The 288,358-nt window shown below is 40.8% G+C and overlaps 6 protein-coding genes, 5 long non-coding RNA genes, 1 other non-coding gene and 4 pseudogenes across 16 annotated transcripts; 3 read left to right on the top strand and 13 right to left on the bottom strand.

Annotated features, from left to right (window-relative positions):
* Positions 1-3,761: 3,761 nt before the first annotated feature.
* On the top strand, positions 3,762-5,919 carry LOC130138264 (uncharacterized). Of its 4 annotated transcripts, XR_008816665.1 has the most exons (3): positions 3,775-4,121; positions 4,218-4,481; positions 5,226-5,919. It is a non-coding gene; the product is annotated as an uncharacterized LOC130138264 (long non-coding RNA). The 4 variants fall into 4 exon arrangements; XR_008816666.1 differs by lacking the exon at positions 5,226-5,919 and having other exon boundaries at positions 3,762-4,121; positions 4,203-4,659; XR_008816664.1 differs by lacking the exon at positions 5,226-5,919 and having other exon boundaries at positions 3,762-4,121; positions 4,210-4,659.
* Positions 5,920-13,537: 7,618 nt separating this feature from the next.
* On the bottom strand, positions 13,538-22,508 carry LOC115662914 (TMV resistance protein N-like). Its single transcript, XM_056315432.1, has 9 exons — positions 21,969-22,508; positions 21,604-21,879; positions 18,606-19,488; positions 18,491-18,539; positions 16,589-17,299; positions 16,180-16,433; positions 14,944-15,012; positions 14,758-14,824; positions 13,538-14,064 (listed from the first exon to the last, which is right to left on the bottom strand). The coding sequence occupies exons 1-5, from the start codon at positions 22,425-22,427 to the stop codon at positions 16,618-16,620; spliced, it is 2,349 nt and encodes a 782-aa protein (XP_056171407.1). The 5' UTR covers positions 22,428-22,508; the 3' UTR covers positions 13,538-14,064; positions 14,758-14,824; positions 14,944-15,012; positions 16,180-16,433; positions 16,589-16,617.
* A 504-nt stretch (positions 22,509-23,012) lies between these two features.
* On the bottom strand, positions 23,013-24,035 carry LOC130139105 (uncharacterized). The gene is made up of 3 exons (XM_056315438.1): positions 23,906-24,035; positions 23,518-23,798; positions 23,013-23,051 (listed from the first exon to the last, which is right to left on the bottom strand). Exons 1-3 carry the CDS (start codon positions 24,033-24,035, stop codon positions 23,013-23,015), a joined length of 450 nt encoding a protein of 149 aa, XP_056171413.1.
* A 12,497-nt stretch (positions 24,036-36,532) lies between these two features.
* LOC115665161 (small nucleolar RNA R71) lies at positions 36,533-36,639 on the top strand. The gene has a single exon (XR_004003724.1). It is a non-coding gene; the product is annotated as a small nucleolar RNA R71 (small nucleolar RNA).
* A 1,848-nt stretch (positions 36,640-38,487) lies between these two features.
* Positions 38,488-40,100, bottom strand: LOC130139113 (toll/interleukin-1 receptor-like protein; annotated as a pseudogene).
* Positions 40,101-50,252: 10,152 nt separating this feature from the next.
* On the bottom strand, positions 50,253-51,979 carry LOC130138699 (uncharacterized). The gene is made up of 2 exons (XR_008817031.1): positions 50,997-51,979; positions 50,253-50,934 (listed from the first exon to the last, which is right to left on the bottom strand). It is a non-coding gene; the product is annotated as an uncharacterized LOC130138699 (long non-coding RNA).
* Positions 51,980-62,125: 10,146 nt separating this feature from the next.
* On the bottom strand, positions 62,126-161,796 carry LOC115664372 (tRNA-specific adenosine deaminase TAD2-like; annotated as a pseudogene).
* Positions 67,977-69,230, bottom strand: LOC115662854 (uncharacterized). The gene is made up of 3 exons (XR_008817026.1): positions 69,079-69,230; positions 68,570-68,985; positions 67,977-68,392 (listed from the first exon to the last, which is right to left on the bottom strand). It is a non-coding gene; the product is annotated as an uncharacterized LOC115662854 (long non-coding RNA).
* On the bottom strand, positions 79,352-79,828 carry LOC115663015 (TMV resistance protein N-like). The gene has a single exon (XM_030585076.2). The coding sequence runs from the start codon at positions 79,826-79,828 to the stop codon at positions 79,352-79,354; it is 477 nt and encodes a 158-aa protein (XP_030440936.2).
* LOC130138697 (uncharacterized) lies at positions 108,425-109,115 on the bottom strand. The gene is made up of 2 exons (XR_008817029.1): positions 108,982-109,115; positions 108,425-108,867 (listed from the first exon to the last, which is right to left on the bottom strand). It is a non-coding gene; the product is annotated as an uncharacterized LOC130138697 (long non-coding RNA).
* LOC130138690 (TMV resistance protein N-like) lies at positions 133,420-134,017 on the bottom strand. Its single transcript, XM_056313552.1, has one exon. It carries the CDS (start codon positions 133,894-133,896, stop codon positions 133,420-133,422), a length of 477 nt encoding a protein of 158 aa, XP_056169527.1. The 5' UTR covers positions 133,897-134,017.
* On the bottom strand, positions 153,835-159,943 carry LOC130138695 (uncharacterized). Its single transcript, XR_008817028.1, has 5 exons — positions 159,332-159,943; positions 158,587-158,675; positions 156,378-156,481; positions 154,891-154,988; positions 153,835-154,066 (listed from the first exon to the last, which is right to left on the bottom strand). It is a non-coding gene; the product is annotated as an uncharacterized LOC130138695 (long non-coding RNA).
* Positions 161,797-162,050: 254 nt separating the features above from the next.
* LOC115664299 (TMV resistance protein N-like) lies at positions 162,051-166,971 on the bottom strand. Its single transcript, XM_056315508.1, has 5 exons — positions 166,491-166,971; positions 164,829-165,927; positions 164,460-164,738; positions 163,072-163,952; positions 162,051-162,741 (listed from the first exon to the last, which is right to left on the bottom strand). Exons 1-5 carry the CDS (start codon positions 166,961-166,963, stop codon positions 162,051-162,053), a joined length of 3,423 nt encoding a protein of 1,140 aa, XP_056171483.1. The 5' UTR covers positions 166,964-166,971.
* Positions 166,972-223,259: 56,288 nt separating this feature from the next.
* On the top strand, positions 223,260-224,553 carry LOC130138686 (uncharacterized; annotated as a pseudogene).
* A 17,307-nt stretch (positions 224,554-241,860) lies between these two features.
* On the bottom strand, positions 241,861-248,768 carry LOC115667289 (TMV resistance protein N-like; annotated as a pseudogene).
* A 25,112-nt stretch (positions 248,769-273,880) lies between these two features.
* Positions 273,881-280,505, bottom strand: LOC115663586 (uncharacterized). Of its 2 annotated transcripts, none has more exons than XM_056313562.1 (5): positions 280,407-280,505; positions 277,333-277,484; positions 277,147-277,243; positions 275,012-275,109; positions 273,881-274,187 (listed from the first exon to the last, which is right to left on the bottom strand). In XM_056313562.1, the coding sequence occupies exons 2-5, from the start codon at positions 277,358-277,360 to the stop codon at positions 274,093-274,095; spliced, it is 318 nt and encodes a 105-aa protein (XP_056169537.1). In that variant the 5' UTR covers positions 277,361-277,484; positions 280,407-280,505; the 3' UTR covers positions 273,881-274,092. The 2 variants fall into 2 exon arrangements, with proteins under 2 accessions (XP_056169537.1, XP_030441435.2); XM_030585575.2 differs by lacking the exon at positions 280,407-280,505 and adding an exon at positions 278,699-278,870 and having other exon boundaries at positions 277,333-277,492.
* Positions 280,506-288,358: the final 7,853 nt, after the last annotated feature.

The following is a 288,358-nucleotide window of genomic DNA, read 5'->3' on the forward strand; positions in this document are numbered from 1 at the left end:
ACCATCATGATCTAGATCTAGAAAATCTTGATTATTAATGACATTAATGGAGGAGAGCCAAATGACATTAATGAAATAGCCCCTATAGTCAAGTGCCATCATGATCTAGATCTTGAAAATCTTGGTTATTAATAAAGAAGAGCCAAAAGACCAAAATGAAATGGCCTTGAAAGTCTTAGCCATTAATTTGGCTTCTTGAACAAGATTTAATTCTAGCCACATAATCTAAGCTTGGGCTCTAAGTTTCAATCTAGAGTTCATGATGACCTATAAGAGCAATTAAGATCCTAAAACTTGATCCTCAAGTTGCAATTGGCCCTAAAGTCTAAGCTTCATAATTAAGCTTCTTATGCAAGCCTTTAATTTGAGGCCATTCATTTCCAACTTGGCCTCTAAGTTTCTACTTTAGGATCATTATGCCCTATTCATTCAAGGCCTAAATAAAATCATGAGGATCTCTCTTTCTCTCTCTCTCTTTGGCCGTGAGCCATCTTGCTAGGCGTGAATGATGGTTTTGGTTCTCAAGACTCAATTATAGAAGCCTTCCAGAAGAACACATTTCAGCTTCTGCCACCACATGTAAAGCCTCATTCCCCCCTTCATATGACCTCCAATCAAAAGTGTAACATATCTCATTTGAAATATCAGAATGTGCACATTAAATCACCAGAAGACATCAAGTCGAGATTCCAACGTTCTCATATAGAAAATGATGAATCTTTGAAATCTGACAAAATTGACAGTTTTTGCACTGTTCTAGAAATCAGGCTTAAAAACATAGTAAATAAACTCCAAAAATTCCCAAATTTGAATATGTCATAAAAAAGACCTTAAAAAACATTTTATATTCAGAACATAAAATCTGAATCTTTCTGTAAATACAGATTTTAGTAGCTCAAAAATAGACTAAAATCGGTTTGCCGGAACAGAATCTTTACTTCTCAAAGTAAGCTCTTTTTTGAATCCAAATCATCTCCAAAAAAATTCCCAAATTTATATACGTTATAGTGAAAGAAGTTCTCAACAAATTTTGTGAAGGAAGTTTGTTCAAAATCGGCCCAGAAAAGTTTGTAGAAAATCGAGAAAGTGTGAACATCACAGAAATGCCTATTCTGGGCAGTTTTACACGATCTGAAAGTAGCTATCGTACTACTCATATTAAGTCCAAAAATTATGAAATTAAAGCATATAAAACGTCAAGATGTTTGGAGAAACTTTTAAGAAAGAAGTATTTGGAAATTCGGATCACAAAAGTTTTCACAAAAATAACAAAATGAAAGGGTTATAGAGGATCCGAAGCTGGATTTTCCATAACAAGAGTAAAATTGGCTCCGATTGCAAAACCACCAAATTTAAACAATAGCCATTTCACAGAGACTGAAATTGAGGATGTTACAAAGGTGGTCGGACCACCTGGGCCAGCCACTGAATAGAACCGGTCCAATTCAAACAAGTTCAAAATGCCGCGGGAAGAGAAGGAGAGACGTAGCACTCGGAGGCAGCTCCGGCGAGGCTCCGACCAGTAGGACGTCGAAGGAACGGAGACGGACGTCGGAGGGGGTGGTGGCGCTGGTGGTGTCGCCGGCAAGGACCTGCCGGTGAGAGGTGAACCGGCGGTTCTTTGAGAAAATCGCATGAGTGGTCTTTAGAGGAGAGAAAAGAGAGAGAGAACATGAAGGAGAGAGTGGGAAAAAGAGAGAGAAGAGAGAGAATTTTTTTTGTAAAATTGGCCCCCATTCTCAAATTTTGAAGGGAAAATGAGCTATACACTCCCCTCAAGATTCAATTTCGATCGTCGGTTTAATCTAACGGTCGAGATTGTGCTTATCCTTTACTTGGAGGTTAAGCAAAGACCTCACTTAACATGTGCTAATTTGAATTGCTATGATTTAATCTCATCAACGGTTTTGATTAATTTTGAAATTAAGAACCTAATTAGGGGTATTTTTGTAATTTCACAAAACCCGAGGACTTTTTTGCAAAATCTAAAAATTGGAGGGTATGGGGGAATTACTCAAAGGATGAGTCGCCGGTCGCCGGCGACCGGGAACCGGCCGGAGGAGGGCCGGCCGGTGACCGGTCGGACCAGTTTTGACCGATTCAATCGGTTCGGTTTTCTCCTTGGGTGGTTGAGTCTCAATTGTTCCAAATTTATGCAATTTAGTCTTTGAGGGCTAAATTGAAAGGACAGATTCGTCAATTTTGAGGAAAAAAATAGTCTAATTTGAAGAGAAACAGTCCGATTTTGATCCAATTAGGCCAATTAAACCAAACCTACAACTTTTATGGATTTAATTACCTAATTGGTCATGAAAAATATTGGACCCATGCCATAGGTGCGCCAAATTGGATTTTTCCTAAGCTAAATTAGACAATTTCATGCAATTTCTCGCCGAAATTTGCAAATTAATTGAAATCAAGTTCAATTAGACTTGCGAAATGCTTATTGAACCAATTGCCCATGCTTATAGTTACCTATTGCATTCAAATCAACATTGAATGGATGTGTGACCTTTATGTCAAAATTAAATTGAAGGCCAATGTTGAAATTGAACCTCAATTCATCAAATTAAACCTTAGTTCCGAATGGGTCGACTTGAATTTCATCAATTGGACATCATTAACCCCTAATCCCCAAATTCAAGTGAGCTAAATATGTAAAAGTGGAGAGTTCTCAAGTGAATTTCACAAAATTGACCCCGGATTCGTGTTTATCTCACAAAAACGAATCAAAGGAAACCAGCCATTCGCGAATCGTGACGAATTGATTCAAACCCTAATTAGGGCTAAAATTGGGGGTTTTCATTTCAAAGTGTCGATTCACAAAATTGGTCGCACGAGTAATCTTATGATGATCTCTGGATCAAATGTCGTAAAATGAACTAAGCTAAAATATGAACAAGATGAAAGTAATTTTGTTTTTGGCCGATTCCGAACCTATTTCCGCAAATTAGGAAAAAGTAGGTTCTTAATCAATTTTTGTAAATTTTCAAAGGCCAAAGTCAAATTGAATATAAAATAAGATGATTTTGGGATTTTTGTATTTTCCAATTTTTTGGTCAAAGGTTTGATCAAAAGTCAAACAATAGTTGAATTTTCACTAGGAATTTGATTTTATGACCAAATCTTTGAATTTTTATGAAATTTCCACTTCTAAAGTGAAATTAAACTTGAAATGAATCTTTTTATGTGAAAAGCCCCAATTTGATCCGGGGTTGACTTTAACTATTTGACTTTTCGGGTTTTTACCTGAAATGAACAGTAAACCGTCTACCGAAGCTAAGCCAAGAGACAGAATTAAAAAACGATAATTTTTGTTCAAGAAATGGATTCCGTTGCGATCGAAAATCCTAATCTTGAGTTTTCTGTTTTTTAATGACGCGTCGGCTAAAAATTAGGTTTCAATAAATACCGAATTTAATTACTCCAGCTTGTTGCGAAAATGGATGGTATTCGTGAATAAGAATAACCCAATCTCATATTGATCTTCGGACACTCTGCAATAGCTTACTATCTCATATTATTCTTTCGAAGTAGCGATTACAAACATCCATAGCTCCAGTGACCTAGATGTTTTATTTTGGTCGGATAGAAGTTCTATTTATCATCAATAAGTCTTAAGACAAAACGCCCAAAGAAGGGACTCAAAACAAAACAGGTCCCAAAGGGGTTGGGGGGGCTAGGACAACCAAGAAGAAGGAAGAGTATTCAATCTTCGGGCCTTAGCTATCCAATCAGCTACTTTGATTTGTGACTTCCACAATGGGCCAAGGTGATGTTGTTAAAATAGGCTAACTGGGCTTGAGCATCCAAGATGAGCGCCTCCACCTCCAACGGCACGTGAGTTTTTTCCTGCACGGCTTCAAAGAGATTCAAGCTGTTGGTCTCCAAGTACAGTACTTCGTTTCTTCTCGAACTGAAGTGCTTCAACGCCTCCACCGGAGCGAGGGTTTCCACCTGGATGGGCGAGGAAGCTGGGATTTTTTTAGCAAATCCGTCTATCAAAACTCCTGAGGCATCTCGGAGGACTCCTGCGACCGCTCCCTCTGGACTACCAGCTACGAAGGAACCGTCGACGTTTATCTTAAAGGACTGATTCTTCGGCGGACACCAATTCAAGGGTAAGTGAGCTTGATTCGAATCAAGTGTTGAACTTTTAGTGTGCCGCTTACAATAATTGCTGATCATCGATTCCGCTGAAGCAATTAGTGTTTCAGGGTTGGGGGGTTTTCGACGGAATACAAGATCGTTCCTTGCTTTCCAGATGTACCGGAGAAGGGCTGCGATTTTCTCTAAGGGAAGGGAGTTACCTGGCTTTTGTTGGTGATTTCGTAGCCATTCGTCCATTCGCGTGATGTTCTGACCCGAGAGCTGTATATTTAATGCAGGGTCATTCCAAACCGAGCCGGTCCAAGGGCAGAGCAAAAACAGATGTTCCACCGTTTCGATTTTGTGATTACAAAACGGACAAACTGGCACAGGTTCCAGAGAAAAATTCTGACTTTAGGGGGGGCTTCAGGTGCCAGATTTGGTACCACAGTTTGCGAGATGGCTGATATGATGATAAGGCTTACATTGTGTTCCATTTGCTTTCCTCCTCTTGAAGCACATTATAAGCACTTTTGACAGAGTAGACTGCTGACTTAGTTCCCATCCACACTAATTTGTCTTTTGCGAGGCGAGGTCTCAGAGGCACTGCTAGGATTTCGTTTACTACTTGTTCATCAAATAGTCGTCTGAGAGCATGCTCATCCCTCCTTTCTTCCTCATGTAGTATCAGGTCAGAAACTTTATCAGGATCGCTAAAGTTAGCTGGCCCTCCTATTATTCCACGCTTGAGCCATCTGTCTTCACGTATACTAATTTCCTCCCCTAGTCCCACTGACCACATGACCGACTTCGAGATTGTTTCTCTACCCATTAAGATACTTTGCCAACCCCAAGAGGGCGAGGCCCTTTTCCAGCTCACCAAAATGATCTACTAGGGAAATACAACCTTTTTAGAATTTGACCCCAAAGAGATGTCTGACTCTGTGCTGGTCGCCAAGCTTGTTTGCCAAGCATTGCTCTATTATAGGCTAACAGATCTCTGAACCCCATACTCCCTTTATCCTTTCTAGTTTTGAGTACTTCCCACCTCTTCCAGTGAAGACCAGACCTTGATTCACAGTTTTTCCACCAAAATGCAGCTACCCTCTTTTCTATGGATTAGCATATTGAAACAGGGATTTTGAAGATGGACAATGCATATTGAGGAAGAATTTGGACAACGGTTTTAATCAAAATTTCCTTCCCTGCCTTCGATATCAAGTTCTCCTGCCATCCCTCTAATTTCATATTAACTCTTGCTAACAACCAAGCAAAAATTTGTTTTTTGGACTTCCCCCAATCAGAAGGGATCCCTAAATATTTCCCAGTTTTGTCAATAACGGGAACTCTCAATGCATTAGCCATATTTCTTTTCAAGTTCGGTGGACAGTTTAAACTAAAGAACATGCCAGACTTGTTCAGGTTTATAGCTTGCCCTGAGGCATAGCAATATTGGTTCAGTATCAACGCAAGGTTTTGGCATTCTTGCACCTTCCCATCTAAGAGGAATATTGAGTCATCAGCGAATAGTAGATGGGAAACGGTTGGATAGTACCTGTTCAGCTTGATTCCAGTTATCGTCCCGTCATTCACTGCTTTCTTCATCAAGGCCGAGAGAGTATTAGCCACTAAGATTAATAAATATGGAGAGATAGGATCACCTTGACGAATCCCTCTTGATGGTTGGAAATAAGGTAGTGGCTCACCATTTAATTTGACACTTAAAGATGGCGAGGTGACCCATTTCATAACTCTATCCACCCGTAATGTACAGAATCCCATATTTGATAGGCATGTCTCCAAAAAGTCCCACTCCACTCTATCATATGTTTTTTTTTGTTTTAAAACAGCCTGAAACTTTACCTTTCTTTTCTGCACTCTCAATTGATGAAGCACCTCTTGTACTACAAGAATATTATCTTGAATCTGCCTACCGCCTACAAATGCACTTTGTTCCCCTGCTATTAGGTTTGGGAGCCAAGGTTTCAATCTATTGGCCAAGGCCTTTGAGATGATTTTGTAGGCGAAGTTACACAGGCTGATTGGTCTGAATTGATCAAGTCTTTCTGGGTTTTTAACTTTTGGGACTAACATAATATGGGTTCTATTTAACTCTAGATTGAGGTACCCAGAATTAAAGGACCTCACTTCCTCAAAGACTCCCATCTTGATTTCCTCCCAGTTGTGGTGATAGAATTGACCACTCAAACCGTCCGGGCCCGGTGCCTTCAATGATCCCATTTGGAATACAGCATGCTGGACTTCAATTAATGTAATCTCCGATGATAAAGCTTGGTTCATCTCATTTGTCACCAGATTAGGACACTGTTGTAGTACAAGATCAAAGTCACGATGTCCTTCTGAATGGTATAGATTTCGAAAGAACTCCACTGTCATGTCTTTCAGTTTTTTTGGGTCTCGGGTCCAAGTGTCGTCTGCACTTTTCAGCATGGAGATTCTGTTTCGCGGCCTTCTTTGAATGGTTGTAGCGTGGAAATACTTTCTGTTTTTGTCCTCCCATCTCAACCAGTTAATCCTCGACCTCAAGCCCCAATACATCTCCTCTTCTCCACAGGTTCTCTATTTGTTCAGTGAGTTCCTGCTGTTTCTTTCTGTCTGCGGTCAAACTCTGGTTGTTGATGACTCCTTGTAGGTCATCTCTCAGGACATTTATCACCTTTTGGCTATTGGGGAAATTTTTTCTGCTCCATTTAGCTAATTCTAATGCAACAGTTTTTAATTTCTGCGCTAAGTTCACACCAATCAGGTCTGGTGAGTTCCAAGTATTCTTAATGATGCTTCCATACTCCTCATTTTCCATCCAAATTGCCTCAAACTTGAAAGCTTTCTTTCTCTTCACTGTTTCAGCTGATTAAGAAAGTAAAATGGGGCTATGATCCAAGCCTATCGCGGGCAAGGCAAATGCTTCAGCTTTAGGGAATAATACTCTCCATTCAAAGTTGCATGCTGCTCTATCTAGTCTCTTTTTTCACAAACTCCTTCCCTTCACGATTATTCGCCCGGGTAAACGCACGTCCCTGGCTTTCCATATCCATCAATCTGCAAGCATTTAGAAAGTCCCTAAAAGCAGTTAATCTATATAGCTCAGAGTCCCTTTTCCCCACCTTTTCCCAATGATATAACGTTTCATTAAAGTCCCCTATACACACCCAAGGTAGGGTGTTCAGGGCGTAAATTTGCTGCAGCTGCTCCCATGTCTGTTTTCTCTCCTGGAATGTTGCTGGGGCATGAACAAATGTTGCCCTGAATAGTTTCCTCTGTTCTATGTCTTCGTAACTTACATCAATGAAGTCTTTTGTGGCCAAGTTCACTGACACAGAGGCTTCATCCGTCCACAATAATGCAACTCCCCCCCCCTCCCTCTCTCTCTCTCCTCCCCCACCCCAAATCCCTATTGGGTTCACTACAAATTGATGCTGGAACTCTAGCATCCTACGAATGCGCTGGACTACTGACTCTTGATTCTTTGTCTCCATTAAGAACACCAAGTTGGGCCGTTCTTGAGCCACAATGACCCGTAAGGCTTGAACTGTCAAAGGTGTACCCAACCCTTGACAGTTCCAACACAAAAGCTTCATATGTAACCCTATGGCTTATTAAGGTTACTCACCAAAGCCTATTTTGTTGTTTCCCCTGTTGGTTTCGCTGACTTTTTGCTTCCTTTGATTTTCCTGCAGAGAAATTCCAGCATGCTGTGATGAAGGGAGCTCTAACAGGAGAGGAGAGGCTGATTCAGTGTCCACGCCTTCCCGTAACACCATCGCAAATTGCTGTCCATTGTGTTGTTGAATGGGTTAATGGGGATTGTGGATTTGTCGGGAGTAAACAGAGATTTGAGAAGATTTGAATGGATGGGGATTGGGGATGAAATAGTGAAGGAATAAAGGGGATTTAGGGTTTCGGTATGGAAATAAGATAGGGATTTGGGGATTTAGGGTTTAAGGATGGGTAGGGTTTTGGTGGAGCTATCGCCACCATGGGGATAGAGGAGAGCTCTCACAAAGGAGAGAGAACAGCTCTCACGAAGGAGAGAGAGGCTTTTAATCGCCATTATAGATAAAGATCATACCAATTTAGTAGATTTGTCTCTACTACTGTCGGTCATAGGGGCAATCATACTTAGGGTCTCCTTTATTAGTCGGAACAAAAGAATTGGAGTAGATCAAAAGGAATTGGAATGAAAATTGGGTCATCGAAGTGGCATAAATAATTTGATGGTCACACCTTGCAATTGGAGGTAAGGTTCTTATAATTTGAAATATTATTAAAATTTACCTTAACAAAGAACAAGTTAATAGAAATTTATCCTAAAAGTTGCCAAAGAATGGAAAGTAAAAAGCGAATGAGGGCAATATAATGTCCTATTTTCGACATAATTGTTTTCTCAGCATAAATATTATTTAATTAATGGAATTCTCTTTTTTGTTTAGTCATACCTATCATCGATTCTCACCTCTCTACAGAGTGAGGAAAACGTGTCCTTGAAGCCATTCTACTCCTCTCATTCCAGTAAACAGGCCTAAGGGTTTTAACTTTTATTCAATGTGCAGTCGAGTATCTTGACTATTTTATTCAATTAAGTACCCCAAATTTTCAAATTTGACGATAGGTGAGACTTTTGTGCCATGCCAAATGTTTTTGTTAACGTGGAGTGTCTAACTAAGAGAAAATGATAATGCGGACAGCTGCATCATTAATAGTTTCGAACTGAACATATAAAATTTTCTCTTCTTTTTTCTTTTTCTTTCTGTTTTTCCTCCTCCTTATCCTTCTCCTCCTCCACCGCCATGCGTCTAACAGCTCTGCCGTGCGTTCGATAGCTCTGTAGCTCCACAGCTATAACTGCCGAACTTAAACACCAGAGTCCAAAACCACCACCACCCCTACTCAGCCATCGCCATATCTGGCCATTATTTGATGGTTATTTGTATTAGTTTCTTTGATATGTTTCATATAAGGAAACAAAATAAAGTTCTCGCAAAAAAATTAATCTAAACTTGATATATTTTATCTAATTCAAAATATTTTACAATGTAGTCGATGTCGAAGAATAAAAGTGATTTACTAAAAACAAAAAAAAAAAGGAAGTGATCTATTGAGGAAATTATAAAAAAAAAAGTCATAAACCTATTGTACTTATGCAAATTCAGTCTTAAACATTTCAATAATGCTAATTGATTCCTAAACATTTTCATATTTTTCCAATTGAGTCCATTGTTTAATTTTCTGCTAAAAATCACTGACATGGATGCCGACCATCTTACCCGGCACAGCCGGCGCTGACATAGACATTTTTTTGATAATTTTTTGAATTTTTTATAATTCCTTTTTGGTTTTTTTTTGCTTTTTTCTTTACCTTTTTTTTATTAAGGGCTGGCAAGGGTCACCGGCTCTGAGTGAGGGCCGCAACGCTATGGGTGGTCACTAGGCGAGAGCTTGTGGGCCCTCGCTTTGGTCGGCAAGCGCGAACAAATTTGGTGAGGGCCACGAGGCCCTCACTGGGGTTGGTGAGGGACACGAGGCCCTCACTGGGCTGGTGAGGGACTGCGCATGGGCCCTGCGGCCCTCACTCGATCTGGGAGAGGTTGCGATACTCAGATCGGCGAGGGCGTTGTAGCCCTCGGCCATGGCCGGCGAGGGTCAGCCAGCAACTTTTGCCAACCCTAAAAAAAAAGAAAGATAAAAGATAAAAGAAAAGAAATAGAAAATACTATTAAAATATTATTAACAAATGTATACGTTAGTGCCGGTCGTGTTACGTAAGACAGTTAGCGTTCACGTCACCTGTTTTCGATCAAAATTAAGCGGATTGACTCAATTGATAAAATGTGAAAATATTTAGAACTCAATTTGCACAATTGAGAATGTTTAGAACCCAATTAGTATAAATATAATAGGTATAAGACTTTTTTGCTAATTTTCCCGTGATTTGCTTGGTGAAATTAAATACAAATTAAATATATTTTAGGAAAGAAATTTGTGAAGGAATGACCGCATGGATGAGAGAGAGAGAGAGAGAGAGAGAGAAACCATTGTAACTCTTGGGGAGTGGGCATAAAAGTCGGCGGCAACGTCGGTGGTGTGGGTGAGACAGCGGAAGGAGGAGGACAGAAAGAAAGGAAAAATTAAAGAAGAAAAAGGAAAAATTATTTTGCGTGGTTACATGGCATACAATTCTTATTTTGAGCTAAAGTAAGGAAGTTGAAAAAGTTTTTTTTATGGGGTGCGCTTTTTTCATTTCTACTTTAGCTAAAACACTCCCAAACAAAATATTATGACCATTTTATCCATTATGGATTCTACCTTTCAGCATCATTTGCATTCTCTTAGTGTCCTTTTTTCTTAAAATCTTCTTTTGCGGGTCCCACTTTCCTTCATCTTCGCCATTCTCTCTATCTTCCTTTGTTTACTTTCTTTTCTTTGATGTTTGAGATTGTTTTTGTGTCATTTTTCATGATGGGTGCTCGATAAATTGATTAAATTCAAACTGTTGGTTAATGTTGAGAAATGTGGTAATTTTCCTTATGATGGGTTTAGGTCAATGAAGTCTGAAGGTGTTTTTTCTTCTTTTTTTTCTTTCATCTCTTTTTCTTATGCCTAGGAAGAGTAGGTATTGATTCATTCCTTATTTATTGTTGAATCTAATTAAAGTTTATGCTTTTGGGGATGATCTTTAATGAGGCCTTTTGGCATTGCTGAGTTTCTCTCATTCTGAGGATTCCATTAGTTGAAGTTTTTGAAATTTAATGGGGAAGAGTGGAAAGAGAAAAGCGGGTCTTTTTTTATCCTAAAGAGTTTTGCATTCACTATGTGAAAAAATGATTATCATCCCATTAACTTCTAAAGATTGAATTTAGTTATTTCTTTGACCCTCTTCAAATAGAGCATGCATTTAATTTTTTGAGTAAATTTTGAGTATTCTTTTCATTGAAAATTTCTTGAAATTGGTTTCCATTGGCCTCTTTCTTTTCTACAATCTGTTTGGCGGAATGATTTCAAGATGCACATATTGGTCTGGTAATAGTTTGGACTCAGAAAGGATGAAGGGTTTTTATCCAATAAATTTTAGTTTGAAAGGATGAAGGGTTTTTATCCAATAAATTTTAGTTTTCTTATTATTTCAATAGGTTTATTGAAACTTTTTACTATTTTGTTTGCGGTTCTTGATAAAGTGGAAAACAAATAGGCACGCCAAACACATTTTTGCATATTAGCTAGTAAAGTCTATTAGTGGCGGTGCAAAGTTTGGTTGAATCCCTTCTCTATATTGCATTGGGTTGGTTTTGAATAGAGAATAGCTTCCATATGTTGCACAACCACCAATTAAACCAAGAAAATATCATTCGACTGAGTTTTATGCTTTTACAGAAGTGATTATGGTGGCATTTTCTCTACAAGAGAGAGAAAGAGAGAAAGATGCTGAAAGGTGGGATGAAGAGAGGAAAGTGGGACCCGCAAAAAAAAAAAATCAAAAAATGACACCGAGGGTTAGGTTAAGATGGTGTAGGGTGGGACCACACAATGGGTGAAATAGTCCAAACACTTTGCTGGGAAGTGTTTTAACTAAACTATGAGTGGAAAAAGCACGGCCTTTTTAATTAAACAATAATTTCGAAGAAAGATGGTACCTTCCCTTGCTTGCTCCATATGTAAGCAATTATGGTGAGACTATCGAACATTTATTCTTGCAATAGAGGGACTGCTTCCCGCATCTTCAAATTCAAAAGGAAGGTCCAAGTCGTCTATCAAAGTGGTTCATACATCCTATTACCTGGGATGTACCATTGCAGTGATGTTCTGGCAATTACGGCTGTCTTGCTACACAGATTTTTCGAGGTAAAATGCCAGATCACCTATATATAAGAAATTGCCGGTCTTAATTTGGGTGATTTACTAGCTGTTCACGGATTAAGTTACTCATGCTTTATTAATTTTGTTGGAGTGAGTTACTAACATTTACTAATACAATCTATTTGTGGATGACTTGTGTAGTAGTACCGGCTAGGATGGGTTTCAATAAGCTTAGGTCTTCCGAACATTGCATAGGAACTAAGCTCACCTTTGTAACAACAGTCTCATTCTCTCTATTATGAAACTATGCAATAACTAGGGCTAGTTTTTGAGCTCCAGAGGGAGGAAATTGAGTAAGGCGGTCGTTTATCTGTGAGACGACTCCTCTTGCTTGATCTCGTATTCACTCAGAAAGGCAACAAGCTAGTGCATGTTTCCCAAAATACTTTTGACTTATAATCAGATTATTAAAGAGCAGCATAACTATAAATCTCAAGCTCTAAAAGTATGAGTTTTCATGGTTTAATTTTTTTTCCCTATACCTTTTGTTTAGATGCATTCTTGGTACATCTCTTGCTTCTTCCCCCATTACTTGAGCTCGTCCTTTCAAAACTACACTCAGAACAGAGAAACAATGTCCACGATCTAGATTAGCTACTTCATTTACTGCTCAAATCACAATGAAACGGATCCTATTTCACCAAGTTTTAACTTTTACATCACAAAGTAAATTGATGAGTTCTGCACAAGCTTAGGAAACATAAAATGTTAGACCATGACAGTGTCAGACAGATGAAAAATCATACTGAAAACACAAGGCGTACGCCACATTTTAGCAGGCACGTGCTCTCATGTATGCAAGAAGAGACAATAGCATCTATTAAACATGAAAGAGATTTCTTTATTGAGTACGTTGCCCATGGCATATCTGAAAGCATAATATCCTCATAGTTAAAACATCTTAGGTCTTTGGAGATGCTATACTTCTCGATTTAAACATCATCACATTAATGACATCGAAGGATCTCACTGCAGTGAAAAAAAGTGAGGAAGAAGAGAAAAAGAAACAGGGGTGACAGCGAAAAGGAAAAGAGAAACCAATGTTAGCTTAATTTGTAGCACTTCCCATAACTGTAAACTTTTTGGGGCAAATAAAGGATATGGAAATGTCTAACAAGACGCAAATAATTGAAGAAAAAGGAAATGAAGAGGGGAAAGAAACAAATAAATATAAACCTAGCTTCTTCACGCTTCCAGAAACACCACTTTCTCCCATTTAGACTAAGGAAAGGACAGAAAAGATGGAAAATTAGTTCCATAAACCTCCATTTATTTCATGGCTATGTATCGCAATATTCAAAGTGCGACAACATGCAGAATCACTACGAAACCACATCCATCAGTAATCAACCTAAGGAATCATAAACTTCCAGTAAGCTTTAGTTGTCAATTGTCATATGCCACAATTTCAAAGTGGATCTATGTAGATACAAAATCAGCAACAAAAGCAAGTTCAAAAATTGACATAATACATGCCTCAGAACTACTTGAATGCAATGATAGGTATTGAGCCAGAGCCACCAAATTTGTCATTTGCACAGCCATAATATACTTCCTTTATGCCTAAAAAGGGTAAGAGTCATCTAATCATTTATGAATATACATATTTTAGGAAAGTTTAGTTTTATTTCAGTATGATCAACAGATGTACCAATGATCGATAATGCTGCAGCACACATTATGCACGGTTCACATGTCACATAAAGGGAGCATGCTAAAAACTCCTCTGCAACTTCTGCAGCCAAAAATCCAGTGCTCTGCCACTATTTAAGAAGAACATCAAGAGCTTCCATCTCTGCATGTCTTGCTGTCCATAAAAGCCCAAGGAGAAAAACAAAGCAAGCATATGAAACTTAGGAGCTTTGTCAAAGAGACAGTTGCTCTTAGTGTATTTTCAACATAATTAAGAAATGCATTTCATGATAAATGTTTTGTCCTTCAAGTTAACTGATTGAGAGTATATATAAGATTGATCCAGGCATATGCCACGTGAAGTTAACAAGTCTTGCTCGCTTAAAGTTACTGAGAATCCCACATGGAAAAAGAGGCTTCTTATTGGATTAGCCACCTCCACCTTTTGGAGCAGTATTATTACACATACCCCTGTAGCAAGGCGCCTTTGTTTTTTTATTAAGCTCCACAAGATACTAAAAGGACCAAATATTTTACGCATCAACTACTCATTACCATCCATACAATCATTTATAGTAGTATATTGTCACCATATGACTATAAATGATTACAAAAACAGACTATTGGATACGCGATGATCTCTACCAGAAACCAGGCTTAAATATCTGTGTAAATGAGGTCATTGTATGACGAAATGTGCCCAAGGAACAGGTCATTACTTCTTAAAAGGCCTTACAATGGTCACAATGCATTTTTATACCATTTAAGTATACCAAAAGTCTAATGTTAGGAACTTCACAATAGATAAAGACCGTAATGTGGTTCCAAACGGAGCTCAATAGCAAATGAAAAACGTAAAACATTGTGCATAATAAAGCAATAGTATTGTTATTGTTAGCCATAGCCATGTTTTATGAAGAGTAATGGGAAAAAAACCCTTCACAGCCAAATAATGCATGGAAAATTCCACATACTAACAGATTTGATCAGATATATTATTTTATCATCTATTAAAGAAATATTAAGGGAGAAACATAAAATGATCAACGATAAACTAGGAGTGGATAATTCGAGGGTACCAATTCAGAACAATAACAAAAATCTGTTGCCCAAAATTTATTGGGGGGGGGGGGGGGGGGTGTGGACAAGCAATGATAAACATACATTTTGTGTCTCACTAGTCCGGTTTCTTCTTGCCGCAATAACATTCCCATCCTCAACAATCACATAGCTGTTCAAAAAAAGAGTACAATCAGAGATCATGCATAAGATTGAAGTACTAACCATCTTATTTAGAAAATAAAGTAACATATGTGAAATGGACCTAGTAACTGAAAGCTAGTATCTTACCAAACTGGAACTTCAAGGCTGTCCAACGCAAGCTTTACCTTCTATAAGAAAAGCAAATGGGCCACGTTCCTTGTTAGGAGAAAAATAAAATGAGGATAAGAGTCAATAATTCTCTCATGCATGCATGCCTGCATACAGGCAATTCAAGAGATAATCAGTAAGTTGCAAGAAATATTTCAATATCAATATGTGGCTACTAATGGAATGAATGCATGTCTCATAGTTATGATCAAGATCTTGCAACTACTATATAATATACTAGTAACAAACTTTCCAATTAATGATTATCACCAGGTACTCATCCTGTAATTCAGATGCAAATCCCACCGAACTGTTAAACTGATATGGCTCATTGTCTCTATTCTACTGAATAACTTATGCAAACTCTGTGTTTCTCGTGATGTTTTTCTTTTTCATATCCATAGTCCACAGGGTGAAAGAAAATAAACACCTAACCAGTTATCAATGGGCACAACAAATATTCATATTACTCTCACACTCGCAAGTAAATTTGCTTTCCAATTAACCCTAGTTGCCAAAGTCAACAAGTGGCAAAAGGGCTTGACTGTCAAGCAACCTTTCTTGGTGGCTTGCTATCTCACTTTCTCATTCCTGTATGATTTTGCCTCTTCAAGCGCCTCATAGAACTTAGCGACAGAGTCCTATCAGGGTGCTATCCAATGGTTGAATTTTCTCACAATTCAATTGTCCTGGTAAACCTATCACCGGGTGAGAGGTAAATACCACCCTCTCTCTCTCTCTCTCTCTCTCTCTCTCTCTCTCTTCCGTGTTGCTAGTTGTCTGCAATGCCTGGTTTCGCGTGAGGGAGTCCTCAACTTATAGCACCCAGTTTGACTCAGTTTTTCGCCTGAAAAGGGGACTGAAACAACCCATGTACACCCTACTTCCCGTTGTTTCACTTGCCCTCGCTTATTTTTACTTCAAAACTAGACTTCACCTACTTCTTTAAATAATTCGCCACCTATGAAAAGAAAGAAAGAAAAGCTATACCTTCTAGGGATTGTTGCTGATTTTGCAGCATGTAATAGTGATTACCAATGGAATCACTACCAAGCATCCACGGACTAAACTTACGAAGAAACACTTATTCAACTTCTCTCGAAAAAATTCAACAACACATTCTTCAAGTTCCCGGGCAATTGTAGCATCATAGAATCAAATTCAAAATCTCAAGTATTACATCAACTAATACAATTCAGACGTGTCAGGCATTACCAGATCTATGGCAACTTGCATGAAGCTCAGAACCTCTGTAGAGAATCGTTCACCCGAAGCTACATCATCAGTTTCCATGGCTTCGGTCAGCAGTTGTAGTGTGTCGTCTCAAATCGCCGGTCTCCATCACCATCGGTTTGCTAGGGACTCTGTTTGAGGAAGAACTACTTCTGTTCGTTGCCTCGGTTGGTAGGTGGCGATCTTACAATAGTCAAAGCTTGGTGGTGTTGGATGGAAGATGAGCAGTGATGATGCTGGAAGTACCGGCAGTGGAGTTCGAAGTTTGCCAATGGTGGAGAAAAGAGGATTTAGCAACCAAAAAATTAAATATATCATACATGGGTTTAATACCCAAAGAAAGAATATGGGGAGAGAAAAACTAAAAACAAGACCAATTGAGTTCACTTACCTACGAATTGCTTCCTTAGCAAGATTCGATCACTCTAACAACAAAAGCTGCAAGCCAACACTACCATTCTCATCTATGCCAATCGAATTGGAAGTCAACATAGTCTTGCTTTGCATGCCTCGTGGGAGAATAAGCTTATGATTTCTCTTTGGTACTATTTGACTTTTTTCCTCAGCACACACTTGACAATCTTGTAAGTCCTTCTGTAGATCTGTTTCGATGGAATTATCTTCATGCATAAGCGAAATCTTGGCTTCTGAATCTATTGATTCAAGAACAACCTCGTAGAGTAAAGCTGGATCCATTAGCTGATTGTCTTGGAGCACAACCTTTAAATTGTCCTCCAATTGCACGCATATTATTCGGAATCCCCACTTTTTCACAATTCCACCCGATATGGTAAGGCTAAATTGTACATAACTCTCATCAATTTGACCAAAATCGACCACTCCCCACAACTGAGATGGTATGAAATACTGAAGCCAGATATGATCCGAATCCGACAAAAAGGTATTGTAACGTGGTACCCAATAATTCCAACACTCCCCATTAACACATGGTACAAGCTCAAAAGGGACTCCCTTTTTCTGTTCATCATTACCAAGAGCGACATAGAGAGCAAATCCAAGAAACTTGTCATACAAGTCCTTTGAAGCCTTGAAAGATACGGAATCCTCTTCAACAGGAAGGACCCACTCTGGCATCTCTCCTCTAGGAAAGAGAAATTAGGTAACGAGGGTAACGAAGAGGATTTTGTTATAAGGGTAGACCGTTAGAAAGTACCGAGCCTATTATCAGTACCCAAATAGAAAATTCATTTTTCAGTTTAGTAAGTAATCTTAGTGAATTTCACTGAGAACTGGCACTCTATAAATGAGTAGAGGTCCAAATAATCCTTGCTTCGTTAATTTACAAGCCTCATGTGAGAGAAATCATTCCCATAAAAGTACAGTAGCCACCTCCATTACAATGCATTTGGCAAACACTGATTATTCAAGCCAATGACATATATGCAACATTTTCCTTGTTCTTGGTATTGTTAGTCTCAAATCAATGCCATATACTGATTATTTACGCCAAGATATAGACTATATGGTGCGACATTTCTCTTTCTCAGTTAATTTTTGTAAAGTATTGGTTTTCATTTTATACCATCCACATGATAATTGATTTAAAGAAAGCCATTCGAAAATATGTGTTCACCATGTGATCTAACCTCATCAAATTTTATGCCCATCTAAAAATGATAAATTAATAAAGTTTTTCTTGACTACATAATAACTAAATTTCTTATGTAATTTAACTTTTTATATATGGTTAATTGCTATGTAAGTTAATTATGCCGCTACGTTTTCTAACTTTATTTGATTTTGAATTTATAGTAAGTGGTCAAAAAAATTAGTAAATGACAAAGTTTGTGTATGACTATAGAAATGAATTTTTTAAGTATAGAGACCATAAATGTTATATATTTAATTAACACTCCTTTTATTTCCTTTAACGAAATATATGTTGAGGGAGGAAAAGGAGCCAATGATTGTGCGACACACGACATAGCCATAGCACACTATTCTATCCAACTTTCCAGTATTGTATTGATATGTCTTCAAGCCTAAAGAGGTTTCACAAGTAGCTAATATGTTTATCCTCCTCGATCAGGCCCGAGTTCAAATCACCAAATTAGCACATTTTCTTTATGTGATTCCTGGGAACATGAACCTGCATGTTCTTAGTACTTACCCAGTTTTAGTACGTTCGGCCAGAGGAGAGACTGTCCCATCTAGTGGAGATTAGCTGGTTACTAAAAAAATTACGGAATACCACATTGATATAAAGAAAAAACTCTTACATTCTTTTGATAATTTCTCTTGTGAGAATGCGCATTTATATACAAAGTTTTACCTCACTTCATATTTGTTTGCTTTTCTTAAGCCTCCACTTGCATTTTCTGCTATTGCAACATAGAAGCACACACTGAATCCAGCATGTACTTCACATCGATGTGTGTGTGTGTGTCAGAGAGAGCAAGAGAGAGAGAGACTAACCAGGTCAAGTGAGAAACTATCAGCCATGGTCACCCCTCTACGGACAAAATCATGAAATGAAGTTAAATCTCCAGTATTTTGCATAGATTCGCAACCATCCGCCAGAAGACAATTCAAAAATGGTGGAAGCTCAAGAATCTCTTGTAATTGATGGCTTTCTCTAACACTCAAATGGAGCAAATGATCACGCTTATTGATGGATGTAGGAAGGCTAGTAATATTATTCCCCCCGAGCAATAAAGTTTCCAAGAAGGGAAAACAGGAAAGATTCTCAAGAAACTTTACTTCGGACAAATTACATCCATAAAGGTCCAACCAACGTAAATTTGAAAGTCCGGTGTTCATGTAGGGATCAGTTGAATCCTCATACTTTGGAAACCCGATTAAATTTGTGCAAGAGTTAACTTGCAAGTTTTCCAGGTTTTGTAACTTATAAATGCTAGATGGAAGACTTTCCAGGTTCTTGCAACAATATATATACATAATCTCCAAAGAGACAAAATTTTCTATTGATGTAGGAAGTTCTTTAATAGCGGTCCCTTGTAAATGAAGCTGTTTCAGGCCTTCAAGTTTATATGGAATATCAAGGAACCTTTCAAATTTTGTGCAATTTGCAAGATGAAGAGCTTGGAGGTTTTTTGACTTGAGCACATTTGCAAAAACGCTAAGTTCAGAGCACTCACTTAAATTCAACACTTGTAACTTGTCATGATATGCAATGGACTCGTGGGCTTCTACCAAGTTTTTGCAATATGAGAGATTCAATTGCTCGAGATTTGGAGTGCATGAAAGGTCAGGCATACGAACTAGCGACTCGCAGTAACCGAAAGTAATGTACTTCAAATTTTGGAAGTCCTGCAAAAACAGCGAAAACAAGTTTTGATAAACATTCTAAAATGGACAAAAAGGGGTGTTTGTACATAGACAGGGAGTCAATCATTCGCTCAAACTGGGGAAATGATGGTAGTTCAATATCGGATGTCATTCACGTTATCCCTGGTTTTATATATTGATGATTAATAATACAGTAACTAATTTGGCTACACAACACATGGGGGAGATCAGGGAATGGATATGTCACAATTACATATCCTTGACTGTTATATAATCTATATTGACCGGGTGAATATGTCGTAATTACATATGCTTAGGCCACAATACTATTACTCTTCATGTGGAAGGAAGGAAGGAGCTTCAGTAGATCAGGCAACTAGGAACCATCAAAAAATTCAAAAATAAAATCGTGTTTGACAATTACTAAAAAAATTACAATTAATATCATTAAAAATCCCAAACCAGCACGCAGAATTACTTCAAATTAATTTTCGTTTTACAAAAACCTAAACTGGTACCACTATGACACAGTTACCCCAAACTAATTTTCTTTTAAGAATAAAATCACAAACTGATATACCTGACCCAAATCTACCCTCCAATAGCAGATGAAAATTAATTTGGGATAAAATTGTGCCATGTCATACATCCGGCAGTCACAAAATTCAAGTGAAGTATCACATGGCGAGCATGTGAATATAGATCACATGACAAAACTACGCCATGCGTCATGCCATGTGACAACCATAGAAGCATATAGTAAAGTGCCGCGTGGCAATTGCGGATGTAGGCCACACGACATGACGACACGACAAAACTGTTCCACACGTCATGTCATGTGGCAACCACAAAAGTAAAGCGAGGTGCCACATGGCAAGCATATGAATGAAGATTCTACCAGTTCTGGCTTTAACCATATATCATAGATGAATGGGGGATATAAATACTATCATAATGTAATTGCGTAAAATTATAGAACTTAAAATTATTTTGAAGTCATGCAAAGACAATGAAGCCAACTTTGAAATATATTCGGAAAATAAAATTTCATATACTCAATTCAAAATTTGGCTCTGACTTTCTATTAAGAAACTAGCGGCATGCCCCTACTAGATCACTTATAATGATGTAGTTGGGCACACATTACACTCATTGCTGGCAATGTTCCTATCAAAATACTCTATTATATCCACTTAGAAGTGCTGCTCCTTAAGAAATTATTTAAGCAATTAACAATCCCTCGTTTTACAGAATGGTGCATTCAAACCTTCGACTGATCTAATTTTATTGATGCTGGACAAATCCCCGCTGTTTAGGTATGTGCATTGAGTAAAGCTCTATTACTTGATGACTACGTGGCCTACCACCACTTAAGCAGCTACTCCTTGGGTGTCTTTTACTTCTATATACATGTCAACGGGTAGGTTCGTTATATTTTTGTTTCCCTTTTGTTCGATCACTATGCAATTTTCTGTATAATAAAAATAGTTTATATGTAAACAACCGACAGCAAATTGCTTTTTGAATTTCTCCACTAGGTAGATTTGATCTGATTTTAAAATATATCAATGTCGATAGTTAGAGATATTAGGTTTAGAAAGTATGTAAACTTTATTTATACTATTATATAAGGTAAAGATGATCTCCTACTAAAAGATTTTAATCTTTTTTTTATATTCCTTCCATCAATTATCCTCAATTACTTATTTAACAGATATTATACCATGGACAGCTATGTAAAATTGATTATTTTATTTTTTGTCACTCACATTTTCAATTTGAAAAGTCGAATTTTTTCTAATGATGCAATGACCATACAAAAACTTCAAATCTTGAAATCTCTTTCTCTTTCCACATATATGTATAAAACTTCTTTGTATTGTCTATTTTATGAACAAAAATTGTTTCCTTTGAGTATTTCTAATAAAGTTGTTCGCTCAATTTTTTCAAGTGCCAATTTTGCTGCACGTAAAAATATTTCTAACACAAGTTGTTAGCGACATTTTGAAAGAAAATAGAAAAGTGGTTTCAAAAACATAGGAACACCACTTCCTTTGGTGTACTAGCCCATATAATACGCATATACATATACAAATGAAGTAGATAATACAAATGTCTATGTAGGTAAATGCTCACCTTAAATTTTTTTACCACTCCTGTGATATTGCCTTCGCTCATATTAAGTCCCACTAATTTCTTTGTGCCAGAGGAAAATTCTGGAATCCACGAAGCACCAGGACATTCGAACCATCTTAGCCAATTAGGAAGACATACAGGACCTTGGAAAGAATTATGCACATTCCGCAAAATGAGCAATCTCAACCTTCTCATTTTTGTAAACGCATCAGGATCGATACATATCTCTATTGGCTCAAATGGCTCCAACACTATGGCTTTTACAGCACAATCTCCCTGTATACAAGACACTTTAGGTCATGCATCTTTAATAATTAGAGTCAAAGATAAGGAGCAAAAGATTTAATCTTATTTGCAAGTCTTACCATGTCGCTTGATAGAACATCAAGAATATCATCATACAACCATAGTCTGCTACGTCTCCTAGGATCATATCGACATTCTTGGTTCACAATATCTATACCCATTACTTGAATCAAGTCATGCATTTGTAGTGGTCCGTTCTCAATGCTTATCAAGGACCTCTCAATGACAATATCAAATCCTACAGCTGTCTCAAAATCACAACTGTCGAGAACTTTCTTTATGTAGTTACTATCCTTTCCCTTAAAGGAGCAGGCAATGTGGAGAAAAATCTCTTTCGCGTTTTCCTCTAGTCCATTATAACTTATTTTGAGCACATCATTAATGATTTTGTTGGGTAACCTAGAAAGTTTCCGTAGTGTACTTTCCCATACATCTTCTCTTCTACCACATAAGAAGGAACCCAGCACCTCAAGTGCTAAAGGAAGGCCTCTAGCATGATTGAGAATACTATCCACCATATCTATCCTGATTTCTAATTTTTGGTGTGTCGGAAAAGCGTGATTGCTAAGTAGCTCGTGAGCTTCACTATCATCGAGTGCTTCAACTTCATACACATGATCTTGATCAATCCCACGACAAGTTAGCAAATGTTTATCTCTTGTAGTAACAATGATCCTACTTCCATTACTGTTCGTAAAATTCTGCACGTGTCAACGAACGTGTTGAACAAGTAATATAATGATGAGAAGAGTATCGTCCCACAGAGATTGATGATAATAAACCAATTAAATATTAAAAATGGACTAATTCTAAAATTTATCTAACTGATCGAAATATAATTGAGAACAAATAAAAATTGACAATTTTTAAAAACGAAATTTTATAAACTAAAGGCAGATAATCAATCAGGTAAAATATGTTAGAGCATCCGATTTCACTATAACCACTAGATATGAATTTCGGATCATTATGCATACAAGAACAATATCAAACATGTGATAGCGGAATTTCCTTGTCACGCCCCAAACCCCATCGGGCATGCGACACCCTTACCTGGTCGATTTGCGCGACATCCCAGGAATGTCGCCGACCTCAAATAACCATCATAGATTTAAAGCCACATCGGAATTCACAATTAATCCCTGACAAATAAAACTGGGGAGAATAGGGAGAATACACATATTTCTTTACATTATCAACTTATAAAATATTCACAACTTACAACCGCCAGACTTTACCACCATCGCGTATACTTGCACCCCGTGTTACAAACCATCGATATACCAAAAAGATCGATGGCCTGACTTTCTATCCCAAAAATGTTACTTTCCAAAAACCTATTAAGAATTGAACTAACCCCTAACGCCCCTTGCTAGGCGTCCATTCCGAATCTGACTCCTCATCTTCCGACTCCGAACTCTCCTGAGCAGACTGCTCCTCTGAGGACTCTGACTCTGCTTCGATCACAATCGGGTGATTGATGTCGCCCGACTCAGCTGGAGCTGTGTTCTGATACTCCTCAGCCAAGAAATCGAAGAAATTATACTCAGGCACGTAATTGGGATCCATGTATTCCTCAAAAGGGAGTATATACTCCGGGTCTCCTACAGGCTCTTCAGACTCGCCAGGTTCGTCCTCGGGTTCCACTTCGGGTTCCACCTCAGGTTCTACCTCGGCCTCCGCTTCCTCTGGTTCTTCCTCGGGGATCGGTTCCAAATCGATGTCCATCGGATCGTCTTCAGCTTGCGACGCTTCGGGCTCGGGTTCATGCTCAGCCTCTGAAGATCCCTGAGCTGTGGCCGCTGAATGCAAACCTGACTGAGCTAAACTAGTATCCGCACTAGTCAACTCTCCGTCTATCGGGGGTACGGCCGTTGGGTCCCAATCTCCTACTAAATCAAATGGAACGTCGAAGCCTCTAACGGGCCCGAACTCATCCCCGGTTGATCCCGGAAGAACCAGGCGGTGTACTTCGGTTCCTCCAACAAGGGCAAACCTATATCTACGAAAACAGTAGTAGTGTGCCTAATCCAGGTCATCCCATCTCCCATTCGAAACTCTGCAACGACCAACTCGGTGTGCACGAGTACCCCAAAATGCTCCGGTGGCTGCGGTGGAGGGTTCATGGTTCCTGACGGGGTTCTGAAATGTTGGTTGAGACAACCATAAGAACACTGCTCAGCAAGTTCACCCCTAAACCCCACCTAGGCTATCACGTACCTCCAGACAATCGCACAGACACACGTGCATTCGTACACATCAAGTCATCACATCGCAGGCACCTCAAATAATATAGTCAAACTCAAACATGCGTACACCCGTACTCAATCACAATCACACCGTATGCAACACACGCATGTACCAATTCTCATTCCACTATTCCTTCCATTCTCATTTCCTCTTTCTCATTCCTTGCCAGTGACCCGCGTTGAAGTACACGCCTCAGGTACACTGCGACCACTTATGTGACATCCCGAATTTCGGCCCATTTTTGAGTTTTATAAAACGCGTAATTTGTCAGTGTGCTTATAGTAAAATCTCGCCCGGGAACTGATCACTCCCGGTTATCATTTTAAATTAGAGATTTCGCTAGAATCGCACTCGATCAAATCTGGCCGTTATTTAGACCCCGAACTTGGCAGTCGATTTTTGGGAGTTTCAGGACGAAATAAATTGGACGGTGTCAATATTATCGTAGCCAGCGTTGAGATTGTCAGGAATAATGGAAAAATGGGAGTTTTTGACCGGGTGCGAATTTGGACTAGTAGACCTCCCTCGCTATAGTTTGATTTAATTAATTCGGCTTTTGTCCCTTTTTATATGCGAGGCTTATTTTGGACCGGTAGATCGCTTTCGATTTTGAATTTGGGTCATCGGATCGCATTTAATATTTGATTGAAGTTAATTTTTTTATTATTTTTCTCTCTCCTCTCTCCTCTCTCCTCTCTCCTCCGCGCGCACTCTCTCTCTCTCTCTCTCTCTCTCTCTCTCTCTCTCTCTCTCTCCCCTTTCTCTTCTCTCCTCTCTGACCGCACGCAACCCCCCACGCAGAAGTCCACTCACGCCCATTCCTCCCCCCTCCTCTGACACCTTCTCTCCTCTCTCTCTTCTTCTTCCTTCTTCTTCTCTTTCTTCTTCCTTTCTTTTTCTGCTTCGGTCTTCTTCCTCCCCGACGAGCCGCGTCTGGACTTCGCTCCGCCTGACGCCGTCCCGCTCGTCGCCGCGTACCGCGCCGTCGCCGGCCAGCTCGACCGCCGCGCCGCGCCGCCGTCCGCCGCCGCCGCCCGACCTTCCTCTTCTCCTCCTCGCGCGCTGCAGAACTCACGCCACCGCCCGTCGCACCCGGCGTTGTCCAGCCCGCAGCCGGTCGCCGCCGTCGTCCCGATCGCCGCCGTCCGTCGCCCATCGCCCCAGACAGCTGTCCTGTCCCCTCCCACTGTTCGCACGAGCCGTGAGCTCGCCCCGGCCGACCGCCGCGGGCCCAGTGTCCCCGTTGCCGCCGCTCGGTGGTCCGCTCCGCCGTCCGGCTCGCCGCCGTGCTTGCCTCGTCGCCGCCGGTCCGCCATCTCTCCCCTCGGCCTCCTCTCTCTCTCCCTCTCGCCTCCACCCCCGGCAGACCTCCACCCTCCCTGCGGCTCGTCGTCGCCGCTCGCCACCACCGCACCGCCGTCGCCGTCGCCGTAGTCGCCGCCGCCGCCGGTCGCCGCCCGACCAGCTAGCCGGCTAGCCCGGCCAGCCCGGCCCGGGCGGTGGCCAAGCGGCTCGGGCCGGCCCGGGCCGTAGCCAAGCCAGCCCGGGCCGTGGCCGAGCTCGCCCGGCGCGGTGCCCGTCTTACCGGGCGCGTCGCCCGTCCGACCCGGGCGCGTCGCCGTCCGACCGGGCGCGTCGCCGATCGTTCGCCGTGCGCCCCTTGGCACGCCGCACGGCCATTGCGCCGCGCGCCGGGCACGCCGATCGGCCATTGTGCCGCGTTGGCCGGCCACCGCGCCTGTTGGCCCGCGCCGCGCCCGGTCAGTACGGTTCACCGGGCCATTTTGGGCCCGAGCCGACTTTTCCCGGGCCAAACTTAGGTAAGTGACTTCCTAAACCCTATCTAGTACTTTGGGTATTTTTAGACTTGTTTAGGGTGAAATTTAGTACCGGCTTAGGAATTTAATTAGACGTGGGCTAATTAGACTGATTGTGCTTAATTGGTAAATTATTGTGGCGATAATTGTGTGGCTGATTTAGTGATTGACTGAGATAAATATGCCTGACTGAATTGTCGTGGCGCTTGTGGGTGAATTGGATTATTTGAATGTGCCGATATGAATGTCGAATCGGTGGATTGATGTGGGGGGTGTGAATTAAATTGGTTGTTATAGTGTGTCAGATTGACATTGGTGTGAGCTTGGTAATTTGATTGTGAAATGTACGACGTGTTAGATGACAGATTGTGTGGTGGTGCATGTGCATGAGAGAAATGTCCTGAGGCGTGGTTACGCGGGACTGAGCCCGGCTTGATCTGAGGGCTGCCAACCTGAGGCGTGGTTACGCGGGTGTGGCAAAAAAGGCAAGTGATGACCTGAGGCGTGGTTACGCGGGTCGAGAGAAATGTCCTGAGGCGTGATTACGCGGGACTGAGCCCGGCTTGATCTGAGGGCTGCCAACCTGAGGCATGGTTACGCGGGTGTGGCTAGAAAGGCAAGTAATGACCTGAGGCGTGGTTACGCGGGTCGAGAGAAATGTCCTGAGGCGTGGTTACGCGGGACTGAGCCCGGCTTGATCTGAGGGCCGGCCTGAGGCGTGTTGACGCGGGCCGTGTGAAAGGACCTGGGAGGTCGTGAGAAAGTTGCTCGGCCACGCATGCGAATTGAGTGTGATTGAATTGACTGGTTGAATTAGTTGGAGTGATTGAGTGAAAGCGTGGTTGGTGTTTGAGCGATTTGTGATGTGTTATTTAATTACTATTATTGCCTTATCACGTGACGAATAACGTGTAGAGTTGGCATGGACTTGATGGCGAGGTAAGTACAATGATGCGAATTTTATATGTTATGGGGTAGATTGCATGTCTGACTTGTCTGGGTACGCATTGGCCTATGTGGGGTTTAGGGGGTTGCTTATTGAGACTCGTTCTCACGGTTATTATATAACCATTTCAGATCCGCGACCGTAATCGATTCGGAGACGCCGCCAGAGCACCACAGGGATTGAAGAATAGATCATTTACCCTGTCTTTTGAGTACCTTTTGTAGAGGAGATAAGCTTGTCAACCACCGCCCCCTTTTGAAAACTATCATTCTAAATTGGTAGCCCGAGTTATCGTTTTGTATAGTGACTACTTTATGATGGTATGCAATTATTGTTTCGTACTATCCCTTTGTCATTGTTTATTGTCTGGGTTAATTAGTTTCGCTTCCGCTTGCCTTTATTGTTGGGTGTTTCGTTTGGGTCGGCGACGCGTCCTGGGACGTCGCGTTCAATGATCGACCATCGAAGGATGACCGCGCGCTCGTAGGGTGCGGGGCGTGACAACTTATCACTTCCCACACCACTCGCCAGTGTCCCACGTAAACGTACACACCTCAGGTACACTGCGATCATTCACCACATCCGGCCCGCGTACCCGTTCACGCCTCAGGCCCCAATCGCGACCTGAGCATCACACGCCCCAGGCCCGATCCCAACTCAGCCCGCGCCAAATGCGACAGCCTACATGATTGGAACCCGAGCTTATGATGCCTCAGTCCAATCCCGATCTCACCCGAGCTGATCGTGCCTCGGACCGATTCTCATTCTTGCTTTTTCAAGCCTCAGCCTGTGCCAAATGCAACAGACCTACATGATCGCGGCCCGAGTTTGTGATACTCGGCCCGATCCCAAACTCGCACTTTCGCACCTTTCACATACTTTCCCACAATCACTTGCCACACCACGATTCCTTTTTACTCATGCACACGCTCTACATGCATTTACTACACGCAACTGGCCCATCACACGTGGCCCATGCACGCATCACTTCACACATAAAACACGCTCACTCAGCAATTCACATGGCCACTGTCAATAATTAATTCAATCTGGCCCATGCGTACACCAAACATGCATAATTCTATTATATAATTACACAACTAAGCACCCAATTAAATTAACTCCATCCAGAATAATTCCAAACACGCCTAAAACACGTAAATTGCCAATTTTCTCTAACCAGATGGCGTCGGATCAATTCCGATCCTTCACGACACTTTCTCGCCATTAAATGCCGGTTCTAAAAACCCAACTTGTGTCCCGAACAAATCATCACAGCCCCGTGAACAGTAAATCACAGCTTGTGAACAGTAATTCGCAGCTTATAAACACACATATAACCATCACAATCACGAGTAATTTCAGTCACAAAGACCCTCACAATTCAGCCACGACATCACACAACAATCCGACACATATACACCACAAATCAAGCCATAAACACATTATTCCGAACCACAAATTCCAGCATGTATACTTATCGTAGGCAGCCCTTATTTACTCTCTAAATAACCCCCAAACCATCATAATTCCGGCCATAATTTCACCCAAGGTGAACTCGATAAATTCGTCCATGAAACAAATCCCAAAATTTGCCGAACACTAGTCCATTAATACCGAAATCATTATTTTTCTTCCACCAAACGACGTCAAATCGATTTCGGTCCTCCACGGGACTTTTTCATCATAATTTCTTGGTTCTAAAAATCCAACTTGCGTCCTGATCGGCCCATCACGGCCCCATGAACAGTAGATCACAGCCACTGTTATTTTCTAATTTACAATAATTAATGCCCGAATTAAATCCCAAGGCCCGCCATAAAATTTCCACTACCAATTCATACAATTCCGCACCTAATTTTATAGAGATTTTGCCCAAAATCGCCCGTCGATACCCGAAGTCCTAAATTGGGTTTAGAGCAGTACTTACCCGCGTTCTAGACTATCGCGGCTAGAACGGAAAGCAGCGGCCCTTAATCGGGAACGGCGGCAACGACGTAAGGCTCCCGGGTGGCGGCGATCAGCTTGGGTGGCGATGGCGCGGCTTACTTGGCCGTGGGTCTTGCCTCACGTGAGAGAGAGGGAGAGAAAGAGAGAGACGGCGGTTGGTGGTGGTGGCTTGAGGGCTGGTACGGCAGCCTGAGGGCGGCCCGGAGGTGGTGGCGAGCGGCAGCGCCGGCGGTGGGCTTCCCGGTGGACGGCAAGGAGCTCACGGAGGAGGGGGAAGGATTTCACGGCAAAAGGGGGGGCTGATCGGTGAAGATGAAGAAGAGAATAGAGAGAGAGAAGACATTCTTGACTCAAATAGTGACCATTGACCCAAGGGGAAAATGACCATATTACCCTTTCCTCATATTTTTAATCCGACGGTCCCGATTCGATCTTATCTTGATCCGACGGCCGAGATCGATTCTTGCACAAAAATATCCAAGGGTATACTTGTAATTTCCAAAATATCCAAGGGTAAAATTGTCCAATCAAAATTTGAGGGCAAAATTACTAAAATGCCCTTTACCCTTAAAGCTTGTCCTTTAATAAATCCTAGGGTATTTTGGTCACTTTCTCCGTTTCTTGTCCAAATCGAATTTTTCCGAAGGATTTGAGCGCACCAAAAATTCGTACGTGTCACGTGCAACGTCGTCCTAACGTTCCGTCGTGACTTCCTAATTTTCCGGTGTCCAATTTGGGCAAAATTTCAATAATTAAATTTTATTAAACGCAACTCGAGCGTTTCTCGAGCTAACGGGCGGCTTGCTGGGGAAATTCGCAGAATCGACTCATGACTGATACTGAATCGAGTCACGTGCAAGTCCGTTCGGTGCGTGACGACCTCGGTTGTCATTAAAATCGCGAAGATCAATCACTTGATCCGAGGGGTACGATCATTCGGTATAATTTCAGAATCATTCGTCAAGTCGTTTCGTGGTCCAACGGAATCACCCGTGATCCACTACTAGGACAGTGGCGAACTGACCCCTAACTATCCTTGGATCGGCCAACAGTGGCTCAAAATATCACTTCCGCAATTTAATGGTCGAAATCCATTCACGATCGAATTTCCTTTAGTCGCGCGAATTTAATTTCCCCTATTAGCCTTTCCCTAATGGTTAGCATTCCCAGGAATGATCAGTTCCGGGCGAGAACTGACTACGAGTACATTCATAAAATCCAGTATTTCATAAATCCCAAATGGACTAATTTTTTTCAGGATGTCACATTCCTAGTCTATTTACTATCCTATCTCTAGGTATAGCAAACCTACTCAGTTTATCAATTCACTATATTTCTATGTGAATTTAAATAAACATAAGCGCATTAAAATCTGTGAATATTCCCGGTTTACAATGAATCTTTTGGACCACCTTATCACCGAAAGCTACACAAATAACATGATATATTTCTATCCACATTTAATTCATGGTTATATATATTATAGGAGCAATTGCATACTATTACTTCTCAGTCTCAAACATGCACATCGGATCATTCAAGTGGTAGCCAATCACCTAAACGCATTAAGCACAATAATATATAACTCACATGAATGAAATTACTTGCAAAGCATAAAAAGCATGAAATTCATATCATCATGGTTAGGCTACATCGTAGCTCTAACAAAGAAAGTTAGAACATAATAGAAGAAAAAAAGAAAATATAAATTAAACCAAACATCTTGAATGAAAGAACAAGAATTCTATCACCACTTTTGTCTTCTCTTCAAAATACTTGAAAAACTCTCAGAACACTGAAAACAAAAACGATCTAAAAAAAAACTCCATATTCCCCCAAGTTATCTTATTTATATGATAACATCCAAGACTCCTCTCATAAGGCAATTGCTTCTTTTTCGTATAAAATTAGGGAATAAATCGCAGAATTCCCAATGTGATATCCACCTTCTAACTCTTCTCTGGGTTGCATATTCCTTTCCTTCTTTTCGCCATATTTTCCTTATTTTCTCCATATCTCAATATTCTGCATAAACAAGGAAAAATTAAGTAAATAAAAGGAAATCCAAATATATTCTAACAAATATTGCATTATTTATTGCCTAGAGTAGATAAAATAACTCTATTTTTATAGAGTTATCAAACCCCCAAACTTAACATTTTGCTAGTCCTCGAGCAAAAGCAAGATATAAGACATACTTAAGCTAACAACCCCCTCCATGACTTCCTTCCATAATTGCTCGAAATCACAATTCAAAGAAAAACACAAATTTCATCCAAACATTGAAATAGATTCATAAGTTAAAACCGATTCTAACTATGTGATCCAAGTGTGTGTGTGAGTCCTCATCTTTTCGAATTATATGCAATCCAAATAAGTTCACATTGGTATGCAACCTCTCAAAAACTCTGTATAATTATAACCAAATCTCATAGGTTTGCTTTTCATTCCTCTCTCCACTAATGTAAGCTAATCATCCAACCAAAAATCAATAGGACTTTCCTTAGGTTGTAATGTAAGGCTGGGTTAACGGTGAGATAATGGTAAATTTAAGCTCAAATCACCCATGAACACATTGATTTCTAGGATCTAATTAGAGCACATGCCATTATCCCCAATTTCACATTTTCAAAATAATCTTTCTGCCACTACGGATCATCATTTTTCCTCTTTTTTTTTCTCTTTTTTTTCATTGCTTTATGGTGGAGTTCCTCCCTAAGTCCCTCCTAATATAACGTGAACATTCCCAACCCATTGAGTATCCAAAAGGCTCACTCAATTGAAAGTTGGATAGGGAACCATAAAAGCAATTTTTTCTTTTTCTCTTTTTTTTTCTTTTTCTTCTTCTTTTTTTTTTTTTTGAAGAAGATACACCCCAAACAACCATAGCAATCAAATTATTTCCATGCTCCACCCTTCCTCCCAAATTGCTATTATGCTCAATAAACTTTTATCCTAAAAAAAATCAACATGTTCATGGGGCGTGGGACAATGATATAATTTGGCAAAAGGTAAGCTAAAAAGTACGTGGGGGCCAATAAAAGATTGGATAATAATTAAGGCTCAACGGGGTGACTATGGATAAATAAATAGGGTTGGCTTGAAAGGCTCAATCGATCCAAAAATTGCCTAAATCATTTTCTCAGTTAGATGTAGCCTAGGATTTCGCCTCAAGAGAAAATCAAACAAATTCTAAGATTTGGATGAGATCTAAGAAAAGCACATACTTCACATGAATGTTCTCTAGATGTACACACTACTCAAAAATTAAGGACTTCTAGTGCTCAGTAAGTGGATCGACATCATCAGAATCAAAATTAACTCACATATCATTCGCAAGTTTGAACAAAATTTAAATTTTCCTAAGAATCGCAAAAATTCACAAGGAATGCAACAAAAAAAAACAAATTCAGATTTAGCAAAAAAAAATTTGAGCAAAAATTTTGTCTCCCCCCAAACTTGAATGAAGCATTGTCCTCAATGTGAAAAACAAAAGAAACAAAAGAAAAATAGGAACAAGAAAACTCCCCTTGCTGTCGGATGTGTCCATGGATGGTCTTGATGACTAAACTCCAAAAAGGTGATCCTTCAAGAAAGAAAATTAACCTGGATAAAAAAAATATTAATCATGTTTTTTTTTTGAAAAAAAATGAACGTAAAAATTAATTAAGAAACATAATAAAAATGCTTGGGTTGCCTCCCAAGAAGCGCTTGCTTTATAGTTTTAAGCCAAACTATCTCAGATGTCGCTATTCTCGAGGATGAAGTTCAATAGTGGTCTTTTGCTTGTTGTAACCACCTTCGAAGTAGGGCTTCAAACGTTGACCGTTCACCTTAAATGTGCCTTCGGTGTCATGTGCAACTTCAACTGCTCCGTATGGAAATACCTGTGTGACTGTATAAGGACCAGACCATCGAGAACGTAACTTTCCTGGAAAAAGTTTAAGACGAGAGTTATAAAGTAAAACTTTTTGGCCAATTTCGAACTCTCTTCTGAATATGTGTTTATCATGCCATCTTTTGGTACAATCCTTGTACATCTTAGCATTTTCATAGGCCTCATTGCGATATTCCTCCAATTCATTTAGTTGCAACAATCTTCTTTCACCTGCAGACTGCATGTCAAAATTCAGAAATTTCAATGCCCAATATGCTTTGTGCTCTATTTCCACCGATAGATGACAAGCCTTCCCAAACACTAGCCTAAAAGGAGACATCCCAATTGGGGTTTTGAATGCTGTCCTATAGGCCCAAAGTGCATCATCAAGTTTCATCGACCAATCTTTCCTAGAGGCATTCATTGTTTTTTCTAAAATTCTCTTGATTTCCCTATTTGAAACCTCTACTTGACCACTAGTCTGAGGATGATAAGGGGTTGCAACCTTATGTGTGACTCCATACTTACTTAAAAGTGCTTCAAACTGTTTGTTGCAAAAGTGTGTCCCCCTATCACTTATGATTGCCCTAGGAGTGCCAAATCACGTAAACATATTTTTCTTCAAGAATTTGACAACAGCCTTAGCATCATTTTTTGGCAATGCTAAAGCTTATACACACTTAGACACATACTCCACAGCCACTAAAATATATAAATTACCATAAGAAGATGTAAAGGGTCCCATGAAATCAATACCCCAAACATCAAATAATTCACACACAATAATGTTGTTTAAAGGCATCTCATTTTTTCTAGAAATATTTCCAGTTCTCTGACACCGGTCACATGAAGCTACAAAGGAGTAAGCATCTTTACAAAGTGTGGGCCAATAAAATCCAGATTGTAAAACCTTAGCTGCAGTTTTGGTCAAAATGACCACCTGCCTCTCTGTCATGACAATGATGCAGAATATTTGCCTTTTCTTCGTCTGGAACACATCTCCTTATGACCTAGTCTGCACATACCTTAAAAAGAAAAGGTTCTTCCCAAAAATAATTTTTAACATCAGAAAAGAATTTTTTCTTCTGTTGATATGACAATTCAGGAGGAAGAATATTACTTACCAAATAATTCACAAAATCAACGTACCAAGGAATTTTTGTGGATTTGATGGAAAAAAATTTCTCATCAGGGAACTCTTCCATAATTGGACTTACCTCTTCCTTTAAATTCGGAATTCTTGACAAGTGATCTGCAACTAGATTTTCAGTCCCCTTCTTATCTTTGATTTCCAAAACAAATTCTTGCAGCAATAGAATCCACCTGATTAAACGTGGTTTTGATTCTTTCTTTTCAAGCAGATACTTAAGAGCAAAGTGGTCAGAATAAACTATAACTTTTGAGCCAATTAAATAAGAACGAAATTTATCAAAAGCAAAAATCACTGCCAAAAGTTCCTTTTCTGTTGTTGAATAATTCAATTGTGCACCTGACAAGGTTCGACTGGCATAGTAAATGGTTTGAAAAATTCCATTCTTCCTTTGTCCCAAAACAGCTCCTACTGTAGAATCGCTAGCATCACACATTAGCTCAAAAGGTAAATCCCATTCTGGTGCTGCCATAATTGGTGCTGATATTAACTTCTCCTTTAAAATGTTAAAAGCCATAGGGACAAGTGAAAGTAGTTTTTTCTTGATCTTCTGGTGCAATAGGAATCTGATTATACCTTCAGCTTTCACCACTTCTTGCATTTTCGGGTTCAAACGCCTCTGAGGTTGGATAGTGGGTTTATGTTGTTCCTCCATCAAAATTTTGTGGATGCAAATTGAAGGACTAATTCCCTTGATGTCAGCTATTTTCCATCCAATTGCACCTTTATGTTCTCTCAACACTCTGAGCAGTTTCTCCTCCATCAAATCTGTCAAAGAAGAAGATATAATTTCTGGTAAAGAAGAAATTTCATCTAAATAAGCATATTTCAAATGAGAAGGTAAGGGTTTGAGTTCAAGAATAGGAGGCTCTTCAATTGATGGCTTAAGCTTCGTTGTGTGTTGTCCCGACTCTTCAAATTTTGTTGCCTTATGCCTTGAATATGTTGGATTTGCCTCCATAAAATTTGCGTACTCCAATATCTCCTCATTCTCAATTTCTCTGTCTTTTGGTTGAACCAAACATGCTTCAAGTGGATCTTTAAAAATATTTTCTTGAAAAATATTGTTCACCAACTTGTCAACTGTCTCAACTCTAAAACAAGAATTATCATCAGAGGGATATTTCATTGCTTTAAAAACATTGAAAGAAACAAGATCATCTTGAACTCTAAGAATCAACTTCCCCTGTTGTACATCAATAAGAGCTCTTCCTGTTGCTAGAAAAGTACGACCTAAGATAAGTGGTACCTCAAAATCTTCCTCCATGTCAAGAACTATGAAATCTGCAGGAAAAATAAACTTGTCAACTTTTACCAATACATCTTCCACAATATCTCTCGGATATTTAATTGATCGATCAGCCAGTTGAAGCGACACTGTAGTTGCTTTTACTTCACCCAATCTTAATTTCCTGAAAATAGAGAAAGGCATCAAATTAATACTTGCACCTAAATCACACAATGCCTTTTCAAAGTAAGAATCTCCAATAGTGCAAGGTATTATAAAACTCCCCGGATCTTTTAACTTCGGAGGTAATTTATTTTGTAGGATGGCCGAACATTCCTCATTCAACTTTACAGTTTTGTAATCCTCTAGCTTTCTTTTGTTTGCCAAAATCTCCTTCAAAAATTTTGCATAGCTAGGCATTTGCGCTAAAGCATATGCAAAAGGAATATTAATGTGCAATTTTTTAAAAACATCAAGAAATTTAGAAAATTGCTTATCTATTTTGTGCTGCTGGAGTCGCTGAGGGAATGGAACTGGCGGCATGTATGGCTTGGGATTATCTAGAAAAAGTTTGCTCTTGCCTATCTCATTTGGTTGTTTCTTGACCTCTTCTTCTTTGTCTCTGGAAATCTCTTGTTTGGTATCTTCTTCACCCACTTGTTTACCACTTCTTAGGGTTATAGCTTTTACATTCTCAATTGGATTTTTCTCTGTGTTGCTAGGCAAAGAACCCTGTTGTCTCCCAGACATCATGTTTGCTAACTACCCCACTTGCATCTCTAGATTTCTGATTGAAGCCTCTTGGTTCTGAAATCTCACATCTGTGCTCTTGATGAAGTCCTGAGTAGTGTTGGCAAGTTTTGTGACTATATCTTCTAGACTGGACTTTGTCTCTTCTGGTTATTTGAATCTCGGTGGCAGTCTCATCACATTTTGATTATTCCATGAAAAATTTGGATGATTGTGCCATCCTGAATTGTACGTGTTGGAGTAGGGATTATTTTGTGATCTGTTAAAATTCCCAACAAAGTTAGCATTTTCATTAGATTGAGCAAAAGTGTTACCTACCTGACATTCTGTGCTAACATGTCCTCCACTACAAAAATGGCATGTCATATTCTAAATTTTCATGCATGAAACACTCATATTATCTATCTTTTTGTTGAGTGCTTCAATTTGCGCAGCAATTGCCGTGAAAGCATCCACCTCACGAACTCCACTAGCTTTTCGCACTGGTATCCTCTCAGTAGGCCACTGATAACTATTGGATGCCATCTCCTCTAATAAGTTGTAGGCTTCTTCTGGTGTTTTATTATTCAGAGTTCCCCCTGCAGCTGCATCAATCATAGAACGGAGATTTGTACTACACCCATTATAAAAAGTTTGTACCTGCATCCATACGGGTAATCCATGATGTGGGCATCTCCTAAGAAACTCCTTGAATCTTTCCCATGCTTCATACAATGATTCATTATCCATCTGCATAAAATTAGTAATATCGTTACGCATTTTTGCAGATTTTGCAGGTGGAAAGAACTTACCAAGAAATTTTTGGGCCATATCATTCCATGTAGTGATCAATCCTGCAGGAAGAGAAGAGAGCCAACCTTTAGCTTTGTCTCTAAGAGAGAATGGAAATAATCTCAATCTAATAGCATCATCTGAAACTCCATTATATTTGATTGTGTCACAGATTTCAAGAAAAGCATCGATGTGAGCATTTGGATCATCGCTTGGTAGCCCACTAAATTGCACTGATTGTTGAAGCATCTGAATCAGTGATGGCTTGATCTCAAAGTTGTTTGCTTGAATTGCAGGTCTCCTGATACTTGATGTGGTGCCCTCAACTGTTGGCGCAGCATAATCTTTCAAGAGTCTACGTTGATTTCTACCATCATCAACTCCCTCCATCTTTTTAATGTGATTTCTCTGTTCTCTCAGTCGCCTTTTAAATGTGCGTTCCATTTCTGGATCAAACTCAGTAAGTTTTCTTTGTTGGCTACGTGTCATGCACCAATGTATACTCTGAAAAAAAGAAGAAGATAAAAGCTAGATTAAACTTAGAATTATCCGGTATCAATATTAATTGGTATTAAATAAACAATCCCCGGTAACGGCGCCAAAAACTTATTCGTAAAATTCTGCACGTGTCAACGAACGTGTTGAACAAGTAATATAATAATAAGAAGAGTATCGTCCCACAGAGATTGATGATAATAAACCAATTAAATATTAAAAATGGACTAATTCTAAAATTTATCTAACTGATCGAAATATAATTGAGAACAAATAAAAATTAACAATTTTTAAAAACGAAATTTTATAAACTAAAGGCAGATAATCAATCAGGTAAAATATGTTAAAGCATCCGATTTCACCATAACCACTAGATATGAATTTTGGATCATTATGCATACAAGAACAATATCAAACATGTGATAGCGGAATTTCCTAGTCTATTTACTATCCTATCTCTAGGTATAGTAAACCTACTCAGTTTATCAATTCACTATATTTCTATGTGAATTTAAATAAACATAAGCGCATTAAAATCTGTGAATATTCCCGGTTTACAATGAATCTTTTGGACCACCTTATCACCGAAAGCTACACAAATAACATGGTATATTTCTATCCACATTTAATTCATGGTTATATATATTATAAGGAGCAATTGCATACTATTACTTCTCAGTCTCAAACATGCACATCGGATCATTCAAGTGGTGGCCAATCACCTAAACGCATTAAGCACAATAATATATAACTCACATGAATGAAATTACTTGCAAAGCATAAAAAGCATGAAATTCATATCATCATGGTTAGGCTACATCGTAGCTCTAACAAAGAAAATTAGAACATAATAGAAGAAAAAATGAAAATATCAATTAAACCAAACATCTTGAATCAAAGAACAAGAATTCTGTCACCACTTTTGTCTTCTTTTCAAAATACTTGAAAAACTCTCAGAACACTGAAAACAAAAACGATCTAAAAAAAAAAACTCCATGTTCTCCCAAGTTATCCTATTTATATGATAACATCCAAGACTCCTCTCACAAGGCAATTGCTTCTTTTTCGTATAAAATTAGGGAATAAATCGCAGAATTTCCAATGTGATATCCACCTTCTAACTCTTCTCTGGGTTGCATATTCCTTTCCTTCTTTTTGCCATATTTTCCTTATTTTCTCCATATCTCAATATTCTGCATAAACAAGGAAAAATTAAGTAAATAAAAGGAAATCCAAATATATTCTAACAAATATTGCATTATTTATTGCCTAGAGTAGATAAAATAACTCTATTTTTATAGAGTTATCAATTACCAAACCACTTGCCTTCTCCTGCTAAAGCATTTAATTGGCGCAAGTCATCCACATCATCAAGGACGAGGAGAACTTTCTTGTGACGAAGTCTATGTTGTATTAGATTAATACCTCTATCAACACTGGACACTACTAATCTTTTTTGTAGTGATGAAATCTCATATAGTAATTTTTCTTGCAATTGAACTAAATCCTTGGAATCTTTTGAAGCTTCTCGAACATTTGCCAAAAGACACGAACCCTCAAATTGTCTAAAAATAGCATTGTAAAGAGCTCTTGCTAAAGTTGTCTTCCCTATGCCTCCTTGTCCCCATAATCCCACCATGATAGCATCATCATTAGACTCAAGCTTTAACATCGATTTCAGCTTAACCACTCGGCAATCTATCCCAACCAGATGCTTAGCAACATGCAAAGGTGTTTGGTCTAGGCGAGCGAAGATCTCCTTCACAATTCTTTGTATAAGCTCTGACTCATCTCTGACAAAAATGAAAAAAGAAGTTGTAGCATCGTTTTAGCAATTTGAATAAGCAAATCACGAGCGGTCACCAGCCAACAATGACAAAACAGTGCATCACATTTTCAGATAATCACTACCAAAACAAAATGTATTCCCACCAAGTCGAATTAGAGCTCCAAGAACTCCACACCAATCAAAACAATTTTAGGTTTCAACTTTTAGTCATCCAGTGATTCATGTTCTTTTGATTTATACATGACAATTTACTTATTTTTATTTTTGACTATTATATGTGATTTATCTACACGCTTAATCAAAAGAGCTATTTAGGACTTTGAACGATGGTTAAAATTTCTATTAAAAAATGATTAAATACCTGAAGCATGATGTCATTGCCTTGCATGGCTTGTACACACTAATTATCCTGTACATGGTGTTGCGAACTTTCTTACTTCTTCCAAAGAAATGGGCTAAATGCAATCCATTGGTCCATGAAGTTTTAACATTTTAGACTTAAAATCATGTGTGTGTTGATTTATTGATTTATTTATTTTTGCAAACAATCTTTTATATTTACTTGTAAAGATTAGTTTCTTACACAAATTATGAACTCCACTCAACTTACCCATTGTTCAAATTACACCCGGACAAGCTACCGGCGTCGAAAAGGGCTTTCTTCCATCTCTTTACTTCCTTTGAATCCTTTCCAAACTTGGACTCATGCTTATCCAAAGCTCTCCCATAACTCTCTCTCCCCCTTCTCACTTCTCTTGGGTCCACGTTATAGAAAACTGGTAGAACAGTTAGGTTATTTTGCTCCTTGCACTTCATAATCATTGCCACTTCTTCCAAGCACCATTGTGAGGAAGCGTAATCTTTCGAGAAAACGATGATTGTGATGCATGATTCTTCGATGGCCTTCATAAGCACCGGCGATATTTGATCTCCCCTCCTCAATTCCTCACTATCAATAAAAGTGTATATTCCATTCTGATCTAAAGCTTTGTAGAGATGACTGATGAAGTTGTTGCGCAGATCCTTACCTCTAAAACTCAAGAACACGTCGTAAATCCCTTTGGATTTCGATGAAGAAGCCATTGGCCGATGGAGTATAACAATCAGCAAAGAGTACTAGCTTAAAATTTGGTAGAGTGTTTTACCAGGCAGTTCTTTCACCACTTGATCTTCTTATTGTATTATTCTTATAATACGGAATTCGATGCTCCGTAGAAGGATGGAATGATGAACTTAAATGGATGATCAATGCTACAAAAGGTAAGGACTTGGCGGCGAGACTTCTGAAGGTATCTTTCCTAGCGATCATATACTGCATTTGGATGGAGCGTAATCGTAGACGCTTCCAACAAAAGTCAAATGATGCCCTTATCATTTTGGCTAAAGTTCGCAAACTTGTTAGAGGGCGAGCTTCGCACTATAAATCTTTTAGACCGTCCCGAACAAATGAAACTTTGGCTACTATATGGAGACTCCCCCACTCCATTTTTTTGTAATCTTAGTTCTATTTGTAATGCTGGGGAATGCCCCTAAGCTTCTGTACGTCATCTTATACATACTACTTACATTTACACCCAAAAAAAAAAAAAGACGCGTGACTTTTTGTACTACTTTGGTAAATGGCGATGTTTATGGATGGACCAGCACATCTTCAGGTGTGAACACATGGACTTTTTTTCATTGAAGAACTCGTACCACCGCGTTATTCGGATTGTCAGAGTGACACAAGCTTCTTTGTGGCCGACAAAAGTAGTGAATAGTGTAGATTAGTACTGGTCCTAGTGGACTCAATTATTGCAACCACCGACAAACAACTCTAGGCCGTAGGCTAACACATAAAAAGAGCCTGACTTTATAAAAAAAAATTTCAAAATAAATTTTATCTCAAATAAAAATTCGAAATAATCATTTAATATCAAATAAGAGTTTGACTTATCGGCCGGTGAACATATGCATCTCCCGTGCGAATTCCGGCAGTCGTTCGGATAATTTTGTCCAAAGGTATTTATTTTTCTCTCTTCTACCCTATTCATCTTCTTCTTGATCCGAGCCATGGTGTCCCTATTCATCATCTTCTTCATCAATGTTGAAGATAGGCATTGCCCAAATCAAGAACACCAGAATTGGAGCGTAACATTTTCTGTGTTCTCTCGGGCAGACAAACAAAAAGACATCTGCCAACGACTGTGGTGTAAGTATGAGTAGCGAATGAGAGAGAAGTTTCCGTGAGATGAAAAGCAAAATTGGGGCTCACCAATTTTTGGGTAAGGATTTTGGGATTGTTCATCCCCCGGCAAGTCAGGCTCTTATTTGAGACTAAATGACTGATTCAAATTTTTATTTGAGACAAAATTCACTCCGGATCCTCTTTTGAGAAAACGATAATATTTCAGACCCCTATTTGAAATTTTTGCCTGATAACAAATTTGGTGGCTTCCTCGAAATTTCATCCCTAAGCTCCGAGAAGTTCTTTTTTACTTGCTATATAATAATTTACCACATGACCCCTTAAAAAATATATAATGACACGCACAATTAGTGTACCAGCAAGAAATAATATTAGATCTATTAATAGCAGCAGAACTTTGGAAACACATGGTGCATAAATATGGACGAGAGAGAGCGGGGGAGAGATTACACCGGAGTCATTTGGTTTTTAGTTGTTTTATTCATTAAAAGAGGTCTAACCCTCTTTCACTAATCATAGCTACCTCGGAGACATAGAAAACACCTTGTAAGCCCATGAACCTATTATTTAGGTTTTTGATTACATCCGTTGGTATGACTTTCACGATGCATATTGTCTGTACACATTTATGAAGTTGCATTTTTGTTACTTGATGTCATAAAAATAATGATGATTACCACTTGCTAAGCTATGATTTTGCTTTCCCCTTTTACTGCCATTCTAGTCATAAAAATAGTGATTATTACCACTTGCTGAACTGTGATTTTGCTTTTCCCTTTTATGACCATTCTATGTCTCGAGAACGAAAAGAGTAATGGGGGGCACGTGGAGAGTGATATGAGGTTACTTAAAATAACATTTACCAAGTAAATTTTAGTAAATTGAGAGTACAAGTGAATTCCTTTCAAAAATGGTTTGGATATTTCTAAGTTTTGTGAATACAAGTTTTACCAAATGGGTTATATGAAGTTAAGTTTCTATGAAATGGGTGGCTTTCGTTAAAGGCTTTCGTTAAAGGCTTAGTCCTTTATAGGAAGGCCAACCATTTTCTTTGATTTCGGTATTAATTTTGATGTATGATACATATACTAAACATATTTTGGGAAATAAAGGTGAAAACTCATTATATTTTCACTAACTAAATGGGTGCTTAGCTGCTAGCCTACCAAATTGGGAGGAAAAAAAACTAACATCTTCATTATTACCGGCAAAGTTTTTAGATTTTCGTGTTAATTAAAGAACCCTACCTTTTGGTTTATTCATCCGTCTTTTATCTATGTGGGCCACATGACTATGTGACATTACCTATACCCACTTTGTTCCCAACGGTGAAGGTCTTACATAAACTCGGTCTACGTACATCAAACATCATTTCATTTTAGCTACAAAATCAGTGTTATGCATAGGAACTGAATGATTAATTTCGGTTAATTGTCAAAACATAATGAAAATTATTAACACTGCACTCCTTTGCAAATCATTTTAGTAATTATTTTGATAAGAAATATACGATGGATAACATTGGTAAATTTATGTGTTAATTTTTGTAATAAATACTTTATTGCATCATTTCAAAATTATCTAGATTATACATTGAAAAATTAAAGTACGGAAATTAGAGATCAAAACTTAAAATCACACTAAATTCTTCTTATTATAATATAGAAGATTTTCTGTCACGTCAAATTTCTCAAAGATCATTTAAACATCTTCCTTATGTATTAAATATGTCATATTCTTTGTTTTAGGAATTTTCTTTTCTGTGAGTGATTTGCAGTCTCCTGAAAAGAAGCATTATGGATTCCCATATTTTATTTTATCAAGCAAACAAATTTTTGTTCAAATCTGGTGAAGTTTTAGGCTTTGTGCATACTAAAAAATATGATATGAGGAAATTTAGCTATTGGTAAAAAAAAAATCTCATTAGAGTTGTTCCTATATGTGGCTATAAATAGTTTACATTTCCTTTATCACGTAAGTCAAGTCTTTCGGAGATTGAAATTACAAATAAGAAAAGTTATGTGGACTCATAGAAAATGGAATAATTAAATTGTTAATCACACATAATGTCCTACATTGAATTATTTGGATCAACATTGTTGACAATTTATAGTTTTTACTAGACCTGCTAAAATGGGTCATAAACCCATTTCTTAACCTATATATTAGTAAATTGATCATAAATGGGTATATGTATAGTATATGTGTTAAATAGGTCATAAATGGGTTTACAATTTATTTAAACTCAACTTATCTTTTTCGTGCTCACTCAATCTCGCGCTCACTTACTCTGCGCTCTCATATCAGTTTAGGTATAGATTTCCTAGATTTAGTTAAATATAAAAGTGTGACATTCCGAATTTCGACCCATTTTTGGGATTTATAAAACGTGTATTTCGTCAGTGCGCTTATAGTTAAATATCGCCCAGAACTGATCACTCTCGGGTTATTTTAAATTTGAGATTTCGCTAGAATCGCATTCAATCGAATTTGATCGTTATTTAGAGCTCGAACTTTGGTGTCTGATTTTTCGGAGTTTATGACGAATTTAATTGGACGGTGTCGATATTGTGGTGGCTAGAGTCGAGATTGCCTGGAATTATCGAAAAGTGAAATTTGGACCGAATACGGATTTTGACCAGTAGATCTCCTTCTTAGTGTATTTTATTTAATGTTTTTTTGACCTTTTCTTTAATTTGAAAATTGAGATTTTCGTGGCTATTGGATCAAGCTCGCAAGATCGTTTTGTGGCCGTTAGATTGCACTTGGGTGATGTTGACTTTTGTGTGCGCTCTCTCTCTCTCCTTCTCTCCTTGCCCGCTCACTCACGTCCCCTCCCCCCTCTGTTCTGACCGTCTTCTCTCTCCCCCCCTCCCATCACGTTCTCTCTCCCCCTCTCTCTTCTGCCCCGATCGTCCTTCTCCCCCTCCACCGCTCGCTCGCCTCTCGCTCACCGCCCAGCCACCGTACGCCGTTCGCCCACCGCCGCGCGTCCCCCCCGCCGTCGCGCTCGCCGCCCAGCCGTCCGGTGAGCCGCTCGCCGCTGCTGCTGGCCACCACTCCCCTCCCCTTCGTGCGAGCAGCAACTCGCTCGCCGCCGTTGTTCGGCGTTGCCTAGCCGTCGGCCGGCCAGCCCTGCTCCGCCCAGTCGCCTGCAGCGCCGCCGTGCCGTCGCCGACCGCCGCTGGCCTCCACTGCCACCGCAGTCTCCCCTTCTCCTTCCCCCTTCCTAGGTTCACCCCGACCCTCCCCTGTTTCGTCTCGCCAGCAACCGCCGCGTGCCGCCGTCCCGGCCGCCGCTGCCCTCACCGGCTCACCACCACCACCCGGCTCCCCCTTTTCGCCTGGTCGCCGCCCCTGCTGCCGCCGGCGCCACTGTGGCCGCTGCTCCCCTGTTCCGGCCAGCTACTCCCCTCCCCTTCCTCTGTTCTCTCTCTCTGTCCATGCTCCGACCGTCGCCGCCGTGGGCCGCCGAGCGTCTGCCGGAGCCACCGATCCGCCGTCGCCGCCCTTGCCCAGCAGCTCGCCGTCGCTGCCCCGCCAGTCTAGCCGAGACGCCAGCCCGCACAAGCCGCCGCCTTGCCGTCGCCGCCGTGAACCGCCGAACGCTGCCGGGTTGCTGCTGTGCCGACGCCGCTGCTGCTCTGTTTCGGCGACCTTGCTGCCCTCCCCGCTTAGCCGTTCTCGCTTAGGCCCAAGGTAAGCGACTCCCTAAACTCGATCTAGGACTTCGGGTATTATTAGACTTGTTTAGGGGTTATTTATTGCGGATTAAGGGCGGATTTGGTGGCTGATCATGGCTGGAATATGGTTCGTTTGTGGCTGATTTGGCGAATGATTATGGTGGGCTTGATCGTTTGTTTGATGGGATGAGGTTGGTGGGTTTATTGAGCGGAAGGTGGGTTAAAATGTGTTGGAATGGTGAGAGTTGTTACAATCGAATGTTGTTTGATTTGTGGGCTGATTTGGTGTTCACTGCGCGTGTGTTAATCGCGGTTTGAGGGCTGGTTGTTACTGCCGTTTGTTGTTGTCGCGAGTGCACGTTCGCGTCTTTAAATTGATAGAATGGTGGTTGTTTTAGTGCCCATGAGGATTGATTTGTTTGATTGGCGATTGAGATCAATGGGATGGGTTTGATGCTTGAATATGTGTTGGCCGTGCTGAGTTGGGGACTGAGTTCGATGGCCTATTGGGACTCATGTGCGCTTGATTTATTATGGCTCATTTTGTGGAAGTTGTGGTGGATTTGATGCTTGCACGGGCTAATTTGAATGATTGGCGTTTGAGCATATTAGAGTGTTGTTTGAATATGTTAATGACATTAAATTGATTGAATTAAGTGGCGTGTGTGTTTGCTTGACCAAGCCCGGATCGATCGAAGGGCTGTCAATCTGTAGGATGTTGACCCGGGTTGTGAGAAAGGACCTGTGGGGTGTTGACCCGGGTCGTGAGAAAGGTCTTGGAGCGTGTTGACGCGGGACAAAGCCCGGATTAATATGAGGGTTGCCAGCCTGGAGCGTGTTGACGCAGGTGGCGGGAAAGGACCTGTGGGGTGTTGATCCGGGTCGTCAGAAAGTTGGATGGATGCGCACGTGTAATGTACTTGATTGAATTGGGTGAACGTATGTGTATATGGTGCTCGAGTGATTGTGATATGTACATGAGATGTTATTGCATTAATGTGAATTGACTAATATGCAGAGTTGACGTATGAATTGAGGCGAGGTAAGTATGTTTGTGTGAATTCTAGTACGTCGAATGTTAGATTGCATATGGAAACCTGTCTGGGTACGCATTGTCCTATGTGGGGTTTAGGGTCTGCTTATTGAGATTTATCTCATCCCCCGTTGTTAAACATTTTCAGGTTTGGAGTGACGGATAGTCGTCATGTGCGGTTCAGAGACCGGGAATGACTTTGGGCATTTGATGCTTCATTCCATCTTTTGAATGCCCCCTTTTTGTATAGTGTAGTGGACTATCCAACCATCGTCCCCTTTTGTTGAACGGGGTTTATTCGTTAGTAGCCTGGGTTGTTATGGCGTAAATGAATATTGTTTGTAACTGTCATGATTATGTTATGCCTTTATTGAATTGTGCAAGTGCTACCCCTTCTTCATCGTTTATTGTCTAGGTTGTTTAAAATTTCGCTTCTGCTTGCGTATGACGTGGGGTGTTTCCTTTGGGTCGGTGACGAGTCCTGGGACGTCACATTCGATACGACCATCGTAGGGGTGTCGCGAGCCCGTTAGGGTCCGGGGCGTGACAAAAAGTGTTTTAGTAATATGGGTCGGGTAGGGTATGTGTTGAATTGGGTATGAGTCAAGAAAATTGCATTAGGCATAAATGGGTCATAAACAGGTTAATGGTTCAATTTGGGTCGGACCATTCTTGACCTGACCCAAACCCAACCCAACCCGATCCATTCATTTAACAGGTCTAGTTTCTACTCTCATTTATATTTAAATTCTTCATTCTCAATCAGAAAAAACTAATGGATAAGAAGATGAATTGAACTTACATAAAGTGACATATATTGATACTCTAAAAATGAATATGTTGTTTTAACCAATCTATTAAATAAATGAGCTAGCAACAGCTCACCCACAATAGTTTGTTTAAGAAAATGTTAGATGCTTTCAAAGCATCATGAGATCAACCACCCAGTGAGTATTCACTATCAAGTGCTATGAACTTTTGACATTTCCTCTAATTTTTATGGAAAAGATTGGTTGAAAGTATCATCATGAGGTGTTTAGGGAGCACCTTTCAATCTCTCTTTCTGCACTTGCATTTCCCTACTGCAAGGATTCTGTCGCTTCAATATGGCTTCGGAGTTTGGACAATTTTAAGCTCTCATTAAGAGTGCCATATGCCACTGCCAAAAGTTCAGTGTTGAGGCAATTATTAGCGTCTAACAAGTAGATATTATTAAATGAAAATGTATGTAATAAACTAAATCTGAATCGTAAAAGTTGAAGACATTCGTGTTGAGCCTACTATTTTGGACGGTTCAAAGTCAATTTTGTTTATGCACTAAGTTCACTCAATAATTATATTCAATAGATAACTGTACCACAAATGCAACGGTCAGTTTCTAGAATTCAACCATAATAATACCACATGTCTAAATTCGATCTTTGACTAAAAAAAAAGTTTGATCCATTAAATCTCAATGGTTAAAAGGATATATCTTGTATGAAACCCATCTTATCTAATGTGTATGATCCAATAATCCATGGTAAATCAGATTCATAGAAAAAATTTACAAAGCGAGGGGGATGATCATAGTGGTGCAAGCGAATCAGATTTTAAACTATGTCCCCATCCATCGTTCGTAATAGATGATAATAAGTTTTTGGATTGTGGGCTAACCTATGTTCTAATTTGTAGGCGCAAGAGGAATTTGTTCAACAATTACCACAAAAATTGAACTTAAGCTATGGAAGATTATAAATTCTCATCCTTGGATTTCTTGTGAACAAATCCAAGTCGGTAATTTGAGTTAAGTTGAGCTAAGATTTGTTAGAGTAATTAAATATTAAATCACGCATTCATCTAATAGCTTAAACTTTTAGAATAGTTGGCAGTGGTTCTATCAAAATCTCACATTTTGCCTCATTGGTGTTTGAAGGAAATCGAAATCTTGGGTTTGCCATGATTGTATCAATTTTTTTTTAACAAGAAAAGAGCAGTGTGCCCTTGCGTGGCTCTGACACATACAAATTTGATTTCATTACTATAATGTGTGAAGTCTAGCTAAGCAGGAAAGTTTAGAATTTCTCTTTTTTTTAAATGAAAGGCATTGCCCATGAATAATGATTGGTGGTCGAAATATGATATGATTCCAAATGTAATTTTGTAGACGAGCGAAGTGGGGGGAAAAATCAAAGAAAGAAAGTGGCAGTTTGTTGTTCCAACAGAAGGGAGCGACTCAACTCTGAATTTGTGGCAGAGTTAAACGCAATTTATTTGGGATGTTTAGAGAGATTTGAGTTAGTACACTCTGAGCGGGGCAAGTTAAGGAGGTCAAACCCTAAGATTTTCTTATTGGACTTAACATCAACTTATGTCCTTATGGCATGGGCCACTTGTCCCTAACTTGTTTCCTCTTGACACGTGGCGATACAACACCTGACAATCTTAACACGCCATCCTCTTTAATGGCAATTTCTCATCTTTCACTATAAATACCCTAAACCATTTTCTTGATAGTTATATTCACAACAAGAGATGTACTTCTTTAATCTCTTCGATAGCAATGTATCAACCTCTCACCTGCCACCTTGCATTAAAGTCCCTTAAGATTGTTGAGGCTCCCGTTCTGTGCTTCATTCATCCGAATGATTGGTATTACTCATGCCCAATACTCACCCTCTCTTTGCTAAAGAATCGCGTGTGAAAGGACAAGGTCCTCTGTAACTAGTCCCAGATAATTGGTATTACTCGTGCGTAGGGCCATCGAATAGTGGGTTGTGTTGGGTTTGTGTCGGATCGAGGATGATCCGATCCAAATTGACCCGTTTAACTTTTTTTGACCAGCTAATTCAAATTTAGTGACTCGTACTTGACCCAACTCATATTACTAAAATACATCTATATCTAATCCAACCTATGAAAATCCATACCACCCATTTAACCCACTTTAAAATCTTCACTTGTAAATGTTACTTGGATAAAAATTTCATATCGAATTTAAAAAGTAAATTAGCATGATTAAATTATGTTAGTAAATATAGCAAAAAACACAAAAATATTGCAAACATTGCAAAAAAAAAAAGGACAGAAAAGAAAAAGGAAAAAATTTGCAAAATTTTAAAAAATTGCAAAAATCGTCCATGTCAGCAACGACCGTGCCAAGTAAGATGGCCATTTACTAGACAGCCACGATAGTGATTTTTGGCCAAACTTGGCAAATTAACAAAGATTTAAGACTAAAGTGACCAAATTAAAAAATTTAGGATTGAATTGGTCACTAAGAAAAACCAAATTAAGCAAAATGGTCTCAATAAAATAATCCAGAAAAGTAAAAAGTAAAAAGGAAACGGTGGATGTGAAGTTATGTGTAAGTAAATTTGAAAAGATAAAACTAAAAGCGTAAAGGCATCAGATTATTGAAGAGGGGCCGACGAGTTGGAATATAGCGTTTGGGTGTCATTAGTTTGAGATCTTTCATAAGCAATACAATATTTTTAATTACTTTTTGCTTTTTATTCAATATTACGACTCACGGAAACAATATCGACATATAAATATATACATAATTTTTTGTTGTAATATTTCACGAACTGAGGATATTCTTTTTGTTTTCAAATTTGAAAAGACAAGAAATCACGTCTTGTTTCTAAGCGTATCCGAACAAGCTTACCTCAACCGGTCCGTGTTTATCAGTAAACTCTGAGTAGCACACACATGGGCTGAAATGTACATGTCACAATTGCTAAAAAGCCGTACGCAACCCAATTAAAATGAGTTAATTTATGGGTATGAGGTAAATTCATTTAGACCCACTTATAGTTGGACTTTGCATTTTAAAACCCTTTCCAATCCAATTATAAAATTGGGGTGGCCCGTAATACACTCACTTTTAATAAATATGAGTGGAAAAATAGGTTCACTAATCCATTTTGCCACCTCTACTCGTGCACAACACCTATCCTCTTTTGCTAAAAAGATATCGTATGAACTCATGACAAGTCCTCTACAATCACCAGTCTCTCCCCCTTTAGCCATTGTATAAATCCAAGTCATCTTGAATCTTAATTATTACAAAGAGAAACGACAATAGATTAAAAAAATAGGAAAAATATATTATACTCAATTTATAGGAAATTTTACCTAATCAACCAATCCATAATTGATGTTAGGTTAATAATACTCTCTTTTTTAAATTAATGGCGTAAGTATAAAGCCAATTCTGTAAATCCTTTTTTCCTACTGACAATGTATGCTATAATGTATTAAAAGAAAATCCTAAAAATGCATAGCAACACATTGCCCCTCATTTCAAGCTAGCCTTCAATTCCTCCAACTTCGTTTTCATCACAATTTGTAGCATCACTCAGCACTTCACACTATCATCCAAAGACCTCAACACCTCCCCCTTGACAGCAGTGGATCTGCAACATCATACGATTCATGAAAAGCATTATTTCTCGAATTTACTAGAGAAATCAATCAAACAGTTCGTCGTTCGACTGCAAGAACATCATCCCCTTCCATCTCATATTCATTCATCGTGGATATTCGTCAATCCATCATGATAGCATTCAAGTCGGTGTTCACCCCATTGAAAAAAGAGGTTTCAAAGAAATCTTGAATTCTTCATATTATTCCAACTTCAACTCATTCTCTAACATGAAACGGAAGAGCGTTAGAGAGCATGGAATACAAACCCGCTTCAAATTTGGCCACTTTGTCCCTCAGCACTTCTTGACATCACAATTTTCGCTGAATAAGATATGATTTTTTCCTCCAAATCACTCTCCATCCTAGAACTTAACTTTTCTTTTTGGCATCGTCATCAATTTGTTTCCCTTTTCAACGCTTCAACTGCCTATTCCAGAGTGCCGGCTTTGGGACCTGCTTTTATGGACTTTGACGCCCTAGAGAGTTCCTAATTCAAACGATTCGAATGACATGACAACTTAGCTTCATGAATTGATCGAAGATTTCTTGCTCCATGTGCTTCAAGTATGTGTCATCATGACCGAGAATGACGAACCATGCTGGAGCTTGAATTCATGGGAAACGAGCAGCGCCAGTGATAATCGACAACTAGTGCCCCTGAAATATCCCTGGGCGAGACGTCGCAGGCCTTTGAAACAGAGCAACAACGGAGACGTTATTGGCGGACGGAAGCGAAGAAGCTCCAAGGACACGATCATGGCGTTGTCGAGCAAGTTCAGCGAGCTTCTCTGGAATCAATCTTTGAGAGACTTGCTTTCGCTCGATCACCAATCCAAAGCTTGAGGTCGCCACTGCCGAGTCGTCAATTATCTCTATCGTGAACAGGTACTTCTCGAAACAGAGTCCAGCTTCGTCATTTCATCGAACACCTTCCTCGCAAACTCGATTCCTCCCCCACAGCGCAATCAACGGCAGTGCAACTCTGAAAAAAGCGAGAGGGCAAAGCAGGAATGAACTGAAATCATATCTAGAATTCAATTCGATACAAAACGACCTGATTCAGCTGTGGGCATCATCAGTGAGTGAGCAAAGGCCACAAACGGCTTCAAAACGTCGCCCTCAGAATAGGGCCGAACTTAAGGGATGGGCTGGAGATTTATTATTTTCTTTTCTCTCTTGTTTTTCTTTTTTCTTTTTTATTTTATTTTTCTTTTATTTTTTTCATAAAAATGCATTTTCAACTTGTCGGCAAATATTCATGTGTTAAAAACTCCCTAATCGACTCTTAAAATATAATTTTCAGCACTAGACTAAAATTCAAGCTTATGTGCCCTTGCGGACCTAGGCCCTCTTATAATTTTTTCACAAAAGATGTTACAAAAGTAGCACTCTTACTAATGCCACTTAACACAAATTGATATGAATCAATTAGTTTATTACAAAATTGCAGTGGAAGTTCCAAAGATCCTTAAAGGCATTCAGCTTTGGAATGGAACACAAAAATCACAACATTGTTATCAAATTTTGACATTGAAGATCGGTAGAATCAGACTCAATTTCTTTCTGTCTGATAATAAAAGAATCTCTTATAAACTTTGGATATAAGAGTGTAACTCTTGTAAAATTGCAATAATGTTGAGTTTGATCAAATGTCAATCAACCTTAATATGTGCCTCAACTACATGCACATATCATAAAATGAATTCATGCCTTGTAAGAACTAAGCATCTCCCAAAGGAGATATTATACATGTATCACTAAGTTGATTCACTTAGTAACAAGATGTTGTAAAAATACTCTATATGATGAGCTCATATAACCAAAATTAGCCAAGACCCTCATATTTTCAATCTAGCATTTCAAAGGAGACAATCGAAAAAAACTTCAAGACTTTTGATATGTTTTTTTTTACAAACTCGCCTGCAGGTGGAGAATGCAATAGACAACTAGAAATTCTCTCTATTGCCAATCAAAATGGCACATCTTATCCTACAAAGAAATCCAACACGCCAAGTGTGCACGATTGATAAGAATCGATATTTCATCCGAATGACTAGCCTTGTGATCATAATAGACTCCTCATTACGATAGAGTAAATAACTCGTCAATTGGAGCCTCTCAGTGAAGCTAATTATGAGACAATATTAGTCTAAGACAGCTTATCTCCTTTGGGCAAACAAGCCTCCTAGACTAGTGTGTTTTAGTACACTGCCCCAAATCGTCAATATATAGGGGAAAAGTGCAAAAAAAGTCCTAAATCTTTTACATTTGTGTCAATTTAGTCCTAAATCTTTTTTTGTGCCAATTCAGTCCTAAACCTTTTTATGGTGTCAGTTCAGTTCTAAACCTTTTGCATTTGTGCCAATTCAGTCCTTCCTGCTAATTTTGGCCGAATTTTGCTGATGTGAACGCCGATCGGCTGGCGGCTGGTCACCGGCTCTAACGTAGAAAATTTTAATAATATTTTAATATTTTTTTGAATTAATATTATTTTTTTGTTTTCTTTTTTTTTCCCCACCCCTCCCTCCTTCCTCTAGCCGGTCGCCGGACCTGCCAAAGGCCAAAGGCCGGCGTCGGCGAGTCTCGTCCATGCCGGCCACTGGCGAGGGCAGCCTCGCTCGCCGGCCAGGCTCACCCTCGCCAGCGAGGGTGAAGGCGAGCCTCGCCATGGCTGGGCAAGGCCCGACCTTGCTAGATCCAGCGAGGTCGTGCCTCGCCCAGCCGCCGGCGAGGCTCGACCTTGCAGATCCGGCGAGGTCGAGCCTCGCCGGCAGCTGGCACGACCTCACCAGATCTAGCGAGGTCGGGCCTTGCCCAGCCATGACGAGGCTCGCCTTCACCCTCGCTAGTGGCCGGCGAGGGCAAGCCTCGCCGGCGCCGGCCTCTGGCCTCTGGTCGGTCGCCGGTCCAGCGACCGGCTAGAGGAAGGAGGGAGGGGAGGGGAAAAAAGAGAAAAGAAAAAAATAAATAAAAATTAAAAAATATATTCAAATATTATTAAAGTTTTCCACGTCAGCGCCGGTGACCGGCCGCCGGCCTGTCAGCGTCCACTTTAGTAAAATCCAGCTAAAATTAGCCGAAATGACTGAATTGGTACAAAGACAAAATGTTTATGATTGAATTTGCACAAATGCAAAAGGTTTAGGACTGAATTGACGCAAAAAAATGTTTAGGACTAAATTGGCACGAATGCAAACGGTTTAGGACTAAATTAACACAAAAAAAGGTTTAAGACTAAATTGGCACCAATGCAAAAGGTGTTGAATTTATGTCTCGAGTTTGAATCGTTTACGGAATGTGACTCGCTTGGATAAATTTCATAATTTATCGTGAAGATATATATTTTCTTTTGGAGAAAATATTCAAAATTGCCTATTAAAGAATTCCTTCTGATGGCACGTAAAGCGAAGGACGTCTTCAACAGAGAAGGAAAACTGGTGGGCCCTGGTCAAAGTTATTCTTTGTTGACTCTTGGAATTAAATAATAAAATAAAAGAGAAAGAAGGGGCACACGTATAAAAGGCATGTTATCTTCTGCGAGGGTTTCAAGCCGCACACGCACAGAGCCGCACTAGCCGCGAACGCTCACGAAGTTCTCAGAGAAGAAGCGCCGCACGAGAACAAAAGAAAAGAACGTACGGTCGTTCTTGGTTTTCGATCATACGAGAGTGTTTCGCTTTGGGCTTCAACACGCGGTGATTTGTGCAGTGAGTTTATTTTGTCCAATTAAGTTGTTTATTCGTAAACACTTTGGGTTTGGGCTTAAATTTAGGTGTGGGAAACACTCGAGCGTTTTGAGCGAATTGTAACTCTGATTCTCCGATTATAGTGGATTATTTGTTGCTGGCTCTCCCCGTGGATGTAGGTACCGATATTCGGACCGAACCACGTAAATCTCTGGTGTCCTTTATCGTTCCTCGTTTATTTCTCTGGTATTTTCGCATTGACTTAATTTGCAAGATCCTGTCGTTTCCGCGTTATATTTCGTTTCCGCGTTATATTTCCAACAATTGGTATCAGAGCTTGAGGGTTGGATTTTCTGGATTGTGATTTGGGGCTTTTTTTGCTTGTCTGATTATTATCTGGAAATTCTGCTATTGCAATTATGTCTGGAGCGAAAGTTGAGATTGAGAAGTTTAACGGGAGGAACAATTTTGGGTTATGGAGCGTCAAGATGCGTGCGCTATTGACAACCCAAGGTTTGGCCAAAGCATTAGATGGCGAAGATGGATTACCCATTATAATGAAAGCAGCTGATAAAGCAGACCTAATGGAGAGAGCAAAGAGTATAATCCTGCTGAATTTATCGGATGAAGTGTTAATAGAGGTGGTTGAGGAGAAGGATGCCGCAGCATTGTGGGCAAAATTACAGGCACTCTATGTAACGAAGGGTTTGAACAATCGCTTGTACATGTTGAAGAGGATGTTTCAATTTCGATATACTGAAGGTACGTCGATCAGATCCCACCTAGATGAATTTAATAAACTCATGATGGATTTGAAGAACGTCGGTAAGATACTTGATGATGAGGAACAGGGCATGATGTTATTGGCTTCTTTACCGGAATCATGGGAGCACTTTACTGATTCACTACTACAGGGGCGTACTACTATTACCTCGGAAGAGGTAAAGTCCGCATTGTTTTCTAAAGAGTGGCAGAGGAAGTTGCGAGATGACAGTCTAGCGCAGGATGTAGCGCGAGGACTAGTGATTCGAGGTAGAGAACAACATCGAGGGTCCAGTAGCAGCAGAGGTAAAAGCAGGTCAAAGTCACGCAATCGAAAGTCTAAAGGACGCGTGAAGTGCTTTGAATGTCACGAGGAGGGGCACATCAGGAGAGATTGTCCGAAGCGAAGAAATAGAGGTGACAAGCAGAATGCCACAAGCAGTGTGGCAAACGTTGCTGAGGAGAGCACTAGTGATGCAGAGGCCGTCTTGTGTGTGACTACTGGTTCGTTAGGAGACGAATGGGTGCTAGATTCGGGGTGTTCTTATCATATGACGCCTCATAAGAACTGGTTTACTACTTACCAGACTGCAGATGGTGGTAGAGTTCTGATGGGGAATAATGCAACCTGCAATGTTGTGGGGATAGGAACAGTTCGGATTCAGATGCACGATGGGGTGGTGCGCACACTGACAGACGTGAGACATGTACCAGAGCTCAAGAAGAACCTTATTTCTTTGGGGACACTCGATGATATCGGGTGTAAGTACACCGCTGAAGGTGGAGTGCTGAAGGTTTCTCGAGGTGCCATGACAGTGATGAAGGGGAAGAAAGTGAGTTCTCTCTATCATCTACTGGGAGAGACCGTGACAGGAGCTGCTGCAGTTTCATCAGGTGAGTCAGATTCTGACTTGACTCAGTTATGGCATATGCGTTTGGGGCACATGAGTGAGGCAGGTATGACGATGCTGAGTGATAGAGGGTTGTTGAAGGGTCAGAAGACAGGGAAGCTGGACTTATGTGAGCACTGTATCTTTGGGAAGCAGCGTCGGATTAAGTTTACAACAGCTGTTCATTCGACCAAGCGACCGGTTGAGTACATTCATTCAGACGTCTGGGGCCCGTCTCCGGTTCCTTCGAAAGGAGGTGCCCGATATATGCTAACATTTATCGACGACTACTCCAGAAAGGTATGGGTTTACTTTCTGAAGCACAAATCTGATGTGTTTGATCGGTTCAAGAAGTTTAAGGCATTGATTGAGAAGCAGTCAGATAAACAGATCAAGTGCCTGAGAACCGATAACGGCATGGAGTTCTGTGGTAAAGATTTTACCGAGTTCTGCGAGAAAGAAGGGATTGTGAGACACCGCACAGTGCCCGGGACACCACAGCAGAATGGCGTTGCAGAACGGAAGAACAGAACTTTACTGGAGCGAGCTCGGAGCATGCTTTCGCATGCAAGAATAGGCAAGGAATTTTGGGCCGAAGCAGTGAACATGGCATGTTACTTGGTTAATCGATCTCCATCATCTGCTATAGAGTGGAAGACTCCTGAGGAAGTATGGTCGGGGAAACCTGTTGATTACTCCGGATTACGAGTATTCGGATGTCCTGCGTATGCTCATGCGAGTGATGGTAAGCTTGAGCCGAGGGCGAAGAAGTGCATATTTCGGGTTATGCACATGGGGTGAAAGGCTACTGTGGTGCACCGATCCCGGATCACCCGGTTTTCTAATCGCGAGAGACGTGATCTTCGACGAGACCGCAATGCTTCGAAGGAGGGTCTTGAGACACAACCAGCAGAGCGGCATGATCGTGGTGTCGGTAGTGAGGTGGAGATTCGGTGGAGACTCGGAGACCTCGAAGGTAACGGCGAGATTGCGAGATGAGGCCGCAGTTCCTGAAGTTGGTGATAATGAACAATCAGCAGAGCCGCAGCACACTATAGCCGCGGGTAGACAGAGAAGGCAAATTAAACCGCCGGTACATTATGGTTATACAGATATTGCTTATGCATTGACTGTAGGTGACGAGGTGGAGACAGATGAGCCTTCGTCTTACTCTGAGGCGATGGCGAGTTCTGAGTCGTCGCAATGGATAGGGGCTATGAGTGAAGAGATGGAATCACTTTATCAGAATCAGACATGGGAGTTGGTCAAAGTACCTAAGAGCCAGAAGATTGTCGGTAGCAAGTGGGTCTTTAAACGGAAGGAGGGCATTCCCGGTGTCGAGGCAGCGAGATATAAGGCGAGACTTGTGGCGAAGGGGTATACACAGCGGGAGGGCATTGACTACAACGAAGTGTTCTCTCCTGTGGTAAGACATACTTCTATTCGTGTTTTACTTGCCTTAGTTCTTTGCACGGGATCTCGATGGAGCGCTAGATGTGAAAAACAGCGTTTCTTCACGGTGAGTTGGAGGAGCGAATTTACATGAGGCGACGAGGGATTTGCTATTCCGGGTAAGGAAGATCATGTTTGTTTATTGAAGAAATCTTTATATGGGCTGAAACAGTCTCCTAGACAGTGGTATAAGCGTTTCGATTCTTTTATGGCTAGTCAAAACTATTCTAAAAGTCATATGGATAGCTGTGTTTACTATAGGAGATTGGAAGATGGGTCTTTGATATATCTGTTACTATATGTTGATGATATGTTGATAGCAGCTAAGAGCATGTCTGATATTGTTGTGCTAAAGAGGCAATTGAGTGCTGAATTTGAGATGAAAGATTTAGGTGCTGCAAAGAAAATTTTGGGTATGGAGATTTTGCATGACAGGACTGTAGGAATTTTACGTCTTTCTCAGAAGAAATATATTGAGAAGATTGTTGCACGATTTAATATACAGTCAGCGAAATCTGTAAGTACACCTTTGGCGATGCACTTTAAACTTTCAGATAAGTTATCACCGCAGACTGAGGAGGAGGAGGAGCATATGTCCCGTGTTCCTTATTCTAGTGCAGTGGGTAGTATTATGTATGCTATGGTATGCACTAGGCCTGATATTTCACAAGCAGTGAGCGTTGTTAGTCGTTATATGAAGCGTCCTGGTAAAGCTCATTGGGAAGCTGTGAAGTGGATCCTCAGATATTTGAAGGGGACAGCAGACGTTGGAATTGTGTACCAAAGGGACAATAATGGCGGTGAGGCCACCGGTTATGTGGATTCGGATCACGCGGTGACTTGGATGAACGCAGGTCTTTAGCGGGTACGTATTTACGCTAGCGGTGGTGCGCTTAGTTGGAAGGCATCCTTACAGGATCACGTTGCCTTGTCTTCGACTGAGGCAGAGTACATGGCACTGACCTTTATAGCGAAAGAGGCGATATGGCTAAAAGGTTTACTCTCGGACTTTGGGTTAGATCAGAAAAGTGTTGATATACACTGTGATAATCAAGGTGCGATATATCTGGCATATAATCCGGTTTATCATGAGCGAACGAAGCATATCGACATCAGGTACCACTTCATCCGAGATGTCTTAGCGAAGGGTGTAGTTGTTGTTAAAAAGATTGCGACAGAGAAGAACCCAGCGGACATGATGACTAAGCCTGTTCCTTTGGCGAAGCTCAAGCTCTGCTTGAGCACAATTGGCGTCTGTGGAGAGTGAGCGCCCGTCGGGGCGTTGGGAGAGCTAGCATGGATGATGAGTACTATAACTTGGCTACAAACGTCGAGCCAAGGTGGAGAATTGTTGAATTTATGTCTCGAGTTTGAATCGTTTACGGAATGTGACTCGCTTGGATAAATTTCATAATTTATCGTGAAGATATATATTTTCTTTTGGAGAAAATATTCAAAATTGCCTATTAAAGAATTCCTTCTGATGGCACGTAAAGCGAAGGACGTCTTCAACAGAGAAGGAAAACTGGTGGGCCCTGGTCAAAGTTATTCTTTGTTGACTCTTGGAATTAAATAATAAAATAAAAGAGAAAGAAGGGGCACACGTATAAAAGGCATGTTATCTTCTGCGAGGGTTTCAAGCCGCACACGCACAGAGCCGCACTAGCCGCGAACGCTCACGAAGTTCTCAGAGAAGAAGCGCCGCACGAGAACAAAAGAAAAGAACGTACGGTCGTTCTTGGTTTTCGATCATACGAGAGTGTTTCGCTTTGGGCTTCAACACGCGGTGATTTGTGCAGTGAGTTTATTTTGTCCAATTAAGTTGTTTATTCGTAAACACTTTGGGTTTGGGCTTAAATTTAGGTGTGGGAAACACTCGAGCGTTTTGAGCGAATTGTAACTCTGATTCTCCGATTATAGTGGATTATTTGTTGCTGGCTCTCCCCGTGGATGTAGGTACCGATATTCGGACCGAACCACGTAAATCTCTGGTGTCCTTTATCGTTCCTCGTTTATTTCTCTGGTATTTTCGCATTGACTTAATTTGCAAGATCCTGTCGTTTCCGCGTTATATTTCGTTTCCGCGTTATATTTCCAACAAAAGGTTTAGGACTTTTTTGGTACTTTTTCCCAATGTATAGAATACAATAATGCTATCTAGGATGTGATTGTATATCATAAGATAATAAACATCCCATGAAGATCACGACTTATGAGTGCTCCACAAGTCACAATGAGTGAACCACTTTGATGGTCAAACACCCATATCAAAATATGCAAGTATTCTTGAAATCGGGATGTTAAAAATAACCAATAGTTACATGAGCAATTCCACCGTTCTCAATATGTGAAGCACTTTGATGCTCAAGCACATATTGAATCACGTGACATCTCCAAACATGAATGCTCAAATAACATGACCGATGTTATTGAAAGCTTAAGAGTTCTTAAATACCCAACATTAAAATGCGGCAAATTCAACCCTTTTAGCAAAACTGAAGCTCTATCTCGATTTTATTATACATTAAAAACCTAAAATCCTGATTGAATGCTTTAATTCGAAATAAAGTCTATGATTTATCGAGAGATAGACCAACAACTGAAAAGCTGGTGCATAACTCCATAGCCGCTATTTGATCTCCACCGAAGAAGGGCTCGCTAAAGATAAATGTGGATGGGTTGCTCGGTGTGGGATCATCCGCTCGAGCCATAGCCGGTGTGTGCAGAGATGAGTCGGGGAAGATGGTCGATGGCTTTGCAAGGGAGGTCTGGGCATCCTCAATCTTGCAATTAGAAACCCTAGCTTTGTTGGAGGCGCTGAAGTGGTTTGGTGCACGAAGGGGAGCCTCTTGTACTTTGGAGTCGGACGATTTAACTTTGATAAGCATCCTCACAGGTCAAGACAAGCTTCCGTATTAAGTGTGTGCTCTTATAGCCGAGTGTAAAGCTTTAATGGGCTCGTTCAAAGACATTAGGCTAGTACATTGTGCTAGGTAGGCCAACCGGGTAGTGGATTGGGTCTCTAAAGTTCAACGTCTTAAGATTTTACCATGTAATTAGCTCTCTAAGCCTCTTCAAACCTTATGAGACATTTTATGTTCGGAGGTCCATCTATCTTGTCATTTGGATTTTGCTTACAAGTAACGAAGGCTAGTTTTTTCGACAAAAAAAAAACTCCATAGCCAGTCAAATGCGTTCTCAAGTAAATGCACAATAACTTTGATATTAAACTCGATTAAACAATCTTTAAGATCCAAAACAGTGTCAAGAAGCTTACTCATGCATCTAATAGCCTAACGATGGTCCAATTATTAGAAATTTGTACCATTAATATTCGATCTCGTCAAACCTAGAAACCCGAAATATCCAAAACTCAATTCAGGTGTCCTCAATGGATTTCATTTGACATTAAAGCTGCAAAATGACCGAAATTGCCATGGGTAGCACAATAATGAAGCCGATTTGGAAATATAATGAGAAATCGACATCCAATTTAAAGCTTGTTTACTTGGTCATAAGGTAATAATTCTGAAAACTTATGACACTTCCATATCGAAATTCTCGCAACCCAGTTCATATCACTACATGAAATTCACAAAGTAGAACCAATATGCATTGTACAACAGAACTCTCAAACTGATTTTGAGCAATTGATAAGTAAAATTGTCGAATTGCACCACATGATATTCGGTTCTCTTATTCATACCGAAATCTTCAAGTTTAAAATACTTGATGCTCAAATTAAATTAGGGCATGGAATTCACGGAGTATAAGAATCGTTGCATGGGTAACAAAAGCCATAATTTAATTGTCCAAAATAAAATACAAAAAGGTCAAATTGCAAAATACCATTTCCGGTTCACATGCCCTTCAATATTTCAAATTATCACCGGATAGACCGAGTTATAACATGAAATACGCCAAGAAGACTTGCCAAAGAATGGATAAATAAAATCCCATAGCGATATCTAAAATAAGCAACCAAAATAATCGATTTTCTGAACTTGCCCATAAACTGGGAAACATATGCACTATACATGTAATTACATGGAGATTATGCATCAAGTGAATTGGTGTTCATACATCAAGTAAGAAATTCAATGATCTAAAACTCATATATAGTCTGACCAAAAAGAAACCTCGTATATAGAGTTTACAATACCTAGCCTTGAATAAAAAACACTTACCTACTTTAGCCAATTATTATCTTTGAATTGAGCAATATGGATAAAGTCATACAAATTCAAGACTAGGCTTTCCTCTCTTTCTCCTACCTTAGACGGTCTTGATGGATAAACCATAGGTATATGAAATTAAGAAGGGAATGGAAACCATGACCTATTTATGAAGCATACTTTAATAGACTTTGCCCACTACAGGTTACTGTTGAAACACTGGTCTTCACTGATCAGCCAACCATATTATTACGGTAACCGGGATATACTAAGCCCTATATAATATGAACACATAACTATAATTGGGCAATATAACATTCTCATATATTTTATAATAATTATAACAGAGTATTTTTCACGGACCAATATATTATGCAATTAATGTTAGTCCGAATTTATATAAATTTCCAATACATTATGGTCCAAATTACCATCAAATGATTAGGTATTTTAAAATGTTTGAATAGATTGAGTTATGATATAATCAGTACTGGCTATAAAGAACTCAAAATTCGACATTTTATAATAGGAAGAAAAAAGGCCTCTCGTTCAAGATTGAACGATACTAAAAGCACACTGAGGGAAGAAGCAATTGCCAATTGCCTCTTGACCGAGCAAAACGTTGGAGCACCACGTGACTATCGTAACCGATCAAATCATTGAGGTTTTCCCACAATTATATGCTAGGCAAAGTCAACAATGATCGCGACATTAACTGACTCTACAATATTATAAATTCAAGTATTAGGACATAATCGGTACAATCAGGAAGCTTAAATCCAGTCAATGCATTCTTTGCCGGGAACCCATGCGAATCACATGCAAATTATTGACCTCTTTTATCATCATTAGGGATCACGCGTTATATGGTCTAGAACTCTGGTGCTCAGACACATCAATAGCATTGCCTAGAATTAACTCAGCTCGAAAAACTCAAAACAGAAAAAATCAAGCAGATTACAGAATAATGTCGATGACAAAAATTAGCATCAGGAAAGTGACGTCTCCAAAGGCTTATGCTCTAAATTATTTTAACGATTTAATAATCAAGTTAAAGCACGGAATGAACTTGTGATTGTAGCTGCAATCCTCAATGAACACATGACCATCCGGGCAAAAACTGATCTGGACAAGAATCGAGCTTCTTCTCTCAAGCCCCTTGCGGAAATTCTGTGATTGGAAAAGCAGTAAATGGCACATGTATTGTCAGTCAGAGTGCACAGAATCCTCTAAGCCTTTTCATGGAATGCTAGATATTTAACTACATCTTCTTACCACAAAATAGAATGCTAATCATCGTTAGTAACATTCACATGGATCTCTATATTAAAAGGGCTGTTTGAACAAACTATGAATACGAAATGTTTTAACATCTTGTGACAAAATAATTAACTGTTTCTGACATCACACACAAATGGGAGAGAATCTTATTTTGCTAGAACCGGTACCACTGACGTCACATCTAGATTTGTGCTTTGCATGTAGAATACAAAGAGTCACAACACTATAGTTCAAGTTATTTTGCGATGAGCTTAACTCAAGAATGGGAACTACCTTGAACTGCAAGTTTGACTTAGGTTATAGTCAAATGAAGAGATTAACCAACAAGAATAAGAACAATAAAAAGTAAAATCAGAATAAACCAAGAATCAGGAATGAGGAACGAGGATGTTTTCTAACTTCATCTTGAAGACCTTTATATTGTCCATGTTGTTATTGACTCCCATCATACAAGGAAATCTAAAGCCATAAGTATACTCAATCTTGGTATGAGCATCATATCATACTGCCAAAGCAAGAAACATTGCCACAGCGTGCTAATCAATGTCATTCCATTGTTAACAGGTTATAATATAGAAAGGTCACACAATGCAGCCCACTTGTTATACGCACAAGGAACTGATAATCATTCAATACCCAGCAAAGGTGCATCATAAAACTTTACATGATGTTCAGAAAAACAAGGAATCATAAGTTGAAAGGTCTTACCTAGTTGTACAAAGGCAGGAGAGGATTCAACAAGAAGAATCAATGCACAGAGATCAAATGAGAAGCCTGAGTAACCCGTGGCCTGTGAACCTTTGGAGCTGAAATCAAAATATTAGCATTTGGCATATATCTATAATACTCAAACAAAAAAAAACAATTCCACAATGTTGTAAACAGCAAATGAATGGAAAAGGAGGGGAAAAATGGTGAACAAGAATGATATTCATGTTACGGGGTTCTATAGAATAGAGAAGAAAACCAAATTCATTTTATCATTGTGTAGATAAATTATTTCAACACCATCTTTTCTGTATGTAACGAGTTTCCAAAGCTTTCTAATGATCTCATAAGCACAAAAAGGTTCTGGTCAGATCAGTTTCTTCAAATATTTGCAAATAAAGAGCTCAAATTGGAGAATTGCTCGACCAAGAACCATATATGTTTAGTAATTCACAATAGGGATCAAGGAAGAAGATAATTTCTCTCAATGAGTCTAACCAACGGATTATCAACTATTAAGATACTGCACTTCGTTTTTTTCCTTACATCCCATTTCTCAAATGGCAATCTAGCTAAGAATACCTAGTCTAGAGGAAAGCTATATTTGATAAACAGAGCATCTGAAAATTGGCCCATAAAAAGGACTGGCCATCTGAAACTCTTAACTTTTCTTTACTGGGCATATTCTACACCTATTCATAGCAACCATTACATGGCTGAAAACCGCTCCACTCAAGAAACTATACTTAGTGTCAGTCTGGTAAAGTGTACCCACCATTATAGTTTCCTTGTTCATAAAAATCTCACAGAAGAGAAACCGCTTTTGATGCCATTATCCCTCCACAACATTTGAAACCCTTTGATCCAGAATTCCCATTACTGCAAGAGAAACAAGAAAAAAGTTGGAAACATTCATCAATCGGGCAGACACTTGAAAGGGGAACATAGATGAAATTTCTATGAAAACCAGCCAATGTTCCTAATGATTCTGCATTTTTACCTAGTTCATCAGCTTGAAACCCGGAACGAATTCCAATTGCAAAACATGTCCAAATATCACGGCAGAGATAATTTAGTAGACTAATTGACAAAGCACTTTGCAAAAGAAGGTACTATGTAAGCAAAAACAAGTTTGCCGATAGGAGAATATGTCTTGCTTAAGAAGTTTACATTTCGGTCCTCAGATTATCAATTTTAAGAAATGTCTGTACTCTAGGAAATAGGTTTTCATGCAAGCAAATTATCTCTGAACTGTACCATTTGATTCAATTGACAGTAACTAGGCTCATTAGCGGCATTGACCTTGGCAAAATTCTTGGATCAAATCTAAAAAAGATGTGTGTTTGGGGTAACTATGGCTTAAAATTTTTTACTTTAACAATGCCTTTGGCCGTTCTATATTTTCTCTTCAACGTAAAACCCAATGTCCATGGAGAACTACTAACATGCTGTAAACAGGGTGATACTTAGAGGCTTTTAACTCAGATGGGCAACTTCTCTTCAGAGAAATGTTGGTACCAGCATCTCAATGAGAGAAGATTTGTGGATGATTTGTCTACTAGTACTGGCTAGGGTGGGTTTCAATCTGCTATGTCTTCCAAACATTGCATAGGAACCATGCTCACCATTATAACAACAGTCTCATACTCTATCGTGAAACTATGCAATAATTAGGGCTAGTTTTTTAGCTCGAGAGGGAGGAAATTGAGCAAGGCAGTCCTTTATTTGCAAGATGAGTCCTCTTGCTTGATGTCGCATTCAGAAAGGCAATAAGCTAGTTCATGTCTCCCACAATACTTTTGACTCATAGTCAGATTATTAAGAGCAGTATAACTATAAATTTCAATCTCTAAAAGTCAAGAGGTTTCATGGTTTATTTCCTTTTCCTTAATTTTTTTTGTTAAGATGCATCCTTAGTACATCTCTTGCTTCTTCTCCCTGTACTTGAGCTGTTGTTCTTTAAAAAATACTTGAATAGAAAAACAATGTCCGTAATCTAGATTAGCTACTTCATGTACTGCGTAAATCACAATGAAACAGATCCTGTTTCAACGTTTTAACTTTTGTGTCAACAAAGTTTGAGTAAAACCTTGATGAGTTTTAAACAAGCTTGGAAAACATGAAATGTTAGATCATAGCAGCGTCAGACAGATGAAATATCATTCTGGAAACACAAGCCATACACCGAAACTTAGTAGGCACCTGCTCTCACGTATGCAAGAAGAGACGATTACAACTAATAAACACAAACAGAGGTTTCCTTATCAAGTACATTGCCCATGGCATATCAGAAAGTATAATTTAATCATGATTAAATTATCACATTTTTTTGCAGATTTCCAGATTTAACCATGACAACACTAAAGACATCAAAAATCTCACTGCAGTGAGAAAACGTGATAAACAAGGGGGAAAGGGAACAGGAAAGAAGAAACTAATGTTAGCTTAACTTGTAGCACTTCCCAGAACTGTACATCTTCTTGGTCATATGAAAAGAATACAGAAATGTCTAACCAATCACAAAGAATTCAAGGAAAAGGAAACAAAGAGGGTGGAGAAATTTAGAATTAATATACACTTGAATTCTTGATGCTTCCAGAAACTCCACTTAAGGACAGAAAAGATGGAAAATTAGTTCCATAAACCTCCATTTACTTTCATGGTTATGTGTTGGAATATTTAAATAGTGACAACAAACAGAACCACCACGAAATCGCATCCATCAGAAATCAACATAAGGAAGACCTCCAGTAAGCTTTAGTCGTCAATCATCATATGTCACAATTACAAAGTGGAGCTGAGTAGCTATGAAATCCGCAACAAAAGCAAGTTCAGAAATGCATGCCTTGGAGCTACTTGAATGCAACCAAGTATTGAGCCACAGTCTCCAAATTTATCATTTGCACAGCCATAATATATTTCCTTTATACCTAAAAAGGGGCAAGACAAATCTAATTATTTATGAATAAACCAATTTAGGAAAGTTTAGTTTAATTTCAGTATGACCAACAGATGTACCAATGATTGATAATGCTGCTGCACACATATGCATGGTTCACATGTCACATAAAGGGAGCATGCTGAAAACTTCTCTGCAACTTCTGTAGCTGAAGATCCAGTCCTCTGCCACTGTTCCTGAAGGACATCAAGAGCTTCCCTCTCTGAATGTCTTGTTGCCTATGAAAGAGCAAGAAGAAAAACAAAGCAAGCATATTAAATTTAGGAGCTTTGTCAGAAAGATAGTTTCTCACAGTATAGGTTAGCATAAATTTAGGAAATGTATTTCATGAGGAATGTTTTCTCCTTCAAGTTAACTAATTGAGAGAATATATAAGATAGATTAAGGCATATACTACATGAACTCAACAATTTTTGCTCGGTTGAAGTTGCTGAGAATCTCACATGGAAAAAGAGGCTTCTTACTGGATTAGCCACCTTCGCCCTTTATAACAGTATTTTTATATATACCCTGTAGCAAGGTGCCTTTATGCTTTCAGTATGCTCCACAAGATACTAAAAGGGCCATATATTTTTCGTATCAACTATTCATTACTGTCCATAAAATCATTTATAGTAGTGTATTGTCACCATAAAACTATAAATAATTGCAGCAATAGACTATTAGATAGGAGATGATCTTTACCAAAAACCAGGCTTAAACTATTTGTGTACATGTGGCCATTGTACGAAGAAACGTGCCCAAAGAGTTGGTTCTTAAATCTTAAAAGGCAATACAATGCTCACAGTGCATTTTTATACCAAGTAAGAATACCAAAGTCAAGCTAAACTACAGCCTAAGAAAACAATGTTAGGAACTTCACAAAAACAGATAAAGATCATAATATGGCTCCAGACAGATCACAATGGTAAATGAAAAACGCAACACATTGTGCATAATAAAGCAAGAATATTGCTATTGTTGGCCTTAGTCATATCTTATGAAAGAATAATGCGAACAAAACCCTTTACAGCCTAATTATGCATGCAAAATTCCACTATTAACAGATTTGTTCAGATATATTATTGAAAACCATTCGCTAATTTAGACTAAAATACTAATCATCTTAATTAGAAAATAAGGTAACACATCTGAAATGCACCTAGTTACTGAAAATCAGTTTCTTACCCAACTGGAACTTCAAGCTTTCGAAAGCAAGCTTTGCCTTATATACGAAAAGCAAATAGGTCTCATTACTGGTTAGGAAAAGAAAACATGAGGATAAGAGTCAGAAATAATTCAAGAGGAAATCAGCATCAAGTTGCTACCAGTAGAAATATTCAGCATGTCTCGTAGCTACGGATCAAATGAATGCATGTCTCATAGCTATGTGATCAAGATCTTGCAGGTCCTGTATAATCTACTGGTCACAAATTCCAAGCAATGGTTATTACCACATACTCATCCTGTAATTCAGATGCGAATCCCACCTAACTGTTGAACTGATATGGCTCTAACAACACTAAAGCAAAAATAGCAACTAATTTGAGAAACTACATGTTGCTGACTCCAGTAAGTCTTATCATTGGTACCTCAGAAGCTTTTCTTTCATTAATTAGGTTTCACTCAAACATTCAAGAAGCTTCCGGGAGCTTTAGCTTCTAGGTCATTTTCCTCCATAAACACTATGGCACATAAGCATAAAAAGTGAGCGCTAAACTGTTGCGAAGGCCTCAGAAATCACAACTGACAATCAGCTATTCGTGCTTTTGTCTCTATCCTACTGAATAACTTATGTAAACTCCGTGTTTCTTGTGATTTTTTTCTTTTCATACTCACAGTCCACTGGGAGAAAGAAAATAACCACCTAACCAGTTATCCATGGGCACAACTCATGCTCCAAGTAAATTTGGTTTTTAATTCTCCGTAGATGCCAAAGTCAACAATTGGTAGAAGGACTCAGACTGTCCAGGAACCTTTCCTAGTGGCTTGCTATCTCACTGCATCTTCTTCATTCCTGAATGGTTTTGCCTCTTCAAGTGCTGCACAAAACATAAAGACAGAGCCCTATCCTAGCGATCGAAGTTTCTCACAATTCAATAGTCCTGGAAAACCTTTCACCCGCTGCATATCTGTATGAATTGTACATGCTACATATCCACATTTCCTAGACACCTCAAAAGCAACCCCTCCTTAACACCACTGTGGCTGGTTGTCCGCTGCAATGCCTGGTTTCGCGTAAGGGAGTCCCAACCTATAGCACCCGGAGTGGCTCAGTTTTCGCCCGAAAAGCGAACTAAACCAAACCATGCACAAGCTACTTCCCATTGTTTCACTCTCCCTCTGCTTGTTTTTCCCATTGAACCTAGACTTCACCTACTTCTTTGAATAAATTGCCCACTTATCAAAAGAAAGAAAGAAAAAGGTATACCTTCTAGGGATCGTTGCTGATTTCGCAGCGCGTAACGTCGATTGCCAGTGAAATCACTACCAAGCATCCACAGACTAAACTTACGAAGAAGCACCTTATTCAACATCTCTCTAACAAATTCACGGACACATCCCTCAAGCTCCCGCACAATTGCAGCGCCGTACGAATCGAATTCAAAATCGAGCTGATCTACAGCAATCTACATGAAGCCCAGAACCTCAGGAGAGAATCGTTCACCCCGAGCTGCTTTACTAGTTTCCATTGCATCGGTCGGCAGTGGTAGTCCGTCGCCTCCCGCTCGCCGGTCTCCGTAGCCGTCGATTCGCTCGTCGCCTCCGTCGGCAGGTGGCGATCTTCCGTTTCGTCAGAGATCGGTGGTGGTGTCGGATGGCGGAAGATGAGGAGGAGTCGTGATGCTGAAAAAAACAGAGAAGAAGAGATAAAAAGAGAGGAGAAAACGAGAAGAACAAGTAAGAAAAGAAAAGAAAAAATTCAGGGAGCTCACTAACCTACGAATTGCTGCCTTCGCAAGTTTCTCGATCATTCTCTTCTGCATCGGTCGAATCGGAGGAAGTCGACGTGGTCTTGATTCGCTTGCCTTGAGCGGGAATAAGCTCATGCTTTCTCTTGGGTGCTATTTGTTCATCTCTCTTTTGATGATCTTGCAGGTCTTTGTGTGGGTCTGTTTCGGTCGAACCATCTTTGTGCATAGGTAAACTCTTGACTTCTGAATATGTGGATTCACAATCGATCTCGCAGAGTAAAGCTGGATCGATTAGCCCATCATCTTGGAGCACGACTTTTAGATCGTCCTCCAGTTGCTTGCAAAATATTCGGAATCCCCACTTTTTCACATATTTACCGGATACTGTAAGGCTAAATATTTTATGACTCCGTTCAATTTGATCAAAATCGACTACTCCCCACAAGTTTGGTGGTGCGAGATAAAAAAGATGGATATGATCCAACTCCAATGGTTCGATAAATAATGTACTACCTTGTCGCGCTTCGCCATTAACGCAAGCAACAAAATCATATGCCTCTGTCGTTTCTTTACCCTTATCCAGAGCGATACAGAGAGCATACCCAAAAAATTTGTCATACAAATCTTGTGAAGCCATGAAATATATGGAATCATTCTCAGAAGGGATAATCCACTCCGGCATCTCTCCTCGTGGAAGAAAAAGATGGTAATTTAAATCCTAAAACAAAGATATATCATTAGAAAGTACCCAAGTTTGTTATTAGTACCCAAATAGAAAAATTCAATTTGAATTTAGTAAGTAATGCTAAAGAATTCCACTTGGAATTAGAGCTCTATAAACAGATGGAGATCCATTAATCCTTGCTTGCATTAACGTACAAGTCTCGTGTGATAGAAATCATTCCCATAAAAGTACGGTAGCCAACTCCATTACATGCATACACGTGCAAAATCACTTTATATTTGTTTGATTTTCTTAAGCCTCCAATCTTGCATTTTCTGCTATTGCAATAAATGAGCACACACCCAATCCAGCATATAGTCCACATCAATATACGTGCGTGTGTGTGCGTGTGTGTGTGTGTGAGAGAGAGAATCTTACCCTGGGAGAAGAGGAAATATAAGTCATGGTCAACCCTCTACGGACAAAATCATGAACTGAAGTTAAATCTCCACAATTTTGCAGAGATTTGCAATTATGCGCCCGAACATAATGGAAAAATGGTGCAAGCTTAGGAATCTCCTGTAATTGACGGCAATTTTCAACTCTCAAATGGGACAAACGATGACGCTTATTGAAGGATTTAGGAAGGCTAGTAATATTGTTCCCCGACAGCAGTAATGTTGTCAAGAGTGGAGAACATGAAAGATTCTCAAGAAAGTCTACTTCGGACAAATTACATCCCCGAAGGTTTAACACATCTAAATTTGAAAGTTTGGTCTTCATGCAAGGATCAGCCGAATCCTCAAACTTTGGAAACCCGTTTAAATTTGTGCAAAAAACAAGAACCAAACCTTTAAGGTTTTGTAACTTGTAAATGCTAGACGGAAGACTCATCAAGTTCTTGCATTTACTTAAATTCATGAACTCCAAAGAGACAAGATTTTCTATTGATGCAGGAAGTCCTTTAATAGCAGTGTTTTGTAAATAAAGCTGCTTTAGGGCTGTGAGTTTATGTGGAATATCAGGGAACCTTTCAAACTTTGTGCATTTCTTAAGATTGAGAGTTTGAAGATTTTTTGACTTGAGCTCATTTGGAAAAACTCTAAGTTCAGAGCACCCCGAGAAATTCAGCACTTGTAGCTTGTGAAGATATGCGATTGACTGATGGGCTTCTACCAAGTCTTTGCAATTTTGAAGATCCAATTCCTCAAGATTTGGAGTACACGAGAGGTCGGGTATGCAAACCAATGACTCACAGCAACTGAAATTAATGTACTTCAAATTTTGGAAGTCCTGCAAAAACAGCAAAATCAGGTTTGATAAACATTCTGAAAGGGACAAAAAGGGGCGCTTGTATGATGATGTTGCTTCCTTACATTTAAACCGTTGAATTCCCGTTATGAGAATAGGCTGCTAATAAAGCATATCCGATATTGATCTTTCAAGAAATTATTATATTTTAGGTCGTTAATCGTAAATATTGAGCAATTTATTTATTTAATGTAGAATTGATCTGCTGCGGAGTCCATAAATAGGCCTATGCTAGTTGTTGTACATAGACAGGGGAGTCAAACTCATGAAATGATGGTAATTTAATATCCGCTGCCATTCACGTTGTCCATGGTTTTATAATATCGATCATTAATAATATCATAATTAATTTGCAGGGGCTTAGCTTGATTGAGGGTTATAAAATTGGCTACACAACACATGGGGGAGATTGGGTTTCTCAGGGAAAGGAAAGGTCACAATTACATATCCTTGACTGCTATATAATCTATATTGACCGGGTGCATATGTCATAATTACATATGCTTAGGCCACAACGCTCTTCATGTGGAAGGAAGCAAAGAGCTTCCGTAGTTCAGACAACTCGGAATCTACTATTCAAGTTTCTGAGTAAATTTCTTAGCCTATTCAAAGTTACTATAAACTGATTTTATGAAAATTAAAAATTGTTTTGAGAAATTACTAGACACTTCAAAACTTTACCGCTTCTTATACATACATACATACATACATACATACATATATATACATATATATTAGCTAATTAGAGCTAACCCTCATGATTATACATTTTAGATATTATTAATATAGATACACAATACAAAAAAGTTCACAAATAAAATTGTGTTAACAATTATTAAAAAATTAGAATAAAGACCATTAAAAATCCCAAATCAGTATGCAGATTTACCCCTAATTAATTTTCGTCTCACAAAAATCCTAAACTAGTATGATTAAGAGACATTGACCCTAAACTAATTTTCTTCTAACAAAAACTCACAAACTGATACTCCTCACCCAAATCTACCCTCCATTAGCAGACGAAAGTAGTTTGGGATAAAACTATGCCAAAATTCAATTGAAGTGCCACCTAGCAAGCATGTGAATGTGGGCCACATGACAAAAATTATGCCACGCGTCATGCTGTGTGACAATCATAGAAGCATAGTGGAGCACCACGTGGCGAGTGCAGATGCGGGTCACATGACAAAACTATTCCATGTCTCATGTTATGTGACATTCCGAATTTCGGCCCATAGTTGGGATTTATAAAACGTGTAATTCGTCAGTGTGCTTATAGTAAAATCTCGCCCGGGAACTGATCACTCTCGGTTATTGTTTTAAAATTGAGATTTCGCTAGAATCGCGCTCGGTCGGGTGGCCGTTATTTAGACCCCGAACTTGACGGTCGATTTTCGGGAGTTTCGGGACGAAATAAATTGGTCGGTGTCAATATTATCGTAGCCAGCGTTGAGATTGTCAGGAATAATGGAAAAAGGGGAGTTTTTGACCGGGTGCGAATTTGGACTAGTAGACCTCCCTCGATATAGTTTGATTTAATTAATTCGGCCTTTGTCCCTTTTTATATGCGAGGCTTATTTTGGACCGGTAGATCGCTTTCGATTTTGAATTTGGGTCATCGGATCGCATTTAATATTTGATTGAAGTTAAATTTTTTATTGTTTTCTCTCTCTCTCTCTCTCTCTCTCTCCCCGGTCACCTCCCCCTGCGCACGTCTATCCCTTCTCCCCTGTGTCAGACCCATCCCTTCTCCTTCTCTCTCTTCCTTTTTCTTTTTCTTCTTCCTTCTTTCTTCTTCTTCTTCCTCCTCCTTCGTCGCTCGATCGTTTCTGCTTCTGCTCGCACCAGCCGACGCCGACCGAGCTCGCCTCCAGCCCCGTCGCCGTCCGCCGTGGTCCGGCGTTGCCCAGCCGTCCGCCGGCCTGTCCTCCGTCGCCCGGCCACCCGAGACGCCGCCGTGCCACCTCCGGCCGCCGCGCGACTTCCTCTCCCCCTGTTTCTCTCTTCCCCGACGCCTTCCCCAGTTTCGGCTCCCAGCTTCGCCGCCGCCGCGTGCCGTCGTTCCGGCCGCCGCCGCTCGGCCTCCGCCACCCAGTCTCTCCCCTCGGCCACCTCCGCCGACCCGCCGCTTCCCCCTTGGCCGCCACCACCTTTCTTCCTCTCGTTTTTCTTCCTCCCCGACGCCTCCCCTGTTTTGGGCTCTCCCCGCGCCGCCTCGACCAGCAGCCGCGCGCCGCACTGCCGCCGCCGTCGCTGCCCCGTCTACCACCACCTAGCCCCGGCGACCCTGCCCAGCCAGCCCGAGAGTGCCCCGAGCCGTGGCCGAGCCCGCGCCCTTGCTCGTTCGGTTCAGCCGGGGGAGGGGCGTCACTGTTCATCCGGGGGGCCCGTACTGTTCATTCCGAGTACTGTTCATCCGGGGCCCGTTCTTCGTTCATTCCGAGTAATCGTTCATCCAGGGGCCCGTTCTTCGTTCATTCCGAGTCTTCGTTCATCCAGGCCATTCTTGTTCATTCCGAACACTTTGTTCATCAAGGCCCGTTCTTGTTCATTCTAAGCCTTGTTCATCCGGCCCGTTTTTGAGCCCGTGCGGGTTTTTCCCGAGCCAAATTGAAGTAAGTGACTTCCTAAACCCTATCTAGTACTTTGGGTATTTTATGACTTGTCTCGGGTTTAGAACGGTTAGAGCGTGATTTAATTTAATTATATTATGATATGATTGTGCTAATTGGATTGGATAAAATGATGTGCATGATTTGGGTGATCGTACGTGGCCGACTTGAACGTCGGGTTTGTGGATTGACGTGGTGAGTTGTGAATATGGATGGTTTAATGCAATTGGCGTGAAATTGATTGAATTGAATGGCGTGTGCATGCCTGTCGATTATAAGCCCGGATTGATCGGAGGGCTACGGACTTGGGACGTGTTGACGGCGGTCCGTGTGAAGGCATGAATGGCCGGTGTGCCAAATGGATGCGGGCTTGAGACGTGTTGACGGTGGCCCGTTAGAGGTGTGTTGGACCGGGACGTATTTACGTCGGTCATTGGAAATTGAGCCCGGATTGATCGGAGGGCTACGGACTTGGGACGTGTTGACGGCGGTCCGTGTGAAAGCATGAATGGCCGGTGTGCCAAGTGGGCCTGAGGCGCAGTGGCGCGGGCAGTGAGAATGGACCTGAGGCGCAGTGGCGCGGGTCGTGAGAAAGATGTTCGGCCACGCATGCGATTTGAGTGTGATTGAAATGTCCGGTTGAGTGTGATTGAATTGGTTGGTTGAGCGTGTGATGGAATTGGCTGGTTGAATGTGTGGTCGAATTAGTAAGATGAATTGCGTGCAAGTGTGGTTGGCGTTTGAGCAATTGCGATGTGCTATTTAGTTACTATTACTGCATTACCATGTTATGACTAACGTGCAGTGTTAGCATGGGTTCGATGGTGAGGTAAGTATAAGGATGCTATTTTATTTTATATGTTATGGGGTAGATGTAGATTGCATGTACGACTTGTCTGGGTACGCATTGGCCTACGTGGGGTATAGGGGGTTGCTTATTGAGACTCGTTCTCATGGTTATTATATAACCACTTTCAGATCCGCGACCGTGATCGACTTGAAGATGCCGCCAGAGTACTACAGGGATTGAAGGATAGATCAATTTACCCTGTCTTTTGAGTATATTTTTGTAGAGGAGATAGGCTTGTAAACCACCGCCCCTTTTGAAAATTGTGGTTTTTAAATTGGTAGCCTGGATTCTTGTTTTGTATTAATGATCGCTTTATGAAATTATTGTTTCGTGCTATCCTTTTGTCATCTTGTTAGTTGTCTGGGTTGTTTTATTTTGCTTCCGCTTGCGTAGTTCGTTTGGGTCGGCGACGCGTCCTGGGACGTCGCTTTCAATACGACCGTGGAAGGGGTGTCGCGAGCCCGTTGGGGTTCGGGGCGTGACATGTTATGTGACAATCACAGAAACAAAGTGTAGTGTCACGTGGTGAGCATAGGAATGAAGACGCTGCTAGATCTAGCTTTAACTATATATCATCGATGAATGGGGGATATAAATACTTTCACAATGTAATTGCATAAAAATTAATGAACTTTAATTCTTTTTTTAAGTCATGCAAAGACATTGAAGCCAAACTTTGAGAAACAATCGGAAGAAAATAAAACTTTCATGTACTCAATTCAAAATCTGGCTCTATCTCTATATTAAGAAACTAGTGGTATGCCCCTACTGGATCACTTATATTGATTTAGTTGTGCACACATTACTGGCAAAGTTCCTAATAAATACTCTATTATGTCCACTTAGAAGTGCTACTCCTTAAGAAATGATTTAAGCAATTAACAATGACTTGTTTTACAGAAAGGTGCATTCAAACCTTTGACTGCGCTAATTTTATTGATGCTGGACCAACCCCCGCCGTTTATGTATGTATATTGGGTAAGGTTCGTCATATTTTTGTTTCCCTTTTGTTCTTTCACTATGCAATTTTTCTGTAAAATAAAAAAGTTTATATGTAAACAGCCGACAGCAAATTGCATTTGAGTATCTTTTTTTGGTCGCTAATTTTGAGTATCTTCACTAGGTAGATTTGATCTGACTTTGAAATATATCTATGTCGATACTTAGAGATTAGAAAGTATGTAAACTTCATCTATAATATTATATAAGGTAAAGATGATCTCCTACTTTAAAAGATATCAATCTTTTTCTTTTATATTCCTTCCATCAATTATCTTCAATTACTTATTTTACAGATATTATACCACGGACAAATACATGAAATTGATTATTTATTTGTTATCTCTCACATATTTCAGTATTAAAATTTGAATGTTTAAATGATGCAATGACCTTCATAAATAAATTTCAAATCTTGAAATATCTTTCTCTTTCGACGTATATCTAGAAAATTTCTTTGTATTGTGTATTTTATAAAAATGTTTTTTTTTTGGTAAGGAAATTTTTTTTTATAAAAATGTATTTTATAAAAATGTTTCCATTGAGTATTTCTAATAAAGTTGTTCGCTTAATTTTTCAAATGCCAATTTTGCTGCACGTAAAAATATTTCTAACCCAAGAAGTTAGGATCCTTTTGAAAGAAAAGAGAGACGTGGTTTCTACAACATAGGAACACCACTTCTTTTAGTGTACTAGTACATATAATACGCATATACACATACAAATGAAGTAGATATTAAAAAGGTCTAAACGCTCACCTTAAATTGTTTCACCACTCTTGTGATATTGCCTCCACTCACATTAAGTCCAACCAATTTATTTGGACCAAAGGAAAATTCTGGAATTTGGTGAGCACATTCAGGCCATTCAAACCATCTAAGCGCATTAGGAAGACATATAGGACCTTGGAAAGAACCATCCACATTGTGCAAGATGAGCAATCTCAGCCTTCTCATTTTTGTGAAAGCATCAGGACGAATATACATCTCTGTCGGCGTAGGTAGCTTCAACACTATGGCTTTTATAGCACAATCTCCCTGTATATACAAGCACATATAGGTTATGCCTATTCAGTAATTAGAGTAAAAAATAAGGAGCAAAATTTTGACTGTATTCGCGAGTCTTACAATGTCACGTGAAAGAACATCGAGAACATCGTCATACTGCCATAATCTGCTGCGTCTTCCAGGATCATCTCGACATTCTCGGTTCACAATATCTATACCCATTGCTTGAATCAAGTCATGCATTTTTAGGCTTCCATACTCAATGCTTATTAAGGACCTCTTAATGAGTATATCTAATCCTACAGCTGTATGTAGATCACAACTGTCGAGGACTTTCTTTGTGTACTCTCTAGCCTGCCCCTTAAAGAAGCAGGCAATATGGAGAAAGATTTCTTTCTCATTTTCGTCTAGTCCATCATAACTTACTTTCAGCACATCATTAATGGTTTTGTCAGGAATCCTAGAAAGTTTCTTTAATGTACTTTCCCATATATCTTCTGTTGTACCATATAATAAGGAACCTAGCACCACAAGTGCTAAAGGAAGGCCTTTAGCATGATTCAGAACATTCTCCACTAGATGTGTCCTAGTTTCTAATTTTTTGTGTCTCGGAAAAGCATGATTCCTAAGCAGCTCATGAGCTTCCCTGTAACCCAATTGTTTAACTTCATACACATGATCTTGATCTATCCCATGACAAGTTAGCAATTGTTTATCTCTTGTAGTAACAATGATCCTACTTCCATCACCGAACCAGTTGCCTTCTCCTGCTAAAGCATCTAATTGGCACAAGTCATCTACGTCATCAATGAGGAGGAGAACTTTTTTGCGACCAAGTCTGTGTTGTATGATATTAATACCTTCATCAACATTGGACACTTCTAATCTTTGTTGCAGTAATAATATATCATTTAGGAACATTTCTTGCAAGGTAACTAAACCCCGGAAACCTTTTGAAGTTTCTTGAACATCTGCTAGAAAACATGAACCCTCAAATTGTCTAAACATAGCATTGTAAAGGGCTTTTGCTAAAGTTGTCTTGCCTATGCCTCCCGGTCCCCATAATCCCACCATGACAACATCATCATTAGAGTCAAGGTTGAACATTGATTTCAACTTAACCACTCGGGACTCTATCCCAACCGGATGCTTAGCAACTTGCAAATGTGTTCGGTTTAGGTGAATGGAGATCTTCTTCACAATGCTTTGTATAAGCTCTGACTCATCTCTGACAAAATCAGAAAAAGAAGTTGTAGAATCATTTTAGCAATTTGAATAAGCAAATAACGAGCAATTGCTAGTTAATGATGACAAAGCAGTGCGTCACAGTTTCAGATACAGCCAAAACAATATGTATTTCCACCGAGTCAAATTTGAACTACGAGAGCTCCACACCAATCAAAACATATATCTATCTACTTAAGTGATTCATATTCTTGTGATTTAGACATGACGATTCACTTATTTTTCTTTTTGACCATCATACGTAATTTATTTCTAAGTTTAGTCAAAAAGAGCCATTTAGGACTTTGAATGATGGTTAATATTTTGATTCCAAAAGTATTAAATTCCCCGAAGCACGATGTCATTTCTTTACATGGCCTACACACACTAATCATCTCGTATGAAACATTGCGAACTTCCTTATTCCTTCCAAACAAATGGGGTAAGTGCAATAACACTACTTAACATATTGTGCATTTGTCAATCAAGTTTTAACATTTTATTTTGATCAAATGAGTTAGGAAAATTTTCAGCCGATGAAGTGCTAGTGTCAATTTTTTATTATTGAAAAAGTTACGCGTGTGTTCTATGGATAGCCACATGTGATTTTTCGAACTTAAAATGCCACTTGTGACAAGTTTAGGACTCAGTTGACCAAAATCGAAAAGTTAGAGAACTCAATTGACCAAAATGAGACATGAAGACCTCAAATAGTCCACAGAGAAAATGTTTAGAACTTTTATTACACTTTTAGGAGGGCAACAACGATCCAAAAGATTCTTTACCAAAAAAAAATACAACGATCCAAAAGAAAGAGCTACAGACGTTACCCGAATGAAACAGGGCTTAGCAAAAGCTAAAGGCATAATTCTATTGTTTTGATGGCCAAAAATAGGTTTATTTTCGTGCCAGTGAATTTCAATAAATATTAGTAAGTGTCAAAAAAATGTCGGTGAAAAAAAGTTCAGTGACTTTTCTTTCACATAACTTACCAACAATTTTTTGAAATCATCAAATTCTTTTTATAATTTGCACATGACCCATTTTGTACTAAGTTACAAAATTTGATTTGCATAACTCATGGCCTCAAATTTACTAACTTTTATTTGAAATTACTAACACAAATTAGAGTAACTTACCATCTTTGATCATATTAAATAAACCTACTAGTTTTGGATTACCAACTTTCATTGAAGCTACTTACCAATATTTACTTGTTCTTTTAATTTGCCAACTTTTCTATTGGGTTACTAGCTCTCATTTGAATTACTTACTAACTCATTTTTTAAATTGTCAACCTTAATTAGACCGACTTACCAATTTTTCTTCGATTAACAATTCTTGTTTGTGTTACTTGCCAAGTTTATTTTTTTAATTATCAATTTTTCTTATCTTTTGCAGATTTTTATTTATCTTTCTTAACTACACTTAGATTCACCAATTCTTTTATGAAATTACTAACTTAAACTTAAGAGACTTAGGAATTTCCAGGAATCATAAGATGAAGCATCTATACATATACTTACAATCATGTGTGCATCGATTTATTTATTTATCTAATTTTTAAAAATGATCTTTATATTTACTTGTAAAGATTACTTTTTTTACAGAAAATATGGACTCCACCGTACTTACCCATCATTCAAATGCCATCCGGACAAGTTACCAACATCAAAAAGAGCTTTCTTCCATCTCTTCACTTCCTCCGAATCCTTCCCAAACGTGGACTCATGCTTAGCCAGAGCTCTTCGATAACTCTCTCTGCCGCCTCTCACTTCTCTTGGGTCCACGTCATAAAACACTGGTAGAACGGTGAGCTTCTTTTGCTCCTTGCATTCCATAATCCTCGCCACCTCTTCCAAGCACCACCATGAGGACGCATAGTCCTCGGAGAAAATGATGACTGCAATGCACGATTCTTCAATGGCCTTCATAAGCGTTGTCGATATATGGTCTCCCTTTCTCAATTCCTCGCTATCACGAAAAGTGTATATTCCATTCTGGTCCAAAGCTTTGTAGAGATGACCGAGGAAAGTTTTACGCACGTCCGCACCTCTGAAACTCAAGAAGACGTCGTAAATTTTTTCGGGTTTTGATGAAGAAGCCATTTGGACGATGGAGCTCAACAATCGGAAACAATCGAAAACGACTATCAGCCGAAAATTTGAAACTGTGTTTTCAGGTAGTTCATCCACCACTTGATTGTCTTGTTGATTTATTCTCGCGCTAGAGGTGAGAGATGCATGACTTTTTTTCGGGTAGGGTGAGCAAAGAATAATATTAGAAATTAGGAAAATGAAGACCGCGTACGACCGCGTGACTCAGGCTCCTTTGTGGCCGACAAAAGTAGGGACTAGTAATAGATCACAAACCGACAAACAACTTTCGTGGTCTTCCTCGAAATTTCATCCCTAACGACCGTGAAGTACTAGTCGAGAGATATATAATTACACGCACTATCAAGTGTGGACAAATCACAAACCGATTCTCTGATGGACACAAGCTTCTTTGTGGCCGACAAAAGTAGTGGAGAAACGACTTTGGGGTGGTGGACTCTTGTGATCTGATCATAGGCTCACTAATCAGAAAAACTTTGCTGGCTTCCTCGAAATGGAAATGGCATCCGTCTCTTTGTTGGAGGATTTGTGTTTCATATATTAAAATCTGCGAGGGATTTGCAGTCTTAAAAAAAGAAGCAGTATGTATTCCCATACTGCACGCGATCAAGCAATCAAGTTGATGTTCAAGCCTTGTGAAAATTCAGGCTTCGTGCATATTAAATATATACGACATGGCATAAAGTTTTGTATTGGTTTTGATTGAAAAAAAATTTCATTAGAGTTGTCTCCATATGTGGTGTTTAAATAGTTTACGTTTGCTTTATCACATAATTCAAATCTTTTGGAGATTGAAATTCCAAATAAGAAAAGCACTGTGGATTCATGTAGAAAAATGATTAATCATGCATAATGTCTTATGCTGAATTATGTGGATCAACAATGTTGACAATCTATAGTTTTTACTCCCGATTATATTTAAATTCTCCATTCTCAATCATAGAAAAGTAATGGTTAAGAAGACAAATCAGACTTATATAAAAGTGACACGTATTGATACTTTATAAATGGATATGCTGTTTTAATTAGCTTATTAAATAAATGAGCCAGCAGCAGCTCATCCACAATTGTTTGTTTTTTTGTTGAGAAAACGCTAAGATGCTTTCAAAGCATCGTGTCATCAACCACCAAATTAATTATTCAATATCAAGTGTTATGAATTTTTGACTTTCCTCTAAAGCAAAATATTATGAACGAATAATTATGTGGTGGTTTGGGAACACCTAACCTTCTCTCTGTTGGCGCATGCTGCAATTGTTCTATTGCTTCAATATGGCTAAGGAGCTTGGTTGATTGTAATGTATAACCTCTCATCAATAGTGCCACTTGACTTATATTTTGGTGATATATGCCACTAACCCAATGTGCTCTTGAGAAGTGGTTTTAGAACTGAAAGCTGGAGTCTACTATATTCAACAGTTCCAAGTTCAATTTATCTTCTTTTCTCTTTTGGCACCGAAAGAAAAGAAGAGTGACGACTTTTAAGTCAAGCCCGTGAAATTTTTTCAAAGTGGGAGGAAAAAGTCTCTAGCTTTATAGTTAGAGGAACCATGCTTGAAGATAGTCATGAAGAACGCGCATTTATTTCTCTTCAAATTCTCTTAATTATTATGTGTGCAATTGTCACAGCATCAATTACTAGTACGATAGTTGTTATGTGACATCCTGAAAATCAGTCCATTTGGAATTATAAAATACTGAGTTTTATAAATGTACTCGTAGTTAGTTCTCACCCGGAACTGATCATTCCTGGGATACTAACCATTAGGGAAATGCTAATTAGGGATTTAAATTCGTACGACTAAAAGAAAATTCGATCGTGAATTAAATTTCGACCATGAAATCGTCGAGGTGATATTTTGAGCCACTGTTGACCGATCCAAGGATGGCTAGGGGTTAATTCGCCACTGTAATAGTAATGGATCGCGGGTGATTCCGCCGGACCGCGAAATGACTTGACGAATTATTCTGAACCTATACCGAACGATCGTACCCCTCGGATCTAGTAATTGATCCTCGCAATTTTAATGACAATCGAAGTCGTTGCGACCCGAATAAATTTGCACGTGACCTGAATTATTGTCAGTCACGGGTCGAATATGCGAATTTCCCCAACAAGCCGCCCGTTAGTTTGAGAAACGCTCGAGTTGCGTTTGATAAAATTTGATTATTTAGTTTAGCCCAAATCGGACAGCGGAAAAATTTGGAAGTCACAACGGGACGTTAGGACGACGTTGCGGATGGAACGTGCAATTTTGGATGTGCTCGAATCCTTCAGAAAAGTTTGATTTCGGCGAGAAACGGAGAAAGTGACCATTTTACCCTTGGAATTTATTAAAGGGTTAATTTTAAAGGGCAAGGGCATTTTGGTAATTTTTCCCTAAAAGTTGGAAAAGACAATTTTGCCCTTGGACTTTTTGAGAAATTACAAGAGTGCCCTTGGATATTTTTGGTAAGATTCGATCTGGGCCGTCGGTTTCAAGATTAGATCGAATCTGGACCGTTGGATCAAAAAGATTAGACGAGGGCGTTTTGGTAATTTGCCAAAGTGAGTCAAAACTCACTATTTAGGTCCAATGAACTTTCTCTCTCCTCTCTCTCTCTCTCCCCCTTCCCATTCGGCTTCCCCCTCCACCGTGAAACCCCCCCGTGCTCTCTCTCTCTCCTTGCCGATCGCCGCCGAACCATCACTGCCGGTCTCCGCCACCGCGCCGTCCACCGCCACGCCGTCGCCGATCCGCCGCTCCCGACCCCCACGCCGTCCGTCTCTCTCTCTCCTCCCCGTGTGGCCGTGAGCCTTGCCGGTCACGCCCAAGCCGCGCCGTCGCCGCCCAAGTCGATCGCCGCCCGCCGAGAGCCGTACACCGTCGCCGCCGTTCCCGATTAAGTGCCGCCGCTTTCCGTTCTAGCCGCGATAGTCTAGAACGCGGGTAAGTCGCGCTCTAAACCCAACTTAGGACTTCGGGTATCGACGGGCGATTTTTGGGTGAAATCGGGTATAAGTTAAGTGCGGAATTGCATGATTTAGGAGTGGAATTATGTGGCGGGCCTTAGGATTGAATTCGGACAATTTTTATTGGAAATTTGAGGAAAACAGTGAGCTGTGGACTACTGTTCATGGGGCTGTGATGGGCCGATCGGGACGTAAGTTGCATTTTTAGAACCGACATTTAATGGCGAGAAAGTCTCGTGAAGGACCGGAATCGATTTGACGCCATTTGGTTGGAGAAAAATGGCAAATTGTGCGTTTATGGTGTGTTTGGACTGTGACCGAATTTTTGTGATGAAATTAAGTGCATGGTTGTGTAATTGCCTGATTGAAATATGCCTGTTAGGTGCACGCGTGGGCCATACTGATTTAATTATTAAAATTGGCCTTGTCAAATGCTGAGTGAGCATGGGTCATGTGTAATTGATGCGTGCACGGGCCACGTGTGATTGGCCAGTTGTGTGTGGAAATTGCTTGTTGAGCATATGCCTGAGTAAGAAAGTGGATGTGGTTTGATATGAATTCGTGGAAATTGTGCCGTCCTGAGGCGTGTACGTTTACGCGGGACGATGCCCGGTATTACCGGAAGACTGCCAGCCTGAGGCGTGTACTTTAATGCAGGTTGCGTAGTAGGTGGTAGGTGTTGAGCCCGAGGCGTGTACGTTTACGCGGGCAAGAAACATGGCCCGAGGCGTGTACGTTTACGCGGCCCGGAAGTGTTGTGGAAAGAGGTCCCAGTGTACCTGAGGCGTGTACTGTAACGCGGGTCACTGGCGAGGCATGAGGAAACGAGATAGTGAGAACGGAATGAGTGCATGACATAAGAATTGTGCATGCTTGTGATCGTATGTGATGTGCCTGCTTTGGGATAATGGTGCATGTGATTATGTTTGTGAAATTGTCTGGAGGTACGTGATAGCCTAGGTGGGGTTTAGGGGTGAACTTGCTGAGAAGTGTTCTCATGGTTGTTTCAACCAATATTTTCAGAACCCCGACCTGAGCCATGAATCCTCCGCCACCGCCGCCAGAACGTTTTGGAGTACCTGTGCACACCGAGCTAGAAGTTTTAGAGTTTCCGATGGGTGATGGAATGACCTGGATTAAGCACACTACTACCATTTTCTTAGAAGTAGGTTTACCCCTTTGGGAGGAGCAGAAGTACACTGCCTGGTTCTTCCGGGATCAAGCCGGGGATGAGTTCGGGCCCGTTAGGGGTTTCGATGTTCCGTTTGATTTAGTTGGGGATTGGGACCCGACTGCCGTACCCCCGATTGATGGAGAGTTGACCAGTACGGAGGTTAGCGTAGCGCAATCTGGGATGCATCCAGCACCCGCCGCTCAGGGATCTTCGGAGGCTGAGTATGAGCCCGAGCCCGAAGCATCGCAAGCTGAGGATGACCCGATGGACATAGACTTAGAACCCATCCCCGAAGAGGAAACAGAGAAAGAGGAACCAGAGGAAGAAGAACCAGAGGAAGTAGAGCCCGAGGCAGAACCCGAGAACGAGTCGGAGGAGTCGGAAGAGCCTGTAGGAGACCCGGAGTATATACTCCCGTTTAAGGAATACATGGATCCCAATTACGTACCTGAGATCAATTTCTTTGATTTTCTAGCCGAGGAGTACCAGAATGCTATTCCAGCTGAGTCGGGTGACATTGATCATCCGATTGTGATTGAGGCGGAGCCGGAGTCTTCGGAGGAGCAAACGGATCAGGGGAGTTCAGACTCCGATGATGATGAGTCAGATTCTGAATGGACTCCGAGTAAGGGGCGAAAAGGATAGTGTAGGGGCGTAGAAGTTAGGCTTTTTGCGAGTACCATTTTTTAGGGTAGGATGCCAGGTCATCAATCCTTTTTGGATTTCGATGGTTTTAATACGGTGTGCACATGTATATTAAGGTTTGTAAGACTGTAAATATTATGGTATAAGTTCGAATGAGAAAAGAATATGTATATTCTCTCTCTTTTTTTCCCCAGTTTTATTTGTCCGGATTAATTGTGGTTTCCGTTGTGGATTTAAATCTCTGATGATTATAATTGAGGTCGGCGATAATTCCTGGGTTGTCGCATAAATCGACCAGTGGTGGATGTCGTGAGCTCAATAGGGTTCGGGGCGTGACATCCCCGTTTGAATTAGTATTAGAGCAAGGTCAGCTCGATCTAGACTGGTCGAAGTTTGGAGTGATAAGGAGCAGAAACCCTGGGGTAGAATTTAGGGAGACTTAGTGAGTTGTAAGGCGGAATGAGCTACATGTGCCTCCAGATTGTTTGTTATGATTGATTGGGTGAATTGTATGTTGTGATGGAAATGCAGGTGCGTCTGGACCTAAGGTAAGTGTTCGGACCTTTGTGATTGTGATCTCGTGATTGGTAGTGAGGAGTTGCCTGTTGAGTGAATTATTGTGCTAATTCACTCTTTAGAATCAGATTAATCTAGTGGGCCTATAGTGTTGATTCCTAAATGGAATTATAGCAGGTAGGAGAGTGGTAGAATTGCGATAATGAGCAGTGAAGGAAGAGGCGTAGGAAGAGTCCCAAGAAGGGGCACTGGAAGGGGAACGAGAGGTCGAGGTCGTGCTCGAGCTAGGGCTGTAGAGGACCTGGGTATGGGTGCAGGAGTGATAGAAAATCTTGGGGTCAATGCTGGAGCTGCAGCAAAACTCAGAGTGGAAGCTAGACCGGCTGAGGATCCTAGAATGGAAGCTGTTATGAGGACCCTAGAACAGATCGGAAATCTGTTAGGACAGTAGGCTCAGGAAAGAGCTGCTGCGGATGCCCAAGCTGCCGAGGCCGCTGTGGCCGCTGTTGCTGTTAATGATAATGAGAACCAAGGGCAGGGGCATGTGATTGTAAATAGACCGTTGCATCAATTGGTAGAGCAGTTTATAAAGTTAAAACCGCTTAAGTTCTCTGGGAAAGGTGACCCTGAGGCTGCACCTCGTTGGATAGAGGAACTCGAGAAGGCTTTTGAGGTGTTAGAGTGTAATGATCATGAGAAAGTAACTCTGGCGGTATACCAGTTGCAGGATAACGTGAACGATTGGTGGAAGGCCACCAGAGATAGGGTTTTTCCAGAAGGTACAGCCCGGACTTGGGCTGCTTTTACTAAAAGTTTCTATGATAAGTATTTTTCGGCTAGTGCCAGGAAAAGGAAGTTAGCCGAATTTATGAGACTCCGCCAGGGTCAGATGATAGTAGATCAGTATGAGGCGAAATTTGCGAGGCTGTCTAAGATTGCGCCAAGAATGGTGGAACATTCTGATGACAAGGCGCGAAGATTTCGGGACGGATTGAGGGCTGATATTCGTAGCCAGTTGTTACTGGTAAATCTGCAGACGTATGAGGAGATATTCGATAGGGCCCAAATCCTTGAGCGAGATCAGGTGGATAGGGCCTCTGCCTCTGGATCGAGATTTGTCCAGGGAAGGGACAATCGTAATCCTGGAAAGAGGCCGATGATGGATAATAGGCGCTTTACTCCTTCTGTTAAAAGGAATATTGGGAAACCAGTCTGGAATTTTAATGGACCGTGTAGAATTTGTGGAGGTAGACACGGGAGTGGACCTTGTCCAACCCGAGGTGGAGCGTGTTTTGGATGTGGGGGATTCGGTCATCATATAAGGAATTGCCCCAATCCCAGACAGAATAGGCCGCCTGCATTGCCGCCACCTCGGAATGGGAATCAGGCTGGAGCGGCCCAGACAGCAAATCAGAATAGGCCTCAAGCGCAAGGACGAGTGTATGCTATGGCCAGACGAGAGGCTGAGAACGCACCAGGGGTTGTCACAGGTATGATTTCTCTGTGCAACCATGCTGCGTATGCTTTATTTGACCATGGGGCGTCACATTCTTTCGTATCGAAACAGTTTGTTGATTTAATTGATTTGGAACCGCGATTGCTTGATGTGGTATTATGTGTGACCACTCCCTTGAATGATAAGATGCTGATTTCGTTGGGTTGTCCAAACTGTAAGATTGTGATTGGGGATAGGGAGGAAATGATTAATTTAGCAGTTCTAGACATGTATGAATTTGATGTGATAGTGGGCATGGATTGGCTGTCTAAGAAGAAGGCCGTAATGGATTGTGGTAGTAGGGTGATCCAATTGAATCCTGTTGGACATCCGGAATTTAAATTTGTGGGAAGTCGAGGAGGACCCTCGATTCCATGGATTTCGTCGCCAGAAATGATGAAATTGCTGAGTGAAGGTTGTCAAGGGTTTTTAGCGGCAGTAGTTGATTCAACGGCCGAAGAGCCGAGGCTTGAGGATATAACTGTGGTGTGCGAGTATCCCGATGTGTTCCCTCAGGAATTGCCGTGACTACCACCAGCGAGGGAGGTAGAATTTGTAATCGAATTGGCACCTGAGACCGAGCCAATTTCGAAAGCACCTTATAGGATGTCGTTGTCGGAGTTAAAAGAGTTAAAGGTGCAGATGCAGGAATTGTTGGATAAGGGATTTATTCGTCTTAGTGCGTCTCCGTGGGGAGCGCTGGTGTTATTTGTGAGAAAGAAAGATGGATCATTGAGGTTGTGCAATGATTATAGGCAGCTGAATCAGGTGACGATTAAAAATAAATATCCCTTGCCGAGGATTGATGATTTGTTTGATCAGTTGCAAGGGGCTTCGGTGTTCTTTAAAATTGACTTGAGAACAGGATATCATCAGTTGAGGATTAGGACGGAGGATATCCCAAAGACGGCATTCAGAACGAGGTATGGACATTATGAGTTTACTGTAATGCCGTTTGGATTGACGAACGCCCATGCTGCCTTTATGGACCTGATGAATCGGGTGTTCAAAGAATTCTTAGACCAGTTTGTGATCGTTTTTATAGACGATATATTGGTATATTCGAAAAGTTCCGAGGAACATGAATTCCATTTGAGTAAGGTCCTACAGACTTTAAGGGAGAACGCGCTATATACTAAGTTTAGCAAGTGCGAATTCTGGCTCAGTCGAGTAGCTTTTCTCGGTCATGTAATCTCTGGGGAAGGAATTTCAGTTGACCCGACGAAGATCGAAGCTGTGATGAAATGGCCTAGACCAACGACGGTAACCGAGGTTCGGAGTTTTCTAGGTTTGGCTAGATATTATCATCGTTTTGTGGAAGGATTTTCGGCAATAGCAACGCCGTTGACCCATTTGTTGAAAAAGGAAACGAGGTTTGATTGGTCAGATAAATGTGAGAGGAGTTTTCAGGAATTGAAGCATAGATTGACAACGGCACCAGTGTTGACTATTCCGTCAGGACCTAGAGGATATGCTCAGGGCGTGTGTGCTGGATTTCTAGGGTAAGTGGGAAGAGCAACTACCCTTAGTAGAGTTTGCTTATAATAATAGTTTCCAGCAGAGCATTGGAATGACGCCTTTTGAAGCACTATATGGTAGAGTTTGTAGAACGCCCGTGTGTTGGGACGAAGTGGGAGAAAGGACTATAACCGGGCCAGAGTTAGTGGAGCAGTCGATTGAGGCGGTTAAGATTATATGCGAAAGACTAAAGACAGCGCAGAGCCATCAAAAGAGTTATGCAGACAGAAGGCGAAGACCTTTGGAGTTTCAAGTAGGGGATCACGTGTTTCTTAAGGTATCGCCCATGAGAGGACTATCCAGGTTCGGTAAGAAGGGTAAGTTAAGTCCAAGGTACGTGGGACCTTTTGAAATTTTAGAAAGGATCGGGGATTTGGCATATCGTCTTGCACTTCCGCCGAATTTATCACAAGTGCATAATGTGTTCCACGTATCGATGTTAAGGAGATATGAACCGGATCCGACGCATGTATTGAATTATGAGGAGATCGAAGTTAATGACAAATTGTCTTATGTCGAGAGACCGGTAAGAATCGAAGATCGTAAGGAGCGAGTGTTGAGGAACAAGACAATCCCGATGGTCAAAGTTATTTGGGAGCACCACGGGACTGAAGGCGCAACTTGGGAAAGTGAAGAGGTGATGCAATGTCAATACCCCCAGTTGTTTGAGTAGTAGTAGGAATTGTAAATATTGGGTAGTGGTGAGATTTGTAAATTTCGAGGATGAAATTTTTGTAAGGGGGGAAGAGTTGTGACATCCTGAAAATCAGTCCATTTGAGATTATAAAATACTGAGTTTTATAAATGTACTCGTAGTTAGTTCTCGCCCGGAACTGATCATTCCTGGGATACTAACCATTAGGGAAAGGCTAATTAGGGATTTAAATTCGTACGACTAAAAGAAAATTCGATCGTGAATTGATTTTCGACCATGAAATCGTCGAGGTGATATTTTGAGCCACTGTTGGCCGATCCAAGGATAGCTATGGGTCAATTCGCCACTGTAATAGTAATGGATCGCGGGTGATTCCGCCGGACCGCGAAATGACTTGACGAATTATTCTGAACCTATACCGAACGATCGTACCCCTCGGATCTAGTAATTGATCCTCGCAATTTTAATGACAATCGAAGTCGTTGCGACCCGAATAAATTTGCACGTGACCTGAATTATTGTCAGTCACGGGTCGAATATGCGAATTTCCCCAACAAGCCGCCCGTTAGTTTGAGAAACGCTCGAGTTGCGTTTGATAAAATTTGATTATTTAGTTTAGCCCAAATCGGACAATGGAAAAATTTGGAAGTCACAACGGGACGTTAGGACGACGTTGCGGATGGAACGTGCAATTTTGGATGTGCTCGAATCCTTCAGAAAAGTTTGATTTCGGCGAGAAACGGAGAAAGTGACCATTTTACCCTTGGAATTTATTAAAGGGTTAGTTTTAAAGGGCAAGGGCATTTTGGTAATTTTTCCCTAAAAGTTGGAAAAGACAATTTTGCCCTTGGACTTTTTGAGAAATTACAAGAGTGCCCTTGGATATTTTTGGTAAGATTCGATCTGGGCCGTCGGTTTCAAGATTAGATCGAATCCGGACCGTTGGATCAAAAAGATTAGACGAGGGCGTTTTGGTAATTTGCCAAAGTGAGTCAAAACTCACTATTTAGGTCCAATGAACTTTCTCTCTCCTCTCTCTCTCTCTCCCCCTTCCCATTCGGCTTCCCCCTCCACCGTGAAACCCCCCCCCCCCCCCCGTGCTCTCTCTCTCTCCTTGCCGATCGCCGCCGAACCATCACCGCCGGTCTCCGCCACCGCGCCGTCCACCGCCACGCCGTCACCGATCCGCCGCTCCCGACCCCCACGCCGTCCGTCTCTCTCTCTCCTCTCCTCCCCGTGTGGCCGTGAGCCTTGCCGGTCACGCCCAAGCCGCGCCGTCGCCGCCCAAGCCGATCGCCGCCCGCCGGGAGCCGTACACCGTCGCCGCCGTTCCCGATTAAGTGCCGCCGCTTTCCGTTCTAGCCGCGATAGTCTAGAACGCGGGTAAGTCGCGCTCTAAACCCAACTTAGGACTTCAGGTATCGATGGGAGATTTTTGGGTGAAATTGGGTATACGTTAAGTGCGGAATTGCATGATTTAGGAGTGGAATTATGTGGCGGGCCCTAGGATTTAATTCGGACAATTTTTATTGGAAATTGGAGGACAACAGTGAGCTGTGGACTACTGTTCACGGGGCTGTGATGGGCCGATCGGGACGTAAGTTGCATTTTTAGAACCGACATTTAATGGCGAGAAAGTCTCGTGAAGGACCGGAATCGATTTGACGCCATTTGGTTGGAGAAAAATGGCGAATTGTGCGTTTATGGTGTGTTTGGACTGTGACCGAATTTTTGTGATGAAATTGAGTGCATGGTTGTGTAATTGCCTGATTGAAATATGCTGTTGGATGCACGCGTGGGCCAGACTGATTTAATTATTAAAATTGGCCTTGTCAAATGCTGAGTGAGCATGGGTCATGTGTAATTGATGCGTGCACGGGCCACGTGTGATTGGCCAGTTGTGTGTGGAAATTGCTTGTTGAGCATATGCCTGAGTAAGAAAGTGGATGTGGTTTGATATGAATTCGTGGAAATTGTGCCGTCCTGAGGCGTGTACGTTTACGCGGGACGATGCCCGGTATTACCGGAAGACTGCCAGCCTGAGGCGTGTACTTTAATGCAGGTTGCGTAGTAGGTGGTAGGTGTTGAGCCTGAGGCGTGTACGTTTACGCGGGCAAGAAACATGGCCTGAGGCGTGTACGTTTACGCGGGCCCGGAAGTGTTGTGGAAAGAGGTCCCAGTGTACCTGAGGCGTGTACTGTAACGCGGGTCACTAGCGAGGCATGAGGAAACGAGATAGTGAGAACGGAATGAGTGCATGACATAAGAATTGTGCATGCTTGTGATTGTACTGATGTGCCTGCTTTGTGATAATGGTGCATGTGATTGTGTTTGAGAAATTGTCTGGAGGTACGTGATAGCCTAGGTGGGGTTTAGGGGTGAACTTGCTGAGAAGTGTTCTCATGGTTGTTTCAACCAATATTTTCAGAACCCCGACCTGAGCCATGAATCCTCCGCCACCGCCGCCAGAACGTTTTGGAGTACCTGTGCACACCGAGCTAGAAGTTTTAGAGTTTCCGATGGGTGATGGAATGACCTGGATTAAGCACACTACTACCATTTTCTTAGAAGTAGGTTTACCCCTTTGGGAGGAGCAGAAGTACACTGCCTGGTTCTTCCGGGATCAAGCCGGGGATGAGTTCGGGCCCGTTAGGGGTTTCGATGTTCCGTTTGATTTAGTTGGGGATTGGGACCCGACTGCCGTACCCCCGATTGATGGAGAGTTGACCAGTACGGAGGTTAGCGTAGCGCAATCTGGGATGCATCCAGCACCCGCCGCTCAGGGATCTTCGGAGGCTGAGTATGAGCCCGAGCCCGAAGCATCGCAAGCTGAGGATGACCCGATGGACATAGACTTAGAACCCATCCCCGAAGAGGAAACAGAGAAAGAGGAACCAGAGGAAGAAGAACCAGAGGAAGTAGAGCCCGAGGCAGAACCCGAGAACGAGTCGGAGGAGTCGGAAGAGCCTGTAGGAGACCCGGAGTATATACTCCCGTTTAAGGAATACATGGATCCCAACTACGTACCTGAGATCAATTTCTTTGATTTTCTAGCCGAGGAGTACCAGAATGCTATTCCAGCTGAGTCGGGTGACATTGATCATCCGATTGTGATTGAGGCGGAGCCGGAGTCTTCGGAGGAGCAAACGGATCAGGGGAGTTCAGACTCCGATGATGATGAGTCAGATTCTGAATGGACTCCGAGTAAGGGGCGAAAAGGATAGTGTAGGGGCGTAGAAGTTAGGCTTTTTGCGAGTACCATTTTTTAGGGTAGGATGCCAGGTCATCAATCCTTTTTGGATTTCGATGGTTTTAATACGGTGTGCACATGTATATTAAGGTTTTTAAGACTGTAAATATTATGGTATAAGTTCGAATGAGAAAAGAATATGTATATTCTCTCTTTTTTTTCCCAGTTTTATTTGTCCGGGTTAATTGTGGTTTCCGTTGTGGATTTAAATCTCTGATGATTATAATTGAGATCGGCGATAATTCCTGGGTTGTCGCATAAATCGACCAGTGGTGGATGTTGTGAGCTCGATAGGGTTCGGGGCGTGACATATTATGCATACGAGCTGTCCTTTTGAGAATTCGATGGAAATAATATCACCTGCCTAATCACGATTCGCTAAATCTCCTCTGTTGAAAGGATAGACATCGCATAAGACCCACCTTATGTAATGTGTACGATCCAATCATCCTTTGTAAACCGAATTTATTAAATGAATTTGTGAAGTAAGGGGAATGATCATAATGTTGCAAGTGGATCCGATTTTTAGCCATGTTCCTGATCCCTCGATCGCAGTAGATGATATTGTGGCCTAAGAACGAGTTCTAATTATTATGATCTATTTATAGGTGTAAGAGGAATTTGGTCAGCGAGTTGCACAAAAATTGAACTAAATCGATGGAAGATTATAAATTCTCAACCTCGAATTTCTTTTCGTCAAATCCAAGTCAAAGTTTGAACGTTTTGAGGTTACGGTCGGTCCTGTTGTGCACCGAGCGAGGCTTTTTCCACCGTGAGACAAGGCGTCTTCTTTTTCTCCTAGCACCAAAAGAAAAGAAGAGTGACGACTTTTAAGTCAAGCCTATGAAATTTTTCTAAAGCGAAGGGAGAAAATTTTCATCTTTACTAGTCAGAGGAACGACGCTTCGAGATAGTCATGAAGAATGTGGAGGACCATGAGACGACTCTTCCAGCTTTGTTGCGTGGTGTCTATGAAAGGTTTTATGCGAGAATAAGTTTTTCTTTCCTAATTTGCCATAGGTGAAATGTCCAATATATCCCCATTCGAACGCAGAATAAAAATCTCAAGGCAAAAAGTAGCGGGTCCCAATTCCAGAGGCAATTTTGAAGACGAGCAAAGCGGCAACAAAAAAAAAAAGGGGTGGCTGTTTTTAGTTTAAGCATGAGGCAGTGTCTCAACTCTGGATTTGTGGCAGAGGCAACATAATTTATTTGAAATGATTTAGAGGGTTTTCGATTTAGATCAATGAAATATTTCACCCATCAACTGCGAGATCAGCTATCCATCTTCCATTTGGGATATTCAAAAATCCACCATGGTAGGATTCGAGTCGGTATTCAGCCGGTCGAATGGAGATTTCGGAGAAATCTCGACCCCTCACGTATTTCTTTAACTCTGTTATCCAACATGAAAAGAAAGAGATGCGTGACTTTTCTTAGAACTCGGGTAAATGACGGTGCATGGTCCAAGACATCTAAAGTGTGAACACATGGACTAATTTTCACTGAAGACCGCATATCTGTGGCCGACAAGATTAGTAAGCAGTGTTGATCGGTACTGGTCCTCGTGGACTCGCTTATTGCACGGACCGACAAACGACTTTACGGTGGTGGATTCTCGTAACCTAGGTCATAGGCCCGCTGATAAAAACAACATTGGTGGTCTTCCTCGAAATTTCATCCCCAACCTCTGAGAGGTTGTTCTTTCCTTGCCATATGGGGATTTACCACATAACCACGATCAATCTAGTGTACCAGCAAAAAATAAGTTTACATCTATTGATAATATAAAACTTCGGAAAAAATATGGTGCGGAAGTATGGACCAAGATATGTAAAAGGTATGAACACATGGACTTATTTTCACTGAAGACCGCATATCAGCTTCGAGGAAATGGCTTTGATCTGTTTAGTCTTCATTTTTCTTTCTGTAATTGAAGTATTTCATGTCATTAGGTTAGCTTTTGTCAAAGGCTCTAATAAATAAAATAAAAAAACTTTTCTGGCTCCCTCGAAAGGGCATTCCCAACCTCCAAGGTGTTGTTTTTTTTTCGCAAAATAAATAATTTTACACATGACTACTCAAAAGATATAAAATTATATGAACAACTAACTATATATAGGTCAAGCCTATTTCAATTTTTTTATCCGCATAATTACTAGCAAACCCATAAAAAAAATCTGCAAGTGCTATGAACAAATTAAGTTTTGGCCTTGACCTGGAATAGCAATTTTGATATAGAGTAATTTGCACAAAATAGCGCTTTTACGACAATATATCATTGAGAAAAACACGGTGCTTAAGTATGGACCAAGATCTGTCATAAGTGTGAACATGTGGACTTATTTTCACCCCCGTGTTATTCGGAGTATCTGATCGACACAAGCTTCTTTGTCGCCGACAAAAGTAGTGGAGAAACAACTTTGGTGTGGTGGATTCTTGTGCCCTGGTCATAGGCTCGCTAATCAGAAAAACTTTGCTGGCGTCCTCGAAATGGCATCCCCAGTCTCTAAGTGGTTTCCTTTTTACTGAGTAATAATTTAACACATGACTACTCAAATGACATATAAATCACAAGACAAATATACGTTTTGTATATAGTCAGATAATCACAACATTCCTCGCCAAATGTCAAAAGAATCAGTTTTTAAAAATTTATACGTCTTAACTTTGTATTGACACATAAATTTTTGCTTGGATACTTTTCATTCATTTCATGAGAAAACTAATAAGCGAGTTTATCGATAGTGGTGCGATTGGATGCTTAAACAAAAACATTTGCTTAAATTAGTCTCACACTTGAACTTCTTCATTTTAATTGGCCTAATGGACGGCTCGACATACGAGATGAATTAGAATTCATAACTCCAAAATCATGGCAGTTAGCTTCAATTTCATGATAGTGCAATTGGACCCAACTCTAGGATTGCGGGAGATGGTCTTAACTCTAAGATAGCAGGATTGGACATGATTCCAAGATAGTGGAATTGGTCATAACTCCTTGCTGTTGATTAAGATATGATTCGGACAAGTTGGATCACAATTCCAAGAATTGTGGAAGTTTAGATCAAAAACTATCAAGATGAGGAAGATGAGGATCAGATGAGTCAAGGACGGCCAAGAGAGCGGACTTTGATGAAAAAACAACCCGTTTTTCTAGAGGATTTTTTAAGGAGCAAAATACGGTCAAGAGATTTGGATTGCACAAAATCCAATATGGTCAAACCCTCATGGAGAACCCTTTGCCCAATGAACAAGGCTTTCTTCACCATGAGACACGGCATCTTCTTTTTCTCTTAGCACCGGAAGAAAAGAAGAGTGACAACTTTTAAGTCAAGCCTATCAAATTTTTCTAATGTGAAGGGAAAAAGTTTCCAGCTTGATGAGTTAGTGGAACGACGCTTCGAGATAGTCACGAAGAATGTGAACAACCGGGAGAAGACGAGGAGCCGACGCTTCCAGCTTTGTTATGATGAAAAGGTTAGGCCAACAATGGTAAGGAAAAGCATTGAGAAATAAATGAATCATAGATATCCACTTATACGAGTGAAAGAATTCAACTTAGGTCTTATTTGTTGGCTGTGGAATCAGATTACCTAATGAATTGGAGATTCAAAATTTTGGATTTTTCATTTGGAAGATATTTTCAAACTTTGATAGATTGTATTTTGCATATCATTTTAAAAAAATTACAAGTTTCTAAGCACATTGAACACTAAAAATATGATTCATCCACTATTGCGCTTCTGCTTAAGAGGCATAAAAAATAGGAAAATTCTTTGAGAAGAATCCAATAGAAAAATTATCGTTCTTTCGTCTCTTTTATTTTACACGTTTAGTGTACTATAAAATAGGAATAGTTCTCAACGAGCGGGCTCGAGAGGGGATACAGCTGCAATGCAGTTGTTCCATGCCTCATTGCTCCTCCTATGGACATCGGATACTTTCCCCCTGATCGGCTTGTGGGTCGAGAGGATCAACTCCACGAATTGATCATGGCAGTTCTTCCCCGCCTTCACGAGCTCACGACAACATTCATTGGTGGGTGCAACGGTGTCGGCAAGGACTATGATTTGAAAGAATGCAGACCCGCAATCGCTAGATTGGACCTCGAGGGCTAGCTTAGTGTTAGTATATTTGCTTCTCTTCACCCCAATTGAGATTGTCTATAAGGTTTTGTGAGTGAGACGGTAAGAACATTATACTTCAAAACACCTAGGACCCAAGGGTCAAGCTCATAACCTCGACAATCTGGTCCGGGGATCCCTGGTCATCCTCGTGACCCTGACGCTTAAGCCCAAGACCCCGGTGGTTGGCCTAGTGCCTCGGTATTAGCGGCCAAGACCAATTGGTCAATCGAAGATTCTGTTTAGGTATGAATGGATTCTTCTACCACTATTGTTGGCATTGTCTTGCTCCATTTCTCTATCTATATTATTATATAATTACAAACAAACTAATCTAGTTTATTATCCTCAAATGGTGGCCATTTGGATTACTAAAAGTTCATGAAATAGCTTCTATTATTGTGGAAGTGGCTTTCTAGGATTCTCCTTATTTTCTACAATTTTCCTAATTGCCTCAAGGATTACTCTATATTTTAGGTAATAAATTTGTTCATTTTCTTCCTTGCCCCTTTCTCTTCTCATTCATCTATATCATCCATTAATACTTAATATTTCCTAATAATTATCCAAAAAACCCCTACAGAGACGCATCAAATATGGGAAACTGGTCACTTTTTCTTCCTCATCAAGTGCAGTACGAGAGCATATATCTCTTCTTCCTAGGAGCTCTTCTCGAAATCGAGAGTGTTAACGCCAAGCCAGATCTATAAAGTTGTACATCTAAAAGATCATTGTCATAGATTCATGGTGGCCTTCTATTACTTTTGCATTCTTTACTATTTGCTTTGCATGAGATTTTAGATTTTCTGAACGGATACAAGTACTTCTCTCTTTGCAATTATTATTGTAGGTACCCAATTTTTTTACCAATATTTGATCACATGGACTACTCTTGGTTAGTACTCGCTCCAGTAGAAAATTTTTCAATTTGCAAAGTATCGAAGCCTTGAGCATTGAAGAAAATAAATAAATTTAGTTGAAATAGCGATCGATTGGTGTGATTGGGCTATGCTCTGCAAGAGCAACAACGCCCAATTTTCCCACCCAGAGAGAACCCTCGGTTGATGGACAAAAGAGAGCAAACAAGGCGATCTGGATTTTGAAAAGATTGATTCGGTCAAGTGATCTGTCCGTGAGCTTTGGAGACAGAATGAGAAAGGATTCGGTGGTTCTTTTTTTAAAAGAGATAAATACGAGAGATGGGGACTCTTTACAAAATTAAAACCGATCGTGAGCTTCAAGGGAGGATGGCTTTCTGTGGCGGGGGAATTCAAAAAAAGACATTTTTGAGTGAGAGTTGGAAAGTAATGGAAAATCAGAACCAGACAAGATTACAAAGCGATGAGTGGAAGAAAAAGCTTGAGAGTCAAAAGGTGTAGAATTCATTTCTCACGCTATTTTGATATGAAATTTGCTATGTCTTTAATCCCCTTCGCATGAACTTGTCTAGGGATGAATTATGTTGCCTAGTTGTTCCCTTTCCATGATGGTATTAGACAGTTTATGTTTCATCCATGTTCGGCGCCTTGAAGTATCCCGGAGTGACCTCGTTGTTTGTCTTCATGGTTTTGCTTCATGCAGCACGTTTCTGTTGCGTTAGATTTGCTTTTACATTAAATTCAGTATGTGTGTAGCTTGTTATTTACGATTTTTGAAAGTATTCTCATGGTCATTTTTACGTAGTGATGACCTTCATAAGTGCCGTCGATATGTGGTCTTCCTTACTCAGTTCCTCTCTATCAACGAAAGTTTATATTCCATTATGATCTAAAGCTTTGTAGGGATGATCGAGGAAGTTGTTACGTAGGTCCGTGTCTTTAAAACTCAAAAAGACATCGTAATTCCTTTTGGGTTTCAATAAAGAAGCCATTAGATGATGGAGTATAGGAATCGGCTACGAATATTAGCTTAAGATTTGGCACTGTGTTTTTAGGAAGTTCGTTCGCCATTTGATCTTTTTTATTTATTCTTGTAATGGAGGACAGAGATGGATGACTTTTCTTGGGTAGGGTCAACAAATGATGGTGCTTAAGGATGGACCAAAATATCTACTAAGTGTGAACACATTGGCTTATTTTCACTTAAGATCGCCTACCACTAATTGGATTGTCTTACTGACACAGGTTTCTTTATTTGACATTGAATTTATTGTTAAGTTGTCGATGACTTGACTGGTAAACAAGCCAAATGGCCGACAAAATATCCAACAGGAGTGAATAGTCATAGGCTCACAAATATATTAAATAAAAATAAGAAAAAAAACTTTGCTGGCTTCCTCGAAATGGCATCCCCAGTCTATGAGAAGTTGCTTTTTCTTTGCTCAATAATAATTTAACACAGGACCACTCAAGAGATACATAATCACACGCACAATTAAGTATACAAGCAAAGAAAAAAGAAGTATCTAAAAAATGCCAGACATTCAATGATGACAAAGGGTCCGAAATCACCGAACCCCTTCTCTCCCACATTTCCATTCTTCAATTGCAGCACGCCAAGATTGACGAGAGAGAGAGAGAGAGAGAGGAAACTCATGTGAAGACAAATTAGAATATCTAGTGGTTAATGTGAAAGTGAAGAATGCATGTTGTGTAACCACTAGGATGATGTCCTAATGGCAACCATTCTCTTTCGGAACGGGGAGTGAGGGGTTCAATTCCCACTTCCGATAATGGGAGGTTGTTTATGGGTTTATTTCCAATTTCTGCAACTAGAAGCTCATTATTATACCCAAAAGAAAAAAGAAGAAAGAATGCGTGTGTCGTAAAATAGGAGGCAAACTTCAATTGCGAAATTGGCAACGTTAAGAATAATCAATCACGACATTGTCCATCACAGCAAGGAATTTTCAATAGAGCAGCAGCTTTGCTCACTTTCGCGTGTGGTCGGAGTGAACAATTTGTGTAATTTCCCAGAAAGGAGAATTTTGAAAAGAAAATAGGAAAAGAAAGGGAGCGAAGTGTCTGGACGTACCTTTAGAAGGAAGAAGGGATTTTGAGAGGTAAATGTGGAACTTGCCCCGTACATACCTTGGCTTTTTCCAGAGGAAAAAAGCGCAATACAATGTTTCTTCGCGAAGTACGTATTTTGTATTTAAACCAAATTTCTTATCGCAACATATTTGAAACAAGTTTCAAGTATCTTTATATCCACCCCAAAATTATATGAAAAAATTCCCTGGCATCGTTGTTTTGCAAGGCTACTTGCCGTTGTCCTCGTGTGAGACTTCGATCCATTAGAATTTGTTCCAGATGAGGATTTCATAGTTGTTTTAGTTTCAAACGTGGATTTCATAGTGGCTATGCATGTCTATGTTTGCATGATATAAGAAGTAGATGGTGAATAGTTTACCTAATTAGGAAGGGAAAATTGACTAAAAAGTCCTAAACCTATTGTATAGTGGCCGATTCATTCATAAACCTTTTAATTGTATCAATTTAGTCCTAAACCTTGACAATTTGCTAATTTAGTCATTTACCTTTCAATTGTGTCAATTTAGTCCTAAAACTTTTGATGATTTGTCAATTTATTCATAAACCTTTTAACGATTTGCCAATTTAGTCCTTCCGGTCAATTTTGACAAGAAATCATTAACGTGACGATCTAGTCAACGCCGGAGTCCTACATGGCACGGCCGACATTGACATGTACAAATTTTGTATTTTTTTTAAATTTTTTAGATTCTTTCTTTTCTTTTTCCTTTTTTTTTTCTCTCCAAGGCTGAGCCTCATCGATGGCCGGTGAAGGTCATCGGCCTCAGGCGAGTGCCGCCCTTGCTGGCCTTGGGCGAGGGACGCCCAAGCCTATGCTTGCAAGGGCCTTCTCTGACCTCGGGCGAGGATCACCCTCGCCACCCTCACCTAGGTGGGTGAGGGCGCCCTTACTTGAGGTTGCTGGCCATTGATGAGGCCTGGTGATGGCCGGCGTATGGAAAAAGGGAAAAAGGAAAAGAAAAGTAAAAGAAAAGAAAAAGAAAAAGAAAAAAATTATAAAATTTTAAAAAATTGTAAACTGTTCACGTCAGCATCGATCGTACCACGTAAGATAGCTAACGCTGACTAGATCGCCACGTCAGTGATTTCCAGCTAAAATTGGACCGGAAGGACTAAATTAGTAAATCGTTCAAAGGTATAAGACTAAATTGACAAATCATGAAAAGTTTTATGACTAAATTGACACAATGGAAAGGTAAAGGACTAAATTGGCAAATTGCCAAAAGATTCAGGATTAAAATGACACAATTGAAAGGTTAAAGATTAAATTGACCGCCGTATAGTAGACTCAACATTGCTCCACTCAAGCAACTATACATAGTGTTAGCCTGGATATCCGCACCATCTCAAGATGAGCACTCTTGAGCACTTTATGGAGAAAACTTCTGAATGGGTTCTTATCCAACCAATGACCCACTAGTTCTATGCTTGCTATTTAACTAACCCTTAGTCATTATAAAACTTTCATCGGGCCAGCATTATTTACGTGGGATGTGGAGATAATTCTCCAAACCAAGGATACAACAACATATCTTCACCGCAGCACACGATTTACATATGGACAAATGTGCGAGAGAGAGGAAGGGGATTAGTGCTAGGAAGACCGTCGAACTAGAATCTACAAGATAAATTCTTCCGTAAGGGTCTTTCAGGGAGATGTTGCTAGCAGGCACAATGCTCAACTTCATTGATTGATAAAGAACACTCTGGTTGAAAAAAATACAATTTCTGTATTATGCTCATAAAAGCTTCTTAAAAAGGGCATTTAACTATGGGTCCATTGAAAAAGTACCATTTCCCTTAGGCTATCTGATGTAAATAGAAATAATATTCTTTCGAACATACATTTCAACTAGTTAAAACGGTAGATCTCCATTTATACCCATTAAGGTTTCCTCGTTCATAAAAATCTCGCAAAAGAGAAATGGCTTCTGATGCCACTATACCTCCACAACATTTGAAACCCTTTAATACCGAATTCCCAATACTGCAAGAGAAACAACAAAGAAGTTGGAAACATTCATAAATCAGGCTGACATTTGAAAGGGGGAACATAGATGAAATTTCTGCGGAAACCAGCCAATATTTCCGATGATTCTGCATTTTTACCTAGTCCATCAGCTCGAAACCCGAGACAGATTTCGTTTGCAAAACATGTCCAAATATCATGCGAGAGAGAATTTAGCAGACTAATCGACAAAGCACTTTGGGAAAGAAGGTACTATCTAAGCAAAAACAAGTTCGCCGATAGGAGAATATGTTTAGTCTAGGAAGTTTTACATTTTGGTCTTAAGAATATCAATTTCGAGAAATGTCTGTACTTCATGAAATAGGTTTTCATGCAAGGCAATTATATCTTAAGTGTACCATATGATTCAATTGACAGTAACTAGGCTCTAATAAGTGGCATTGACCTGGGCAAAATTCTTGCATCAAATTTCACATAGGTGTCTGTTTGGGCCTATGGCTTAAAATTTTTCACTTTAACAATGCCTTTGGTTCGTTCTATATTTTCTCTTCAACATCAAACCTAATGCCCTCGGAGAACAAACAAGAAGCAGTAAACAGGGCAATACATATAGGCTTTTGATTCATATAGGCAACTTCTCTTCAGAGAAATCCTGGTACCAGTAATCTGATTGAGAGATAAGATCTGTAAATAGTTGTACTGGCTAGGATGGGTTTCAATCAGCTAGGTCTTCCAAACATTGCATAGGAACCATGCTCACCGTCATAACAACAGTCTCTTTCTCTCTATCACGAAACTATGTAATAATTAGGGTTAGTTTTTGAGCTGCAGAGGAGGAAATTGAGCAGGGCGGTCCTTTATCTGTGAGATGAATCTTTTTGCTTGATGTTGTATTCAGAAAGGCAATGAGCAAGTTCATGTTCCCAGAATGCTTTTGACTCATAATCAGATTATTTAGAGCAGCATAACTATAAATTTCAAGCTCTAAAAGTATGAGTTTTCATGGTTTTTCCCCCCTAAACTTTTTCTTCAGATGCATCCTTGGTAAATCTCTTGCTTCTTCCCCCAGTACTTGAGCTTGTTCTTTCAAAACTAACACTTAGAGCAGATAAACACTGTCCATAATCTAGATTAGCTACTTCATGTACTGCTCAAATCACAATAAAACAGATCCTGTTTCACTACGTTTTAACTTTTACGTCAACAAAGACGGATTAAAAATTGATGGGTTCTGAACAAGCTTAGGATAGATAAAATGTTAGTTCATAACAGTGTGAGACATGAAAAATCATACTGGAAACACAAGCCGTACACCACAATATTTCAGGCACATGCTCTCATGAATGCAAGAAGAGATAATTACAACTATTAAGCAAGAAAAGAGATTCTATTTATTAAGTACATTGCCCCTGGCATATCAGAAAGCATAATTTCCTCATAGTTAAATCATACTTCTTTGAAGATACTATATTTCTCGGTTTAAGGGCATATAGAAGATTGATCAACGCATATACTTCATGAAGTGAACAAGTTTTACTCGCTTGAAGTTGCTGAGAATCTCACATGGAAAAAGAGGCTTCTTATTGGATTAGCCACCTTCGCCTTTTCTAACAGTATTTTTATATATACCCCTGTAGCAAGGTGCCTTTGCATTTTTTATTAAGCTCTACAAGATACTATAAAAGGGCCAAATATTTTTTGCATCATTCATCACTATCCATAAAATCATATGTAGCACTGTATTTTCACCACATGACTATAAATGATTATAGAAATAGACTATTAGATAAGAGATTATTTTCACCACCGCCTGCAGCGGCTGCGTTGGCTTGCGCTCTCATCCCCCCACGAAGAGATCAGAGTTCGAACCCCAGCGTAGTCGTTAGGGATTCTTAAGTGTGGCGCCGTGGTGGTGGGTCCTGCGCTAGCGTCACCCCAGGTTTACCCCTCCGGCTGTCGGCCGTGCGGGGGGTTCCTGGGTCATCAAAAAAAAAAAAACTAGTTGTGTAAATGTGATCTTTTTATGAAGAACTATGCCCAAGGAGCAGGTTCTTACATCTTAAAAGGCAATACATTAGTCATAATGCATTTTTAGAACATATAAGTATACCAAAAGTCTAGCTAGATACAGCATAAGAGAACAATCTTAGGAACTTCCCAAAAGCAAATAAAGACCATACTATGGCTCCAGACAGAGCATAACGGCAAATGAAAAACATAAAACGTTGTGTATAATAAAGCAAGATTATTGTTATTGTTAGCCGTAGCAATATTTTATGAAGAGTAATGGGAACCAAAACTCCTACAGCCTAATAATGCATGGAAAAATTCCACTCATTAGCAGATTTGATCAGATATATTATTCATCACCTAATAAAGGGACAAACATAAAATGACTGACACTAAACTATGAGTGGATCATTCAAGGGTATCAATTCGGAACAAAAACAAAGTGCTGTTGGCCAAAATTTATAGAAGGGGGTGGAGAAGCAATGATAAACATACATTATGTGTCTCTAGTCCAGTTTCTTCCTGCCCCAATAATGTTGCCATCCTCAACAATCATACAGCGTTCAATCAAAGAGTACAATCTGAAATCATTCACTAATTAAGACTAAAATACTAATCATCTTAGTTAGAAAATAAAGTAACATATGTACTGAAAACTAGTATCTTAACCAACTGGAACTTCAAGACTGTCCAATGCAAGCTTTGCCTTATATAAGAAAAGCAAATAGGTCTTGTTACTTGTTAGGAGCAAAAAAAATAATGAGGATAAGAGTCAGAAATTCTCTCATGCATGCATGTATGCATAAAGGCAATTCAAGAGGAAATCAGCATCAAGTTGCCAGCAGTAGAAGTATTTCAGTATCAATATGCAGCTACTAATGGAACGAATGCATGAACAAATGCATGTCTCAAAATTATATGGTCAAGATCTTGCAGATCCTGTATAATATACTGATCCTAAACTTCCACGCAATGATTATCACCAGATACTCATCCTGTAAGACAGATGCAAATCCCACCTAACAGTTAAACTGATATGGCTCTAACAATAGTAATGCAAAAACAACTACTACTTTGAGAAACTACATGTTGCTCATTCCAGCGTGTCCTATCATGGGTACCTAAGAAGCTTATCTTTCATTAATGAGGCTTCACACAAACATTCAAGAACGTTCCAGGAGTTTTGGCCTCTGGGTCATTTTCTTTTATAAATGTTACGGCACATAAGGATAAAAGGAGATCCCTAAACTGTTGAGAAGCCCTCAGAAATCAAAATTGGCAATCAGCTTCTTGTGATTTTGTCTCTATTCTACTGAATAACTTATGTAAACTCCGTGTTTCTCATGATTTTTTCTTTTTCGTATCCATAGGCCACAGGTCCAAAGAAAATAGTCACCAAACCAGTTGGGCACAACCAATGTTCATATTACTCTCACGCTTCAAGTAAATTTGGTTTCCAATTCTCCCTAGGTGCCAAAGTTAACAAGTGGTAAAAGGACTTGACTGTCAAGCAACCTTTCCTGGTGGCTTGCCATCTCATTGCATCTTCTTCGTTCGTCTTTGATTTTGCCTCTTCAACCGCCTCATGAAACCCAGCGAAAGAGTCCTATCCCGGTGATTGAAGCTTGTAACAATTTAATTAACCTGGCAAAACCTATCACCCGCTGCACATCTTTATGAAAGGCACATACTACACATCCACATTTCCTAGACAGCATAAAAGCACCCAAATCCCTCCCTCCCTCCCAACCTACAGCACCCGGATTGGCTCTGTTTTTTGCTTGAACAGGGGATTGAACCACCCCATGTAAACCCAACTTCCCTTTGTTGCTCTCTCCCTTGCTTGTTTTTCCTTTTAACCTAGACTTCACCTACTTCTTTCAATAAATTGCCACCTATGAAAACGAAGAAAGAAAAGCTATATCTGCTAGGGATCGTAGCTGATTTTGCAGTGTGTAATGTCAATTACCAATGGATTCACTAACAAGCATCCAGAGACAACACTTACGAAGAAACACTTATTCAACGTCTCTTGAACAAATTCAACTATACATTCTTCAAGTTCCCCCGCAATTGTAGCACCAAATGAATCGGATTCAAACTTCAGCTCAAGTTTGGCTGTGCCAGACGTTATCTGATCTATAGCAAGCCGGACGAAACCCAGAACCTCAGCAGAGAATTGTTCACCCAAAGCTGTGTTATCAGTTTCCATGCCTTCGGTTGGTGGTGGTAGTCTGTCGCCTCCACTCGCTCGTCTCCGTAGCCTTCAGTTTGCTAAGCTGTTTCAGGAAAAAGAACTTCTCTTCATTGCTCCATTTTCATCAAAGCTCGCCGGTGTCGGATGAAAGATCAGCAGTCGTGATATTGAAAGTGGCGTCGATGGTGTTCGAAGTTTGCCTATGGTGGAGGAAAGGAAAGAGCTTAGAATGGGAAAATCAAAGAAAGAAGGTGGAGAGAAAAAATTAATACAAAGAAAAAGAATATATAGAAGAAAGAATTACAGAAATTGATTTTAGGATATATAGTTAACCAGGTTAAAGGGGATTCAGCGAAAAGAAAAAAGAAGGTTAGGTGGTTATGCATAGATGAAAATGGGTGATTATCTATGAAATACGTGGTCCTTAAAGACCTGTTATATCTCTACTATGATCGAAGGGTAGTTTGGAAAGACGAAACTTGATTTTGACTTAGGCTCTATTTGTTTGGAGGAAAATATTTTACCAGAAATCTTATTTTTCCATTTTTCAATGTTTGGTGTGGGAAAATAAGCTGTTCAAAGAAAAATGACTGCAGTCAACAAGAAAAAACCAAGCTTAAAAATAAGGAAAATGACTTCCTAATTTTAAAGGTGGAAGTCATTTTCCATAAAAGTATGAAGGACTATCCTGACCAAAGTGTTTTGATAGATGACCAGGTAAAAAAAGGATTCTTTCAAGCATACGCACTCGAGCGAGCACGCATGTTCACTGGGAGATCACAGAATTCTCTGGACAACACTAGCATAAACTGCTCAAATGGGAAATTTGTGGTTCAATGTGATTCACAGCCTGATATAGAGTATAGCTGATGCACCAACCTAGCAGTACGTCATCACACACCAACACAGAAATTGATCATGGACTCAGAGGTCCACAGCCTGACAAGCCCTCCCACAAATTAAGTACAGACCACAAATTAAGTACAAATTAAGTACACACCAACACCAGTGCAGGTACCAAATCTGTAAATCTCTGGTCGTTCAAGTTCCTCTCTACTTTCATCTCTACTACACTGTTATCATCTCTAGTATGTATTCAGAAAAGATGATTATCCGGTGAGATGCTCAACTCAATTTTCTCCGGGGAATTTTAACGAACACCTGGCTGGCTAATCATAGCAACTACTACAGATGAATATACCTCCAAATTCTAGCCATCTCCATAGAATCAATCCCGCTAAACAAATCGAAACGCCCCTAACATGATAAACTCAAGATCAGGGAATCAGAGTTAATTTCTCTATCGGTCTTATCATCTGGAAAAAGGTGGAAGATGAGCGCAGAACAAATCGCCATATAAGACGGCTTGAGAAACTCAAACATGTGGTGGGTCGCCAAGATCAGAAAAACAAAGAGCAAGAAGGACGACGAAGGGATTCGAGTCAAGGACGCGCACCGCAGAGAGAGTTTCAAGGAAGAAGAAGACAACTTCAAACCGCAGAGGCGGAATCGCCAGCGAGAGTTGACTTTTTACTTTCGAGGTCAACTTTTCAAGGTTTGATCCTTCGAAAGCCAATGCAATTCCTTAATATTCTCGAAGGAATTTTCTTATATTCTAAATTTCTTCAATTGTTTTACAGATTTATCTTGTTCTCTGCAGATTTTTGCGTGTGCCCAGAGACACATCTCATCTCATGATTATCTGAGGATCTCAACCAAGTTGTGGTAGAATTTCTGAGGTAAATACACTCTACAATTTCTTGGATTAATACTATAACACCGACTTTTTCTTATTTTACTAATAATCCTAAATTAAACCAATTGTAAAACCAATACTATCTTTTTGTCACAATTGTACAAATTTGGGATTTTTGTGATAAAAGAAGAAAGAGTTTAGAGTATTGTATCGTTGTAGGCAAAGCATATGATTTTTTTGTAGTGGATAGAGAGTATTTTTGTCACACTGGTTTAAGTCTGGATATTGTTGTTATATATAAAAAAAAAAGTTTGCGATATTGGTGTTGGAATGAGTATAGTTTCGGATTTTTGGTGATATATTTCTTTTTTTTCTAAATATATTTTAGTACTTTTCTCATAAATGGTTAAGAAAATCAAAACGTTCCACATGCGACGGATCCTATCGGACATATTCTTATATAATTTTTCACGCACAAGGTAATTAATTTTATCTATTTCTTTCCCTATCAACCTCTTCTATAATTTTCTGAGGCAATCAAGCTACACTGAAAATAGTTGAGATTTTGGTGAAAATGTCGAACTTGATACTAATTTTGGAGTAATTGAGATCGTTCCGCATAAAGGGTAACGAGTGAAATCATTCAGCAAAAATCACATTGGCAATGCGAGCACTGTAATTTTGAGTACATAGCACAACAGTAATTTCACAAGTAAGAAGCTCTCTTTCTCAGAAAAAATTTCGCAACCTTCGAATATACTGTAGTTTAGGTTTATGCTCTATTTCCTACTTTACGCTAGCTGTTAATTATAATCAGTCGCATCGTTTTACAATTTTAGAAATACCATATCGAACCAAACGGCACGAAAAGCAATCGCACATGAACTATCTGAGGATTATATAACATTCCCATCGGGCCAAAAGCAAACTATCAGTTCTTTGCTGAGCTCACCGTCTTTTGACTAAAAACCGATTCCCAGTTCTCTCTGCTCATCCCAAAGACAATTAGAAGGGATCAAGCTTGAGAGTTCACGTTCAGAGGAAGCTCCGGATGTTTTCGTGGGTCCAAGTCTGAAAATACTCGGTCCCAAAGCCATATATTCTTTGATAAGTCTGTCATTCCCTTTGGACAACATATATACTGTTGTTGAAAGGAATAGCGAACGAGGTAATCCACACGAATCAAAACGTGATTCGGTGAAAGTGCATCGGCCAGAGCAAATGATACGGAGTGACTAAGTATAGAGCAGCCGTAGTAAACTGCTGCTGCTAACAGACCCCAAGTACTTGCAGGTTGGATATGGTAAACTTGGCAGTCTAGGAGCATCCCAGCAACAAGAATGATTTTCAGACTTGAGGACCATGAGAGCACAATAAGGGTTCTAATAGTTCGTGAAAATGTCGACCAAGCTACGTAACAAGTTCATTTATATAGGTAAGATGTAGAAGTATCCGGAAGTAACTGCTGAGTTTATAGAAATAGGGAAGGGAACACGATTCTATGCACTTGACAAATAGAATCTTACAGTTTTCCACGATGGTCGAGTTCTTCGGCACTAGCCTAGCCTCAAAGGTAACAACTGAGACATCAAAGAGTAGAGACACTCCTTGATAAAAATGTAAATGCTGCTATATTACAAAGCCTAGCTTATGCAGGTATAGAATGCAATAGACACCGCTCTCTGCCATGAAACCATCATACCAATTTTCCAGGTGACTGGAAAATACAAACCTGGAAATTATGTCCTGGACCCAGTTATGACATCAAGCAATCCACAGCAATTCATCCATGAAGTCCTTTGCGCCACTCTCGGAGTCATCACTACCTCATGCTGCGGAGCAATAGCTCAGTAAGTAATTAAGCAGATTCCATTTCTGATGCATAAATTCAAAATAATCATAAATTTCGGAGGCTACAATTGATAAAAAACAAGTGAAATACCAACCGCTCTGCTGAATTTGCCACAGGCAAACTCTCACTCTCTCCATTGTACAATTCCTTCACCGACTCGGGCCTCTCGATGCAGATATCTGCGTTCTCCAACTCTTCCTCGGTTTCCTCTTTCTTGACAACCTTAACTATAAGAATTCTTTTAGACTTTAACTCAGTTCCTTGGCCATCAGTTTCATCACCAACAGCTTCCTCAACATCCCTCTGATCGATCTGTAAAACATCTCCAGCTTCCACTTCCTCAACAGTTTGAACAACTGCATTTCACCCTAGAGGCTCGTTCATAGATGTGAACGGAGGAGACGGCGATTCCCCACAATTTAAGTCCTCATGGCCCTTATTCAATGAGGGAGGGTGGTCCTCAGATGTTGGGGAGTTAATCTGGAAACCGCCGTCGCTATCCTTCTTGTTTTCACTTATCAAATCACCATTTTCTAATCCCAAAAGATCCCAGAGAAAAGGAAATGAATCAGTAAAAGAAATCACCGAATATCTAACCACCAAACCAAAACAAAAAAAATATACTCATCCATACAGGTATAAAAGGTTGCGAGTTAAATTAAGATTGGAAATTTTTTTAAAGATAAGTCATCAGATTAACCACACACAGCCAAATGAACAAACATCTAGCAAACCAAATGACATTGACAAGTATTCACCAAACAAAATTGACAGAAAAGATAAGGTTTATGAAACTTTCCATAAACCTCCATTTATTTTCATGGTCATGTTTTGCAATATTCAAAGTGCGACAACGTACAGAATCACTACAAACCCACATTCACCAGTAACAAACATAAGGAATCATAAACCTTCAGTAAGCTTTAGTTGTCAATTGTTGGATGTCACAATTTCATAGTAAAGCTATGTAGATACAAAACCAGCAACAAAAGCAAGTTCAGAAATTGACCTAATGCATGCCTCAGGAATGCAACGACAGTATTGAGCCACAGCCTCCAAATTTATCGTTTGTACAGCCATATATACCTCCTTTATACCTAAAAATGGGCAAGAGTCATCTAATCATATGAATAAACAAATTCTAGTAAAGTTTAGTTTTGTTTCAGTATGATCAACAGATGTACCAATGATCGATAATGATGCTGCAAACATTATGCATGGTTCATGTCACATACAGTGAGCATACTGAAAACTTCTGCAGCTGAAAATCCAGTCCTCTTCCACTGTTCAAGAAGAACATCAAGAGCTTCCATCTCTGCATGTCTTCTTGCCTATGAAAGCGCAAGGAGAAAAACAGAGCAAGAATGTCAAATTATGGAGCATTGTCAGAGAGACAGTTGCTCTTAATGTAGTTTCAACATAAATTTAGGAAATGCATTTCATGAGAAATGTTTTCTCCTTCAAGTTAACTGATTGAGAATACACGTAAGATTGATTCGGGCATACTACATGAATTCAACAAGATAATCACTTGAAGTGGCTGAGAATCTCACTTGTAAAAAGAGGCTTCTTATTAGATTAGCCACCTCCCACTTTTCTAACAGTATTTTCATATATATATATATATATATATCCCTGTAGCAAGGTGTCTTTATCTTTTTATTATGCTCCACGAGATACTAAACGGGCCACATATTTCATATCAACTATTTTTCACCACATATCTATTAATGTGACAGCAATAGAATATTAGATAAGAGATGTCTACCAGAAACCCAGCTTAAAGTATTTGTGTAAATGTGGTCATTGTAAGAAGAAATGTGGCCAAGGAGCAGGTTCTTAGATCTTAAAAGGCAATACAATGCTCACAATGCATTTTCATACCAAAAAAGCATATCAAAAGTCTAGCTATCATACAGCCTAAGAAAATATCATCAGGAGCTTTCCCCTAAGCAGATAAAGAACGTAATATGGTTCCAGACAAAGCACAGTGGCAGATGAAAAACGTAAAACAATGTCTATAATAATGCAAGATTATTGTTAGCTGTAGACATATTTTATGAACAAATGATGGGAACCAAACCCTTTACAGCCTAATAATGTATGGAAAATTCCACTTATTAACAGATTTATTCAGATATATTGTTTTATCATCTAGTAAAGAAACAATTAAGGGAGAAACATGAAATGATCAACAATAAACTATGAGAGGATAACAAAGTGCTCTTGGCCAAAATTTATAGAACGGGGAGGAGAAGCAATAATAAACATACATTTCGTGTCTCATTAGTCTGGTTTCTTCCTGCCACAATAATGTTCCCATCCTTAACAATCACACAGCTAGTCAGTCAAAGTACAATATAAACAAACTACAATCTGCGATCATTCACTAATTAAAATTGAAATACTAATCATTTGAATTAGAAAATAAATTATCATATTGAAATGCACCTTGTTACCCAACTGGAACTTCAAGGCAGTCCAGAGCAAGCTTTGCCTTATATAAGAAAAGCAAATAGCTCTTGTTACTTCTTAGGAGAAAAAAATACGAGGACAAGAGTCAGAAATTCTCTCAAGCATACACACACATGCATACAGGCAATTCAAGAGGAAATCTGCATCAAGTTGCTACCAGTAGAAATATTTCAACATCAATATGCAGCTACAGATGGAATGAATGCATGTCTCATAGCTATATGATCAAGATCTTGCAGGTCTTGTATAATATACCGGTCATTAACTTCAAGCAATGATTATCCCCACATACTCATCTAGAGATTCAGATGCAAATCCCACGTAACTTTTAAGCTGATTTGGCTCTAACAACACTAAAGCAAGAACAACAACTAATTTGAGAAACTACATGTTTCTCATTCTAGTGTGTCCTACCATTGGTACCTCAGAAGCTTATCTTTCATTGATCAGGTTTCCCTCAAACATTCTTAGAAGTTTCCAGGAGTTATTAGCTTCTAGGAGATTTTCCTTCATAAACGCTATGGCACATAATGATGAAAAGAGAACTCCAAACTGTTGCGAAGGCCTTAAGAATTAGAACTAACAAGCAGCTTCTTGTGCTTTTCTCTCTATTGTACTGAATAACTTATATAAACTCCTTGTTTCTCGCTATTAATTCATTTCCATATTTACAGTCCACAGGGCAAAAGAAAATAACTACCTAACCAGTAATCCATGGGCACAACCAATGTTCATACTACTCTCACGCTCCAAGTAAATTTGGTTTTCAATTCTCCAAAGTTGCCAAAGTCAACAAGTGGTAAAAGGACTCAGCTGTCAAGCAACCTTTCCTTGGGATTTGCCATCTCACTGCATCTTCTTCATTCCTCTATGGTTTTGCCTCTTCAAGTGCCTCATAAAACATAGAGACAGATCCCTATCCCAGTGATCAAAGTTTCTCAGAATTCAATTCTCCTGGCAAACCTATCACCTGCAGCATATCTGTATGATAATTACATACACATCCACATCCACATTTCATAGACACCTCAAAAGCACCCAAATCCCTCCCTCCTTCCCACCCAAGTCCCAACCTGCAGCGCCCGGATTGGCTCAGTTTTTTGCCTGAAAAGTGGACTGAGCCAACCCATATACACCCTACTTCCCATTATTTCACTCTCCCTCGCTTGTTTTTCCTTTGAACCTAGACTTCACCTACTTCTTTCAATGAATCGCCACCTACGAAAACAAAGAAAGAAAAGCTATACCTTCCAGAGATTGTCGCTGATTTTGCAGGGCGTAACGTCGATAACCTATGAACTCACTACCAAGCATCCACAGACTAAACTTAGGAAGAAACACTGATTCAACGTCTCTCCAACAAAATTCAACAACACATCCTTCAAGTGCCCGCGCAATTGCAGCACCAAACGAATCGAATTCAAAATCCAGCTCAAGCTTTACATCAACTCAAATAAAATTCGGATGTGCCAGGCATTACCTGATCTATATAGCAAGCTGCATCATGAAGCCCAGAACGAACCTCAGGGAGAGAATCGTTCACCCGAAGCTACGTCACCAGTTTCCATGGCTTCGGTCGGCAGTGGTAGCCCGTCGCCTCCGTTGGCCGGTCTCCGTCGCCGTCGGTCCGCCGGGGACTCTGTTTCCGGAAGACGAACTTCTTCTTCTTCTTCTTCTTCTTCTGCTCGTCGCCACCGTCGGCAGGTGGCGGCGATCTTCCATTTCGTCAGAGCTCGGCGGTGTCGGATGGAAAGATGAGGGAGGAGTCGTGACGTCGAAAGCGGTGCTCGGTGGAGTTTGAAAAGCTCCTTCCTTTTTCTGATTAGACGGTTTGTTTATGTATAAGATGGAAAGTGGGTAATTTTATTTATTTAAGCAAGCGAATCATCAAAAGATATGCCATATTTCCTATTATGATGGAAGGTTTTTTTTTTTTTTGGTAAAGATAAGTGTAACGTGCATGATTCTTTCCAAGGTCCTATATGTCTTCCTAATGAGTTAAGATGGTTTGAATGGCCTGGATGTGCTGGCCGGTTATGATGGAAGGTTAATTGTTGAGAAAGCCGAAAATTAGTTTTTTTTTTATATATATGTTCCTTTTGTCTCGAGGAAAATTCGACATTTATAATTTTAAAAAAAAAGTCTTTTTTTTTTTCGAAAAAATGACAGCGGGGCACTATGCAACTGAGGTTGCCGATAATTTGCTAACAATCGTGTATTCGAATCTATTTACAGTAATAGTAGAGCAAAAAGGATAGTGATTGGGATCGCTCCATGGTTCCGTACTCGAGTATGAAAATGGCAAATGGGGCTTGGATTGAGTAATGAATCTAAATCTTTTAAACTCGGAAGTCCCATCTTCATTGACGCATCAGCAGAATCCTCGTACTTTGGAAACCCAATTAAGGTTGTGCACTCGTTAAGGACCAATCTTTCCATATTTTGTAACTTGTATATGCTAGACGGAAGACTTACCAGGTTCTTGCAATTATGTAACATCATTCTCTCTAAAGAAACAAGATTTTCTATTGATGCAGGAAGTTCTTTAATAGCAGTCCCTTGTAAACAAAGCGATTTCAAGCTTTCGAGTTTATGTGGAATATCAGGGAACCTTTCAAAATTTCCGCAATCTTTAAGATCAAGACGTTGGAGATTTTTTGACTTGAGCACATTTGGAAAAACACTAAGTTTAGAGCACCCCTCGAATGTCAACACTCGTAGCTTCTCATGATGTGCAATCGATTGGTGGACTTCTACCAAGTTTTTGCAATATTGGAGAGCCAATTCCTCAAGATTTGGAGTACATAAGAGGTCGGGCATACTAACCAACGAATCGCAAAAACTGAGATTAATGTACTTCAAATTTTGTAATTCCTGCGAAAACAGCGAAACCAACTTTAATAAATATTCTGAAAGGGATTTCAATCTTTTTTTTTTATTCCTTCCATCAATTATCCTCAACAACTTATTTTACAGATATTATACCAGTGGACAATTACGTGACATTAGTTATTCTATTTTATCTCTAAAAGATTAATATTAAAATTTGAATTTTCATATGATGGAATGACCTTCATAAAGAAATTTCAAACCTTGAAATATCTTTCTCTTTCCACATCTATGTACAAAATTCCTTTGTATTGTCTATTTTTACAGCAAAATGTTTCCATTAAATATTTCTACTAAAGGTGTTCCACTTAATTTTTTAAATGCTAATTTTGCTGCACGTAAAAATATCTCTAACCAAGTAATTAGGGTCATTTTGAAAGAAAATAGCGAAGGGATGCCTGAAACAGAGGAACACCACTTCCTTTTGTGTACTAGTACATATAATACGCATATAAATATTCAAATGAAGTAGATAATAAAAAGGTCTATGTCGGTAAATGCTCACCTTAAATTGTTTTATGATTCTTGTGATATTGCCTTCACTCATATCAAGTCCCACTAATTTCTTTGGCCCAGAGGAAAATTCTGGAATCCGGCCAGCACATCCAGGCCATTCAAACCATCTTAACTCATTAGGAAGACATATAGGACCTTGGAAAGAATCATGCACGTTGCGCAAGATGAGCAATCTCAGCCTTCTCATTTTTGTAAAAGCATCAGGACCGATACACATCTCCGTCTGCTCAGGTAGTGCCAACACTATGGCTTTTATGGCACAATCTCCCTGTATAAACAAGATTAAATTAGATTATGCACTTTCACTAATTAGAGTAAAAAATTAGTAGCAAAATTTTGATCTTATTCACAATTCTAACCATGTCACGTGACAGAACATCAACAACATCATCATACAACCATAGTCTGCTGCGTCTTCCGGGATCATCTCGACATTCTTGGTTCACGATATCTATACCCATCGCTTGAATCAAGTCATGCATGTTAAGGATTTCGCACTCAATGCTTATCAAGGACCTCTTCATGAGAATATCAAATCCTGCAACTGTCTGAAGATCACAAGCGTCGAGAACTTTCTTTGTATACTCTCTTGCCCACCCATTAAAGAAGCAGGCAATGTGGAGAAAGATATCTTTCTCATTTTCATGGAGTCCATCATAACTCACTTTGAGCACATTATTAATGGTTCTGTCCGGAATCCTAGAAAGTTTCGTTAGTGTACTTTCCCATACATCTTCTTTTGTACCACACAATAAGGAACCCAGCACCTCAAGTGCTAAAGGAAGGCCTTTAGCATAATCCAGAGCTCTATCCACTAGATCTGCTCTGATTTGGTGCATCTGAAATGCATGCTTGCTAAGCAGCTCATGAGCTTGATTGTCATCTAGTGCTTTAACTTCATACACGTGATCTTGATCTATCTGGTGACAAGTTAGCAAATGTTTGTCTCTTGTGGTAATGATGATCCTACTTCCATTACCAAACCACTTTTCTCCTGCTAATGTATTCAGCTGGCACCGGTCATCCACATCATCAAGGATGAGGAAAACTTTTGTAACAGTCTGAATTTTCGATCCTTTTCCCGGGATTCATGAAATGAATATTTTGGCCAATGCACTTATAGTGAGATCTCACCCGGAAATGCGCATTCACGGGATGCTAACCTTAGGGGTAGGGCTATTACGGGATTGAGTTCGCACGACCAAAGAACTCGACCTGGGTTCGATCTTCGACCATATCGATTGACGAGGGAATGTTTTGAGCCAATCGAGGCCGATCTATTTGATTGATCGTGTCCAAAGGGCACTAGTGACAGACCCTCGCAATTATATGACAACCGAGGTCGTCCTGGGTAGAGTAAACTTAAACGTGATTTGACTTAGTGTCGGTCACGGGTCGAGAGCGCGTAATTCCAGAGAGCCACCCGTTAGCCAGAGATAAGCTAAAGTTGCGATTGCTCGATTTTAGTCATTTCTTGGAATTCGGGCTCGGGAATCGAGAATTTTGAAAGTGACAATTTTGGACGGCCGATGACGTTTTTGGCTTGGCCAACCTTGGGGCCAACCATTTCTGCAAAAAAAAAATGGATTTCGGTTCGGGACCGGAAAAATTACGGTTTTGCCCCTGTGGACACCGATGTTGGATTTTGAGGCCGTTTGAGGTTATTTTTCGAGGCCGATGCCGTTTTTGGGTGGCCACGCATATCTGGAGTGGTTTCGGACGAAAATTGGAATTTTGGCTCGGAAGTGAAAAATAATATTATTTTATTCTCGGAACTTTGCAGTCGATTTTCGAGGGCTTAAGAAGCTAATTTCGCGATTCCGACGCCATATTATGTTGGCCACGCACCTATGGAACACGTATGTGCAAAAATTGGAATTTCGGTTCGGGATCGAAAAATTACGAAAATGCCCCTAGGCCATTTTTGAGTAATTCCGAAAATCGGTTAATTTTTGGGGTTTAACCAAGGCTGGTTAAGGCTAAACCAGGTCTGGTCAGCTTGGGTTAAGGACAAATGACCATTTTACCCCTAAATTATTGGATGAGAATGAAGGATAGCCCTTGGATCAAGGGCAAAAGTGTCAATTGGCCCATGATTTGGACACTTGGACTCCACTAATCTACCTTTGACCCCTTTGACCAGACATATCTCTCTCTCTCCTCCCTCTTCTGGCCAGAACCCCCCCCCCTTCCACGATCAGTTTCTCTCTCTCTCTCTTTCTCTCTCTCTCTCTCTCACTCTCTTCATCTTCTTTTCCTTCCATCACAGCTGCTGCTGCTGCTGCTGTTCCGCCGTTTCAGCCACCGTTCCAGCCCCGTTCTGTCTCACTTTTTAGGTAAGTGACCTCCCCAAATGTCGCCTAGGACCTCGGGTATTGTTAGGCTTGTTTAGGGCTCGGTTTAGGGTGAGTTTAGTGGCTGGTTTGCTCGGTGGTGTGTGTTGGCTGATTTCCAGTTAGGTTGCTGCTGCATCGCTGGTTTTTGTTATTTTTACTGTGACTTGTGTAGCCCGAATTTGAGAAAGTGTTCTTCATGAAAGTTGTTCATAGCATCTTGAAGTATAAAATATTTTAATTTGGTAATTTTTAGAAATCATTTGATGCCATTCGGAAGTCCATCTTTGGACCGAAATAAAACTGCCCGATTTACTGTTCAACCGACCTTCGGGTCTGTTCGAATTTTTATAAATTTTTCTAGGCCTATTTTCAAAATATTTCCTTCACAAAAATTGTTGGAGACATTTGTGGCTATAACATATAAAAATTTAAAGGTTTTCCAAAATGATTTGGGTGCCGAATGAGTTGTATTTTGATGGCCTGAGGGGCTGTCCGAGCGAACCGAATTTCGTCTGACTTTGAGTGTCAAAACGAGGTATTTACGGTTAGAACTGGGTTTCGAGTTCTGCATGGAAAATGTTCATAAAGATGTTTGGTACAACATATCCAAATTTCAGAATTTTTGGAATTGATTTACTATTTATTTCAAATGGATTTCTGTCACGGTGTAACTGCCCAGTTTGGACCCGATTTTGTTCACTCTCGGTTTTTATCTCTCTCGGACTGATCAGGCGATGAAATTTTGAGGTTTAGGGAGCTTGGATTAGGGCTGTGATGTTGGGGTTTGATCGGAATTAATTTGTGCGATTAATTAATGGGATTGTGCCTTGAATGGAAATTTGTGCGTGGTTGTGTGATTGTGCTTGTTGGTTGGCTTGGAAATCATTGTGGGCTGATTTGGTTTGTGCATTGGGCTGAATGTGGTGTGGTGGCGTGCCGTGTTTGTGTAGCCGTGAAGTGTGGTGATATGGTGATGTGAATGTGCATTGAATTCGCGTGCCAAGAGCGTGTGGTTAAGTGGTGCGTGTTCGTGTGACAAGAATGCGAAATTATGGAATGTGTGTGAAGTGTGTATGTTTGGCAGTGTGTTTGTGTGGTGGCGTGGTACGTGTGGAGAGTGTGGAACGAAGGTTTGGAAATGTGGGATTGGTTGGAAAGGATCCGTCCTGAGGCGTGTTCGTTTACGTGGGACGATGCCGTCCCTGACGAGGTGACGATGCCCGGCCTGACGAGGTGTCGATGCCTGACGTGGTCAGAAGACCGTTGGCCTGATGCGTTTTACGCGGGCACGGTAGAAGGAAAGTGTGTGTAGGATTCCGTCCTGAGGCGTGTACGTTTACGCGGGACGATGCCGTCCCTGACGAGGTGACGATGCCCGGCCCGACGGGGTGACGATGCCTGACGAGGTCAGAAGACCGTTGGCCTGATGCGTTTTACGCGGGCGCGGTAGTGGTGGAAGGGTTGAGAATGAGTGAATTTGGCAAGACGAGTGAGAGGATTGTGAAAGGTGACGTGTGGTGTGAGTTCGTGTTGAGTGTGTTTGTATCGCGTGGTGTGATGCTCGATTATGGGGTAAAAACTGCTAGGCATGGTATGGGACGTGCCCAAGTGGGTTTTGCTCTATAATCGGGGCACGCGCGCGGCTGTGATGTATTTCTGTGGCATACTGGCTGTGTGGTTGACTAACGTGCAGGGACGTGCGTGAGGAATTTCAGGTAGGGTCGCGTGTGATTGTTAGTTTGGTTGATAGAATGTGTGTTATGCGTGTTTTCGTCTGGCGGTACGTGAGTGCCTACGTGGGGTTTGGGGTTGTACACTTATTGAGATTCGTCTCACGGTTGTATAATCGCCACTTTCAGACCCCCAGCCTTAGACCCGAGAAGTTTGCCTCCTCTTTTTGGAAGTTCGAGGAACCGCCTTTGGTGCCCGGTGGAATTGCGGTGAGTGTCCGAGGCTCAAACCCGAAGAATCGAAGCGGAGCGGAAGGGCGACCAGTAGGCTTTCCCTAGGATATTTTAGGGGTTGTGTAAATCGAGTTGACCCATAGGGAAGTTAAGTTAACCAGACCTTGATCTTTTGTTAAAACGGTGGCGGAGTATGTTCGTCTGTATTTATGTCTGTAATATGATGTTTGTATATTTGGTATTGTATGAATATGTGGTTGCTGGATTGTTCTGTTGTTCTACCCCGTTGTCGTCATTATTTGTCCGGGGTTTTGTTATTCGCTTCCGCATGTGGCTCTGATGTTTGGGTTGGGTCGGCGACGTTCCTGGGACGTCGCAATATTTCGACCGGAGTGGGATGTCGCGAGCTCGTTGGGGTTCGGGGCGTGACAACTTTTTTGCGACCAAGTCTGCGTTTTATTAGGTGAATACCTCCATCGACATTGGACACTACTAATCTTTGTTGCGGTGATAGTATATCATTTAGTAATATTTCTTGCAAAGTAACTAAACCCCCGCTACCTTTTGAAGTTTCTCGAACATTTGCCAGAAAACATGAACCCTCAAATTGTCTGAACACAGCATTGTAAAGAGCTTTTGCTAAACTTGTCTTCCCTATACCTCCCTGTCCCCATAATCCCACCATAAGAACACCATCATCAGACTCGAGATTTAACATCGATTTCAACTTAACAACTCGAGAATCTATCCCAACCGAATGCTTAGCTACATGCAAAGGTGTTCGGGCTAGGTAAGTGGAGATCTTCTCCACAATTTCTTGTATAAGCTCTGACTCATCTCCGACAAAAACGGAAAAGGAAGTTGTGGCATCATTTTAGGGATTTGAATAAGCAAATAGTGAGCAATCACTAACTACTAATGACAGGGCAATGTCTGACCAAAAAAAAAAAAAAATGACAGCGGTGCATCATATTTTCAGATTATCAAAGCTCCACACGAATCAAAATGTGTTCAAGGTTTTAACTTTGATTTATCCAAGTAATTCATGTTCTTTTTTTATACATAATGATTTACTTATTTTTCTTTTTGACTGTTATATGTGATTTATTTATGCACTTAATCAAAAAGCGCTATTTAGGACTTTAAAACTGTGATTATGATTTTGATTTCCAAACTATTAAATACCCTGAAGCACGATGTGGTGTTGCCTTACTGGGCCAATAAACACTAATCTTCCTGAATCAAGCGTTGCAAACTTTTTTATTCCTTTCAAAGAAAAGAGGTAAGTGCAATAACACTACTTAACATTTTGTCCATTGGTGGTCGATCAAGATTTAATCTTTTATTCTGTTCAAATGAGTCAGTAAATTTTTCAACCGATAAAGTCCCAGTGTCAATTTTCTTTTATTGGGAAAGCCAAGTGTCTGTTCTACGGATAGGCATATGTGATTTTTGAACTCAAAGTGCCACTTGTAACGAGTTTGGGACTTGGTTGACAAAAATATAAAAATCTATAAGAACTCAATTTACCAAAATGAAACGTGAAGACCTCAATAGCCCACTGATAAAATGACTAGAACTTCTATTACACTTTGAAGAGGGCAACAAGGATCCAAAAGAAAGAGCTACAGATCTTACCCGAATGTAATAGGGCTTAGCAAGGGCAGAATTCTATAATTGGCAAGTGTCAAAAAACTGTCGGAAAAAAAAAAAGATCGGCGATTTTTTCTTTTACATTACTTATTAGTAACTTACCAACAATTTTATGAAATCATCAACGACTTTTTATAAATTGCACTTTACCCATTTCGTACTAACTTACCAAATTTGATTTGCATAACTAATGGCCTCAAATTTACTACCTTTATTTGAAATTACTAAAAGAAATTTAAGTGATTTACCATCTTTGATAATATTAAATAATTTAGTTTTGAATCACCAACTCTTGCTTCAGCTACTTATCAATGTTTACTTGTTCTTTTAATTTGCCAACTTTTCTATTGGGTTAACAGCTCTCATTTGAGTTACTTACTAACTCATTTTTTATTTTGTCAACCTTAATTAGAGTGATTTACCAATTTTTCTTCGATTTAGTTACCAACTAGTTTTAAGTTAACAATTCTCGTTTGAGTTACTTGCCAATTTTATTTTTTAAATTATCAATTTTTCTCAATTTTTATTTATCTTTCTTAACTACACTTAGACTCACCAATTCTTTTATGAAATTGCTAACTTAAACTTAAGCAACTCAAGAATTTTTAGGAATCATAAGATGAAGCATGTATACATATACTGTGACATCCCGAATTTCGGCCCATTTTTGGGATTTATAAAACGCGTAATTTGTCAGTGTGCTTATAGTAAAATCTCGCCCGGGAACTGATCACTCCCGGTTATCATTTTAAATTAGAGATTTCGCTAGAATCGCACTCGATCAAATTTGGCCGTTATTTGGATCCCGAACTTGGCAGTCGATTTCCGGGAGTTTCGGGACAAAATAAATTGGACGGTGTCGATATTGTTGTGACCAGCGTTGAGATTGTCAGGAATGATGGAAAAATGGGAGTTTTTGACCACGTGCGAATTTGGACTAGTAGACCTCCCTCGTTATGATTTGGTCTAATTAATTTGGCCTTTGTCCCTTTTTATGTGCGAGGCTTATTTTGGACCCGTAGACCACTTTCGGTTTTTAATTTGGGCCATCGGATCGCGATTAATATTTGAATGTTCAAATATTTTCTTTTATTCTCTCTCTCTCTCTCTCTCTCTCTCTCCTCTGCCGCGCATGTCCTCTCCGCGCACGTCTCCCCCTGCCCACGTCCCCTCAGCTCACCCACTCCCACCTGCTCTCTCTCTCTCTCTCTTCGTTTCTTTTCCTTCTTTCTTTTTCTTTTCTTCTTTCTTTCTCTTCTTCTTCTTCCTTCTTCCTTCCCCGAACTCGCCTGGTTCTGCTTCGTTCCTGCTCTGCTCGCCGGCTGCTGCTCGACCACCCATCCAGCTCCGCCTGACGCCGCCTAAGCAACCGCCGACGCCGCCGTCCTCCTCGCACCGTCGTCGCGCCGCCGCGCCTGCGCAGCTCCGCCCGACGCTGCCTTCCTCCTCTCCCGGCGCGCGAGCTCGGCTCGCCGCCGCATCCGGCGAGTCCCGCCGTCGTCCGGTCGTCGGCCAGCCCCAGAACCGCCCCGACACCTAGACGTCGCCGCCATCGTCCCGGCCGTCGCCTTGCTGCCCGTCACCACCGATTCGTCCCCCCCCTTTCTCGGCGCCGTGCGTCTTCGCCGGAGCGCCGTCGCCGTCTACGGGTGCCGCCGCCGTGAGCCGCCGTTCCTCTCACCTCGGCCGGTCGCCCCTCTCCCTTCCAACCCGTGAGCCCCCTTCCCCCTCTCTTCCTCTTTGTTTTGGCCGTGGAAGGCCCTTCGCCGGAGGAGCTCCGCCGCCGCCGTCACTATTCCGGCGCGGATCCGTCGCCTCGCCCGGCCGTCCAGCCGTTCCATTTCTCTCTCTATCTCTGACCGTGCCCCTCTCTCTCCCTCTCTAGGCCGTGGATTAGCTTAGACCGTCGCCGTCGCTCGCGCCGTTCGCCGGAGCCGCCGCCGCCGTTACTGTTCCGGCGAGGGACCGCCGCTGTCCAGCCGCCATTACCACGTGTTCAGCTCGGTTTGAAGCTTAGGACACCCGGTGAGTTTGACCCTAAACCCTAATTAGGATAATTTGCATTTCTAAATGGGTTTTAGGGGTTAATTAGGGTATTTTAGGGGTTAAATTGTGGAGGTTGTTAGAGGCTGATTTCGAGGCTTAGTGTGATGATTTAATCGAGATTTAGAGGCCCGTATTGTGCTGTGAGTCGGCTGGACATAGGCGCCTTAATTTGGGCGAAAATGTGAATTTGGCGGGTGCAAATTGAGGACCGAGTAGAGGCCGCTAGGGGCTGATTTTTGTGGCCCGTGTGGTGACCGAGAATGATGATTTAATTGAGGTTTAGTGGACTATAGTGTGCTGTGATGTGGCGAGGCATAGGTGCCGTGATTTGGACGGAATTGTGGATTTAGCGGGTGAAATCGGGAGACCGAATGGTGGCTGTCTTGGTGGCTATTTTACGGGCTTAGTGCGACAATTTAGTTGAGATTTAGTGACCCGCGAGGTGCCGTGGGATGGCTGGACAGATTGGTACGGAGCGGTCCAAGTTTGGAGTAAGTTCGGACTTTAAATATGGATTTTAGTGCGCGCCTCATTTGATCTTTGTGGTGGCTGATTAGAATGATGGTTTGGGGAGTTTAATGGGACATTTTGAAGATATTTATTGGCCTAGACATTGCGGTATAGTGGCTGGTCACGACAGGATTTGATTTAGGCGGGGCGTGATCAATTTGAAGTTTAATTGTGCAATTACCGGGAATGATCGCATTGATCAATTGACTGGCTAAATGAGCCTTGTTGTGATTGATTTTAGGATGTCATGTTGCTTGTTTAGCGGGACTAAGAATGGAATAGCTTGGCGGGCCTCGAATGCGAGGGTTCTTGTTATCCCGGTTGTGTGGATTGTGCATGGATTGTGTGTCAAGTTGATGTCATGGCTGATTTGAATTGATTGTCTGATTGGGCATGTTGATTTATGAAATTGAATATGCGTGGTGCAAATGCGCATGATTGCATCGTGATTTGAGTAAGTGGTGCGGTGCAAGTGAATGCCCATATGTGAACGTTATAGCCATGAGTTTGCATCATGAGCATTGGCACGGCATGTGCATTTACAAGTGTGCTCGAGTGACATGTGCATTGTGATCACCTAAAATGCCCTGATGCGTTTAACGCGGGGTTCAGATGAAAATTGGTGCTTGTGAATGTGTGATCATAATAAACCCTGATGCGTTTTACGCGGGGTAGTGAACCCGTCCTGAGGCGTTTAACGCGGGACGATGCCCGGATTGCCGGAAGACGGCCAACCTGATGCGTTTACGCGGGTTCGGTCCGTATATGGAGATCGGTGTTGCGCCTGATGCGTTTACGCGGGCTAGAGACACTGGGCCTGATGCGTTTACGCGGGCCAGGAAGTGTTGGATAGTGATAGACCTGATGCGTTTTACGCGGGTCGGACCTGATGCGTTTAACGCGGGTCGGAGGAGAAATTGATAAATGGCAAGTATGCTAGAGTGCAAGCGTGCGAAAATGCATTGATGGGGCGTGAGCACGCGTATGAGCACGAGCATAAGCATGACATGCGTTGTGACCAAATGATGTGTACATGTGCTGCGACTGGATCCTATGTTTTATGCTTGAATTGTAAGTGCCTAACCTGCAGGGCAAGGTGAGTGTTGGATTTGGGCCCGAGGGCCTAAGTCAATTATGATTTGCTTGGAGTGTTGATTTAGTACTCGTCAGGAGGTGCACTTTAGCCTAATTTAGGTTTAGGGAATTACTCGCTGAGATTTATTCTCACTGTTGTTGAAACCCAATTTTTCAGACCCCCAGCCTTGAGGATGGCAGGCGTATTGAAACGTTTTGGGAGGAGCCCCGGCTAGATATAGTGGTTGATCGCCGAGCCACGTACCCCGCTTTTGATTTTTAAGTGTGGGCTATTTATGAATATTGTATATGTTTCCCGATGTCAAAACAAGTGTATATTTATCCGTGCTGGTTGTTGTATGGCTATCCTGGATTATGTGTATTTTATTGTACGGGTGGTTTTAATTACTTCCGCATGTGCTTTATATCTCTGTGTTGGGTGTTGGGTCGGCGACGCGTCCTGGGACGTCGCACACGAATCGACCTTTACGAGGGATGTTGCGCGCCGAGGAGTGCGGGGCGTGACATCCCCGTTTGATTTGGTATCAGAGCAAGGTCAGCTCGATCCAATTAGGTCGAAGCCTGGAGTGATAAGGAGCGGTGACCTTGGGTAGCCAGTAAGGTGACCTCGTGTGCTATGTGTACCTCCTGACTGCTTGTGCTTGATTGAGTGCTTGTTTTAGTTGACCGTAAAGTGCAGGTGCGGCAGGACCCGAGGTAAGTACGCGAATCTCCTTGGTTGAGATGTTGTGCTGTTTGTGTAAGACCGCATGCTGGTTGCTTGATTGCTGCTGTATATACCTGCCTAGGACCTTAGACCGGTTTAGCTTGGTTTAGGTCTCTAATTCCTGAATGGAATTATAGCAGGAAGGTGAGCGTGCGAGTTGGAAAGATGAGTAGCCAAGGAAGAGGCCGTGGTAGAGGCAGAGGCCGAGGTCGTGAGCAGGACCCTGTAGAACCGCAAGTAAGGGCTGCCGAGGATCCGAGGGTAGATGGAATTTTAAGAGCTCTCGAGGAAGCTGGAATTCTGGGAGGTAGACTAGCCCAAGAGAGAAATGCCACTATAGCTGCTGCTGTTGAGGCCGCCATGGCTGCTGCTGCCAATGGGGCCAATGGGGCCAATGGGAATGATGGAAACGATGGTGATGATGGGAATCAGGGGAATCAGGAGGATCCAATTCCAGCACCAGTGAATGTGGGCAGGCCGATGTCCAAGTTAGTAGAGCAGTTCCTGAAATTAAAGCCGCCGAAGTTCAATGGGAAAGGTGACCCTGAGGCCGCACCCCGTTGGATTGAGGGGTTGGAGAAGGCTTTCGAAGTGCTAGGGTGTACCGAGGCCGAAAAGGTGACATTGGCGGTATATCAACTGCAGGACAACGCCGATGATTGGTGGAAGGCCACCAAAGGAAGGGTATTTCCCGAAGGGACCGCCCCGACTTGGACCGTATTTTCTGAGACTTTCCTGGGAAAATTCTTTTCTGAGAGCGCCAGGGAAAGGAAATTGGCGGAATTCATGAGGCTCACGCGGGATTGATGACCGTAGATCGACGAGGCGGAATTTGCGAGGCTGTCGAGGTTCGCGCCAAGGATGGTGGAACACCACGAGGATAAGGCGCGAAGGTTTCGGGATGGGTGAAAGCCGACATTCGTGCCAGTGATACACTGTGAATTTAAAGACTTATGAGGACTTATATGAGAGAGCTCAGGCTATTGAGCGAGAGCAAGTAGATAGAGCGGCCGCATCTGGATCGCGGTTCGCCCCGGCTAAGGACAACCGCCGTTTTGGGAAGAAACCAATGGCGGGAAACAGGAGGTTCGTCCCACCGATCAGGAAGAACATTGGAAAGCCGAATCCCCAGCAGAACAGGTTTGGGGCTTGCTTCAAATGCGGGAGTATGAACCATCAAATCGGGAGTTGTCCCCAGCGGCGCCCGCAGGACCCACGATGCAACATCAACCCCGAGTGGGAATCAGTGGGAATCTCTGCCGGCTAATGTGAACAGGGCCGCCGGCACAAGGACGGGTGTACGCCATGGCGCGAAGAGAAGTTGAGAATGCGCCGGGCGTGGTCACAGGTACGATTTCTCTTTGCGGTCATGTCGCGTATGCATTATTTGATCCGGGAGCATCGCATTCGTTTATATCTGCTCAGTTTGTTGAGTTGGCTGGATTAAACCCTGTTTTGCTAGAAGTGCAGTTGTGTGTGACTACGCCGTTAATGGATAAGATATGCATATCGTTAGGATGTCCGGATTGTGAGATAGTGATTGGTGGCGTAGAAAGCAGGATAGACCTAGCGGTTTTGCCAATGTATGATTTTGATTTAATTGTGGGCATGGACTGGTTAGTTAAGCAGAATGCCGTAATGGACTGCAGTAGTAAGGTGATTCGGTTTAGCCCGGCTGGACACCCTAGATTCGAGTTCGTAGGGAGTCGAGGAGGAATCTCGATCCCTTGGGTTTCTTCGGTTGAGGCAACTAAATTGTTGGATGAGGGCTGCCAAGGTTATTTAGCGAGCGTAGTTGATTCGACGGCAGGAGAAGTGCGGCTAGAGGATATAGCAGTGGTGTGCAACTTTCCCGATGTCTTTCCTCAGGAATTGCCGGGATTGCCACCAGAAAGAGAAGTGGAATTCGTTATCGAGTTGGCATCGGATCGAGCCAATCTCGAAGCCGCCGTATAGGATGTCGTTGTCGGAATTGAAAGAACTTAAGGTTCGGATGCAAGAATTGCTAGACAAAGGTTTTATCCGACCAAGTGCGTCTCCATGGGGAGCGCCAGTCCTATTCGTCAGGAAGAAGGATGGGTCGTTGAGGCTATGTATCGACTACCGTCAGCTGAATCAAGTGACGATTAAGAATAAGTATCCCCTCCCAAGGATAGACGACCTGTTCGACCAGTTGCAGGGAGCCTCGGTATTTTCTAAGATCGACCTAAGGACAGGGTATCATCAGTTAAGGATCCAAAAGGAGGATATCCCAAAGACGGCATTCAGGACGAGGTACGGACACTATGAATTCACGGTGATGCCGTTTGGACTGACGAATGCCCCTGCTGCATTCATGGACTTAATGAACCGGGTATTCAAAAAGTTCTTGGACCAGTTCGTCATTGTCTTCATCGATGATATTCTAGTGTATTCAAAGAGCTCCGAGGAACATGAGGTACATCTGGAAAGAGTTTTACGGACGCTAAGAGAGCACGCATTGTATGCTAAGTTTAGCAAGTGCGAATTTTGGCTGAATCGAGTTGCATTTCTTGGGCATATAATTTCCGGAGAAGGAATCTCCGTGGATCCGGCAAAGATTGAAGCAGTAATGGATTGGCCGAGACCGACGACAGTTACTGAGGTTCGGAGTTTCTTAGGACTGGCGGGATATTATCGGCGATTTGTGGAAGGATTCTCAGCGATAGCCACTCCGCTGACGAAGCTGCTTAAGAAGGAAACGAGGTTTGAATGGACGGAAAAGTGCGAAGAGAGTTTTCAGGAACTGAAGCAGAGATTGACGACGGCGCCAGTGTTGACGATTCCTTCAGGATCGGGCGGGTATGAGATCTATAGCGATGCTTCGCTCAAAGGATTGGGATGTGTGCTAATGCAAAATGGAAGGGTGGTTGCTTATGCATCGAGACAGTTAAGGCCTCATGAGATGAACTACCCGACCCACGACTTGAACTGGCAAGCAATTATTTTTCGCACTCAAGATCTGAAGGCACTACTTATGTGGAGAAAGGTTTCAGATCTACACGGACCATCAGAGCCTCAAGTATTTGTTTTCGCAGAAAGAATTGAACATGAGACAGAGACGTTGGATGGAATTATTGAAGGACTATGACTGTGACATATTGTATCATCCCGGGAAGGCCAACCGGGTAGCGGATGCCTTGAGCAGGAAATCGAGCATCGCGCATTTGCTGGTCAAAGAGTGGATTTTATTGGAAGGAGCGCGGGACTCATAATTTAAATTCGAGGTAGGACACCTCTCCCAGTCCTGATGGCGACGTTACGGATTGAACCAGAAGTGCAAGCCAAGATTAAGGCGTTGCAGTCTACGGACCCTGAGATTCAGAAGATCCTAGAGATGGATGGCACTAATAGGAAACCGGACTTCCAAGTGTTCGAGGACGGAATTCTTAAGTTTCGAGGACGGTTATGCGTGCCCGATGATTTGGGACTTAAGGAAGAGATTCTATCGGAAGCTCATAGGAGCAGTTATAGTATTCACCCGGGCAGCACAAAAATGTACCAGAATCTCCGACAACACTATTGGTGGAACGGAATGAAAGCGGATGTGGCCAGGCATGTGGCTAAGTGCTTGACGTGCCAACAAGTGAAGGCACAACATTGTAAGCCTGGTGGGATGTTGCAGCCGTTGGAAATCCCAGAATGGAAATGGGAGCACATTACAATGGATTTTGTAACGGGACTGCCAAGAAGCCAGAGGGGACACGACTCTATTTGGGTGATAGTGGACAGGTTGACCAAGTCAGCGCATTTCCTGGCGGTGCGAAAAGACTTCGAGCTAGAAAGGTTGGCAGAGTTATATGTGCGTCAGATAGTTCGCCTTCATGGAGTACCGGTATCAATCACATCGGACCGTGATCCCCGGTTTACTGCGAATTTTTGGAAAAGTCTGCAAGTGGCCATGGGGACTAAGTTGCAATTCAGTACGGCCTATCATCCTCAGACGGACGGCCAATCTGAAAGGACGATTCAGACATTGAAAGACATGCTGCGAGCATGTGTTTTGGATTTTAAGGGCGGTTGGGAGGAACAGCTGCATTTGGTCGAATTCGCCTACAACAATAGCTACCAGCAGAGTATCAGAATGGCACCATTCGAAGCACTATATGGCAGGGCTTGCAGAACACCGTTGTGTTGGGATGAGGTAGGAGAAAGAAGTATAACGGGTCCAGAGTTGGTTCAGCAGTCAGTGGAAACAGTAAAGACTATCCGGGAAAGGTTGAGAACAGCTCAGAGCCGTCAGAAAAGTTACGCGGATCGAAGGCGTAGACCATTGGAGTTTCAAGTTGGCGACCATGTATTTCTTAAGGTCTCGCCGATGAGAGGACTATCTAGGTTTGGCAAGAAAGGGAAACTAAGTCCAAGGTATATAGGCCCGTTCGAGATTTTGGAAAGGATTGGGACGTTGGCCTATCGTCTCGCCTTGCCGCCGAATTTGTCGCAGGTTCATAACGTCTTCCACGTGTCGATGTTGAGGAAATACGAACCGGACCCGACCCACGTGCTAAATCATGAGGTGGTAGACGTGGACGACAGGGTGTCGTACGTGGAAAAGCCAGTGCGAATCGAGGACAGAAAGGAGCAAATTTTGAGAAACAAGACGATCCCGTTAGTCAAAGTTGTCTGGGAACATCACGGGACGGAAGGCGCCACATGGGAAAGCGAGGAAGTGATGCGACACCAATACCCCCATTTGTTCGAGTAGTCGGTTTGGATTGTAAATTTCGAGGACGAAATTTTTATAAGGGGGGAAGAGTTGTGACATCCCGAATTTCGGCCCATTTTTGGGATTTATAAAACGCGTAATTTGTCAGTGTGCTTATAGTAAAATCTCGCCCGGGAACTGATCACTCCCGGTTATCATTTTAAATTAGAGATTTCGCTAGAATCGCACTCGATCAAATTTGGCCGTTATTTGGATCCCGAACTTGGCAGTCGATTTCCGGGAGTTTCGGGACAAAATAAATTGGACGGTGTCGATATTGTTGTGACCAGCGTTGAGATTGTCAGGAATGATGGAAAAATGGGAGTTTTTGACCACGTGCGAATTTGGACTAGTAGACCTCCCTCGTTATGATTTGGTCTAATTAATTTGGCCTTTGTCCCTTTTTATGTGCGAGGCTTATTTTGGACCCGTAGACCACTTTCGGTTTTTAATTTGGGCCATCGGATCGCGATTAATATTTGAATGTTCAAATATTTTCTTTTTCTCTCTCTCTCTCTCTCTCTCTCTCTCTCTCTCTCTCTCTCTCCTCTGCCGCGCATGTCCTCTCCGCGCACGTCTCCCCCTGCCCACGTCCCCTCAGCTCACCCACTCCCACCTGCTCTCTCTCTCTCTCTTCGTTTCTTTTCCTTCTTTCTTTTTCTTTTCTTCTTTCTTTCTCTTCTTCTTCTTCCTTCTTCCTTCCCCGAACTCGCTTTGGTTACGCCGTTCTGCTCCCTCGCGCGCTGCTCGACCACCCATCCAGCTCCGCTTCGACGCCGCCCAAGCAACCGCCGACGCCGCCGTCCTCCTCGCACGTCGTCGCGCCGCGCGGGCAGCTCCGCCCGACGCGCTGCCTTCCTCCTCTCCCGAGCGCGCGAGCTCGGCTCGCCGCCGCATCCGGCGAGTCCCGCCGTCGTCCGGTCGTCCGGCCCCCCAGAACCGCCCGACACCTAGCGTCGCCGCCATCGTCCCGGCCGTCGCCTTGCTGCCCCGTCACCACCGATTCGTCCCCCCCTTTTCTCGGCGCCGTGCGTCTTCGCCGGGAGCGTCGTCGCCGCTCTCGGTGCCGCCGCCGTGAGCCGCCGTTCCTCTCACCTCGCCGGTCGCCCTCTCCCTTCCAACCCGTGAGCCCCCTTCCCCTCTCTTCCTCTTTGTTTTGGCCGTGGAAGGCCCTTCGCCGGAGGAGCTCCGCCGCCGCCGTCACTATTCCGGCGCGGATCCGTCGCCTCGCCCGGCCGTCCAGCCGTTCCATTTCTCTCTCTATCTCGACCGTGCCCCTCTCTCTCCCTCTCTAGGCCGTGGATTAGCTTAGACCGTCGCCGTCGCCGCGCCGTTCGCCGGAGCCGCCGCCGCCGCATTCCGGCGAGGGACCCGCCGCTGTCCAGCCGCCATTACCACGTGTTCAGCTCGGTTTGAAGCTTAGGACACCCGGTGAGTTTGACCCTAAACCCTAATTAGGATAATTTGCATTTCTAAATGGGTTTTAGGGGTTAATTAGGGTATTTTAGGGGTTAAATTGTGGAGGTTGTTAGAGGCTGATTTCGAGGCTTAGTGTGATGATTTAATCGAGATTTAGAGGCCCGTATTGTGCTGTGAGTCGGCTGGACATAGGCGCCTTAATTTGGGCGAAAATGTGAATTTGGCGGGTGCAAATTGAGGACCGAGTAGAGGCCGCTAGGGGCTGATTTTTGTGGCCCGTGTGGTGACCGAGAATGATGATTTAATTGAGGTTTAGTGGACTATAGTGTGCTGTGATGTGGCGAGGCATAGGTGCCGTGATTTGGACGGAATTGTGGATTTAGCGGGTGAAATCGGGAGACCGAATGGTGGCTGTCTTGGTGGCTATTTTACGGGTTTAGTGCGACAATTTAGTTGAGATTTAGTGACCCGCGAGGTGCCGTGGGATGGCTGGACAGATTGGTACGGAGCGGTCCAAGTTTGGAGTAAGTTCGGACTTTAAATATGGATTTTAGTGCGCGCCTCATTTGATCTTTGTGGTGGCTGATTAGAATGATGGTTTGGGGAGTTTAATGGGACATTTTGAAGATATTTATTGGCCTAGACATTGCGGTATAGTGGCTGGTCACGACAGGATTTGATTTAGGCGGGGCGTGATCAATTTGAAGTTTAATTGTGCAATTACCGGGAATGATCGCATTGATCAATTGACTGGCTAAATGAGCCTTGTTGTGATTGATTTTAGGATGTCATGTTGCTTGTTTAGCGGGACTAAGAATGGAATAGCTTGGCGGGCCTCGAATGCGAGGGTTCTTGTTATCCCGGTTGTGTGGATTGTGCATGGATTGTGTGTCAAGTTGATGTCATGGCTGATTTGAATTGATTGTCTGATTGGGCATGTTGATTTATGAAATTGAATATGCGTGGTGCAAATGCGCATGATTGCATCGTGATTTGAGTAAGTGGTGCGGTGCAAGTGAATGCCCATATGTGAACGTTATAGCCATGAGTTTGCATCATGAGCATTGGCACGGCATGTGCATTTACAAGTGTGCTCGAGTGACATGTGCATTGTGATCACCTAAAATGCCCTGATGCGTTTAACGCGGGGTTCAGATGAAAATTGGTGCTTGTGAATGTGTGATCATAATAAACCCTGATGCGTTTTACGCGGGGTAGTGAACCCGTCCTGAGGCGTTTAACGCGGGACGATGCCCGGATTGCCGGAAGACGGCCAACCTGATGCGTTTACGCGGGTTCGGTCCGTATATGGAGATCGGTGTTGCGCCTGATGCGTTTACGCGGGCTAGAGACACTGGGCCTGATGCGTTTACGCGGGCCAGGAAGTGTTGGATAGTGATAGACCTGATGCGTTTTACGCGGGTCGGACCTGATGCGTTTAACGCGGGTCGGAGGAGAAATTGATAAATGGCAAGTATGCTAGAGTGCAAGCGTACGAAAATGCATTGATGGGGCGTGAGCACGTGTATGAGCACGAGCATAAGCATGACATGCGTTGTGACCAAATGATGTGTACATGTGCTGCGACTGGATCCTATGTTTTATGCTTGAATTGTAAGTGCCTAACCTGCAGGGCAAGGTGAGTGTTGGATTTGGGCCCGAGGGCCTAAGTCAATTATGATTTGCTTGGAGTGTTGATTTAGTACTCGTCAGGAGGTGCACTTTAGCCTAATTTAGGTTTAGGGAATTACTCGCTGAGATTTATTCTCACTGTTGTTGAAACTCAATTTTTCAGACCCCCAGCCTTGAGGATGGCAGGCGTATTGAAACGTTTTGAGAGGAGTCCCGGCTAGATATAGTGGTTGATCGCCGAGTCACGTACCCTGCTTTTGATTTTTAAGTGTGGGCTGTTTATGAATATTGTATATGTTTCCCGATGTTAAAACAAGTGTATATTTATCCGTGCTGGTTGTTGTATGGCTATCCTGGATTATGTGTATTTTATTGTACGGGTGGTTTTAATTACTTCCGCATGTGCTTTATATCTCTGTGTTGGGTGTTGGGTCGGCGACGCGTCCTGGGACGTCGCACACGAATCGACCTTTACAAGGGATGTTGCGCGCCGAGGAGTGCGGGGCGTGACATATACTTACAAGCATGTGTGCGTCCATTTATTTATTTATCTTTATTTTTAAAAAACAATATGTCTACTAGCTTGTAAAGATTACTTTTCTTACAGAAATTATAAACTCCGCTTCACTTACCCATCTTTCAAATGCCACCCGGACAAGCTACCGGCATCGGAAAGAGCTTTCTTCCATCTCTTCACTTTCTCCGAATCCTTCCCGAACTTGGACTCGTGCTTAGCCAGAGCTCTCCGATAACTCTTTCTGCCCCCTCTCACTTCTCTTGGGTCCACTTTATAAAACACTGGTAGAACGGTGAGGTTCTTTTGCTCGTTGCACTCCATAATCTTGGACACCTCTTCTAAGCACCACGTTGAGGAAGCATAGTTCTCGGAGAAAACGATGATTGAGATGCATGATTCTTCGATGGCCTTCATAAGCGTAGGTGATATTTGGTCTCCCTTTTTCAATTCTTCGCTATCCCGGAAAGTGTATATTCCTATCAGGTGTAAAGCTTGGTAGAGATGGCCGACGAAGTTGTTACGCAGATCCGTGCCTCTGAAACTCAAGAAGACGTCATAAATTTTTTCGGATTTTGATGAAGCCGCCATTGGACGATGGAGTTTAACAATCAGCAATGACTATCCGCTGAAAATCTGAATCTGTGTTTTCAGGTAGTGCATTCGCCGCTTGATCTTCTTTGATCTATTCTTATACTAAAGGACAGATGCAAGACTTATTTTTGGGTAGGGTAAACAAAGAATAATGTTAGAACTTTTGAAAATGAAGGCCGCGTGCAACCGCGTACAAGCTTCTTTGTGGCCGACAAGAGTGGGGACTATAGATCACAAACCGACAAACAACTTTCGTGGTCTTCCTCGAAATTTCATCCCTGTCCTCCGAGAAGAACTACTCAACAGATAAATAATTACACGCACAATCAAGTGTGGCCAAATCACAAGCCGATTCTCTGATGGACACAAGCCTCTTTGTGGCCGACAAAAGTGGTGGAGAAACAACGTTCGGGGTGGTGGACTCTTGTGATCTGGTCATAGGCTCACTAATCAGAAAAACTTTTAATGGCTTCCTCGAAATGGAAATGGCATCCGTCTCTTTGTTGGAGGATTTGTCTTTCATATATTAAAATCTGCGAGGGATTTGCAGTCTTAAAAAAAGGAAGCAGTATGTATTCCCATACTGCACATGATCAAGCAATCAAGTTGATGTTCAAGCCTTGTGAAAATTCAGGCTCCGTGCATATTAAATATATACGATATGGCATAAAATTTTGTATTGGTTTTAAAAAAAAAAATTCATTAGAGTTGTCTCTACATGTGGTGTTTAAATGGTTTACGTTTGCTTTATCACATAATTCAAATCATTTGGAGATTGAAATTCCAAATATGAAAAGTGCTGTGGACTCATGTAGAAAATCGTAATATTAAATGGTTAATCATAGATAATGTCTTATGCTCAGTTATTGTGGATCAACACTGTTGACAGTATATAGTTTTTACTCCCATTTATATTTAAATTCTCCATTCTCAATCATAGAAATGTAATGGTTAAAAAGATAAATCAGACTTATATAAAAGTGACACGTATTGATACTTTATAAATGGATATGCTATTTTAATCAACTTATTAAATAAATGAGCCAACAGCAGCTCATCCATAATTGTTTGTTTTTTTGTTGAGAAAACGTTAAGATGCTTTCAAAGCATCGTGTCATCAACCACCAAATTAATTATTCAATATCAAGTGTTATAAATTTTGACTTTCCTCTAAAGCAAAATATTATGAACGAATAATTATGTGGTGGTCTGGGAACACCTAACCTTCTTTCTGTTGGCGCATGCTGCAATTGTTCTATTGCTTCAATATGGCTAAGGAGCTTGGTTGATTGTAATTTATAACCTCTCATCAATAGTGCCACTTGACTTATATTTTGGTGATATATGCCACCAACACAATGTGTTCTAGAGAAGTGGTTTTAGAACTGAAAGCTGGAGTCTACTATATTCAACAGTTCAAGTTCAATTTATCTTCTTTTCTCTTTTAGCACCGAAAGAAAAGAAAAGTGACGACTTTTAAGTCAAGCCCGTGAAATTTTTCCAAAGTGGGAGGAAAAAGTCTCCAGCTTTATAGTTAGAGGAACCACCCTTCAAGATAGTCATGGAGAACGCACATTTATTTCTCTTAAAATTCTATTAATTATTATGTGTGCAATTGTCACAGCATCAATTACTAGTACGTTAGTTATTATGCATACGAACTGTCCTTTTTAGAATTCAATGAAAATAATATCACTTGTCTAATCTCGATTCGCTAAATCTCCTCTGTTGAAAGGATGGACATCGCATAATGTGTACGATTCAATCATCTTTTGTAAACCGAATTTATTAAATGAATTTGTGAAATAAGGGGAATGATCATAATGTTGCAAGTGGATCAGATTTTTAGCCATGTTCCTGATCCCTCAATTGCAGTAGATGATATTGTGGCCTAAGAACGAGTTCTAATTCTCATGATCTATTTATAGGTGTAAGAGGAATTTGGTCAGCGAGTAGCACAAAAATTGAACTTAATCAATGGAAGATTATAAATTCTCATTATAAATTCTCAACCTCGAATTTCTTGTCGTCAAATTCAAGTCAAGTTTGAACGTTTCGAGTGTACTGTTGATCCTGCTACGCACCGAGCAAGGCTTTCTCCACCGTGAGACAAGGCATCTTCTTTTTCTCCTAGCACCAAAAGAAAAGAAGAGTAACGACTTTTAAGTCAAGCCTATGAAATTTTTCTAAAGCAGAGGGAGAAAGTTTTCAGCTTTACTAGTCAGAAGAACGACGCTTTGAGATAGTTATGAAGAAAGGTTTTATGCGAGAATACGTTTTTCTTTCCTAATTTGCCATAGGTGAATTGTCCAACATATCCCCATTCGAACGCAGAATAAAAATCTCAAGGTAAAAAGTAGCGGTCCCAATTCCTGAGGCAATTTTGAAGACGAGCAAAGCGGCAAATATAGAGTGGTTGTTTTAAGTTTAAGTAGGAGGCAGTGTCTCAACTCTGGATTTGTGGCAAATGCAACATAATTTATACGAGATGATTTAGAGAGTTTCCGATTTAGATCAATCAAACAGTTGACCCATCAATTGCGAGATCAGCGATCCCTCTTCTATTTGGGATAGTCATAAATCCACCATGGTAGCATTCGAGTCGGTATTCAGCCGGTCGAATGGAGATTTCGGAGAAATCTCGACCCCTCACATATTTCTTTAACTCTGTCATCCAACATGAAACGAAAGAGATGCGCGACTTTTCTTAGAACTCGGGAAAATGATGGCGCTTAAGGATGGTCCAGGACACCTAAAGTGTGTGAACACATGGACCAATTTTCACTGAAGACCGCATATCTGTGGCCGACAAGATTAGTGAGCAGTGTAGATCGGTACTGGTCCTCGTGGACTCGCTTATTGCAGGGACCGACAAACAACTTTAGGGTGGTGGATTCTCGTGATCTAGGTCGTAGGCCCGCTGATAAAAACAACTTTGGCGTTCTTCCTCGAAATTTCATCCCCAACCTCTGATAAGTTGTTTTTTCCTTGCCATATAGTAATTTACCACATAACCACTCAAGAGATACACAAATTACACGCACAATCAAGTGTACCAGCAAAAAATAATTTTACATCTATTGATAATATAGAACTTTGGGAAAAAATGGTGCTGAAGTCTGGACCGAGACATGTAAAAGGTATGAACAAATGGACTTATTTTCACTCAAGACCGCATATCAGCTTCGAGGAAATGGCTTTGATCTGTTTAGTCTTCATTTTTCTTTCTGTAATTGACGTATTTCATGTCATTAGGTTAGCTTTTGTCAAAGGCTCTAATAAATAAATAAATAAAAACTTTCTGGCTTCCTTGAAAGGGCATTCCCAACCTCCAAGGTGTTGTTTTTTTTCGCTAAATAAATAATTTTACACATGACAACTCAAAAGATATAAAATTATATGCACAACTAACTATATATAGGTCTAAGCCTATTTCAATTTTTCTATCCGCATAATTACTAGCAGACCCATGAAAAAAATCTGCAAGTCCTATGAACAAATTAAGTTTTGCCTTGACCTGGAATAGCAATTTTGATATAGTGTAATTTGTACCCAATAGCGCTTTTACGACAATATATCATTAAGAAAAACACGGTGCTTAAGTATGGACCAAGATATGTCGTAAGTGTGAACACGTGGACTTATTTTCACCACCGTGTTATTTGGAGTACCTGATTGACACAAGCTTCTTTGTGGCCGACAAAAGTAGTGGAGAAACAACCTTGGGGTGGTGGATTCTTGTGCTCTGGTCATAGGATCGCTAATCAGAAAAACTTTGCTGGCTTCCTCGAAATGGCATCCCCGGTCTCTGAGTGGTTTCCTTTTTACTAAGTAATAATTTAACACATGACTACTCAATGACATATAAATCACAAGACAAATATACGTTTTGTATATAGTAAGATAATCACAACATTCATCGCCAAATGTCTAAAGAGTCGGCTTTTAAAATTTTATACCTCTAACTTTGTATTGACACAAAATTTTTTTCTTGAAGACCTTTCATTCATTTCATGAGAAAACTAATAATCGAGTTTGTCGATAGTGGCGCGATTGGATGCTTAAACAACAACATTTGCTTAGCTTCGTCCCACACTCGAACTTCTTCATTTTAATCGGCCTGTTGAACGGCTCAACATGCGAGATGAATTAGAATTCATAACTCCAAAATCATGGCAGTTAGCGTCAATTTCATGATAGTGCGATTGGACCCAACTCCAGGATTGCGGGAGATGGTCTTAACTCTAAGATAGCGGGACTGGACATGATTCCAAGTTAGTGGAATTGGTCCTAACTCCTTGCTGTGGATTAAGATATGATTCGGCCAATCATGATTATAAGAATTGTAGAGGCTTGGATCAAAAACTACCAAGATGAGGATGAGATCAGTCAAGGCTGGCCAAGAGAGCGGACTTCGATGAAAAAACAACCCGTTTTTCCAGAGGATTTTTTAAGGAGCAAAATACGGTCAAGAGATTTGGATTGCACGAAATAAAACATGGTCAAACACTCATGGAAGACCCTCTGCCCACTGAACAAGACTTTCTTCACCATAAGACACGGCATCGTCTTTTTCTCTTAGCATGAGAAGAAAAGAAGAGTGACAACTTTTAAGTCAAGCCTATCAAATTTTTCCAATGTGGTGGGAAAAAGTTGACAGCTTGACGAGTTAGTGGAACGACGCTTCGAGATACTCATGAAGAATGTGAATGACCAGGAGACAACCGGGAGAAGACCGGGAGCCGACGCTTCCAGCTTTGTTACGATGAAAAGGTTAGGCCAACAATGGTAAGGAAAAGCATTGAGAAATAAATGCATCATATATATCCACTTATACGAGTGAAATAATTCAACTTAGGTCTTATTTGTTGGCTGTGGAATCAGACTACCTAATGAATTGGAGATTCAAAATTTTGGATTTTTCATTTGGAAAGATATTTTTAAACTTCGAATTGAATTACCAAGCAACACTTGTTAATGAAATTTCACTACCACCGTAGTTATACTACATCACCATCAATATCATGGGACAATTGAGTCACCAAGGACCTCGAGGCTAGCTTAGTGTTAGTATATTTGCTTCTCTTCACCCCAATTGAGATTGACTATAAGGTTTTGTGAGAGAGACGGTAAGAATATTATACTTTGAAACACCTAGGACCCAAGAGTCAGGCTCATAACCTTCACAATCTGGTCCGGGGATGCCTGGTCAGCCTCGTGAACCTGACACTTAAGCCCAAAACCCTAGCGGTTGACCTGGGACCTTGGCACTAGCGGCTAGGACCAATTGGTCAATCGAAGATTCTGTTTAGGTAATGAATGGATTCTTCTACCACTATTGTTGGCATCGTCTTGCTCCATCCCTCTATCTATATTATTATATAATTACAATCAAACTAATCTAGTTTATTTTCCTCAAATGGTAGCCATTTGGATTACTAAAAGTTCATGAAATAGCTTCTATTATTGTGGAAGTGACTTTCTAAAATTCTCCTTATTTCTACAATTTTCCTAATTGCCTCAAGGATTACTCTATATTTTAGGTAATAAATTTGTTCATTTTCGTCCTTGCCCCTTTCTCTTCTCATTCATCTATATTATCCATTAATAATTAATATTTCCTAATACTTATCCAAACAACCCCTACAGAGACGCATTAGATATGGGAAGCTAGTCACTTTTTCTTCCTCATCAAGTGTAGTACGAGAGCATATATCTCTTCTTTCAAGGATCTCTTCTCGAAATCGAGAGTGTTAACGCCAAGCCAGATCTATAAAGTTGTACATCAAAAAGTTCATTGCCATAGACTCATGGTGGCCTTCAATAATTTGCTTTGCACGAGTTTTTAGATTTTCTGAACGGATACAAGTACTTCTCACTTTGCAATTATTAGCGTAGGCACCCAATTTTTTTACCAATACTTGATCACACGGACAATTCTTGGATAGCACTCACTCCAGTAGAAAATTTCTCGATTTCAAATGTGTCAAAGCCTTGAGCATTGAAAAAAAAATTTAGTTGAAATAACGATCGATTGGTGTGATTGGGCTATGCTATGCAAGATCAACAACGCTCAATTTTCCCACTCAGAGAGAACCCTCGGTTGATGGCCAAAAGAGAGAACAAACAAGGCTATCTGGAGTTTGAAAAGATTGATTGGGTCAAGTGAGCTGGCCAGGGATGAGATAAAAGAGGAAAAACAGAAAGCCGGTCATTTGGCGATTGATTAAGGAAAATCTGTTCATGAGCTTTGGAGACAGAATGAGAAAAGGATTCGGTGGTTCTTTTTTGAAAAAAGAGATAAATACGAGAGATGGGGACTCTTTACAAAAGTAAAACCGATCGTGAGCTTCAAGGGGGGATGGCTTTCGGTGGCTGGGGGATTCAAAAAGGGTTGTTCAATGTTGCCCGATACGGTTTGAGTTATTTCTTTCCTCATCTTTTACTTTCTATGTTATTATTAATTGGATTTGTATTTGTTTGAGTATCCATACATGAATATTTAGATTTCCATTTCTTCCATAAAAAATCAAAAAATAAGAAAGGGAGGATTGCATGGAAAGCCTTTTATTAAAGGAAAAGGTACCCATAACAAGAATTACCTTTCTTTAATATAACAGAGTTCCCGGACTTATGAATCTCTAGTTCGTAAAAATGAGCAATCTCCCGTGTCTTCCTTGGCTCCTAGCTTAGTGGCGACTCTAGTTATAAGTAATCAAATAATTAATGAGAAACCAATTTGTCATCGGTAGGGTTTGAGAGAGTTTCTACGGAGCGTAAGTGCCATCTTGCAAAAGGGTTATTTGCACCTCCTTAGCAATCCGTTAAACTCCCTCGAGTTCACCTTGGGAGGGTCGCAACACATTAAAACAAAACTAGTTCTTCAAAAAAGACCAGAATGAAGTAATGCTTTGTACACATAATAGCAAGACTTTTCAAAAAAAGGGACAAATATTTTGGAAAGCCATGAGGTTTCCACGAACATGAATATCAAGTCAATTGGATGAAAGAGAAACAAGGGGTCATAGTTTGGAAAAATATATAAATAAAATAAATGATTCTTCAAAGAAAGGGAAAATTTGGTGCCAGGTAGTGGCACGCCTAATAAGAGTGTGTCACATTGCGCTTGCAGCCCAAGCCTATGCCCCGCACTGATTCTTTACTGCCTAGAATCCAAAGTCTGCTAAGGAGTGAGTCGAGGGCCCTGTGTAATATCTCTATGATGCTAGACAATGGTGCAATAGCCTTGAGTAAGGCCTAGGGTCCCTTGTGCCTTCAATTTTTCCATGTAACTAAGGGGTCAAAATAGTTCTTTCTTCAAGGTAACTTCTGTCAACAAAACTCCCTATGTAGTTTGAAGATGACAAAACATTCCATGGGAGCTAATCTGTGTATTTGAGTGTGCGGATGCAGGTGATGTTTACAACATGAAGGGCTTTCTTGCTCTGCATACGGGAGAAAAAGATACTGAGTGGAAAGTGTTAGATTTGAAAGAACCTTTGGATTTTGGTAAACATGCAAGGGACATGGAATCATCGAGGTGCATAGATGGACCAATAGAAGGAGAGCAACTTGGATAACATGAATATATTAATATGCTTGGAAGGATCTAAGTGTAGAAAGTGAACAAATTGAGATTAGGCAAAACCGCCATGTTTGGACAGACCACGCTGTAGATGAAGTTCATGCCAAGGATGGAATGGACAATACTCAAAGTACCGGCAAACAAAGTCGTAGCTCTAAATCGATTTGATTCAAATTCAAATTGGTGCTTTGTAGCCAACCTTTTGAAGCCTTGGAATCCATAGAAAGACTTTGTGGAAATGTTTTCAGCTAAGAACAACTCTTGAGAAAGGCTAGAAAAGCCTTGACCAAGGCCATTTGGGCCCTGCGCCGGGCTGGGCGCACTCTAGGCCTTCGCTAGCACCAGCCAATCACTAGCTAAGGGTTCACTAGCTCCTGGGACCATGCATGTCAGTGTCGTATTTATTTAAGCCATGAATAATACATACACGTCAGCACGTGTCGAGAAACTAGCTAGTTTCACGTCGTATATCGTCAACATGTTTCGCATCAAAATTATTTATTCATCCGAACTTGCATTTTATGCCATTGGATTATGCCTTTGATGTTTGGATGCATACTAGATTATTCCTCGTGATTTGATTTGCATGTCATTTAGCATCTGTTAGAATATGTATGTTCGGTTTGATATTTTAATTAGATTTCCTTTTTTTTTTTATTAAAACAGTATACATCGGATTCATTCACGCTCTTATGATTGAATTCAGTTTTGTTATTGGAATCATATGCATTGGGCTCATTGCATGCTATTTTGATTGGACTAAATTCTTCTTTGGATGATGTGTCCGTGTTTGTTCGATTCAAATGCATAGGACATATTTATTGCAATTTTTTCTTAAAAGAACATGGATCACATGACACGATCAGTCGAGCCCTCAATCGCCTCGCGACGAGGTGATTTTACCTAAGAGCAAGTAGTGAAGTTTTTTTAATTTTCCAAACATAAAAAGAAAACTATACGTGTATTACATTAGGAGATCTCATGACATAAGATTATAGTATCGAAATGGCAATGTGGAAGGTGCTAACCCATTCCGGCACGTAATCAAACCCTCGGCCCTTAAAGTTTTATTCGCTTTTAGTCTAGTTGACTTTTCTTTTCGGAATCGACCTAAAAAATGATTGGTGGCAACTCTTACAACAATTTAAGAATTTGGATCACAGTGGCTTGCCCCGACCTAGGAACGGAAGAACATAGATACTTAGACTTTTGGGCGGAACTATGCAATTTCTACTCTAAAAATGTTAAATTTTTCTTGAAAATCCACGGGGGACATGCTATGGTGATTATTTCATATGCTTTATCAATATTTTGATTTCGTGTACATTGAATTTGTCAGGTCATTAGACGAGGCATGAATAATTGAATGATTTCAAATACTTTATGCAAAAGACTAATGATATTTACGAAGAGGCCATGATCCAAAATCTGATGCTTATGGTAGTGCAAAAGTATAGCATCAATAATTTTTTTTTTCATAATTAGACGAGTTCCATTATAAAAAAATTGATTGGCAAATTGCAATATTAGTTTCAAACTTGCGATTTCGACAAACTTTTTAATGTATAGATCAAGGCTTTGGTTTAACTTTAATAAGCATTTTTATATTAAAAACTTTCGATAGATGAGATTAAAAATTTTAAGTTGCTTGAAATAACAAGGTGAAGGTGAAGTCTCGGTATATCATTAGATTTTTTTGCTAAAACTCGCAATGTTTGCACGAAAGATTCTTAGTTTGTCGAGGGTTGTCAAAATAGGTCACAAATCCATATTTTAATTCATATTTATGAAAGTGGGTCGTATAAGGATTACCATGAAATTAAGATATAGGTCATAAATGGGTTTGAAAAAGAAAAGCCCAAACAAAATGGGTTTTATTTGGGTCTTTTACAAACCCATTTTCAACCCATCGTCGACCCAACTCTCTCCTTCCTCTCCTCTACTTCGTCTCCATCTTCCTCGCCCCCCGCCCTCTCTCTTCCGACGGACCTCCCCGATCTCCGCCCGCTCTTACCAAGGCCCTCGAAATGAAGCGGAAGTCCCGGCTCGACTTCGCCGCCTCCGGTCAGCCCCGCGATTACTCCATCGGGTCCTGGATCTACGATTGGAGCTTCGAATCGGCAAGGTATGACGGCTCTTGTAAGGAGATATTCAAGGGATGGAATCACCAAATCTTTGGCTCGCCTTCGTTCCCGCCGAGTCCTCCGATCGAGCACGAGCGCAATGAAATCTTTGCAGACCCCTCCAAGTTTGATTCTGATTTTCTGCACGTTTTCGTTGGAGGTCATTTGCATTGTAGCAATTGCTTTGTGGGTGTGTGTCATCGCGAGATTTGAATGACTGCATCAGGATCTTTGACGAAATCGCAAAAATTGAGCCGCTCATGGGACATAGACGAATCGGAGCTCCACCCCGAGTACCGCACTATCTCGTGCGAGCTCCGCGCGCTGACGAAGATGGTCCGTCACGAACTCAACAACGCCTTTCGTGGCCGTCAACTACGAGAAGTCCGCCGTTGTCGGGGCTACCTCGATGGGGCTGCCGTTGTCGGCGCCATCGGCCGCCGTCGGGGTCCAAAACCTAGCGCTAGGGTTTTCATTTTATTTTGCAAAATTTATTTAATTTTGAAGAATTGTTGGGCCTTTTTATTTGTTTTTTTATGGGTTATACTGTGGGTTTGGGTTGGGTTGGATATGAGTCATTTAAATTGCTCAGTAAGTAAGGGCCCGTTTGGTAACGTGCCAAATAGTGAAAATTTCTGTTCTTTTGTTCCCAGAAATAGTTTGGGAAGCAATGCGTTTGGTAAACTTTTTGTTCCCGGCACATTTTTGCAAAAATTTATACCGAGAAACGGTTTTGGAAGAGAAACAAGAAGTAAAAAAAGTTACTTGCTTTTTTAAGACAATTTTGAGAATCAGCTTTTTTTCTTTTCTTTTTTTTTTTTTCTTTTCTTATTTTGTGGTGTTGTTCTTGGTCGAGCCGGCCCGCGGGCACTGCAAGCCACAGGCCAGGCGCGAGGCGTCACGGCCCTCGCCGGCGCGGCGGGAGGTCGCCGTCGCGAGGCGGCGAGGGCGAGGGCCGGACCCTCGCCGCCCGGGCGAGGCGGCCTCGCCAGATCGAGCGAGGCCGAGCCTCGCCGTCGGTCGCGACGGCGAGGTCGGCTCGCCCAGGCTGGCGAGGCTCGGCCTCGCGAGATCTGGGCAAGGCCGAGAAACCTCGCCGTCTGCGGGCGAGGCCGCCTCGCCCGGGCGGCGAGGGTCCGGCCCTCGCCCTCGCGGCGAGGGCGACCCTCGCCCTCCGCGGCGGCCGGCGAGGTCCGTGACGCCCTCGCCGCCCTGGGTTTGTGGCCGTCGCCGCGGCCGGCGGCACGGTCATGGCCAAAGAAGAAAGTAAAAAGAAAAAAAAAATTTAAACAATTCAAAATATTATTAAAATATTATTTGGGAACAGAAATTTTGTATAGTTACCAAACGCATTTATGTTCTTTTCTACTCTAGGAATAGAAATTTTGGACATTTATCAAACGCCTTCAAATACTCAGAAATTGTTTCCGGGCACAGAATAAAAAAAAAATCATATCTGTTCAGAAATAGCGCCCGGGCACAGAATGGTATTCATGCGCACCATAAATGGGTCAATGTGAGTTAAATGAGTGGATTTGGGTCGAACCCATTTATGATCCACCCAAACCTAACCCAACTCATCCATTTGTCACCTCTACCTAGAAATGACTAAAGCCATTCATGATAAATAGAATCGTCAAAACATTTCGGTCCAAATCGAAAAAATTAGGGTCAAAATGGCTGTTGTATAATGAGTTTAGGACTTTTTGAATAATTATCCCGTGAGATCAACTATAGCGCCTAGTATTTCCCTACATTTACGCAATCAATATTCACTGTCATTTTTTTGCTGCTTGTATTGATAAGTGTATAGTAATCAGAGACGGAATAGAGCAAGTAAGTTGGGCGGCCAAAGATACTCTCTAATATGAAATAAGTAGTAACAATATTTAACGAACTTATATTTTTAAGAAAAGAAATGTAATTGTTAACAATATTTAAATATGATATTATCTCTTTAATTGTTTCAAACTGAGACATATATTAGAATATTTAACTGATGCGGCAGAGTATAAGTAATCCTTTAAATAAGTTGGTCGCATTTAATGGCCAATAGAGTATGGTTTACCATGTCAATGTACTCAGAAGGGTGCAAGCGCAATTATAATTTAAAGGGATAAGTGCATTCAAAGTTTTAAAACTTGTAACGAAAGTACAATTGAGTCATAAAATTTTCATAATATGCAATTAAGTCCTAAAACTTGTAAAGAAAGTGCAATTAAGTCCTCAAATTTTCAAAAAGTGCAAACAAGTCTTAAAATTTGTCACGAAAGTGTAAACAAGTCTTAAAACTTGTCACGAAAGTGCAAACAAGTTGTAAAACTTGTCAAGTTGGTTCAATCAAATCCTTCTATTAATTGCACTTTTTGAAAGTTTTAGGACTTGATTGCACCTTCGTGATAAGTTTTAGGACTTGATTACACTTTTTAAAAGTTTTAGGACTTGATTACACTTTCGTGACAAGTTTTAGGACTTGATTACATTTTTTGAAAATTTTAGAACTCAATTGCACTTTCCTGATAAGTTTTAGGACTTCTAGTGCACTAATCCCTAATTAAAATGAATGTGAGGTTTTTGATGTTTAAGAATATCTGTCATGTCACATAGAGTATAGATAAAGTGGACCAATATTCATACATTAAAGTTATTCAAGAAAAGTTAGTGTACTATAAAACAAAGACTCTTATTGAGTTTCGAAACACGGTCCTTTCGTTTAAATACTAATTTATAGTCTATTAACGAAAGGGTTAATATCACGAAAAACCCTAAACTGGTACGCTTGTGACACATTTACCCCAAACTATTTTTTTTACCATAAAAAATCCCGAACCGGTACACCTGTGACAATTTTACCCCGAACATACCACAAAAAACCCCAAACTGATACACATATGACAATTTTACCCCGAACTAATTTTCAATATTATTATTTTTATTTTTTATTTTTTCTTTTCTTTTCTTTTTTTTTTCTTTACCTTCAACCTTTGGCCGGTCGCCGGTCCGGTGACCAGCCAAATGTGGAAGCCAGCGTGGGCCGCCCTCGCTCGACGCAGGCGAGGGCGACCTTCACCTGCATCAAGCAAGGGCCGCCCTCGCCTAAATCGGGCGAGGACAGCCCTCGCTCGACGCCGGCGAGGGCCACCCTCGCCCGACGTCGGCGAGGGCCGCCCTCGCCGGATCAGGCGAGGGCGGCTCTTGCCGGCTTCCGCCTCTGGCCGGTCGCCGGACCGGCGACCGGCTAAAGGTTGAAGATGAAAAAAAAATAAATAAAAAATAAAAAATATTAAAATTTTAATTCAGGGTAAAATTGTCACATATGTACCAGTTTGGGATTTTTTTTGGTAAGTTCAGGGTAAAATTGTCACAAGTGTACCAGTTTGGGGTTTTTGGTGGTTAAAAAAATAGTTTAGGGTAAAATTGTCACAGGTGTACCAGTTTGGGGTTTTTTATGGTCAAAAAAATAGTTTGGGGTAAATGTGTCACAAGTGTACCAGTTTAGGGTTTTTCGTGGTATTAACCCTTAACGAAATCGCTTGCTTTTTTGAGGTTTGCGAAAAGGGGGAATGTTGGGACAATTAGTATAACTATTCCTAGGAACGTTGATACATCAATTGTTTAGACAAGTATCATTATAATTTTTTCTACCGAACCACCCAAAGTCACATGGGACCACAAAGTGAGCGAGAAGACAAAATAGAATATCACATTCGGGATTCTATTTGTCTTTAAAATAATATTTTGTAAGTTTTTTTAAAAGATGAAAACAATTCAAAATGACTAAACATAAATGGATATGTGCCATGATAATTATTTTTGGAGGACTGACCTTTAGTAGAGCTGACATTTCATATGATAATATAATCATCTTAAAAGTCGAGCAAAAGGAATAAATTGTGAACAAAAGAATATAGTAGTAGTACTAAATGGTCAAAAGACTTGGTAAGAATTTTTGCAGATATTACTCTTACAAATCAAAGGCTTGTTTGTTTAAAATCTAGTTTAAATAAAAAGTATATTTTCCTTTTCTTATCAAAACTCTAAATATTATCTAAATTTCAAAAGAACATATATGCGAATTTATTTGTAACGTATACTGTGAAAGTTTTGTGAGATTACGAATTGAAAAAGTTGAAATGAGAGTATCGCAAAATTTAAAATTAATAGGAAAATGAAAAATAAATATTGTCGGGACATTTAATAAATTAAACTGTGAAAAAGCTAAATATTAATGAAAAAGAAAATTGCGAGGGGCAGAGTGGGAGACAAAAGTCAGATATTCTGAAAAATATAGCATCCTCGTCATACAGACTATGGAGAATAGAGTATAGTGAGGGGTCATTAAACTTTCCTTATTCGACACAAATTAAAACCTAAAAATATTGCATAAGATTGTCCTTCCATGTCGGCCATCTACCACTCCATTCATTCATCATTACGTATACATAGTGGACCCACTTTCCACCTTTACTCTATACCCTCTGTCAATCTTTCTCTGTTACTATTTCTCTTTGCGCCTTCTCCTCTTCTGCAATCTCTCTCCCCATCGAGAATCCATGAAGTAAAAATTTTTTAGAAAATCCGAAGAGTTTATGGAAGTGAAGATGAGCCCCCGTCAATCGGACTCCAAAGGTCGCACCGTAGAGATATTCAATGGCTTCAAGCTTCTGTACAATCCGCCACTCACTCGCTCGAAGGAGCCCACCTCCACGATAAGTAAGAGCCTTGTTTATTTCCTCTTTCTCTCAGTATATATGATGTTTGTGGTTGTTTTCTTCCACTACTATGCGGACGAAGAAGGTTCAGATTTCAAGTTTAGCTTTTAGTGTTCTATTTATTTTATTTCCCTTTTTTAATTTGCGACATATAAGATTATACACCCCAATTTCTATGTAATAGGATGATACTCAACCGGGAGTGACGTAAAAGAATTTGATATGCACTTCACAAAGTTGTGAGTTATGATCATGTGTGATCTTCACATTCTATATTGATTCTAATAAAAAGGTTGGAACATCATGGTCAAAGAATATATTCGGTGACAACGGTTCGATTTGAATTTGTGGACTTCAAATTCTTAAGCAATCCAGAAAATCTTTACCATTTGCAATAACATCAGAATGCATTTCACACCATTACTAGAAAATTTGAAGTTTGTATATTCATAATCAAACCGTGGATATATTATTTGACACTGACCTTCCAAAAATGCCGAAGCAAGCACAGAAAAATGCAGTCTCTACGGCAAACTCAAAAGCTCAATGGATGGAACAAAACATCCATATAGAAGGCGAAGATCATGACTAACTAGAGTATCATTTTGTGAATGTGCATATCTGGATTCTTCTACATCACTCCTAGTTGAATACTATCCAAACACATAGAAATTGTGGGGTATTATAATCATGTCGCCGATTATAAAAGGAAAAACATAGAGGAATAAAAAGGTAAGTTCCAAAAGCCAACCCCGCTTCGTCCGCACAAAGGAAGCAACCGCAAACATAATATGATCACAATCATTAAAAAAAAAGAAAAGAAATGCATAAATAGGAGAGAAGGGACTGAACAGAGCTCACGCTTCTCGTGGAGGTAGGCGCCTAGCGAACACGCCCCAACTCTTCATGATCTCCTTGCCAAAATAATATTGTTTGGCTTGCTTGAAGTAAGATCACAAAACCCATAACATTATTGTCAATTCTGTACAAAATCCAAGGGAAGATAAATCCACCGCTTAGACTTACTTGACCAAAATTATTGTATTTCTTTTCAAGCTCACCAATATTCTTCAGCCTTGGTCTTCTTCAACTTTATTTCTTCGATATGTGAGACGCCGATGAAGGAAGCTCCAGTGTTGAATATCACGGACGGAAGAGAGCATCGTGAGGGCTTCTCAGGAGTAATGGAGATGTCGGCTTCCCTGGAGGCTTGACTGGTCGCGGAGACAAGATGTTGGACTGTAGGTACGCTGGTGATTTCGTTGCTGGTCGTGGACAAAGGCACCGGTAAACCTGCAAGAAAGCACCGATCGCGGACAAAGGCACTGGTAAACCTGCAAGAAAGCACCGAGAAACTCAAGAGGACTAGCTGGAAGGTTCACCAGACTAGTGGTGGGGCTGGATTCGCGGTGGCTCAACACTCCTCGGGTCGATTTGAGCATGCAAAGATTGCAGGAACTGGCGTCAGTGCATATTACGTCGGTGTGGTTCGGATGGTGCAGCTGGTGCAGCATGGAGACGGATGTGAGACGCAGTGCAGCAGAGACTGGAGCCACCACAGCGTCATCGGGATGGAGGTCGTGTGGGGAAAGCCTCTGCGGCCTTGGCTACAATGATGCTCTGTTGAAGAAGTGAAGGCGTGGAATTGGAGTGTGAAGCGTGAATATTTCGAGAGAGACACCCTTTGCCCTTCTTTCAAGCTTTGAAAGAGTTTCCACCCTTTGTGAAAGCAAACGCTTTCCACTCTAAATTTTGGCCGTTCCCCTCTTGAGAAGCAATAGTCCTCCTCCCTTCTCTTTACATAATAGAGTTTATATAGGGCTGACAATTAGGGTTTCTTTCAAGAGTAAGAGATGTCCCTCGTTTCCTAATAATTCGAATTCTAAAAGACATACTCTATCTTAACAATAAGAAACTCTTCTCTTCTCTTATTGTGATAATATCAAATCAATTTGCTTAATTATCCTCTAAGATTTGAATTTTGATAATATCAAGATTAATCGCCCCCAAGTTTTCTTTTTCTTTTCATAGATTAATTTTCCAATTTGACATTTAATTATGCAATTTTCGACTCCTTGGCATCGATGGTCTTGGCAAAATTTCATGCTCTTATGGGCTCAATCCAATTAATCCAATTAAGTTCACAACCATTCATGTAAGTCCATTTGTCGACGATCCAATTTAAATGTAAAGATAAGCGGCCTTATCACTAGTAATTAAAATGCTCATAGTATCTATGCACATATTTAACTAATATTTTTGTCTAGATTTTGGAATAATCCTTAATTGTTTATTCAACGAACAATTAAATATGTTATCAAAATTTAGATGTCGACGGATTCATGTTTCAGAGGAAGCTCCTAGGGTCACCCCGTTTCGGTGACCCCCTGGGCTTCATTAATACCTCCATTTGGATTTTTTGGGCCAACCATTAACTCCTCCTTGAACCACAGAACAAGTGCAAATCTCTCTCTCCCTCTCTTCTGAATATATTGTACACACGACAGCTGGATGCTGGCGAACCAGATGTCTTTCTTTGATGGCTTAGCTCTCTGAAGAGTGATAATGGACAAGATGTAGAATTCCCAAAAGTTCTTTACGGCTGCAGTTTACACAAACTTAGAAAAGAAAAAAGGAACATCTGGTGGGTAGCCAGCCATATTTCGATGCCTAAGATAATCTAGATCTGCAATGTATAACCCTCCTGCTGGATAGAGCATACACACTCCACTTGAATAAAAAATAGAAAACGAAAGAGATGGATCTAATCGGTGAAACTATCGAATCTCATTGCTGTGCTCTCCATCTAGTAGGTTGCTTCAATGGGCTGGAATTACAAAACTGCCCTGCGCTTTTGACCTTTTTTTATTTCTTTGAGACAGAACATTTGACTCCAATGCCAAGTTGTTGACACCCAAACATATACCAAGTCATGATGGGTCGATGTTAGGTTGTCGATGGAGCCAGCAGGATCGGTGAATAGCCGTTGCCAAATTAATGTCACGAGACCCATGGTCATCTAAGAAGAGTAGTAGGCCAGGATGGTCGGCGACGTGCAATGATAAACGGTCAGTAGTAAGCGAAGACTAGAAAAAAGTCAAGCTCAAGGACATGCCGAATAATATAATTGCTTATGATAAGAACGAGCAGTTAAGGACGATCTACATGAAGCCAGGTTAGTTGTAATTTGTAATTTAACAATAACCGCACGATGACAGTTCTATTTTGTACAAGGCTATATAATGCCAAGAGGCATTAGTTGTAAATGATCTGCAATCCATAACATTTGTGCAATTTTTATCCAATTCCAGTTTCCAGTTTTATCGATTTGCTATTCTTTATTCTTTAAATTCTCTAGATTCGCTTTAGTTACCATTAGTAATCCTTATTACGCAAATTAGTTCCTATCAGAATCGCCACAAAGCCCAATTCATATTAAAAATTAAAGATCAAACTTTTGCTAAAAGGTATTTCATCGTCCGCGATCCTATTTCGGCAAAACGCAAGACTACTAATCAAAACTTTAAACCCAGATCTCCTCTAGACAACTAAAACAGAAGAAAGAAAGTCAGAAAGATTGACAAAGGAAAATCAATCTCCCCCGTCCAATGAACTAGTGACAACCACAGCGATAGTCGTTGGAGTTCCAAGAAGTGAACTTGATCAAACCCCAAGCTCGTCGATCACACTTGATCAAACCACGATGGTTATTCGGGATGCCAGACACCGCTTTGCTTTCAGTCGGCTTGCTACAGGTGAGTTGACGGTGGGATACGCCTTAAGTAACAAAGAAGAATTGCTTGAGACGACATTAATAGAGGGAAATTCTCAAAATGTTGTTATACATGTGTCACTTTGATGGCCAAGCATTTACACAAAACACCTTTTCTATGCATATTTACTCATGACCATTATGAATAAGATATGAAACCTTATGTATTTCGTGATATCAGAAAATTTAAGTTTAACGTTATATTCCTAAATCTCAAATGCCCAAGCCAAATTATGTGCATATTCGCAAAATAGATTAGATGACCCTTGTACCATACTAAAGGGAGTGACTAATGCTACTACATCGCTCATATATTATAGTAATTTTGCAGCACCTCGCTCCTAGAAAATTATGCATGTATACCAATATATCTCGAAAGACCGCATGGTGCGCGACGCAAAAAAAGCTGTCATGCATTCACGCACGTTTCTTCCGCACGTGGCATTTGCCTTGCACACGCGTACAGTCTTCTGCAACTCGTGCGGGGATGACCAGTTAATGACCTGCTGTGTTTTTTCTTTCGGGTCGAATTTAAAGACACAGAAAATCCGACCCTTTTGGAGCGCAATTAAAGCTCTATTTTTTTATTTTGTTAAATATTAATCATCGAAAATCCTGATTAAATTCTGTAGTAGTCCCTGATTTATTGAGAGATAGACCCAATAACAGAAAAGCTTCTGAATAACTCTATAGCCAGTCAAATGCATTCTCGTGTAAATGCATAATAACTCGAAATTGCACGCAATCAAACTGTCATTAAGATCGGAAATAGAATCACGAAGCTTACCCATGCATCTACTAGCCTAATGATGGTCCAATTATGAGGAATTTTTACCATTAACACTCGATAAAATTACGAGGAGTTTTACCTATGCATGTAGGTGCCCCGAATGGAATTGATTCGAAATTAAAGGCACAAAATGACCGACATCGCTGTGGGTAATATGATAATCAATCCAATATAGACATATGAACAGAAATCGACATCCAATTTGAAGCTTGTCTATTAGGTCTAAAATTTATTCCAAAAATTTCTGAAACTTCTAGATCGCAATTCCCACGACCCAGATCATATCACGACGTGAAATTAATAGAATAGAACTAATATTCAACGTAGAAAAGAACCCCCACAAATTGATAAAAAGTCCTAACGGATTATGGTTCAAAATCACCATTTTCCTATTTATTTTAGACTGTGGTCTTTTGGGCAAATGGTTTGGTATTTTCTACGTTTTACTAGACAATGATAAGAACATAATCATGACTCGCAAAAAGAAAAAACACTCAAATTTCGACATTTTATTACCAGAAGAAAAGAGATCACGTCAGTAAATGAAAGCACACATAGGGAAGAAGCAATTGCAAATTGCCCCTTGACCGAGCAAAATATTGAGTTTTTCATGTACTTTTCGAGCCACCACGTGACTATCTCAACCAATCATGGTCGCCACGTGACCGATCAAATCACTGAGACTTCCTCACAATAATATGCTAGGCAAAGCCAACAAAGATCAAAACATTAATTGACTCATCATTATTACAAATTCAAGTATTTATGAAATAATCGGTATAAGCGGAAACCTTGAATCCAGTCATTGCAATTATTTGCTAGGAAATCTACATGAAACACATGCAAATCATTAACCTCTTTATCATCATTAGGGATGACACATGATATAGTTCAGAACTCTTGAGCTCAGACACATCAATAACACATCAAGAATAACTCAAAGTTCAAAAAGCTAGAACAAAAAATAAGCTCGATTATTGGATATGTTGATGACAAAAATTAGCATCAGAAAAGTGATGCCTACACAGTTTATGCCGTAAATTATCTTAACAATCTGATTATCAAGTTAAAGCATGAAATGGACTTCTGATCACAGCTGCAACCCTCAGTAAGCACATGAACATCCGGGCAAAAATTGATCCGGACAAGTATCACGCTTCCTTTCGTGGGTCCCTTGATGAAATTCTGTGATTGGAAAAGCAGTAAATGGCACATGCATTGTCAGTAAGAGTGCACTGAATTTTGAACACTTTTGGGATGCTAAATGTCTAACTGCATCCTCTTGCCATGAAAAGGAATGTGAATAATCATCAATAATATTGACACGGATCTCTATACTTAAAGGGCTATCTGAACGCACTGTAATTATTAAATTTTGTAAGATCTCGAAACAAAATAATTAGTTGTTTCTGACATCACACACAAACGGGAGAGAATCTTATTATGCTAGAATCAGCACCAATGAGATGTCACATCCAGATTTGCGCTTTACATGTAGAATACAAAGAGTCAGAAAACTATAGTTCAAAAGTAATTTTGCGATGAGTTCACCTCAAGAATGAGAACTACCTTTCAACAGCAAGTTTGACTTGGGTTATAGTCAAGTGAAGAGATTAACTAACAGGAATAAGAACAATGAGCAATATATTCAGAATAAACCAAGAATTAAGAATGAAGAGCAAGGATGTTGTCTTACTTCATCTTGAAGACCTTTATAGCATCCTCGTTGTGATTGACTACTATGATACAAGGAAATCTATAGCTAGAGGTATTATTAATCTTAGCATGAGCATCACTTCCTACTGCCACAGCAAGAAAAATTGCACAGTGCCCTAATCCGTGCCATTCCCTTTTAACAGGCTATACTCTAGAAGGTCACACCATGCAGCCCACTTGTTCTATGCACAAGTAACTGACAATCATTCAATATGCAGCAGAGTTGCATCATAATACCATACATGATGTCCAGGATGTTCAGAGAAGCAATAATCCTAATCCAAAGGTCTTACCTAGTCATGCAAAGCCATGAGAGGATTCAACAGGAAGAATCAATGCATGCAGATCTAATGAGAAGCTTGAGTAACATGAGACTTGTGAGGCTTTGGAGCTGAAATCCAAATATTAGCATTCAGCATATATCTATAATACTTAAACAAATCATAAATTCCACAATGTCATAAACAGCAAATAAATAGAAAAAGATGGAAAAATGGCGAAGAGAAATGATAGTCATGTTACAGGGTTCTATGAAACAGAGAAGAAAACGAAATTCATTTTATCATTGCGTAGACAAATTATTTCAAGGCCATCTTTTCTGTATGTATGAGTCTCCAAAGCTTACTAATTATCTCAGAAGCATGAAAAGGTTATAATCTGATCAGTCTCTTGAAATATTTGCAACTGAAGAGCTCAAATTCGAGAATTTGCTCGACCAAGAACCCTATAGGTTTAGTAATTCACGATAGGGATCAAGGACGAAGATACTTCTCCTAACAGAGTCTAACCAACAGATTATCAACTAACTTCATCTCTAAACAAAGGACAAGATGTTTCATTTCTCAGATGGCAATCCGGCTAAGAATACCCAGTCTAGAGAAAAGCTAGATTTGATAAACAGGGCATCTGAAAATTGGCCAAAAGAAAAGACTGGGTTTCTGAAACTCTACCTTTTTGTTTACTAGGCAAGTTCTATGCCTATTCATAGCAACCATTACATGGCTGAACGCTACTCCACTGAAGCAACTATACTTAGTGTCGGTCTGGACAAGTGTACCCACCATCTCAAGATGTGCACCTTATCCTTGATGTGTCAAACTTCTGAATGGATTCTTATGCAGCCAACGACCCACTAATTCTATGCTACCAATTTTATTATCCTTTATATAATTACAAACAATTCCACTGGGCCAGTTTTATTTACCTGGAATCTGGGTAGATAATTCTCCAGACCAACGGTACAACAACATATTTTACTGAAAAAAACCATTTACATATGGACGCGCGCGAGAGAGAGAGAGAGAGAGAGAGAGAGAGAGAGAGAGAGAGAGAGAGAGAGAGTTGTTCAGCAAGATTTCCAAAATTACGGAAAGTCCCAGCTACAGTTCTCTCTAGCTGGTTGAGAGAATTGATTGAAAAGTAGAATTAAAATGAGGCTTCCTGAATTCTTCTCAAGCAATATGAATGGGGATGAGTGCTAGAAAGACCATAGCATTAGATTTTGAAAGAGCTTTATTCGGAGGGGTCCTTCAGGGAGATGTTGCTAGCAGGCATAATGCTCAAGTTCATTGATTGATAAAGTAAACTTTGGTTTGTAAGGTAGAATTGCTCTATTATGCTCATAAAGGCCTCTTAAAGAGTGCATTTAATTAGGGGTCCATTGAAAAAGAACGATCATTTCCCTGAGGTTATCCAATGTAAATAGCTGCTAACTACAAGATTATAGCATTCTTTTGAACAGACAGTTCATCTGGTTAAAATGGTTGATCGTCGTTCATACCATCTGGGTTTCCTCATTCATAAAAATCTTGAAGAAGAGAAATCGCTTCTGATGCCATTATACCTCCACAACATTTGAAACACTTTGATCCAGAATTTCCATTACTGCAAGAGAAACAAGAAAAAAGTTGGAAACATTCATAAATCGGGTAGACACATGAAAGGGGAAACATAGATGAAATTTATGTGAAAACCACCCAATGACAGATTCCATTTGCAAAACATGTCCAAATATCAAGCAAGATATAATTTAGCAGACTAATGAAAGCACTTTGCAAAAGAAGGTGCCATCTAGGCAAAAACAAGTTCACCAATAAAGGAATGTGCTCAACGTAGGAAGTTTACGCTTAGGTCCTAAGAATATCAATTTTAAGAAATGTCTGTACTCCAGGAAATAGGTTTTCAGGCAAGTAAATTATCTCTGAAGTGTACCCTATGACAAACAATAGCTGTAAACAGGGGATACTTCGGGGCTTTTAACATGGATGGCAAGTTCTCTTCAGAGAGATATTGGCATGGGGAATCTGATAGAGAGAAGATTTGCAAATGACTTGTCTACTAATACTGGCTAGGATCGGTTTCAATTAGCTACATCTTCCAAACATTGCATATGAACCATGCTCACCGTTATAACAACTGTCTCATTCTCTCTAACATGAAACTATGCAATGATTAGGGCTAGTTTTTGAGCTCCACACGGTGGAAATTGAGCAAGGTGGTACTTTATCTGAAAGATGCGTCCTCTTGCTTGATGTCCTATTCAGAAAGGCAATGAGCTAGTTCATATTTCCCACAATACTTTTGACTTCTAATCAGACTCTTAAGAGCAGCATAAGTATCAATTTCTTGCTTTAAAAGTTAGAGTTTTCATGGCTTATTTTTTTCCCCCTAAAATTTTTCACTCATACTTACTCTTTCTTCTTCCTTATAACCAGATTATCAAGAGCAGCATATGTATCAATCTCTTGCTCTAAAATTTTCATGGCTTATTTTTTCCCCCCTAAAATTTTTTACTCATACTCTTGCTCCTCCAACACCCCACCCCACCCCCCCTCCCCTCCTCCCCGTACTTGAGTTTCTTCTTTCAAAACTGATAATTCAACAGAAAGACATTGTCTGTAATCTACATTAGCTACTCCATGTACTGCTCAAATCACAATGAAACAGATCTTATTTCATTACGTTTTTAGCTTTTATGTCGACAAAGTCTGAGTAAAAAATTGATGACTTCTGGACAATCTCAGGAAACATGAAATGTTAGATCATGGCAGCGTTAGACAGATGAAAAATCATAATGGAAATACATGCCATACACCACAATTTACCAAGCACATGCCCTCATGTATGCAAGAGGAGACAATTGCAACTAATAAACAAGAAAAAGAGATTTCTTTATTAAGTACATTGCCCATGACATATCAAAAAGCATAATTTCCTCATAGCTCAATCATATTTCTTTGAAGATGCTATATTTCCCGCTTTAAACTTGATAACATTAAAGACATCAAAGAATCTCACTGCAATGGAAAAAAGCGAGGAAAATGAGATGAAGAAACAGGGGGGGAAAGAGAAATGGAAAGAACAAACTAATGTTACCTTAACTTGCAGTACTTCCCAGAACAGTAAATGTTTAGGGCAAAACAAAAAAAGAAATATCTAACAAGTTGCATAGAATTAAAAAAAAAAAAAAAAGGAAACTCGACTTTCTTCCATTTAGACTTGGAAAAGGACAGAAAAGGTGAAAAATTATTTTCCATAAACCTCCATTTGTTTTCATTGTTATGTGTCCTAATATTCAAAGTGCGACAACAAGCAGAATTACTACGAAACCACATCCATCAGTAATAAACATAAGGAGTCACAAACCTGTGGTAAGCTTTAGTTGTCAAATATCATATGTCACAATTTCAAAGTGGAGCTACGTAGATACCAAATCAGCACAAAAGCAAGTTCAGAAACTGACCTAATGGATAGCTCAGAGCTACTTGAATGCATCGGCAGTATTGAACCATAGCCTCCAAATTTATCATTTGCACAGCCATTTTTATACCTAAAAATGGCTAAGATTCATCTAATCATTTATGACTAATCAAATTTTATGAAAGTTTAGTTTTATTTCAGTATGATCAACAGATGTATCAATGATCGATAATGCTGCTGCACACATTATGCATGGTTCACATGTCACATAAAGAGAGCATGCTGAAAACCTCTCTGCAACTTCTGCAGATGAAAATCTAGTCCTCCGCCACTATTCAAAAAGAACGTCAAGTGCTTCCATTTCTACATGTCTTGTTGCCTAGGAATGCGCAAGGAGAAAAATAAAGAAAGCATATCAAACTTAGGAGCTTTGTAGAGAGAAAGTTGCTCTTATTGTAGTATCAACATAAACTTAGGAAATGCATTTCATGAAAAATGTTTTCTCCTTCACGTTTATTTATTTTTTACTCTTGCTTAACATTTGATTCCAAATCTATTTCATCTTCAAATTGCCTCTTTCGTATCTGCTCCATGTTGACTATACTTTCAAGGCTTGAATTATGTTCAGCCTTTGCTCGGTCTGCAGACTAAGTGGGGAAAATTACAGTGTGTACATTGTATCGTAGGGACAGGATTTTCATCAGAGCCAATTGCATTAGATCATGACTCCAATTGGAAGAACCACTGTCTTTAAGACAGATTCGTCAACACACCTTATCCGGAATTTCAGTTCTTTCTTCAAATACCCACAACACTAAGAGTCTAAGAGAGGATCTTATGCGTGAAGCATGGACAACTCTTGTTGCTCTTCAATGTGAAGGTGTGGACATTGTTTGAAGAGCATTCTCCTTACTATTAGGTGTTCGATCTAATTTCTAGTACTCAAGCGTTATATTCTTTGAAATTTTATGTGAAATTGCAGTTATCCTCCCTATCCCTGAGATTTTGCAAAGTCTCTTAACTCGCTTCCCATACCTTTAGAATTTTGCATCTCTCTCTACATCTTTTTAATCAAGAGAGGTGAAGCCACGATAACAACTCACTCTTCTGTAATGTAAAGAATAAACATGTACTCAGAATAATCTATAAATTTATAATCTGTTTTAGGCAATCAGTACTCATTGACATATTCAAGCATGCAATACAACACAATCCATGAGCAGTCAACATTCTGGTCCAGCAGCTTGCAACGGCTTTATATCTTTCAAAAAAATAAATGTCATTCCCCAATTTTCTCTCTCCTCATTGAACCTTTTTCTTTGACTGTTCTTGGTCCAAAATTCAGACAGAGCACAGTGGCAAATGAGAAACATGAAACATTGTACATAGTAAACCAAGATTCTTGCTATTGTTAGCTTTAGTCATATTTTATGAAAGAATAATGGGAACAAAACCATTTACAGACTAATAATGCACAGAAAATTCCACTTTTTAACAGATTTGTTCAGATATACTATTTTATCATATATTATAGAAATATTTAAGGCAGAAACACAAAAAAGATCAACAATAACTACGAGTGGATAATGTGAGGGTATCAATTCAGAACAACAACAAAGTGCCGCCGGCCAAAATTTATATAAAGGGGTGGAGAAGCAATGATAGACATACATTCTGTGTCTCATTAGTCCTGTTTCTTCCTGCCACAATAAGATGCCCTTCCTCAACAATCACACAGCTGTTCATTCAAAGTATAATTTAAAAAAAGTACAACATGAAATCATTTATTAATTAGGACTAAAAATACTAATCATCTTAATTAGAAAATAAAGTAGTAGCATATCTGAGATGCACCTGGTTACTGAAAATCTGTTTCTTACCCAACTGGAACTTCAAAGCTGTCCAAAGCAAGCTTTGCCTTCTATCAGAAAAGCAAATTGGTCTTGTTACTTGTTCGGAGGAAAAATATGAGTATAAGAGTTTGAATTTCCCTCGTACGTGCATACAGGCAATTCAAGGGGAAATCAGCATCAAGTTGCCAGCAGTAGAAATATCTCAGTATCAGTATGCAGCTACTAATGGAATGAATCCATGTCTCATAGCTATATCATCAAGATCTTGCAGGTCATGTATAATATACTGGTCACAAATTTCCAAGTAATGATTATTAGTACATACTCATCCTGTAATTCAGATGCAAATCCCACCTAACACTTAAACTGACATGGCTGTAAGAACACCAAAGCAAAAACAGCAGCAAATTTGAGAAACTACATGTTGCTCACTCCGGTGCATCTTATTATTGGTACCTCAGAAGTTTATCTTTCATTAATCAGGTTCCACTAAAACATTCAAGAAGCTTCTGGGAGTTTTAGTTTGTAGCTCAATTTCCTTCATAAACGCTGTGGAACATAAGGATAAAAAGAGAACTTTAAACTGTTGCAAAGGCCACAGAAATCAGAATTGACAATCAGCTTCGTGTGCTTTTGTCTCTATTCAACAGAACAATTTATGCAAACACCGTGTTTCTCATGATTCTTTTCTTTTTCATATGAACAGTCCACAGGGCGAGAGTAAATAACCACCTAACCAGTTATCCATGGGCACAAGCCGATGTTCATATTACTGTCGTGCCCTAACTAGAATTGGTTTTATTTCTCCCCAGTTGCCAAAGTCAAAAAGGGGTAAAATGACTCGACTGTCAAGCAATACTTCGTGGTGGCTTGCCATCTCACTGCAACTTCTTCATCCCTCTATAGTTTTGCCTGTTCAAGTGCCTGACAAAACTTAGCCAAAGAGTCCTATCCTAGTGATCGAAGTTTCTCAAAATTCAATTGTCCTGGCAAACCTGTCACCAGCTGCACATCTTTATGATAGGTACATACTACATTTCCCAGACATGTCAAAAGCACCCCCAAAATCTCTCTCTCTCTCTCTCTCTCTCTCTCTCTCTCTCTCTCTCTCTCAAGAAAAGCTATACCTTCTAGAGATTGTCACAGATTTTGCAGCGTCTAACGTCGATTACCAATGAATTCACTACCAATCATCCACAGACAAATCTTACAAAGAAACACTAGTTCAACATCTCTCAAACAAATTGAACGACACATTAATCGGGTCCCCACGCAATAGTAGCACCAAACGAATCGAATTCAAAATCCAGCTCAAGTATCACATCAACTAATACAATTCGGATGTGCCAGGCTTTACCTGATCCATAGCAAGCTGAACAAAGCCCAAAACCTCAGGAGAGAATGGTTCACCCGAAGCAACGTCATCAGTATCCATTGATTCGGACGGCGGTGGTAGTCCGTCGCCTCCGCTCGCCGGCCTCCGTCGCCGTGGCTTCGATAAAGACTCTGTTTTAGGGAGACGAACTTCTTCTTCTATTCATCGCCTCCATCGGCAGGTGGCGATCTTACATTCGTCAGAGCTCGGTGGTGTCGGATGGAAGAGGAGCAGTCGTGACGTTGAAAGTGGCATCGGTGGAGTCCGAAGTTTGCCCATGGCAGAGAAAAGAGGATCCCCCAAAAGAAGAGAGAAAAACTAAATACAAAGAAAAGTGACAAAAGAGAAGAAAGAACAACAGGATTTTAGTTAGGATGTACAGTTAACTTGGGCAAAAGTAGGTACTAACAGCGTGTTACCGGTTTTTCTGAGAAAGGAAAACAAGAAGGAACAAGAAGAAAGAAGGCATTTTAACCAAGATCAGCTGATTTTACTGACCTACGAATTGCTTCCTTGGCAAGTTCCATCATTCTGACAACAAAAGCTGTAAGCCAACAACGCCACCGTACTCATCTCCACCAACCGAATTGGAAGTCAACATAGTCTTGGTTCGTATGCCTTGAGTGAGAATAGGATTATGATTTCTCTTTGGCGCTATTTGACTATACTTCTTGGTGCTTATTTGACAGTCTTCCAAGTCTTTCTGCAAATCTATTTCAGTCTGAACTAGTGAACTCTCAGCTTCTGAATCTGTTGAGTCATGACTAACTTCATAGAGGAAAGCTGGATCAATTAGCTGATTGTCTTGAAGCACACCCTCTAAATCGTCATCTAATTGCTTGCATATTATTCGGAATCCCAACTTTTTTATGATTTTGCCAGATATTGCAAGGTGAAATTGTGCATAACTCCCCTCAATTTGATCAAAATCGACTACTCCCCGTGGTTTAGAAGGTATATAGCTAAACCAGATATGATCCGAATCCAACAATCCGAAAATATTTTCGATGGTTAGCCGACGTTTGCCGTTAACACTAAGTGTAATCTTAGCTGAGTGTTGCTTTGTCTCGTTATCAGTTTTAACAACGGCACAGAGAGCAAATCCAAGAAATTTGTCATACAAGTCCTTTGAAACCATGAAAGATATGAAATCCTCTTTAACAGGGATGACCCACTTTGGCATATCTCCTCCAGGGAGCGAGGCAAAGAAACCACGACTATTCTGTTTTAAGAAAACCGTTAGAATGTACCCAAATTTGTTATTCATAACCAAATAAATGAATTCAATTGGAGTTTAGTAAGCAATCCATTTCGAACTAGAGCTCTAAAATGAGTAGAGATCCACTGATCCATGCTTGCATTAATGTACAGGTCTCATGCGATAGAAATCATTCCCATAAAAGTACGGTAGCTGCCCTTTTCTTAAGCCTCAAATCTTGCGTTTTCTGATTTTGCAATATACAAGCACACACTACAGCACGCACATACTCCACATGAATGAGCGCATGAGAGAGAGAGAGAGAGAGAGAGAGAGAGAGAGAGAGAGAGAGAGAGAGAGAGAGAGAGAGAATCTAACCTGGTTACGTGAGAAAATATGATCCATGGTAAACACTCTTCGGACAAAATCATGAGATGAAGTAAATTTTCCAATCTTTTGCAGAGATTCGCAATTAACCGCCCCCAAAAAATCCAAAAATGGTGGAAGCTCAAGAATCTCTTGTAATTGATGGCAATCTTGAACTTCCAAAAAGGTCAAACTATCACGCTTATTGATGGATGTGGGAAGGCTAGTAATTTTGTTCTCCGCCAGAACTAAACAATCCAACAAGGGAAAACATGAAAGATTCTCAAGAAATTTTACTTCGGACAGATTACATCCCCTAAGGTTCAAGTAGAGTAACTTTGGAAGTCCAGTCTTCATGTGTGGATCAGCTAAATCCTCGTACTTTGGAAACCCGAATAATTTTGTGCAACCCTCAAGAATCAACTTTTCAATGTTTTGTAACTTGTAAATGCTAGACGGAAGACTTACGAGGTTCTTGCAATCACCTACATTCATTCTCTCCAAAGAGACTAGATTTTCTATTGATGTAGGAAGTTCTCTAATAGCGGTCCCTTGTAAAGCAAGCTCTTTTAGGCCTAATTTTTGTGGAATATCAGGGAACCTTCCAAGTTTTGTGCAATTTACAAGATGGAGAGCTCGAAGATTTCTCGACTTGAGCTCATTTGGGAAAACGCTAAGTTCAGAGCACCCCTTTAAAGTCAAAACCTGTAAATTGTCATGATATGCAATAGACTCGTGTGCTTCTACCAAATTTTTGCAATTCTCGAGATTCAATTCCTCGAGATTTGGAGCACATGAGAGGTCGGGCATACTAATTAGCATCTCACATTCACTTAAATTCATGTACTTCATATTTGGGAAGTCCTGCAAAAACAGCAAAACCAACTTTGGTAAACATTTTAAAGTGATTTTAATATTTTGTTATTCCTTTCATCAATTATCCTCAATAACTTATATCACAGATATTATACCCATGGACAAATACATGAAGTTGGTTATTCTATTTAATCTCTCACGTGATTAAAATTAAAATTTGAATTTTCTTATGATCCAATGACCTTCATAAAAACTTTCAAATTTTGAAATATTTTTCTCTTTCGACAAGTTCCTTCGTTCCGTCTATTTTTAACAACAAATGTTTCCATTACATATTTCTAATAAAGTTATTTAGCTTAATTTTTCAAATGCCAATTTTGATGCACGTAAAAATATTTCAAACAGCAAGTTATTAGGGTCATTTTGAAAGAAAATAGAGAAGTGATTTCTAAAACATAGGAATACCACTTCCTTTTGTGTACAAGTACACGTAACAAGCATATACACATACAAATGAAATAAATAATAAAAAGGTCTATGTAGGTAAATCCTCACCGTAAATTGTTTTAGCACTACTGTGATGCTGCTTTTGCTCACATCAAATCCCACTAATTTATTTCGACCAGAGGAAAATTCTGGAACGGAGGGAGCACATCCAGGCCATTCAAACCATCTAAGCTCATGAGAAAGACATAAAGGACCTTGGAAAGCATTATGCACATTGTGCATGATGAGTAATCTCAACCTTCTCATTTTTGTAAAAGCATCAGGACCAATATACATGTTTGTCGGCTCAGGTAGCTCCAACACTATGGCTTTTACAGCACAATCTCCCTGTACATACAAGATTATTTAGGTTATGCATTTTTAGTAATTAAAGTCAAAGATAAGAAGCACAATTTTGATCGTGTTCGCAGGTCTTACCATGTCACGTGACAAAACATCAACAACATCATCATATAGCCATAGCCTAGTGCGTCTTCCGGGATCATCGCGACATTCTTGTTTCACAATATCCATACCCATCAATTGAATTAAGTCATGCATTTCTAGGATTTTGGTCTCAATTCTTATCAAGGACCTCTTAATAAGAATTTCGAATCCTACAGCTGTCTGGAGATCGCAACTGTTGAGAACCTTGTTTGTATACTCTCTTTCCTGCCCCTTAAAGAAGCAAGCAATGTGGAGAAAGATCTCTTTCTCATTTTCATCTAGTCCATCGTAACTCATTTTGAGCACATTATTAATGGTTTTGTTAGGAATCCTAGAAAGTTTCATTAGTGTACTTTCCCATATGTCTTCCGATGTACCACATAATAAGGAACCCAACACCTCAAGCGCTAAAGGGAGGCCTTTACAATAATTCAGAGCACTATCCACTAGATCTGTTTTGATTTGGTGCTTCTGAAAAGCATGCTTACAAAGCAGCTCATGAGCTTGATTGTCATCTAGTGCTTCAACTTCATACACATGATCTTGATTTATCCCGTGACAAGTTAGCAAATGTTTATCTCTTGTGGTAATAATGATCCTACTCTCATTACCAAACCACTTGCCTTCTCCTGCTAAAGCATTTAATTGGCGCAAGTCATCGACGTCATCAAGGATGAGGAGAACTTTCTTGCAACCAAGTCTGTGTTGTATTATATTAATACCTTCATCGACGTTGGACACTTGTAATTTTTTTTTTAGTAATAATATATCTTTTAGTAATATTTCTTGCAAATTAACTAGACCCGTGCTACCTTTTGAAGTTTCTCGAACATTTGCCAGAAAACATGAACCCTCAAATTGTCTAAATATAGCATTGTAAAGAGCTTTTGCTAAACTTGTCTTCCCTATACCTCCCTGTCCCCATAATCCCGCCATGAGAATACCATCATCAGACTCCAGATTTAACGTCGATTTCAACTTAATCACTTGGGAATCTATCCCAACCGGGTGCTTAGCAACATGCAAAGGTTTTCGGTCTAGGTGATTAGAGATCTCCTTCACAATTTTTTGTATAAGCTTTGACTCATCTCTGTCAAAAACAGAAAAAGAAGTTGGAGCATCATATGAGCAATCATAAGCTAATAATGATAAAGCAATGCATCACATTTTCAGATTATAGATATATATATCCACCTAGTTGAATTAGAACTCCAAGAGCTCCACACCAATCAAAACAACCATTCCGGGGTTCAACTTTTAGTCATCCAAGTGATTCATGCTCTTTTGATTTATATATGACGATTTACTTAGTTTTGCTTTTGACTTTTATATGTGATATATCTATACACTTCATCAAAAAGAGCTATTTAGGACTTTGAAAACTATTAAATACCCTAAAGCACCGTGTCATTGCCTTACATGGCCTATACACACTAATTATCTTGTAACTGACCTTGCGAGCTTTCTTACTCCTTCCAAAGAAATGGGGTAGGTGCAATAACACTACTTAACATTTTATCCATTGGTAGATCAAGTATTAACATATTATAGTTGACATCATGTGTGTCGATTCATTTATTCTTTTTTACAAACAGTCTTTATACTTTGTAAAGATTGGTTTCTTGCGCAAAATATGAACTCCACTCAACTTACCCATCGTTCAAATGCCATCCGGATAAGCTACCCACGTTGAAAAGAGCTTTCTTCCATCTCTTCACTTCCTCCGAATCCTTTCCGAACTTGGACTCATGCTTAGCTAGAACTCTCCCATAACTCTCTCTCCCCCTTCTCACTTCTCTTGGATCCACTTTATAAAAAACTGGTAGAACAGTGAGGTCCTTTTGTTCCTTGCACTCCATAATCTTTGCCACCTCTTCCAAGCACCATCGCGAGGAAGCATAATCCTCCGAGAAAACGATGATTGCAATGCATGATTGCTCGATGGCCTTCATAAGCACTGGCGATATTTGGTCTCCCTTCCTCAGCTCCTCGCTATCAACAAAAGTGTATATTCCATTTTGCTCTAAAGATTTGTAGAGATGACTGAGAAAGTTGTTGCGCAAGTCTGCACCTCTGAAACTCAAGAAGACGTCGTAAATCCTTTTGGGTTTCGATGAAGAAGCCATTGGATGATGGAGTTTGCCAATCAGCAACGACTATTAGCTTAAGATCCGATACAGTGATTTTAGGTAGTTTGTTCATTACCACTTGATCTTCTTCTTGATTTATTCTTATACTAAGAGGATAGAGATGCATGACTTTTTTTTAGTACTATGACCGAGACATCTAAAGGTGTGAACACATGGACTTATTTTCACCGAATACCGCGTACCACCGCTTTATTCGGATGGTCAGAGGGACACAAGCTTCTCTATGGCCGACGAAAGCAGTGAATATTATAGATCAGTGCTCGTCCTAGTGGACTCGATCATTGCACAAACCGACAAGCAACTTTGGAAAAACATGAGCTCGGTGATAAAAACAACTTTGCTGGCTTCCTCGAAATTTTCATTCCCAACCTCTGAGAAGTTGTGTTTTCCTTGCTATATAATAATCTACCTCATGGCCCACTCAAGAGATATATAATTACACGCAGAATCAAGTGTACCAGCAAAAAAATATTAGACTTATTAATGATAGTAGAACTTTGGAAAAATATGGTGCTTAAGTATGGACCAAGATACTTAATAGGTATGAACATATGGACTTATTTTGACTGAAGACCGCGTACCAGTTTCGTGGACTGGACACTAATTAATTAGTTAATTGATTTCTTGTCATTATAAAAAAAAGGCGCTATGAAATCTGTGGTGATAGCATGTGCAAAGTTATTGGGTTTTGAAACCAAGAATCTTTCTTTAATCAAGAGCCACCTGTTTGTACTCATCTAGTCTTTATTGCGAAGCATTTTTAACATTCGTGCGTACATGTGATTTGGTTTGGATTTACTCCACCTCGAATAACGTGATCGTCAACAAGCCGTTGGACTGACAAACTTGTGAGAAATGGTGGATCTAGAAGCTCATGTATGTATAGACAAACGCAATATTAGCCTACTGGAAATTTAGGATATGTGAACATTCATGAGAAAATAATTGAATAGTATTTGAACCGTGTTATAATAGCATTTGAACTACCTTATGAAAAACCAAAATATATATTTCATGCTGAGGATTGTCACACAAAATTTTTTCTAGTTTCTTTTTTGTGAACTCAAATGGTTTTACGCCCAAAAAAGTCAAAACTTTTTTTCAAAGCACTCCTAATGGAAAATATGGCTCGGTGACACGGACAAGTTACCGGAATAAAAAATATTATATATATATTAGTGCCTTCATTTAATAGTAAAATGTTATTCTTAACCAAAACAAAGCATGAACCGATGTCGGAATAGACCATAGTTACTGCATCCACGACTCAAAGTTGTGTTGTGTCGTAGCTACAAGTGAAAGATATAGACTGTAGTTAGGTCTAACCCTTTTTCACTTTTTTATCATAATCATAGCTACCTTGGAGGCTTATAAAACACCATATAAGCCCATGAACAATTTAAATTAGGTTTTTTGAGAATATCCGTTGGTATGACTTTCATGATGCATATTGGCAGTACATAGTTATAAGGCTGCATTACTTGTTACTTAACGTCATAGAAATGACGCTGAATATTACTTGCTATGCTGCGATTGTGCGTTCCCCTTTTATTTCCATTCTAGGTCACAAGAACGAAAAGAGTAAACGGGAGCACGTGGAGAGTGATATGAGGTGACTTTGAATGACATTTACCAAATGAATTTTAGTAAATTGAGAGTGCAAGTGAATTCCTTTTGAAAATGGTTTAAATATTTTTACGTTAAAGGCTTAGTACTTTATGGGAAGGCCTATCATTCCCTATAATGTCGGTATGAATTTGAGGTATGATACATATACTAAACATATTTCTCGAAATATAAATTAAAATGCATAAGATTTTCACTAACTAAACGGGTGCCTAGCTGCCAGCCTTCCAAGACGGGGGGAATGTCACGCCCCGAACCCCCGTCGAGCCCGCGACATCCCGCCTCCGGTCGAACAGAGTGCGACGTCCCAGGAATAACGTCGCCGACCCAACGATCCATCAGAGTTAACTCGCGGCAGAAGCAATCAAAAATCCCGGACATTAAAATTGGAGAACACCAGGAAGGAACAAATCGACAAACCACCAAGCATATATTACACTTCCAAATATTTACATCATCCGCCAATACAAACTACAAAATAATTTATAAGCACACCGAACTATGAACTCCAAACCACCAAAATATCAAGATCAGCTCTCTAGGTCAGCACTATCCAAAAATGGGGCGCATCCTCCTCCCAGAACTATCCCCTACGCCCTCTCGAAGGCGTCCACTCTGACTCACTGTCCTCGGCATCACCACCTGAATCCTCCGCAGCTGTCTGCTCACCCGATGACTCCGAGTCGACCTCAATCTCGACATTCAGGTGGGGGCTCTGAAATGGTTTGGTTGAAACAACCATGAGATCACATCTCAATAAGTCACAACCTAAGCCCCACCTAGGCTATCACGTAATTCCAGACACATCCAAACGCGCAACCAAACAACTACACAACCAGCAATCAAACATTCACACATACCTGGACTCTCTGCATACGCACCATGCACGTTAGCCCACAATCCCAACATACAATTCTTGCACACATGCCATCACACACTTTCCACATATCAATACACACGCCAATCATACCACAGCGGTACATCACAGCCGGCGTGCCTCGATTATAAAGCAAAACCTACTTGGGCACGTCCCATACCATGCCTAGCAGATTTTACCCCATAATCGCGCACTGCATCACGCGATACAAACACACTCGCACACTAACTCACACCATGCATCACTTTCACAATCCTCACATGTCAAGCCAAATCCCGCTCGTTCTCAACCTTTCCACCACTACCGCGCCCGCGTAAAACGCATCAGGCCAACGGTCTTCTGACCTCGTCAGGCATCGACACCCCGTCGGGCCGGGCATCATCACCTCGTCAGGGACGGCATCATCCAGCGTAAACGAACACGCCTCAGGACGGAATCCTACACACACTTTCCTTCTACCGCGCCCGCGTAAAACGCATCAGGCCAAGGTCTTCTGACCACGTCAGGCATCGTCACCCCGTCGGGCCGGGCATCGTCACCTCGTCAGGGACGGCATCGTCCCACGTAAACGTACACGCCTCAGGACGGACCTCACCCCGCGTAAACGTACACGCCTCAGGGTCTCACTTTTCAAACCAATCCTACATTCCAGTACCTTCGTTCCACTCAAATCACATTTGTCACACGGCCATACCTACACACTGCCAAACACGCACACCTCACACACATTTCACAATTTCACATTCTCGTCACATGAACACGCCACCCAATCACACATTCTTGGCACGCGAATACAATACGCGAATGCACTATCACACCACCACATCTCACGGCCAAACACACACGGCATATCACCAATCCACATTCAAACACACATTCAGGCTCAATTCCCGCCACAAGGGCAGCAACCATTCAACCTCGACACCCCCACCATTCCGCTGATAAAAACGAACATCCAAAGAATCGGGGTAAAATTGGGCAGTTTATACAGTGACCAAAATCTCATCAAAATAAATAGTAAACGAACTCCAAAAATTCTCAATTTTGGATATGTCACAAAACACACCCCGATAAACATTTCTTATGAAGAACACGAAATCCGGTTCAAACTACAACCATGCCTTTTTGTCCCTCGAAATCAGACCAAAATCAGTTTGCTCCAACAGAATATTTTGTCCTCAAAATACATTTATTTCAACACCCAAATCATCTTGAAAAACTTTGAAATTTTTATATGTTATAACCACGAATGTCCCCAACAACTTCTGTGAAGGAATAATTTTGAAAATAGGCCTGGAAAAATTTATAAAAATTCGAACAGACCCGAAGGTCGGGTGAACAGTAAATCGGGCAGTTTTATTTCGGTCCAAAGATGGACTTCCGAATGACCTCAAATGATTTCCAAAAATTCCCAAATTAAAGTATGTTATACCTCAAGATGTTGTGAACAACTTTTATGAAGAAACCTTCTTCAAATTCGGCCCACAAAATTCTCTACAAAAATAGCAAACCGGCGGGTACAGTAACCGTGAATCCGCGATTCACCCCGAACCTCACGGATTCAAACCCGAACCGATTTCCACCGAATTCCAACCGCCAAAACTCATTTCCCGACGTCTAATCCAACCCGCAACAACCACTACCAGCCATACTCAGCCACCAATAACCATGATCAACCACCAATAATCATTATCAACGCCTTAATTAACCTCTAAATCCTCTAAACCATACCCGAACGAGTCCGAAAATACCCGACGTCCTAAATAGGGATTAGATCGCGACTTACCGGACTCTAGACTAACTCGGCTAGAGCGGGAAGGTGGAACGGCTGGCCGGCGTGGCTCCGGCGAAACTCCGGCGAGAGAGAAAATGAAGGAAAATGGAGAGAAAGAGAGGAAAATGGAAGAGAAGCTGCTGGTGGGGGCTGGTTCTGCCGTGAGGGAGGGCTGAGGAGAGAGAAAACAGTCCAACTTGGTCAAATAAAGCAGCCCAAAGTGCCACGTGTCGCCGATCCGTGAAAAATGACCAAAACGCCCCTAATCTAACGGTTCTAAAGAGATAGGCTTAAATAATTGAGGGGCAATTGGGTCTTTGGTGCCAATAATGCAGCTGATAACCACAGTTACTTATCCCAAAAATTTCCCAAAAATTCGGACCCGAAAACGGCCCAGGGGCAAAACCGTCATTTTTCCGGTCCCGGGGCGAAATTCCAATTTTCGCACATACGTGTTCCATATGTGCGTGGCCAACATAATATGGCGTCGGATTCGCGAAATTCACTTTCTAAGCCCTCGAAAATCGACTGCGAAGTTTCGGGAATAAAATAATATTATTTTTCCAATTTTTTGTCGAAATTCCAATTTTTGGCCAAAACCACTCTAAATGTGCGTGGCCACCCCAAAATGACCTTGGCCGCGAAAAATAACCTCAAACGGCCTCTGAATCCAGTCTCGGTGCCCACAGGGGCAAAACCGTAATTTTTCACCCCCGGACCGAAATTCCACTTTTTACTCGTACTAACTCTAAACGTGTGTGGCCAGCGTAATATGACGTCAGATTCCCAAAAATAGTCTCTTAAGCCTTCGAAAATCGACATCGAAATCCGGGCCCAATTTCGTGATCAAAACTCGCTCGAGTTTCAATTTCGTGAGTCTCGGCTAACAGGCGGTGTTTAGGACATACGCGTATCGACCTAGGGTTATTCGAATTACGACGGTCCCGATCATTGAGAGAATGAGAAATTATCATTAGTTCCAAAGATCACGATCGTTAGGTTCGGGTTCGGGGCCCGGTTGGCCACGTGCACTTTCGGTCTTGAGAATCACTGCGATCGATTGTACATCGTTGGCCTTGGCCAAACCAAATCCATCACCTTTCCTAAGATCGGCCCACGTTGGCCCAAAATATTCACTCATCGTATCTCGAGATCGGTGTCCCGTTCACTATCGAGTCCCTAGTCCACGTACCGTTTCCTAGTTAGCCATACCCCATTGATTAGTATCCCGAGAGTGATCAGCTCTGGGCGAGACTTACTAAAATGAAATGCGAAATATTGTCAATTTTATTGATCCCGGAATTACGTCGAAATTCGGGCTGTTGCAGGGAAAAAAGAAACTAACATCTTCATGCTTACCGGCAGAGGTTTTAGATTTTGGTGTCTATTGAAGAACCCTGCCTTTTAGTTTATTTCTCCGTCTTTTATCTATATGGCCCACATGACTCTGTGACATTACCTATACCCACTTTGTTCCCAACGAAGAAGGTTTTACATAAACTTGGTCTGCGCACATCAGCATCATTTGATATTAGCTACAAAACCAATGCTATTCACGGAAATCGAATGATTTTTCGGTTATTTCTCAAAACGTAATGAAAATTATTAACATCTCACTGATATTTTGCAAGTCATTTTAGTAATTATTTAGATAAGAAAATATATGAAGGATAACTTTGGTTAATTTATGTGTTAATTTTTTAGTAATAAATATTTTATTGCATCATTTCAAAATTATCTAGATTATATATTAAAAATTAAAATATGGAAGTCGTGTGAACTTAAAATTACACTAAATTCTTTTTATTATAATATAGAAGATTTACAATCATATCAAATTTCTCAAAGATCTTTTAAATATCTTCCTTACGTATTATAGTTGTCATATTCTTTGTTTAAGGATTTTTTCGTTCCTGTGATTGATTTGCATTCTCCTGAAAAGAAGCATTGTAGATTCCCATATTGTATATTATCAAGCAAACAAACTATTGTTCAAATCTTGTGAAGTTTTAGGCTTTGTGCATAATAAAAAATACAATATGAGAAAATTTCGCTATTGGTAAAAAAGAAAATCCCACTAGAGTTGTCTCTATATGTGGCTTCCAAATAGTTTATATTTTGTTTATCACATAGCCCAAGTCTTTCGGAGATTGAAATTACAAATAAGAAAAGTTATATAGACACATAGTGAATGGTATAATTAAAATTTTAATCGCACATAATGTCCTGTGTTGAATTATGTGGACCAACATTGTTGATAATTTATAGTTTCTACTACCATTTATATATAAACTCGTCATCCTCAATCATAAAAAATTAATGGTTAAAAAAATGAATCGGACTTACATAAAGTGACATATATTGATACTCCAAAAATGGATATGCTGTTTTAACCAATCTATTAGATAAATGAGCCAGCAACAGCTCATCCACAATAGTTTGTTTTGTGAGAAAAAGTTAGATGCTTTCAAAGCATCATGTGATCAACCACCCAAGCGAGTATTCAATATCAAGTGCTATGAACTTTTGACTTTCCTCCAATTTTTATGAAAATGATTGGTAGAAAGGATTGTCGTGTGGTGTTTAGGGATCGCCTTTCAATCTCTCTTTTTGCGCATGCATTTCCCTACTGCAATTATTCCGTCGCTTCAACATGGCTTAGGAGTTGGGACAATTTTAAGCTCTCATATAAGAGTGCCATATGACACAACCAAAAGTCCAACGTTGAGGCAATTATTAGGTTCTGATGAGTAACATATTATTAAATGAAAATATATGTAGTAAACTAATCTGAATCGTCAATTTTGTTTATGCACTAAGTTCACTCAATTATTCTATTCAATAGATAACTGTACCACTAATAATATCACATGTCTAAGCTCGATCCATTAAATCTCAATTGTTCAAGCGGTGTATCTTGCATGAAACTCATCGTATCTAATGTTTATGATCCAATAATCAATGGTAGACCAGCTTCATAGAAAAAAAATTTGAAACGAGGGGGATGATCGAAGTTGTGCAAGCGTGTCAGATTTTAAACCGTGTCCCAATCCATCGTTTATAATAGATGATTAAAAGATGATAATCAGTTTTTGGATTGTGGGCTAAGAATGAGTTCCGATTCGTATCCTATGTTCTAATAATAGGTGTAAGAGGAATTTGTCCAGCGATTACCGCAAAAATTATTGCATGAACCGACAAACAACTCTAGTGCGGTGGATTCTCGTGATCTAGGTTATATAGGCTCGCTTATAAAACAACTTTGGTGGCCTTCTTCGAAATTTCATCCCCAGCCTCCGAGAAGTCGTTTTGCCGCATGACTACTCAAGATTAAAAGTTGTTTTGCTCGCTTATTTTCGCCACCGCGTTATTCCGGTTCTCTGATTGACACAAGCTTCTTTGTGGCCGACAAAAGTCGTGGAGAAACAACTTTGGGGTGGTGGATTCTTGTGCTCTGGCCATAGGCTCGCTAATAAAGAAAAACTTTGCTGGCTTCCTCGAAATGGCATCCCCAGTCTCTGAGTGGTTTCCTTTTTACTAAGTAATAATTTAATACATGACTACTCAAACGATATTATGTACATATGACAACAATGCTTACTAATAGTCAGATAATCACAACATTCCTCCCCAAATGTCAAAAGAGTCCGTTTTTGAGAGTTTATACCTCTAACCTTGCGTTGATACATAAATTTTTGCTGGGACACTTTTCATTCACTTTATGAGAACTAAGAATCGAGTACGTCAATAGCAGTGCGATTGGATCCTCAAACAAAAACATATGTTTAGCTTAGTCTTGCACTTGCATCTTTTATTGCATTTCTATGCATTCAAACAATAGACACATTCATGTTTATGCACAATGAATTTGAATTAAACAAAGCATGTTTGCGTCGAATAGAACAGGGGCTTGACCACAAACTTCTTCATTTTAATCAGCCCGATGGACGGCTCAACATGCGAGATGAACAAGAATTCACAACTCCATATTTGTAGTAGTTAGGTTCGATTTCATGATAGCGCAATTGGACCCAACTCCACGATCGCGGGAGATTGATTGGGTCAAGTGAGCTGGCTAGGGATGAGATAAGAGGGGTAAAATAGAAAGCGGGTCATTTGGTGATTGATTAGGGACAATCTGTCGGTGAGCTTTGGAGACAGAATGAGAAAAGAATTCGGTGGTTCTTTTTTGAAAAGTAAAACCGATCGTAAGCTTCAAGGGGGGGATGCCTTTCGGTGGCTGGGCAATCTAAAAGGAAGATTTGAGTGAGTTGGAAAGTAATGGAAAATCATAATCAGACAAGATTAAAGAACGGTGAGTGGAAGAAAAAGCTTGAGAGTCAAAAAGGTGTAGGATTCGTTTCTCATACTACTTTGGCACGCAATTCGCTATGTCGAGGGATGAATTATGATGCCTAGTTGTTCCCTTCGCATGATGGTATTGGACCGAGTATGTTCCATCCATGTTCGGCCCCTTGAAGTATCCCGGAGTGGCCTCGTTGTTTGTCTGCATGATTTTGCTATATCCAGCATGTTTTCGTTGCATTAGAATTGCATTTACATCAAATTTAGTATGTGTGTAGCGTATTATTTGCAGTTTTTGAAAGTATTCTCATTGTGGTTTTTGCGTAGTGTTGACCTTTTACCTGCGCCTTCATCCCACCCAAAAAGATTGGATCTTTTTACCGTTTTGCTCATGCGTATAGCTTTACTTAGTTCATAAGCATTCGATTAGCTCTTGTTTTATTCACAAGCACTTAGATTAAATCATATTAGTAATGAAAGGAAATCATAAATACACAATTAAAAATCTAGATTGATATTAGATGATTATTGCATCACAAGATTAGCTAATTCATTATTAATCTAGTTTCATCTAGTGTAGTATTGATCTTTGTCACCAGGAAACTCATATTTATTATTTACTTTAGTGCATGTTAATTTTTATGCATAGCTCACGGAAATCCTATCCCAAAACTTAATAACGAGACGTTGTATAGTGTTGCCCGTTACGGTTTGGGTTATTTCTTTCCTCACCTTGTACTTTCTTTGTTATTATTAAATTGGAATTGTATTTGTTTGAGTATCCGTACATGATTATTTAGATTTCCATTTCTTCTGAAAAGAATTAAAAAATAAGAAAGGGAAGATTGCATGCAAAGCCTTTTATAAAAGGAAAAGGTACCATAACGAGAATTACATTTCTTAAGCATAACTAAGTCCGCAGAAGTAACCAATCTCGCGTGTCTTGCTTGGCTCCTAACCTTAGTGGCAACTCTAGTTATAAGCAATCAAATAATTAACGAGAAACCAATTCGTCATCGGTAGGATTTGAGAGAGTTTCTGCGAAGCATAAGTGCCATCTTGCAAGAGAGTTATTTACGCCTCCTAAGCAATCCGTTAAACTCCCTCAAGTTCACCTCGGGAGGGTCACAACACATTTAAACAAAACTAGTTCTTCAAACAAGACCAGAATGAAGTAATGCTTTGTACATATAATAGCAAAACTTTTCTAGAAAGCGGACAATTTTTTTGGAACACGTCATGAGCTTTCCGCAAACATGAATATCGAGTCAATTGGATGAAAGAGAACTGAGGGATCATAGTTTGGACAAATATAAAAATAAATAAATGACTCTTCAAAGAAATGGGCAAATCGGTGCCAGGTGGTGGCACGCCTAATAAGAGCGTGTCACATGGCACTTGCAGCCCAAGCCTATGCCCCACGCTGGTTCTTTACTGCCTAGAGGCCCAAGTTTGCTAAGGAGTGAGTTGGGGTCCTGTGCAATATCTCTATGATGCTCTACAATGGCCCAATGGCCTTGAGTAAGCCCTGAGGTCCCTTGCGCTTTCGATTTTTCTTTAATTCTTTCATATTGAGACATAAATTAGAATTCTATGACCTAATAGAGTGATGAGCTTGTAATGGGCAACAGTCATCACCTATAACAGAAGGTTTCCAAGTACATTACTTGGACACCCCCTCAATTTGGATAAAAAATACTCGGATACCCCTTGCATTTTCAAATTGCACTCTGCCCCTTTGTCAATTCTTCGGTAAAACAAATTAATCCAAATTTAGCAATCTGAATTAGCTTTTTCGAATTGTCGTTGGATCAATAAATTTGACTTTGGAATTAATAAAACTCCACATATCCTTCAGACATGAAAACAGGGTCGGACTTAAATGACCCTACCTTCTTGATTAGAATTACACAAATTTCTCGTGCTCAAAAAATGATTTTTCATTTTTGGTTTTTAGAATATCATCGTTCATCGTTCAATGCCAAATGCATAAGCCCTAACTTAAAATCTTCTTCCACGCCCAACTCCCAGTTGAGCATGATTCATCTTGCGAGTATGTCTAAATCGGTCTAGAAGTACTTCCCCACGAAGAAGCTGATGAAGGAGAAATCTAACGTGGTTTTAGAAGCATGAGAAGCATGAATCGTAAAATCCTCTTAAGTAGTTGCTTATAATTTAACGTGGTTTTAGAGCATCATGGACAAAAAATAAGCTGCTTCCTCTCCCTCTCTAAAGCTCCTTTTATAAGTCAGACTACAACGTGACTAGTTTACAATACACGGATGCTAGATAATTTTACTTTTGCAAAAGAAATCGGTGTATTAAGTGATGCGGCAGAGTATAAGCAATCCTTTAAATAAGTTGGTCGTATTTAACGGCCAATAAAGTGTGGTTTACCATATCAATATACTGAGGGGGGTGCTAGTGCAATTTTAATTTAAATGAATGTGAGATTTTCGATGTTTAAGAATGTCTTTTATGTCACATAGAGTATAAATAGAGTGGACCAATATTCATACATTAAAGTTATTCAACAAAAGTTAGTGTATTATAAAACGAGGACTCTTATTGAGTTTCAAAACATGGTCCTTTCGTTTAAATACTAATTTATAGTCTATTAATGAAATTGCTTTTTTTTTTTAAGGTTTGGGAAAAAGGGGAATGTTGGGACAACTAGTATAACTATTCCCAGGAACATTGATACATCAATAGTTTAGACAAGTATTATTATCAGTTTTTCCACCGAACCACCCAAAGTTACGTGGGACTGCAGAGTGAGTGAGAGGACAAAATAGAAGATCACATTCGGGATTCCATTTGTCTTTAAAATAATATTTTCGAAGTTTATTTAAAAGATGAAAACAATTCAAAATGACTAAACGTAAATGGATATGTGCCGTGATAATTATTTTTGGACGATTGACCTTTAATAGAGCTGAGATTTCATATAATATAAATATAATCGTCATAAAAGTCAGGACAAAAGCAATAAATTGTGAACAAAAGAATATAGTAGCAGTAGTAAATGGTAAAAAGAATTGGTAAGAATTTTCGCGGACATTGCTCTTACAAATCAAAGGCTTGTTTGTTTAAAATCTAGTTTAAAGAAATAGTATATTTTCCTTTTCTTATCAAAACTCATAATATTATCCACATTTCAAAAGAACATATATGCGAATTTATTTGTGAACATATACCGTGAAAGTTTTGTGAGATTACGAATTGAAAAAATTGAAATGAGAGCATCGCAAAATTTAAAATCAATTGGAAAATGAAAAATAAATATTCGTCGAGACATGTAATAAATTAAACTGTGAAAAGGCTAAATATTAACGAAAAAGAAAATAGCAAGGGACCTTGTGGGAGACGAAAGGCAGATATTCTGAAAAATATAGGATCCTCGTCATATAGAATATGGAGAATAGAGTATAGTGAGGGGTCATTAAATTTTCCTTATTCGACACAAACAAAAATCTAAAAATATTGCATAAGATTGTCCTTCCATGTTGGCCATCTACCACTCCATTCATTAATCGTTACGTATACATAGTGGACCCACTTTCCACCTTTACTCTATACCCTCCGTCAATCTTTCTCCGTTACTATTTCTCTTTGCGCCTTCTCCTCTTCTGCAATCTCTCTCCCATCGAGAATCCATGAAGTAAAAACTTTTCAGAAAATCCGAAGAGTTTATGGAAGTGAAGATGAGCCCCCATGAATCGGACTCCAAAGGTCGCACCGTAGAGATATTCAATGGCTTCAAGCTTCTGTACAATCCACCACTCACTCGCTCGAAGGAACCTACCTCCACGAGAAGTAAGAGCCTTGTTTAGTTCCTCTTTCTCACGGGAAAAGTGCCAAAAAAGTCCTAAACCTTTTGCATTGGTGCCAATTTAGTCCTAAACCTTTTTTTTGTGCCAATTCAGTCCTAAACCTTTTACATTGGTGTCAGTTTAGTCCTCAACCTTTTTTTGGTGCCAATTAAGTCCTAAACCTTTTAAATTGATGCCAATTCGGTCCTAAACCTTTTGTTTTTGTGCCAATTTAGTCCTTTCGGTCAATTTTGACCGGAATTTGCTGACGTGGACGCTGCCGGCGCCGGCCATTGATCACAGCATGACGTGCGATGGCTGGCGTGAGACAAATTTAACAATATTTTAATATTTTTTGAATTATTATTTTTTTCCTTTTTTCTTTTTTTCACTTTTTTTTTGGCCCGCCCTTCCTTCCTTTGGCCGGTCGCCGGTCCGGCGAGTCGCCAAAGGCCGATGGGCGACGAGCTTGACCTCACCGGCCACCGGCGAGGCGGCGGCCTCGCCGGCGAGGCGAGGCTCGACCTCGCTAGTCGGCGAGGTCGGGCCTCGCCCGACCATGGCGAGGCTCGTGCCCTCGCCGGAGGGAGGCGGCGGCGAGCCTCGCCATGGTCGGGCGAGGCGAGGCCCAGGCCTCACCGGATTTGGCGAGGTCGAGCTTCGCCCGACCAGCCCTTGCCGCGTCCTCCGGCGAGGGCACGAGCCTCCCCGACCATGGCGAGGCTCGCCCTCGCCGCGGCCTCCGGCGAGGGCTCGAGCCTCGCCTTGGTCGGGCGAGGCTTGCCCTGGCCGGGCAAGACCGCCGCCCTCGCCAGTGGCCGGCGAGGTCGAGCTCACCGGCCACTGGCCTCTGGCCGGTTGTCGGACCGGCGACCGGCCAGAGGAAGGAGGGGGGCCAAAAAAAAAAAGAAAAAAAAAGGAAAAAAAATAAAAATTCAAAAAAATATTAAAATATTGTTAAATTTGTCCATGTTGGCGCCGATGACCGGCAGGCATCCACGTCAGCAAATTCCGATCAAAATTGACCGGAAGGACTAAATTGGCACAAAAACAAAAGGTTTAGGACTGAATTGACATCAATTTAAAAGGTTTAGGACTGAATTGGCACCAAAAAAAGGTTTAGGACTAAATTGGCACCAATGCAAAAGGTTTAGGATTGAATTGGCAATAACAAAAGGTTTAGGACTAAATTGGCACCAATGCAAAAGGTTTAGGACTTTTTTGGCACTTATCCCTCTTTCTCTCGGTATATATGATGTTTGTGGCTGTTTGCTTCCACTACTATTAGGACGAAGAAGGTTCAGATTTCAAGTTTAGCTTTTAGTGTTCTATTTATTTTATTTCTCTTTTTTAATTTGCGACATATAAGAATATACACCCCAATTTTTATGTAATAGGATGATACTCAACTGGGAGTGACGTAAAAGAATTTGATATGCACTTCACAAAGTTGTAAGTTCTGATCATGTGTGATCTTCACATTATATATTGATTCTAAAAAAGGTTGGAACATCATGGTCAAAGAATATTTGGTGACGAAGGTTCGATTTGAATTTGTGGACTTCAAATTCTTAAGTAATCCAAAAAATCATTACCATTTGCGATAACATCGAAATGTATTTCACACCATTACTAGAAAATTTGAAGTTTGCATATTCATAATGAAACCGTCAGTGGTATATTATTTGACACCGACCTTCCAAAAATGCCAAAGCAAGCACAAAAAAAAATGCAGTCTCTACGGCAAACTCAAAAGCTCAATGGATGGAACAAAACATCCATAGAGATGGCGAAGATCATGACTAACTAAAGTATCATTTTGTGAACGTGCATATCATGGCTGCTTCTACATCACTCCTAGCTGAATACTATCCAAATACATAGGAATTGTGGGGTATTATAATCATGTCGCTGATTAAAAAAGGAAAAACATAGAGGAATAAAAAGGTAACTTCCAAAAGCCAAGCCCGCTTCGTCCGCACAAAGGAAGCAACCGCAAACATAATATGATCACAATCATTAAAAAAAAAGAAAAGAAATGCATAGATAGGAGAGAAGGGAGTGAACAGAGCTCATGCTTCTCGTGGAGGTAGGCGCCAAGCGAACACGCCCAAACTCTTCACGATCTCTTTGCCAAAATAATATTGTTTAGCTTGCATAAAGTAAGATCACAAAACCCATAACATTATTGTCAATTCTGTACAAAATCCAAAGGAAGATAAATCCACCGCTTGGACTTACTTGACCAAAATTATTGTATTTCTTTTCAAGCTCACCAATCTTCTTCAGCCTTGGTCTTCTTCAACTTTATTTCTTCGATATGTGAGACGCCAGTGAAGGAAGCTCCAGTGTTGAATATCACGGACGAGAGAGAGCATCGCCAGGGCTTCTCAGGAGTAATGGAGACGTCGGCTTCCCTGGAGACTTGACTGGTCGCGGCAACAAGATGTTGGACTGTAGGTACGCTGGTGATTTCGTTGCTGGTCGTGGACAAAGGCACCGGTAAACCTGCAAGAAAGCACCGAGAAACTCAAGAGGACTAGCTGGAAGGTTCACCAGACTAGTGGTGGGGCTGAATTCACGGTGGCTCAACACTCCTCGGGGATCGATTTGAGCATGCAAAGATTGCAGGAACTGGCGTCAGTGCATATTGCGTCGGTGTGGTTCAGATGGTGCAGCTGGTGCAGCATGGAGACGGATGTGAGACGCAGTGCAGCAGAGACTGGAGCCACCACAGCGTCGTTGGGATGGAGGTCGTGCGGGGAAAGCCTCCGTGGCCTTGGCTTCAATGAGGCTCTGTTGAAGAAGTGAAGGCGTGGAATTGGAGTGTGAAGCGTGAATATTTCGAGACAGACACCCTTTGCCCTTCTTTCAAGGTTTGAAAGAGTTTCCACCCTTTGTGAAAGCAAACGCTTTCCCCTCTAAATTGTGGCCGTCCCCGTCTTGAGAAACGATAGTCGTCCTCCCTTCTCTTTACGTAACAGAGTTTATATAGGGCTGACAGTTAGGGTTTCTTTCAAGAGTAAGAGATGTCCCTCGTTTCCTAATAATTCGAATTCTAAAAGACGTACTCTATCTTAACAATAAGAAACTCTTCTCTTCTCTTACTGTGATAATATCAAATCAATTTGGTAAATTATCCTCAAAGATTTGAATTTTGATAATATCAAGATTAATCGCCCTCTAGTTTTCTTTTCATAGATTAATTTTCTAATTTGACATTTTAATTATACAATTTTCGACTCCTAGGCATCCATGGTCTTGGCAAAATTTCATACTCTTATGGGCTCAATCCAATTAATCCAATTAAGTTCAAAACCATTCATGTAAGTCCATTTGTCGCCAATCCAATTTAAATGTAAAGATAAGCGGCCTTATCACTATTAATTAAAATGTTCATAGTATCTATACACATTTAACTAATATTTTTATCCAGATTTCGGAATGATTCTTAATTGTTTATACAACGAACAACTAAATAGGTTATCAAAATTTAGGTGCCGATGGATTCATGTTTCAGAGGAAGCTCCAAGGGTCACCCCGTTTCGGTGACCCCCTGGGCTTCATTAATACCTCCATTTGTATTTTTTGGGCCAACCATTAACTCCCCCTTGAACCACAGAACAAATGCAAATCTCTCTCTCTCTTTTGAATAGATTGTACACACAAAAGCTGGATGCTGGCGAACTAGATGTCTTTCTTTGATGGCTCGGCACTTTGAAGAGTGATAATGGACTAGATGCGAGTTCCCAAAAGTTCTTTACGGCTGCAATTTACACAAACTTAGAAAAGAAAGGAAAAGGAACATCGCGGGTAGCCAGCCATATTTCAATGCCTAAGATAATCTAGATCCGCAATGTACAACCCTCCTGCTAGATAGAGCATACACACTCCACTTGAATAACAAATAGAAAACGAAAGAGGTGGATCTAATTGGTGAAACTATCGGATCGCATTGCTATGCTCTCCATCTAGTAGGCTGCTTCAATGGGCTGGAATTACAAAATTGCCCCGCGCTTTTGACCTTTGTTTATTTCCTTGAGACAGAACATTTGACTCCAATGACTCCAATATTGTTGGCACCCAAAAATATACCAAGTCATGATGGGTCCACGTTAGGTTGTCGATGGAGCCAGCAAGCAACACGATCACAAATCGGTGAATAGCCGATGCCAAATTAATGTCACGAGACCCACAGTCATCTAAGAAGAGTCGTAGTCTGGGATGGTCGTTGACGTGCGACGACAAACGGTCAGTAGTAAGCAAAGACTAGAGAAAAGTCAAGCCCTAGGACATGCAGAAGATCATAATCGCTTATGATAAGAACAAGTAGTTAAGGATGATCGACGTGAAGCCAAGTCAGTTGAAATTTGTAATTGAACAATAACCGCACAATGACGGTTATATTTTGTACAAGGCTATATAATGCCAAGAGGCATTAGTTGTAAATGATCGGCAATCCATAACACTTGTGCAATTTTTATCCAATTCCAATTTCCAGTTTTATCTATTTGTTATTCTTTATTCTTTAAATTCTCTAGATTCACTTTAGTTATCATCCATAATCCTTATTACGCAAATTAGTTCCTATCAGAATCGCCCAAGAACCCAAATCATATTAACAATTAAAGATCAAACTTTTGCTAAAAGGTATTTCGCCGTCCACGATGCTATTTCGTCAAAACACAAGACTACTAGTCAAAACTTTAAACCCAGATCTTCTCTGGACAACTAAAACAGAAGAAAGAAAGCCAGAAAGATTGACAAAGGAAAATCAATCACCCCCGTCCAATGAGCAAGCGACCACCACGATGATAGCCATTGGAGTTCCAAAAAGTGAACTTTGGGTGAGTTATTTTGGATGCCAGAGACCACTTTGCTTTCGGTCGGCTTGCTACAAGGTGAGTTGACGGTGGGATAGATATTAAGTAACAAAGAAGATTCGCGTGAGACGACATTAATAGAGGAAAATTCTCAAAATGTTGCTGTACACGTGTCACTTTGGTGGCCTAGCATTTACAGCAAAATGTGAGTATTTTCTCGATTATACAATGTGATTGTGCACCAAACACCTTTTCTATGCATATTCACTCATGACTGCTTTGGATAAGATACGAAACCTTATGCATCTCGTGATATCAAAAAATTTAAGTTTAACATTGTATTCTTGAATCTCAAATGCCCCAAGCAAAATTACGTGCATATTAGCAAAATAGATTATATAACCCTTGTACCATACTAAGGGGAGTGCCTAATGCTATTACATTTACATCCCTCATATATTATAGTAATTTGCAGCACCTCGCTCCAGGAAAATTATGCATGTATACCAATAAATCTCGAAAGACCGCATGGTGCACAACGCCAAAAAAAGCTGTCATACACCCCCGCACGCTTCTTCCGCACGTGGCATTTGCCTTGCACAGGCGTACGGTCTTCTCCAACCTCTGTCCAAGTCGCTCGACCCAATTTGCTACCCAAAAATGACCAGCTGTTATCTCCCCACTTTATCTCCCCAAACCCCTTCATCTCCCATAAAACTCTTCCCTCTTTTAAAGCTATCATAGGATAGGCTCTCGACTTCAATTTCTAAAGCTAAGAACCTACTTCGCTTTTAATTTTCTTTTTCTTTGCTTTGACTGTCTTTTCTTTTCTCTCCCGATCTGTTTTGAGAGTTATGCGTGAATAAGTTTTTGCAGTTGATCTTGGGTGAATGTGGAGTTTAGTTCGGTCATTCGTCTAGTCGATAGTTATCGAGAAAGATGTTCGTGACGTGGCTCCACAATCTCTCCGAGATTAAGGGTGCGCATGAAATGCATTCCGAAATAAAAATTATGTTCCGGAATGCATTCCGGAACAGAATGGCGTTTGTTAAAAAATTTCCGGAATGCATTCTGGAGCGATTTTTGCATTTACGGAAAAAAAAATGCGTTTGTTAAAAATACTTGATTCCGTAACGCATTTTGATTCGAATGAGTTTTTGGCAAGAAAAGAGAAGCTACTTTTTGTAGCTTCGATTCGAATCATTCTCCCTATTTTCTCACAATTTTTTTTTCAGAAAATGCATAAAAATTGAAAAATTCTAGAAAAATTCATAAAAATTTCAGAAAATAAAAAAAGTCAGATTTCGGAAAATATGAAATTTGGTGAATTTTTTTAAAAAATAAAAAAATTCAAAACTTCACTGAATAGCTTAAAACACATGTGGCCACCCACTTTGAGTGAAATTTAAATTTTTTGAGGTGCCCAAAAAAAAATCAAAAATTTCAAAACTTCATAAAATGGCTTAAAATACCCGCGCCACCTACTTTGAGTGAAATTTAAATTTTTGAGGTGCCCAAAAAAAGAAAAACAATAAAAAAATAAAAATTTTCAAAACTTCACAAAATGGCTTAAAATACCTGTGGCCACCCACTTTGAGTGAAATTTAAGTTTTTTGAGGTGCCCAAAAAAATAAAAAAATAATAAAAAATTTGAAAACTTCACAGAGTGGCTTAGAATATCTGTAGCCACCCACTTTGAGTAAAATTTAAATTTTTTGAGGTGCCCAAAAAAATAAAAAAAATAAATAAAATTCAAAACTTCACAAAATGGCTTAGAATACCTGTGGCCACCCACTTTGAGTGAAATTTAAATTTTTTTAGGTGCCCAAAAAAATTTAAAAAAAATAAAAAAATTTCAAAACTTTACTGAATGGCTTATAATACATGTGGCCACCCACTTTGAGTAAAATTTAAATTTTTTAGGTGCAAAAAAAATCAACAAATCAAAAGCAGTTGTTGCCTGAAATCAATTTACGACGCGAATTAGTCATGGTTTACCAAATAGATTTCTCCTCTAGAAATCAATTTCTGGCAAGAATTTCAGAATTCAATTTCTGGCAAAAATTTGATTTCTGGAGCAGAATGGTTACCATTCGCACCCTAAACCACTATTCTCTCCCGATTTAGATGGTCTAGATTTGGGGTTTTTTACTCTCCTAATTTAGGTTCAGATTTGAGAGTTCCTTTCAAGTATTTGATCTGCATTCTTTCAACAAATTGATGTTGGTGTCTCTACACGGCAATGATTACGAGGACGTTGAACCTAGACGCGCACCGCAAGCCGTAGCATATGGAGTGGGGTATGTCAGCATATGCTCATCACTGAATCTGATGATCGGCTGCCGAATGTTTACTATGGCAGATCTATTTTTGAGGAATGAGAGTGTGGTTTTAGCTGTAGACTGTGCTTTGTGGTTTGTTATTTGCGTTCTAGTATTTGCTTTGTTTCGCAGTGATTTGTGATTTGCTAGACTTGTATGCCTTCTATGTACCTTTCACAGATATTGTTCTATGAATAGAATCTTTTTTTCGACAAAAAAAGAAATGACCTGCTGTTTTTTTTTCTTTTGGATCGAATTTAAAGACACAGCAAATTCGACACTTTTGGAGCTCAATCAAAAGCTCAATTTTGATTTTGTAAAATATTAATCATCGAAAATCCTGATTAAATTCTTTAGTAGTCTCTGATTTATCAAGAGATAGACCCCATAACGGAAAAGCTTCTAAATAGCTCTATAGCCAGTCAAATGCACTCTCGTGTAAATGCATAATAACTCGAAATTGCACACAATTAAACCGTCATTAAGATCGGAACAAGAATCGCGAAGCTCAACCATGCATTTACTAGCCTATGACGGTCCAATTATGAGGAATTTCTACCATTAACACTCGGTAAAATTTTTACCCATGCATGCAGGTGCCCCGAATGGAATTGATTCGAAATTAAAGGTGCGAAATGACCAGCATTGCTGTGGGTAATATGATAATGAATCCAATTTGGACACATGAACAGAAATCTACGTCCAATTTGAAGCTTGTCTATTAGGTCTAAAATTTATTCCAAAAATTTCTGAAACTTCTAGATCGCAAATCCCACAACCCAGATCATATCACGACATGAAATTAACATATTAGAACTGATACTCAACGTAGAAAAGATCGTTCATAAAAGGTTCTAATGGATTAAGGGTTCAAAATCACCATCTTCCTGTTCATTTTAGACTATGGTCTTTCGGACAAATGGTTTGGTATTTTCTATGTTTTACTAGACATGATACTAACACATTCATTACTAGCTTAAAAAAACACAAATTTTGACATTTTATTACCAGAAGAAAAGAGGTCACTTCAGGATTGAACAGTAATGAAGGCACACTCAGGGAAGAAGCATTTGCCAATTGCCCCTTGACAGAGGAAAACATCAAGATTTTCATGTACTTTTGGAGCCACCGCGTAACTATCTCAACCAATCATGGTCGACACGTGACCAATCAAATCACCGAGATTTTCTCACAATAATATGCTAGGCAAAGTCAACAATGATCAAGACACTAAATGACTCATCATTATTTTAAATTCAAAGTATTTATGACATAATCGATATAACCGGGAACCTTAATCCGGTCATTGCAATTCTTTGCCAGGTAATCCACACGAAACACATGTAAATCATTGACCTCTTTATCATCATTAGGGATGACACGTGATATAGTCCGGAACAGGAGCTCACACACATCAATAGCCCAACCAAAATAACTCAGAAGTTCAAAAAACTCGTAAAAAAAATAAGCTAGATTACAGAATACGTTGATGACAAATATTAGCATCAGAATGCCTACACAGTTTATACCTTAAATTATCTTAACAATATGATACTCAAGTTAAAGCAAGAAATGGACTTCCAATCACAACTGTAACCCTCTGCAAACACATGAACATCCAGGCAAATACTGATATGGACAAGCATCATGCTTCATTTCACGGTTCCTTGATGAAATTCTGTGATTGGAAAAGCAGTAAATGGCACATGCATTGTCAGTCAGATTGCATTGAATTTTGAAGACACTTCTGGGATGCTAGATGTCTAACTACATCCTCTTACCATTGAAAAAGAATGCGAATCATCATCAACAATATTCACACGGATCTCTATACTTAAAGGCTGTCTGAATACACTGTGATTATTAAATTTTGTAAGATCTTGAGACAAAATAATTAATTGTTTCTGACATCACACACAAACAGGAGAGAATCTTATTGTGCTAGAATCGGCACCAATGATGTCACATCCAGATTTGCGTTTTACATATAGAATACAAAGAGTAAGAAAACTATAGTTCAATAGGAATTTTGCAATGAGTTCACCTCAAGAATGGGAACTACCTTGAACTGCAAGTTTGACTTAGGTTATAGTCGAATGAAGAGATTAACTTACAGGAATAAGAACAATGAACAATATAATCAGAATAATCCAAGAATCAGGAATGAAGAGCAAGGATGTTGTCTAATTTCGTCTTGAAGACCTTTATAGCATCCTCGTTGTGATTGACTACTATCATACAAGGAAATCTATAGCTATAGGTATACTCAATCTTAGCATGTGCATCATATCCTACTGCCACAGCAAGAAACATTGCCACAGCGCCCTAATCCGTGCCATTCCCTTTTAACAGGCTATACTAAAGAAGGTCATACCATGCAGCCCACTTTTTCTATGCACAAGTTATTGACAATCATTCAGTATGCAGCAGAGTTGCATCATAATACCATACATGATATCCAGGATGTTCAGAGAAGCGAGAATCATAATCCAAGGGTCTTACCTAGTCATGCAAAGCCATGAGAGTATTCAACAGGAAGAATCAATGCACGCAGATCTAGTGAGAAGCCTGAGTAACCCGTGCCATGTGAGGCTTTGGAGCTGAAATCCAAATATTAGCATTCAGCATATATCTATAATACTCAAGACAAATCATATATTCCACATTGTCATAAACAGCAAATGAATGGAAAAGGAGGGGAAAATGGCGAAAAGAAATGATATTCATGTTACGGGGTTCTATGAAACAGAGAAGAAAACACAGTTCATTTTATCATAGCATAGACAAATTATTTCAATTCCATCTTTTCTGTATGTCATGAGTTTACAAAGCGTACTAATTATCTCAGAAGCATGAAAAGGTTATGGTCTGATCAGTCTCTTAAAATATTTACAACTGAAGAGCTCAAATTGGAGAATTGCTCAACCAAGAACCATATATGTTTAGTAATTCACGATAGGGATCAAGGGAGAAGATACTTCTCCCAATCAGTCTAACCAACAGACTATCAACTAACTTCATCTTTTTCCATAACAAAAGGAAAGACTGGGTATCTGAAACTCTACCTTTTTGTTTACTGGTAAATTCTACGCCTATTCATAGCAACCATTATATGGCTGAACACCATTGCACTGAAGCAACTATACCTATTGTCGGTAAGGATAAGTGTACCCACCATCTCAAGATGTGCACCTTATCCTTGATGCATCAAACTTCTGAATGGGTTCTTATGCAGACAACGACCCACTAGTTCTATGCTTCCAATTTCATTATCCTTTATAATTAAAAAAAATTCCACTGGGCCAGCTTTATTTACCTGGGATGTGAGTAGATAATTCTCCAGACCAAGGGTACAACATCTTTTACTGAAAAAAACCATTTACATATGGACGAGAGAGGGAGAGAGAGAGAGAGAGAGAACGAGAGTTGTTCAGCAAGATCTACAAAATTACCAAAAGCTCCAGCTACAATTCTCTCTAGCTGGTTGAGAGAATTGATTGAAAAGTAGAAATAGAACGAGGCTTCCTCAATTCTTCTCAATCAATATGAATGGCTATGAGTGCTAGGAAGACCACAGCATTAGATTTTGAAAGAGCTTTATTCGGAAGGGTCCTTAAGGGAGATGTTGCTAGCAGGCATAATGCTCAAGTCCATTGATTGATAAAGTAAACTTTGGTTCAAAAGGTAGAATTGCTCTATTATGCTCATAAAAGCCTCTTAAAGAGTGCATTTAACTATGGGTCCATTGAAAAAGAACGATCATTTCCCTTAAGTTGTCTAATGTAAATAGATGCTAACTACAGTATTTTAACATTCTTTTGAACAGACAGTTCAGCTGGTTAAAATGGTTGATCGCCGTTAATACCATCAGGGTTTCCTCATTCATAAAAATCTCAAAGAAGAGAAATTGCTTCTGATGCCATTATACCTCCACAACATTTGAAACACTTTGATCCAGAATTTCCATTACTGCAAGAGAAACAAGAAAAAAGTAGGAAACATTCATAAATCAGGTAGACACTTGAAAGAGGAAACATAGATGAAATTTCTGTGAAAACCACCCAATATTTCTGATAATTATGCATTTTTACCTAGCTCGTCAGCTTGAAACCTGAGATAGATTCCATTTGCAAAACATGTCCAAATATCAAGCAAGATATAATTTAGCAGACTAATTGACAAAGCACTTTGCAAAAGAAGGTACCATCTAAGCAAAAACAAGTTCGCCGATAAAGGAATATGCTCAACGTAGGAAGTTTACGCTTAGGTCCTAAGAATATCAAGGAAACAGGTTTTCAGGCAAGTAAATTATCTCTGAAGTGTACCATTCACTTCAATTGACAGTAACTAGGCGTGTACCATTCACTTCAATTGACAGTAACTAGGCTCTATACCTTGACAAACTTCTTGCATCAGATTTAAAAGAGGTGTGTTTGGGGTAGCAATGACTTAAACCTAATGTCCTTGGAGAACAAACAATAGCTGTAAACAGGGGATACTTCGAGGTTTTTAACACGGATGGGCAAGTTCTCTTCAGAGAGCTATTGGCACAGGGAATCTGATAGAGAGAAGATTTGCAAATGACTTGTATACTAATACTGGCTACGATGGGTTTCAATTAGCTACATCTTCCAAACATTGGATATGAACCATGCTCACCACTATAACAACGGTCTCATTCTCTCTAATGAAACTGTGCAATAATTAGGGCTAGTTTTTTAGCTCCCCAAGGTAGAAATTGTGCAAGGCGGTACTTTATCTGCAAGATGTGTCCTCTTGCTTGATGTCATATTCAGAAAGGCAATGAGCTAGTTCATGCTTCCCACAATACTTTTGACTTCTAATCAAATTCTTAAGAGTAGCATAAGTATCAAATTCTAGCTCTAAAAGTCAGATTTCATGGCTTATTATTTTTCCCCCTAAAATTTTTCACTCAAACTCTTGCTTCTTCCTTATAATCAGATTATTGAGAGCAGCATAAGTATCAATTTCTAACTCTAAAAGTCAGAGTTTTCGTCGCTTATTTTTTCCCCCCTAAAATTTTTTACTTGTTAGAATAATTAACTATTAAACCACGCCTTCATCTAATAGCTTAAGCTTTTAGAACAGTTGGCAGTGGTCCCACCAAATTTCACATGGTATCAGAGCTGGAGGTCCTGAGTTCGAATCTTTCCAGGCCCCATTTGCCTCTCCAATTAAATATGTCCACGCTTGATACTAGGCAAGAAGACCAGATTAAGCATGAAGGGGAGTGTTAGAATAATTAAATATTAAATCACGCCTTCATCCAACAGCTTAAGCTTTTAGAACAGTTGGTAGTGGTCCCACCAAATCTCACATTACTCATTCTCTTGCTTCCCTCCCGCCCAACCCCACCCCCACCCCCCCAAGCCCTTCTCCCTCTACTTGAGCTTCTTCTTTCAAAACTAATAATTCAACAGAAAGACATTGTCCATAATCTATATTAGCTACTTTATGTTCCGCTCAAATCACAATGAAATGTTAAAGTTTATGTTGTCCACCCCCATGCGCTGCACCCTCCCTCTCTCTACTTTATGTCGACAAAGTCAAGTATGAAATTGATGAAGTCTGGACAATCTCAGGAAACATGAAATATTAGATCATGGCAGCATCAGACAAAAGAAAAATCATACTGGAAACACATGCCATACACCACAATTTAGCAAGCCCATGCCCTCATGTATGCAAGAAGAGACAATTGCAACTAATAAATGAGAAAAGAGATTTCTTTATCGAGTACATTGGCCATGACATATCAGAAAGAATAATTTCCTCATAGTTAAATCATATTTCTTTGAAGATGCTATATTCCCCGCTTTAAACTTGATAGCATTAAAGACATCAAAGAATCTCGCTGCAATGGAAAAAAGCGAGGAAGAAGAGATGAAGAAACAGTTGGGGGGGGGGGGGGGAACCTTACCAAAAAAAAGAAACAGTGGGGGAAAGGGAAAAGGAAAGAAAAAACTAGTGTTATGTTAACTTGTTGTAGTTCCCAGAACGGTAAAGTCTTTAGGGAAAAAAAAACAGCAAAAAAAAAAAACAAATGTGTAACGAGTCTCATAAAAATTTAAACAAAAAGGAAACAAATCCGGGAAAGAAAAAATAATATAAACTTGACTTCATGACACTTCCGGAAACTTGACTTTCTTCCATTTAGACTTGGAAAAGGACAGAAAAGGTGGAAGATTAGTTCCATAAACCTCCATTTGTTTTCATGGTTATGTGTCGCAATATTCAAAGTGTGACAACAAACAGAATTACTACGAAATCACATCCATCAGTAATCAACATAAGGAATCATAACAACCTCCACAAAGCTTTAGTTGTTAATTGTCATGTGTCACAATTTCAAAGTGGAGCTAAGTAGATACGAAATCAACAACAAAAGCAAGTTCAGAAACTGACCTAATGCATGCCTTGGAGCTACTTGAATGCAACAGCCTCCAAATTTATCTTTTGCACAGCCATAATATACTTCCTTTATACCCAAAAATGGCTAAGAGTCATCTAATCATTTATGAATAAACAAATTTTACAAAAGTTTAGTTTTATTTCAGTGTGATTTATAGATGTACCAATAATTGATAATGCTGCTGCACATGTCATGCTTCACATGTCACATAAAGGGAGTATGCTGAAAACTTCTCTGCAACTTTTGCAGACGAAAATCCAGTCCTCCGCCAGTGTTCAAGAAGAACATCAAGAGCTTCCAATTCTGCACGTCTTGTTACCTAGGAAAGTGCAAAGGAAAAATTAAAGAAAGCATATCAAACTTAGGAGCTTGTCATAGAGAAAGTTTCTCTTAGTGTAGTTTCAACATAATTTAGGAAATGCATTTCATGAAAATATTTTCTCCTTCACGTTTACTTTTTTTTTACTCTTGCTTAACATTTGAGTCCAATATTTTATCTTTGAATTGGTGCTTCTCTTAGTGCCATTTCCTTCTTCCTCTTAGTGTCGAGAGCATTAGTAATGCAAATAAAAAATAGTTAACCAAGCAAATAATAGTAACACAATTATAACTCGCATATTTCCTCTTCAAATCGCCTCTTTCTTATCTGCTCCATGTTGACTATACTTTCAAGGTTTGAATTGTGTTCATCCAATGTAGACCAAGTAAGGAAGATTGTTGTATCCTAGGGATAGGATTTTCTTCAAAGCCAACTACATTAGATAATGAATCCTATTGAAAGAACCACCGTCTCCAAGACAGAATCATCGATACACCTTAACCAGAAATTTCAGTTCTTTCTTCAAAAACCGACAACACTAATTGTCTAGGAGAGGATCTTATGCATGAAGCATGGACAACTCTCTTTTCTCCTCAATGTGAAGGTGTGGACAGAATCATCGATACACCTTACTATTCGGTATTCAATCTAATTTCTATGACTCAAGTGTTATGTTCTCTGAAATTTTATGTGAAATTGCAGTTATCCTCCCTACACTTGAGATTTTGCAAAGTCTATTAACTTGCTTCCAAAAACTTCGGAATTTTGCATCTCTCACAACGCCTTTTTAATCAAGAGAGGTGAAGCCACCATAACAACTTCCTATCATGTAATGTAAAGCAATAACTACATACCCAGAATAATCTATAAATTTATAATCTGTTGAGGCGATCAAGTACTAATTAACATATTCAAACATGCAATACAGCACAATCTATCAGCACTCAACATTCTGATCCAGCAGCTTGCGACAGCTTTATTTCTATTCAAAATAAATAAATAAATATCATTCCCCTATTCTTTCTCTCTCCTCATTGAAGCTTTTTCTTTGACTGTTCTCGGTCCAAAATTCAGGCAGAGCTCAATGGCAAACGAGAAACGTGAAACAATGTACATAGGAAAGCAAGATTCTTGCTATTGTTAGCCGTAGTTATACTTTATGAAAGAATAATGAGAACAAAACCATTTACAGCCTAATAATGCATAGAAAATTCCACTTTTTAACAGATTTGTTCAGATATACTATTTTATCATATATTAAAGAAATATTTAAGGCAGAAACACAAAAAAGATCAACAATAACTGCGAGTGGATAATGTGAGGGTATCAATTTAGAAGAACAGCAAAGTGCTGCTGGCCAAAACTTATATAAAGAGGTGGAGAAGCAATCATAGACATACATTCTGCTTCTCATTAGTCCTGTTTCTTCCTGCTGCAATAATGTGCCCTTCCTCAACAATCACACAGCTGTTCAATCAAGGTATAATATAAATAAAGTACAATGTGAAATCATTTACTAATCAGGAATGAAAATACTAATTATCTTAATTAGAAAATAAAGTAACATATCTGAAATGCACCTGGTTACTGAAAATCAGTTTTACCCAACTCGAACTTCAAGGCTGTCCAAATCAAGCTTTGCCTTATATGAAAAAAGCAAATAAGCCTTGTTACTTGTTAGGGGAAAAAATTATTAGTAAAATAGTCAGAATTTCTCTATGTGCAAACAGGCAATTGAAGGGGAAATCAGCATCAACTTGCCAGCAGTAGAAATATTTCTGTACCAAAATACAGCTACTAATGGAATGAGTAGCTAAAAGATCAAGATCTCGCAGGTCCTGTATAATATACTAGTCATAAACTTCCAAGTAATGATCATTAATACATAATCATCCTGTAATTAGATGCAAATCCCACTTAAAACTCAAACTAATATGGCTCTAACAACACTGAACAAAAACAGCAACTAATTTGAGAAACTATATGTTGCTCATTCCAATTATATTATTGGTACCTCAGAAGTTTATCTTTCATCAATCAGGTTCACTCAAACATTCAAGAAGCATCCAGGAGTTTCAGCTTCTCGGTCATTTTCCTTCATAAAAGCTATGGCACATAAGTATAAAAAGAAAATCCTAAACTGTTGCAAAGGCCTCAGAAATCAGAATTGACAATTAGCTTCTTGTGCCTTTGTCTCTATTCTACTGAATAACTTTTGCAAACTCTGTGTTTCTTGTGATTCTTTTCTTTTTAATTTCCACAGACCACAGGGCAAAAGAAAATAACCACTTAACCAATGTATCCATCGGCACGACCAATGTTCATATTACTCTCATGCTCCAAGTGAATTTGGTTTTCAATTCTCCCTAGTTGCCAAAGTTAAGATGTGGTTAAAGGACTCGACTGTCAAGCAACCTTTCCTGGTGGCTTGCCATCTCACTGCATCATCTCCATTCGACTATGGTTTTGCCTCTTCAAGCGACTCATAAAACATAGAGACAGAGCCCTATCCCAGTGATTGAAGTTTCTCAGAATTCAATTCTCCTGGCAAACCTATCATCCGCAGCATATGTGTATGATAATTACATACTACACATCCACATTTCATAGACACCTCAAAAGCACCCAAATCCCTCCCTCCTTCCCTCCCAAGTCCCAACCTACAGCACCAGGATTGGCTCAGTTTTTTCCCTGAAAAGGGGATTGAACCAACCCATACACACCGTACTTCCCATTATTTCACTCTCCCTCGCTTGCTTTTCCTTTGAACCTAGACTTCACCTACTTTTTTCAATGAATCTCCACCTACGAAAACAAAGAAAGAAAAGCTATACCTTCCATAGATTATCGCTGATTTTGCAGCGCGTAACGTCAGGCAATCTATGAATTCACTATCAAGCATCCACAGACAAAACTTACGAAGAAACACTGATTCAGCGTCACTCCAACAAAATTCAACAACACATCGTTCAAGTTCCCGCGCAATTGCAGCACCAAACGAATCGAATTCAAAATCCATCACACCAACTTAATTAAAATTCGGATGTGCCGGGCGTTACCTGATCTATAGCAAGCTGCACGAAACCCAGAACGAACCTCAGGGAGAGAATCGTTCGCCCGAAGCCACGTCACCAATTTCCCATGGTTTAAGGTCGCCTCCGCTGGCCAGTCTCCGTCAGCCGTCGGTTCGCAAGGGACTCTGTTTACGGGAGACGGACTACTCCTTCTTCTTCTTCTGTTGGTCGCCACTCCGTTGGCAGGCGGCGGCGATCTTCCATGTCGTCAGAGCTCAGCTCACTGGTGGCGTCGTATGGAAGATGAGGAGTGGTGGTGATGCTGAAGGTGGAGTCGGATGGGGGTTCGAAGTTCAGCTACGGCAGAGGAAAGTAAGGAAGGAAGGCGCTTTACGATGGGAAAAAATCAAAGAAAATGAAGAAAGAGAAGAAAGACATACAGAAATCCATTTGGGAATAAAGTTAACTAACCAGTGTTTTTTTTTTTTTTTTTGATCGATTAACTAACCAGTGTTAATTAAAAGGGATTTGAGCAAAACAGAAAAAGGTAAATTGTTTACTTTAAGCAAGTGATCGACCAAGATATACTATACTTCTATAATACGAAAATCAGAATCAATTTTGATCGGAATCAATTTTGATATGCTCCTTTTATTTGGCGAAAAATAGTTTTCAAGATATCGTTTTTAGAAAAATGATATAACGGCATAGCTATATAGTCAAGACTTCTGATAATATTTTTATGAGTCATATAATTGAGTAATGAGAGAATAATCGAGATCACTTCGTGATTTCATACTCGAGTATAATATGCACGAATGGGGGTTGGATCGAGGAATGAATCTATGCGAAACTAAGTGCGAATAAAAGTAGACGCACTGCAATTGAAATTAGATCTAAAAGGAAATAAATTTTGAAACGAAAATACACGGGAAAGAAACTCTGCAAGGACCGAAGGTGAGAGCAAAGAAAAAGTAAAAAAGAAAAAGTAAAAAAAAAAAACAAAGATAGATAAAAAAACTCACGGAGAGAGTATTCTTGGGTGCTCTCGTCTCTCTCTAAGTCCCTCCTCTAAAGACTAATGCCTGCTTCTTGGTCCTTTTATACTCCACGGAAATTGTTTGTGCCTTCTCCTTCCCAATTTTGACTCCACCGGCATCAAATGCACATCCCACGTTGGTAAACCCCGCACGATCACTTCCCCACTTCTTTTACATGTGCTAGCATCGCTCCACTTTCTGACCAGATCATCCTCCATCGTGACCGCTCTCCATGTTTGCATGCTTGCCGCAGGTGAGAGCGCGCGCGATCTTGTTCTTGTTCGACTCCTCCTTCGCCTGAAAATGTGCTCCCCCCGCACATGAAATTATTCGCCCCCAGCCTCCTCCTCACGTAACTCTCCAGCCACAACCTTCGCATGCTTTCTTGGTCGACGAGTCCAAAGATTAAGTCGAGAAGCAGGTCGAGCTTCACTCCTTGTCGAGCTCTCTCCAAGGCCGATCATTTCCCTCGTTGTGGCTGGCAAAATTAACACACATTAAAGTGGACATATAAAGTACCTCAATGTTCATATAAGGGCAAAAGCGGGTACGAGTTGGCGAGTATTTCTGAGAAAAGAAAACGAGAAGAACAGGAAGAGAGAAAAGGCATTGCAATCGAGGTCGGCTCGTTCACTTACCTACAAGTTGCTTCCTTAGCAAGTTCCCATCATTCTAACAGCAAAAGCAGCGAGCAAACACTGCCATACTCATCTCTGTCAATCGAAGTAGAAGTCCACATGATCTTGATTCGCATGCCTCTAGGGAGAAAAGCTCATGATTTCTCTTTGATACTATTTGACTCTGTTTCTCGATGCTCATTTGACAATCTTGCAAGTCCTCCTCTAGATATATATATTTCGCTCGAATTATCTTCGTGCGCATGTGAACTCTAGGCTGCTGAGTCTGTTGATTCATGACTAACCTTGAGACTAAATTGTATATAAGGCCTATCAATTTGATCAAAATCGACTACTCCCCATAGCGCAAATGGTGATAAATACTCGAGAGAGATATGACGTAGCGTCCCAAGCACGCCCCACTCCAGGTATTCCTAATTATTTTTACCATTTATAAATTTGTTCACATGTGGAAGCAATTTCTTTTAAGGCCAGTATTTATAACATGAATTATTAATAAGGCAAGCCTGACATTACAAAAGACAACACTATCACCAAACTGAACTATTTCTTTATTTATCAACACGGGTGATATACAAGCGAGAAGATCCCTTCTTGGGGAGACTATCACTACGACTCTATGCGATCTTGTATCTTGGTATCTTCCAAAAGGTGTCACCCTACATCCGACACTAGCTACCAAAAAGTACCAAGTAGTGTTGTCAAAAAATGGTTCCTTACTCTGCTTTCCTTCCCGTCTACCCCACTCTCTCTCACCTCGCCATTACTGCCATCCACCGGGTATCTGATTGGCCCCACTAAGCTACCACCCACGTCCATAAATATCAAGACGAAGTGTAGGGGCACCCGGTGCCTAGACAGACCCACATCCATCCAAAGGGTGGCATCATAGCGCACCAATCTGACCATTGGAAAGTCAGGGTTGGTGAAAGGGGTGAGGTGGCCCTTGAACTGATCGGGGGCTCTGAAGAAAGTACCCGGGGTTACTAGCAGTGGGAGACTTATGCTTAATCTGTAAAAGTTTGTCAACAACAAGAGTGAGCCATAGCTCAACAAGGAAATATCTATCACCCTATACTAAATGAACAACAGTGTGCACATCAATCAACATAGACACGACAAATACCTACTTGGACATACCAGATGAGGCAGACATACCTTGTTGCGCACATTCTATTAATCATTCCAAAGATGATAGTTTAACATTGACCATAACGAATAATCGCATCATTCAGACATGCGCACACAATTCAACACTTGCATAGGTATCATTTCCTCACTCCAAGTCACATGCCCGGCGCGCTCGCCGGTCACGCAAAGAGGAACGTGTTAGATGTATGCCCTAAAGTCACCATGCAATAGTTACATGTTAGGGATTTCAGTTGTATTTTCAATTTCATTATTTATTTGATGGTAAGGACATATTCATTCATTTGTCCGATTATTTAAATATATGAATGATTCCACAAGATTAGTTTTGACTAGACCTATTCTTGAGACGTTGAGAATATGTGTGACGGGTTCACGGTTAGACTAATCTTTAAATTGTTCCCGATTGATGGATCATTGAGTGTATATTATTGATCTGTTGAGACCGAGTGTGTTCTTAGTTTCACCATTAAGTATTGGATACTTAAGGAAATGACGAGTCACGAGTCATTAGGTATTGTGATGCCTGAGTTAGAATACAGGTTCTTGTACCATACAAGTTCATTGAATGTGACACGCATATAACGATTAGCAACATGGAAGCTTTTAGCGTAGTCAATGCCTAATCGTTCATGCTCTGGTCTGGTGTAAATAATCCTTAAACCTGAGGTACAATGTTGACTTATGTGTTGGATGGCTATGATTCACAGGTGTGCATATTGCCGGTTCGTTGATTCGTCTCTGTATTTGATGGCCATAGTTCGTTCACATACGAAGTTACACATGTGTGTAAAATGGAATCTGTCTCCTTGTTATACGCAAGGTACAATAATGATATCCTATGCTATCTAATCTTGACACTACATTAAAATCCTTGGTGGGGTTGTAACCGAGAATGAAGCTTGTTCATGTCTCATATAAAATATATGTCAATTAGGTTTGTGCATATGATCAAATTGGTGGCTTGACAAATATTCCATGGTCTTTGCTCGATCGGGACATAGTAAGACAGACGGATTGAATTATATTATAGCCAAAGCTGACAGGTTTATTATGTTCTTAAAGCATTCACATTGTCTGGGTAGCCATGACATATTGCTAGATATCAATCATAGCTTGTAGGATCTAGAGGTTGATCGGGACAATCAATTTTCTTGGGAGTACTAATGTGTTAGTACAAGTCCTATTACCAGCTCAGTAATGAACATAAGGATGTCACACATCATAACCAATTCAGGATGATGTTGAACGGGAGATGCAATACTGCAAATATATTTGCAATTATAGCAATCGATTAGTGAGATTGAAATTAAATTAAATATGATTTACTTTAATTTTATTTTTAGTCATGGGCGTGCGTGCATGTGATGCACACTTAAACTTAAAGTGAACACATGTTAATGTGCCAAATGATCTTGCACTCTTAATTTTATAAAATTAAATTAATTAAAAGTGTACAAAGTCAACATTTGTTGACTGTGTGCAGCACACGATCAGCTAGGAGCTGATCGTGCGTGTTTTAATTAAAAAAAAAAAGAAGGTGGTGCATGCACACGGTCAGTAGTTGACCGTGTGCATCACCCACGATCAGCAACAGTTGCTGATCGTGTGAAGGGTGCCTGGCGATCAACAACCGTTGCTGATCACACAAAGTGTGATCAGCAACAGTTGTTGAACAGAGAAGAAAGAGTGCAAGTAAGGGAATTATCATGTGTTCGTGAGAGTTAAAAATTACCTTTTCTCTCTTCCGGCCCCGTGACTGAAATGTCGAGAGTGCGAAGAATTGTCGCCACGAGATTATTAGCACAATTGCAGTGGTGATTGTCACGCCCCGTACCCCACGAAGCATGAGCATCCCGCTTATAGGTCGAAATAGTAGCGCGACGCTCCCAGGTTACGCCACCGACCCGAAAACCCAAATCAGAGAAAACACGCCACACGCAGAAACGACGTATAAATAATAAATATATATATATACACCCAGACAATTTAAAAGCAACCACGAGTGGCAAGAGAAAACAAATTACGATTGATTAAACCCCCATATACATTATCCATCTATAAACAAAAAGGTACATCAAAAGGCCACGAACAAAAAGGGATCGGTGACCTGGGGTGTCAAACTAACTACCGGAGGGGTACGGTCAAAAGTGTCGACCCTCACTCCTATGCGATATCTAACCTACGGTACCCGGTCAGATCGAACCCGACGACTCCGAAGAACTCTCGAGTCGCTCTTGATCCTCCTCGAACTCATGGCCTCCAACTCTATCTACGCTCGGGGTCTTGTTCTTCGTACTCGTCTACGTCCATAGGCTCAGGGGCTTCTGCGTCCACGTGCTCTGGAGCTGGATCGACTATCTCCGGCTCAAAAGCTAATCCACCAAGCTCCTTGTGCTCTTCCTCTTCTTCCACAATCTCGTACTCAACCTCAGAATCAGGATTGCCCTCCATATCTACTATATCACCGTCTGGACATTGAATATCTAGCAGACCCTCTCCCACAAACGGGACATCGGCGGACCTGATGGGACCGAACTCTACTCCAAAACGATCCCGGAAACACCAGGCTAGGTACTCGTAAGTCTCAAAGTGAGCTAAGCCTACGTCTACCCATACTAAAGCATAGTGTCTATAGTACTTCTCCCGTTCCCCACAGGGTGCACGGCCGCCGTACGCTCTATATGGTGGGGAATCCCAAAGCGTAACGGTGCATCGTCGAAGTTCATGACGGGAGATCTGAAAAGTCGGTTTTACCACAACCGTGAGAAAACTCAGCAAGTAAAAACCACTAATCCTAAACTAGGCTAATGTGCACCTCGGAGGGTAAATAAAACACATAAATAGATAAATAAACCAAGTATAACAATCAATATAAGCTCACCCGGGCCCACGGCCCAATTCACTACCCTCCCGCCCCCGCATGTTAGACTTTTGATATCAATATTAAACATATTCACTTAAATCGACCCGAAGGCCACGACCCGAAGGCCACAATTTATCTCGACCCGAAGGCCCGACCCGAAGGCCACGATTTCTCCCGACCCGAAGGCCCGACCCGAAGGCCACAATTTATCTCGACCCGAAGGCCCGACCCGAAGGCCACAATTTATCTCGACCCGAAGGCCACAATTTCTCCCGACCCGAAGGCCACAATTTATCTCGACATTGATTCGCACCTTTATTACAATTCAATGTAATGCACCTAAGGCCCGCCTTGGGTAAATCAAACTTAGTCCTCATTCTCATTGGTACGGGGTCACAAGATAGGATTTATATAAGTCCTAAGTAACCTCTAAAAATGCCTAATTCCTTGCCATCAACCAATGACTCAACTAAGTATTCAACTTGGATAAATTGCACAAATTCGGTACTCAATGAACAGTACCAGGGGAGGACACATTTTGCCCACTAAACCACAATTAAACACCCTCATTAGGCTCTAATCTTAAACCCCAATCACCCAACAACCAAATACACTTACTTAAGCTTCAAATAAGCCTAAATAATCCCCAAAATGTCCACTTCCAAGTCATTAGTACTTGAACTTAATTAGTGCCACACTTAGACAATTTTACACAATTTCGGAGCCCCATGAACAGTACCAGGAAAAATTCACATTTGGGTACTAAACCACCTTTAAACCATCTCATTAGGGCCTAATCACTTACCCTAAACATCCAACCACCAAATACACCTAATTAAGCCTCAAATGAGCCTAATTAACACCTTAATTATTTAATTCCAAGCCTTGAATCATTGAATTCAATTTGTGCAAAACTTAGACAAATATGCACATTTTCGGTGCTTTGTGAACAGTACTGTAACAAGGGCTGTTTCTGGCCTTAATCCACCATTAAATCATCTCATTAGGCACTAATTAGGTCCCCAATCACCCCACACAACATTAGGCATATCTAGACCATGATTAGGCTTAATTAACCCCCTAATTACCCTCTAAAATGCACAAATAAACTAATTAAGGGTTTAGGGGTTTATACGCCTAAAATCGACTCGAGGCGACGTATGGCGGGCGGTCGATCACCGACACGCGGTGAGAATCGACGGCGGCGCTAGGGGCAAGCCGGCGGTCACGGCGGCGCGGTGTGATTCACGGCCACACACCCAAACGGAACAGGGAGGCTGGGCGTACGGGCCGAGGATGGTGGAGAGAGAGACGGTGAGGGCGGAGGTGGTCGACGAGGGCGGCGCACGGCGGTGGACGGCGGCGCGGTGCGGCTGGAGTGAAGACCGGCGGTGTCTCTCTCTCTCGCACAGGAACAGGCTGCGCGTGGGGCGAACAATGCAGGGGGTGGGGCTGGTCGACGGAGGCAGGGGGCGGTGCCGTGGGGGTCTTGTGCGGCGGCCGAGGTCAAGCCGCCTCGGCCGGGCGCGGTGATTGCTCCGGCGTGAACCGGTGGCCGCGGAGCGGAATGACCGAGGAGCGGCGTGAAGAGGACGATCGAAGCCGCCGCTCGGGGAGAGAGAGAACGTGAGCTGAGAGGACTGAGAGAGAGAAGAAGCAGGTCAAAAGTGGTCAAACTTGGGTGAGTGGAGTCCAAGTGTCAACAATCCAAGGGTTTGGACAATTTGCCCTTGAATCCAATGGCTTAGGTTCACTCCTCTCCAATAATTCAAGGGTATAATGGACAAATGCCCCTAACCAAGGCTGACCAGGTCTGGTTTGGTCTACTTAACCTTAGTTAGTCCCCAAATTTTATCCAAATTTCGGAATAAATTAAAATGGCCTAGGGGCATTTTCGTAATTTTCCGATCCCGGACCGAAATTTCAATTTTTGTCCATACCGGTCCTATATGTTCATGGGAGACTTAATACGGTGTCGGATTCGCGAAATTCACTTTCTACGCCTTCGAAAATCGCCTGCGAAGTCCCGGGAATAAAATAATATTATTTTTCCAATTTTTGCCGAAATTCCCGTTTTTGTCCAAAATCACTCTAAATGTACGTGGCCACTCCAAAATGACCTTGGCCGCGAAAAATAACCTCAAACGGCCTCCGAATCCTGCCCCGGTGCCCACGGGGGCAAAACCGTAATTTTCCCAATTTTTGTCGAAATTCCTATTTTCAGCCGTTCTTGTCCCAAACTTACTTGGCCACTATAAAATGACGTCCGTCCTACAAAATAGCCATAATTACCCTTGAAATTTTGATATCGGAGTTCGGCTCAATATCGCGATCAAAATAGCTCGTTTTGAAATCTTAGGATCTCTCACTAACGGGTGGCTATTTAGGTGTTACGCGTATCGACCTAAGACTGTCCGAGTCTTGATAGTCTCAAATCTCGAGAGAAGGTGAGAGATTATCACTAGTACCGGGGGTCGCGATCGTTCGGATATAATTTGGGATTTGTTTGTCAGGCGTACTTTCGGTCGTGCGGAATCACCCGCGATCCAATCGTATGTTACTAACTATATCAAATCCATTATCTTCCTAAGATCGGCCCATATTGGCTCAAGATGTTCCCTCGACGTTTCTCGAAATCAGTGTCCAATCGCGATCGTCTTTCTCGGTCCACGTACCTGTTCCTATTTAGCCTTTCCCATTTGGTTAGTATCCCGTGATTGATCAAGTCCGGGCGAGACTCACTAAAATCACACGAGAATTAATATACGCTTTACTGGTTCCGATAACGGGTCAAAATTTAGGGTGTTACAACTCTTCCCCCCTTACAAAAATTTCGTCCCCGAAATTTGTACTCTAAACTTGTTCCTCGAACAAGCGGGGTGTTGATGTCGCATGGCCTCCTCGCTTTCCCATGTAGCGCCTTCCATCCCATGGTGTTCCCTGCACTACCTTGACCATCGAAATCGTCTTATTCCGTAGTACTCAATCCTTCCGATCTTCAATTTCGATTGGTCTCTCCACGTACGACACCCTGTCGTCCACGTCTATTTCTTCATATCTTAGAACGTGTGTCGGTCTCGGTTCATACTTTCTCAACATCGACACGTGGAAGACATTGTGTACTGGGACAAGTTAGGTGGCGGGGGCAAGCCTATACGCCATATCGCCAATCTTTTCTAAGATCTCGAACGGTCCACAAACCTCGGACTCGACTTCCCTTTCTTGCCAAATCGGGATAACCCTTTCATAGGTGACACCTTGAGGAATACATGGTCTCCAACTTGGAATTCCAAATGTAGTCGTCTCCGATCGGCATAGCTCTTTCCGCGACTTTGGGCTGTCTTCACCCTTTCTCGGATAATCTTGACGACTTCCACTGTCTCTGGTTGGATCAACTCTGGGCGATGCAATACTCCGTTCACCTACTTCATCCCAGCCACAGAGTCCTAACATGCTCGGGCCGTATAAGGCTTCAAATGGGGCCATCTGAATACTTTGCTGATAGCTGTTATTATAGGCAAACTCCACCAAGTATAGCTGATCTTCCCATCTGCCTTGGAAATCCAATACACAAGCTCTTAACATATCCTCGAGGGTCCGAGATCGTCCTTTACGATTGACCGTCGATCTGTGGATGGTAAGTCAGTACCGAACCGCACTTTTGTTCCCAAGGCCGTCTGCAGACTTTTCCAAAAATTCGCCGTAAACCTCGGGTCACGATCGATGTAATTGTTACTGGCACTCCATGCGATCTAACGATCCGTCTTCACATACGCTTCGCATACCTTTCCAGCTCGAAATCCTCAGACAGGCTAAGAAATGTGCCGACTTCGTAAGTCGATCCACAATCACCCAAATGGAATCATGCCCTCTTTGGCTCCTCGGCAATCCTAGGTTACAAAGTCCATGGTGATGTGTTCCCATTTCCACTCGGGAATTTCCAACTGGTCGCAGCTAGCTCCTCCGGGTTTACGTTGTTGCGCCTTTACCGCCGACATGTCAAACACTTAGCTACATACCTGGCCACATCCGTCTTCATTCCATTCCACCAATAATATTGGCGTAGATTACAGTACATTTTCGTACTGCCAGGGTGGATACTGTAATTGCTGCGATGAGCTTCTCTTAGTATCTCTTCCTTAAGCTCAGCATCATCAGGTACACACCATCCCCTCTAAATTTCAGGATTCCATCCTCTAATACTTGGAAATCTGGCTTCCTTGTAGCGGCATTCATTTCCACGATTTTCTGAATTTCGATCCGTGGACCGCAACGCCTTAATCTTGGCCTGGATCTCCGGCTCGATTCTCAAAGTAGCTGCCAAGAGATTTGACACATGGCCTAATTCAAATTTAAATTCCGAGTCTCGAAGCTTTTCTAATAACGTCCACTCCTTGATCATCATATGCGCCATACTTGATTTGCGACTTAGCGCATCCGCCACTCGATTCGCCTTCCCAGGGTGGTACATGATGTCGCAATCATAATCTTTCAGAAGTTCCATCCATCTACGCTGCCTCATATTTAGCTCTTTTTGCGAAAACGGATACTTGAGGCTCGATGATCCGTATAAATCGGAACTTTTCCCCACATAAGTAATGCCTCCAGATTTTAAGTGCAAAAACAATGGCAAATAACTCTAGGTCATGCGCTCGGATAGTTCGACTCGTGTGGTCTCAACCGACGTGACGCATATGCAACTACTTTTCCATGCTGCATTAGTACACAACCGAGTCCTCTGAGTGAAGCATCACTGTAGACCTCAAATCCACCAGGTCCGAGATGGAATAGTTAAGACTCGGACCGTTTGTTGTCGCCCAGGCTTAAGTTCCGAAAGCTTCGTTCGCACTTGTCATCCCACTCAAACTTAACCTCCTTTTTCGCAATCGCGTTAATGGCATGGCTAGCGACGAGAATCCTTCCACGAAACGTCGATAATAACCGGCCAATCCCAAGAAACTCCTGATTTTCGTCACTGATGTCGGTCTGGGCCACTTAAGCACTGCCTCAATCTTAGTTGGATCCATGGATATTCCTTCTCCCAATACAATATGTCCAAGGAATGCTACCTTGCTAAGCCAGAACTCGCATTTGCTGAACTTCGCATAAAGTGTGTGCTCCCTCAACGTCCGTAATACTTCAGTCAAATGCACTTCATGTTCTTCTGGACTCTTCGAGTATACTAGAATATCGTCGATGAACACAATGACGAACTGGTCCAGGAATTCCTTAAAAACTCTGTTCATCAGATCCATGAAAGCTGCAGGGGCATTCGTCAAACCGAATGGCGTGACTGTAAACTCGTAATGCCCATACCTCGTCCTAAATGCAGTCTTGGGTATATCCTCCTTCCGAATTCTTAACTGATGATACCCGGTCCGTAGATCAATCTTGGAGAACACTGACGCTCCTTGCAATTGATCGAATAAGTCGTCAATTCTGGACAGTGGATACTTATTCTTTATAGTCACCTGATTCAACTGCCGATAGTCTATACATAATCTCAACGTCCCGTCCTTTTTCCTTACAAATAGGATTTGTGAAAGCCCCATGGAGACGCACTAGGGCGAATGAACCCTTTATCCAGCGATTCTCGCATTTGGACTTTCAACTCTTTTAACTCCGATAAAGGGACATCCGATATGGGGCCTTAGAAATCGGTTCGGTACCTGGGGCCAATTCTATTACGAACTCCACTTCCCGTTCTGGCGGTAAGCCTGGCAATTCCTGAGGGAAAACCTCGGGGAAATTGCACACAATAGGGATTTCTTCCAACTTGGATTCCGCTAAGGTCGGATCCTTAACATTAACCAAATATCCCTCACAACCTTCTTCGAGCATCTCAGTTGCCTCTACTGAGGAGATCCAAGGGATTGAGGTTCCTCCTCGGTTTCCCTGAAATTCAAACCTAGGATGTCCAATCGGATTAAATTGGACTGTCCTATTGCCGCAATCCATAACGGCTTTCTGTTTCGTTAACCAATCCATACCGATGATCACATCGAAATCATACATGGCTAACACAGCCAAATCAATCCTTTCCTCTACATTCCCAATCACGATTTTACAGTCCAAGCACCCCAATGATACTAACACCCTATCATGCAATGGGGTCGTCACACATAACATGCTTGCAAGTAATATAGGCTCTAGACCAACCAATCTAACAAACTGTTCTGAAATAAACGAATGGGTTGCCCCGGGATCAAATAACGCATAGGCAGCATGATCACGAGAGAGATGGTACTGTGACCACGCCCTGGCGCGTCCTCCGCATCCTTACGCGCCATTGCGTATACCCGTCCTTGTGCAGGTGGTCTGCCTTGAATAGCCGGTGGGGGATTCCTGGCATGATTTCCTATTCTGGGCTGCTGATGTTGTCCTGGGGGTCCTAAAGGTCGTTGTTGGGGACAATCCTTTATCTGGTGTCCCAAACTCCCGCAACGAAAACAAGCCCCGAATTTATTTGGCGTCCGGGCCGGGTTTCCTATATTCCTCCTCGGAAGTGGAACAAACCGTCTATTGCTAGCCATCGGCTTCTTGCCGAAGCGACGATTGTCCCGATTCTCGAATAAACCTTGAACCCGATGCTGCTGTCCTTTCCATCTGATCTCGCTCCATCGTTTGGGCTCGCTCATACAATTCTCTGTAATCTTTGATATTCAGTAAAAGCATCTGGGTACGAAGATCCGACTTCAGTCCATCCCGGAATCTTCGAGCTTTATCCAGCGGATTCTCAACCATCCTTGGGGCGAATCTGGACAGTCTTGTGAACTCTGCTTCGTACTGAACTACTGTCATCGACCCCTGACGAAGTCTCATGAACTCCGCCATCTTCTTCTCCTGGGCACTCTCTGAGAAAAACTGCCCATAGAAATGCTCGACAAAAATTGCCCAGGTCTGTTCCATATTTTCTGGAAATACTCTATCCTTAACTGCCTTCCACCAGTCGTGCGCATTATCTTGCAGTTGGTAAGTCGCCAACGAAATCTTTTCTGTCTCAGTACATCCTAATAAGTCGAATGCTTTCTCTAACTCCTCCACCCAACGTGGGGCGGTTTCTGGGTCACCTCTGCCCGTGAACTTGGGCGGTTTCAGCTTAAGAAACTGTTCCACCAACTGGTGTATTGGTCTAGCTGCTACCATTGGTTGAGCTTGAGCTTGCCGGGCTTGGGCTTGATTCCCATTGATGATGCAATGCCGTCATGCAGCCTCAAAGAATGATCAATTTGCTCTATCTTGGGCCTCGTCTACCCATGACATTCCCTATTTCTCTTAGGGTTTCAATCACTTGTTCCATTCTGGGGTCTACTGCAGCTCCAGCATTGACTCCAGGGTTTCCTGCCGCTCTAACACCCGTCTCGAGGTCTTCTACAGCTCTCACTCGAGCACGACCTCCACCTCTAGTTCCTCTTCCTGTGCCCCTCCTTGGGACTCTTCTCACACTTCCTCCTTCGCTGCTCATCCTTCCAAATCTGAGTGCTCAACTATCTAATATAATTCCGTCCAGGAATTAGAGACCTAAACCAAACAATCCGGTCTAAGTCCTAGGCAGGTATCAATACAAAAACAATGAAACACTCAGCATGCAGCTAGCATAACGGCACATAATTTTCACCCAAGAACTCGCACATTTACCTTGGATCCTGCCGCACCTGCATAATACTGGTTCAAATAATCACCACAACATTCAAACACAAGCAATCTGGAGGCACACTTAGCACACTAGGTCACCCTATGGCTACCCATGGTCACTCCTCCTTATCACTCCAGGGCTCGACCAGAATGGATCGAGCTGTCCTTGCTCTGATACCACTTCGAACGGGGATGTCACGCCCCGTACCCCACGAAGCATGAGCATCCCGCTTATAGGTCGAAATAGTAGCGCGACGCTCCCAGGTTACGCCACCGACTCGAAAACCCAAATCAGAGAAAACACGCCACATGCAGAAACGACGTATAAATAATAAATATATATATACACCCAGACAATTTAAAAGCAACCACGAGTGGCAAGAGAAAACAAATTACGATTGATTAAACCCCCATATACATTATCCATCTATAAACAAAAGGTACATCAAAAGGCCACGAACAAAAGGGATCGGTGACCTAGGGGTGTCAAACTAACTACGGAGGGGTACGGTCAAAAAGTGTCGACCCTCACTCCTATGCGATATCTAACCTACGGCATCTGGGTCAGGGATCAGAACCCGACGACTCAAGAACTCTCGAGTCGCTCTTGATCCTCCTCGGAACTCATGGCCTCCAACTCTATCTCGCGCTCGTGGTCTTGTTCTTCGTACTCGTCTACGTCCATAGGCTCGGGGGCTTCGTCCACCACTCGCTCCGGAGCCGGATCGACTATCTCCGGCTCAAAAAGCTAATCCACCAAGCTCTCGTGCTCTTCCTCTTCTTCCACAATCTCGTACTCAACCTCGGAATCGGGATTGCCATCCATATCAACATCTACTATATCACCGTCTGGACATTGAATATCTAGTGAGATCCTCTCCCACAAACGGGACGTCATGGCTGGACTGATGGGACCGAACTCTACTCAAAACGATCCCGGAAACACCAGGCTCGTGAGTCTCAAAGTGAGCTAAGCCTACGTCTACCCATACTAAAGCATAGTGTCTATAGTACTTCTCCCCGTTCCCCACGGGGTGCACCTGGCCGCCGTACGCTCTATATGGTGGGGAATCCCAAAGCGTAACGCTGCATCGTCGAAGTTCATGGCGGGAGATCTCGAAAAGCTCGGTTTTACCACAACCGTGAGAAAACTCGGCAAGTAAAACCACTAATCCTAAACTAGGCTAATGTGCACCTCCAGAGGGTAAATAAAACACATAAATAGATAAATAAACCAAAGTATAACAATCAATATAAGCTCACCCGGGCCCACGGCCCCATTCACTACTCTCGCCTGCCGAAGTTAGACTTTTGATATCAATATTAAACATATTCACTTAAATCGACCCGAAGGCCACGACCCGAAGGCCACAATTTATCTCGACCCGAAGGCCCGACCCGAAGGCCACAATTTATCTCGACCCGAAGGCCACAATTTCTCCCGACCCGAAGGCCACAATTTATCTCGACATTGATTCGCACCTTTATTACAATTCAATGTAATGCACCTAAGGCCCGCCTTGGGTAAATCAAACTTAGTCCTCATTCTCATTGGTACGGGGTCACAAGATAGGATTTATATAAGTCCTAAGTAACCTCTAAAAATGCCTAATTCCTTGCCATCAACCAATGACTCAACTAAGTATTCAACTTGGATAAATTGCACAAATTCGGTACTCAATGAACAGTACCAGGGGAGGACACATTTTGCCCACTAAACCACAATTAAACACCCTCATTAGGCTCTAATCTTAAACCCCAATCACCCAACAACCAAATACACTTACTTAAGCTTCAAATAAGCCTAAATAATCCCCAAAATGTCCACTTCCAAGTCATTAGTACTTGAACTTAATTAGTGCCACACTTAGACAATTTTACACAATTTCGGAGCCCCATGAACAGTACCAGGAAAAATTCACATTTGGGTACTAAACCACCTTTAAACCATCTCATTAGGGCCTAATCACTTACCCTAAACATCCAACCACCAAATACACCTAATTAAGCCTCAAATGAGCCTAATTAACACCTTAATTATTTAATTCCAAGCCTTGAATCATTGAATTCAATTTGTGCAAAACTTAGACAAATATGCACATTTTCGGTGCTTTGTGAACAGTACCAGAACAAGGGCTGTTTCGGGCCTTAATCCACCATTAAATCATCTCATTAGGCACTAATTAGGTCCCCTAATCACCCCACACAACATTAGGCATATCTAGACCATGATTAGGCTTAATTAACCCCCTAATTACCCTCTAAAATGCACAAATAAACTAATTAAGGGTTTAGGGGTTTATACTCGCCTAAAATCGACTCGAGGCGACGAGAGCGGGCGGTCGATTACCGACACGCGGTGAGAATCGACGGCGGCGCTCCGGGGGCAAGCCGGCGGTCACGGCGGCGCCGGTGTGATTCACGGCCACACACCCAACCGGAACAGGGGAGCTGCTGGGCGTACGGGCTGAGGATGGTGGAGAGAGAGACGGTGAGGGTGAGGTGGTCGACGAGGGCGGCGCACGGCGGTGGACGGCGGCGCGGTGCCGGCGAGGTGAAGACCGGCGGTGTCTCTCTCGCTCGCCTGGAACAGCATTGGCGTGCGAACAATGCGGGGGTAGGGCTGGTCGACGGAGGCCGGGGCGGTGCTGGGGGTGTCGTGTGCGGCGGCAGAGTCGCCAGCCCGGCGGCGCGGCATTCCGGCGTGAACGGTGGCCACGGAGCGGTAATGACCGAGGAGCGGCGTGAAGAGGACGATCGAAGCTGCTCGGGAGAGAGAGAACGTGAGCTGAGAGGGCTGAGGAGAGAGAAGAAGCAGTGTCAAAAGTGGTCAAACTTGGGTGAGTGGAGTCAGTGTCAACAATCCAAGGGTTTGGATAATTTGCCCTTGAATCCAATGGCTTAGGTTCACTCCTCTCCAATAATTCAAGGGTATAATGGACAAATGCCCCTAACCAAGGCTGACTAGGTCTGGTTTGGTCTACTTAACCTTAGTTAGTCCCCAAATTTTATCCAAATTTCGGAATAAATTAAAATGGCCTAGGGGCATTTTCGTAATTTTCCGATCCCGGACCGAAATTTCAATTTTTGTCCATACCGGTCCTATATGTTCATGGGAGACTTAATACGGTGTCGGATTCGCGAAATTCACTTTCTACGCCTTCGAAAATCGCCTGCGAAGTCCCGGGAATAAAATAATATTATTTTTCCAATTTTTGCCGAAATTCCCGTTTTTGTCCAAAACCACTCTAAATGTACGTGGCCACTCCAAAATGACCTTGGCCGCGAAAAATAACCTCAAACGGCCCCTCCGAGATCCCGCCCTAAGTGCCCACTGGGGCAAAACCGTAATTTTCCCAATTTTTGTCGAAATTCCTATTTTCAGCCGTTCTTGTCCCAAACTTACTTGGCCACTATAAAATGACGTCCGTCCTACAAAATAGTCATAATTACCCTTGAAATTTTGATATCGGAGCTCGGCTCAATATCGCGATCAAAATAGCTCGTTTTGAAATCTTAGGATCTCTCACTAACGGATGGCTATTTAGGTGTTACGCGTATCGACCTAAGACTGTCCGAGTCTCGATAGTCTCAAATCTCGAGAGAAGGTGAGAGATTATCACTAGTACCGGGGGTCGCGATCGTTCGGATATAATTTGGGATTTGTTTGTCAGGCGTACTTTCGGTCGTGCGGAATCACCCGCGATCCAATCGTACGTTACTAACTATATCAAATCCATTATCTTCCTAAGATCGGCCCATATTGGCTCAAGATGTTCCCTCGACGTTTCTCGAAATCAGTGTCCAATCGCGATCGTCTTTCTCGGTCCACGTACTTGTTCCTATTTAGCCTTTCCCATTTGGTTAGTATCCCGTGATTGATCAAGTCCGGGCGAGACTCACTAAAATCACACGAGAATTAATATACGCTTTACTGGTTCCGATAACGGGTTAAAATTCAGGGTGTTATAGTGATTACCTGCAAGTTCTTTCTTCCGTTCGTTGTGCAATTGGTGGTGTGTCTGAACTAGAGGTCTGACGATTGTGGCGCTCGAACTGAAGAACATCCGAACCGAAAATTGTTTTGGGCACGTTATAAGAGGTAATCCGTTTAACCCCTTATGATCTTCCGATTTTTTATTGAAACGCACGAACAACGCCTTTGGGGATACATGTATGGTTATATTTTTCTGCTGCGTTTATATTTAATTTTAACTATGCATGTTTCGTAGAAAACCAACAGAACACTCCCGTCTAGCAGAGTTCGGTGCACACTCCAATCTACCGCGGTGTACATCGAAATTCTCAATAGCCCGCGCAAGTTTCGTGATCCACTAACCACGGCATCTCGATCACACTCCCAAGGCATCTAAGGCAGAATCTTCCTAGGCAATTGGTTCTCGCAACCAGGCATCGCGCCTTCCCTTCGGCTCCTTGGGGCATCGTCAATCCATAAACCAACGACATTCAATAACCCAGCAAGCCACACATATAATCAACTCATGCAGTGCATAGATCACCAACAACAATCAATCTTTTTCAATGTCACACAGACAACAACTCAACAATCAATCCTTTCTAGCATCGCTTCCCGGTTACAAGCTTGTTTATGAACTTGGCCTCACTTGGCCCATCATTTGACATCCAATCAACGTCTATCATATCTCATTTGAAAGCTCAAAATGTTTAGATTCTATCTCCAGAAGACATCAAATCGAGATTCTCATGTTTTCACCTAGAAATTAGTGAATCTTTGAAAAAAGGGTAAAACTGGGCAGCTTTGCACCGTTTTCGAAATCAGATTAAAATAATTAGTAAATGAACTTAAAAAATTCTAAATTTTGAATATGTCATAGAAGATACCTTGATAAACAATTTTCATGAAGAATAGCTAAATTTTTTTGTAAATACCTTGTTCGGAAGATTAAAGTCAAACCAAAAACTAGCCCGCTGGAACAGAATGATTGAACTGCAAGAAATACTCGTTTCGCAAATCAAACCTTTTCAAAAGACTTCGAAATTTTTATACGTTGTAGAAATTGATTTCATAAACAACTTTTGTGATGGAAGTATGTCAAATTTCGAATTGGGAATTTTTATAAAAATTCGAGAAGACATAAAGGTCACCGATTTTACTGCACTAGACAGATTTATCATGGTAAGAAATAGGGTCTTCGTGCAACCCATTTGAATTCATAAAAATATGAATTTAAAGTATGTTATACTCCAAGATGTTTTGAACAACTTTCATGAAGAAATTTTCCCCAAATTCGTTCCACAAAAAGCTCTATAAAAATGAAAAATGGTAAAGATCCAGCAGTACCAATTCTGGAAATCAAGTCAAAAGTTCAACAAGTAACCCAAAACTTAACCACAAGAATTTTTGTTCATGAAACTCCCAAACCAGAAGTTGACCTCCACATACACCATCCATCTCCATCAATATCACGAATCTATGACCAATTCGACATGCAACTAGTTCCTAATTTAGAATAGGGAGGCAGAACTCCACTTGCCTCGACGTCGGTTGAATTTGGCGCTGTTCTGGCAGAGAAGGGAGTGCCGAGTGTCCCGGCTTCTGGTCGCGCTTCCTCGGTTCGCGGCTCACAGGTTTCGTCGGCGCGAGAAGCTTCCTGGTGGTCCCGCGGCTGGTTGGACGGGCGGAACAGGCGAGCAACGCCGTGGATTTGTCGTGGAAGGAATCGTGCCGCAACGAGCAGAATGAAACAAGATGAGCAGGGGGAAACCGGCAGAATTGACTGAGAGGGGAAAGTTAATCGGTAATTACAAGGGGATGAAAATAATTTCCCCCTCTTGTATGTAGGAATTGGGTGGCTTGTGGGGGTGTTGGCATGTGGCTGTTTATGTGGCTTAAAGGGTTTCAATCGTGGCAACTGAAGAGAACTGAAGAAGCGGCTGATGTGGCGGCAATTGAAGGAAGGAGGAGGTGGCGGATTAGGTGGTGTTCTAGTGAGAAAGAACAATGGCGTGGCATGATGTTGGAAGGAAGAAGTGGCAGAAGGTGGCTAATGTTTGGGGATCAACGTGGCGTGCTTAGGAGAAAGAAAAATGGGGGTGGTGGTGTTCATGTAGGAAGGAAGGATGGCGTGGAAATTGCAATAGCAGAAGACTATGTTGACCGTGACCATTGGATGTATGAAGTCGGCACACATGGCATTGACGTACACAATTCGGCTAGATGGAACATGTGACTAAAACTCATAATGTAACGAAAAATATTGTAAGGTCAGAACGGTTAGTTCGTAAGACGACATTATGGACGAAAAGATAGGTAGTTTTAAAGGGACCTTGTGGTGGTGGTGGTTTTGTAATGATATCTGAGTCTTCCGAAATTGACTCTTTCGTAACTCGTCGATACTTTTTCAAATTTCCACATAACGTTTCGTTATGTACGTTCGTTAGATGGATTGAGAAACATAATTTTTGGGATGTGACACCCGGCTTGCACCTCACGCAGCTTCTTTGCTGCCTAGAGGCCCAAGTCTGCTCAGCAGCGGGCAGACGGCCCTGTACGATATCCCTATGACTCTGTGCAATGGCCCAATGGCCTTGAGTAAGGCCTTAGGTCCCTTGCTCTTCCATTTTTTCTATTTAAATAGGGGGTCAAATGCTCATTTTTTTTTCAAGGTAAATTATGTTGGTAAGACTCCTTATGTAATTTGAAGATGACAAAACATTTTATGTGAACTTATATGTGTCTTTGAGTGCGCGGACAAATTATTTTCTACATATACAAGTTTATATGCATATGATGTTATCAACATGATGTCTATGCTATTGGAGAATTTCCTTCCTCTGCAAATAGAGAATAAGATGCTTAGTGGAAAGTGTTAAGTTTGGAAAAACTTTTAGATATTGGCGAGCAAGCAAGGCACCTAGGATCATCGAGGTGATTGGATGGACCAAATATTAGGAGAACAACTTTAATAACATAAGTTTATCAATATGCTTGGGGGGACCTAAGTGTAGAGGGTGAACATATTGAGATTAGGTGAAATCGCAAAGTTTGGATGTATCGCACGTAAAAGAAGTTTACATTATCGACGGAGTAGACAACACTCCAAGTACACGGAAATAAAGACCAAACTCTAAACCGATTTAACTCAAATTCCAATAGATACTTTGAAGCCAATTAATTCAGGCCTTAGAATTCGTGAGAGATGTTGTGGAAAGTACGATGGGGTTTGATATCTTTGACTAAGCAGAGGGTGTGTCACTTAACTTCGTAGAGGCAGTTTGATCTATTTTGGGCAACATTTATTAACTAATTTAATGTAAATAACCCCTATGACTGTGCATAGCGTCTTCATCCGACGTCAATTTGACCCGATTTTCATGTCCCTAGAAAAGCTTGTGACTCAAATCAGATTTCCGAGAATTGGGCCAAACAAATGGTTCTGGTGGAAGGTTAAGATATTTTCTTCAATAAAAATCCGATCCAAGTGATTTTTGGGGTTTCGAAAAACTTATGACTCGATATTTAAGATGAAATTAATCATTCGGGTCAAATCACAAAATTTTTTACACCTCACAATCAGGCAACAATGGTTAAAAGTTGCGATATCTTGAGAATCGACCGTTCGACTTCAGCAAATTGGATATTGTTGGAAAATATAATTATATCCTTGGATAACACCAAGCCAAATCTATAAAGCATTACATTCAAAATTTCATGGCGAGTGTCGAAAAAACACATAAACTTAGTTAAAATTACGATCGGTTGGCATAAGCTGGGATGTGATCTGCAAGAGCAACAACGCCCAATTTGCCCACATCGCATTGGGATAGCCGGATCACAAATATCATGACTTTTAACCATGACCATCCGATCTCGAGGCTATCAAGAAAATTGTGATTTTTAGATTAAGTGATGAATTTAGGCATATCTAGTCACAACACGCTTTGAGAATTAGATCGATCAGAGTTTCAACAAAGAAGATAATGTGACTTTTCACTGCAACCAACCATTCAATCATATTTGCGAAATCCGCAATCTAGAAAGTTTTCAAGAAATCGGACTGAATCTTCGAAAATTTCCAGTCGTGGCTTTCGTGAACGTGAATCTCGGGTCAATTGGACGGAAGATAAATGAGGGTCAAAGCTCTGATAAATATATAAATAAAATAAATAATTTTTCAAAAAAAAAAGGGAAAATTTTGTGTTAGGTGGTGGCATGCCTAATAAGGGCCTGCTGCATGGCGTTTGCAGCACCTGGCTCACGCCTTGCGCTGGTTCTTTACTGTCTAGTGGCTCGAGTCTGCTAAGCAGCAGGCTGAGGGCCCTATACAATGTCCCTATGACGCTGTGTAATGGCCCAATGGCCTTGAGTAACACGCCAGGTCCCTTGTGCTTCCGTTTTCTTCCTTTCAAATATGGGTCAAATGCTCTTTTTTTCAAGGTAAATTATGTTGTTAAGACTCCTTATGCAATTTGAAGATGACAGAACACTTTATGTGAACTATATATATACATGTGAGTGTGCGGGCGAATTATCCTCTGCATGTACAACTTCATATGCAAATGATGTTAACACTATGATGTATGTGCTATTGAAGAATTTTCTTACTTAGAGAATAAGATACTGAGTGGAGGGTGTTAGACTTGGAAGAACCTTTGGATTTTGGTGAACGAGCAAGGGACATGGGATCATCGAGATGCTTGGATGGACAAAATAGAAGGAGAACAACTTAAATAATATATGAGTACATTAATATGCTTGGAATGATCTAAGTGTAGAAGGTGAATAGATTGAGATAAGGTGAAATCGCCAAGTTTGAATGTATTGCGTTGTAAAGGAAGTTTACATTATCGATGGAGTAGACAATACTCCAAGTACCTGAAAACAAAGACGTAGCTCTAAATCTATTTAATTCAAATTCCAATTATTTCAAGCCTTGGAATCCCACGGAGATGTTGTGGAAAAGTAAGATGCGGTTTGATATTTTTGACTAAGTAGAGGAGTGTCACGAAACTTTGTAAAGATATTTTGATCTGTTTTGGGCAAATTATTAAAGAACTCCATGCAAACGTTCGAGTTAGGTTTGCCTTGGTTTGTAGGGGGTGTTTGGTTTAGCTTTGGGAAGGGACTTTTGACCTTGAAAGCCCTTGGGAAATGCTTTGAACTGTTTGGCAAGCATTCCCAATGGGCTTTGGCCCAAAGCCGCATTCAAAGCCCATTGGGAATGCGAACCCAATTTTTGTCCCCAAACTATCCTCACTTATTCCGGCTTATTCCGGTTTTGCCCCAATTATTACTATTCATCTTTTGAGTGAGAGCGGCCTGGCGGGAGGGGCGAGGGCGGCCGACATCGGAGCTGGGCCGGGCTGGCGAGGGCGGGTGAGGTCACACCACCTAGGCGATGGGTGCCTCGAGGTTGCGTGACCGCACAGTGCCGGCGATTTGCCTAGGCGGTCATGTGACCTCGGCGTGCCATCGTTGGGTCGCGCGTCGCCGAGGTCGCTTGGATCACGCATCCTCGCGAGGGTCGCTTGGATCGCGCGTCCCTCGCCGAGGGTTGCCTAGCCTTGGGTGACAAGTCGTCGGTGATAGATTTGGCTCACCGGGGTCGCTGTGACCTCCGGCGGCAGGTGGACCGGCGCTGTATTTAGCTCGCCGGCGGCCGTAGGCCTTGCTAGCTCCGGCGTAGGGTAGGGTAAGTTTTTTTAATAAAAAGAAAATTCCCAAAGCCCTTTGCAAAAAAATTTGCCAAACAACCGCTTGAGCCAAAGTTGCTTCATAAAGAATTTTTTACCAAACACCATTTGCATTTCCCTAAGGGGCTTTAACCTAAAAGTATTTGCATTCCCCTAAGTTTCATTTACAAAGTGAACCAAACGAGCCTATAATGAGCGTCCGTTGTGAAGCACCGACTTGTCTCTACCGAAGGCCACTAGCCCCTATGACTATGCATAGAGTTTTCTTTCGACGTCCGATTGACCCAATTTTTGCATCCACCTTAAGATCGTGACTCCGATTAGATTTTCGAAAATCGGGCCAAACAGATGGTTGTAGTGGAAAGTTAAGATGATTTTATAAATAAAAAATCGCTCGATGTGATTCTTGGGGCTTCAAAAAACTTATGACTCTATATTTAAGATGGAATTAATTAATCGGGTCAAATAACAAAATTCTTGACACCTCAAGATCGAGCAACTGCCGTTAAAAGTTGCGATATCTTGAGAATTCAACTTCAGCAAATTGAACATAGTTGGAAAACTGTCAAAAGAGTACGATCTAATTATATTCTTGGATCGAATTTTTAAGGAAGCTCAGTCAATTTTTGTCACACATTTTGCTAAAAAATTAGGTGTCTACAAGCATTCCGAAAATAATGGAAAAATATTTGAAAAACAGGTTTTGATATAACCGATTCCATATCTCGATCAATTGCAACATGCATTGGATAGTATTGCTTATGTGGACTCATCTATGTTATGTCGTGAAACTTATGCCATGAATCGGAAACCTGAATATTGATTTGTGTTAGCTCGTATCAGCCATGCTACATGTAGGACCAATGCATATCATTTTGCATTTATTTAAGTCATGAATTCTACGTACACGTCTGCACGTATAGTCTAGTTGACTTTTTTGTTTGCAATCAACCTGAAAAAAAAATGATTGGTGTCAACTCCTAAAACAGTTAAAGAATTTGGATCAAAGTGGCTTACCCTGACCTAGAGTTTGGGTGGAATTTTCGGAATTTTCACTCTCAAAATTATAAAATTTTCTTTTGAAGAATCCGCGAGGGACGCTATAGTGATTATGTCATATGTTTTATCAATATTTTTGGTTTCATGTACATGGAATTAGAGGAGACGTGACTAATTGAAGGATTTCAGGTACTTTATGCCAAATATTGATGACATGCACGCCGTTATGATTGAATTCGATGTTGTTATTTGAATTGTACACAGCGGATTTCTGCACGCTGCTCTGATTGGATTGAATTCGTTTTTGTTATTTGAGTTGAGTATGTTGGATTCACGATTGACATTCAAACATTGTCTTCGAATATGATGCTTTGAATGCTTTCATTTATTTGACATGGCATCAGATTCAGGCCCCTTTTTGCTTGCTGCTTTGATATAGATTCAATCATGCTTGTTTGACGCATTGGACTCATTTACGGCATTTTTTCTTTTTCTTTGAAAGAACATGGATAATACACCATGATCAATCGGCTCCATATTCGCTTCCATGATGTTACAATTTCACTTGACAGTGAGTAACAGAGCTTTTTAGTATTCGAAACACAAAAAGAAAATATTTATGTATTTACTTTAGGAAATCTCATGATATGAGGATTTAACAAAGGAATGTGATACCGAAAGAGTGATGAGGCACATGCTAACTTTTTCTTGCACTTAACCGAATCTTGAGCCTTAAATTTTTTAGGGAAAATACCACCAAAAACCTCAAACTATGCCACTTATGATAAATTTACCTTAAACTTTTTTTTGTGACATGAAAAACTCCAAACTATGTCACTTGTGATAAATTTACCATGAACTTTTTTTTGTAACACGAAAAACCCCAAACTATGCTACTTGTGATAAATTTATCCTAAACTTTTTTTTGTGACATGAAAAACCCCAAGCTATACCACTTGTGACACATTTACCCACAATATTTTGGCCTATGGGCATTTTCACCTTTTTCCTTTTTCTATTTTTTTTCCTTTTTTTTTCTTCTCTCTCTTCCCTCTGTCGGCCATGGCGGAGGGAAGCCGGCGAGGGCTGCCTTCGCCAGATCCTGTGAGGGTCGCCCTCGCCTGGGCGGGTGAGGGCAGCCCTCGCCCGATGCCAGCAAGGGTCGCCCTTGCCAGATCCGGCGAGGGCAGCCTTGCCGGAGTAGGGTGAAGTCGCCCTCGCCCGACTCCGAATCTGGCGTCGGGCGACTCTCGTCGGCGTCGGGCAACCCTCGCTAGATCTGGTGAGGGTAGCCCTTGCCCGACGCCGGCGAGGGTCGCCCTCGCCGGCTTCCCTCCACCATGGCCGGCGGAGGGAAGAGAGAAGAAAAAAAAAAGGAAAAAAAATAGAAAAAGGAAAAAGACAAAAATGTCCATGGGTCAAGTATTGTGGGATAAATGTGTCACAAGTGGCATAGTTTGGGGTTTTTCGTGTCACAAAAAAAAGTTCAAGGTAAATTTGTCACAAGTGGCATAGTTTGGGATTTTTCGTGTCACAAAAAAAAGTTTAGGGTAAATTTATCACAAGTGGCATAGTTTGGGATTTTTGGTGGTATTTTCCCAATTTTTTACTGTCGCTTTATAGTCTAGCTGACTTTTTTGTTCGCAATCAACCTAAAAAAAATGATTGGTGTCAACTCCTAAAACAGTTAAAGAATTTGGATCAAAGTGGCTTACCCTGACCTAGAGTTTGGGTGGAATTTTCGGATTTTTACTCTCAAAATTATAAATTTTTCTTTTGAAGAATCCGCGAGGGACGCTATAGTGATTAATTATGTCATATGTTTTATCAATATTTTTGGTTTCATGTACATGGAATTAGAGGAGACGTGACTAATTGAAGGATTTCAGATACTTTATGCTAAAGATTGATGACATGCACGATGAGGCTATGATCCGAAGTTTGACGCTTATGGTAGTGCAAAACTATAGCTTTAGTATTTTATCTTTTAGACGAGGGCGAGATTGATGACATACACGATGGGCCGGATATCATTGACTTTTGGGTTCACTCGGGTTGTTTTGAAAATACCAACTGTTTCAATGATTTACTCACGTTAATAGGGAGAGCTCACAAATATGTTAATAATATTACTCTAATATGGAAATAACCCATTTTTTTTCGAAATTACCAACTTCATTCCAATAAAATACCAACATTTATTTGTGGAGTTTAAATTATGAACTCTTACATGAAATTACCAATTTCATTTGGTCACTTACCAACTTTTATTAAATTATCTTAAAATACCAACTATTCCATTGATTTATCCACATTTCGTTGGGGAGCTTTTCAACGGATTGAAATTACAAGCAAACAAAGATTGATAAGTGGACTCAAATAAGAGTGGTGATTTTTTTTTTTTGTAAATGTTACTAACTTTAATATGCTGATGACATTCGCAAATAAATGTTGGTAAATTGTTAAAACATGTGGCAATTTTAGAAGAATTAAATAAATGTTCGTCTATTAATCAAATAAAAGTTGATAAAACTAAAATTAGATGGTAACTTGACCATAGAAGCAGCTGGATATATTGTAGGCTAAATAGATGAACGGTCAAATTTAGCTAACAAAGGATTTTGAAATCAACGTACGCTTACCACGAATGTGCGTATTATTCTTTGTCAATGACGATGAATGATATCAACTGAGAATTATAATAGAGAGGGAGATCGTAGAGCGTGGGTTTTCCTGGACAAAAGGAAGCGTTCGGACTCGTGCGTTGTCCCTCTGCAATGGCATTGTTGAGAAAAAATATTTGCTTTTCGGTCGCCGACAGCAACACGCACAAAGACGAGGCAGGCCTCTGCACTGGAACGTGGGATATCCACAAAGTGACGTGTCCGCAATCCACTCTGGTTGCCGTCAATTCTCCGACTCCATTTGCATCTGCTGCATGCTGTGCTATGGCAGTGGCACTGGAAATGGGTCAAGGCGAGGAAGTCAAGACCAGAAATGATCCCCAAGTCGAAATTCAGGTTCTATACTTGCTTTGTCCTTTTCACTGCTAGTTGGTGGGGGAGGATAGCGAGCGAGCGAGCGAGCGAGCTTGTTATGGGGTCATGATTGCAGGAAAGAGGGGAGATATTCTTCTTCTATAGGTCCAAGGTGGAGAGAGAAGCAGCTCACAGCGCTCTGACATAGTCCTCCGTGCCGAGTCCGGTGAGAGGCCTGTCCGGGAGAAGCAAGATCCCCACTCCGGCATGGAAGGCTCCGACCCAGGCTACTGTCCAAGGTGGCCACGGTAGCCAGGTAATGATGGTCACAAGAACCACGACCCAACAACTTGTCTATGACCACCTCGCAATATCACAGCCTCTTTGTAATTGCCAAACGCAGGAAGTGAACATCGAGAAGCAGGCACCGTCGAGGTTGATAGTGATGGGGAAGAAGAGTCTTCCAGACCCAAGCAAACGGAGCCGACCTTACTGGGGATTTGTGGAGATGGTCACCACCAAGATCGATGATGTCAAGTCAGCTCTAAAAGCAGGTGCGCTGCTTCTGCTCTCTCTCTCTCTCTCTCTCTATCTCTGTGTTTGTGATTCAATTGAATAGTCGGATTTGCTTCTTGCAGAGGAGTACGACACTTCCACGAGGGGACACCGCCACCCAGCTGCGGCCAGAGCGTTGGGGGAGGGCGTGTACCGCATACTTAGACACAAATCACGCGGGAAGAAGGCGCACACGCTCCTCATATACAAGCTCGAATTCCCTCCGGAAGATGAGAAGCAGGAGCCCCGAGAGTCGCTCAACGTCGACAGAGAAGGATCTTTCCTCATCCAGATCAAGAATCCCGATCAGCACGGGGCTGGCCCTTCCCAGTTCAGGGGACTCCAGAGCAAGCGCAAGGCGGTGTTCCCGGCCCACCTGCAGGGGCAGTTTGGGCAGCTGAGGTACAGCCCGGCTGATCCGCCCGACTTCCTGAACTACGAAGGGTGCGAGCTGCTGCTGACATCGGCATCGGATGACATAGAGGAGGAGCTGGGGTTAGAGCTCATACCGGAAGGGGAGGCCGATCCCTCCTGTGCCGATCTGCTCAAGACTTGCGGGGAAACTGCACCCGTGGATGCCCTCCTCAGGGAGCACCTGGGCCTGAACTTCATTCTTCTCGACACTTTTGGTCCGTGTTTAATTGGGAGACCAGTGTTTCGTGTTTCAACTGCAGTTGGGCATGTGTAATATATATGGTCCACTAATGATAATCTTGCAATTTAATTTATTTCATTAGCCCGAATGGCTCTAACCTACTTAGGAATGGAATGATGATTCCACGGCCAGAGCAGCGGAAAGGCAAATTCGAAGAAGTTGGTGGAATCCCCCCATTCGATGATTCACAATTGGAACCAAACATCAGAAAAGGGATTGGCCATTGGAATTGGGAACCAATTCCAAAAAGTTTGTTGGATATGGAGATAGACGACCGCAATATACAGCAATAGACCCTTTCGAGATTTTTAAAATATTTCGTGTCCTTTTTTCAGTTCTCAAAATTCCAGTTTAATTGTGTTTATTTTCGAGTTCTTATTAGATTAATGCATTGCCGTACTCAATTTCATAGGCCTTGCTCCTTCACCCTTCGTGTCCGCCGAACTAGCAACGGCCATTCGGCTATGCCCACTGAGGTGCCGTGCTGGGCTGGACCCATTCGGAGAAGGGCCCAAGCCCAAGCACGTGGTCTGGCCATGCCATGCTTGGCCCGGCATCAAAATTGCATACAGGAGTTGGTAGATTCGACCTCCAAAGGATAGCAATGCTGCTGGAGAGTTTGCTGGGCCTGGATAAATTTAGTCATACAGAGGGCCGATTCCTCTTACTTTGAGTTGGAGGTATCAATATACTTCAACATCTGGTCCTGTTAGATAATGAATTTGTGGAAGGAAGTTTTAAACTCTCTAGTTTGTGTTATCAAATAAGAAACCCACAGTGGTGTCGTCAAGTCACTTTGATTGCATTGTAGGCCTCACAAACATTTCCAGCTTCCTATGGCCTGAAAATTTCAGATAATGAGTTACCAGAGAAGAAGATAAAATGATTATGTTCATGCAGATGATGAACTAGTTCATTTGACTTGCAATTTTATTTTTTGTAACTGTCAAATGAGGCCAAGAAATAACTTGATCTTTTTTGCTGTGTTAAGTTGAATCTTTCTCATCCCCTCACTCATCATCTTGCTTTAATGAGTTACCTAATGTTGGCGTTTATCTACGGCGTCCGTTTCAAAGGGACTTTCAATAGCTAACTTCAATGACGATGAATTTTGGAAATTGCAGAAGAAGATTTCCCCTTGTGTGGCAAATTTCCAATTCTCTCTTTCTCTAAGCTCAAAACTTTTGCTTGCCTTGGTTAAGTTCCTTCTGGAGGATGCAGTCATACTGGAGAAGCCCATTGTCAAGGAATAACCAGAGAAGTTGTCTCATCCCTCTGAATGTTAAGTGTCCTTTAATCCCCCGCACCAAGCTAATTAGATTTGAGTTGGCCTGACCGAGTGAATATAATCAGCTTGCCTTGATTGGGGTTTGTGACGTCTGTCGTCTTCATGTTTAGGCATCATTGCCCATGTACAAATGTGATCCCTGATGTATCTAACATGCATGAAGAAGTTCGAACGGTGGTACCGTGGTAGCTCAATTTAGATTCTTCCCACTCCCAGGTATAACCAAGAGGAATTGTTCAAAAAGGCGAGCGGACATCTTGATTCCTGAATAAGGCTTTCTATCTGCCACAGAGATATTTCACTCTAGTGTTCAGTTTATTGCGTTGCATGGAGAAAATAAGCTTCCATTTTTCAAAATTTGGCTACGGACTCCAAGTTCCTTAAGGTTCACATGGTGTGGAATGCCAGAATGAGATGTAATGGAGCCAATCCACATGATGCAGTCGAGCAGGGCAGCTATGTGGTCAAGGCTGACGATAAATTTTTATGAGTCGTGTTTGAATCCGTTTACAATAATAGTTGAGTGAAGGGAGAGCAACCGAGATCGCTCCGTAGTTCCGTACTAGAGTATAAAATATGGGAACGAGGCATGGATTAAGTGATGAATCTGTGTGAAACTAAATGCGAAGAAAAAATTGCAGATGCACTGGAAATTGAAATTACATGGAAAGTAACAACTTTGAAATGGAAATACAGGGAAATGAAAACAACGGTAGAAAAAACTCTTGGAGAGTATTGCGTGCGTCTCTCTCTTCTCCGATTCCTTCGTCCTTTATACTTCGTGGAAGTCGTATCTTCTCTTCCAATTTTCCCTCCACCACCATCAAATGCACATCCCACGTTGATAACCGCGCGATAACTTCCCATTTCTTCGTCGTTCTGACCAAATCTCCATCCATCGTGACCACTTTCCACGTTTGCATGCTTTCCACATGCAAGAGCGTGTGATGTTGTTCTTGTTCGACTTTTCTTCGCATGAAATGTGCTCTACACACATGAAATTATTCGCCCGAGCCTCCTCATGTAACTCTCCAGCCACAACCTTTGCATGCTTTCTTGGTCGAACTCATTTGCTCGATATTAAGTTGAGAAGTGGGGCGGGGCTGATTATTTCCTATGTTCTAGCCAGCAAAGTTAACGCTAATTAAAATGGACACATAAAGTACCTCAATGTTAATAAATGGGCAAAAGCGGGTACTAAGAGCGGGTTACAAGTTTTCTTGAGTAAAGAAAATGAGAAGAACAAGAAGATAGAATGCATTGTAATCAAGATCAGCGAGTTCATTTACCTACGAATTGCTTCCTTAGCAAGTTTCGATCATTCTAACAACAAAAGCTGCAAGCCAACCCTACCATCCTCATCTCTGCCGGTCGAATTGGAAGTCAGCGTAGTCTCGGTGCGCATGCCATGAGGGAGAATAAGCGTAGGATTTCCCTTTGATACAATATGACTATGTTCCTCACTGCTCCTTTGACAATCCTGCAAGTCTTTCTGTACATCTGTTTTGATCAAACTATCTATGTGCATAACTGGACTCTCAACTTCTAAATCTGTTGATTCAAGAACAACCTCGCGGAGTAAAGCTGGATCGATTAGCTGATTGTCTTGAATCTCAAAACTTAAATCGTCACCCAGTGGCTTGCATATTATTCAGAATCTCCACTTTTTCACCATTGTAGACGATAATGTTAGGCTAAAGTGTACATGACTCCCATCAATTTGACCGAAATCGACGTCTCCCCACAGATCATATGGTGTGAAATACCAAATCAAGATTTGATCTGAATTCGTTGTTGTGAAGATCCTTCCTCCTTTGCAATCCCTCATTTCGCCATTCACATGTGATAAAATCTCCAATATCGGACACTTTCCTTGTCCATTATTACTGAAAACGGCACAAAGAGTCAATACAAGAAACTTGTCATACAAGTCCTTCGAAGCCATGAATGATACGGAACTCTCTTCAATAGGGAGGACCCACTTTGGCATCTCTCCTCCAAGGAGACAAATTGTGGAATCAAGAGGTGTCTGTTATATAGATAGACCATTAGAAAGTACCGAAGTTTGTTATTAGTAGTGTACTCAAACAGAAGAATTCATTTTGAGTTTAGTGATTAATCCTAGTGAATTCCACTTCAAACTTGAGCTCTCTAAATGAGTAGAGATTCATTGATCCTTGCTTGCATTAACATACGACTCTCATGTGATAGAAATCATTCCCATAAAAGTATGGTAGCCAACTCCATTACATGCATACACATACAGAATCACTTTATATTTGTTTGCCTTTCTTGCGCCTTTGCATTTACTACTATTGTAATATACAAGAACGCAATACATCCAGCATGTACTCCGTGAGAGAGAGAGAGAGAGAGAGAGAGAGAGAGAGAGAGAGAGAGAGAGTCTAACCTGGTCCAGAGAGGGAACGTCAGCCACAGTCAACACTCTACGGACAAGAATACAAGATGAAAATGAATCTCCATATTTTTGCAGAGATTCGCAATTATTAGCCAAAAGATGCTTCACAAATGGTGGAAGCTCCGGTATCTCTTGCAATTGATGGAAATATGAAATTGCATATACGATCAAATGATCACGGTTACGAATAGATGTGGGAAGGCAAGAAACATTGCTTGTCACGCCCCGCACTCCTCGGCGCGCAACATCCCTCGTAAAGGTCGATTCGTGTGCGACGTCCCAGGACGCGTCGCCGACCCAACACCCAACACAGAGATATAAAGCACATGCGGAAGTAATTAAAACCACCCGTACAATAAAATACACATAATCCAGGATAGCCATACAACAACCAGCACGGATAAATATACACTTGTTTTGACATCGGGAAACATATACAATATTCATAAACAGCCCACACTCAAAAATCAAAAGCGGGGTACGTGGCTCGGCGATCAACCACTATATCTAGCCGGGGCTCCTCCCAAAACGTTTCAATACGCCTGCCATCCTCAGGGCTGGGGGTCTGAAAAATTGGGTTTCAACAACAGTGAGAATAAATCTCAGCGAGTAATTCCCTAAACCTAAATTAGGCTAAAGTGCACCTCCTGACGAGTACTAAATCAACACTCCAAGCAAATCATAATTGACTTAGGCCCTCGGGCCCAAATCCAACACTCACCTTGCCCTGCAGGTTAGGCACTTACAATTCAAGCATAAAACATAGGATCCAGTCGCAGCACATGTACACATCATTTGGTCACAACGCATGTCATGCTTATGCTCGTGCTCATACGCGTGCTCACGCCCCATCAATGCATTTTCGCACGCTTGCACTCTAGCATACTTGCCATTTATCAATTTCTCCTCCGACCCGCGTTAAACGCATCAGGTCCGACCCGCGTAAAACGCATCAGGTCTATCACTATCCAACACTTCCTGGCCCGCGTAAACGCATCAGGCCCAGTGTCTCTAGCCCGCGTAAACGCATCAGGCGCAACACCGATCTCCATATACGGACCGAACCCGCGTAAACGCATCAGGTTGGCCGTCTTCCGGCAATCCGGGCATCGTCCCGCGTTAAACGCCTCAGGACGGGTTCACTACCCCGCGTAAAACGCATCAGGGTTTATTATGATCACACATTCACAAGCACCAATTTTCATCTGAACCCCGCGTTAAACGCATCAGGGCATTTTAGGTGATCACAATGCACATGTCACTCGAGCACACTTGTAAATGCACATGCCGTGCCAATGCTCGTGATGCAAACTCATGGCTATAACGTTCACATATGGGCATTCACTTGCACCGCACCACTTACTCAAATCACGATGCAATCATGCGCATTTGCACCACGCATATTCAATTTCATAAATCAACATGCCCAATCAGACAATCAATTCAAATCAGCCATGACATCAACTTGACACACAATCCATGCACAATCCACACAACCGGGATAACAAGAACCCTCGCATTCGAGGCCCGCCAAGCTATTCCATTCTTAGTCCCGCTAAACAAGCAACATGACATCCTAAAATCAATCACAACAAGGCTCATTTAGCCAGTCAATTGATCAATGCGATCATTCCCGGTAATTGCACAATTAAACTTCAAATTGATCACGCCCCGCCTAAATCAAATCCTGTCGTGACCAGCCACTATACCGCAATGTCTAGGCCAATAAATATCTTCAAAATGTCCCATTAAACTCCCCAAACCATCATTCTAATCAGCCACCACAAAGATCAAATGAGGCGCGCACTAAAATCCATATTTAAAGTCCGAACTTACTCCAAACTTGGACCGCTCCGTACCAATCTGTCCAGCCATCCCACGGCACCTCGCGGGTCACTAAATCTCAACTAAATTGTCGCACTAAGCCCGTAAAATAGCCACCAAGACAGCCACCATTCGGTCTCCCGATTTCACCCGCTAAATCCACAATTCCGTCCAAATCACGGCACCTATGCCTCGCCACATCACAGCACACTATAGTCCACTAAACCTCAATTAAATCATCATTCTCGGTCACCACACGGGCCACAAAAATCAGCCCCTAGCGGCCTCTACTCGGTCCTCAATTTGCACCCGCCAAATTCACATTTTCGCCCAAATTAAGGCGCCTATGTCCAGCCGACTCACAGCACAATACGGGCCTCTAAATCTCAATTAAATCATCACACTAAGCCTCGAAATCAGCCTCTAACAACCTCCACAATTTAACCCCTAAAATACCCTAATTAACCCCTAAAACCCATTTAGAAATGCAAATTATCCTAATTAGGGTTTAGGGTCAAACTCACCGGGTGTCCTAAGCTTCAAACCGAGCTGAACACGTGGTAATGGCGGCTGGACAGCGGCGGTCCCTCGCCGGAACAGTAACGGCGGCGGCGGCTCCGGCGAACGGCGCGAGCGACGGCGACGGTCTAAGCTAATCCACGGCCTAGAGAGGGAGAGAGAGGGGCACGGTCAGAGATAGAGAGAGAAATGGAACGGCTGGACGGCCGGGCGAGGCGACGGATCCGCGCCGGAATAGTGACGGCGGCGGCGGAGCTCCTCCGGCGAAGGGCCTTCCACGGCCAAAACAAAGAGGAAGAGAGGGGGAAGGGGGCTCACGGGTTGGAAGGGAGAGGGGGCTGACCGGCTGAGGTGAGAGGAACGGCGGCTCACGGCGGCGGCACCAGAGACGGCGACGGCGCTCCGGCGAAGACGCACGGCGCTGAGAAAAGGGGGGGGGACGAATCGGTGGTGACGGGGCAGCAAGGCGACGGCCGGGACGATGGCGGCGACGTCTAGGTGTCGGGGCGGTTCTGGGGGGCTGGCCGGACGACTGGACGACGGCTGGGACTCGCCGGATGCGGCGGCGAGCCGAGCTCGCGCGCTCGGGAGAGGAGGAAGGCAGCGTCGGGCGGAGCTGCCGCGCGGCGCGACGACGGTGCGAGGAGGATGGCGGCGTCGGCGGTTGCTTGGGCGGCGTCAGGCGGAGCTGGATGGGTGGTCGAGCAGCAGCCGGCGAGCAGAGCAGGAACGAAGCAGAACCAGGCGAGTTCGGGGAAGGAAGAAGGAAGAAGAAGAAGAGAAAGAAAGAAGAAAAGAAAAAGAAAGAAGGAAAAGAAACGAAGAGAGAGAGAGAGAGCAGGTGGGAGTGGGTGAGCTGAGGGGACGTGGGCAGGGGGAGACGTGCGCGGAGAGGACATGCGCGGCAGAGAGAGAGAGAGAGAGAGAGAGAGAATAAAAGAAAATATTTGAACATTCAAATATTAATCGCGATCCGATGGCCCAAATTAAAAACCGAAAGTGGTCTACGGGTCCAAAATAAGCCTCGCACATAAAAAGGGACAAAGGCCAAATTAATTAGACCAAATCATAACGAGGGAGGTCTACTAGTCCAAATTCGCACGTGGTCAAAAACTCCCATTTTTCCATCATTCCTGACAATCTCAACGCTGGTCACAACAATATCGACACCGTCCAATTTATTTTGTCCCGAAACTCCCGGAAATCGACTGCCAAGTTCGGGATCCAAATAACGGCCAAATTTGATCGAGTGCGATTCTAGCGAAATCTCTAATTTAAAATGATAACCGGGAGTGATCAGTTCCCGGGCGAGATTTTACTATAAGCACACTGACAAATTACGCGTTTTATAAATCCCAAAAATGGGCCGAAATTCGGGATGTCACATTGCTCTCCGCCAGAATTAATTGTTGCAAGAAGGGAAAACAGGAAGGATTCTCGAGAAATTCTATTCCGGACAAATTACAGCCCCCAAGAGATAAATAGAGTAAACTTGAAGGTCCGGTCTTCATGCGCGGATCAGCTGAATCCTCGTATTTTGGAAATCCTATTAAATTTGGGCAATATGCAAGTTCCAATAGTTCAATGTTTTGTAACTTGTAAATGCTAGATGGAAGACTTATCAAGTTCTTGCAATTACATAAATCCATTATTTTCAAAGAGACAAGATTTTCTATTGATGCATGAAGTTTTTTAATAGCGGTCCCTTGTAAACAAAGCTTTCTCAAGCCTCTGAGTTTACGTGGAATATCAGGGAAACTATCAAATTTTCTACACCCCATTAAATTCAACAACTGTAACTTGTTGTGATATCCAATAGACACATGGGCTTCTACCAAGTTTTTGCAACCACAAAGAGCCAATTCCTCAAGGTTTGGAGTACAAGAAAGGTCGGGCATACGAACCAGTGATTCACAGTTACTGAAATTAATGTACTTCAATTGTTGGAAGTCCTGCAAAAACAGCAAAACAAACATTTCATTAAAAGTTACTATAAATTGATTTTCTGAGAATTACACATTGTATTGAGAAATTAGTAAACAATTATAAACTTTACTAATAGTAGTAATTACAATTCTATACCTATATACTGTAAGAGATTGAAATTTAGAGATGATAAATAAAAAAGCTAATGGATATTGCTCGGATGCAGGCCACATGGTAAAACTATGCCACATGTCATGCCATGTGGTAATAAAAAGGTAAAGTGAAGTGCCATATGGAAATCATGTGAATGTGGGCCACGTGACAAAATTAAGCCACGTGTTATGCCATGTGCCAATTAGAGAAGCAAAGCTAATGTCATGTGGCTAGCACCGGAGTGAACATTTGTCTTTTAATTCTGATATAGACTATATATAATAGCTTAATGTCAACACTATATTCTATCACAATGAAAGTTTTGAAAAAATAAATAAAATTTCAAATTTCTTTGAAGTCATGCAAAGAACATGAAACCAACTTTGAAAAAAATCATGAAGAAAAAGAATTCACATATACAATTCAATATCTAGCTTTGACTTTTGATTAAGAAACTAGTGGTATGCCACCACTAGATCCCATTATTTGTCAACGCATTACAACATTATTGGCAAAGCTTCTAATAGATATTTTATTATGTTTGCTTAGAATTGCTGCTCCTTGTTTTACAGCACTGTGCATTCAAACCTATGACAGAGCTGATTCTATCGATGCAGGACAAATCCTCTTGTTCAGGTACGTATATCAGGTAAGGCTCCATTATTTGATAACTACTTGGCGTCTTAAAAATTACTTTTAGTAAGAGATGTTGTGACTAGGATATCTAATTTACCACATCCAAATTAAGCGCTTGACCACTCATCCAGGTCCTGCTTGAGTGTTTTCACTTTTATACACAATATCAACGGATTCGTTCTTTATTTTTTTTGTTTCCTTTATATGTGCTCATTATACAAATTTTCTGTAAAACAAAAAAGGTAACGTGTAAACAACCGTCACAGTTAGAATGAGGTTACACAACTTACACTAGCACATTTTCATTCTTCACTAGGTAGATTTGATTTGATTTTAAAATATAACTATGTCGATTGTTAGAGACATTGGATTTAAAAAGAATTAGAACTTCATCTATGTTATTATATTAAGTAAAGAAAGGACATCCTACACTTTTAAGGGATTTCAATTTTTTTTAATTCTTTCCTTCAATTATACTCAATTACTTATTTTACAAACTCATGAACGGATACATGAAATTGGTTAGTCTATTTTATCTCACATACTTTATAATTATGTCTTGAGTTTGAGCCTGCATATTATACTCAACCTAATTAAAGGATGTGGGCCTTCTTATTGGATGAGGCGTAAAAGAAAAGTCCGAATTGGACTTTGACATGGTGTTGCATTCTTCGGATGATAATCTTGGATTATAATTTGTTTTTCTTTGTTGGATATATGAATCCAACGTTCGGTCAACCGACGAGGGTTTCTTCATATCTATCCAAGGTATGAGACCAAGAGTTGAACATAGTGATATATGTAATGTAGTTTTACATCCAAACTGATTTGTTTCTTTGTGAGCAGTGTGGGGTTAGGTGTATCTGGGAAATACTCAAGTGTGAGAGCGATTGTAACTTTGAAATTCTCTGATTAATTAGCAGATTTTTTGGTGCTGGCTATCTCCATGGAATAGGTACCAATACCAAGATCGAATCACATAAATATCTCATGTTTTTTTTCTAGTAATTTTGTGTTGATTTAATCGTAAGATCTGTTAGTTTTTGAATTATTTTACCACAATTGGTATCAGAGCTACCACTAAAAATTTATGTATTTGATTTGGGATTTTTGCTTGTCTGATTGTTGTCTAGAAATTCTGTTGATGCAATTATGTGTAAGGCGAAAGTAGAAATTTTGAAAAGTTTAATAGGAGGAACAACTTTGGGTTGTAGAGCATTACTATACATGCACTATTAACAATCCAAAATTTGGGCAAGGCATTGGGTGGCAAGGCTAAGTTGCCAGAAATGACGAAAGATGCTGATAAAGATGAGTAAATTGAGAGAGCAAGAAGTATAATACTATTGAATTTGTCAGATGAGGTATTAATAATGGTGGTCGAAGGGAAGGATGCTCCAGCATTGTGGGCAAAATTTTAGGTATTATGTGTAAAGAAGGGTTTGAATATCACTTATACACGTTGAAGAGGATGTTTCAAGTTTGTTATACTAAAAATACTTCCATCATATCCCATTTAGATGTGTTTAACAAACTCATGATGGACTTGAAAAACATTGAGACTCTAAATGATGAAAAATAAGGCATGATATTATTGGCTTCTCTACCAGAGTCATGACAATACTTTACTAATTCACCATTACAAGGGAATACTGCAATTACCTTAGAAGAGGTACAATCTGCCTTGTTCTCTAAGGAGTGGTAGAGAAAATTGCAAGATGAGTATCTAACACAAGAGGTGGCATGAGGACTTGTGATTCAAGGTAGAGATCAATATCAGAGTCCAAGAGCAGAGGTAAAAATAGATTGAAGTCTCACCATAAAAAGTCTAAGGGCTGTGTGATGTTCTTTGAATGTCACGAGGAGGGGCATATGAGGAGAGATTGCTTAAAGCTAAGAAACAGATATTGTAGGCAAAATACCATAAGTAGTGCAATGTGTCAATCGTTGCCGAGGAAAGCATCAATGATGCAAAGGCTGTCTTGAGTGTGACTGTCGACTTGTCAAGAGATGCATAGTGCTAGAATTGGGGCTGTTCTTATCAAATGATTCTTCATTGGAACTAGTTTACTACTTACCAGATTGCACATGGTGATAGAGTTCTGATGGGAAATAACTTAGCTTAAAAGATTGTCTGGATAAGGACAGTTCGGATTTGAATGCACGATGGAGTATTGCACATATTGACAGACATTAGGCATGTATCGGAGCTCAAGAATAACCGTATTTCTCTTGAAACACTCGATAACATCAAGTGTAAGTACATCACTAAAGGAGGAGTGCTAAAGATCTGTCGAGATGCCATGATAGTGATGAGTGGGAAGAATGTGAATTCTCTGTATCATCTACTAGGAGAGACCATAATTAGAGCTCTTGCAGTTTCATTAGGTGAGTCAAACTCAAACTTGACTAAGTTATGGCATATGCCATTGGGGCACAAGAATGAGACAAGTATGGAAGAAGAAAAGCAGAAGTGCCAAAACTTGTGTACGGCGCTTACTTTAGTACCAAAAGTTTTCGATGGCTCACTTAAGTGCCAAATCGGAGGAAAAACGATTACTTAAGTGCCAACGACGAAAAATTCCGGCCAAATTAATATGTGGCATTTATAATTAAAATTTAAATTCGAGTTGGGATTTTTTTAAAAAAATCAGTCTACGTGGCGTTTCCATGTGTATATTTTGATTTTTAAATTTTTTTTTTTTTTTCCCTTCTTTTCTTTTTTTCTTTTCCGGCCATCTTCTTCTTCTCCAGCCATCTTCTTTTTCTTTCTTTTCTCGTCGGCCGCCTAGCCTCGCCCAGACGAGGCCGCCGTTGCCCACCACAGGCGAGGCCCAGCCAACCGTCGCCTGGGCGAAGGCAGATGAGCCCCGGCAAGGGTTGGCCTCACCTAGGCACGGGCGAGCCCCGGCGAGGGCTCCCCTCGCCAGATTCGGTGAGGCCAGCCCTTGCCTGGGCCATGGCGGCCTCACCGGGCGTCGCCCGGGGGAAGACGATGCCCGGCGAGGGCTCCCCTCGCCAGATCCGGCGAGGCCGTCGTGGCCCGGGCGAGGGCTGGCCTCGTCGGATCTGGCGAGGCGAGCCCTCGCTGGGTCTTGCCCGCCCTCGCCTATGGCGGGCAATGGCGGCCTTGTTCGAGCAAGGCCAGGCGGCCAGCCACCAGCAACCGACCGGTAGATTAGAAAAGGAAAAAAAGAAAAGAAAGAAAAGGAAAAAAGAAAGAAAGAAATGGTAAAAAATTATTTAAAATAAAAAAAGCTAACTGTATATGCTACTCAACCTCTAGCGAGCCACGTCAACTTCAGAAATTAATAAAAAAATGGCACGTTGGATTTCCGACCAAATTGACCGAAGTTGGCACTTAAGTGATCGTTTTTAAAAAATTTTGGCACTGAAGTGATTCAAAAGAAACTTTTTACACTAAAGTGAGGGCCGTACACAAGTTTTGACACTTGTAGTATCCTTCTTCCAGACAAGTATGATCATACTGAGTGATACCGAGTTGCTCAAGGGTCAGAAAATAGGGAAGTTGGACTTGTATGAGCTATGCATTTTTAGCCAAGTTAAATTCACTATAGCCATGCATTCGACCAAGTAACCGATCGGTTACATTCATCTAGAAGTCTAGGGCCCATCTCTGATTTCTTCGAAAGGGGTGCCCAATATATGTTGATATTCATCAATGATTATTTGAAAAATGTATGGATATACTTCCTAAAGCACAAATATGAGGTGCTCGATTAGGTCAAGAAGTTTAAGGCACTTGTTGAGAAGGATTCAGTAAGCAAATTAGGTGCCTTAGGATCAATAATGACATGGAGTTCTCTAGTAAAGATTTTATCAATTTTACATGGGAGAAGGGGTTGTGGGACACAGCATAGTGTCCTGGACACCACAGCAAAATGGTATCATAGAATGAAATAATAGAACTTTGATTAAGTGAGCAGGGTGCATTTTTTCGCATGCAAGACTGGGCAAGGAATTTTAGGCCAAAGTAGTGAACATAGGCTATTGCTTGGTTATTCAATCTGCATCATCTGTTTTCGAGTGGAAAACTCATGAGGAAGTATGGCCATGGAATCCTATTGACTACTATGGACTAAGAGTATTCGGATGTCTTGCATATACTCATGTAAATGATGTTAAGCTTGAGTAAGGGCAAAGAAGTGCATATTTCTGGGTTATGCACATAGGGTGAAAGGTTACCAGCTATGGTGTAATGGTCCCGAGTCACCTGGTTTTCTAGTTGGCAAAGATGTGACATTAGACACGACTACTATACTTCAATAGTCGAGTGCTGAGACACTACTGATCGAACAAATGAATCATGGCGTTAATTGTGAAATGGATCTTTAGGTGGAGAGTCCAGACAACTCAAAGGCAATAGAGATTGAGACTACAGTTCCTAAAGTTGATGATACCGAACAACTAGTAAAGTCGCGACACAATATAGCCACAGGCAGACAGAGAAGGGAAATCATAGATATTGCTTTTGAGGTGGAGACAAATGCACATTTATTTTATTTTGAGGCGATGGCTAGTGGTAAGTCATCGTAGTGGCTAGCGCCGATGAGTGAAGATATGAAGTCACTCCATTGGAATCAAACATGGGATTTGGTCAAAGTATCCAAAAGCTAGAAGATAGTTAGATGCAAATATGTCTAAAAACAAAAGGGGCTAGGGCATTCCTAGTGTTGGGTAGGGAGCTATATGGTGAGACTTGTTGTGAAAGAATATATGTAGTGGAAGGACATTTACCACAATAAGGTGTTCTCTCAAATGGTAAGGCATACTTCTATTCAGGTATTACTTGCCTTAGTTGCTACACAAGATCTCGAGTTGGAGCAGCTAGATGTGAAAACAGTCTTGCTTCACAGTGCATGGGAGGAGTGGATTTACGTGAGGCAACTAGAGAGATATGCTATTTCGGCAAGGACAATCATGTTTGCTTATTAAAGAAAGTTTTGCATGGGCTAAAACAACCTCCTAAGTAATTGTATAAATGTTTTAATGTTTCCATGACTAGTTGGACTATTCAATAAGTCAATTGGATACTTGTGCTAACTTTAGGAAATTGGAGGATGGGTATTTGATTTATTTGTTATTATATGTTGATAACATATTGATAGTAGCTAAGGATATGTCTGATATTCATATGCTGAAGTGCTAGTTGAGTACTGAGTTTGAGATAAAAGATTTTAGGTACTACAAAGAAGATATTGGGTATGAAGTTATTGTGTGATAGGGCTACAGCAGTTTTGTGTCTATATCAAATGAAATATATTGAGAAGATTGTGGCATGCAATCAGCGAAATTTGTGAGTATACCTTTAACCAAGCACTTTAAACTCCTTGCAGACTAAGAAGGGGGAACAAATGTTCCATGTTCCTTATTCTAGTGAAGTAGGTAGTATTATGTATGCCATGGTAAGCACGAAGCTTGACATTTCATAAGTTGTGAGCATTGTTAGTTGTTACATAAAGCGTCCTGGTAAGAAACAATCAGAAGCTATGAAATGGATCCTCATATACTTGAAGGGGACAATATATATTGGTATAATGTGTTGAAGGGACAGCAATGGTAGAGAGACTGCACGTTATGCCGGTGACTTGGATAAGTGCAGGTCCTTAGCTGGAGATGTGTTTAGACCAACAGGTGGTGCAGTGAGTTGGAAGGCATCCTTATAGAACCACATTGCCTTGTCTTTGATTGAGGCAAAGCACATGGCACTGACTTTTATAGCGAATGAGAGAATATGACTAAGGTTTATGCTATCGGACTTTGGCTTGGAGCAGCAAAACATTGCTATACATTGTGATAACCAAGGTGCAAAATATCTAGCTTATAATCTAATTTATTACAAGCGAATGAAGTATATTGACATCAAGTATCATTTGATTCGAGATGTGTGGCGAAGGGCAAGGTTACTATGAAGAAGATCGCAACAACGAAGAATCCAGTAGACATGATGGCAAAGCTTGAGCTCAATTAGCCTTTGTAGAGAATAAGCACCCATTGGGGCATTGGGAGAGCTACTATGATGGATGAGCAGTATGACTTGGCTACAAACGTCGAGACAAGGTAGAGAGTAATTAAATTATGTCTCAAGTTTGAGTATGTATACTGAAGCCGACTCAATTAGAGGATGTAGATCGATTCAGATTGGACGAGGCGTAAAAAGAAAGTCCTGGATGGACTTTGATTTGGTGTTTCCTTCTTCAGATGATAATCTTGGATTATAAATTTTTTTTTGGATATATGAATCCAAGGTCAATTGATAGTGGTTTCTATTGGTAAAACATCCTTATGGTATTTTGAAGATTCCAAAACTATCCTTGGTCTACTATCTTTATGATAAGTGAAAATATTAATCTTAATGACGTATGCTTTCAGAAAAATTGTGATAATAGCACTGATCTTTGTGAGTTCCGTGAAGACTGATTACAAGAATGAGATCATGACAGGAGGAGAACAAGTCAAATCTAACGAGATGTTCATGAGGACTTTGAGATACCAATGTCGATCTGTCATCAATGTAAAGTCTTTGGAAGATGACATACTTAGGAGGATCATTGGATAATTGATTGCAAGTAGTTCCATACAGTTTGACCATGGGCAACACCGACAGACTAGTGATAAGGGTGCATGCTATGATATGGTGATAAGAAGCAATGTATTGTGCTCTCAAGTCTTGAAAGGTGCTGCTCAACGAGTGCATTTGTGAATGATTGTTATATGGGTAGCATATAGCTGTTAACAGGTTTAGAATTCGCAAGCGGAGAACAAGAGATAAGTTAGAGCACCATTGACTATTTCAGTCACACAGTGAGAGGTACAATTAATGTAACAACACTTGCAGACTCCATTTTAATCTTGCTATCATCCAGAGGAAAGGATTGTATGGGCGATCCAGACCTCAGCGATAGCTCTAACTCTTATGATTTTACATTTTAGATATTATTTGTAAGATTTCAATAACATATAGGTACACAATATAAAAAAATTCACAAGTAAGATTGTGTTAGACAATTATTAAAAAAATTAGAATTTAAAAATCCCAAATCAATTCGCAAATTTGCTCCAAATTATTTTCGTTTCACAAAAATCCTAAAGTGGTACCACTATTACATAGTTACCCCAAATTAATTTTCCTCTAACAAAAGCGATCCCAAATTGGTACTTCTGATCCAAATCAACCCTCCATTAGTAGACGAAAATTGATTTGGGATAAAACTATGCCGTGCGTCATGCATGTGGCAATCACAAAATTCAAATGAAGTGTCACGTGGCGAGCATGCAAATATGGGCCGCATGACAAAACTATGCCTCGCGTCATGCCATGTGACAATCATAAAAGCATGGTGGAGTGCCACGTGGCGAAGACGGATGTTGGCCACATGACAAAACTATTCCTCGTGTCATCTCATGTGGCAATCACCAAAGTAAAGTGAAGAAGACACCGCTAGTTCTGGCTTTAACTATCACAATATAATTGGGTAAAAAATAATAGATCTTACTTTTTTTTAAGTCATGCAAAGACAATGAAGCCAACTTTGAAAAACATTCAGAAGAAAATAAAAATTTCACATATCCAATTCGAAATCTGGCTCTGACTTTCTATCAAGAAACTAGTGGTATGTTCCCACTGGATCACTTATATTCATTTAGTTGTGCACACATTACTGGCAAAGTTCCTAATAAATACTCTATTATGTCCACTTAGAAGTGCTACTCCTTAAGAAATGATTTAAGCAATTAACAATGCCTTGTTTTACAGAAAGGTGCATTCAAACCTTTGATTGAGCTAATCTTATTGATGCTGGACAAATCCCCGCTGTTTAGGTATGTGCATTGAGTAAGGTTCTATCGCTTGATGACTACGTGGCCTACCCCTCAACCATCTACTCCTTGAGTGTTTTTACTTCTATATACATGTTAATTGTCCATTCGTCATATTTTTGTTTCTCCTTTGCTCAATCACTGTACAATTTTCCTATAAAATAAAAAAGTTTACAACTGACAACAAATTGCAATTTGAATATCTTCACTAGTAGATTTGATCTAATTTTGAAATATATCTATGTCGAAAGTTAGAGATATTAGGTTTAGAAAGTATGTAGACTTTATCTATACTATTATATAAGGTAAAGATGATCTCCTACTTTAAAAGATTTCAATCTTTTTTTTTTTATATTCCTTCCATCAATTATGCTCAATTACTTATTTTATAGATATTATATCACGGGCAGATACATGAAATTGATTATTTATTTTTTATCTCTCACATATTTCAGTATTAAAATTTGAATTTTTAAATGATGCAATGACCTTCATAAATAAATTTCAAATCTTGAAATATCTTTCTCTTTCCACGTATATGTAGAAATTTTTTTTGTATTGTGTATTTTATAAAAATGTTTCCATTGAGTATTTCTAATAAAGTTGTTCGCTTAATTTTTCAAATGCCAATTTTGCTGCACATAAAAATATTTCTAACCCAAGAAGTTAGGATCCTTTTGAAAGAAAATAGAGAAGTGGTTTCTGAAACATAGGAACACCACTTCCTTTAGTGTACAAGTGTATATAATACGCATATGCACATACAAATGAAGTGGATAATAAAAAGGTCTATCTAGATAAATGCGCACCTTAAATTGTTTTACCACTCTTGTGATATTGCCTTCACTCATATAAAGTCCCACTAATTTCTTTGGACCAGAGGAAAATTCTGGAATCTTGCGAGCACATCCAGGCCATTCAAACCATCTAAGCTCATTAGGAAGACATATAGGACCGTGGAAAGAATCATGCACGTTGCGCAAGATGAGCAATCTTAGCCTTCTCATTTTTGTAAAAGCATCAGGATTGATACACATCTCTGTCGACTTTGGTAGCTCCAACATTATAGCTTTTACAACACAATCTCCCTGTATATTCAAGACTATTTAGGCTATTCATATTAGTAAAGAGAGTAAAAGATTAGGAGCAAAATTTTGATGGTATTTGCAATCTTACCTCATTGCTTGATAGAACATCAAAAGCATCGCTATATTGCCATAGTCTACTGCGTTTCCCGGGATTATCTCGACATTCTTGGTTCACTATTTCCATACCCATGAGTTGAATCAAGTCATGCATTTCTATTCTGGAACCATTTCTTATCAAGGACCTCTCAATGAGAATTTCTAATCCTATTGTTGCCTCAAGATCGCAACTATCGAGAACTTTCTTTACATATGCACAACTCTTCCCCTTAAAAAAGCACGCAATGTATAGAAAAATCTCCTTCTCATTTTCCTCTAGTCCATCATAACTTATTTTAAGCACATCATTGATTTCATTGTTAGGAACTCTAGAAAGTTTCTTTAGTGTACTTTCCCATTCATGTTCTCTTCTACCACATAAGAAGGAACCTAGCACCTCAAGTGCTAAAGGAAGGCCATTAGCATGATACAAAACACTCTTCACTAGATTTGTCCTGATTTTGAATATTTGCTGTGTTAGAAAAGCATGCTGACTAAGCAACTCTTGAGCTTCACTGTCATCCAATGCTTGAACTTCATACACATGATCTTGATCTATCCGATGACAAGTTAGCAAATGTTTATCTCTTGTAGTAATGATTATCCTACTCCCGTTACCAAACCACTCGTCTCCTGCCAAAGTATTCAACTGGTGCAAGTCATCCACATCATCAAGGATGAGGAGAACTTTTTTGTGACCAAGTCTGTGTTGTATCAGATGAATACCTCCATCGACATTGGACACTTTTAATCTTTGTTGCGGTAACAGTACATCATTTAGTAATATTTCTTGCAAAGTAACCAAACCCCCGCTACCTTTTGAAGTTTCTCGAACATTTGCCAGAAAACATGAACCCTCAAATTGTCTGAACATAGCATTGTAAAGAGCTTTTGCTAAACTTGTCTTCCCTATACCTCCTTGTCCCCATAATCCCACCATGAGAACACCATCATTAGACTCAAGATTTAATATCGATTTCAGCTTAACAACCCGAGAATCTATCCCAACAGGATGGTTAGCAACATGCAAAGGTGTTCGAGCTTGGTAAGTGGAGATCTTCTCCACAATGTCTTGTATAAGCTCCGACTCATCTCTGACAAGAATGTAAAAAGAAGTTGTAGCATCATTTTAGGGATTTGAATAAGCAAATAACGAGCAATCACTAGCTAACAGCGAGAGAGGAGTGCATCATATTTTCAGATTATCAAAGCTCCACACCAATCAAAATATGTTCAAGGTTTTAACTTTTATTTATCCAAGTGATTCATGTTCTCTTTTTTATACATGACGATTTACTTATTTTTCTTTTTCACTGTTATATGTGATTTTTTTATGCGCTTAATTAAAAAGCGCTATTGTCACGCCTCGAACCCCAACGAACCCGCAACATCCCTCTGAGGTCGTCAAGCATGCGATATCACAGGACTTGTCGCCGACCCAAAAGAACCTCAAACTTTGAACTCAAGTAGAAGCAAATTCGAACTCTCCATACATCATACAAATCAACAGGATAGTCAGGAAAACACTTCACATAAAACCAGCAAGTCACTTACAAGAACTCATGATGTTAACCCTAGGAAGTCGACACAATTACAAGTCTCGCACGAAGCCACTTCCTAACGAGGCCACATATACAAAAGGGAGATTAACTTAAACTCCTCTACAAGAGGGCACCCAACAAGGGATAAAACATCAAATGCCCAATATCACCCCCGGTCTTCGAACCGCATGTGATGACTATTCGTCACTCCGAGCTTGAAAATGTTTAACAACGGGAAATGTGATAAATCTCAAAAAGTAACTACCTAAGCCTCGCTTAGGCTAACACGTACCTTCGGACAATTTTAAACAAACAATTCTATCGATCAATGTGCCATGAACAATCACAGACGCCCTTACCTCGCCCTGGCACATGCATAAGCCCTGCACATTAAAATCTCGCCATAACATGGCTGATTGCTCATCAAACATATACAACGCAATTCAAGGCATAATCATGCATAACACGGTTAATAATCCTTCAGACGTGGTCAACATTAAACTCAATCATGGCATTCTCCACTACATAACACACATTTAAAGATGTCCAGATTATTAATGACCCACATAACATGCATTAGGTCCACGGTACAGCCCACGTAAAACATATCAGGTTGGCGATCTTCCGGCGTAACTAGGCATCTTCCCGCTACGTCGGCGAAGGCAATGTCCCGCGTTAAACGCATCAAGACGACATTCCATGAGGAGCATCAATCAAGACTCTACCGCGATTGGCATCCGGGCCCCTATCGGGCATCCGATAAATCGAGCATCATCTCGCGTAAAACGCATCAAGACGGGTTAAATCTCCGCGTAAGACTCTTCGGGGCATTATATGATCACACAAGCATCAAAGCACTCAAATCAATTCTCATCTTTTCGATTAGCCGTATATCACTAACTCCGTACTCATCCAACAAAATGTCACGATAACACCAAATAGTCCCCGAGAGAGAGAGAAAACCGGACTTGCACAGAATCGGGTTATTCTGAGCAGTTGCACAGCAACCAAAATCCTTTTGAAATAAATAGTAATTCAATTCAGAAAATTCTGAATTTTGGATATATCATATAAAACATCTTGATAAATATTTTCCATGAAGAACACAAAACCTAGTTCCGACTGTAAACACCTTTGTTTTGTCACTCGAAGCCAGACAAAATTCAACTCGGTCGGACAGGCCGCCCGACCATTAAAATACATATCATTCAGTACCCAAATCACTTTGAAAATCTCTGAAATTTTTATAAGTCATAGAAAAAAGTGTTCTTAATAATTTTCGTGAAGTGAGTTTGTTGAAAAGAGGCTTGGAAAAATTTATGAAAAATCGGAAAGACAAGAAGGTCGGGTGAACAGTAATTCCGGCAGTTTTGAGACTGTCCAAAAATGGACTTTCGAATGACCCTAAATGATCTCCAAAAATTCCAAATTTAATTTATGTTATACTTCAAGATGTTGGGAAAAATTTCCATGAAGAAAACTTCCTCAAATTCGGCCCACACAAGTCTCCAAAAAAATAACAAAATACAGAGATACCACAACAATCAAACCGAGAATCAGCCAACTAATAACCATCAAGCAAGTGTACTTATCCAGCCACTAAACCAACTATCCACAGCCTCTAATCCACCTCTAAACATGTTCATTAGTAACTCATTATCCTAACCAAGGCTTAGAGAGCACTTACTAGGAGTCCTAAGCAAAAAATCAAGCTGAGATGCAGCAAGAAGCCTCAGCCAAAGCAACAGCAGGGCGAACGGCGGACAGGCGAGATGAAGAGACGGCTGGGGGTGGCTGTTCTGTGGTGAGGTGGAGTGGTGCTCGGCGTGGCTGTTTCCGGCAGGAAATGGTCTGGTCGGCGGTGGCAGCAATAAGAAGCAGAACAAAGAAGCAGAAAGGAAGAAGAAGAGTAGCAGCAGTAGCGAAGGGGCAGCGGTCAAAGAAGAAGAGGAAAAGAAGAAGAGAAAGAAGGGGAGGAAGTCAGCAAAGCAGAAGCAACAAACGTGGAGTTCATCATGTGGAGTGGGTGGAAGAAGTTAAAGGCGTGGGTAGCAACAGTAGTGAAGTAGAAGCAGCAGAAACAAAAGCAGAAACAGAAGCAACAACAGAAGCAGTATGGGGGGTGTCAGCAGCACGTGGGGGAAGGAAGAAGTCAGCGGCAGCCAGAGCAAGGGGTCAGCAGTCAGCAAAGCAGAAGCAAGCAGCAGCAGAAACAAAGCAGAGGAAGAAGCAGCAACGTGGGGGAAGGAAGAAGTCAGCGGAAAAAGGAGTCAACATATGGGGTGCAGCGGTGACGTGGGGGAGGAGTGAGAGAGGAGAGAGAGGAGAGGGGAGGTTGATTATCCACAAAATATTTTGTCCACAATTTCCCCTTTTTCAAAATTTCGATCGACCTTACGATTAACCACGTTTAATGAGAGGACGTCCAACAAATTTAGTCGTGGAAATCTTGAAACTTCGATACCCAATTCAGATTCTAATTAATAGCCAAATTCAATCGAACACGAATTTAGTGCATCTCGAACTAACGGACGGCTTTTAGAAATTATGCGTATTGACTCATGGCCAATTCGATATCGAGCCACATCTAAGTTTACTCGAGCCATGACGACCTTGGTGGTCATGTAATTGCGAGGGTTAATCACTAGTTCCGAATAACGCGATCGTTCGAATTAGGTTTAGGACCGTTCGAAATTCATACAATGGCCAAACGAAATCACCCGTGATCCAATTGTATAACATTAGCGAATTGTTTCATAACCATCCTTAGATCGACTTTTAATGGCCCAAAATATTCCATCGTCAATCCTTATGGTCGAAGTGTCAATCCATGGCCAAATTCTTAGGTCCACGTACTTGATTCCTAGCAAGCCATTCCCTAACGGTTAGTTTACTCAAGAGTGATCAATTTCAAGCGAGATTTAACTGAAAGCGAATTGAAGAAATATTTCATAAATCCCGAAAATGGGTCGAAATTCAAAATGTTATAGCTATTTAGGACTTTAAAACGGTGATTATGATTTTGATTTCCAAACTATTAAATACCCTGAAGCACGATGGTGTTGCCTTACTGGGCTGGCCTGTAAACACTAATCTTCCTGAATCAAGCATTGCAAACTTTTTTATTCCTTTCAAAGAAATGGGGTAAGTGCAATAACACTACTTAACATTTTGTTGATTGGTCGATCAAGTTTTAATTATTTATCCTGCTCAAATGAATCAGTAAATTTTTCAGCCGATAAAGTCCCAGTGTCAATTTTCTATTATTGGAAAAGCCACGTGTCTATTCTACGGATAGCCATGTGTGATTTTTCGAACTTTGCAGTGCCACTTGTAACGAGTTTGGGACTTGGTTGACAAAAATAAAAAATCTATAGAACTCAATTTACCAAAATGAAACGCGTAGACCTCAATAGCCCACTTCGAAGAGGGCAACAAGGATCCAAAAGAAAGAGCTATAGACCTTACCCGAATGAAACAGGGCTTACCAAAGGCTAAAAGCAGAATTCTATTATTCGATGCCCAAAGATAGGTTTCTTTTCATGCTGGTGAATTATAATAAATATTGGCAAGTGTCAAAAAAATGTCGGAAAAAAAAAAGATCGACAATTTTTTCTTTCACATTATTTATTGGTAACTTACCAACAGTTTTATGAAATCACCAACAACTTTTTATAAATTGCACATTACCCATTTCGTACTAACTTACCAAATTTGATTTGCATAACTTACGGCCTCAAATTTACTAACTTTGATTTGAAATTACTAACACAAATTAGAGTGACTTACCATCTTTGATAATATTAAATAATTACCTATTAGTTTTGAATTACCAACTCTTGCTGCAGTTACTTATCAATATTCACTTGTTCTTTTAATTTGCCAACTTTTCTATTAGGTTAACTGCTCTCATTTGAGTTACTTATGAACTCATTTTTTAAATTGTCAACCTTAATTAGAGCGATTGACCAATTTTTCTTCGATTTAGCTCATTTGAGTTACTTGCCAAATTTATTTTTCTTATCTTTTGCCAAATTTTATTTGTCTTTCTTAACTACACTTAGACTCACCATGAAATTTCTAACTAAGCGACTTAAGAATTTTCAGGAATCATAAGATGAAGCATCTATACATATACTTACAAGCATGTGTGCGTCAATTTATTTATTTATCTTTATTTTTTGAAAAACAATATGTATACTTGCTTGTAAAGATTACTTTTCTTATAGAAGATATGGACACCACTCTACTTACCCATCATTCAAATGCCACCCGGACAATTTACCAGCATCAGAAAGAACTTTCTTCCATCTCTTCACTTTCTCCGAATCCTTTCCGAACTTGGACTCGTGCTTAGCCAGAGCTCTCCGATAACTCTTTTTGCCCCCTCTTACTTCTCTTGGGTCCACTTTATAAAACACTGGTAGAACGGTGAGGTTATTTTGCTCCTTGCATTCCATAATCTTCGCCACCTCTTCCAAGCACCACCATGAGGAAGCATAGTCCTTGGAGAAAATGATGATTGCAATGCATGATTCTTCGATGGCCTTCATAAGTGCCGCCGATATTTGGTCTCCTTTTCTCAATTCCTCGCTATCACGAAAAATGTATATTCCATTTTGATCTAAAGCTTTAGAGAGATGCCCGAGGAAGTTCTTACGCACGTCCGCACCTCTGAAACTCAAGAAGACGTTGTAAATCTTCTTGGGTTTCGATGAAGAAGCCATTTGGACGATGGAGTTCAACAATCGGAAACGACTATCAGCTGAAAATTTGGAACTGTGTTTTCAGGTAGTTCATCCACCACTTGATTGTCTTGTTGATTTATTCTCATGCTAGAGGTGAGAGATGCATGACTTTCTTTCGGGTAGGGTGAACAAAGAATAATATTAGAAATTTGAAAATTGAAGACCGCGTCCAACCGCGTGACTCAGGCTTCTTTGTGGGGTGGTGGACTCTTGTGAATGGCCCCTTTGTTGGAGGATTTCGCGATGAACACGCTGTTGTTATTGGTGACTTTGAATTGAACACGCTAGAAGATTCTCTTCAAAGATAACGATGGAACTATAAAGTTCCAATATTTTACTCTAACGACATATGGAGAATTTTCTTCAGTAAAAATAGAATACAGTGGATAATTCTCTCGGTTTCTTAACATTTTTTTTTCCTTTGAACTGAATTTTTGCAATCCATAATTATTGGATGCATTCAATTCTTAACTCACACGAATTCACTTCGACTTTGACACTGTTTAGTGGGCTGGAATTGGACGAGCTAGGGCCGCTTTCGTGGCTGAGAATTGACTGTTTAAAGTCTGAATAGTGGTTGGTTAGGGGTGACGTTATTGAGTCGAAATGTGGGCTGATTTGGTGAGGAATTACGGCTGAATTGGGGAGGTTCAATGATTGATTCGTGTGGATGAATGGAGGGCCGTTGATGCTTGAATAGCGGTTTAGCGTGTGATTGCCATGTCTGGTCTAATGCTTGGATTGTGAATGCCATTTGGTTGTTCCTTAGCTGATTATGATTGGTACTTTGAGCCGAGAATGATCGAGTGATGGTTGGTCGTTTGTGGTGAAACCATGGCTGATTTGTTATACGTTGAGTTAGTTCGGTTTTACAATGGCGAATGCGGTTTATTAGTTGACTCATCGTGTGATCGACACTTGTTATGAATGTGTTGTGTAACATGTGTGATCACTTAAGCCCTGATACGTTTTTACATGGGGACTAGACCGTTCTGAGGCGTATTACGCGGGATAATGCCCAGTTAAATCGGAGGCTGCCAACCTGACGCGTATTTACGCTGGTTGTGGTATGGGCCTGATACGTATTACACGAGTCGTGGATAATCTGGACGAATGCGTGTGTGTATTGTGCTTGGGTAAATGTGATGGGTTCATGTGATACTACTGCATTATAGTGAATTGACTAATATGCAAGATGTGTGCATGATTCGAGGCGAGGTAAGAATGCCTGTGTTGATTTTGGCCTGTTGATTGTTTGAATTGTGTACTTAGACTCATCTGGGGTTACGCATTAGTCTATGTGGGATTTAGGTTATTTGCTTATTGAGATTTTATTCTCATAGCTATTTATAAACCATTTCAGACCCCCGACTATGACCTTGCCAACTCGACATTTCGGGGTCCCTATGTATACGGACCATGTGGAGACTGAGTATCACGTGGGTGTAGATAAGACTTATATTAGGCACTTTAGTACGGTTTGGGTAGATGAGGGCTTGGAAGTTTGGAGTAGCCACACCTTCCTCGCCTAGTTTTATCGTGAGGGAGAGGAGACCATTGGCCCAATTCGAGGTTTCGAAGGTCCCCATCATGGCAACGAAGATGCGATGGATTGGGAGCCCTTGGAAACTTTTGCTCCAGATGGCGAAGTCATAGACCTTGAAGACCCTCCCGAAGACTCGAGTTCCGAGCCGAAGCCCATGGTGCCCGAGCCTATACCGGAGCCCTTGGAGCCCGAACTTGAAGAGGAGTCCAAGGAAGACAACGATATGGATGACCCTGGGACGCCGCTGGGGTACCATGAGGACTAAAGATGGGGATAGTGAATCTCATTTTTGAGGAGCCCTCTTTTGGTATAGTGAAGTTAGGCTATCCAACCACTATCCTTTTTTGATGAACGTGGTTCGAGTGTTTAGTGGCCTAGCACAAAGTTGTATAAATGTGAATGGTGTAAGTATTGGTCAAGTGTATGAAATGTGTTTGTTGATATGTGCATGTGCTTTCTTTACTATCCCTCATCTATTGTTTGTTGTCTGGAACGTTTGAATTTCGCTTCCACTTGCGTATGCTTGTTGGGGTTTCTTTTGGGTCGGCGACGAGTCTTGGGACATTGCATTCATTATCGACCTACGAGGGCTGCTGCGCAGCTCGTCAGGGTTCAGGGCGTGATAGGAATGCTTGGATCAATTGGTAAAGCATGTTCAACAATCTTTGGATCAAGACCCGGCATAAGACCATGCGAAAATATCCTGATATTCTCTGAATAACTCGGTAATCTTCTTTTCTTCTTTGGAATAGAAACTTTCTCCAATCTTAACTTCTTTGGGGTTCTCATCATTATCCAAATTGACAGTAACTATTTTCTCTAAAGTAAGTAACTTTGATTCTTCATGGCGATTCAATTCTTTTATGACCCATTCTTCATCTTCATCAACTTCCTCAATGTCACAAGTGATTTCCTCTAAAGGATTTGGGTCACATAAGAACTTATTATGAATATGCACATGTTCATGCCTGACATGCAATAAACATGTTTAGTAGTCACATATGAAGTATAATAATGCATGAGGTTTTATGAAAAGTCATTTTGGAAATCCATTTTGAAAACCATTTTGAAAGGATGGAAAAACAGAGCTAGTCCTTATATTCTTGGACATCCTTGCTCTTGAAAATCATTTTCGCAACTAGGAACAATACAGAAACCTAAAGCCTCAAGCCTCACAAGTGAGAACAATATTCATCATAGGTTTGGTTTTATTTCCATACATCCTCAACAAAACATTTGCTCACTTTTATTGAACTGAAAGAGGTTATTACAACTACATCAACATGAATGTAAATTGCAACTAAACTGAAATCGTATACTGAATCAAAAAGAAACTAAAAACTATGAAAACAATAGTGCCATGTAAAAGACAACAGAGCAAGTAGAGAATTGGAAGGATCTTCCTACTCCAGTGCGTAGGTATCTTCCACTTCAGTTATGATGACATTGATAACATTTTCCTTGAATAGCTCCAGCAAAGCAAGTTCCTCTTCTACATGATATCCTCTTCATGGAGTAATTTGGAAGGCCTAGGGAAAGTTTTCTTGATGTGGATCTGATTATAGGAAAGCTCTTTAGCTTTATCCTTCCATATCGATAGGTCGATGACACGATCATCTTGGCTTCCATAGCCTCCACGGTTCCCATGACTATTGTTTTGACCTTGGCTTTAGCTTCCATGATGATCATTAGAACTCTCTTTAACATAACCCACTCCATATCGCTTCTTGGTAGCGAGTGGAATGATAGGCTCTTTAATTCCTTGAGCTTTCAATCCAAATCTGTCACCAGGGACAAACCCATATTGGCATAACACCCTTCCTAACATGATAGACGATGTCGAGAGCTCTGAGGTCTTCATAATACTACCAACGGGGATTTGTATCATCGAAATCAATTCAAATAAGTGGTAGCTTGGTTCTTCTTTTACCACAGGCTCAATGTACTGTACTGCACTCTCTTTATAAGTAGTGAAATCTGTCTCTCCATGCACGGTGATCATTTTATCGTTAATAGCAAATCAAACTTTCTAATGAAGACTTGAAGGAATGGCACCAGCCATATGAATCCATGGTCTTCCCGGCAACAAGTTGAAGGTCCTCGGAATATCCATCACTTGGAAATTAATCAAAAAGGGTATAGGGCCTATATTCACCTTAAACTCGATATCACCAATGATGTCTTTTTTCATTCCATCAAACGAGCGCACAGTCACCTTAGAAGGCTTGATAAGCTCTTCATTGATTCCTAGACAATGTAATGTGCTTAGCGGGTACAGATTAAGTGCAGAGCCATTATCAATCAATACTCGTGACACCTCTTTGCCCCTGCATTTGATGGCAATATATAGGGCTTTATTGTGTGAACGTCCATAAATTGGGAAGTCCTCATCAGAGAAAGCTATTTGATTCTTTAAAAGAATAATGCCAATGAAATCCTCCAGTTACACTTCGTTGATTGTCTCCGGGACATGAATTTCATTGTGAAGTTTTATGAGCACCATTTTATGACTCTCTGAAGTTTTAAAGAGATTTAGCAAAGAAATTTGTGCCGGCATTTTTCTTAACTGTTCAATCATCTCGTACTTGCTTGTTTTCATGACTGAAAGTAACTGCTTCACATCCTCCTCTGTTACACCCTTCTTCTCATGCTCACTCTCTTTTGGGACATAGAATCTTTCCGATCGGGCTATAGCATCAACCTCTTTTGGTGCGTAATCACAGGGTACTCACTTAGTATCAAACTCTTCATTTGGGGTCAAAGTAATGATCATAGGCTATGGCTCTTTTTCCTCGATTTTTAATTAATTCATTGGAAGTTGAATATTAACCGGTTCAACATGACATCTTTCCTCCCCGTATTTATCCACTTCATCGAGTTTGATCACAAACGGTGTGATCATGAATACCAAACTTTTATTAGTTTCCTCATCCATTCCACCCCAACCATCAGGTACGATGACTTCGTTTTTAAAAGCCCACTGAGGGGGTGTATTTTTATTCTTTTCTTTTTTTTTCCCTCCCTCCTTCCTCCAGCTGGCCGCCGGATCGGCGACTGGCCAGAGGCCAGAGGCTGGCAAGGTTGACCTCACCAGCCACTGGCGCGACCTCATCGGCCATTGGCAAGGCTCGCCCAGCCATGGCGAGGCACGCCTTTGCCAGGGTCGGCGAGGTTGTACCCTCGCCGGCCTCTAGCCTCTGGCCGATCGCTGGTCTGGCGATTGGTTGGAGGAAGGAGGGTGGGGAGGGAAAAAAATAAAAGAAAAGAAAAAAATAAATAAAATAAATAAAAATTTAAAATTATTAAAATTTATCCACGTCAGCGCCGGTGACCAGCCGACGGCCGGCCGGCGTCTAAGTCAGCAAATTTCAGACAAAATTGACCGAAAGGACTAAATTACCACAAAGATAAAAAAAAAGGTTTAAGACTGAATTGACACCAAAAAAAGGTTTAGGACTAAATTGGCACAAATGCAAAATGTTTAGGATTGAATTGGAACAAAAAAAATATTTATGACTAAATTGGCACAAATATAAAAGATTTATGACTTTTTTAGCACTTTTCCCGTTAAAAAACCCAACCATCCTGTTTGTTCCTCTGTCTCTGTCCATGTGGACCCCGTGACTGTATTTTCAGGTAGTTTGTTCACCATGTGATCTTCTTGTTGATTTATTCTTGTACTGGAGGACACAGATGGACTACTTCTTATTGGGGTAGGGTCAACAAACATTAATTTTAGATCTATTAATAATATTAAAACTTTCGAGACTTATGGTGCTTAAGGATGGACCAAGATACCTTATAGGTGTGAACACATTGACTTATATTCACTGAAGTCGGCATACCACGACATTATTCAAATTGTCTTATTGACAGAAGTTTCTTTGTTTGATGTTAAATTTATTGTTCCATTTTAGATGAGTACGACTATCAACATAAGATAAATTTTTAATTAATGTGCTGGCTTGAGGGAATGGCTTTCCACCTGTCTAGTCTTCGTTTCTCTTTTTCTTATATGGAAAATGAAAGTCTTTACTTTCGTTAGGTTAGCTTTTGTAATAGGGTCACTAATAAGACAAACTTGCTGGCTTCCTCGAATTGGCGATCGCAACCTCTGACTGGTTGTTTTTTCTTTGCTAAATAATAATCTAACACATGGCTACTCATAAGATAAATAATTATGTGCACGAATTAAGTATACGACAGGTCTAACCCTCTTTCATATATATATTTTTTATAATCATAGCCATCCTAGAGGCCCATAAAACACCAGATAAACCTGCATAATGCTATTAAATCTAGACATTTAACCTGTAAGCTAGTAGTCTAGATCTATAGCAGTTTGCATGCAATAGATTAATGGCTTTTATGACAGAAACATTATAACTCGGGTTGTACAAGTACATATATATGGATTCCAAATTTTGTCATTCGGCGAAATATGATCATAGGGTTTCTTGATATCCTTTCATATGACTTTCAAGTTGCAAATAATCGATACATATTTATAAAATTGCATTATTTGTGACTCGATGTCATAGAAATAATGATAATTGTCACTTGCTGAGCCGTGGTGTTTTTTAAGTTTTGTGAATACAAGTTTTACCTAATGAATGAAATTATATGAAGTTAAATTTTTATGAAATGGTTGGTTTTCATTAAAGGCTTCATCCTTTATAGGACAGCCGACCATTCTCTATAATTCATGTATGAATCTAGGGTACGATACATGTATTAAAATATTTTTATAAAATAAAAATTGGAAACTCGTAATGGGCACTTAGCTGCCGGCCTACCAAAAAGGAAAAGAAAACTAACATCTTCATGCTTACCGACAAAGTTTTAAAAAGGGTTAATAACACGAAAAATCCAAAACTAGTATATATGTAATAGATTTATCCTAAACTAATATTTTGACCGTGAAAAATTTCAATCTGGTACGCATGACAAATTTACCCAAGACTAATTTTTTGACCACCAAAGTGTCACGCCCCGTACCCTACGAAGCATGAACATCCGCGTATAGGTCGAAATGTGGTGCGACGCTCCCAGGTTACGTCACCGACCCGAAAACCCAAATCAGAGAAAACACAACACATGCGGAAACGACGTATATATAATATATATATACACCCAGACAATTTAAAAGCAACCAGGAATAGCAAGAGATAACAAATTACGAACTATTAAAACAATAAATACATTCGTTATAAGACTTATATACAATATCCATTTTTAAACAGGAGATACAACAAAAAAGGCCACGAGTACAAAACGGGATCGGTGGCCTAGGGGGATTGGCTAATCACTAGAGGGCTACAGTCACAAAAATATCGGCCCTCGCTCCTAAAACTGAGGTCTGCCCTAGGGTATCCAATCGGGGTCAGATCCATACGTCTTGGAAGAACCCTTGGACTGCTCTGGCTGCTCCTCTGAACTCATAGCCTCAAAATTCATGGCCGGGGATCTGAAAATGTCGATTTTACCACAACCGTGAGAAATCTCAGCAAGTACAAACCACTAATCCTAAACTAGGCTAATGTGCACCTCCAGAAGGGTAAATAAAATACATCAAACAATGAACCAGTAAAACAAATTAATTCACCCGAGCTCACAGCCCAATATATTGTCTCATAGCCCTGCAGGTTAGGCATTTGACATCACTTTAACTCATGTGCAATTATACCGACCCGAAGGCCACAATTAATAAAACGACCCGTAGGCCCGACCCGAAGGTCACAAGTGATTATAACGACCCGTAGGCCCGACCCGAAGGCCACAAGTGATTATAACGACCCGTAGGCCCGACCCGAAGGCCAACAGTTGAATATAACGACCCGTAGGCCCGACCCGAAGGTCAACAGTTGAATAAAACGACCCGTAGGCCCGATCCGAAGGCCATAATTAAATAAAGCGACCCGTAGGCCCGACCCGAAGGTCAACAGTTTGATAAATCGACCCGCAGGCCCGACCCGAAGGTCACAATTGGATATAACGACCCGTAGGCCCGACCCAAAGGCCACAGTTAATAAGACGACCCGTAGGCCCGACCCGAAGGCCAACAATTGAATATAACGACCCGTAGGCCCGACCCGAAGGCCAACAATTGAATATAACGACCCGTAGGCCCGACCCGAAGGCCACAGTTTGAACAAAGCTCAGGCATGCACATTATTACACTTAATTTCAAATCAATCACAACCTGGCATACAATTTATACACTCGGGAATTCATGCCAATACCCAAGGCGACATGCCGAATACAATTATTCCCCAAGTCAATGTATCTAACACCCTCTCGGCACGATCAAATTATTCTCAATGTAATTCAACCATTTTAACATTTAATCCACGCATTTGTTTCCAAGATAATTTCATGCACCTCGGGCCCGACTTGGACAAATCAATTCCGATAGTTGATCTTACGATCAAGGGGGTCATCTAATAGGGTTTATTTAAATCCCAACCAAACCCCAATAATACCCAAGACTCAAACCGATATCCAATGAACCAATTAAGTCTCAACTTAAGTTCAAAAAGTGCAATTCGGTTCTGGTGAACAGTACCAGAACCGAATGTCCAATATGCACTATATCACACTTAAACAATTCCATTAAACCTTAATCACATACCCTAATAATTCAACCACCAAATGTACATAATTAAGCCTCAAATAAGCTTAATTAATCCCTACAATGCCCCAATCAAGGTCACTTACCATTGAATCCAACTAGCGCCACACTTAGACAAATTTACACAAATTCGGTGCCCCAAGAACAGTACCAGGACAGATTAACATTTAAGCACTAAACCACCTTTAAACCATCTCATCAGGGCCTAATCACTTACCCTAATCATCCAACAACCAAATACACTTAATTAAGCTTCAATTAAGCCTAACTAGCCCCTAAAATGTCCAATTCTAAGTCATTAACCATTGAACTCAATTAGTACAAAACTTAGATAAAAATGCACATTTTCGGTACTCAGTGAACAGTACCAGAACAGGGGGCTGTTTAGGCCTTAATCTACCATTAAATCATCTCATTAGGTCCTAATGACCCATACAAAACACCCCACACACAATTAAGCCTAATTAAACCTCAATTAGGCCTAATTAACCTCTAAAAATGCACAATTAAACTAATTAGGGGTTTAGGGGTTTATACTCGCCTATTAACGACTCGGGACGACGAGAACGGGCGGTCGATCACCGACGCGCGGTAAGGATCGACGGCGGCGTCCCGGATGCAAGCCGGCGGTCACGGCGACGACGGGAACGACGATTCGCTGCTGGAATTTACTGATTGGGGCTGGAAACGGGGCTGTACAAAGGCGAGAGTGGCTGCTGGTGGTGCCGAATGGTGGCTGGGGGCGGCCAGTAGCTCCGGCTGGTACTGTTCCGGCGTGAACAGTACCAGAAACTGCAGAAACGTGCACTGCAGAACAGAAACGGGAAAAGAAGAGGAAATTTGCACGGAAAATGGCCGAATGGTCATGGAAGAGAGAGATGGTCTGGTAAAAAATGAGTCAACAAGGTGTGGGTGGATTCCAAGTGTCAAAATCTTGGCATATTGGACAATTTTGCCCTTGATCCAAGGGCTAGAATTCAATCTAATCCAATTATTTAGGGGTAAAATGGTCATTGATCCTTAACCCAAGCTGACCAGACCTGGTTTAGCCCTAACTCACCTTGGTTAGTCCCCTAATTAAATCCAAAATTCGGAATTAGCCAAAATGGCTCTAGGGGCATTTTCATAATTTTTCGATCCCGAACCGAAATTCCAATTTTTGCCCATACCGGTCCTATATATGCATGGCCAGCATAATACGGTGTCGGATCCTTAAAAAAAATCATTCTTTAAGCCCTCGAAAATCAGTCCGGAAATTTTCAGGGGTAAAACCGTAAATTCTTATTTTTCTCCCTCCAAACGGCGTCGGATTAATTCCGATCCTTCACGGAACTTTCTCGCCATAAAATACCAGTTCTAAAAACCCAACTTGCGTCCCGATCAGCCCATCACGACCCCATGAACAATAGATCACAGCCACTGTTATTTTCTAATTTCCAATAATTAATGCCCGAATTAAATCCCAAGGCTCGCCATAAAATTTCCACTACCAAATCATACAATTTCGCACCTAACTTTATACAGATTTCGCCCAAAATCGCCCGTCGATACTCGAAGTCCAAAATTGTGTTTAGAGCGCGACTTACTAAAATCAAACGAGCATTAACATACACTTCATTGGTCTCGGTAACGGGTCAAAATTCAGGATGTTACAACTCTTCCCCCCTTACAAAAATTTCGTCCTCGAAATTTGTACTCTAAACTTGCTCCTCAAACAACTGGGGGTGTTGACGTCGCATGGCCTCTTCGCTTTCCCATGTAGCGCCTTCTGTCCCGTGGTGCTCCCAACTACCTTGACCATCGGGATCGTCATATTCCGTAATACTCGATCTTTCCGGTCCTCAATTCTGATTGGTCTCTCCACGTATGACACCCTGTCGTCCACGTCTATCTCTTCATATCTCAGAACGTGTGTCGGATCTGGCTCGTATTTTCTCAACATCGACACGTGGAAGACATTGTGTACCTGGGACAAGTTAGGTGGCCAGGCAAGCCTATACGCCATATCGCCAATCTTTTCCAGAATTTCGAACGGTCCGACAAACCTCGGACTTAGCTTTCCCTTCTTACCGAATCGTGATAACCCTTTCATAGGCGACACCTTGAGGAATACATGGTCTCCAACTTGGAATTCCAAAGGTCGTTGTCTCCGATCGGCATAGCTTTTCTGTCGACTTTGTGCTGTCTTTAGCCTTTTTCGGATAATCTCGACAGCTTCCACTATTTGCTGTATCAACTCTGGACCAGTAATACTTCGCTCACCTACTTCGTCCCAGCACACGGGAGTCCTGCATGCTCTGCCATATATGGCTTCAAATGGGGCCATCTGAATGCTCTGCTGGTAACTGTTATTCTACGCAAACTCTACCAAATGTAGCTGCTCCTCCCATTTACCTTGGAAATCTAGCACGCAAGCCCTCAACATGTCCTCAAGGGTCTGGATCGTCCTTTCCGACTGACCATCAGTCTGCAGATGGTAAGCTGTACTAAATTGTACCTTCTTTCCCAAGGCCGTCTGCAAGCTCTTCCAGAAATTCGCAGTAAACCTCGGGTCACGATCCGATGTAATCGTCACTGGTATTCCATGTAGTCTGACGATCTGTCTCACGTACAACTCTGCGTACCTTTCTAGATCAAAATCCTTTCTCACCGCTACGAAGTGTGCCGACTTCGTAAGTCGATCCACAATCACCCAAATAGAATCATGCCCCCTCTGGCTTCTCGGTAATCCGGTTACGAAATCCATGGTGATGTGTTCCCATTTTTACTCGGGAATTTCCAACGATCGCAGCAGTCCTCCAGGTTTGCAGTGTTACGCCTTTACCTGTTGGCATGTCAAACACTTAGCCACATACCTAGCCACATCCGTCTTCATTCCGTTCCACCAATAATGTTGCCGTAGATTCTGGTACATTTTCGTGCTACCAGGGTGGATGCTGTAATTGCTGCGATGAGCTTCTCTTAGTATTTCTTCCTTAAGCTCGACATCATCGGGTACACACCAACGTCCTCTGAATTTCAAAATCCCATCGTCAGACACTTGAAAATCTGACTTCCTCATAGCGGCATCCATTCCCACGAACTTTTGGATCTCCTGATCCGAGGACTGCAATGCCTTAATCCTTACTTGGATCTTCGATTCAATTCTCAATGCAGTCATTAGATTAGACATCAGACTCACCTCGAACTCAAACCCTGAGTTTCTTAACCTTTCCAATAAGATCTACTCCTTAACCATCATAAGCGCCATACTTCGACCTTTAGCCTAACGCATCCACTACTTGATTCGCTTTCTCCGGATGATACAGGATGTTGCAGTCGAAGTCCTTAAGAAGTTCTATCCATCGGCGCTGCCAACTCTAAATCGCGCGTCGGCTAATTCATCTCATGCGGTCTCAACTGGCGCGACGCATACGCGACTACCTTTCCGAGCTAAATCGATACACATTCTAGTCTTCTTAATGATGCTTGACTATAGACCTCAATCCTCCTGATCCAAACGGAATAGTCAAGATCGGGACAGTTGTCAGCCTATGCTTCAACTCATGACAACTCCTTCCACATTTTTCACCTCACTCAAACTTGATTTCTTTCTTAAACAACCGCGTCAACGGCGTGGCTATCGACGAGAATCCTTCTACCGAACGTCGATAATAACCAGCCAAGCCTAAGAAACCTCGAATTCTCCGTCACTGATACCGGTCTTAACCACTTTGTCATTACCTCAATATTTGACGGATCCACAGAAATTTCATTTCCCGACATTACATATCCAATGAACGCTACTCTGTTAAGCCAAACTCACACTTATTAGACTTGGCACAGAGTGCGTGTTCTCTTAAGTTCCATAGTACCTTACTCAAATGTACCTCCCGCTCTTCTGAGCTTTTTGACTACGCCCATATATCGCCAATGAACACTAAGATAAAATTGGTCTAGAACTCCTTAAACACCCGTTTCTTTAGATCCACAAAGGCAGCAGGGGCATCAGTTAGACCAAAGGGCATCACAGCGGATTCATATTGCTCATACCGCGTCCTAAAAGCGGTCTTAGGAATATTCTCTTTCCTGACCCTTAACTGATGATATCCGGTCCGTAGACCAGTCTGAGAGAACATTGAGGCTCTTTACAATTGGTCAAGCAAGTCCTCAATCCTCGGCAGTGGTTACTTATTCTTAATCATCCCCTGATTCAACTGCCGGTAACCATTATACAACCTCAATGTCTTGTCCCTCTTTTCTTACAAACAGGACTGGCGCTCCCCATGGAGACACACTAGGATAAATGAAACTCTTGTTCAGTAGTTCTCGCATCTGAACTCTCAATTCTTTCAATCCTGACAATGACATCGCATAGGGCGACTTCGAGATAAACTCGATAACAAACTCTGCTCCTCTTCCTGGTGGCAATCCCAGCAATTCCTGAGAGAAAAACATCGGGAAATTGCACACCCTCGCCATGTCCTTTAGCCACACTTCCTCTGTCGTCCAATCTACCATACTTGCTAGGTAACCTTAACAACCCTCATCCAACCACTTGGTTGCTTTTACTGGCAAAACTTATGGGATCGAGGTTCCTCCTCAACTCCCCACTAACTCAGATCTAGGGTGTCAGCCGAACTAAACTGAATCACCCAGCCACTGCAATCCAGCGCGCCATTTTGGTTTGACTGGTCAATCCATGCCCACCCTTACCTTAGCATTACACATAGGCAGAACCACTAGGTCTTTCCTTTCTTCTCTATCACCAATTACGAAAGCGGTAGCCCTTTCTATCACTCCCTGTTCGATTGCCTGGGCCCGCTCACAAATCTCATTATACTCCTTCAGACTCAGTAATACTATCCGACTTCGGCGATCCGGCTTCAATCTATCACGGAACCTCTGGACCTTATCCAATGGGTCCTTCGTTATTTTTCGGACGAACCTGGATAATCTAGGAATCTTAGCTTTATACAGGTTCACTGTCATCTGTCTTTGATGAAACCTCATAATCTTAGCCAACTTCTGCTCTCATGCCTCTCAGGGTAGCACTTGCCTTCAAAGGCCTCAACAAATACAACCCAACTCTGAGCGGTACCAGCAGGAAATACTCTTCCTCTGGTGGCTTTCTACCAATCACTTAAATTTCCCTGCGGCTGGTATACTGCTAAAATCCCATTTTCCTCATCCACTCACCCCAATACCTCAAAAGTCTTTTCCAATTCCTCTACCGAGAGTGACGCAACTTCATGGTCACCTTTTTCCATCAGACTTAAGGGCTTAAATCTCAGAAACTGCTCAACCATTGATACTTTTGTCTGATCACATTTCCTTGACTTCAGTCAGGATTTTCATTATCACTAATAGCAACAACTGCAGCGGCTTCAACAGCCTGAACTTTAGTGGCAGCTCGCTCTTGAGCCTGCCTACCTAGAAGGTTGCTGACTTCCTCAAATGTCCTCACGACCCTGACCACTCACGGGTCCATTACTACTTGGTTCTTAAAACTTGGTTGGCCCTAAATACACCTACCTCTCAAGCTCAACCTATCTGGGTTCTCGGGCCCCTTGGCCCACTGCATTGGACTATCCTTGAGTTTCTTGCCCCTTCTTCTACTCATTCTTTCAAGTCTGAGTGCTCAACTACCTGTTGTAATTCCGTTCAGGAATTAGAGACCTAAACCAACTATCCGGTCTAAGTCCTAGGTAGGTATCAACACAAAAGCAATCAAACACTCAGCATGCGGCTTAATACAACGGCACCAAGATTTCACCCAAGGGCTTACACACTTACCTTGGGTCCTGCCGCACCTGCATAACACTGGTTCAATTAATCACCAAAACACTCAACACAAACAGTCTGGAGGTACACTTAGCACACTAGGTCACCCTATGGCTACCCATGGTCACTACTCCTTATCACTCTAGGGTTCGACCAGATTGGACCGAGATGTCCTTGCTCTGATACCAATTCGGACGGGGATGTCACGCCCCGTACCCTACGAAGCATGAACATCCGCGTATAGGTCGAAATGTGGTGCGACGCTCCCAGGTTACGTCACTGACCCGAAAACCCAAATCAGAGAAAACACAACACATGCGGAAACGACGTATATATAATATATATATACACCCAGACAATTTAAAAGAAACCAGGAATAGCAAGAGATAACAAATTACGAACTATTAAAATAATAAATACATTCGTTATAAGACTTATATACAATATCCATTTTTAAACCGGAGATACAACAAAAAAGGCCACGAGTACAAAAAGGGATCGGTGGCCTAGGGGGATTGGCTAATCACTAGAGGGCTACAGTCAAAAAAATATCAGCCCTCGCTCCTAAAACTGAGGTCTGCCCTAGGGTATCCAATCGGGGTCAGATCCATACGTCTCGGAAGAACCCTCGGACTGCTCCTCTGAACTCATAGCCTCAAAATTCATGGCCGGGGATCTGAAAATGTTGGTTTTACCACAACCGTGAGAAATCTCAGCAAGTACAAACCACTAATCCTAAACTAGGCTAATGTGCACCTCCAGAAGGGTAAATAAAATACATCAAACAATGAACCAGTAAAACAAATTAATTCACCCGAGCTCACAGCCCAATATATTGTCTCATAGCCCTGCAAGTTAGGCATTTGACATCACTTTAACTCATGTGCAATTATACCGACCCGAAGGCCACAATTAATAAAACGACCCGTAGGCCCGACCCGAAGGTCACAAGTGATTATAACGACCCGTAGGCCCGACCCGAAGGCCACAAGTGATTATAACGACCCGTAGGCCCGACCCGTAGGCCAACAGTTGAATATAACGACCCGTAGGCCCGACCCGAAGGCCAACAGTTGAATAAAGCGACCCGTAGGCCCGATCCGAAGGCCACAATTAAATAAAGCGACCCGTAGGCCCGACCCGAAGGTCAACAGTTTGATAAATCGACCCGTAGGCCCGACCCGAAGGTCACAATTGGACATAACGACCCGTAGGCCCGACCCGAAGGCAACAATGAATATAACGACCGTGGCGCCGAGGCCGCGTTAATAAGACGACCCGTAGGCCCGACCCGAAGGCCAACAATTGAATATAACGACCCGTAGGCCTGACCCGAAGGCCACAGTTTGAACAAAGCTCAGGCATGCACATTATTACACTTAATTTCAAATCAATCACAACCTGGCATACAATTTATACACTTGGGAATTCATGCCAATACCCAAGGCGGCATGCCGAATACAATTATTCCCTAAGTCAATGTATCTAACACCCTCTCGGCACGATCAAATTATTCCCAATGTAATTCAACCATTTTAACATTTAATCCACGCATTTGTTTCCAAGATAATTTCATGCACCTCGGGCCCGACTTGGACAAATCAATTTCGATAGTTGATCTTACGATCAAGGGGGTCATCTAATAGGGTTTATTTAAATCCCAACCAAACCCCAATAATACCCAAGACTCAAACCGATATCCAATGAACCAATTAAGTCTCAACTTAAGTCCAAAAAGTGCAATTCGGTTCTGGTGAACAGTACCAGAACCGAATGTCCAATATGCACTATATCACACTTAAACAATTCCATTAAACCTTAATCACATACCCTAATAATTCAACCACCAAATATACATAATTAAGCCTTAAATAAGCTTAATTAATCCCTACAATGCCCCAATCAAGGTCACTTACCATTGAATCCAACTAGTGCCACACTTAGACAAATTTACACAAATTCGGTGCCCCATGAACAGTACCAGGACAGATTAACATTTAGGCACTAAACCACCTTTAAACCATCTCATCAGGGCCTAATCACTTACCCTAATCATCCAACAACCAAATACACTTAATTAAGCTTCAATTAAGCCTAACTAGCCCCTAAAATGTCCAATTCTAAGTCATTAACCATTGAACTCAATTAGTACAAAACTCAGACAAAAATGCACATTTTCGGTACTCGATGAACGATGCACGAACAGGGGCTGTTTAGGCCTTAATCTACCATTAAATCATCTCATTAGGTCCTAATGACCCATACAAAACACCCCACACACAATTAAGCCTAATTAAACCTCAATTAGGCCTAATTAACCCCTAAAAATGCACAATTAAACTAATTAGGGGTTTAGGGGTTTATACTCGCCTATTAACGACTCGGGACGACGAGAACGGGCGGTCGATCACCGACGCGCGATAAGGATCGACGGCGGCGTCCCGGATGCAAGCCGGCGGTCACGGCGACGACGGGAACGACGATTCGCTGCTGGAATTTACTGATTGGGGCTGGAAACGGGGCTGTACAAAGGCGAGAGTGCCGCCGGGGGTGGTGCCGAATGGTGGTCGGCGGCGGCCAAGAAGCTCCGCCGGTGTATGCGTTCGCTTGCGTGAACAACACTTAAACCGTAGAAACGTGCACTGCAGAACAGAAACGGGAAAAGAAGAGGAAATTTGCGCGGAAAATGGCCGAATGGTCATGGAAGAGAGAGATGGTCTGGTAAAAAATGAGTCAACAAGGTGTGGGTGAATTCCAAGTGTCAAAATCTTGGTATATTGGACAATTTTGCCCTTGATCCAAGGGCTAGGATTCAATGTAATCCAATTATTTAGGGGTAAAATGGTCATTGGTCCTTAACCCAAACTGACCAGACCTGGTTTAGCCCTAACTCACCTTGGTTAGTCCCCTAATTAAATCCAAAATTCGGAATTAGCCAAAATGGCTCTAGGGGCATTTTCGTAATTTTTCGATCCCGAACCGAAATTCCAATTTTTGCCCATACCGGTCTTATATATGCATGGCCAGCATAATACGGTGTCGGATCCTTAAAAAAAATCATTCTTTAAGCCCTCGAAAATCAGTCCGGAAATTTTCAGGGGTAAAACCGTAAATTCTTATTTTTCTCCCTCCAAACGGCGTCGGATTAATTCCGATCCTTCACGGAACTTTCTCGCCATAAAATACCAGTTCTAAAAACCCAACTTGCGTCCCGATCGGCCCATCACGACCCCATGAACAATAGATCACAGCCACTGTTATTTTCTAATTTCCAATAATTAATGCCCGAATTAAATCCCAAGGCTCGCCATAAAATTTCCACTACCAAATCATACAATTTCGCACCTAACTTTATACAGATTTCGCCCAAAATCGCCCGTCGATACTCGAAGTCCAAAATTGTGTTTAGAGCGCGACTTACTAAAATCAAACGAGCATTAACATACACTTCATTGGTCCCGGTAACGGGTCAAAATTCAGGATGTTACACAAATACCCTAAACTGGTACATTTATAACAAATTTACCCTCCATTAAATTGAATTAACACCACGAAAAATTAAAAAATTGGTATAAATGTGACAAACGGGGGGTAAAACCTCAAATTGGTAAAATTAATACCATGAAAAATTACAAATTGATATACTCATCAACTACCACGTGTCATCAAACTCAGAAATTTGACGGTAAAATTTAACGAAAACTAACGAAGGATAAAATTGTCATAGATGTACTAGTTTAGAGTTTTTTTGTGATTAAAAAATTAACTTGAGATAAATTTATCATATTTATATCAATTTGAAATTTTTTGTGATGTTAATCCTTTTTAAATTTTAGCATTAATTAAAGAACTTAACCTTTTGTTTGTTCCTCCGTCTTTATCTATGTGGGCCACGTGACTATGACACCATTATTACCCACTTCGTTCCCAGGGGAGAAAGTCTTTACATAAACTGGGTCTTCGTACCCCCAACATCATTTTATATTACCTAGAAAGTCCGTTGTCAACAAGTCTCCCTTGTCCCTCCCAAGGCTTAACATGGGCTCTAGCAATTCCTCTTTGATGGAGCCCACGACGGTACCCCGACGCTCTTCGTAGCAACTGAACTACAGCGTGGTCATGGCAGCACCATCGACGGACCTTCGCGCCACCTAGTGACAACGCCGTGTCGACCGCGGTGGTAACAATAGCCGGCATATAGTCAAACATGACCATAGCTGCGCAAGCATCCAATTTAGCCCAAATAAAACCCGATTAAACTTGACTAACATATGAACATTTGAACTGAATCCAGGGACAGCGCGTCCCTTATTTGAGTGGGGTCTCAAATTTGTATATTTCATATTATATATCTATAAATTTACACATGCAGTAAATATTTGTCTCTTTTCATATTATATATCTTTTGTAAATTTTCACATGCAGTAAATTTTCAGTATATATCTTTTGTAAATTTTCACATGCAGTAAATTTTCATATTATATATCTATAAATTTTCACATTCAGTAAATATTTTCACATTTAGACGAATAGTATTTGAACCATGTGATAATAGCATTCGAACTACTCATATATTTCATACTGAGATTCGCCACACATGTCCTTCTACAAAAAGTCAAGGATTTTTATTAAAAGCTCTCTTAGTGGAAAATAAGGCTCATGGTACCAATCATGAATTGAGTAGTGTCATTGATACGTACAAGTTACCAGAATAACAAAATCGTCTACATATTAGTGCATTGATCCTGGTAGTGAAATGATAATTTTAACGAAAAACAAAGCGTTATCCGATGCTAGAACATATTGTAGTCATTACATGTAGGACTCGAACTTGACCAAGTGAAGTCATTATATCTACGACAAAAAGTTGTACGTGTGTGTGTGTGTGAGAGAGAGAGAGAGAGAGAGATTACACTGAAGTAATTTGATTTTAACTTTTGGGATAAATGCACCAAAAGTCACAAAACTTATTACAAAAGTGAGACCTAAAACTTTCCAAAAGTAAAATTGAGACCTAAAAGTTTCAAAAAGTACGATCGAATCCTAAAACTTGTCCAATTAATGTAATCAAATTCTTCTGTTAACTCCGTCCAATTTGAATAGTGACATCAACCGGGCACCAAGATAGTGCCGCATCATAATAAAGATCCAAAATATGAAAAAGGCCGAAAGATGCGTCACAGCCCCTTCTTTGTCAACAAAAGTCCAACCTTTGCCGAGGCAGCGCGTCACTGGCCCTCGAGCGGTGGTGAGAATGGGGAAAGGATGCTGATTTATGAACCAGATGGAGAGGACGTGATAAATGAAGGACAAGAACATGTTGAGAATAAAAACGAACGGGTCACTATTGACCGTGAAATTAATTCTTGAACTCCCTGTATATCTACCCATTTTAGATTCAGACATTTGAGAGGCGAAGAAGGATTGGCTCAAGCTCTCAACTTACGAAGCTGTGATTGTTCACCAATAAATTATATTTTCAAATCTATCTCCCTCGTATCATCGCCGTAAGTGGAGGAACCATGGTGCCGCCGTCACAGCTCGACCTTTGCGACGATGCTTGAGCTCGACGATTACCTCATCATGAACGGACACCTCTTGTTCGATGGTGGGTGAGCTCAGTTGTGTCGAGTCTCGCCATAGCCACTATCCACGTTCAGAGTCGACCTGAAATGAACCCAAATAGGGGCCTCCGATCTACCTGCAGTGTTGATGCAGGGAGAGACTTGCAACTGTAGAGATAGAAAGCGGTGCAATCGCCGTGGTCAAAGGTGACGGCCAGCAAGGTGCAATGGCTGAGCGAGGGTCGACGGGCCTCGCCGGCGGTGGGCCACCCCTTCTGAATCCCCTTCCTCCATCCTTCTTCTCTCTCTTCGTGTTCCATTTTGTTTTTCTTTTTCTTATTTTTTGGTTTTTTCTTTATTTTCTTTTTATAATTTTGTCCTATTTTCTGATATGGCACCCATTAAGCACTAGGTGTCCTCAAAATATATTAATAATTCCACATCAGCATTTTTCGTCACTCAAATTTGACGGAATTAACGAAAATATTTAATTGCACTAATTGGACAAGTTTTAGGACTTGATTACACTTTTATGAATCGAGTGTATTTTTGCAACAAGTTACAAAACTTTTAGTACACTTATCCCTTAACTTTTTATATTCATTAAAAGAGGTTTAACCCTCTTTCACAATTTTTATAATCATAGCTACTCCGGAGGCTCATAAAACGCCTAGTAACCTCCATGAACTAATTAAGTCTATGCCTTTAACCTGTGTACCGGTAGTCTTGACTTATAGCAGTTTGCACGCAATAGCTCAATGGCTTTTACGACAATATGCTTAAGAAAAATCATAACTTGGGTTGTTATAAATATATGGATTTTAGATGTTATTATCTAATGAAACTGTTGAGATATACGTGTAAGTTATGTTAGAGAAGTCCCACATCAAAGAATTGATATGGTATGGAGCAGTTAATATATCCAAGTTGACCCATCACTCATTGGCTTAAGCTTTTGAGTGAAAGTGGGTCTAACTGGATATGTTGACGGGCTTGGATTATGGCTTTCTCTTGACGATCTCCCCAAATGAAGATATCGGGCTTCTGCTACGCACTCCTAATAGAAACTTGACCATGGGGCTTCTTGACATGAGTGGTTGACATTGATATTTGCTGCCTATCATAGGGTTTATGTGATTGATACATATTATGTGATGCAATAGCTTAAGGAAAATAAATATTCATGTTACTTGAGAATATTTATTTGTATTACTTCAACAATGCATTATGTTGATTTATAAAAATTGCAGTAATCATTACTTGATCTCATAGAACTAGTGATGATTGTCATTTGCTGAGCCATTCTCTCCCTTTCTATCACCATTCTACGTCGGAAGAACAAATTAGAGTAAATGGGGGCACGTGAAGAATGATACGGGGTGACCTAGAATGGCATTTACCAGGAAATTGAGAGTACTTTTGAATTCCTTTTGGACACCATTTGGGTATTTTTAAGTTTTGTAGATACAAGTTTTACCCGGTGAATGATTTGGTATGAAGTCAAATTCTTATGAAATGGTTTTCATTAAAGTCTTCGTTCTTTATAGGGTAGCTAGTCATCTCCTGTAATTCCGGTATAATTTTGGGATATGATACATATATTAAATATTGTTGCGAAATAAAAATGAATACTCATAATATTTTCACTAATTAAATGGGCGCTTAGCTGCCGGCCTACCGAAAACGAAAAAAAGCTGACATCTTCATGCTTACCCGGCAAAGTTTTCAGATTTTAGTGTTAATTAAAAAACCCAACCATCCTGTTTGTTCCTCTGTCTCTATCCATGTGGACCACATGGATCTTCTTGTTGATTTATTCTTGTACTAGAGGACACATATGCACGACTTTTCTTGGGGTAGGTTCAACAAACAATAATAAAATGTCTATTAATAATATTAGAATTTTGGACAATGATGGAGCAGAAGGATGGACCAAGATACCTAATAGGTGGGAACACTTGACTTATTTTTACTGAAGACAGCAGACCACGGCATTATTCGGATTGTCTTATTAACAAAAGTTTCTTTGTTTGATGTTAAATTTATTGTTAGATTTTAGATAAGTATGGCGTTCAACATAAGATAAATTTTTAATTAATGTGCTGGCTTGAGGGAATGGCTCTCCCACTTGTTTAGTCTTCAATTTTCTCTTTTCTTATATGGAAAATGAAGTATTCGCTGTCATTATGTTAGCTTTTGTTATAGGGTCACTAATAAGACAAACTTTTACTGGCTTCCTCGAATTGGCGATTGCGACCTCTAAGTGGTTGTTTTCTCTTTGCTAAATAATAATCTAACACATGACTCCTCATAAGATATATAATTATATGCACAATTTAAGTATATGATAGGTCTAGCCCTCTTCATTATTTTTTTTATACTTATAGTTTCGCTAGAGGCCCATAAAAAACTCGATAAGCCCTTATGGACCAATTAAATCTAGACCTTTGACCATAAGCTGGCAATCCAGTCCTATAGCAGTTTGTATGCAATAGGTTAGTGGCTTTTATGACAATATGCTTAAGAGAAATTATAAATCAGGCTGTGCAAACATATATACAGATTCCAAATTTTTTCATTCGGCGAAATGTGATCATAGGGTTTCTTGATGTTCTTTCATATGACTTTCAAGTTGCATATAGTCGATACGTATTTATAAAATTGCATTATTTGTGACTCGATGTCATAGAAATAATGATAATTGTCACTTGCTGAGCCGTGATGATTTTAAAGTTTTGTGAATACAAGTTTTACTTGATGATGATTTTATATGAAGTTAAATTTTTATGAAATGGTTGGTTTTCATTAAAGGCTTCATCCTTTATAGGACAGCCGATCATTCTCTATAATTCATGTATGAATTTACGGTACGATACATATATTAAAATATTTTCATGAAATAAAAATTGGAAAGTCACAATGGGCACACTGCCGGCCTACCAAAAAGGAAAAGAAAATTAACATCTTCATGCTTATCGACAAAGTTTTTAAATTTTAGCATTAATTAAAGAACTTAACCTTTCTGTTTGTTCCTCCGTCTCTATCTATGTGGGCCACGTGACTATGATACCATTATTACCCACTTCGTTCCCAGGGGAGAAAGTCTTTACATAAACCGGGTCTTCGTACCCCCAACATCATTTTATATTACCTAAAAAGTCCGTGCTATGCACAGGAATTGAAGGACTAATGTCAACAAGTGTCCCTCGTCCCTCTCAACGCTTAACATGGCTCGAGCAATTCCTCTTTGATGGAGCCCACGACGGTACCCCAACGCTCTTCGTAGCAACTGAACTACTGCACGGTCGTGGCCACACCATCGACGGACCTTCGCGCCACCCAGTGACAACGCCGTGTCGACCGCGGTGGTAACGATAGCCGGCATATAGTCAAACATGACCATAGCTGCGCAAGCATCCGATTTAGCCCAAATAAAACCCGATTAAACTTGACTAACATATGAACATTTGAACTGGATCTAGGGACAGCGCGTCCCTTATTTGAGTGGGGTCTCAAATTTGTATATTTCATATTATATATCTATAAATTTTCACATGCAGTAAATATTTGTCTCTTTTGTAGACTTTGGCCCCACTAAATTTTTTAAATTACAAACTTGACCCCTTAGAAAATGAAAAGACCAAATGACATCAAAGAAAGCACAGAACTTTAGAATTTACATTTGTATTTTCATAAAACAAATAGATAAAAAGCATATTATAAGTTCGAAATTTTTATGTATAGAATGCAGTCAAGTGATAAGCCTTTTTTTGTTGCCAATGGGATTATGAACTTTTCAAATGAAGCAACCAAATCCAAAGTTTTTTTTTTTTTCTAAAAGTGCAATCCAGTCAATTTGGTTATCATTTCTCCATTGTCTTGTACATTTAAATCTATAACACTCTCACTCGAGCAATTTACAATCAATACCCTTAAAACTTCGTCACATTTTAAAACGAGTAAAAATAGAGCATACACCACCAATGTAAAGAAAATTTTACACAATGCACCTTATCCCCCATTGATTTTAGGATCATAACTATCCACTCTCTTAAATTATGGTGGATTTAAGCCACTGGCGCAAATTTTTTTTTTTTTTGCACTGGATAGTATCAAATGAGATTGCATTTCATACTAAAAGTTCATAACTTCTGGTGAGTTTTTTTCATAGAAACACATCCAATCATAAAAAAAATAAACTTTATATAAAAGATAACAATTTTATTATTTGCACAAAATGATTTCTTACGACAATTAGTATGTAGATTATCGTGCTTTAGTTTTCGTATTTATATAAAATTGTTTCATAATAGTATGATACAATAAAACCACAAAAAAGTCTCCGGCTAAAATTTAACTTTGTAGTCATGACTCCCAAAAGCCCAAGCAAAATTACATGCATATTCGTAAAAAAGATCATATAACCCTTGTACCAAACTAAGGAGAGTGACTGTTGCTATTACATTCCTCATGTATTAAAGTAATTTTGCAGCACCTCACTTGCAGAAAATTATGCATGTATACAAATATATCTGGAAAGACGGCATGGAACACAATGCAAAAAAAAACGCATTGAAAACGGACCCCGAAAGACTTGTCACGCACACACACACGCTTCTTCCGCACGTGGCATTTACCTTTGCACGTGCGTATACTCTTCTCCAACCTCCGTCCGGGTCGCTCGGCCCAATCTTCTACCCAATCGTGACCCGTTAAAGACCCGGCGTCCAAACACAGCAAATTCGACACTTTTGGAGCGCAATTGAGGCTCTATTTTTTTATTTTATTAAATATTAATCATAGAAAATCCCGATTAAATTCTGTAGTAGTTTCTGATTTATCGAGAGATAGACAAATAATTGAAAAGCTTGTGAATGACTTTATAGCTAGTCAAATGCATTCTTGTATGAATGCATAATAACTCGAAATTGCACTCAATTAAACAGTCATCAAGGTCGGAAATATAATCACGAAGGTCACCCATGCATCTAATAGCCTAATGAAGGTCCAATTATGACGAATTTCTACCATTAACGCTCGGTAAAATTATGAGAAATTTGACCCATGCATTCAGGTGCCCTGAATGGAATTGATTCGAAATTAAACGTGCAAAATAACCGACATTGCTGTGGGTAATACGATCATGCAGCCAATTTGGACATATGAACAGAAATCGACATCCAATTTGAAACTTGTCTACTCAGTCACAAGGTAATTTATTCCAAAAATTTCTGAAACTTCTAGATCACAATTCCCACAACCCAAATCATATCACGACATGAAATTAACGGAGCAGAACTGATATTCAACGTAGAAAAGAACCCCCAAATTTATAAAAAGTTATAATGGATTATGGTTCAAAATCACCATCTTCCTGTTCATTTTAGACTACGGTCTTTCGGGCAATTGGTTTGGTACATTCTATGTTTTACTAGACATGATAATAACATAATCATTACTATCTTAAAAAAACACTCAAATTTCGACATTTTATTACCACAAGAAAAGAGATCACTTCAGGATTGAACAATAATGAAAGCACGCATAGGGAAGAAGCAGCTGCCAATTGCCCCTCGACCAAGCAAACCATTGAGATTTTCATGTATTTTTGGAGCCACCGCGTGACTATCTCAACCAATCATGGTCACCACGTGATCGATCAAATCCCAGAGACTTTCTCACGGTAATATGCTAGGCAAAGTTAACAACGATCAAACCATTAATTGACTCATCAATATTGTAAATTCCAAGTATTTACGACATAATCGGTATAACTGAGAACCTAAGTCCAGTTATTGCAATTCTTTGCCAGGAAATCTACATGAAACACATGCAAATCATTGATCTCTTTATCATCATTAGGGATGAAACATGATATAGTCCAGAACTCTGGAGTTCGGACACATCAATAGCACACCTAGAATAACTCAAAGTTCAAAAAACTCGTAAAAAAGTGATGCCTACAAAGTTTATGCCGTAAATTATCTTAACAATCTGATAAGCAAGTTAAAGCATGAAATGGACTTCCAATCACAACTGCAACCCTCTGTCAACACATGACCATCCGGGCAAAAGCTGATATGGACAAGCATCATGCTTCCTTTCACAGCTCCCTTCATGAAATTCTGTGATTGGAAAAGCAGTAAATGGCACATGCATTGTCAGTCAGATTGCACTGGATTTTGAAGACACTTCTGCGATGCTAGATGTCTAACTACATCCTCTTACCATGAAAAAGAATGCAAATCATCAGCAATTATATTCACACAGATCTCTCTACTTAAAGGGCTGTCTGAACACACTGTGATTATTAAATTTTGTAAGATCTTAAGACAAAATAATTAACTGTTTCTGTCATCACACACAAACGGGAAAGAATCTTATTATGCTAGAATCAGCACCAATGATGCCACATTTAGATTTGCGCTTTATATGTAGAATACAAAGAGTCAGAAAACTATAGTTCAAAAGTAATTTTGCGATGAGTTCACCTCAAGAATGGGAACTCCCTTACACTGCAAGTTTGACTTAGGTTATAGTCAAATGAAGAGATTAACTAATAGGAATAAGAACAATGAACAATATAATCAGAATAAACCAAGAATCAGGAATGAAGAGCATGGATGTTGTCCAACTTCATCTTGAAGACCTTTATAGTGTCCTTGTTGGGATTGACTACTATCGTACAAGGAAATCTATAGCTATAGGTATAATCAATCTTAGCATGAGCATCATATTCTACTACCACTGCAAGAGACATTGCCACAGTGCCCTAATCCGTGCCATTCCCTTTTAACAGGCTATACTATAGAAGGTCACACCCTGCAGCCCACTTGTTCTATGCACAAGTAAATGCCAATCATTCAATATGCAGCAGAGTTGCATCATAACACCATACATGATGTCCATGATGTTCAGAGAAGCGAGAATCATAATCCAAAGGTCTTACCTAGTTGTGCAAAGCCATTAGTGGATTCAACAGGAAGAACCAACGCATGTACACCTAAAGAGAAGCACGAGTAACCCCTGACCTCTGATGTTTTGGAGCTGAAATCCAAATATTAGCATTCAGTATTTATCTATAATACCTTAAACAAATCATAGACTACACAATGTCTTAACAGCAAATGAATGGAAAAGGAGCGGAAAATGGCAAAGAGAAATGATATTCAAGTTATAGGGTTCTATAAAACAGAGAAGGAAACCAAATTCACATTATAATTGCATAGACAAATTATTTCAAGGACATCTTTTCTGTGTGTAATGAGTTGTCAAGGCGTACTAATTATCTCAAAAGCATGAAAAAGTTATGGTCTAATCAGTCTCTTGATATATATGCAACTGAAGAGCTAAAATTGGAGAATTGTTCGACCAAGAACCATAAATGTTTAGTAATTCACAATAAGGATCAAGAAGACACTTCTCTGAACGAGTCTAACCAACGGATTAGCTATAAAGATACTGCACTTTGTCTTTTTCCTTAACCAAGGACATCTCGTCCCATTTCTCAAATGGCAATCTGGCTAAGAATATCCAGTCTAGAAGAAATCTACATTTGATAAACGGGTCATCTGAAAATTGGCCAAAAGAAAAGACTGGTCACCTGAAACTCTAATCTTTGTTACTGAGCAAATTCTACATGCAGACCGCTCCACTGAATCAACTATACTTGGGGCTCATTTGATCCAAAATTTCCATTACTGCAAGAGAAACAAGTAAAAACTTGGAAACATTTATAAATCACGTAGACACTTGAAAGGGGAAACAAAGATGAAATTTCTGTGGAAGCCACCCAATATTTCTGATGATTCTGCATTTTCACCTGGCTCATCAGCTTGAAACCCAAAACAGATTCCATTTGCAAAACATGTCCAAATATCATGCAAGAGATAATTTAGCAGACTAATTGACAAAGCACTTTGCAAAAGAAGGTGCCATCTAAGCCAAAAAACAAGTTGGCCAATAAAGGAATACGCTTAAGTTAGGAAGTTTACATTTAGGTCCTAAGAATATCGATTTTAAGAAATGTTTGTACTCCAGGAAACAGGCTCTCAAGCAAGCAAATTATGTCTGGAGTGTACCATTTAATTTATTTGACAGTAACTAGGCTCTGCAACTTGGCATACTTCTTGCATCAGATTTAAAGAGGTGTGTTTGGGGTAGCTATGGCTTAAACCTAATGTCCTTGGAGAACAAACAACACGCTGTAAACAGGGGATACTTCAAGGTTTTTAATACGGATGGGCAAGTTCTCTCAGAGAGTTATTGGCATCAGTGATCTGATTGAGAGAAGATTTGCGGATGACTTGTATACTAATACTGGCTAGGATGGGTTTCAATCAGCTACATCTCTTGAAAACATTGCATATGAACCATGAAATAAGCCAGTTCATGTATCCCACAATACTTTTGACTTATAATCAGATTATTAAGAGCAGCATAAGTATCAATTTCTAGCTCTAAAAGTCAGAGTTTTCATGGCTTTCCCACAAATCACAACGAGACAGTTCCTATTTCCCTACATTTTAACTTTTAAGTCAACAAAGTCTGAGTAAAAATTGATGAGTTCTGGACAAGCTTAGGAAATATGAAATGTTAGATCATGGCAGCATCAGACAGATGAAAAACCATATGGGAAACCCATACCATACACCACAATTTAGTAAGCACATGCCCTCATGTATGCAAGAAGAGACAATTGAAACTAATAAACAAGAAAAGAGATTTCTTTAACAAGTACACTTCCCATGACATATCAAAAACCATTATTTCCTCGTAGTTAAATTATATTTCTTTGAAGATGCTATATTTTCCGTTTTAAACTTGATAACATTAAAGACATCAAAAAATCTTGCTGCAGTGAAAAATTAGTTCCATATACCTCCATTTATTTTCATGGTTATATGTAGCAATATTCAAAGTGCGACAACAAACAGAATTACAATGAAACCACACCCATCAGTAATCAACATTAGAATACATAAACCTCTAGTAAGCTTTAGTTGTCAATTGTCATATGTCACAATTTCAAAGGGGAGCTAAGTAGATTCAGAATCAGCAACAAAAGCAAGTTCAGAAACTGACCTAATGCATGCATCGAAGCTACTCGAATGCATCGACAATATTGAGCCACAGCCTCCAAATTTATCATTTGCACAGCCATAATATACTTCCTTTATACCTAAAAATGGCTAAGAGTCATCTAATCATTTATGAATAATCAAATTTTATGAAAGTTTAGTTCTATTTCGGTATGATCAACAGATGTACCGATGATTGATAATGCTGTTGCACACATTATGCATAGTTCACATGTCACATAAAGAGAGCATGCCGAAAACTTCTCTGCAACTTCTGCAGACGAAAATCCAGTCCTCTGCCACTGTTCAAAGAGAATATCAAGAGCTTCGATTTCCGCATGTCTTGTTGCCTAGGAATGTGCAAGGAGAAAAGTAATGAAAGCATATCAAACTTAGGAGCTTGATCAGAGAGAAAGTTGCTCTTAGTGTAGTTTCAACATAAATTTAGGAAATGCATTTCAGGAAAAATATTTTCTCCTTCACGTTTATTTATTTTTTACTCTTGATTAACATTTGAGTCCAAATCTATTTCCTCTTAAAATCGCCCCTTCCGTATCTGCTCCATGCTGACTATACTTGTAAGGCTTGATCGTGTTCATCCTTTGCTCGGCAGACTAAGTGAGGGAGCTTAGAGTGCACAGATTGTATCCTAGGGACAGGATTTTCGTCAAAGCCAACAACATTAGATCATGAATCCTATTGGAAGAATCACTGTCTTTAAGACAGAATCATCAATACACCTTATCCGGAAATTTCATATGTTTCTTCAAATACCCACAACACTGAGAGTCTACAAGAGGATCTTATGCGTGAAGCATGGACAACTCTCTTTACTCCTCAGTATTAGGCACTCGATCTAATTTCTAGTACTCAAGCATTACATTCTTTAAATTTTATGTGAAAGTGCAGTTATCCTCCCTATACTTGAGATTTTGCAAAGTCTCTTAACTCGCTTCCCAAAACTTCAGAATTTTGCATCTCTCACTACACCATTTTAATCAAGAGAGGTGAAGCCACCATAACAACTCGCTGTCATGTGATTTAAAGCAATAAATACATATCCCGAATAATCTATAAAATTATAATCTGTTTAGGCAATCAAGTACTCGTTAACATATTCAAGCATGCAATACAGCACAATCTATGAGCACTCAACATTCTGGTTCAGCAGCTTGCAACAACTTTATTTCTATCCAAAAAATAAATAAATATCATTCCTCTATTCTCTCTCTCTCTCCTCATTAAAGCTTTTTCAGGGCACAATGGCAAACGAGAAACATGGAACATTGTATATTTGTTAGCTGTAGTCATATTTTATGAAAGAATAATGGGAACAAGACCATTTACAGCCTAATAATGCATAGAAAATTGCACATTTTAATAGATTTGTTCTGATATACTATTTTATCATATATTAAAGAAATGTTTAAGGCAGAAACACAAAACGATCAACAATAACTACAAGTGGATAATGTGAGGGTATCAATTCAGAACAACAACAAAGTGCTGTTGGCCAAAAATTATAGAAAGGGGTGGAGAAGCAATGGTAGACATACATTCCGTGTCTCATTAGTCCTGTTTCTTATTGTCACAATAAGGTTCCCTTCCTCAACAATCACACAGCAGTTCAATCAAATTATAATACAAATAAAGTACAATGTGAAATCATTTACTAATTAAGACTGAAAATACTAATCATCTTACTTATAAAATATAGTAACACTAAAATGCACTTGGTTGCTGAAAATCAGTTTCTTACCCAACTAGGACTTCAAGGCTATCCAAGGCAAGCTTTGCCTTATAAAAGAAAAGGAGAAAAAAAAATAAGCGTATAAGAGTCAGAATTTCTCTCATAAATGCACAAAGGCAATTTAAGGGGAAATCAGCATCAAGTTGCCAGCAGTAGAAATATTTTAGTATCAATATGCAGCTACTAATTGAATGAATCCATGTCTCATAGCCATATGATCAAGATCTTGCAGGTCCTGTATAATACACTGGTCACAAACTTCCAAATAATGATTATTAATACATACTAATCCTGTAATTCAGATGCAAATCCCACTAACACTTAAACTGATATGGCTCTAACAACTCTAAAGCAAAAAAGCCACTAATTTAAGAAACTACATGTTGCTCATTCCAGTATGTCTTATTATTGGTACCTCGGAAGTTTATCTTTAATTAATCAGGTTTTACTCAAACATTCAAGAAGCATCCAGGAGTTTTAGCTTCTCAGTCAATTTCCTTCAAAAAAGCTATGGCACATAAAAAATAAAAAGAGAATCCTAAACTATTGCAAAGGCCTCAGAAATCAGAATCGACAATCAGCTTCTTGTGCTTTTGACTCTATTCCACTGAATAACTTAAGTAAACGCCGTGTTTCTTGTGATTTGTTTCTTTTTCATATCTGTAATCCACAAGGCGAAAGAAAATAACCACCTAACCAGTTATCCATGGGCACAACCCATGTTCATATTACTCTCAAGCTCCAAGTAAATTTACTTTTCAATTCTCCCTAGTTGCCAAAGTAAACAAGCAGTAAAAGGACTCTGACTACCAAGCAACCTTTCCCGATGACTGCCATCTCACTTCTTCATTCCTTATGGTTTTGCCTCTTCAAGCACCCAAACCTCTCTCTCTCTCTCTCTCTCTCTCTCTCTCTCTCTCTCTCTCTAGATGGTTGTCCACTCCATTGCCTGGTTTCGGGTAAGGGAATTCCCAACCTATGCCACCCGGATCTCTCTCTCTCTCTCTCTCTCTCTCTCTCTCTCTCTCTATAGATGGTTGTCCACTCCATTGCCTGGTTTCGGGTAAGGGAATTCCCAACCTATACCACCCGGATTGGCTCAGTTCTTCGCCTGAAAAGGGGACTGAACCAACCCATGTGCACCCTGCTTCCCATTGTTTCACTCTCCCTTGCTTGTTTTTCCATTAAACCTAGACTTCACCTATTTCTTTGAATGCAGTGCTACCTATCAAAAGAAAGAAAGAAAAGCTATGCCTTGTAGGGATTGTTGCTGATTTCACTACCAAGCATCCACGGACAAAACTTACTAAGAAACGCTCAATCAACGTCTCTCGAACAAATTCGACGACACATTCTTCAAGTTCCCACGCAATTGTAGCACCAAACGAACAGAAGTCAAAATCCATCACAAGTATTACAAATAAACTTAATACACTTCGGATGTGCCAGGCGTTGCCTGATCTATCGCAAGCTGCATGAAGCCCAGAATGAACCTCAGGGAGAGAATCGCTCACCAGAAGCTACGTCATCGGTTTCCATGGCTTCGGACGGCGGCGGTAGTCCGTTGCTCCCTCACCGGCCTAAAAAATATCGTGTAGATGAACTTATCATCTCTGTAGGCAGGTGGCGATCTTGAAGATGAGGAGGAGTCGGGATGCGGAAGGTGGCGTCGGTCTCGGTGGCGATCGAAGATTTTCTACGGTGGAGATGTAACGTCCTGAAATTCGCCCACTTCCGGGACTAATGAAATAGATGATTATTTCTCATTTCGTTTTAGTGAGTCTCACCCAGAACTGATCATTCTCGGAATACTGACCATTAGGGAATGGCTAACTAGGAAAACGGTGCGTGGACCCAAGAACTCGATCGTGACTCGAGTCCGATTCCAAGAAGCGACGAGGGGATATTTTGTGCCGACATGGGCCGGTCTGAGGAGAGTGACGGATTCGGTTTGATCGACGACGTACGATAGGATAGCGGGTGATTCCGCACGACCGAGAGTACGCGCGGCGAACGATCCCGAACTTATTCCGGACGACCGAGACCCCTGGGACTAGCGATAAATCCTCGTGTTCTCTGGAAAATCGACATCATCATGACTCGAGTAGCCCTAGGTCGATACACGTAACTCCTAAACAGCCGCCCGTTAGTTAGAGACACTAAAACTGAAAATTGAGTTAAATCAATCGTGGAATTGAGTCCGGACTTCGGTGTCGAATTTCATGGGCGTATGCGACTATTTTGCGAGGACGACATCATTTTTATGTGGCCACTCATATTTAGGATCAGTGGAGCCGAAAATTGGAAAATCGACCCGGGACCGGAAAATTACCGTTTTGCCCCTAAGCCTTTTTAGTGTTCCGAATTTTGGGAAAATATTTTAGGATTTTATATTAGTTGTTTCAGCCCAATAATGTTAGAAAGGTTGGTCAATTGTGCCCCTAGATGTTTATTCTAGATTTGGTCTTAGCCTTTGGATTAGGGGCAAATTTGTCAATATTGAAAGGTTGGTCACAAACTCCCACTAAGCCCAAGCTATATACTCTCTAGTCTCTCTCTCTCTCCTCTCATTTCCTCCTCCCCAAGTTAGCCGGCCACCCTCCTCTCTCCCTCATTCCGCGAGCTCTCCCCCTCCCGGCCGTGTGCCTTCGCCGGACCGCCACCGCCGCCGGTGCCGCCGCCGGGGACGCCACCCCTCGCCTCACCACCACCATCCAGTCGTCCCTCTCTCTCTCTCTTTATCCCCCCTTTCAGCCACGTGATCAGCCTCCCCAGCCTAGGACCGCCGCACGCGCCGCCAGGAAGGCCGCCCGTCGCCGCCACTGCCCCGCCGCTGTCCAGCCACCCTTGCTGCTTGTTCAGCCTTGTTTAAAGCTTAGGATTTCAAGTGAGTACAACCCTAAGCCCTAATTAGGCTAATTTACATTTCTAGATGGGTTTTAGGGGTTAATTAAGGTATTTTAGGGGTTAAATGGTGGAGATTATTAGGGGCTGATCTTGTGGCTATTTCGCGGCTTAGTGTGATAATTTTAATTGAGGTTTAGAGGCGTTGTCACGCCTCGAACCCTATCGAGCTCATGACATCCGCCTCTGGTCGATTTATGCGACAACCCAGGAATTATCGCCGACCTCAATTATAATCATCAGAGATTTAAATTCACAACGGAAACCACAAATAACCCGGACAATTAAGACCGGGGAGAATATACATATATTCGCTTCCATTCACAAACTTATAAGATATTCACAATTACAACCTTAATATCCAAGTGCACACCTTACTATCCACCTTCGATAACAAAAAGGACTGGATGACCTGGTATCCTAACTTCCAAAAATGGTACACCTCAAAAACTCTGATTAGACCCATGCACTAACCCCTACGGCCCTTACTCGGCGTCCACTCCGAGTCTGATTCTTCACTATCTGAATTCGAACTTCCTTGGACAGTCTATTCCTCAGAGGACTCCGGCTCAGCTTCGATCACAATCGGGTGATTGATGTCACCCGACTCTGCCGGAATAGCGTTCTGGTACTCCTCGGCTAGAAAATCAAAGAAATTGTACTCCGTCACGAAATTGGGGTCCATATATTCCTCAAACGGGAGTATATACTCCGGGTCTCCTGCCGGCTCATCCGACTCCTCAGACTCGTCCTCAGGCTCAACCTCGGGCTCCACCTCTTCTGGTTCCTCCTCATCTGGTTCCTCTTCCTCTGGTTCCTCCTTGGGGATTGGTTCTAAATCTATGTCCATCGGGTCATCCTCAGCTTGCGATGCTTCGGGCTCGGGCTCATACTCAGCCTCAGAAGATCCCTGAGCGGCGAGTGTTGGATGCATCCCAGACTGTGCTACGCTAACCTCCGTACTGGTCAACTCTCCATCAATCGGGGGTATAGCAGTCGGGTCCCAATCCCTAACTAAATCGAACGGAACATCGAATCCTCTAACAGGCCCGAACTTAGCCCCGTCCGCATCCCGGAAGAACCAGGCAGTGTACTTATGCTCTTCCCAAAGAGGCAAACCTACATCTATAAACACAGTAGAAGTGTGTTTAATCCAGGTCATCCCATCTCCCATCGAAAATTCTGTAGCGTCAACCTCGGTGTGCACTGGTACCCCAAAACGCTCTGGTGGCTGCAGTGGAGGATTCATGGTTCCTGACGGGGTTCTGAAAATGTTGGTTGAAACAACCATGAAAACACTTCTCAGCAAGTTCACCCCTAAACCCCACCTAGGCTATCACGTACCTCCAGACAATAATCAAAACACACATTCGCACACATACCATTATCACATAGCAGGCACATCAACACAATCACAAGCATGCACAATTCTCATGCCATGCACTCATCCTGTTCTCATCATGTCTCATCCATATTCCTTGCCAGTGACCCGCGTACACGTACACGCCTCAGGTACACCGCGACCTCTTTCCACAACATTTCCGGGCCCGCGTAAACGTACACGCCTCAGGCTCAATATCTACCACCTACTGCATAACCCGCGTTGAAGTACACGCCTCGGGCTAACAGTCTTTCGGTAATACCGGGCATCGTCGAGCGTAAACGTACACGCCTCAGGACGGCACAATTCCCACGATCTCACATATCATACCACGCACTATTTCTCGTTCTTTCACACGTGTAACAATCACTTGCCACATAACTGGTCAATCGCACGTGACCCTTGCACGCAACAATTATACACAAACCATGCTCACTCAGCATTCAACACGGCCAATTTTAATAATTAAAACAATCTGGCCCAAGCGTGCACCCAACAAACATAATTAACTCAACCAATTGCACAATCACACATTTAATTTCACCACCACAGTCTAATTATTTTCAAACGCACGTAAAACACAGAAATCATTATTTTTCTTCCACCAAACGACGTCAAATCGATTCCGGTCCTTGACGGGACTTTTTCACCATAAATTCTCGGTTCTAAAAATCCAACTTGCGTCCCGATCAGCCCATCACGGCCCCATGAACAGTAGACCACAGCCACTGTTATTCTCGAATTTCCAATAAATATTGCCCGAATTAAATCCTAAGGCCCGCCACAAAATTTCCACTCCCAATTCATGCAATTTCGCACCTAACTTTTACCAGATTTCGCCCAAAAATTGCCCGTCGATACCCGAAGTCCTAAGTTGAGTTTAGAGCGCGACTTACCCGCGTTCTAGACTATCGCGGCTAGAATGAAAGCGGCGGCAACCTAATCGGGAGCGGCGGCGACGACGTACGGCTCTCGGGTGGCGACAGCGCGGCTTGGGCGGTGGCCGGTGAGGCTCACGGCCAAAGGGGGACCGAGAGAGAGAAAGAAAGAACGGCGACTTGGGTGGGGGGCGTGAGGCTCGGCGGTGGCGCGGCGGCGATCCGGCGGGCGTGACCGGCGGCGGTGATGACGCGGCGGCGACGGCGGGAGGGAGAGATGGCCGGAGGGAGCTCACGGAGGGGGAGGAATTTCACGGGGAAAAGGGGAGAGACCGAACGGGAGGGAGGGGAGAGAGAGAGGAGAGAGAGAGGAGAGAGAGAAAGGGGGTGAAGGGCTAAATATCCAATTTTGACCACATTTTTGGCAATTTACCAAAATGCCCTCCTCTCACATTTTGATCCGACGGTCCAGATTAGATCTAATCTTGAAACCGACGGCCCATATCAAATCTTGCCAAAAATATCCAGGGTATACTTGTAATTTCTCAAAAAGCCCAAGGGAAAAATTGTCTTTTCCAACTTTTAGGGCAAAATTACCAAAATACCCTTGCCCTTTAAAACATGCCCTTTGATAATTCTCAAGGGTAAAATGGTCCGATTCTCCGTTCCTCATCGAAAATGAATTTTTTCGAAGGATTCGGGTGCATAAAAAATTGCACGTTACAACCGCAACGTCGTCCTAACGATCCGTTGTGACTTCCAAATTTTCCGGTGTCCGATTTGGGCTAAATTAAATAATTAAATTCTATTAAACGTAACTCGAGCGTTTCTCAAACTAACGGGCGGCTTGTTGGGGAAATTCGCTTATTCGACCTGTGACTGACACTAAATCGAGTCACATGCAATTTATTCAGACCGTCACGACTTCGGTTGTCAATAAAATCGCGAGGATCAATTACTAGATCCGTGGGGCACGATCGTTCGGTATAGGTTCAGGATCGTTCATCAATTCATTTTGTGGTCCAGCGGAATCACCCGCGATCCACTACTATGACAGTGGCGAACTGACCCCTAACTATGCTTAGATCGGCCAACAGTGGCTCAAAATATCACCTCGACGATTTAATGATCGAAAGTCAATCCACGATCGAATTTTCTTTAGTCGTACGAATTTAACTCCCTGATTAGCCTTTCCCTAATGGTTAGCATCCTGGGAATGATCAGTTCCGGGCGAGAACTAATTACGAGCACATTCATAAAAGTCAGTATTTTATAAATCCCAAATGGACTATTTTTCAGGATGTCACAACTCTTCCCCCCTTATAAAAATTTCGTCCTCGAAATTTACAAATCTTGCCACTACTCAACAATTACAAATCTTACTACTGCTCAAATAACTGGGGGTATTGACGTTGCATCATCTTTTCGCTTTCCCAAGTTGCGCCTTCAGTCCCGTGGTGCTCCCAAATAACTTTGACCATCGGGATTGTCTTGTTCCTCAAAACTCGTTCCTTGCGATCTTCAATTCTTACCGGTCTCTCGACATAAGACACCTTGTCATCAACTTCTATCTCCTCATAATTCAGCACATGTGTCGGGTCCAGTTTATATTTCCTCAACATTGATACGTGGAACACATTATGCACTTGCGATAAATTCGGCGGAAGTGCAATACGATATGCCAAATCTCCAATTCTTTCCAGTACTTCAAATGGTCCTACGTACCTCGGACTCAACTTTCACTTTTTACCAAACCTGGATAGTCCTCTCATGGGCGATACCTTAAGAAAAACGTGATCCCTGACTTGAAACTCCAAAGGTCTTTGTCTTCTGTCTGCATAACTCTTTTGACGGCTCTGCGTTGTCCTCAGCCTTTCACGAATAATCTTAACTGCCTCAATTGACTGCTCGACTAACTCTGGCCCAGTTATAGTCCTTTCTCCCACTTCATCCCAACATACAGGCGTTCTACAAGCTCTACCATAAAGTGCTTCAAAAGGCGCCATTCCAATACTTTGCTGGAAACTATTATTATATGCAAACTCTACCAAGGGTAGTTGTTCTTCCCACTTACCCTGGAAATCCAGCACACACGCCCTGAGCATATCCTCTAGCGTCTGAATCGTCCTCTCAGACTGGCCATCTGTCTGAGGATGGTAAGCTGTACTGAATTGTAGCTTCGATCCCAATGCCATCTGCAGACTTTTCCAAAAATTGGCGGTAAATCTGGGATCACGATCTGAGGTTATTGACACTGGTACCCCATGCAATCGAACTATCTGCTGCACGTACAACTCAGCATACCGATCTAATGCGAAATCCTTTCGCACAGCCAAAAAGTGTGCCGACTTGGTCAGTCTGTCGACAATCACCCAAATAGTGTCATGACCTCTTTGGCTCCTTGGCAATCCCAATACAAAATCCATGGTTATATGCTCCCATTTCCATTCCGAGATTTCCAAAGGTCGCAACAATCCCCCGGGCTTACAGTGTTGCGCTTTCACTTGCTGACACGTCAGGCACTTAGCCACGTGTTTAGCGATATCTGCCTTTATACCATTCCACCAATAATATTGCCTCAAATTCTGATACATTTTAGTACCACCCGGATGAATACTGTATCTGCTATGATGCGCTTCAGACAAAATTTCTTCCCTAAGTCCTGCATCGTCCGGTACACATAACCGTCCACAAAACTTTAATATCCCGTCTTCAGACACTTGAAAATATGACTTTTTCTTGACATCTTCCATCTTTACCATCTTTTGAATTTCCTGATCCGAAGATTGTAACATCTTAATTTTAGTCTGGATCTCCGGTTCAATCCTAAGCATAGCCAGCAAGCTCGAGACTTGAGTCACTTCGAACCTGAACTCCGAGCCCCGAACTTTTTCCAACAGTGTCCATTCCTTGACCATCAAATGTGCTATACTCGACTTACGACTCAAAGCATAAGCTACCCGGTTAGCCTTCCCGGGATGATAAAGGATTTCACAGTCGTAATCCTTCAACAACTCCATCCACCGACGCTGCCTCATGTTTAACTCCTTCTGAGAAAACAAATACTTAAGGCTTTGATGGTCAGTATATATCTGAAACCTTTCTCCGCATAAATAATGTCGCCAAATCTTCAAGGCAAACACAATTGCGGCCAATTCCAAGTCATGCGTCAGATAGTTCAACTCATGCGGTCTTAACTGCCTTGACGCATAAGCTACTACTCGTCCATTTTGCATAAGAACACACCCTAACCCTTTCAACGACGCGTCACTATATATCTCATATCCTCCGGGTCCTGACGAAATAGTCAACACCGATGCCGTTGTCAACCTATGCTTCAATTCCTGAAAACTTCTTTCACATTTGTCGGTCCACTCAAACCTTGTTTCCTTTTTCAACAAATGCGTTAACGGCGTTGCTATTGCTGAAAACCCTTCCACGAAACGACGATAATATCCTGCTAAATCCAGAAAACTATGAACCTCTGTTACCGTCATTGGTCTAGGCCACTTCATCATAGCTTCGATTTTCGTCGGGTCAACTGAAATTCCTTCTCCAGAGATTACATGACCGAGAAAAGCTACTCGACTGAGCCAGAATTCGCACTTGCTAAACTTAGCATATAGCGCATTCTCCCTTAAAGTCTGCAACACTCGATTCAAGTGAAATTCATGCTCTTCTAGGCTCTTCGAGTAAACCAATATATCGTCTATGAACACAATCACAAATTGATCTAAAAATTCCTTAAACACACGATTCATCAGATCCATAAAGGCAGCAGGGGCGTTCGTTAATCCGAACGGCATTACTGTAAATTCATAATGTCCATACCTCGTCCTAAATGCCGTCTTCGATACATCCTCCTTTCTAATTCGCAACTGATGGTATCCTGTTCTCAGATCAATTTTTGAGAACACCGAAGCCCCTTGCAACTGATCAAACAAATCATCAATCCTTGGCAAAGGATATTTATTCTTAATCGTTACTTGATTCAGCTGCCTATAATCAATACACAGCCTCAGTGATCCATCTTTCTTTCTAACAAATAACACCGGTGCTCCCCATGGAGACGCACTCGGACGGATAAATCCCTTGTCTAACAACTCTTGCATCTGAACCTTTAGCTCCTTCAACTCTGACAACGACATCCTATAAGGTGCTTTCGATATTGGCTCAGTTCCTGATGCCAATTCGATCACGAATTCTACCTCCCTTGCTGGTGGCAGTCCCGGCAATTCCTGAGGAAACACATCGGGATACTCGCACACCACAGCTTTGTCCTCAAGCCTCGGCTCCTCAGCCG

Source organism: Syzygium oleosum, unplaced genomic scaffold, assembly GCF_021117445.2.
Source record: "Syzygium oleosum isolate NSW1041296 unplaced genomic scaffold, Sole_v2.1 Sole_v2.01, whole genome shotgun sequence".
NCBI lineage: Eukaryota > Viridiplantae > Streptophyta > Magnoliopsida > Myrtales > Myrtaceae > Syzygium > Syzygium oleosum.

Coding starts and splice junctions, on each gene's coding strand:
- LOC115662914 (XM_056315432.1), bottom strand. CDS start 22,427: ATGGTGGATAGTATTCTCAATCATGCTAGAGGCCTTCCTTTAGCACTT. Junction 19,489..21,603: donor GAGTGGTAAAAAAATTTAAG/GTGAGCATTTAC, acceptor CTGTTTTTGCAG/GACTTCCAAAATTTGAAGTA. Junction 17,300..18,490: donor GCAAACAAATATGAAGTGAG/GTAAAACTTTGT, acceptor TCTCTTTCCTAG/AGGAGAGATGCCAGAGTGGG.
- LOC130139105 (XM_056315438.1), bottom strand. CDS start 24,035: ATGAACCCTCCACCGCAGCCACCGGAGCATTTTGGGGTACTCGTGCAC. Junction 23,799..23,905: donor TACTGTTTTCGTAGATATAG/GTTTGCCCTTGT, acceptor TTGATTTAGTAG/GAGATTGGGACCCAACGGCC. Junction 23,052..23,517: donor CTGGCGAGTCTGAAGAGCCT/GTAGGAGACCCG, acceptor TTTATTTGTCAG/GGATTAATTGTGAATTCCGA.
- LOC115663015 (XM_030585076.2), bottom strand. CDS start 79,828: ATGGCTTCTTCATCAAAACCCGAAAAAATTTACGACGTCTTCTTGAGT.
- LOC130138690 (XM_056313552.1), bottom strand. CDS start 133,896: ATGGCGGCTTCATCAAAATCCGAAAAAATTTATGACGTCTTCTTGAGT.
- LOC115664299 (XM_056315508.1), bottom strand. CDS start 166,963: ATGGCTTCTTCATCGAAACCCAAAAGGATTTACGACGTCTTCTTGAGT. Junction 165,928..166,490: donor GGATGGCATTTGAACGATGG/GTAAGTTGAGTG, acceptor TGTTTTTGACAG/AGATGAGTCAAAGCTTATAC. Junction 163,953..164,459: donor TAGTGCTAAAACAATTTACG/GTGAGGATTTAC, acceptor CTGTTTTTGCAG/GACTTCCCAAATATGAAGTA.
- LOC115663586 (XM_056313562.1), bottom strand. CDS start 277,360: ATGTGTGCAACAGCATTATCAATCATCG. Junction 277,244..277,332: donor AACAGCATTATCAATCATCG/GTACATCTGTTG, acceptor AGCCATTTTTAG/GTATAAAGGAAGTATATTAT. Junction 275,110..277,146: donor AGCTTCGATGCATGCATTAG/GTCAGTTTCTGA, acceptor TTTGGATTTCAG/CTCCAAAACATCAGAGGTCA.